This window comes from Heterocephalus glaber, unplaced genomic scaffold, assembly GCF_053883595.1.
Source record: "Heterocephalus glaber isolate CG9 unplaced genomic scaffold, H.glaber_assembly_v1.0 deba00001687, whole genome shotgun sequence".
Classification (NCBI taxonomy): Eukaryota; Metazoa; Chordata; class Mammalia; order Rodentia; family Bathyergidae; genus Heterocephalus; species Heterocephalus glaber.
In genome coordinates, this window is record NW_028258412.1 from 14,279,168 (window position 1) to 14,567,525 (window position 288,358).

At 42.7% G+C, this 288,358-nt stretch overlaps 2 protein-coding genes, 2 long non-coding RNA genes and 1 pseudogene across 7 annotated transcripts in view; 1 reads left to right on the forward strand and 4 right to left on the reverse strand.

The window, feature by feature from the left end:
* The window catches only part of Hspb8 (heat shock protein family B (small) member 8), a 13,852-nt gene extending 9,909 nt beyond the window's left edge, over positions 1–3,943 (reverse strand). The window contains exon 1 of the mRNA XM_004843691.3: positions 3,027–3,943. Within this exon, the coding sequence (XP_004843748.1) occupies positions 3,027–3,393 (367 nt within the window). The 5' untranslated portion in view covers positions 3,394–3,943. The remainder of the gene's footprint in view (positions 1–3,026) is intronic.
* Positions 3,944–18,027: 14,084 nt separating this feature from the next.
* Positions 18,028–171,264, reverse strand: Srrm4 (serine/arginine repetitive matrix 4). The gene is made up of 13 exons (XM_004843692.4): positions 170,703–171,264; positions 65,960–66,106; positions 60,473–60,559; positions 58,378–58,449; positions 55,698–55,724; positions 53,893–53,943; positions 50,709–50,807; positions 47,197–47,356; positions 33,595–33,899; positions 29,852–30,055; positions 26,815–26,925; positions 26,095–26,232; positions 18,028–24,025 (listed from the first exon to the last, which is right to left on the reverse strand). The coding sequence occupies exons 1-13, from the start codon at positions 170,831–170,833 to the stop codon at positions 23,716–23,718; spliced, it is 1,842 nt and encodes a 613-aa protein (XP_004843749.2). The 5' UTR covers positions 170,834–171,264; the 3' UTR covers positions 18,028–23,715.
* On the forward strand, positions 40,310–65,986 carry LOC147822000 (uncharacterized). Of its 4 annotated transcripts, XR_015446284.1 has the most exons (5): positions 40,311–40,841; positions 41,751–41,829; positions 45,063–45,269; positions 63,025–63,122; positions 65,810–65,986. It is a non-coding gene; the product is annotated as an uncharacterized LOC147822000 (long non-coding RNA). The 4 variants fall into 4 exon arrangements; XR_015446283.1 differs by having other exon boundaries at positions 40,310–40,841; positions 41,751–45,269; XR_015446282.1 differs by having other exon boundaries at positions 40,312–41,829.
* Positions 171,265–199,296: 28,032 nt separating the features above from the next.
* Positions 199,297–288,358, reverse strand: part of LOC110348894 (uncharacterized) — a 101,462-nt gene continuing 12,400 nt past the window's right edge. Inside the window, exons 2-4 of the long non-coding RNA XR_002394496.2 lie at positions 259,604–259,704; positions 213,416–213,522; positions 199,297–205,067 (exon numbers count right to left, since the gene is read on the reverse strand). This is a non-coding gene — a long non-coding RNA (uncharacterized LOC110348894). The remainder of the gene's footprint in view (positions 205,068–213,415; positions 213,523–259,603; positions 259,705–288,358) is intronic.
* LOC147822001 (U2 spliceosomal RNA) lies at positions 234,373–234,474 on the reverse strand (annotated as a pseudogene).

The following is a 288,358-nucleotide window of genomic DNA, read 5'->3' on the forward strand; positions in this document are numbered from 1 at the left end:
ACCTAGAGTCTGGGGAAAGAAGAACCTCTCTGCAGCTGCCATTTTCTCCACATGGTTTGGAGAATTGTAGGTGTCAGGAGCTGGCAGCAGACTGGTGAATGGGATTGGCCCTGCTAAAGAAGGAAGGCTCTGTTTCCAGGGAGGATAGAGGCCCTGGGATTAAGGAGAAAGGGTGGGAAAAGACCTTGGGGCTTTCCCGTCCCTTGCTTAGCCAGAGCCTGGCCCAGCAGCCCATGAAGAGAACGTTTCTTGGCTGGTGGCTTCAGGTTAAGGGTCAAGAAATAGGAGATGGCGGGGGGGGGGGGGGGGGGTCATCTAGTCCAGCATTTTCCAAACATTTCCCTGGAGCAAGACATTCATATGTACTCAGGTAAGTCTGCCCTTCAGTGATTCATAAACAAATGAAAGTCTCTGATAAGCCCTGCGGGGAGGAAAGAAATCTGTGCATGATTCTGTTTCACCTGGCATCTTCTAAAACTCCGGACTTCCCTTCCTCCATTACTCAGACATCTAACAACACCTTATAGAGGTATTGTTCAGGAAATACTGGCATAGTCCACCTCTTTGTAAACAGACAAGCTCAGGCCCTAGAGGTGGTGGAATTTGGCCAGTGCCACGCAATCAGAGGTATATCAAGCCATCCTAACCCAGAACTGCCCAGGCAGGCCTGCCTTCAAAACTCAGTTACTGCCACAGAGAAACGGACAATCACAGGTGAGTCATTTTGTCTGGGCCTCCTTTTCCTTATCTGTGAAATGGGCAGTGACCCCCCCCCCATTCCTAGAACATCCCTGTGAAGACCCAGTAAACCAACATAGGTGGGTATTTACCACGAAATTCTTGTGGAAGAACAGAGTTGTCATTGTGTGGTACAGCATAGGAGACTGAATCTGTCTTCCAACATCCCTTGGAAATTGCTTTTACATGGAGCCCCTGATATGGATCCTGTTTTGAAAACCTCTTTTAGGAAGGTTCTTGCAGGGGATGTGGATTCTGTCTAGGTGAAGTCACTAATTGCATCTTGACGAGTCTTCATCTTTGTCTTATTTACAGGTGGAGAAGTTGAGGCATCAAGATGTGTCCAAAGCCTCCAGATAAAATTAGGAAGGCTGCCAGACCCCACCTGTGGATACCATGTATCTTCACGGGAAGATGGAAGCAAAGCCCTCCAGAAGGGCCAGCGGGAGTGGGAGGCTTAGAAGCCCATGAGATGAAACTGTGAGTGAACAAGGGCAGGAAGCAAGGTGATAATAGTCACGCTGTGTACAGAGTGTCAGGCAGGCACTCCCATTGGCTCCACTTTGTAAACATTCTGAATACGTTATCATCGGTTGTCTGCATGGACTAAATCTTCCCTACAGCCTTGGAGGATAGGTATTTTTAGGATCCCTCTTCTGTCATAGGGGAAACTGAAGCTCAGAGTCGTGAAAAGATTTTCCTGTCCATGTCTATCCAGCTAATGGACAGCAGTGCTGGGATTTGAACCCAGGTTCCTAGGAGCATCTGTCATTTATTATTTATTGGGAACCTTCCTATGTGTCCCATACTATTGTTATCACAATACTGCTTTTACAACAATAAAGACAATCCTGCTTGCTTGTATTCTAGCACCATGTTTGTATACGCTCTATAGGCATCATCTATTTAATACCACAATCTTTACAGTGTAATCACTGGGTCCCTCATTTCCAGATAAGGAAACAGCTGCCCAAATTGAGTAGTCTGCACATCCTGCTGGTTAGTGCCAGATCCGGTGCCTTTGGGACTCTTGCCTGGCTCCCCAGCCAACTCAGAGAGCCCTGGCTGACCCTCCTCTCCCCAATCCGCATGTGGTCCGTGGTCCCTGTGTCTCCAGACCCACCACACCCGAAGCTGCATGGATCCTCTGATGTTTATAATTCTGCCACCAGTAGCTTTGAAACTCCCCCTGAACGGTGCCTGCCTGCCTGCCTGCCTGCCAGGGCTTGTCCCAGCCCCAGCCCGGCTAGTGTTTGGAATGGCTTTTATTGATTTTCCAGCTGACAGGCCTCTGCCAGGAATACAGGCTTTTTAATGGAGCGTTCATTGGGAGGGAAGCGAAAGAAAGCTTTTGTGCCCTCCTCGTAACAGGGCCTGAGCTTCCTGTCTCTCTCTTGCCTTTCCCCAGAATATGGAAGCCTGGGCCCTAGCACCCTGCACAGGCCTCACTCCTGCTGCTGACTCATGGCCTGACCTTGGACAAGGCCCTCCCTCCCCTCAGCCTCTCCAGCTGCAAAATGGATCAGAAACCCGGGCTACTCAGGGCTGGAAAGAGGATTATTTTGGAAAAGGAATGTAAGAACTTTAGCTCAGAAGCAATCATTAACTCTGTTCTGGCCTCCCAACCTCCAGGCAGTGGGTTTGACCCCTTGCCAGCTTTGAGTGAGTTACTTTAACCTCTCTGGGTCTCAGTTTCCTCAAGGGTAGAAAGAAGAGACAAGTAGGACCCACCTCCTCTGGCTGTATTGATTGAGATGTTACTCGTGGAAGCTTGGCATGATGCCTAGCAGACGGTAAATGCTCAGCCAAGGTTATCAGTTGTTTCATTATCATTGCTATTAAGCCTCAGTTTGTTTATCCAGGGTAAGGGGAGGTGTCTTGCTTGAAACTCTCTGGTTATTAATATTATCATCGCTCAACATTACACCTGTCCTTCTAGGCCCTGTGCTGTGACACGAGACTATAATAAAGCCCATTTCTTCTTTGCATTTTTCCTTCTGCATCTGTTTAACCTATTCTTTACATGTTAAATTATCTCTGTGAAAATACCCGATCTGGTTCCTGTCTTTCTTCCTTCCTGGGATGGATACAGCACCCTGAGGCTCCAGCATCTGGCTCAGGTTCGGACTCCTCCTGGGGCCTGGGACAGGAGAGCTTTTCCATAAAGATAACTTTGTGGGCTGCATTCCTGAGCCCTGAAGTCACCTGTGTGTCAGGGTCCCACTCTTTCTCTGGGCCCTTCCCAGGGCAGAGGCCTACACCCCCTCCCCACGTGCTCTCTCACTCACCAGACACCTCCACGTATCCGTCCTTGGTCTTCACCATCAGCTCCTCCGGCTTGAAGCTGTGCACATTGACGCACACTTTCCAGGGCTCTCCAGGGAAGGGTGGGGGGCTCCTGCCCTCGGCAGGAACCCCAAACCTGGCTGCTGCAGTGGGCCCCCGGGGCACCATCCCCGACCTCAGGGACCCAGGCCAGGCAGAGGGCAGACGAGGCAGAGCCCAGTCAGGCCAAGAGGCGGTCAAGTCATCAGGGAAGGGGTCCATGCCAAAGCCGTCATCCAGCAGGCGGGAGGAGAGGGGCGAGTCCCGGAAGGGGTCTCTGCGCAGCCGGCTCGGGTAGTGGCAGGAGAAAGGCATCTGACCATCGGCCATGGCGAGTGCTGAGCTCACAGTGGAAACAGAGGCTCAGAGAGAGCGAGCTACCTACCCAAGGTCACACAGCAAAGCGAGGTAGGAGGGATGGCTTTCAGAACTTATTTTTCAGCTTCAGGAAAATGCTGATCTTCCGTCGGGGAGAAGCAGAACCATCCACTGCCAAGAACAGCTGTGCTCACCAGGCTGGGGTCTGGGCCCCCAAAGGTGAACCCCCAGCTGGTTCCACAGAATCCGAGAGGGCCTCTCTCCGTAGGGCCTCAGCAGAGCAGTAAGTCACCGTCCTCCCAGGCTGCCCAGGCTCCTGGCCAGAACTGCGGAGGTCGAGTGGATAGTGGAGCCAGGAGCCTAATAAACCTCAGAGACACTCACCTAGAAACTTCTCCTGGCTCCTGGGCTGGGAGCCTTCTATTTATTTGCTGCTGGGGTCTGGAGGCGGGTTTTGCTAGCACCTCCTGTCACAAGAATATTCCAAGGTGATGAACCAGCCCCAGAGAATCCGCTGAGGGAACAGCTGAGCTCCCAGAGGGGGCTGGGAGGGGCCGAAGCCGCAGCATCAAGTTCAGCCAGCCTCTCTGGACACTCCTCCCCCAGGCTCGGCGCAGCTCCGCCTTCCCTCTCCTCTTCGGAACCTCCTCCCCAGGCAGGGCACTAAAGCTCTGGGCTATTAATAACCCTTGCCTGGCTGAGGGCTCAGGTCACCCTCTGGAAATACCTTCCCCAGAGCATGTTGCATCCTGCCTCCCCCTGGAGACCCGCAGAAGGGGATGACAGAGACGGGACGCAGGTGAACTTAGAGGTAGACAACCTGAGGTTCGAATCCCCACTTCCAACCTGGTCAGAGTCAGAGCAGGGTTCTGAGCTTTTATAATTTCAATTTTGAGTTATCTGAGAGTGACAAACAAAAGAAGTATGCTATCTAGATTACCCTGGTTAAAGCACAGCTAGGGAAGGGAGATTTTACTGGGCAGAGGAGCTATAGTGATAGAAGCAATGATTGTAGCACTGAGATTCTGCAGTGGGGGGAAATATTGGGATCAACTCCTAATGCAGCACTTTACCCTAATGCACTTTACCCTAATGGATAAAGTGAGAATTTGTAGCCAAAGAGCAGGATGAGGGTAAATGGATGGAAAACTAGGGGATGGATGGGAGGGGTGGGGGGGATTCTGGCTAAACTGACCTAACAGGATTCTTGCTTAAGACAGACCAGGGTAATCAGAATGCACCTGGGGGATGGTAAAGACTGAAGAAGCTGATCAGATATGGAGGGTGAGCAGATATGTAGGGGTGGAGGTTGTTGCTACATGGTCTTAACAGGGTTCTTGTTAAAACTGGATTTTACAAGAAAACACACTGATGGGCCTCCAGAAAGGTTCAGGAGCCTGACCAAAGTTTGGTCAAGCTAAGAATCTCCATCAGCTGTAACATTAATCCCAGGCATCTCTGAGCTGTCTGTTTTCCCACCTGTGACATGGATATGAGAGCAGCTTCCTCGTGGGTGTGTCTTCAGGATACATGAAGCCATCCTCAAGTAGCACTGAATGAGGAATGGGTGTTTTTATATTTTCAATTTAAGGTTATCAGCTACATAAAGATTGTTCTAGGCCGGGCCCTGATGTAAGCACGTTATGCATATTAACTCCTTTAATCTACCCCCATGACTCAGTAAGGCAAGGTTTTCCTACTACTACTCCATTTTACATCAAAGAAACCACCACTGGAAGTGTTAAGAAATGATAGCTTCTGTTTTTATTACGACTGCTAATAATGATAATTATCCAGATGTACTGTACCCAACCAGGGTGTAGGTTCTGAAACTCAAAGCCCAGACAAGACGCATTTTCTAGATTTCCCTACTCCTCTATGGCACTAGAAGAATGAATTTACAACTAGGCTTGGTGGTGCATACTTGTAATCCTAGCACTGAGAGAATGAGGCTAATTCCTTTGGCCAAAAGGCTTGGGTTTGAGTTTTAATCTTCGCTCTGTCAGCAGCAAGTGGGGAACTTTGAGTACACTATTTTCCCTCCGTGGCCTCAGGGTCTCAGCTCTGTCAGCTTCAAGGGGTGGTGGTGGGATGGAGGTGTTGAGGAATTTCATGAGTCACAAGTTGAGAAATTGCTCTGATGTGAAGCAGTGCTTTCGTGAGGGAGGTTGCTAAAAATAATAATACAGAGAACAACAACCACCACGTTCACATCTCATCTCCTGTGCGTCGGCCACTTCTGAGAGCCTTTGCAAACAAGGCATTGAAGCTCTCAGCAATATCTTTATTACTGACACCCCACTTTGCAGGCGGGGAAACAGGTGCAGATCCCTGGGCCTCTCACATAGGTGTGGGAGGCAGGGACTGGGTGGGAGCGTGGGTGGTTCTGGAGCCCAGATCTGGGCTGAGCTGACTGGGGAGACCCTGACCTTCCTCATCTCTAGCCAAGAGTGTCCCCTCCATGTGACACGTCCCGAGGGACTGGGCTTCAGGGCAGGGTGGGGTGAGCTCATCCAGCTAGAAGCTTCAGGCTTATGTCATGGCTGGGCACAGAATCCGAAGCTCTCTGTAATTACAGTGGGGCAGGGCAGCAGGCTGAGAGCTTGACGCCAGTTAGGAGGAGAATCACTGTATGAGTCTCAGGAGAAATCTGGCCCTGCCTGGGACAAGGAGTGGGCTGGGTGAGGTTCCCGTGTGGGTGGTGTGGTCTGGAGTAAGCGTTTGTGTGTGTGTGTGTGTGTGTGTGTGTGTGTGTGTGGAGCTGAGCGGTGAGCATGTGTTTATGGGCGGATAGGTGGACGGACTCTGTGGATCTACTGGGAGCCTGCTGGAGGGCGTGTTCTGGAAAGTGTCCCCCACCACCCAGACCTCCCTTCCACAACTCCAACCTGAAACTCTCAGGAGACCTTTCTGCCTGGATTGGGGGACCAGAAAGGTGGGGAAGCCTTGATGACCTCCTCCACCTTCTCATTTCAAGGCCAAGGGGAGAGGATAAAGGATGTGCAGGAGGGAAATAGAAATAGCAATCATTAGCATTATGGGGCCCTTGCCAGGTGCTGGCTTCTTTAAGCCTAAGCACTTTAAAAGTATTCTTCACCATCTATTCCTTCTCAAAATCCTATGAGGAAGGGACTTTTGTTATCTCCATTTTACAGTTGAAGAAACTGAGGCACAGAGAGTTTATATGACTTGGCTGTGTCTACATATGTGTTTAAGTGGCAGAGCTAGGATTTGAACCTAAGCAGTTTGGCTCTTTATCCTGCTACACTCCCTTTGAAATTAGTCCCAGCTCACATATATGGAGCACTGACTATGTACAGGCTCTGTGCTGAATAGTTTTATTCATGACCTCATCGTATCTTTATGGTTCAGAGAGGTGAAGCCACCTGCCCTAGGCGGCACAGCCAGTGGGATATCGACACATGGTAATATCCAGATATTGCTCAGTCCACTCCTGGCGATTTTCCCCCACTGCTTGTGTCCCATTCCCCTTGGGTCTCTTGCTGCATTTCTGGGTCAGACCAGCTTTCTGTTTTGGGAAACTGAGTAGTCAGGCAGCTGCTAGTCCTGCTGACCCAGCCACCTGGTGAGAAGTCAGCTAACACATGTGGGCAGTGGTCAGTAAACCCTGCTGGCTGTCACCAACTGGGTGAAAATAAGAGGCCAGGGAGAAAACCAAACCTGGTTCTCCCAGGGAAGGTAAGACCCAGGGCACGTGTGTGTGTGTGTGTGTGTGTGTGTGTGTGAGAGAGAGAGAGAGAGAGAGCATGCGCGCAGGTGATAAGGGACAAGAGATGTTAGATCCCAGGAACCAGAGCAAGGGCTCTTTCTTGGCTGTCATTTTCTTAAAGCTTTCACATGGCAAATGGCACAGTTAATCCTCGAAACTGCCCAGGAAGTGGGTGACATCACTCTACATTTTTTGAAACTGGGGTCCAGTGGGCAGATGTACCCACCTGAAGTGACACAGGTAGCGCCAGGACAAAGACATAGGCTTGTCAGCTGCAAAACTTCTGGGCTTTTTCTTGAAAAAAAAGGAACTTCCTTTCTTCTCCTAGGGGAATTCCAGTCATCAGACCTTCTGCCTGGTCTCATTCAGTAACCTGCACCTCTCTCCCAGACTGAGTGAGGGTGTGTAAGGACTGAGTGAGCCAAGGTTTTCTGGGGGTCATTTTCCTTCGGGCATCACGTACAGTTCCAGGGCTCTGGGGCTTTGGTTGGAGGAGCAGGTGGGTCCTGAGATTCCCCCACATTCACCGAGGCTCCAGGTCCAGGGAAGCCTGTGCTCAGGTCTTTACTTCCTTCTTTCCTCAGACCCCCTAGGATGGCACTGATGGGATCTGCATACTTGAAGGCAATACCTTTGTTCACAGCAGCATCCCCAGGGTACCTGGTGTGTTGCAGGGGCCAGCAGACCTTGGTAGAGAAGACAACATCCCATCAGCAGCTTGTAGTCTGGATTGTCCAGCCCCGCAGTGTGGGAGACTGAACACACAGTAATGGCTCTGAGAAGTTGGCTGAAATGTCTGAAGTAGAAGGTATTGGAAGCTTTCTAAGAAGGCTCTTAGTTTACCTTCACAGTAATCCCAGAGAAGTTTGTACTATGGTCATCCCCATTTTACAGGAGAGGAAACTGAGGCTTGAGGCATGAAGTGACTTACTCATGGTCACCAGTTTGTGGATTGTGAATCCAAGGCTATCTTAATTTCAACCCAAGTTCTCTTTCCTCTGCCACACACCCCTCTAAAAACAAAACAAAGAACAAACAAAATAAAACAATCCACATACCCCTTTCCTAAACAAGTCTATGCCTTCATAATCTCGTACAAGTGATCCTTATTTACTGAGTTCTAACTTCCTCCTATTATTTTCTCCAAAATTATTTCTGGGATATTATCTCCTGATCACCTCCAATAATAATGATAATGATAATATAATAATAATAATAATAATAATAATGAAACCTTATTTAATATTCTGTACCAGTATTAAATGATATATATGGTTACATATATATATATTTATCAATGTATTCAACTCTCACCCAAATTGCTCTAAAATAGGTATTTTTACCCGTATTCACAAATAGCACTATGGAAGAACAGAATGATTAAACAACTTGTTCTAGGTCATAGAGCTACTAATCTGCAGAGCAATCTGGCTCCAGCTTTTGTGTCATTGATGAACACAAAATCATGTGCCAAGTTCTTCTGAGTGTCTTATATGTGTCACCTCTTTTAGTTTTCTTGGTCTTTGAGACAGTTGTACTCTTGTTAACCTCACTCTTTCACTGAGAAGATTAAACACACAGTCAGCTCTGTGCAGCCTAGCTCCAAAGACTGCACTGGGAGCTGTGGGGGAGGCCCTGTCACCTGCCCCCACCACATGGCTGGCCAGAGCACTGGCTGTCTAACTCCAAGACGGAGGCTTTCCCCATTTGCTCCCTGGGCTTCTTTCTCTGAGATCTTCTCCCAGCCCTTCCAGACCTTCTTAGGAAAGCAAATGTTGCAAAAGACACATGAACTTTTAGAGGCCTGGAGACTGCCTTAGCTGAGCTGACACTGTGCCAAGCAGAGGAGGGATCCTTACTTGCTACAACAGGGAAGATGTTCTGAGCTGAGGCAGGGACCTGGCAGGCTCCATGGTAGCCCCTCTCTGCTGATGCACCCTAGGGCAAAGGAGTTGGGGATCCACTTACCCTGCCTCCACCCACCATCGAAGCTGGATGCCACTGTCCAGGATTCTGGTCCTTGTTCCTGAGTGGAGACTAAAGAGTTCCCTTGTTTTTAGGGCTCCCAAGATCCCCTTTCATGTTCAAACAGTCATTCCACATCCAGGGGAACTAATATCTCAACTAACTGGTGTTGGCACTCACTGCTTATAAAGGGAGGTAAAATGTGGTGGGCAGGAAATTGAGCAGATCTGCATTTAAATTCTTTCCTCTGTGATGCTCTGAGTAAGTGACTTAGCCTCTCCAAATCTCTATCTTGTCATCTGTGAAATGGAGATGGTTATAGTATTATGGTTTGGATCTTAAATATCCCTCAAAGGCTTGTGTGTTCAAGGCTTGACCACCAGCCTGTGGAGGTTCCATGACCTTAGGAGGTCATGGAACTTTTAAGAGGTGGGGCTTAGTGAAAGGAAGTTAGGTCATTGGGGATGTACCCTTGAAGGATATTGGGACCTTGGTGCCTTCCTGTCTTGCTCTTTCTTTCTGAATACCACAAAGTGACAACATCCTCTGTCATGTGCTTCCCACCATGATATGCTGCCTCACTACAGGCCGAAAGATAAGAAGGCCAAGCAATCATGAACTGAAACCTTATTCCTTGTTCATCTCGGGTCTTTTATCACAGTAATAAAAAGCTGCCTACTATAGCACCTACCTCCCAGAGTATTTGTCAGGGTGGACTGTGAAGGGAAAATGGTCAAAGGGATGCATTTGAGCTAGAACAGAGGGCCTTGTTCATCCCATTCAGGAGTTAGGATTTGTCCTGACCACACTGAGGAAACACTGAACTGCTTGGAGAAGGAGAAGGAGGCAATGAGAACTGAGGTCTAGGAAAGCTGTTGTTACTTGTGGAGAGTGTATTGTGGGGACAGTACTCCTGGGTGACTGGCAGGAGGCAGTTGTAGTGGTTCAGGTAAAATGAGGGCCTGGGTAAAGCTGTTGGGTGAGGAGAGGTAAAGCAGCAGATCAAGTGTTATCTGAATCCCCCCCCCCCTAAAAAAAACACCTCATGTGCTCAAGGATTAACTGTGCTAATGGGCTTTTGGGGGAAGTGATTAGATCAGGAGGGCTCTAACTTCACTGAGTAGATTAATCCACTGATGAGAATATACTTTGATGCCACCATCGGGAGGTGATGGAAACGGGAGGTAGAACCTAGCTGAAGGAAGTGGATCAGGGGAGTGTGCCCTTGGGGATTATATCTGGTCCCTGGCCCCATCTTCTCTAGATCTTTCTCTTTCTGCTTCCTGGCTGCTTTGAAGTGGGCAGTTTTTCATTACCATGACCTTCCACCATGATATTTCTGCCTCACTACTGTTCTAAAAGCAATGGAGCCAGCTGACCATGGACTGAGACCTCTGAAACTATGAGCTAAAATAAACCTTCCTGGCTTTAAGTTATTTTTCTCAAGTATTTGGTCACAGTGATGAAAACTGACTAACAGCATGTTGAGTGGGTAACTGCAGGAAAGGAGAGGAGAAGCTTACATCACATGTGTTGCTTGGTTTTTAGATCCAGGCAAGTGGGTGGATGGTAGTGCCACTCAATGAACAGATAAGAAGCAGCAGATGCGGGGAGTGGGAGACACAGTCTGTTCATTTACTCATTCCTTCCTTTATTGCATATTTATCCAGTAACTATGTGCAAAAAGCACTAGCCTAGGGGGGAGAGATGAAGCAATGTCTGAAGCCACAGTCCCTGGTTTTGTGTGTCTCAAATAAATAAAATACACAATTAAAATGATTTCAGATACAGAAAAGCTTAATGAAGGAAATAAAAGCCTCTGGCTGCTTTGTCATCCCATTTCCTGTTACTGTCTTCCCCTGACTCACAGTGTTTCAGCCACCAGGGCTCCTTTTGTGCCCCTCAAACAGAAGAGTCAAGCATAGTCCTGTTAGAGATATTTTCTCCTGCTACTCCCACTACCTAGAAACCAGGCCCCACCCCAGGTCTCCATGTGGCTGGGCTCTTAATTCATTTGTGTCTCTACTTAGATTTCACTTCCTTAGAGAAATCTCTAACCACTTAGTCTAAAGTCATGTTCTGTCACATTAGCTAGTTTAATTTTCTTCATAGCATTTGCCACTAACTGGTAGTATTTTTCATCTCTGATTTTTTGTGGGTTATCTGCCACTCCATTAGCATGAATGCTGCACAAGTGTAGAAGGTAGGGACTTCATTCTGATTGCTCATGGCTGTGTCACTAGTACCTGGAACAGAGCCCAGCATATAATAAGGGTTCAATAAAATTTGTGAAGTATGGTTGTCATTAGTGTTGTTTACTAAGCATTTCTGCCTCCTCCTCCTCCTCCTCCTCCTCCTCCTCCTCCTCCTCCTCCTCCTCCTCCTCCTCCTCCTCCTCCTTCTTCTTCTTCTTCTTCTTCTTCTTCTTCTTCTTCTTCTTCTTCTTCTTCTTCTTCTTCTTCTCCTCCTCCTCCTCCTCCTCCTCCTCCTCCTCCTCCTTCTCCTTCTCTTTCTCCTTCTCCTCCTTCTCTTTCTCCTTCTCCTCCTTCTCTTTCTCCTTCTCCTCCTCCTCCTCCACCCCGCCCCCCTTCTTCCACTTTCTGAACACATAATAGGCAGCAATAGACTTCAAAATGAAGTGTGGTTGGGAAAGGCTGTATAAATAGTTGTGGCCAATGAGTTGTAAGGAGAAATTATGTCTGTCTCTGATAGTTCAAATTATTTAATAGTAAAGGGAGATGCTTGGCTCCATCTAGGCAAGACTCTTGGGTGATTTCTCTTTCCCTTTGTGCTATTATCCTCAACACCGCAGTCATTACCATCACAGGTGCCTAGACTGTCCTTGTAGGCCCACAGGGCCTTATTTCTCATGAATGAGAAATAAGTCTTTGTTCTTCCAAGGCAAGAAAAACTTGGATTTATTTGTTACTTCAGACTAACCTACCAATTCTCATGGATAGATTTTCTACTTGCATCTCTTTGTGATTGTTGGCATCGCTGTATTTAAAAGACCTTTCTCCATGCTAATGCTGTTCTGAGGGACAACGCACTGTACCTCCTGTCTGCCAAAAGCCTGGCAGAGAAGCTGTACGTATTTATTTCAGCTTGGGATGTTATGACAACATGATTATAAGCCCCTTATGAGGCATGATCAAAAATTACAGTGAATATTAAAACATTTTTTTAAAAAAGTTCACTACAGCATGACACATTGTTCTCAAAATACTCCTCCTTACTTTGAGCATTCTTATGCCATTGTTCTTGCCATTTTCTGAAGCAGTTCTGGAAGTCCCCTTTCATGAATGTCTTTAGTTGTGCTACCTCAATGTTCTGAATTGATTCAACATTTTGACTTTGAGGAAGAGCTAGAAGTCACAAGGTACCAGCTCCAATGAATAAGGTAGACAAGGACACATCATAATGTTTTTGTTTTTTTTTTTGGTACCGGAGATCAAACTCGGGACCTTGCTCTTGTGAGGCAGGTCGCGGAACCACTGAGCTAAATCCTCGGCCCCTATCATAATGTTTTTAAAAGCCTGCCTTTCCATTGTTTGGCACTAGCAGCAACATTCACTATATTTTTGATCATTCCTTGTAAAGACACCGATGAAAGAAAACTTCCAGAACTGCCTCGTAAAATAGCAAGAAAAATGGGATATGTGTGTTCAAAGTGGGGAGGGGTAAGTATTTTACAGGATATTAATGGCAATGTTTTTTATTATAATAATTTTTAAAAGATTAAACATTCACTGTGTATTTCAGTCACAGCTTATATACAGAGTGTGGCTGAGTTCTTTCAGAGAGAGTTGGAAGGTCTACAGTGTCGAATGCCCCTCTCCCAGATAACTCCAAGTTTAGATCAGGAGCTGGTTTGACCAGTTTTGGACTGTGATGTCAGGCAACTGCTTTGGAAATGGTTTGCTTTTTAGTTCTGACCATAGCAGCTCATGGGAGTGTTCAGTTTAAGAAGGTTCTCAGGGTTTGTGCATAGGAGAGGAAGTCTAGAAGAGCTGGGGAGAATACCAGAGATGGAGATGGAGAGATATGAATAAGCACTCTCCTTTGGGCAACTGTTTTAGCTTTGCTCTGAATATGAATTAGAATAAGCCTTATCTGTGCACAACAGACCTTCAAAATAATAGTAGCTGAAACAAAAGTTTATTTTTTCCTAAATGTGGAATTTCAGAGGCATTCGGGCCATTGCTGGGCTAATGTCCCTGTCCCACAAAATCCTCTGGGACTGACACCCCTTCATGAATATTGCTCCATCTGTATCAGCACCATTTCCAGTGCCACCACATGAGCCAGGTTAACATTCAACTTCTGGCCATCACATCTATCTTTCAAACAGCCAAAAGAAAAGAATGGAGAAAAAAGAGCACAGGACGAATGTTTTTTATAGAAATTACTGGAAGCTACCTTATAAAACTTCTACCTACATCTCATTGGTTGAAATTAGTCACATGCGGAGAGCTAACTATACAGGAGGCTGGAAAATAAAGTCTTTATCCTAGTAGTTCTAAACTTAGTTAAAGATTGAAGGATTTTATTACCATAGATGAAAGAAGAATGGTTTTGGGGAGGCAATAAAAACTCAGTCTTATCCTGAAAGAGTGAAGATAGATTTTGCAAGAGCATCCTAAAGATTTCTTAAAATTAAATTCTGTTGGGAAACTGTTAGGAAATATGGATGCCTCTGTACTGAAATGCTGATGTTTTCATATAGAAAACTTTGCTTGGGATTTCAAATGACTTATAGACTCTACAAAACTCAAGTATGAGAGATTATGGAGTGCCTTAGGTTACGATACCTTAATCTAGATTAAAGTTTGAGGGAAGGGAGACTGAAGGAGAAAGACAAACTCTGTGTGTGTGTGTGTGTGTGTGTGTGTTTGAATTACAAGCCTGTTTCCCTTTGGCAATGTGACTACTTGATGTGGTTGCTGTTATTTATTTTGGGTTTAGATTTGAGAGTTGATTGTCAAAGGGACCCAGTTTTGCACCTTGAGAAAGTATTTGGCAAGTTTTCAAGACAAAGGGAAAAATAAGACAAAAAGAAAAATTGCTATGAATCATCAGCTGCAGGTTGGCCACAGCTAATGGTGAAGGATGGTATTCTGGGGAGTGATGCTCAGACATGTAATCCCACCCTGGGTGCACGGGCATGAACAGTGCTCCTTGTCTTCCCACTGAGGTACTGATGCTAGAACAACTTGGGTGGAAAATGTTGATGTCATGTCAGTGTGGGGGCAGGCATGGGGAAGAATTTAGTGATGAAAGGTGAGAAGAGATTGTCTGAACTTTTTGCCAATGTGATCTGGAATCCTCCCAGAAACCTGAGCTTTCTCCTCCTCCTCCCCTTCCTCTCCCTCCTACTCCTCTTCCTGTTCCTTCTGTTTCTTTCTTCTTGTTTTTAGTGTCAGTGACAATGCTACTAACTCAGTCAGACACTTTGCTAAATATCTTATGAGAATCACCTCTACTCTTTTGAAATGGATGCTTTTATTTTCCCCATTGGAAAGTAAAGAACCTGAGTCTCAGAGAGGCGAAGTCACATACACATAGCCATACAGCTAGAAAGTAGAAGAGTTGGGCTCATATCCAGGTATGCCTGACTCCCAAGTCTGCTTCTGCCACTCCATTTAAAAATGGCACCATCCACTAATCCCAGGGTATGTCCTTAGTGCCTTACCCAAGGCTGGATGAAGAGGAGGTGTTTATGTCAACCTTCTATGTTACCTTCTATATTACCTTCTCCCCTTCCCAGGGTGTGTGCATGAGAGATCCTTAGTGTATTTGTGTGGGACATGGCATTGCCCTGCCACAGTCCTATGAGCTACACTTTCCATGCTGACCCCCTCAGATAAACTAAAAGTTGCCTGGCTCACAAATGAATGGGTCTTGGAAAAGAATGGAGCTGGGAATCTTGGGCCGATGTAATCGCTTGACAGTGGCCATGTGCCAGCCAAGGCACTCCCTGCTTGGCATACGGGATGAACAAGACAGAGAAGGCTGTTGTCCTCATGGAGATGGGCACTAAACAAATAAATAAACTAATTACAGGTAATACTAAGAGCTGTGGAAGGATCACATAGGGTGAGGGATGGGGAACCAACTTCAGCCAGGGGCTTCACTGCATGGGCCTTGCTCATACACAGTTGCCCCTCCTGAGGTTCTCTCCCCTCCACTTCTTCCCTAAGACCCTTTCTTTGCTTGGCTAATTCCTACTTATTACCCAGCATCTGCCTAAAGGTCAGGTTTTCCCGTGACGCCTTTCTTGACCCTTGAAGATTATTTTAGATGCTCTTGGAGTCACCCTGATCCCAGCACACAGCTGTGTGATCCAGGGAAGCCTGTTGGTGCCCCAGTTTCTGCATCTGTAAAATCGCCATTAAAATAGCATCTGTCTCATAAAGATGCTGCAAAGAGGAATACGTAAGTAATTTATGTTACTATGTGTGAAGCCTATGGAAGCATCCCTGACACACATTGGTCCTACATAAGTGCTGGGTGTTGCTGGCCTTACTGTCAACAGCTTGTAGTGCACTGTAGGATATCAGGGCTGGACAGCATGTTAAGTATCATCTAGTGCTTCTCCAGCCTGGCTTCATATTGGAATGCCTTGGGAGGCCTTTCAGAAACACTGACAACTGGCAGCCACCCTCCAGGATGTCTCTGATCTGAACAATGAGACTCAAGCATGGGTAATCGTGCAAAGTTCACAGGTGGTATTGATGCACAGCTAGGGTGAAGAGCCTCTGGCTTAATTCAACCCCTTTTAACAGGTAGAGTAGCATTTGCTTAGGGTCATGCAGGAAGATAGGAGTCTCAGCCCTGCCTTTTGGGAAGTTTTGCTTTCTGATGCAGTTTCTCCTACCCTTCTGTCCCCTTTCTATCACCCAGTGGAAAGGGTGAATGTGTCCCTTGCATATTGGATGCATGACCACGTCTTCTATGTGGTTGGGTAGCTGCTAGTCTGGCCTGGGAGAGAAAGCTCTCTGGAAGAAGGTCTCTCTCCTCTGCAGCCAGGACAGCTAGGGCTTGGAGAGGGTGGAGCATCTATTCAGGGCAATCACTGGAAAAACAAATTCTTGGATTCCTGTAACTGAGAGCCAGAGCAGGAGATAGAAAGGTAAAGAGAGATCTCTCCACAAATTACTGAGAGGAAGCTGATGTCAGTCACAGGGACAGCCTCCTGGGAGCCATACTTTCTGGTAAAAATTGTCTGGTCAGCTCTGAGTTGAAGAGGCTCACAGCCTCGAGGATAAAGAGGTGTAACAGAAATGGCCTGGGGAGCCACAGGCCCAGATCTAAATACCCGCTAGCAGTGCGGCCTTGTGCCTAGAACCTCAACTTGGTCCTCTGTCAAATAGAGCTGAGTAGTACTATGTAAACGAAATAAGTTTTGGGGTGCAAATGGCACACGATAATTGATCCATTAAAATTAATTATTTATTATTGGTAATAAATATTAATTACTGTTATTTATTGATGAAGCCTCAGAATAAGATTTTGGTTACTGCTTTACTCAAAGACTGTTTCGAAAGAAAGAAATCAATGTGTGAGAGTTAGGGTCGGGGCAGAGGATAGCTATGGATTTATCCAAAGGAAGTTATCTCGTTCCATTGAACCCCAAGGTCCCTTTCTATCTGGGCAGGACACATGCCTAGCAATGTTGCAACTTGTTTTGTGTAATATTCCTCCCTAAATTGATAACCAACTCAGCTGTGGAGAAGGCGGTGTAGTGGGCAGCGGAAGAACCTCCTGGTGTCCCTGGGGTTGGAGGTGACGGTGAGACATTTCCTCCTGAGTAGCCCCTAGGATGGCATATCATTCCTGTACACACACACACACACACACACACACACACACACACACACACACAATTGTTTTTACCCATACAGTGCTTGGAAAAATGAGGAGTTATGAACATTTTTTAAAAATCAAGAAATTTTATCTTAAAATCGGGTTGTGCTGAAAAATTGGAGATATTGCAACATTGAGCCGAGATTTTCACCTGGCCTGTGGATATTGGGCTCCCTGTTTCCCCACCGTCTAACCTCGTCCACTCCCCTCACCTGCCTGCCTCCTGGCTGTTTTCAACCCCTGACCTTGAGGGAAAGTCATGTTTCTAATTCTGCACTGACAACATTTCTGGAGGCCCCCATTTTTCCAACTTGGCTGCTTGGGCTGTCTACATGAAATTCACTGCCACAGCTGAGGTTCAGTTTAGAAAATAGTAATTTTGTTCACAAGCACTCATTAAAAGCTTTCTGAGCACCACTTTTTAAAAATCTACCATCTCATTTAGTTTCCAAAACAGCCTGGGGAGGTAGCTGTTGCTACCCCATTTTATAGATGAGCAGACACCCACGGGGTGTAGCCTTTGTTCAATGCCACACAGCTAGTAGTGGCAGGGCCCAGACTTGAACCTAAGTCTTTGAACTAAAAATCTGTGCTTGACACTGAATTTGCTCCCCACGATCAAGGTCTCCAGAGGAAACAATTCTACTAAAGAAGGCCAGTTACTTATTGCACAAAGTAAAGGGCTGCTGAACATAGTAGTTGGCATCCTAGGGCTTGGAGTCAGCCTGTCTGGCTTCTGTCATTGATTCTGGAGACTGGCTCTTGAGCATTTGACTTTACTTTTCCAGACCTCGGTTTCCTTCTTGGTATTAAGATGGCAACATCTACCTCATATGATTGAGGTACAGTTATAGCTAAGATAATTCATATAAAATACTTCTGGAAAGGTCTCCTAAGGCATTTCATAGATGCTGCTAATGTGTACATGAAACTCCAATACTGTCTGGTATGTTTGGAAGATTACAGGAGCTGAGAGCACTGTAAGCATATATGACATGCAGCAGGCACTGTGTGAAGCTCCCTAGCTCCCAGCCTCCCTCCTCCCTCCTTGAGGCACCCAATGTAGACAGAGGACACTGGGCCAGTTATGAGAACTTCATACCATGGGACCTTTAATTAGAACAGAGACTTGTTTCATACAGGCTGAAACCCGGAAACCCCGGGAAGGTTATGCTTAGCTGTGGAAACCAGAAATCAAGTAAGCCATGGCCACTGTGTCGCTGGGCAGAGAACAAGGTCCTAGGATGCTGGAGGACACAGCAGTTCCTTTCTTTCTGATGTGGATGCTTCAGGCAGAGACTGGCTCATCAGGCTGAGCTGGGCTGGTGATGGGTCCTCTGGCTTGGGAATTTCCAAATGGTAGTACCAGTCCTATCTATAGAGAAATGGCCTTGAGGTACACTAAGACCTGGGCCAGTGTGGTGGATTCTGCTAGCTCCCAGGCCAATTACCACTTGAGGGAACAGCTAAGAGAGAGGGGGGAGAAGAGATACAGTGCAGAAAAAGTCTTCACAGCATAGGCCCCTGAAGAAAGAGTTACCAAGGGAGTGTAGGGAGGGCACAGAGTCAGGCCGATCTGAGTTTAAGGGAGTTTGAGCATGATGGTTCCCTTCTAGGCCTCAGTTTTCCCATCTGAAATGTGGTCATAGTACCTATATCACTGGCTTATTGGAATGACTGTACAAAATATAGCCTAATCATAAACAGTAGTAGTCAAATCCAGGGCCGGACAAGGCCAGGTTGGTCTTTCCCGTGACGACTCAGGATCAGTGAGCTTGGAGATATTTTCAGGGTAACTACAGAAGACATTAACCCGGGCTACAAAGAGTTTTCAAAATGCACGGCACCTCGAAGTCTTCCAGATCTGACTGCAAGACACAGCTCTTGTATCCTCTCTCAGCAAATGATGTCCATGTCCTACCTTTTTGATTCTTTCATTACCGGACGCTCTTCAACCTACAGCAGAAGACACTATCCAACAGTACGGAGTCTACAGCGGCAGAGGGAAAGTCCCCCATCCCACTCGGCCCACAACATTTAGCCTAAGCCCCACTTTATAGATGTTAAGACTGAGGCCCGAGACCCAATCCATTTCATCCCCACAGACACATAGGCAAGAAAGTCACAAAGGAATGTCATTTCAGTCTCAGGTTCAGCTCATTACAAGGTGAGGCATAGCTTCTCTTGGCTGGAGAAGCAGAGTTACAATTTTCGTTCTTTTTTTTTTTCTTTCAAGGAGTGGTGACTTTTTAATAGAAGTTGGTTCGTGCACAGGCATTTGATTCTTCAATTAATTTCCATCTAAATGAGGTTTTCTTGGAGATAACCAGTGTTTTAGTTCCATTTGGGCTTAATTTGTATGACGGAAGCCTCTGTTTCTGCCAATTCCAATTTATTCGGTGATTCTAGCACTCATTACCTGGGTGATAATGCCCTGCTGCTGACAGCTGCATCGGATCTGAGAGATGGACTGATTTCCAATAGCAATTCAGGGGAGGAAGTGGTCCCTTCTCCTTTCCCAATACCACTCAATAAATAGGAAATAAATTATTAAATAAGCCATGTTTTGATGAGGGTTCCCCATCATGGTATTTACAATGCAAAGCAACAACTACCAAAAAACAAAAACAAGAACAAAACAAAACTAAAAATAAATAAATAAACCAAACATACAAATGAACAAAACATGCCACAGACAGAGAGAAGCAGACTACCATGTAATTCATTGGTTCATTTGGTGTAGAAATAAGAAAGGATAAGTTTCAATTAAAAAAATGCTCAGTGACTTTCTATCTGGCTTAAGTTTTTCAGCTGGATTAAGTTAGCCAGTTGGGGAGGGGGCATGCTTGAAGGAATTCTGTTTTTGATGTTGTTTAATCAGATCAAAATTTCTATTCAATTGGAGGGGGAAGGAAAGCAAGATGTGCACACATGAGACTATTTCTGAATATTTGTGGGGAACAAGAAGTGGAAAGAATACAGCAGAAGGAAAGATGGAAATTGGGCTTGAGAAGGAGGAAAAATGCTTTGTGAAAACTTTGGCAGAATCCTAAATTTTGACCTCTTCAAGCAAAACATTTAGGGAAAGAGCACGTGATCTGAGCAAATGAAGTAATGGAGGCACTCGAAAGCTAAGACCCTTCTGTCTTCCCAACATCTTCATTTTATTCTGCTTCTGAAATACTGAGTTTCCTTCAAAGAAGGAAACAAATAGAGACAGGAATGTGCTCAAACTTCATTGAACTGGAATGGTTCTATGCTGAGGGCTTTAAAGTTAATTAGCTTTTTCTAATTAACTGAAGGGGATTCACATCTTGCTTTTAGTTTTTATTCTCATGATTGAAAACCTCCTAAAAAATCTCTGAAGCTCTTTTCTTTTTTCCTCTGAGTCTCCATGAAACGTACTGTCTTTGGTGGGTCTTCCAGGCCTCAGGTCAATATTTGGGATTACTTCTCAAAAACTTCCACCCTTCAAAGATGTGGGAACTTCGGCCCAGGGAAAGGGATCAATTTGTCCACTTTCACTCATTTACTGCACACCCATGGCAAGAAGGTCAAAGGGCTTGGTTGATATGTTGTTTGATCTTAACCTGCATCCTCTCCCATCTTGGATGCTGGTTTTTGAGCCAAGTCCTTCTAGTGGTTTGTCTTATTTGCTGGGAGCAAAAGATAGTGAGAGTGAAGTGGGTATCATAATAGCAATACTAGGGAATGATGATTTTAGCTAACTAAAGTTAGCTCAACTAAAGTTACTCATCAAAAATTGTATTTTTGGATGAAATAAAAAGAAGTATAAAAGAAATCAGAGAAATATATCAGGGGGTGGGGAGAGAATGTCCCCCTGGGAGGCATCTAAGCAACTTCTTGCAAACTTTCCCCGGGATACGGGTGCTCCCTTGCTTGAGTTAAGGCAGGTAGCCACATTGGCAGGAAAACAACCAGGATGTCTGTCGCAAAAGTTTCACCAAATTCAAAGCTGGGCCAGAAAAGCTGACAGTTGCAAGGCTGTGTTTGGTGACTTTGGAAAGGGCAAGAACCCTTGCCAGCCAGAAGCCAGAAGATATTGCAGGTTGTCAGAGAGCCTGGATTGATAAAGCTTTGCGGATCCTAGTTCCCCAGGATGGGCTCAGAAAGGACTTTCTTGGGGAGATAGCTACATGTTCCATTTTATTTTCTTTCCTAACTTCATCCCAGGTGCCTCCCAAAAGGACTTTCATAAGAGCCCTCAATTTTGTACTGCTTTATCTTAAATGCTAATTTTAGACTCCAGCCCCCAATGTAAGCTGTAACCCTATTACGTCGGTTCAGTGCCTCAGCTCCTGAGCTCTTTCCCTGCTGATACCTCAGTGAGATAGCTGGTGGGCAGGGCCTGGGGCACGGGGCCTGAATCTCTCAACACTACGCTGAGTAATAAACCTGGGGACTCATGTGCTTCTGGGCCAACTCTAGAGTGTTCCAGACTTAAAATGTTCCAGAAAATAACAGCATCCCCATTCACATTTGGCCTCTCAAATCATATCCATAGAGACGTAAGAAAAAAAAAGAAATGCATAAAAATAATTTACAAGTTCTCCCACCTCCCCAAACACACACATACACACAAAAATTCCTTTCCATATAAATAAATGAATAAATAAATAAATACTGCTAATGGTGAAAGAAAGCTATCATCACATAAATAAATAAATAAACAAATAGATAAATAAATAAAATAAATAAAAATTTTGCTGGGAGCCTTAGGCAAAATGGTCCCCTGGAGTCCTCTGAACAAAGACAGTCTGCATGGAAGGCTCCTATGCCACTCGCAGGCAGCCAACCTGCTCAGGATGTTTGGTGGTTTTAGGAAGCCTCTGTCTCCAGGAAGAGAGACTGGAGTCCAGTCTGGGCTCCTGGGTGGGGAAGAGGGTTATTTACAGTTGCTGTACATGTCCTCCCAGGGCACCTGTCCCTGTCTCAGGCACCTGGCATCCGGCCTTCTGCAGTGACAGCACTGGCATCCACGAGTCCTGGTGGACAGGCTTTGGTCTGGGCCAGATGCCATCGTGGGAAGGCCTGGTTATCCACTGCAGCCCGGGGACACTTGCTCCTTTCTTGTGCTGGAGGAAGGACTTTCAGAGTGGTTGCTGCCCCTGGCGGGTTGTTGCGCACCCCCTCCCTCCCGGGGGGAGGCTGATAGGATGGGAAAGATCAGGTGAGGAGAAATTACTGTTTCCAAGAAAAAAGGGTTTTCCAAGTGTTTTCCTTGGGGGTGGGAAGGCTGAAGCTTTGCTTTTTGCTTTCCCACAGCCCCAGTACCCAAAGCTGAAGCTGGGAATTGTCCTCCTTCCTCTCTCCCTCCATGCCCTGTCCTGCTGCTACTGCCACCACAAACTTGAGACTCACAAGGCTCTGGAAAGCCATGCAGCTGGTGAGGGGGTTGCCCCGGGGTTTATTTTAGGGAGCTTCTCCCTGGCCTGTGTGTTCTCAGTGCCTCCTGCGGATGAAGCAGCTGGTGGTATTTGTGTGTCAGAGGGCAGCTTGCCCTTGCTGCCTAGCCCTAGGCAGAGGGAAGGTGGGTCAGACAGGGCTTTCCCAAGCTGACGAAAAATGTCTGAAACTAGCAAAAGCCCCAGATATGGAGTACTCGAGCCCCTCACCTGCAGACTCTCTGAATTTGAGTCTGTGCCCCATCCTGGCAAAAATCCTGAGGCAAGGAAGGTGGTTTAGGCTGAAGGGTGGGAGAGGAGGTGCCAGGCCACCCTGGGGTGTGGCAGTCTGGGAAGTGGGGAGGGGGCGGACAGGCGCCAACTGGAGGGCAAGGCCAGACGGGCTGGCGCTGGGGGCTGGCAGCCAGCCATGGCACCAGAGAATGTTCAGCAGATGGTCCCGTGGAATCAAGTCGGTGCCAGCTAGCAGGAGTGAGGCAAATTTGGGACACAGGGCCGCAGTCAGGGCTGTCCTGACTGTCCCATTATCTCCCTTCCTATGAGGTGGCAGGGACCCTGTGCATAACCAGGAAGTAATCTGTGGAAGTTATAGGGGGCCTCTGTTCTGGGTCAGAGGAACCTGACGGGCTCCTTCCCCTAACCATGACAGCTTACTAGAAATGACAGGGGACCTCTGCCTTTTGCTTCTACACTTGTAACCAAGGATCCCATCTCCAATCCCCTGACATCTGCCACCAACTCCAATGTCCATGTCCCCTACGCATGCATGTCTTCTCTTCTAGGGCCCAAGGGCCCTCTGGCCTTAGCTCTAGCCTGTCTGGGCAGGTTCAAGGCCTGGCTCCTTACCTTGGACCTCAACCCCCCTTGGTGTCCACTCTCACCTATTCCTGGATGGGGGTCCACACACTTGCAGCTATGAGAGTGGGTGACAGGAAGAATAAGAACGAGGCCAGGTAGATGAATCACCCTTGTCCTTCTGTACATGTCCTGCCCGAAGTGAGTGAGCAGAGTTGTCTCCACACGTTGCTAGCCAGGTCCAAAGCTTTTGAGCCACGGACCCACTGCTTCTCATAAAACTGTGAGGTTTTTTATGCAAACAAACAAACGAAAGGTTCTTTCCATTTACCCAGGCCTCAGCTAAGCCCCAGAGTGGTGCTGGTCGAGGCTCTTAGCAACTTGACACAAGGGGATGAAGACCCCTTTTCCTCCTCCCCAGGAAAGCAGGCAGGACAGGGGCCAGGAGCCCCGGTATCTATCACCAGAGAGAAGGGAGGGAGGGTAGGTTTAGGAGAGGCTGGAAGAGCAAAAGGGTCCCCATGAGTGTCTGGCTCAAGGGACGGGCTTTGCTTAGCGCCTCGTACTTGAGTAGCTGTCTGCTGAGCTGTAGCTCCGGCTCCGGCTCCGGCTCCGACTCCGGCTCCGACTCCGGCTCCGGGAGCCCAGGCTGGGGCTGCGGGAGCTGGAGCTGCTGCTACTGCGGGTCCTGCTCCTGCTCCGGCTCCGGCTCCGGCTCCGGGTGCGGCTCTGACTGCGGGTCCTGGAATAGCTGCGGCTGGCGGAGCGGCTGCTGCTACTGCTGTACCAGGAGGAGGCGCTGCTGAGGCTGCTGGACGAAGAGGGGCTGGGCCGGTAGTACGGGATGGGGCGTTTCCGGGCACTGCGGGAGACCGGAGACCCGAGGAAGGACGCGTGAGGGCTGGGCTCCTCCGAGTTCCCAGGGAAAACAATATCCTTTCATTCCCCAGCCCCTTAGGGAAACAAACAAACCAACCCCATCCCTTCCTTTTCACTTCTCTTGCCGTTCTGAGAACATCAAAGAGAAAAGTCTCAGTTTAGTGCCGGTATGTCTTGAAAAGTGATCTCACCCTTTTTTCTTTTCTTTTTAAAAAATATTTTAACAAAGCAAGCCCGGGACTCAGAGCCTCCAGCTGGCAACAGAACGTACATCTAAACATTAATTATAATTTTGGTTTCACTATTTTTGCTTTTACTAGAACTTTCTATTTCTAGTAGGTTCTATTTCTAGGTAAGAGCTGATTTTCCATTTACTGTAGTGTATGAAGTTTTCTGAAAGGGGTATACTGTACAACCATTGAAAGAAAATTAAATCAATAGTACGTTATAAGCAAGCAAGGAAAAAGGGGTAAAGCTGCTGACAGATGACCCAAGTTTGGGAAACACTGAATGGGTTAACTGAGGTGCATTATTTGGGGTCCATGATGGAAGGCCTTTTGGAAATGGCACTGTCTCCATCTCAGCCTTCTTCCAAGTTGACCCAAGTGTTGCCAGCTGGGGCTGGATCAGGTCTGAATCCAAGCTGTGTCTCTTTGGGATTTTGGGTTCTTTCACCCATCTGCAACCAAAAGTCTGAGAAAAGCCCATGAACATGGGGGGAAAATGAGTTTATTTACAATTCAACCAAACTGGAATGCACAAAAGTACCAGGCAGAACAAAAGCCAGGAAATACCCATGGGGAGATTTAGCCAGGCTTTGGCCTGGAGGAGGAGAAAAGTATTGAATCCTCCTGAGTGTCAGGCCTAGGAGGTGGCGGTTTACACTCTCAGTGCGAGGAAGCTTGGAGAAACAGTTTATCTTTGAGAAAAAAACACTAATCTTTTTTTTTTGGTACTGGGGATCAAACTCGGGTCCTTGTGCTTGCAAGGCAGGTGGTGGAACCACTGAGCTAAGATCCATTTTACCCTTTTGGTTACAAAGGACATCTTTAATCAAGGGACCACAGATAAGACAGGGAGCCCTGTGGAATATTGGAGAAAGGAACTGGATCGCCCTGGTCTTCCTGCCAGGCACCGCCCCTTTCTCCTCTCCAGGGAGGAAATGCCGCCCGGTCAGGCTTCCTGCTCTCCATGGGTCTCTGATTGAGTGGATGGGTGATGCTTGAAAGGCCAGCCCAATTTTAGAACAGTATTCAGCCATTCTCCCAGCTTACAAGGACTGAGAAATTAGTTTCTCCTCAGACCTTGGGCTTCTCTGCCCCAGCTTTTCTCCTCTGAGGCCTTACCTGTGACAGGTAACCTTATCCACCTATTCGGACCATTCAGTCAATAACAATGGCACCCAGTGTGTTCTGCATTTAAGTTTACAAAGTGCGGTCACATCTCTTTGCTTCCTTTCGTTTCATCTCATGATACTCCTGGGAATTATTTCCTCCAATATTTCATGGGTGAGGAAACAGCCTCAGGAAAGTGAAGAGACTTTTTAGGTCACCTAGGAAGCTGCACAACCAGAATCTGACTTCAAATCCAGCGCTCTCCCCATTACCTACCAAGGTTCCTTTCAGGGTATAATTACACACAGGTCTATTTAAACTTGGCATCCGGCTGCATAGGTCTAAAGGGAGGACGTTGTCTACCGGGGCAGCTCCCTGCTCCATGGCGCCCCCCATAGGCTGGTAAGACCTCTTACCCTTCCCACCCCAGGCCACACCCTATTCCCCCAGGCTGGACCCAACCCTTTCCCAGAGGTCGGGTCCACACCGCTCTAGGCCCCGCCCCGCTCCCTACAGGTACGGAAGTTTGGACCCAAGAAATGACTCAGGTTCCAAGTCTTTGAAGCAAAGCCTCACTTCAGGTTTTGGGAGAGGTGCCCCCCTGAGCTCCCACAATCCTCAGTCCCAGCCTCAAGGAGGCATGGGGAGACTGAGCCCCGGGTAGGAATGGGGTGGGAACGAGCGTGAAAGTGGGAAGCCTTTGCTCTGTGGGCCTCACCTTGTTATCCTCCGGGCCTCCAGGTGGCTCGGGGAGTCTCTCCGGCGCTTCCTCATAGGGGAGTAGGACCGACGTCTCCGGCGCGCTCGCTCGCGCTCCCTTTGCTGGGAGTCCTCGCTGTACTTGGGGTCCCGCTCTCTGGAGGGTTGGGAGAGTGTTATTGGGAAGCTGGGGCTGGGGCAGCTTTTCCGTGTAAGTTGTTCCACTTCCTCCCTGCATCTGTCCCCTTTGCACCACCGTGGCAAGGGTCTGCAGGAGCCTCAGGGAGGTGGGCACAGGAAGATGACCCGGTTGTGGGCGGAGTCCCTATGGATGACCACCGTGCGTGCGTGCGTGCGTGTGTGTGGGGGGGGCTGGTAGTGCTTAGGGGCGTCAGCCTTCGTGCGTGGGCTTTATAGAGGGGCAGACGCTGCAGGGGTGAGGATGTCACTAGCGCCTCCACGTGTGTGGTGAGAATTGAGGGCTCTGAATACTAGGACGAGTGGTGAGGAGAAAGGGGTTATGAGAGTGCTGGGGGTGGGCTTTAGGACACAAGATATGTAGTTGGGCCCTTGTTGCCACACTGGATTGGACAAAGAACTGTAAGGAGGCTGAATCAGCTCCACTTCTCTGCAGGGCTGGGCTGGCAGGGCTCAAGAGAAGTGGGCCTGGGACAGGGCCAGAACCTCTGGCAAAGGGGTGTGGCTTGGGGCGGGGCCAGAGCCGGGGCGGGGCCGGTACCTGCTGGGGCTGTAGCGGGAGTAGCTGGGGCTGCGGCGGGACCGAGAGCTTCTGCTAGGAGGGCTCCTCTTGCCAGACTTGGAGGAGTAGCTGGGAGAGCGGGAGTAGGACCTGGGAAAGAGGTAAAGTTTCATTCATCTGGCTCGCAGATGACGACCTTTTTCTCTCTGGAGGTCCAGCGGAACAGAAACCTGGCCCTTACCGGGGAGAATGAAATCCCCTCCCCTTTGGGGGCGTAACAGTATGGACAACTTCTTTTTGAGTGCTTGCTAACCTGGCTATTTATTAGCTGTGTGACCTTGGGCAGGTGATTTCACTTCTCTGGGCTTCTGTTTTCTCTTCTGTAAAATGGGAATAATAATAATAGTATTTACCCTAAAAAGTCGTAAATCACTTAGCATATTGGCGCATATGCTAAGGGACAATTAGCCAGCACAGGAGAAATGTTGGCTATTTCTATTATGCATTTTACTGTGTGCCAGACACGGAACTAATGCTTCATGTATATCTCATTTAACTCTTAACACATCCTAAGATTAGGTACTATTATAGATTCCACTTTAGAGATGGGGAAACAGAGGCACAGAGAGGTAATGTATTTGCTGAGGTTCACACAGCTGGTAGAGGATATGAAGCCAGGTCTGTTTCTCCAACGTACAGTAGTCCTCCATTATCTGTGGTTGTTGCTTTCTGTGATTTCAGTTACACAAGTTAAGCCATGGCCCAAAAATGTTAAGTGGAAAATTCCAGAAATAATGCATCCATTTTAAATTGCATGCTGTGTTCTGAGTGGCATGATGAACTCCCTAATGGTGGGGCAGTTCAGATATGCCAGTGAGGAACCACAGTATGCCTTCTTTAAGTGAGAAAGTGAGTGCTCTTGGCTTGCTAAGAAAGGAGAAAATATGCCCAGTATGCTAAGATCTATGGTTAATACTGAATCTTCTTCTCTCTGTGAAATTACAGAAAAAACAATTTCTGCTAGTTTGCTGGCACATCTGAGATGCAAGAGTTACCCTCACAGTGTGATCAGTACTTAGTTAAGATGGAAAAAAAAATTCATTACAGGGCTTGGATATTGGTTGTAGGCATCCACTGGAGTATTGGAACCCAGTCTGAGGACAAGGTGTGTGTGTTGGGGGCTACTCTAAACCACTCACTCCTCTGCTCCTCTCAGTTTGCTTTCCTCTCTGCTAGTGCCTCCCTCATTTAGATAACAATGTAGAGAAAACAGCCCATTCAATCTCAGTGTCCTAGGGCAATGTCCAGCTGTGACTCCTGGAAAAGTTGCTTTTGCTAACTTGCTCTTTGTGAATTGAAGAATATTATAAGAAAGTCAGGATGCAACGTGTTTTTAGATATCTGGGAAAGATATGGTCAGGCATTTCCATCCACTGACTATACCATATAGTGTCCCTTTTCTGTGGATCTATGTGAGTTGTTTTTATAAACTTAAAATCAGAAATAACTGCTTTCCCAAGCAATTGGTTCAATTCATTTTCTTGGTTAATCCTGTAACAAGGGAGCAATTTCTGTCCTTGCGTTGTCTGCTAGGGAGCTCAGAGGTCATGTTTGCAGCTCGCCTCCATACCAACTATGTAGTAAAGGACATGACTTTGGGGCCTTTTCTCCTGAAGTAATTTTTTATTTCTGTCCTTAACTTTCCTTTTAGCCTAATCTGCTGTCCTACTGATGTCATAATGCTATAATGTTGAATATTGTTGTCAGCTACATTGCTTCATTTTTCTGGAATGGACAGTCTTGAAATAACCAATTAAGTGAGCATCTGGGTTTGTGTGTGTGTGTTTGTCTGTTTTTTGACTATATGGTTGCAGAAAAGGAGTAGTCAGCCCGCTGCTGGGAATTTCTTGTTTGCATGGAGTCCAGGGAAGCCATGGGTTCATTAGATTGGGTGAAATCTTCTAATTCTCTAATGCCTGAGATCTCATACCTGTACATTCTCCTACATCTTTATCCACATGAGATCATCAAGCAATTACCAATGGTTATTGAAATTAGGAGGGAGAGTATAGGATGCAAAACCAGCCACAATTATTCTTCCCCCTGTACCCTAACTCTTGTAGTGTGAATCTGCAGCTGTTCCCACTAAGAGGAACATCCTTGCATCTCGGCTGGTCTAGTGACTTGCTATGACCAACAGAACAGCAGAAGGGACGTCAAGTCACTTCTAATCCCAGGACTAAAGAATGCTTTACAGACTCTCCCATCATTACGTAAACAAGCAGATAGGCCTGTAGGATGACGGCATCATTGAGCAGAGATGACTGCTTTGGGGTCATTCAATCCAGCCAGACTCCAGCTAATCTACCAGCAGATCAAAGACCCAGGACAGGGCCCAGCAAGAGCAGAACTGGCCAGTGGAGCCAAGCTGGAATTGCTTGTTCCACAGATTTAGGGACTAAATAAACACTTTGTTTTAAGGATGCTAAGTTTAGGACTAACTAACTTTTTCTGCAGCAGAAGCTAATTTATTCTGAGGCCAGTAGCTACAAAAATAACTAAAATTCATTATGTTCCAAGCACAGCTCTAAGCGCTTTGTAGTCCTCAGAATGATCCATTGTTTCATTTTGTGGGTAGGAAAGCAGAGATACACTGACTTTTCCCAAGGCCATCAGGTATGGGTTGGGTAAAACAGGCCTTCAAACTCAAGTCAACCTGAGTCTTCTCCTTTATGCATCCATCAAAGGACATCTCCAGGTGCCTTAACTCGGGCCAAGGAGAGAATTCAGCAGGGCAAAGGTCAAACTGCACTCACCTTTTTAAATTATTATTAATTTTATTGGTACATTTTAGGTATACAATATAATGACATTCATCATTGGAAATTTTCACCTTTACATAATAAATATATCTTGGTTCTTTTTTACCCCCATCCCCCTGCCCTCCCTTCACCCCCTCAACCCTTCCCTATTTACAAAGAGTTTGTTTCCATTTTTTCCTTTTCTCATATTAGTTTCACTCCCTTCTTTCCTTTCCCTTACCCCTCCCACTTCCCCTTCCCCTTTATGTACTCACCTTTTTTCAGAGGAGGTGGATCGACTCCGAGTGTACCTGGGAGAGGTGCTGGGGTTTGGGGACCTGGAGGAACAGCTGGAGGATCGGGTACTGGCATAGGAGGAGCTGCGGGAGCACTCTTTCATAGGGGAGCTTTGGGCTGTGGATGGGACCAAACTGGACTTCTTCACCTCAGCACACTCCAGACATGGTGACTGAAATCCTCTGCAGGAGGAGGAAGGTCTGTTACTACTCAGCTGGCCACCACTCTGGGCACATCTTGATCTAATCATTACCTCTCCACTCTTGCCTAGGCTATCCTGTTCTCCCAGAAACCTCTTTCCACCTTTTCCTGCCCTGGGAAGATTTGCCATGAGATAGGTATTAGAGGAACAGAGCAAGAGGAGACTCTACAGGTAGATGGATGCTGTAGTTCAGCACACGTATCACAGGTGCCACTGCAGAGTACTCTAGGAGGTCCCTGGGAGTGGGCATTATGCTAAATAATGTCAGATCAGTGTTGAGATTTAGTCCTCTTCTTGACTTTGTTAATCCTTCTGATTACATTAATGAGCAAGCCCTGGCTAGGTGCAGATGAGTCCTAACACTCTAACTCTGTAATTTCTCAGAGAGAAGAGCAGGTCCCAGAGTAGCTAACTACCTATGAGATATATATATATATATATATATATATATATATATTTCAATAGTTATTATTATTTATTAATTTAAATATACATTTTAATATTTGTTTTACATATAAAAATATATATTTACAGGTGCCTTCTCTTTAGGGCAAGGGATGGTAATTTTCTGTTTCAGATAACACTAAGTTTTCTTTCAGTTAACTTACAGAAAAAGTGAGTTTATTAAAAGAAATACATTAGTACATAGATATGTTAAAAATCAAGAAGGTGACCTGTTGTTGATTTAAGTCTGGGAAACTTGGGTGTAGCCCATTTTGCAGATGGAGGAATTGACACTGCCCAGAAAGGTGGATGGAGACTTCCAGAATCACTCAAAGGACAGGGACTTCGCGAGCATTGTTTCATTTAGTCTTCCCAGCAACCTTATGAAGCTGAACCTATTATTATCTCCAATTTACAGAGAAGACTCAGAAGGGTTAAGTACTTGATCAAGGTCATCCAAAGTCCCAAACACTGACCTGCTCATCTCCAATGCCCATGTCTCTGCCACCTCTTCAGTTCCCTACCTTTAGTGTCCATGGTTGCCTTGATTTAGAGCTGATGCATCTTCCACTCAGGTCATATTTACTGAGACCTTTGCCCACAGCTGGCATGACATAAATAGCTGTGGATTTAACCATCATTTATATCTCAAAATGAGAAGCTAGGTCTAAATTATTTAATTTGGCTATCTGCATATGTTAAATTAAGCAGGTAACATTTTGTTTTGGGGACAGATTTGTATTTGAATGCTGATGCTGCCACTTAGTGACTGAGTTTTTCAGCCACTCTGAGCCTCAGTTTCTCCCATGTTTTAAAAAAGCTTCTAATAGTACCTATTTCCTAAAGGTTTTAGGAGGAATTAAAAAGACTGTGCATGGCAAGTATTTTGCATAGTACCTAGCTTGTGCTTAGAGCTCACTGAAAGTTGACTGCCATTATTTTTACTGTTATTATTGCTGTCCTTAGTTTTCCCTGCATAATATCCTGCAGTGTGTCAGCACACACATGTTCTCCATCTCCCCTCTGGGAACTTCACTGTCTGTTCTTGGAGACATTGGCATTTGCTCTGACCCAGCTCTGGTTCCCAGCCAAGCTTGGGTATGAGCTGAGGCCAGGGATGTCCCGGAAAAGCCCAACCAGAGGCCACATCTACATGTGGATGCCAAGCTGTTTACCCAGGACTGAAGCAGGCTATGTGTTGGGGACCAAGGGTTCTCTGTCCTTGAAGAAACTCTTAACTGCTTCAGTGCTGAGGCTCTGGCCACCTTTTAGAAATCTTGGCCATTTTAAACAAAGACAGACTCCCAACCCAGAGAGAGGAAGAGCCTACTGTTTGCGTGGTAGAGAACACTGGCCAAGCTCCCAACCCTCTGCATCTGTGCATCTACCCTGTGAATATAAACACTCCAGAGGAAATGGACCATGCCAATTTTAGATCAGCAAACCAAGCTGAGCGCCTGACATAGAGGAGGTGCCTGGTAGCAGGTTGAGGGATAAATAACGGAATGAAGGTGCAGACTATGTGGTCAGTACATTTTAAGAGCCATTATTTTGACAGTACCTTCAGTGATTAGCATTTTCTTGTGATTTCTTGAGTGAGAGAGAGCAAAAGGGTGATAAAGCAGAGGAACTGTAAATAGGCTTATAAGCAAATATTTGGGAGTGCTTTCTATAGAAAGGCTGCATCTACTAACTTTTGAGATGAACAAAAAAAGCCTTTCCCTAAAATCACACTGTGATTTATCTATCTGTTTATCTATCTATCATTTATCGATCCATCCATCCATCCAATAACTAGTGAACTTTATTTTAGAGGACCTTTAGTATCATGGCATAATTGAATGGAAAGTATAGGGAATACATGTGATCCCTGCCTCCACACATGTACAGCTGCATCTCTGACTATCAGCCCCCCACTAGTGTATTTGTTATGATCAATGAACCTACTTTGACACCTCTTATCCCCCCCAAAGCTTATAGTTTACATTAGGTTTCATTCTTGGTGGGGTACATTCTGTGGGTTTAGAGAACTGTGTAATGGTATTTATCCATCATTGTCGATCATACAGAATAATTTCAGTGCCTTAAAAATCCTCTGTGCCTTTCCTGTTCATCCCTCCCTCCCTCATCCCCTGGCAACTACTAATCTTTTCACTTTCTCCATAGTTTTGCATTTTCCAGAAGGTCATATAGTTGGAGTCATATGCTATGTTTAAGCCTACTCACATTGGCTTCTTTCACTTACCAATATGCATTTAAGGTCCCTTCGTGTCTTTCTTTGGCTTGATGAAACTATTCTTTTGTCTATGAATGATATTCCATTGTCTGGATATACCAGTTTATCCATTTACCTACTGAAGCACATCTTGGTTGCTTCCAAGTTTTGGCAATTATGCATAAAGCTTCTGTAAAGATCCATGTGAAGGTTTTTGTGTGGTATGTTTTCAATTCACTAATATTCATATAATACTATGGTATGTTTCAAATGACCATGACTTAAAATTAAGTTATGCTAGATTTTCTTTGAGATTATTGATAAAACTGGCATTCACTTTTGTCTGCATAGCTTCTGTCCTCCTGATATCAACACCTTAGCTCTTCCTGCAGATGAATGTGGGAAGGGTGTACTTGTTAGTCCCAGTTGTGGAATGTAACACATTCCAGTCAAGAGCACAGCAATCCCTAGGCTAGAGTGCTTGGTCCAGAGCTGGACAAATGTCCTAAGGTGGGCCAAGTGCAGCCAATTACCACTTGCCCTGATGTCGTGCAGTAAGTTTTAGGAAAAAAAGAATGCTAGTGGAGAGCTAAACTGACAGAATGTCAGCTGCTTGTCTACTTAAGAATGAGACCAACAGAGTGGAGAAGTAGAACTGAGAGATGTAACAGGACAGATTCCCTTTGACATATTTTGAGCCCCTCGATCCCGCTGTCCCTGAAGCTAGTGTCCCTGGAATTAAAAAAGAAAAGTCAGTTTGAGTTGAGTTTTCTCTTCCTTGAAAATAAGACTCACGAGATGGGGATGAAAGCCTGAGTAGATAAAGCGAAGACCCTCTACCTACCCGCGAGGGCACTGACCTTGACTCTCTGCCCCTGCTGGGGGGAGAGAGATTCTCCAGAATGGCCCCTTTGTTCTGGGGTGAGGAGGTGGTGAAGGAATTCCCTGAATCCGAGGTGTTGCCGCTGTTGAGATCCTGGCTTTTGCTGAGACCCTCAGTGGGGCTCCCCTTCTCCGGGCCCCGAGACCTGGCAGAGCTGGTTTGCGTGGAGGGCGGCGAGGAGGTATCATTGCCTGAGTCATACTCCTGGGAGCGTCCTCGGGAGGTGGTGAGCGGACTGGCTGTTTTGGTAAAGAGGTCAGCGGCAGACCCCGACCCAGTGATCTGAAAGCAAAAAGACCCGTCGGACACTGCTGAGCTCTGGGGCGCCGTGTCTAAATAACTGAGAATGTTTACCGTCATGATGCACTGTAACGAAAGGAAAGAGAGGAGAAGAGAGAAGAGACGCCAAAAAACAAAAGCACAAATTCCTGAAAGAATACCACAGAAAGGAGATATTTTTTTACCCCCTGCTGGGATAACTGGAAGATTTAGGTATCATGCAGAGAAAAAGCATGCGATCCAGAGTAAACAAAAGCAAAAGGAAATTATACAAAATTTAATTTCTAATGAATTAACTCCAACAAAAGAGACAACTCAATAGAAAGGGGTATAGACACCCCTAATCTAAAACAATAATAAAAATAAAGGAAGGGGAAGAGGGAAAATAAATGGGGCTATGGGCCTGAAAAAAATATATCTTGGAAATTAAAAAAAAAAAGGAGTCAAAGCCAAAATTTTAAACTTCAACCAAAACCTCAATTAATGTAACTTTTTTTTTTTTTCAAAAAAAAGAAAAAGTTGCCTGAATAGAACCCTGAATAAATGTCACATGGGGAAAAGAAATGAAATAAAGATGAAAGTTTTGGGGGTGTGTGTGTGTGTGTGTATGTGTGTGTGTTTTTAAAAATATAAAGTCATGGTCGCAAATTGACATTAAAGCAGTTTTCAACTGAAGGGGAAAAGAAAGGAGAGGGGCAAAATAAATGGAAGTCAAATAGTCTGACTGAAAACAAACAAATAAAAAAAGGTCTCTACAGGTATTTGTGTGTGTCCTTTTCCCCTTGTAGAAGGTAGCTAAGGATCTGGAGTGGCTTCTAATAAATTCTCTCATGTCTTTGCGGATTATATCCACTTACCAAGCAAGAACTCCTCCTTTAGTAGGTAAGGTGTAAGAGAAAGGGAAGAGCGGGCAACGTGAGTCCATCATCAGAGTCGCAAATGACAAGAAAAAACACACACCTTTCTGCACACCCTCACACTGGGCCCTGAACTTTGAGTTTGGGGTTTGTTTTTTTAGCGTTCTTGATAGGAGGGGCATCCATTCTGTTGGGTTTTCTCCTTCAGGGGATGTAGTTCAACCTAGTCAATCCCTTCATGCCCCAGGTGGATCAGGAAACCCTCGCTATGTATGCAAATGGGGCTAGAGCATTGCAGGGACTTGGATGTGGACCTCAAGGGTTCAATCATTGCTTTGCAACTGACTGCTTTGGAAGGGGCTTGGGGATTTGATTTTGGCACAACTGGGGATGAAGCGTGGCCTCTAGGACCCTGTTTTGCATTGATCTAGGACAGATGATGGAGTAAAGGAGGTGATGGACAGTCATCATTGGGAAGGCAACTGCAGTTCAGGAAGCACAATGGATGGTTTCCTTTAACGTTCAGATCAGTGTCATGGCTGGGATGACACAGTGAATCTGGTTCTGGCTCCTGACAACAGTACCATCCTCAGCTGTGGGCAAGAGGGAGATTCCCTAGTGATAACCATCATTCCTGGGACAAGGAATCTATGGGGCCAAGAGGCACCCGGTGGTGAAACACTCCCCCAACCCAACCACTCCATGGGTACTTGAGACCCCAGGAGTCTCTATTTAAATGGTCCCTGAGCTCCCTTCTGAAGTCTTTATATGTCTCATCTATAGGTTTATTTTCTCTTGGGTGGACCATGCTTCAAGGGTGCATACTCCTAGCACAAGGGTGGCTATCGGGATAGAACTCCGATGATCAGGCTGAGGTGCCTTTGTACATGTGTGTGGGGCCCAGCACAGTGCTAGCAGGGGGAAACAGAAGGGAGGAGCCCAGACTTTGGGCAGGTTCTGCTCATACTGCCACTTCATGGTCTGGTTCTGTGAAAGACCCAAGATTCTGAATTCAAAGCTGATTTTGAGGTCATTTTGAAGATTTTGGCAAGATGGGAGGATATATTCTCTCAATGGTTACTGCCTTGATTTATGCACGTTTAGACTGTAGAATAGTAGACCTTCTTCTGTAGTCTGGTTCTAGGCCCCACACATATTAAAGCCTCACCACCGAGAGCCTACACCCCCCCCCCCCATCCCATACTCCTTGGGCCAAAAGAAGTGGGACTGCTAGGCTTTTCTATACCATTTCTGCTTCCCAGCAATTAGTCACAAGGGTGAGATACAGGGGTACTGGAACTTTGGGAATAACAGAGATAACTCCAGGATGTCAACTCCTGGTGCAGGGTTGGAGGGTGGGGTTTCTTTTACAGATTCTCCCAGGAGGCTTTGGGCACAGGCAAGGTGATGGTCCAATTTACCAAATTCAATCCAACGTAGCGGCTGTTTTACCTTCTCGGTGATCAGGCTAGCTTTGCCTTAGATGTAAGACCTCAAAATTAAGTTAGCCCAGGTGGAGTTTTCTACAGTGGGATTTGTTTTAAAATAACATATAGATCCTGTTCCTTCTCAGCTCCTATTTGCCTTCTGGTTTGCAGATGGGATGACGTGTCTGCCAGCCATGTTCAATGATAACATGTGTGTCTTCCCCACCACTGCTTCTGCCATGAACGAGGAAGTATTGTGCTAGGAAGCTAGACCATGGGGCCTGAGCTTTCAGGCTGGGCCTTGATCCAGGGATGGGCTCAAGGAATCTCTGTGCCAGAAATGCTGAATGTGTGGGGGCCAGTATATTATAAGTGAATCAGGCAAGCCCATCTTCAAGGGAACTAGGCTGGAAGCTAATTCAAGGGCAGAGGTCTGTGGGTGCAGTGGTTTCCAGTGTCTTGTAGCTTGTTACCTGGGGGTATCCAGGTGGCTTTTTTTCTATCCCAATTACTTGTCCTTAGTTTTGATGTCTATTTTCAAAGCATTTTTCCCCATGTATTATGGGACCTCATGAGTAAGGATTTTAAGCTTGATGTCCTTCCAGGTTGGTGGATGAAGGGAACCTTGCCTTGTTCACATTCTTAGCCCCACATCCTGAACTCACAGGAATATTTTCAGACTCTCCACCTGGCTAGGATTTGTATGGTTAGAACTGAGAATTCCACAGGCATCATACTTTTACTTCATTACCAGAAAACAGAAATAAAGATATTACTGAAACATTCTCATTAGGTTGACCGTGTTGTGAGAAAATACCAACCTCTCCTTGTGTAAAAGTCCCATTTGTTTGCATGCATCTAAACTCTTTTGACATGGATTACAATGTCCTTTGCAACCCAGCTCTGATTACTTTATAAACCAGCCCTGAAGACTTCACAAATCTCATCTCTTCCACACACTTCCGTATTAGCTGCCACGATCTAAGTAGACCAATTTGAGTTTTCTTGGTTCTGCCACCCTATCTTGCTCTCTGAAACCCAGTTTATTTGTACATGCTATTTCCTTTGCACAGAACACTTCCTTTCTCCCTCACTGAAAAAATTATTAAATTTGTTCATCCTCTAGGTTTTATCTCACCTCCTCTAGAAAGCCTTCTCTGATCCCCCAGACCAGGATAGCAGCGTACACTGTACTTCATTCATTCATTCATTCATTCTTTCATCCATTCACTCACTCAAGAATGAGTGCCATTTGTGTGTCACCAGCACTGCTCCTCAGTGCTGTAGTTGCTTTAATTGCTCCACCTGGATGGGGAGCCTGTTGAGGGCAGTAGCCAGGCCCCTATCTGCCTGGCACAGATCAGGTGCTCAGTTAACACTGTCTAATGAATGAAGCTCCTCCATGGTCCTTTGGCAGTCTCAGAGGGCCCATCAATTTCAGTCGTTGGTAGAAATCTGTGAGCTTGGTGGAGTCCAGCTGGGTGACTGCCAGCTGAGTTACTGCAAGGAGATTTGAGGGTTTTTTTTTTTTTTTTTTTTAGAAAGAACTGGCCTCCATCATAATAAAAATAGTTCTGTGAAACTTGGGGTCTTGAGATCAGCACAGGCTGTGAAAGCTAGAAAGAATATTGATATGTAAGCATGAGGTAGAGGCCCAAGACAGAGATAAGGAATCCCCTCTGCTCTTTCTTTCCTTCTTCCTGATGCTTCTTAGAACCAGGATACCTGGGAGAAAGCATGCAGAGGCTCTCACTGCAGATCCTCAGTAGCATAAGCTGCAGGCTTTAGGTGAGAAGTTTCAGACCTGCAAAGCCTTCCAGGTGGGACCAGCCAAGCTGCGGTGTGGATCTCGTTCCTTTCTTCCCCATGCTCTGCTACTCTGGGTGGTATGGTAAAAAGATGGACTGGGTCTAGTCATTTGCATGCAACAGGGCTGCCAGCCTCCACAGTGGCTTTGATCAGATTACAAAAAGGGGTTCTTCCTAGGTGAAGGGTTCAGAAAATCACCTTTTCTGGCCGGACAAGTAAGGCAAAAGAGGCGCCTTCCCCTGGGCTGAAGCAGCTCCGCATCACATCCAGGTTTGGTGAATAGAGGCTGGGTGGTTTAACCTTCCACATGCTCTCTCACCGGACTTGTGCAGGGCACATCTGGGATCCTATCTGGGATCCCACGTGGGCACTAAGCATGCGAATCACACTCTGTTTGGCTGGCTTAGAGGATAATTTGCCAGGCAGCAAGCAGCCACCTGAAGTCATGCCTTCCTTATTTCTTTAGCTGAACTCTACCTGGCTTTATTTTTACAAGTCTTGATGCCTCCGTTTGTAATTCCATGTGGTAGGAACATTTTAATAAGTTCATCATTAGAGATGTCTAGATAGTTTAATGGTCTTCTAAACCTTGACTCTACCTTCTTCAGAGCTCTCCATCCACCCACATGAAGAAGAGGAAAGAAAGACACAGTTGAGGGGAACCAGAGGCAGAATGAGGGTGCACTGAGGGTGGGGTGGGGTGATGCCATGAAAATGCAAAGGAGGCTTTTGAGTCATGAATGTACCGATGGGTGGACGATGGAGGCTCCCACATGTATTCCTGTCTGTGGGCATCTCCTTCATAGCCAGATAGTCCTTCTGGTCCATAAGATGCAATCACCACTCAACACTGACATGATAGGGCAGTTCCCCTTTGCTTCTCTCTGTCACACCATTTGGATAATAGGCCTCTCAAAATTCATCTTTGAAGAGCCCTTCTGCAACTGTTGGGACGTTCTATGCATGTAACTCTTCTCTGTCTTTGTACAACTGGCTGGGAAATGATTCACAAGATGCCCACCAGAAGGTGTCATGCCAGATTCATCATCCTTCAGTATTAATGACTTTGTGGAACCCAGGCTCTCCATTTAAGACCTGGAACACTCATACCAGGGCTCTGTTCTTCGGTCCAATCTCACCCTTTCCTCCATCTCAACCCTTATCCTTCTTGTTCTGCCTTCCCAGAAGCATACCTTTGGGGCCTGACACAGAAATTCAGTCCCTTTAAGATGGGCTTCATTACCAAGTAAAATAACTCTTGCCTAATCTGGATTCCAAGAAATCGATAGTTTATTTGATAGTGCTGATAGTTTATTTGAGAGAAGGAACCTCTGTTGGGGCGTGGGGGAATTGAGATGACAGAACAAATCAAAGATACATTATTAGTCCACACAGGGGACAGCAGTAGCTGAATTCCATGGGGGCCACACTGGGAACCAATGTAAAGAATGTGTACCTCAGGGTTAACACTAGCCAAGGAAGGAGGGAACTGGTGATTTATAGACCAGTTCTCCAACACTTCTGAGCTAAAGGATGCATCCTGGGGATATCAGTTCTCCAGTGTACCCACACTGCCCCATAGGCAGGCACAGAGAGCTTTGGTGGCTAGAAAGTATCATCTAGCAACCAGAAGCCAGCTGTGTGTCCTGAATTGGGTAGAGTGAGGAGACATATGTATGAGACATGTGTGCTTCAGTACCCCAAATCAACGAAAGCTGGCAAGACAACTGGTGCTTTGTTTCAAATAGGTTTTCTATTGCCCACTTTCCATGTTTGTAAATAAGTTTGAGTTAACGACCAAAATATGTGAAATGGAGAGATCTTACATAATAACCCCATTTCCAGTTTTTGTTGAAAAAATAGGATCTGGGCCCACATTTCCTGGCAATAATGGGCTTGAGAACAGTCACAGCTGTTCATTTTAGACAAGGCATGTGCTGTCCTGGCCCTAGGCTGTGTGGGGTCACTCAGTATCTATTAGCTATCTGACACCTGAGACATCTGAATTTAAGGCCCCCTGTTCTAAATGTCTGCTGCTATCCTGATCTTCCTCTAAGCAACATAAACACGGTACATCTTGTGTGCGTTATTTCTCCTTTCTAGAGCTATGAGTGGACTGATCCATTTCCCCATTTCAACCCTTTGGGACACTTGTCAATGAAAGGAAAGAACAAGGAGATCAAAGCCATTAAAACATATCAGGATTCCAGCTATTACAAACCCTTCCATTCTGGACCAGAGATGCCAATTTCATAAGTACATGATATATATATATATATATATATATATATATATATATATATATACTTTTAAAGGAAAATCTGCTTTTCATGAACTTGTATCTTCCTTTTATTCTTTTAATCCCTCAATATGAAGTTCCAATATTTTTTCCTCCCTCCCTCCCTCCCTCCCTCCTTTCCTTCTTCCTTTCTTCTCTTTCTTAACCCCTAAGCTTTCCTTGTCACTTAATATACTCCATGTTAACACTTGGATTTTTTTAAATAAGTAATTAAATCCCCCCATCACAAACCCCAGATTCCCCGTGTTTCACTGGAAATCTCTCTCTGCCCTCCAGGGGAGCTGGCACTGTTATTTATTGTTTTTGTTTCAAATCATTATTTAATCAAGAACGGAAAAAAGGCAACCTCTCACTTACACTTCAAAATTTAATTTCAGATGAATTCCGAGATCAAGAGGCAGCTTGGCCTAATAGGTTACAAAAATACAATCAAGAAGAGAATTCCAATTAAACTGAACAAGTCCATTTACGGAGCTTCAAATGGCCCCATGGAGAGAGATGGCTATAAATGTTTTACTCCCTCTTCACCATATGGGGGACAGGAAATTCTCATGTGAGTATAGAGCTGCATGGCAGAGCTTTTAGCTAGAGGGTTCTGGTTATTCCTTTTTTAAAAAATCCTTTTGTTTCACAAAGACATTAAGTTTATTTTCCTTGCTGTTGTTCATCTTCCTTCGCACACTAATTAGGAAGACAGCAAAAGAATGGATTCATTGACCTGCTGGGAGTTCATCGAGGGGGAGGAAATGGAGAAAGAGAGATCTGCTGAGATTATGGGCAGATGACAAAGTCCCCTAAGACTAAGGTCATCACCAGGGTGAGCAGTGCAGCTGACCTTGGGTAGGAGGAGGTGGTTTAGCCTCCTTGCTCCTTCGGTTCACCAGGAGCTTGAAAGGAATAGTGGCTTCTGGCTCCCCCTTTCTCGGGGAGCTTTTCTGCAGGGCCCTTGCTCACCAGCATTTGAAAAATCTCTACATAGACCCAGTTAGAAAAAAAAAAATCCCAGCCCAGATTGAAAAGGCAAAGATAAGTTCAATGTAATGAGTTTTTCATCCAGCAAAATGCATTTGATTTAGACATCTTTTGGCCTAAGGTCATGTCCTTCCTACATCTTCTAGTGGTGAAATGCTCCTTGGGAGATGGAAAATCCTGTACTCCTTTTGTCCTTAGCACAAGTAAAAGTTGACACTACTATGTCACTTCTCTAAAAACAAACAAACAAACAAACAAAAAACAAGCAATAAAAATAAGAGGTCCCCCCAATTCCCAGTGTCACCCCATTCTTTTTCTGCCCATTGGGTCCTCTCAACAGCAGTGAATGGCTTGGCTCTTGAGGCTCCCAGGGGTGTCCTAGAGCATGGGGGAGGGTTCTGAAGACCAGGACCATATGCAAACTCTCCTTCAGCCTCATTTTCCCTCTCTGCAGAAGAGGGAACATACTCCCATCTTATCTTTCTTCCAGGGCTACTGTGAAGTCCACCAGTGATTTTGGATAGGATTAAGCTACTCGAGGCCAGAGATTGCTTCTGGGCTTATTTGGAGTAAGTTTTTAAAAGTTACTATAATGACAAATAACAACATTAGCATCTATTGTATATGGAGTGCTACATCCCAAAACTTAGGAGGTTTTTCACACAGAACAGAGGATGCAGGTAGGGAAGCACTGCTGTTTGCCAGTGACTGGAATAATGTCTAGCACATAGTAGGTGCTTAATGTGTATTTTAAAAAGTGGATACTCTGTCTCACTCACTCCATCCTCATAACAATGGTGTAATCTTAGTAGATACTAAGATTAGCCTAAGATACAGATGAGGATGCTGAGACTTGGAAAAGCGAGATAACACAGGGAGGTTGTAATTACATACATGCATTCTGGGGCCAGACTTTCTGGGTTTGAATTTTAGCTTTGTTTCACTTGACTTTTCTAGGCAGTAGTCTAGAAAAGGAGGGGAGGTATCAGTGGAAATTCTCCTACAGGGTCATATAAAAAATAAATGACAAGGGCTGGGGATTTAGCTCAGTGGTTCTGCTGCCTGCCTCGCAAGCGCAAGGACCTGAGTTCGATCCCTGGTACCGAAATAAATAAATAAATAAATAAATAAATAAATGACAAGGATTCAGGTAAAGAATTCAGTCAGGCAGCTGGTACATAATAGTTGCTCAGTAAGCACTAGTTGTTGCTGTCACCCCTGGCCTCACAGGGAGGCAAGATAAAGGACTCCAGCAAGCCCAGATCTACTCCTGGGTCTTTATCATTCATGCTGTTTTGCCTTCTCCGGCTCACAGCCATCAGGAGAGCCTCTTTGGTGGACCTGATGTTCTCTGTTTTTTTCTTTGTCTTGTCATCTGTGGAGGTGTTTGGTGACAAGAGGTAGGAGACCACTACTGGCTCAAGCTAGAAGCGTGAGGGAAAAATGAAAGAGTCCTGCCATTCTCCTAGGTCCAGCTTTACTCTGATCGGGACCCTTCTCCAGCAGTGGGGGACTTCAGATAGAATCCCACACGAAAAAGGGCTTGGCCACATCTGGGCTACCAGCCTTCCCTTCCTCCCACCCACCCTGCATGCTGGCTGTCAGAGTAAGGCTCCCAGGCACAAGCTCTGTTCCATACCAGCCTCCTTGCCTCCCAGATGGATTATCTTCCTAGATCACTTTGCCTCTCAGAGCTTTCCCATCTGCAAAACGGTGATAATAGTTGCATCTCAGAGAACTGTTATGCATATCAAATGAGGGCAAAACTGTGTAAAGGGGTGACAATGCCTGGCACATAGTGGTATTCCTCCCCCCTTCTTGCCATCAGCCATCTCAAACTAATGAACTCCTACCCAGCTTCCAAAGCCCAGGTAAATGTTCTCTTATTTAAAAAAATCACCTCAGACATCAAGACAGCATTTTCTGACCCTTCCCCTGTACATTGTGGTTACTTCCATCACTGCCAGAGGTGACATTAAAAATTATCGACACTTGCTTGGGTGTAGGCCTCATGGCACCATTAGAACAGATGTTGGTCTTGATGTTGAAGGGGATTAAGTGTCACAATGTAGTGGCTGGATTGTGAGGAGGTCCAGAAAGTGTCAGGGAAGGAAAGGGATGGATGAGTTGACTGGGGGTGGGGTGAGTTAGTGACAGGGACTGTTTGTCAACTGCTTTGCGAGTATTTGAGTACTTTAACAGGCATAGTTGGTATGGGTGCACACAGATTTGATCTCAACCTTAAGGACAACTCTATAGCCCCAAATTGCAGCATTCTGTTGGTTGTTAGACTGTGAGCTCCAGGACTTAAGGAAGACTGCATATTTCACCCCCCTGGTGCCTTGAACAGAGATGCTTGAGGGAAAATAAGGCCCGTAAGTGAGGTTGTTAAGGGACCCTACCCCATCTGCTTAGGAGCTTCAGTTTGATTCCAGGCTCTGTCCAAACAACAGAGCCTCAAGTTACCTTTAGCTCACCAGACAGAATTTCAGTAAGATTCAAGCCTTGCATTTGCATAGTCATATATGCAAATCAGCTCCGCTGATGTAATGTTCCTGTCCTTGATATTTAAAGAGTTGTGCATGTTAAATGCCAGCAACTGAGTGTGGCAGGAGCCATGGTGTAGAAGACCCTTCATGCTCAGGTTCCTATTCATCTCCAGAGCCCTGCAGTTGTATCTCATACCTCATCTCCAATCTTCATTTCTCTTTTTCATTGGCTAAATCCTGCTCCTCCTCAGTTTTTCAGGCTATTGTTATCTCCGCTGCTTACCTGAGTCCTAATCCCTTCCTCTGCCTGCTAACCTTCTACTCTACCCAAGCATTGATTGCTGTGCACTGCCTGTCTCCTCCCATTGGAAGGCACGGGCTATTTCTTTTTCACTCCTGGGAGCCCAAAAGCCAAGGCAGACCCTGACCCTTGACAGATGCTCAGTAGATGCTGATAGTTTTGAATGAATGCCTGACAGGTGACTCAATGAAACAGACTCTGTGGTTATCTCTAGATAGAGAAGAACCTCGGGCCAGACTTTTGGAATACTTTTGGTCCAAGCTGGAGCCTTCCTTATGTCTGCCTTTGTAACAAAGATGAGAAAGGCCAGAGCATGGAGGCTACTCAGAGGACCAGATAGAGGGAATATCTGATTCTTCTAGGAGCCAGGCAGTTTTGAGGGGATAATTGTAGTCATTTGGGCTGCAGCTGCCATTCAGAACAGGAAGAATCTGGTCTCTACCATCTGTGTCGTTACCACTGCTACCTCCATTGTCACTACTGTCCTGCTGCTGTCACTAGCAGCAAATATTTGCTAGCACTTACTACTCACCTATCACATTCCATAGTTTTTATTTACATTAAGTCACAACAATCTTATGAGGTAGGTCTCTGTTCTGTCTATCTGATTTTGAGGAAAACACAGAGTTTATATAACTTGCACAAAATTCCACAGCTTCTAAGTATAGAGCTGGGATCTTGAATGTTGTTATCATCAAGCTACTAATATTCACTGAGTTTTGCCCTTGGGCCAAGCACTGGGTTTAAAATTGTCTTTTGGGTAAGAGAATAGTTTTTCTATTGTTATTATTATTATTTTACAGATAAGGAAAGGGAGGCTCAGAAAGATTTAAGGAACTATACATACCCTAGAGCCAGGATTTGACCATATAATCATAATCCATTGCTTTTAACAGATCCACCTAACCATAGCCCATGTAAGTCCTTTCTTTTCTGAAGTCTCATTTTCATTCCTGATCATCAGGGCAATGGGCGAGGTGAACTCCTAACGTCTCTGATCTTATCTCTACAGAGAAAAAAATCTTGGGGCCAGAACTCTTGAACAATCTTTGGTTCAACCTGGAACCTTCTTTCATCCCTGCATTTGTATGAGAAGAGATGACACAGGACTGAGCATGGACCACATCTGTGTAGGTACAGAGGACCCTTGGATTTCAGCTCTTCTGATAAGTGCAGGGCTCATGGGGGGCATCAAGGCATCTTCTGAAGCCATCCAAAGGTGTGTTTTAGGACAGCAAACTGCCATGAGACAACCTAGTAACATGAATGGCTGGTGTGTGTGTGTGTGTGTGTGTGTGTGGGGCGCAGCTCCAGCTTTCTGGAACATCTTGACAGACTTGGCCTTGTTAGAAAAATATCCCTGAGCTAAAGTGTAAATTGTTTCCAGTGGTGCTCAGTACTAGGGTCAGTTGGGGCTTCCAGGTCAGCTGCCACAATTACTAAGACCAGGGAGGCTGCACAGCCTACTTAATTCAAAAGCATTCTTCTACCTCTTATTGCCCGTATTTCAAATTTATTTTAACTTTTGCCCTTGGGAGGCAAGTGGGATAACCATGCCCATTTTCTAGTTGAGGAAGCCGGGGCCAGGAGGGGTAAAATGTTCAATTTAGCCAAGTCAAAATTTGAACCCAGGCCTCTGGATTTTCTGCTACAGAGATGTCCCTTCCTTTTTGTTACTGGCAATTGAATTCAGGGCCTTTGGACTGATCTACATCCCCAGCCTTTGTTTTATTTATTCATTTCAAGGTCTTGCTAAGTTGCTCAGGCTGTGCTTGAAGTTTTGATCCTCTTGCCCCAGCCTCCCAGGGTGCTGAGATTACAAGCGTGCACCACCACACCTGGCTGAGAAACCACACTTTAGGACATTTAGGGAGGAGAGACAGCAGGTGGGTACCTGCCTCCTGTAGGTACTCAGTAACCATGGGCCTTCTTACAAAGAAGGCATCTGGGGAGAGTTGTCCAGGCTTCCAGGTAGGCAGAGGATGTGGAGCCAAATGGGACCTTGGTGATACAAGGTGCCTTGACTGGAGAAGAATTTCCCAGAATGTACTGTAGATAACTATTATGTCAAGCAGGGCTCTCTGTGGTTTTATCACATAGCCTCAGATTTCTTGACTTTCCCACAAGCAACCCTAAACATTTCCTTGCTTCTACCTCATCCTTTCTAAAGGAGCAGCTCCCTAAAATTTTCAAGTTCTCATGTAGCTGGACAAACAGGTCTTTTTACAGTTGTTGGCTGCAAGTATTGGCTGTAAGTCTATAAAAGGCCTTCACCTATTTTATCTTGTTGGATATTCCCAACAATTCCATATTGAAGTGGTATTACTTAGTTTATCAATGAGAAAAATGACACTAAGTCACTTTCACAAAGGCACACAGCTAGGACTTAAGTTCAGAACCATCTCTACAACTCTTGGTCACAGTGACAAACTGTCTGAAATCAAATTCCAGCTCCTCCCAGGGGAATGTGGCAGGCACAATCCAGGGCCAGGTTGTGAAACTGGGTTTGCTCTTGCCTTGCTCTGTAACTTTACCCCAAATCTTAACCTTTCTGAGCTTGGTATTTGTTTCATATGTGGAAAGGGATGATGGACAGCAGCTGTTCCCTCAAGTCCCCAAGACCTTGTGCAGACACATGAGGAGACACAGGTCAAGTATTATGAGCTCCTTAGAGGAAAATTCTCATATAAATTCAAAGTAGCATTTATAGTTGGAATCAAATTCCAGCTGCCAACAAATGCTGCCAGCCGGCTGGCATAAAAGATGCAGAATTTGAGTAAAAACTAAAGCCTCTGTCATGTCAAAGACCCTTGTTTCCCTCCCTTGGCAAACAACTCGCCTATGATATCTCACACGTGTATTCTTGCAGGTGTCACTCTGGAGTCCAGCATTTATTATCAAACCTCCCCCTGATAAAAGGTCCTGAGTATTTTAGTTTTTCTTCCTCTGCCCCCCAAATCCCCAAGCCAAGTGCTGCCAAAGGCTGCTGAATGACCATTTGGTTAATCAGTAATGAGGTCTGGAGCCAGTGGGATATTTGGTCCAAAACTGAATTAAAATGTGTCATACACTGCCCTGAACTTGTACCTCCACCACCCCCAAGTGTTGTGGCAAGGCTGGCAGAGGAGGCTGTACAGAATACTTACTACACCCCTGGCCGACAGGAAGCTGAGCATCTGGAGAGGCTGGCCGGGTGGGTGGCTGGACCGGGCCTCCGGGCTGGCCTTGCTAAGGGTCTTGGAGCAGCAGCGGTGGGAGTGCCTTTGGTGGGACTTCCGCCCTTCCTCAGGGGACCGGCCTCGGTGCCTGGAGGCAGGGGAGAGAGACCTGAGGGTCTTTTGAAGGTAAGCAGGACAGAGAGAGGATTGAGGGACCAACATATCATCTGGAGATGATCGTGTGTTTGGGTGGGCTTCTATATATTTGTAGGATGTAGTTCCTGGATATGTCTGAATGTGTGTGTATGAAAATTGGATGGTGTATATCTGTCCATTCATCTATTCATGCATCCATCTACCCACTCACCGACCCATCCATCCATCCATCCTTCTGTCCACTCATTCATCCATCCACCCATTCATCTATTCATCCACCCACCCATTCACTGATCCATGCACTCACCCATCCTCATACTCATTCATTCATCTCTTCATCCATCCATCTGCTTACTCATCCATCCCTCCATCCATCCAATCCTCATTCATTTATTCATTCATTATCGCATTTGATTGTTTGATAACTGCTTATTCTGACACAAATTTGGGGAATGAAGTTCATCTGTGAGTAGTGGAAAGGTCCTTTTCTGATTCCTTCATGTCCCCGTGTGATTTTCTGCCATGTGGCCATTTGTATGTTTGGGCATGTCTGTCCACGTTTCCATGAATTCATCTATAAATGTAACCGTGTGCCTTTGTGTATATAAATTTGCCTTCTGTGAAATGGAGGCATCCTATTGAATGTTACCCAAAATACTGGGGGGAAAGTGACTGGACAAAAAGATAGAAATAGCTTCTGCAAGCTTGTTATGTTTAGATCTGGCTGCCTTGTCTGCACCGAAACCAGATGCCTGCTTGGCCCTTAGAATGGGCACATTTGATGCATGTCCCACCAACTCTCTGAGACACAGTAGGAAATAGAAATAACATCATATGGATTTGGTCAGCACCTAGAAGCCTCTTAGGTACCTTCACAATCCCCTCTACAACATGAAGACATAGGCAGATCAGGTTCTACTTTCCCATTTTGCAGATGAGGGAGCAGAGAGCTCAGAGATATTTAGGATCCTGCCTGAGGTTCTACAGCTTAAAAATAGCAGGGCCAGCACATTTTCTGCACCCATAGGAAATGAGCTGGTTTCTCTGGTTCTTGCTCTGGACTGCCCTCCTCTGCTCTGGGCTCTTCCAGATCACTTTTCTACTGGGTATATGTCCCACATGCTAGCTTTCAGTTTACTCTCAGGCCTTCTGGAGAGCCCTTCAGCCCAACATACACTCAGGACCTAGGGTGGCAGCACTACCAGGAGGCAGGACAGCAGGAGGATGCCTAGAGCTGCGATGTTAACTATTTCTCTAGCAGGAAAGGTGCTGGGTCCCTGCATAATCCTCTGGCCTAGGCCAGGAAGGCTTAGCCAGGAAGAGCAATGTGGCTTGGGGCAGAGATGAAGCAATCAGGATGAGTCAGTCAGAACTGTGTACTTGTCCCAGCATCTTCGCCGTGAGACCTCACTCGAGTGAGTCTCTGCCTACCAAGAGGCAGTTTTCTCAGCTGTAACTTGTCAGTGATGTGGTTTGGCTCAATGGGCCAAAGCCCTTGAGAGAAAGACCACTAGGAGCCCATGTCTAAACAAACCTCGCCATGAAGGGGACTGCATAGCACAGGGGGAGTGTAGGGTGTCCCTGTAAAAGGGTGTTAGGATGAGCCTGCCATAGCCTTTGGCTCATACTAGGTGGTTTGGGAGAGCCATGAAGGGACTAGGGCTCTATTGTGGATTAGATGTTTGGACAAAGCAGAGTAGTTCAATGGCTGGGCACCTCATCCATCATATCTAGAAAGAGAGGACTGGACCAAGGCCAATGACATAATTGCCACTCAAACTAGCTGGATAGACAGGCATTTGAACACTGTTGGGTTGGGACAAAGTTCTAGTTTCATCTGGGCACAGATCTGACCACAAAGGAGTCCTCTTTTCTCTTGCACAATCAGGGTCACAGCATAGCATCATCTGATGTGCCGACAACGCTCAGCAGGAACACTGAGGTCAGCTCCTAACAGTGGATGTCAGGGGTTACTGTCTCCACTGATTCCCACATGGCACTAGGTGCTTACAATGCCTGGGGAGATTTAAAGACATCACTGCCTCGACACCACTGTGTCTGAATTACAGGAGAGTGGCTAGAAGGTGGGACCCAGGCATTGCCATCTTTCCTGAGGTGATTGAAAAGTGCAGCCCAAGTGGATAAGCACTGGTCTAGTTCATGGTGTTACTTGGATGATTAAGAAAGAAAAAGTATTTGGAAGTGTAGCACAATGCCTGGCACAGAGCAGGCCTTGAGGAAATGTCTCTCTTCTCTCAGCTCCTCCTCCTTTTCTTCTTCCCTCCTCCTTCTCCTGTTCCTTTTCTTTCTTTTCTCCTCCTCCTGTCTATCCTATTCTTTTTCTTCTTACTCTTCCCCCCTCCTCTTACTCCTTGTCTTCATTTCCTACTCCTTTTTTTCTTTCTCTTTCTTCCTGCCTCCTGCTCTTCCTTCTTTTCTTCCTCTTCCTCTTTCTCCTTCCACCTTCTCCCTGTCATGCTCCCATTCCTTTCTATTCCTTTGGCCATCCTGATTTCATTGGCGTAAGGTGGGACCCAGATACCAAGACTTTAAAGTCTTGCCAGGTGCTGTGAACATGTGGTCAAAGTGTGAGAAGCTCTTGAGAAGGAGAAAAGCAGCTCCAGACATCAGGATGTGGACTTGGGGTCCCTGCCGGACCACAGCAATCCCAAACACCATCCTATTTCCTTCTTATTCTTATTCTTGTGCCTCTCCTTTTTCTTCTCTTGCTCCTCCCTTTTCTTATCCGCCCGAGAACCCCTCTGCCCTTCTCAGGCTGGGACAGTCCTTGTATCAGCATAGAGAGTCTGAGTTAGGAGAAAGGTGACTTGGAAGGGCCTTATAATTTGGTACTTTGTTCTGTGAGGCCTTTCATCGGTGGGTCAGAGCATCCCTTAGTGAGAAACCCTTCTTTGTCAACACTTGGTCTCTCACTTAGTGCTACTTGATGAACAAGTCTCTCATCTTGTACCCTGTAAGTCTCCTTGTCCACTAAGAGGCAGTTTTCTCAGCCGGAACTCTGTGTCAGTGATGTATCTCAGTTTCCTCCTCTTTACAGAGGGAATAACAGTAGTACTTTCTTCAGTGCGGGTGTAGAGAGGACCCTGTGAGTCCATATACAAAGTGTGGCATCACAGGCACTTAGAAAGCATGTGTATGGCTTCCCTAGTGCCACTGTCCATCCAGTCAGTGAGGTAACCCCCCTCCACCCAATCTGTACTGCCGCCCCTTCTGAGAGTAGGGCAGGGGTAGCACTGAGCAAAGCTGGCGATGACAGTCCTGTCACCTTAGCCTGGTCTCAGGGCACAAGTGGGATGACCCGGCTTCACTGGGCAAGGGGTTACCTGCTCTCATAGCTGGAGGAGCGAGACTCTGAGCTCTGGGACCGAGAGGGACAGCGGTGATGGCGGTGGCGGTGAGACTTTCGGGGCCGGCTGCGGGATCTTGGGGATTCGGGGTGGGAGGGGGGAGAGAGAGAGAGAGAGATTGATCTATGGCACATATCCATGTGGTACTCAAGGAGTCACAGTCCCTCCCATAGGTCTGTGAGCCCTGCTTTGCATCACCCCAGCTTCCTGGGTATTCGGGGGCCTCCACCCAGAGGTACTGAGCACGGCAGAACAGAAAAGAGTCCTTTGGAGGGAATGTGGATGACTCAGGGCCTGCCCTGCCCCCAAACTGCAAGCAGACCTGGTGCAGGTCATATGCTGGGCAGAAAGCCACTCCCCACCCCATGTTCCCTGTCTCTCAGCTAAGATAGTAGTCTCCATTCTGCATGGCTTCAGGGACCCATCAGGTACCCTAAATGTGGAACTCAGCCAGGCACTAAAAATATTACCAACCCAAGGCCTGGGCTGAAAGAGAAGGGGCCGCTTTGCCTCCAGAAGAGTGGAGTGCTGGATGTTTGAATTTTTCAAGCAAATGTGAAAACATAGATATTTTTAATGTAAAATATTCCTATTTTAAATGGAAACTCATTTTTTTTTTTTTTTTTGTGAAAAGAGAAAGATACATTTTGGGGAAAGCAAAACACAATTTGCAGAGTAAATTAGGCCTTTGGGCTGCCAATTTGTAACCTCAGACCTGGAAATAAAGTCCAGATCCTTAGCATGGAGTAGAAAGCCTTTCTGAATGGGCTCCACACATAATCATCAGCGATTACTACCATCACTACTATAATGGGATTACTACAGGTTACCTCAGCTACTTGTAAGCGATAATAATAATCCGGAAGCAGTGCTAGCAGTGGTAGTGGTGGCTAAGGATCCAAAAAGCATGTCAATGGCTTGGGAAGCCAGTAGTAGTTAGAGATGATTCTATTGAGAGGCAGTCTGGTTGTCTCAAGAAAGGATACAGAGATTCCTCTAATGTAATCATCAGGTCCTGTCTCTTCCGTGTGTAAAACATTCCCATTGTCTTTACATCGAGTTCAAACTCTGATTTTGAAACCAAAGCATCTTCAGGTGCTAACGCCTGTCCTGCTCTCTGGCCACAGGTTTTGATATTTTTGCTCTGGCTGGGCAGATTCCAACAACTTTAAACGTCTAACTCCCTACCCGTATCATGGCTAGCACGTATCCCAGTTCATGATGCCCTGATGTTGGAGATGATGACAATGACAGGCCGCCATACCTGACACATGCTTCATGCCAGGTACTGTGCTCTAAGCATTTTGTTTCAATAGACACATTTATGCCCTACAATAACTTATGGTGTAGCTCTTCTTATTATTCCCATTTTACAAATGAAGAGATGGGGACCTAGAGAGTGCAAACCACCTGCTTAACCTAGAAGTTACTTCCCACCCTTGCCTGGAAACCCCCTCCTGCAGGAAGCCCCTATGGCCTGGAGTTCCATCTGCTGCTGCCACCACTGTCCCACATCTGTCCACTGTGAGCTCCTCTGGCCCAGGAGAATGTCTCTCACCTCTGTCCCTGGGCCTAGCACAGGGCTGCCGTATATTAAGCCACAGTGAGGGCTGTTAAATAAAAGGGAGCTGAGTCACTTCAGTGCTTAGAAGCAGCTGTGACCATGGGCTTGGTGAGAATAAACCATCATTTACCATAAGGATGGCTTGCTGTCTTGCTTTCCTTGATCTCTCTCTCTCTCTCTCTCTCTCTCTCTCTCTCTCCCTCTAGCTTACATAAGATTTCTGAGGCTCTGTTCACAATTTCTGAGACTCATCCAGCCCTCGGCACCAGAGAGGCTCCCTTGCCACCATGTCCTTCCTGGTGCTCTTGTGACCCCCTCTCCTGTAGCCTCACTGCACATGTAATGCTGGGATCTCTGAGCACACGTGCTCTATCTGTGCCTAATATGAAAACACACTTGATATCTCCATATATGTGATTAATAATTCTGACTTGTATTAAACAAGCCTGATTTGGGAAGTTCTGCCCCAAGCTAACTAGAAGCTCTAGAGAGCCCTTCCCAGGACTTCGGGGCAGCAGCTGAAATGCCCTCCTTCACACTGACCTTGAGTGAAGCAACCCTTTGGGGCAGCCAAGCTGGGCGAGCTCCCTCTGTGCTCCTGCCTCCTCTTTCCCCTCCCCAGCAACCGACTACCTTTCATCCTATTGTCTTTGATCGTCTCTTTAGAAGCTTCTTGGCAGGAGATAAAATATTAGTTGATTGGAAAACATGCACTAACATTTGCAGGGTATAAAATAGGTGGGTTGTAACCAAATTTACTTTTAATTTGGTTGGGAACTGAACTCCACAGGCAGCAGTGGCTGATTTGAATTTCTACTACCAGCTATAAACCCTGAAACAGCTGGGGCCTCGAGACCGGGGCAGGAGCTTTACTGATAGCTCCTTCCTGTAAACCCAGGAGCCACGGCATGGATGCACATACTTGCTCGTGCACATGAACACACATGATCAGAGCCCCATGATCCATGCACACACAGCACACACATGTAGAAACCACCACACATGCCCTGTATGTGTTATGCACACAGATATATAAACATAAAAACACTGCACACACAGAGTGCATAGAATTCATACACACTGGTCATGGTGCACCTTTATGCATACCACTCACATACATGTTGAAATAAGGCACAGACACATAAATGCATTCATGTAAACACAAGTAGTTACCACATACACACAATATATGTCCACATTGTATGCATTTGTGCACATAATATACACAAATGTTTGCATGACAAAAAAATGTACAGGCAGACATTTACAAACAATGTGCACAGTGCAGATAGATGTACCACATATAAATATGTACATGGTTCACACACAAGGTGCACACACTGTGGGAACACATGCACACTGTACAGTTGCATGCACTTATAAATGCACATGCACACACATCCACGTTGTATCAGATACACAATCCAGTGCACTCATGCACACCACACCCACAACTTCAAGTGCACACACAGCTCCTCCTCTGTCTCTTTTTTTCCCTTCCTTAGTCCCTCCTCCCTTTCCTTGTTTGTTTGGCAGCTACCCCTCTGGCTGCTAGAAGCCAGGTCTCCGATTCCCAATCCGGTGATGCCTACTTACTGTTTCTTGTGCCTCTTCTCTTCCCTTCTTTTGCTTTTTGGGCTAGAGGAGCTAAATAAGAAATGTCCAATTAATCGAAAAGATGTGGAAAACACACTAAAATGCAATTAAAGATAAAAATAAACAAGTAGTTAAAATGCTGAACATGTAATAGCCCACTAGATCCAGGCAGTTTGGGGAAGGACATTGACCACTGCCCAGGACTAGAGAGGTGATATCAACTTCCTCATGCCGTAAGCCCCGAGAAGGATACTGACTCACACATGCATGCTGAGAAGGAAGAGCTGAGGATGCTAAGCTCTGCCTTGATAAGTTAAAAATGACAGTGGCAATGAAGATAAGAGTAGCAATATCTGTCATTGTTGGAGGCTGTAGGATAGGCTGGGCACGCTGCTAAATACTTTAGACCAGTAATTTTCATTCTATTATCCCCACAGCGTAAGGGAGGAGATGTCATTTCATAAGGGTCCATTTTACAGATGTGGACACTGAGTCTTGAATGGCTAAGACATTTGTCCAGGTCACAGAAGTGAGCTGGAAAGAGGCCCCAGATCATGGGTCCCCAAAGTCCATACTTTTGACTGCTGTTTAGTTTAATTTACAAGAGAAGAGAAATGTGATACTCATGGAACTTGGCAGATTCTGAAATACTCTGTGCCTGCGTATTCAAATATTCAGGTTTTTAAAAAACTTCTGAGCCAGAGAGCTGGGCTGTGGATAGAACAGCTGGTGGGGACTCAGGGTCTCAGGTAATCAAATGAGGTCCAAGAAGGTGAACACTAGTTTGTTACTTCAAGCCAAACTGGCTTCAGAGGGTCACTAAGAATGCATCACTGCGAAGGTCCTTGGAAGGGAGTCATTTTCACCTGGCTACATTGGGCCTTTAAGCTGGCCACACCTCAGCCACAGAACGGTCCAGGACTTTGCCCAAAGATCACAGTCAAGTCCCAGCTCTGCTGCTTATTTGCTCTGTGGTGTCAGACAAGTCACTTGTCTTCTCCAAGACCCATTTTACTCAACCTTGAAATAGGATCATTGTTCAGGCTGTGGAGCCAAGTGGACGGATGACATTGGAAATCACTGTCCATGCATTAAATGAATAAATGACGGGGCTTGGAATTCAGCAAAGTGCTGTACATGTGGATACTGTTATTTAAGAAGCCACCGACACCTGTCCTGATCCCGTCTGATAGATTAGAGTTTGCATTTTGGTGCTGATGTCATCTAGCTCTATGGACATTCCTATTACATCTCCCTTCTTAGTCTCAGTTTCTCCATCTGTAAAACAGGGACTGTCAACATGTCTTCTACACAAAGTTGTGATGGGAATTAATGAGGATTAAATACATGCACTTGAGGACAGGGCTCAGTGCAAGGTCTGCATTGCAGTGAGTCTCCAATAGGTGAAAACTTTATTTATGGTCACTCAGTGTTTCTGATACACCAGGATTTGGTCTCTGTGTCTCTGGCCAGCTCGTGGAAAGTTTAGGTGGAATAATGGAACAGATGTTCTGCATATGCCCCATCTCAAAGTTTCTACCAGTGGTAAACAGACTCAGGCAGAGCTAAAGGTGCTTTTTGGGGAAGGACACCCACGTGGTGAATCCAGGGGCAATCATCAAGCCCAGTGGAAGTTAAAAGGTGGCTTAGAACATTCAGGAAAACCAAGATACATGTTCATTTTGGTGGAAACTGAGGCCCAAGAACATAAAGAAGGAGACTGAGATCTAATTCAGGAAGGTGCCCAAAGCCTGGCTGGGGAAGATGAAAGCTGAACAAGTAGCAAGAGTTTGCCAGATTCTTACCTGTGCCTTCTTTTCTTGGAAAATGACCTGTTTGAAGAGAAAGGCGGGGGTAAGGAAGGAGAGAAGCAAAGATAGAGGAAGAAAGAAAAGGAGAAAAAAGAGGGATGAAAGAAAAAGGAAGGAAGTAGGAGCAAAGAAGGGAAAGGAAAGAATAAATATGGGTGAGTTTGGGATTCTGCTTCTGGAATGAATGCATCATTATGTTTGGGATTATGCTACCTGGAGACCAGAACATTTAGCCATCCCCCTCCTCTATTACATTTTAGAGAATATGAAGATGACATGGAAATTACTGATTTGCAGATTGAATGTTCAGGCCAAAGATGACCAATGCTCCAGTCCTCACCCAAAAGTGTTCGGCAAGCCTGTCCTGGAAGAGGTTGGATGAGGGGACCATAACAGAATCCTCTTCTCCCTCTCATCTTCTCTCTTCTTTAGTGTGGATTTCTGCCCCCCCACCCCCACCCCGGCCTGCTCCTCCTCCTCCTCCTCCTCATCATGAGAGCCCCAGCTTCCCTACATGAAACTTACTGCATGCCAGGTTCTGTGTTAAGCATCCAGCACACACAATCTCATTCAATCTTCCCCCAAACCTCAGAGCACTGTTAATAGATACCTTTCCAGACAAAGACACTAAAGCTCACAAAGGTGTTAGCAAGTTGCCCATGGCCATACGGCTTCACCAGCATAGGTTCTACTCCTACTCCGGAGCTCCCCTCTGATCTCCTTTTCTCACTGTAGCATTCCCTAGCATTTTCTGAGTCTCTAAGATGAGCCAATACCTTCTCTCTGTTCCTTCAATCCCCAGGTGAGTTTCTGACCTGTCCTTATCAGAGAACAGTCTTCTGCCCATTATGATCACCCATTTCCCCCAATAGCACATGAGCACTTAGAAGGCAGAAGCTGGGTTTTGGGTCACTGTTCTGTTTCTGGGGCCTGGAATCCTCATTCATGATAGTATAATGGGTGCTTGTTAAAGAGATATGAAAAATGAGATTTTTAATAAACTCTCAAGCTTTGTTAATTAAGTGAAGGAAAACCCTCCGTGATTCCCCTATCCCTAGCTCCAACTTCCAAGAAAAAAAAAATCAACCATCATTAACTAAGTATGTTGTGAAACTGGAGAAGGTGGACCAGGAGCAGGGAGGTGCTCAGCAGATGAGGGCTTGGGAAGGACCTGCAATTTCCCATCATCTCTGTCTTATGACCCCTTCCCCTCTCAAGCTCCAAACCTCTGACTGCTGTAGTGCAAAGAGAGGGCCTATTTCTAACGTTCTGGCAAATCTCTCTCATAAGAAGGAACTCTTTGGTGAGAAGCCATCTGGCTTCCAGAATCCTCATGTAGAAATGTCCCTCACACTGGTATGGATTGTTCAGCCTTAGAAGGCGATAAGATGTCAGTCTACACTCATAGGCATGACATTGACTACTACTATGGGCTCCATGGTAGAAAGATTTCTGACAGCAAATTAACAAGATTTCACTAATTGCTCAAGTCTTGTATTCATTCACTAATTTTTCCATGTCTTATATGAAGCACAAACTCAGAAAGCATCCACAGAAAAGTCTGGACAGGTAATAGACATAACCAGTGAGAGCAATGTGAGCTTGGGACATTCTAGCAATACAGGTTAAGAGAACGCCAAACCCTTGGCTTGGGAAATGCCACATTGGGCACCCTCTGAACTGGGCTTCAGCTGCAGAGGGAAAACCCAATGATCTCTTACCTTTGATTCCATGCTTGTTTAATTGTATAAATCATTCAAAGTTCAAATAGTAGAATTAGAAGATAAAAATAAGCAAAATAAAATATAAACAACATTTTCCTATTATCCACAGCTGACCAGAGGGCTTGGAAAATGTAGGTTAGTGGGGAGAACAATGCGGAGTGCTGCTCCTTCTAAATGCACAGTAGCTACTTGGTGTCAAGTGATGGCTGCCTATGGGAAATGGCCCATGAAGACAGAACTTCCTGTACAGAGGAACTGTGACACTGGATTTTTGCACTGCAGAATCTCCAATTATAACGTGTTGGCTTGGTCTGTGAACCATGAATTGGAGCCCTCTGGTGTACATCCTTCCCTCTCCCCACCTCCAAACATACATTCCTGTGTGGTACAGTGGACGCTATCTTCCAGTTCATAATGCTCTGCTCCCCATCCAAAAGGGTAAGCCATCCCAACAGCCATGTTTTCCAACATGATCCCACCCGCCATGATGCACATGGACCCCTCCAAGAGGCCTTTTCTTGGGAATTTGGAATAAGGAACAAGACAGGGAGTCCAGGGTCTGCTTGTGGCTTGACTTTCAACGTGGAGAGATGGGACAGGGACCAGCCTTGTCCCCTCCCAGGGACCAGGAAGCAGAGGAAACTCGGGGCCCTGCTTGACTTCTATTAGCTCTCCACTCCTTGGTCCCAGCCCCTCACCTAGGCCTGACTGGTCCCTGAGACACTCCTGCTTTCTTCTAATCAAGTCTCCCTTCAGGCTCTAGTTAGCTTTAGCTACCTCTGGTCCTCCCAAATACAGTCCTGTTTTCTATAATATACGAAGAAACAACAAAACATAGATATAATGTATATGCTACATAAATGACATGAGATGCTTCCAAATGACCTTTTGATGCCCCAACCTCTATCCAACCTGGGACAACTCTGTCTGCAGAGGCGGAAAGGCGATACCTGCGTCGCTTATGTTTCTTGGAACTTTTCTTCTTCTTTTTCTTGACAGGTGATGGGCTATAGGATGGGGACCTGTGGGGAGGAAGACATACTTCATAGGGAGGTTTCTACAATCCCTTCCCCAGACCCTATCTATGATCTTGGCTCTTTGGGAGCCACCCATCAAGGATAATCTCAATCTTGACAGTAGCTTGCATTTGTTTTAAATATCACCAAGTACTTCATATGTATTATTTCATGTAATCCCTCTCCTTATTTGTTAGGTAGGTAAAATTGCTACCCTTCTTTTTTAGACAATGAAAGTGAGGTTCAGAGAAGTGAAATGCCCTTCCTAGAGATACACAGCTAACAAGTGGATGAGCTGGGATTCAAGTGGAAATTCCTCTCTCATCTTAAGGATTTTGCTCTCCTGGTGGGCTGTGATTCTCTTCACATGTTCTGTGTGTCTCCCCTCTACCCCAACTTGATAAGACTGAACCCCCGAACAAGGTCTCACCAAGCAGTCACAGCATGGCTGCTTGGGTGCCCGAGATGCCCTAAGTTCATGGTGCCCTAAGCTCACGGTGATGGCTCAGTGACTCAAGCTCCAATTCTGACTCCATCACCAACTCACAGAGTCACCTGGGGCACAGGATGGCTTGTCGCTAGGTCTGTTGTTTCCCCCAGTGACAAAAGAGCAGGGTTGGAGTGAATGCTGCAAACTCAATGGCCATGAAAGCCTCTTCAATAAATAAATAAAGCAGACTTGATGGAAGACAATAGGGAGTAGTAGGGACTGCAAGGAACCGGAAAGCAGCCCACTGGAGGGGTGGCTGCTTCTCTAATCAGCCTATGGTCTGGTGTGGGAACACAGGCCTTGAGTTTCCAAAGCACCTGCCCTTTAAATAGAAGCCTCCAGAAATCTATGATTTCATATGAAATCTCCTGGTATTTAAATTTTAGCCACTAATTAAAAAGAAAAAACAAAACCCTTTACAGGTCAAACAAAATATGTCATCAGAGAAAATGGCGGAGGAATAACTTGTCCCTCAAGGAATTAAAAAGTCTGCCCTGAAACAGGTGCTCAGTGAACATTTATTGAATGAAAAGTCAGTGAAACCTAATGATCAGTTTCCTTCTTTGAACTTCCATCAACTCCTAAAATCAGGAAACTCAAGCCATTGCTCCAATTCCATTCCCTACCCTGTAATGGCTGGAAATCAGGGTCCTCACCCAGGTCCCCTCTGGGTCCTCTTTGGCCTTGTCCTTTTAGAATTTGATTTAAAGGGATGTCCATGAAGCAGGGTTCCAGAAAAACCTAGAGGTGAAGCCCAAATGGTTCAGACACTGCTCTCTGCTGCCCCCTGCAGACTTCTATAAATACTGTGTCCAAGGTCTGATGTGATTCTCAACTGGAGACCCTTGAAAGGAGCCCAGAACTCTGGGGCTGAAAAACTGGACATGTTTTTAGTCTAATGAGTGGCAGCTCACAAGCAAAAAGGTGAAAAGAAATTGCATATAGAAAACGATGTATAGAGTATAAAAGAGTCACTAGCTGACAAAGAATATAAAATCCACCCATTATTCTAGGCATTTCCCTGGTAGGTGGGTGCACTGGAAGCAACTGAGGAGCCTAGGAGTCAAGTCCTTGCAGATTCTGTAACTCCTTCTCTGGGTCTTTCTGTTCTCATCTCTAAAATGGGAAGTATAATGCTTGCCTGGTAGATCCTGGTCAGGAATAAAAGAGATTGTGGAGACCAGAGTGCTTAGCATAATCCTTTGTATTAAGCAAGCACTGAAAAAAAAATTCAGTATTTATGGTAACGACTTTATTCCATATTAATTGGTCATTTACTATGTGCCTGGTACTGTGACAGCTGTTTCCACATCCATTTCTCATCTAATGCTCACAAAATCCCATGTGGCAGCTGTTGTTACTATTTTGTAGAAAAGAAAAAAGGCACTGAGAAGTGGAGTGCAAGGTCATGCAGCTAGTTAAGGGCAGAAAGGGGATCTGATCCAAAGGGGAGTCACTGTTGGAGTCCAAAACCCATTATTTGTCCCTCTTCTATCTCTTTCCCCCTCTTTAAGGTTTCATCCCCCCTTTTGAGCTCACCTCCTTCTCTTCTTCCGGGTTGATTTTTTCTTTTTCTTCTTCCCCCTGGAGGAAGGCGGTGGCGTCAAGTCTCGGTCACGGGAGGCACTGTGGGGAGCAATAGATGTGGAATCAGAGGACCTGAGGTTCCCCTACCCCCAGTCAGGGCTGCTGCAGCCATGCAAGGGGAAGGGCCCAACTCCTTGGAGGTTCAGGGACCCATAGCGAATACCTAATTACCACCTCATGGCTGACTCGGTCACACTTCAGATTAAGTGCCTCAAATAAAGGCGTAATGCCAACTAATGAGAAAGACACTGTACGTTACCCAAACACCAATTGATTATTTAAAACAGAGTTATAGAGGTTAACTACTCCTTAATAGATGTATTATTGAATTTGCAAATGGCTCACCTTGGTAAATAAATCACTTTTTACATAATTAATTGGCAGTTCGGCCCCTTCCCTCCCAGATCCATCCTGTCTGTAGATCCTGTTGGAAACTTAATAGGAGGTGGAAAGTATGTTAAGTAGCAGCTGATTATTTAAAGTATATTTGCCGAGGTCTAATGTAATGAGATACATATCTTATATCGCCTCACAGAGCCTCAAAAACCTCCACTCTTCAGGGATAATTATTTCCCATTCAATTAAATTCAAATACTCGGGCTGTAGTTAAATGAAGTCAAGTTATCTTCTTTTATAAGGGATTTTTTAAAAACACTATCCCATAGCAAACAGAAATAGTTTGGGATGAAAAACATGCCTATCCAATGGAACCTTGAGGGAAAATATATAATTAATAATATTATTACCATTGTTTTAATAGCAACAAAACTAGCATTTATGCATTATCTGTAAAGAGTTTTATGTGTTTTGATATTCACAAAAAAGTCTTGAGGATGGTATTTTATTGTCTCATTTTACAGATGAAGAAAACAAGGTTTAGAAAGTTGAATTGACTTGTCTGTGACCAAAAATTAGGAATTACCTAAACTGAGAGTGAAACCTAGAGATTTGTGCCCTGAAAGCTTTCTCAGAAAGCAGCTGCTTTCTCAAACTTGTGTGGCCAAAGCTAGAAATTACCCAACTCCTTATAGACCATCATAAAATACTTCCATATTTAATTCTATTATAAGGATTTGGCTCATTAGGATTATCAGAAGAATGATAAAGTGATTAGAATATATGTTACCGTCTCTGCATCTCATGTATATACTTATAATACACTTATACATATATAATATTTCCAGTAGAGTCACTTTTAGCAGGTTAAAAATAAGTATCATAGGAATGAAGTACTTAGCTACTTAATCCCACTTACACAAAGAACAGTGTGCATATCCAGGAAGCAAACAGGCTGCTTTACATAAATGTGGTGGGCCACTTCCAAATTTGTTCTCCAAAGAGTGCTTGACAGAGACCAAGAGTCTAATAAATATCTGTCAAGTGACCAAAGTGAGGGATGAATGGGTAAAATAATTTAGTTACTTGTTAAACCATCGTGTTTCATATGAAAATTTCCCAGTGTAACAGCTGCCAGGAATTTGAGAGGAAAAAATTTAAAAGAGAAATACTAAAGAAGAAAATTTTTTAAACATTTAAAAATTATTTCTTGTAAAACGAAGAAAGATATCCCACTGTTTCAGTCAAGTACGCTTAATTTGTGGAACCCATGGTCCTAGGGGTGCACCATTTGAGAGCCACTGTCCTTGAATCAGCTTTAAGTTACAGAGTAAAACTGAGAAGATTGTTAAATTTGGACAGATTTGAAGTACATGAGGTGATTAATCAACTCCCTCAATAATTCCTGAATGCCCTTGCCCAGATAGATATACATTTCCTCTACTACTTTCCCCTGCACTAGTTCCCCTGGGTGTGTATCATAGAAGGGCTGGAAGGGGCAGTATCATGCTGAAGTACACCATAGTTATGTGTGCACAGGTTAAGCAAGCAATGCTTGTATATGCTGTGGTTATAGGTACAATAGTTAAGCACAGTGATTACCTTTGCTACGTGAGTACTAGTTAACTTCATACTTGTAAAGAATGCAGTGGTTAAGTACAGATGGTGGATTAGGCAGATGATAAGAAGGCAGTGATGTTGAACTGTTCAGTGGTTACATATGCAGTAGTGAAGTATGTACTGGTTACATATGCAGCGGATATATATGTGTTGGGATTAAATCAAGAATGACCCCCATGGGTGTGGTGGCACACACCTGTAATCCCAGATCTTGGGAGGCTGAGGCAGGAGGATTGCTGCGAGTTTGAGGCCAGCCTCAAACATAGTGAGTTCAAGGCCAGTCTGAACTACATAGTGAGATCCCGCATCAAAAATTTTTTTAAAAAGAATGACACCCCAAACTCTCATGCTCTCAGAAGTGAAGCTTTTGGAAGGTGGCTGGATCATGAGTGTGTTGTGGTTGTGGGTGGATTCATCCACTGGTGAGTTAAGGGCTAAATGTGTTGGAAGGTGGGTCATGGTTGGAGGAGGTGGGTTACTTGGGCTGTAACCTGGAAAGGTGTATTTTCCTTCCTGGCTCCTCCCTGTACTCTTTGCTTCCTAACCAGGAGTGACCATGACATGAGCAGCTTCCCATTGCCAGGCCCTTCCATCATGCCACCCCTGCCTGCGACCCTGCCAACCATGGAATGAGCCCACTGAAATGGTGAGCTAAAATAAACATGTCCTCTCCTAAGTTGCAGGTGTTGAATGTCTTAGTGATGAGCAAGTGATTAAGACAATATGCCATGATTCAATACACAGTGGCTAAATATGCAATATTAAGAATGTAGTAGTAAGAAGTACTGACTCTAGAACCTGACAAAGCTGGATTCAAAGTTCAGGTTTCTTACTTCCTACTTCAGTGACCTTTCTGAATTTTATTTTCATCATCTAAAAGTAGAAAATAAAATGTGGTTCCAGTGTCATAAGTTGCTCCCAGGAATAAGGAGCTGACTTGTGAAAAGTGCCCTGGCCTAGCAGAGTATGTTTACAGTAAAAGAGTCTTTTGTTACAGTCATGCCTCACATAATGACCTTTCAATCAATGATGGAGAGCGGTCCCATTAGGTGATAATGGAGCTGAAAAACTCCTATCGACTAGTGACATCACAGCACAATGCATTACTCGTGTGCGTGTGTGCATGTGTGTGTGTGTGTCGATACTGGTGAAGACAAACCTACTGTGCTGCCAAGCATATAGAAGTACAGCCCATACAATTATGTATGCTATATAATATTTGACAGTGATAATAAATTACTATCACTGACTTGTGTATTTACTACACTATACTTACATTGTTAGAATGTACTTCAATTTTTAAAAAGAAAGTTGTACTGTAAAACACTATGCTATGTTAGGCCAGTGCAACCTCATAATTTCATGTTTACCTCATTTTTTCTTGTGATTGATTTAATCTTGTGTTGTTTTATTCATCACGGCCCTAAGAGAATGTGTGGGCTATATAACATACACGTATATATACCAGATAGCCTCATACAGCCTGAGTATGTAGAAGTTATGCCATCTATGTTTCGGTGAGATACTCTAAGATGTTCACACAATGATGAAATCTCTCAAGTACAAATTAATCACAGTGTATCCTTGTCATTAAGTGATGCACGACTATAGTATAATTATTATGACTTTTATTATCATTACTAATATTATTATCATCATTATTGTGATTTTTAACTCATCAGAAAGTTAGCCACAGAAGTGATTAAGAGGCCCACATGCCATATAACTGAGTTGGCAACATGGCATCAGTTTTTAGACTTTTGTGTCCAGAATGGTTTCAAGAAATTCCAATTAAGATTTTTTTAAGGACTTTCTATGTTCTAGACCTGCCACAAGGACCTTACATGCCTGATCTAGTTTAATCTTCACCATGCTCTTGAGAATGAGATTTAAATATTCCCCCTTTAGAGTTATGAAAGCTGAAGTCCAACGAGAATAAAGAATGTTCCCATGTTCATTCAGTTGGTCAGTGGTAGAATCCAAATGCGTACACACGGTTCTATAATACTTGGACTTCCCTTTGGCCATCTGAAAGATGCTATTTTAAAAGTACAGAAATTCCCTTCCTCCTCCTTTCTCTCTTCATCTCCCTCAGCCTCTTGCAGAAACAGCTTTCTGCCTGTTTCCTGGAGAGTACTATCCAGATGGGATATTGAACTTCATCCCTTCACTTCTGAAGAGCTGGTCCAACTTAACTGCTTCTCCCTCATTGAAGTCACAGCCCAGCCAAAGCCAGTAGTTGGGATACCAAAAGATGCTGCATCAGTAATAGCTACTCTGACTTTAAAATTCATTAATTGGGCTTATTAACTAGGAGTCCCTGTTCATCCGCCTCTGGGGTCTACGAACCTTCTAAAATGATACACAGAGTTTTCAGAGTATTCTTGCAGCACAGACATTTTTCCTGGAGACAACACAGATAGCTTTCATCTCATTCTCAGATGGACATCCAGTGTGGCTTTAAACTTCTCCCTTAGGAAACCAAGAGCCCCAAAATGGAAGGAGAAAATTTAAGCCATGGTCAGGGTCCTCAGTCCTGCCACTGACTGGCCTCAGTTTTCTCAATAAAATGGCTTTGATACCCTCTGATTTCACATCAGGAAGCAAGACTCCAGATTCACTTTCCACCTGTCACTGGGGTTAGGTCCAGCCTCAGAGCACATGAGCAGGGCGGGTTAATAGGGCAGCAGGGATGAAGGTTTCATCCAGCTGGTGAAGCTGCATTATAAAGATAGTTCTGCAAATATATTCCGATTCTCCACAGGCCAAAAACAGGTCAGACCTTTATATGTGTAAGCAACAAAATTGAAATATAGAAGGAGGCAGAGAGGCTGGTTTTTCATTAGCATCCGTAGGATAATGTGGTGGATGTTAGTCTAGGGTTTAAGATCAAAGATACTGGAATTAAAAACTGCACTTCGCTATTTACAGGCTGCCATATATTGGGCAAGTCAGTTCTCACCTTTCCAAGCATCAGTACGATGTTGTGTCATCAGTTAATAGCACAGTACCTATTAAATAGCAGGTGTTCAAAAAGACCTGAACCCAGGAGCTAAATCTGTGCTGAAGCATGATTTAGGAGTCAAAGGCTCATAGAATCATTAAAATGGAGAGGAGTTCCTTCACTTAAGGTAGTAGTCAACAAGCTCTAACCAATGGGCCAAATTTAGCCTGCTTCCTGTTTTTATAAATAAAGTTTTATTGAAACTCTGTATTCCTATTTGTTCGTGTAATATCTATAGTAGGTTTTGTGCCACAAAGACAGAGTTGAGTAGTTGTGATAGAGACCATCAGTCCATAGATCTAAAATATTTACCATTTTGTCCACTATAGAAAAAATGCACTGATCTCAGATTTAAGGATATGAAAGAAGAACTTGTAAAAGAGAGAGGAGGAAAGTGGTCAGAGAGGCAAACTTCACTGCTATATCTTCAACTTGAACTCTTCCACTGGACTGGAGAGAGTAAGAAAACAGCGTCTCACCTTTGTGCTCTGGCAGGACCCAGCTCCCGACAGGCCTTGTCTCTCTCCCAGCTGTTTGTGCCCAAGGCCTCGGTGGCCAGACGTTGGCCCAGCTTTTCAGAAGACCCATCCTGTGCTGAAACCATGGGACTGCTCTCGGGCTCTGTCCTATAAGCAACAAAATAAGGAGGAAAAGTCTTAGGATATATGGAGACACTATTCTTTAAATAGTCACTCTTTGTGTTATTTCCCAGCTTCCTTTAGAGTTATGTTCAGGCCTTTGGATTACCTTTGGCTAATTGTCACTTAGTGGAGTGACATATCATTTGCGGCTCAAGGCAGTAAGATCTATGTGACTTTCCCAGCTATCTCTTCCTCTGTCACAGTTATCTTGGACGTTTTATATTCAAAAAGGTGAAGCTTCTTGATGTAGCAGAGATAATTGAGCCACATCAGATTGTGCAAGAGAGAAATAAACCCTCATTAGATTAAGCTATTCAGATGTCAGGGTTTATTTGTTAGTGCAACATACCCTGTCCTTTCCTGATTAAACCACCTAGAGATGCTGGAAACTAGCATTTCATTTCCTTTCTCAAAACACAGTTACAGGCCAAAGCGTGATACCATTAGCTCAAACTATGCTTTGCCACTTCTATTGCATTTCACTGCCTTATCTGTCCCTTCTTATCCCTGGTTTTGCTTTTTGAGGTTTCATTTACCTGCAGTCAACTGAGAAACTCCACCCCTTGTCAACTGAGAATCTGTTTCTCTCCCTCTCTCTCTCTTTCTCTCATCAACTGAGAAGACAGACCAAAATAGAAGATAGATAAACAGGAAAAAATAGAGAGAAGTTCAAATAACTCCTTGTATTATCTATTGTTTCAAAAATATTTTAAGATAAATGTTAATTTGTTTCATTTTATACTACTAGTTTCTTTTGTTCATTGAAAAGAAGTTTTGTTCTTTTACGTGTTTGTTTCTTCTTTGTAAGAATCTGTTTTTGCACTGAGTAATATTTTGACCATTCTTTTAAGATCATGATGCACAGTATACTAACCACTGTTATTCTCCTATTATTTTGTTATGAAATTGTTTTCTTTTTCGTAGAAGAATGATTTTATGTTTTCTTTATTCATATCTATTTGTATTGATTTAGATAAAACATTTAAAAACAAAAAAAGATCAAGTGGAAATTCCACCAACAAGCAAATCATAGGTTTTAAATGTTCACTGTTCTGGGTATTGTGATGAAATCTCACACTATCCCTCTCTGTCACTCCTGTGATGTAAATTATCCTTTTATCCAGTATGTCCACACTGGACACACCATGCACCTGTTAGTCCCTTAGAAGTCATTTTGGCCATCTGATTGGCAGTCACACTGCATTGTAGCACTTGTGTTCAACTAACCCTCATTTTAGGTAACAGTAGCCCCAAAATGCAAGATAATGATGTGCGAGTTTGGATATGCCAAAGACGAGCCAAAAAGTGCTTCTTTTATGTGAGAAAGTGAAAGAACAATCTGATATTTTGAGAGGAATCAGATCTGCATAGCTTTTATTATAGTATATTATCATTGTAGTATTAGTTATGATTGTTAATCCCGTACCACACTCTACTAGCCTTGGTTTCAGCCATCCATTATAGCGCTGAAATACGTCCCCAGTGGATCTGGCAGGGATGAGACTGTATACCCACATTCAGATACTGCCTTCTCCACTCAGTATCTGTAGGACTTGAGGCCACTCCCTTAAAACCTCTGAGGTATGGTTTCCTCAATTATAAAATAGGAAATAATACCAGCCTGTGTACTGTTGAGTGGTTGTGAAGACAAAGTGAGATAATCTATGGAAACAAAAAGGTCTAGAAAGTGGCTTTTCCCACTTTTTTAAAAATTTAAATTTGATTTTTATTTTTTCCCTTTTACTTTCTTATAAGCAAATTATCCTGAAACATAAGAGGTGTGAGACCACCTACTTAAGACAGCAGTTCCCATGAAGGCCCGAAATTTCCTCTGCTGCCACTGACATAAGCTTCAACTAATACTTGGGTGTCACCTATGAGCCCCACCTCTCTATTTGAGTCTTAGAAAGGGACAGGAAGTTGCCTTTGAAAAGCCTGACCCTCGAATTTCTGGCTTCTAACAAGGAAGATTCAGGAGTTTGAGGTCATAGGCATATTTGGTCCAATCCAAGTGCTCCCTTCTTGTTTACCTGTTTTTAGACCTTTGGATCAGGCACCGAGCAAAGGCATGAGCATTTCTCCTGCAACCAGTACATCAGGATTGGCTTTATGACTCAGAATAAATGCAGCTGATAAGATCCCTGCTCCGTAGGGTTTCCAGAGGACAGAGCCAAGACCAGTCAATATTCAAGAAAGGACAGAAAAACACATCCATCTCTGTCAGCCGCTTATCATCCATCTTTAGAAGCAGAGCCAGGGAGACATTACAAGCCCAGGAGGGACAGAGATTCTAATTAGGGCTGCCAAGACGTCCTCCCTGCCAACTCCAAGCTCGCAGAACTCCCTTCTGTCCTGCTCAGGAATGGTTTTCCTGAATCCCCGGGTGTGCCCCATTTCCCCTGTTATAAGGGCTCCATCTCAGGGCCTTTGTTCCTGCCCATCTATCCATGTGTGATGTTACCTTAGCTCTTCCCCAACAACTCAAAAGCTTGTGATTTCTGGCTATCACATAAGGAGTCTGGCCTCTTCCTGCACTTGTGGTGGCCCAGGCTAACTTGCATGCATTTCCCCCAGTTTCCTGGAAGCTCATGATGTGTGTGGGACAGTTCTCCACGTGGGGAGGCAGTGAACAAGACAAGAGGTGCCAGTAGCCACAGGTGGTGGTGTATGCCTCCTAGCTACTCAGGAAGTTGAGGCAGGACAATCAGGGGGTGGAGACTAGACTGGGAAACTTAGCAAGACCTGTCTCAAAAGAAGTGGTGAAAAAGACAGAAATGCCTACTTTGATCCTGGAGCTTACATCCTAGATGCAAAAGCAGGTAACACATCAGTAAATAAAAATATGGCTTACTGAATGGTAATCAATGATGGCATGAATAAAGCAGCATCAGTGCTGGGAAATAGGAGGAGGGTCTGCTGTTCTGTTTGTAGTAATCAGAGAAGACCTTGTTAAAGTACAAGGGAGTAGAGACTTGAAGGATTAGGGACTAACCTTGAAGCTTGGGTGGTTTAGAATATGTTCACAGATCCTTTTATATTCCTGCCATCAAAAGATGGAAATTAATTTCTCTCCCCTCGAATATTGTATGGGCTTAGTGACTCACATTTAATGGACAGGATGTGGTAGAGGTGATCATGTGTGGCTTTCAGTCCAGGTCACCTGAAGCAGCTTTTGCCTTGCTCTCTTGGATTCATCATTCTGGTGGAAGCTAGTTGTCATGTTGTGGGGACATTCAAGCAGCACCATGTAAAGAAATAGCCCTCATACCAACAGCCAGCTGTGGGAATGAGCCACCTTGGAAGTGGAACCTCCAGCTCCAGCCAAGCTTTCAGATGAGACTGCAGCCCCATCTGACCACAACCTCATGAAAGGTGGTGACTCAGAACCACTGAGCAAATTCTGGACCCACAGAAACTATGAGACAGAACTGCTTATTGTTGTTTTCAGCCACAAAGATTTGCGGTAATTTATTGCACAGCTGTATGTAACTTCTACACAAGCATCTGCAAGAAGGGGGAACTATGCTCCAGGCAAAAGGTTAAGTTCAAGGATGCTCAGCATATAGAAAGGGTACCCAGCAAGGGCCAGAGTAGTAAAAGGTGAGATCAGAGATCAGGTCTTTGCAAGTCAGGAGAAGGTTTTGAGCTCTCTGTAACTGAGATGCAAATGCTTCTGAACGGAGGAGTGATACAGTCCATTTTATATTTTAGAAGGAACCATCTAGGGATTGAGGAACACTAGATGGAAGGCAGGAAAGATCAGAGTCAGGAAGAGTATTAAAACAAGCCAGGGTCAGCTCAGTATAGCAGCAATGGAGGTGATGGCAAGTAGTCAGATTCTAACAGATTTTGAAAGATGTACCAACATCACTTACTGCTGGTTGAATGTGGGAAGCAAGAGCGTAAGACAAGGGGCGAAGTCTGGAATGATGCCAATGGTTTGTGCCTCAGCAACAGGAGTAATGGAGTCTCTATTGGAGTAGGAAGCAGGCTTTTGCGGGGAGATCTATCTCCTTTTCTAGGCTATGACAGTATTTTGCTATGCTGAATACACCTTTTAAAAATGTGTTGTTGTCTTCTCTCACTCTAGACTCTGAGCTCCCTGGGAATAGAACTAAGTCTTACTAGCCTGTCTGCTGCTTGGTCAACACTCCATCTCAGCAATATTTGTTCACTGAACAAACGAAAAAGCAAACAGATGGCTAAAGAGAACATTCATTTCTGAAAGTTAGAAAGGGCTTTTGAAATGCTTTGTTTTAATCCCTTCACATTAGAGTTGGTGGGGATGGATGGAGATCCAAAGAAGATAGATAACTCAGCCAATGCCTCCCTCTACTCAGATTGCTCATTGTCTTTTCTATCTTACATTTTTAAAGAGAAAAATGATCAGAAAGCTCCTCAACTTATGCATACTTCCCACCATAACCTGGAGTTGGAGATACATTCAAATGGGATTTTAGACTCTCAGGGGCCATTGCAGGAAACCAAGACACAGAAAGCTATACCAGAAGCAATTTAATGATAGGCAAAAACTGAGAATTCATAGGAGGCAGTTGACAATAAATAAATATATGATGAGTCGTGTAGGTGTTGAATGGCAGCTCTCCATGTGTCTGATGAAACAGGGAGAGGCGTGAGTTACCGGAACTAGAGGGGAAGCTGGTGGGTTCTCCTGCCAGGGTACTGTGGCACATGGCTTAGTGTGGAGACAGTGTCTCACCCATCACTGCCAGTTGGAAGAATCAGGTTAGGAGATGGGGAAAGCTGACCTTGATTTGATGAGAAAGGACCCCATAGCATTGCAGGGATTAATGGGACTTTATACCCTTTAAGTATGTAGATTGTCCTTTCTCTCTTAATAGTACTTATTTCACCTTCTTGGGGCTGGATACCCCATTTGGGATTTTGCAATAAAACAAACAGAAATATAATTAATTCTACCAGTCAGATAGGAAGTATGGAGGGAAGGAAGAAGGGAATCCTCCAAAACATAAAATAACATTTAAGATCTTTTTTCAATATATTCCAACACTTGGCTCCTCAGCTTTCTTAAAACTGAAAGATATTCAAAGAGCATGTATCCCAGGGCTTCCCAAATCTGGGACAATATCAGAGGCCCTCAAAGAGATTTTAAAAATAAAGATTCCTTGGTTCCATCCCAAGAAAATGAAAGTCTTGAAGGGGCAAACCCAGGAATCTGCATGTTAAAAAAATATCCCAAGTGGTTTCTGTTTCTTATAGATCACAACTAAAATCCAAAGTCTCTGCATGATCTGGCCTCAGGGCTCCTCTCAACCCCATTTGCTATTCCTTTCTCTGTTCTTTCAACTGTTCTAGCCACATGGCCTCCTTGCTGATTCTCAAATAGAGCAGATGCTTTTCTGCCTCAGGGCCTTTGCTCCTGCTGTTTCCCCCACCTGACATACAGGTTTTCTAGCTCTCTGCACAGTCAGCTCCTCCTCTTCATTCAAGCATCACTTTCTAGAGACCTCTCCCTAAGCTCCTTATTTCATCTTGCTCCCCTCTTCACTTGTAATAGGAATCACAGGCACCTGCTGTGTCTTTCTTCATAGTATTTGGTACTATTTGCAATTATCATTTTGTATGGTTATTGGCCACTGATTATCTTCTGGACTAGGAAATAAGCTGAATGAGAAGGAAAACATCTCTGTTTTCACCATTGAGTGTCCAGAAGTACAGTGCCGGACATACTCTAATTGCTGCTCAATAAATGTTTGTTGAATGTGTGGGTGGATGGTTGGATGGAAAGAACAAACAAAAAAGTGAATTCTAATGACCAGTCCCTCATGGGAACCCCAGATCAGATTCAACCTCTTCTTACAGATAATGAGGCAAAGCAATCTGGGAGGAAGAGGAATCAAAAGTCATAAGCACTTTAGTGGAACCAGAACTCTGCTGCAATCACCGACTGCTCCACCTTCCTTGCCTTCAGCTTTGCATCCTTTTTTGGGACCTCAAAGAAAATGCTGTGTTCCACTTTTGCTGGAGAATACTGCTGGTTTTCGCTACAGAACTCTTCTTCCATATTGAATTTTAAAAATACTTAAAAGAAGGCATGATCTTCAGGGGACAGCTAAAGCAGAGGAGTCAAGGGCATGCACATTCCACTTCACTAGGGAGGGGAGTGACCAATGCTGAATCCCTCAACCCCCCCCCCCATGCTTCTGCTAATCAGTGACCTGGAGTTTAGATGCTGCTATTGTCGTCATGGCAACTGGCAGATTCCCAGCCTCTGATCAGAGTCAGGGCTGAACTTTCTGGAAAACTCTCTATGTCTCTTGGATCCCTGACCTCTTTACTGCTCCCCACCCCCATCAAAACTTCTGGTCATGGAGCTGGGCTGGCAGCTGCTCTCAACAAAGTGCTCATTTGGTCCAGGGTGGAGTGCAGATCCTGGTGGCCCAAGCCATAGACTGAGTTAACATCATTTTAACAATCAGGGGCAAAGTTGAAGTGGAAAGAGCCCCAGGTCTGGTCTACTTCTGTGTACAGTGGGCAGGTTGAGGCTCCAAGAGGCAAACGCACCTGCCCAAATCCACACAGTCCCTCTTATCAGAGCTGCGAATGGAGTGCTGGTCATGTGGCTCCCAGTCCAGTGCTCTTTCCACACCACTTGATCAGAACAGCAGCTACCATTTATCGAACACCTACTGCATGCCAGACACCAAGATGCATGCTTCTTGCTCATCATCTCACTGCAGTTTCCAAGGAAACTTATGAGCAGGCAGTCAGACCCACTGTGGAGAGGGGGGAAACAGAAACTCAGAGATATTACATGGCCAGAACACTAGGAGCTCTGTCTGCTTTTAAGAATTAACTTGGAAAAAAAAAAAAAAAGGAGAGATCCAAAAAATACTTTGCAGATGGAAGGAAGGAAGTAGTGAGCAGAGATGCCAAGAGAAACTGGTTAATTTCCTTATGAGGCAAGGCCTTGCCTTGTGTGTCTGCAGAGGACCTGCACCTTAAGGTTAGCCCCAAATTGTATGTCCCACAGAAAGAAATGGCACTTGGCCATCAGATTCAGTATATCCCTGACCCTTGATTGCCCCAGTCCCACTGGTAGCTCTTCGTGTGTCTCAACTGATGCTGACAAGCAGCCCTCTGAGAGGTGTGTAGTAGTGATCCTACCTTTCTTGTACTGCTGAAGACACTGAGACTAGACAATCAAAGGACCTGTTTCCCAAGCAGGCTCAGGAACACACCCACTTGCTCCACACTTGCACACAGGGCTATGAATGATCCACCCTTTTCCCTGTACCTGCCAGATCCCCCAATCTGCTGGTTTCAGTAGAGAATGCAAGCCCAGACCCTCAAGCTCATGCACCCACCAGAAAGCATAGGCCTCACCATGGGGCTGACCCAGCCCAGGGGCAAGATGGCTTTGGCTAATTTGTTCCTTGCCTCCTGGGACTTCAGACTGGGCTGTGTTAATAACCTGGCCTGGAGTCTTGGAGTCTTGGCATGCCAAGTCTTTTTCAAGGTTAATCTAGTTAATTAAGCCTGGTTGGAGTTGTGACCCTTTGAGCTTTCCTATCTCTTGCAGCTAGAAAAATCATCAGAGCTTGAGAAAAGACAGGATTCTAGAGCTTCTCTGGGAGGTATCATTTGGATGAGGAGGCAGTCATGCTCTTTTTTTGTTTTTTTTGTTTTTTGGGTACCGGGGATCAAACTCAGGACCTTGCACTTGCGAGGCAGGCGCCAGAACCACTGAGCTAGGTCCCCAGCTCAATCATGCTCATTTTAGTAAAAACTGAAGGAAAACCCAGAAAATGTTATGAGGCTGGTGTCGCCTTGATTATTTCATTTATTAGCCAGCAACTGTTTACGGAACATCCGCTTAGCATTCGATTTCAAGAGCCGTGAAGTAACCAAAGACATAGTCTCTCCCCTCTAGAAGTTCACATCCTGGGAAGAGACAGATTCCTGTACTGGGATTTACAATGATGAAAGTAAAACCCTCTGCCAAAGGAGTAGGGAGCTGTGTGGCTATAGAGAGAGCACCTAACCCAGCCTGAGGAATGTGGGCAGGTGGGCAGGGTGAGTTTTCCAAAGGATAAATGGAAATTGGCCAGGAAAGTGAAACACCAAGGAACAGAATGTGCAAAGGCCTGGTTTCATGTGACTGCAGAAGATGTAGTCAATTAGGCCAGGCAGCTAGAGTGAAAGGCAAGAATTGAGACTGAGGATGGAGGCAGGGGCTGAATCCATCAGGGCCATGTGGACAGGAGTCACCTGGGATCTTTTGGCCTCTGGATGCTAATTCAGTAGTTTTGGGTAAGAGCTAGAGCTTCTGCATTTCTGGCCACTTCTGAGTGATGCTGCTGTTCTGTGGACCACACTTTGAGTAGCCAGACTGTAACTGCTACAAATGATTTGGACTTGACTCTGAAGGCTGACCCACATAGATGAGCGTGGCCCTTTACCATTCTCCCTCCTTAGACAATGGGTCAGAATAGTTTGCTCATATCTCAGGGCTGAAAGAAAGTGAGAGAGAGAGAGAGAGAGAGAGAGAGAGAGAGAGAGAGAGAGAGAGAGAGAGAGAGAGACTATGTCGATGTGTGCATGTGTTTTTATATAAGGTAAACACACTTTTATATCAATAATTGCCTGGTTGTGGTTCTCAAGTTCAGGTCAAAGGACAAAAGAACCATATGGAGAAAAATCAGCTCAGCATTTCTTGTCCAGCTCAGCCAAGCAGGTCAGGCTTCAAATCTACTTGGGTTTTGAACTCTCATCACAGAAAACATCCATCTGCTGGCCTCCCATCAGCCCCCAATCCACCCAGTCATTTTTCTTTCCACAGGCTGGCTTGTCGATTGCCCATTTGCAGCGAGGGATCAAACTGCTGAGAAGAGAATTAAATTTGATGGTGGGGACAGCCTGAAAAGCAGGATTCCCTGAACCAGAACAGCATGGTTTTCTAATTGAACAGGTTGCAAAATGTCATTAGGTGACACTGGGAAAGCACATGGGTCCAGGGGTTCTGTTGACCTGGGTTCAAGCCCTGGTTCTGTCAAGCTGTGTTGCCGAGGCAAGAAAAAACACCTCTCAGCCTAGTCCAGGGCCCCCTCAGGACCTTCATATCAGCTGAAATTGAAGACATGGCTTGGATTTCCCTGAGGAGGGTAGTTGCTGATTATGCTTTCTGCCATGGGAAGGATTGTGTCAAGCGAGCCCCTTTGGGGAATCATGATAGCCCCTGCTGATGGGGGACCACGCAAGCAAGACTTCCAGGAAAAAGGAAGAATCTTTCAGCCTAACAGGAAACTCTTGGTCCGGAGCAGGAACAAACTTGGTTCAAGACCTCAGAGAGTGAAAACTGGGCTGCTGGAAGACGGCTGCCAGGGACTGCTCACTTATTCTTCATTCAGTAAATATTTATTGAGCACCTCCAATGTGCAAGCCATGTTCTGGGACCTGGAGACCCATAATGGACAACCGAAAAAAATTCCCCATCTATGGGATTTGCATTCTCCTATAATGAGCGATGGAAATAGGGCAGTAGAGAATACACGTAATTAAATGGTAAACAAGTAGACTATTAGACATTAATGAATGTCATAGAGAAAAGAGGTACAGCAGGATAAGGGAGAGAGAATGCTACTACTAGAGATGACTGTAAGAGAAGACCTCACTGAGAAGGTGACATAACAGAAACCTAAAGGTGACGACAGAGTGAGCCTTCAGCATGCCTGGTAGAACATAATAGGTAAGGGCACAGTCAATGCAAAGGCCCTGAGATAGCCATATACAAAATTCACTGAGGAATAGCAGCATGGCTTGATTTGAATGAGTGAGGGGGAGAATAGCAGAAGGTGATGTCAGAGCGGTAATGAGGGACCAGCTCATGGGCAGTCTGGTGAGCTATTGAAAAAACTTGGCTTTTCATCTCATTGATAAGATAAGCAACTGGAGGGCTCTAAGTAAAGAAAAGCCATGATCTGACTTCAATTTTAAAGGATCCTGTTGGCTGCTTAATGAGCGTAGACAGCAAATGAACTGATGTAGATGCAAGAAGTCCAGTAAATAGATGGCCACAGTAACCCCCCATGGAGGAAGATAATGGCTTGATATCCCTGCAGAGGGGGAAAAGTAATGGACAGACCTTGGATGTATAGTGAAGGTAGAATCAACAGAGTTTCACATGATTGGATATGCAGTGTGAAAGAGTTGGTGTCAAGGGCAACTTCAAGTAGCCTGGGCTAGTAGGAGGATGGAGAAGCTAGTTACTGAGTTTATATCATTACTGATGCCACTTACAGGTGGAGATAGGTGTTTTGGAAATGGTCCTCTGGAGCTCCATCTTGGAGACATTAATTTTGAGATGCCAGTTAGTCATCCACGTGAAACTGGCAGGGAGACAGTTGGGTATAGGGGTCTGGAATTCAGGGTAGAGATCAGAGCTGGGAAATACATTTGAGAGATACTGGCCTCTAGGCAGGGTATTTGAAGCCAGTGGGCTGGATATTCTGGGAGTAAGATGTGGCATCTAGTCAGATGGGCTGGAACTTCAGGGAGGGAAGTGAGCTCTGAAGGTATTGCCCCAGCAGGGTTTGGGAACAGCACAGTGGCTTAGTGAAAGTGTCCTAACCTGGTGGATTGGCTCTCATAAGGCCATAATGTGACCCACAGTTTCAGTCCATTCTCTTAGATGCAGTGATTCATTTATTATTCATTCATTTGTTCATCCATCTATTCATTCATCAGCTATTCACCCACTCTTTCATCTTTTAAGCATCGGTTTATTCCTGTTTGAGGAACATTTCAAGGTGATCCAGGCATTAGTCTTTCTCTCACATTCACAGTCCAGCAGAAGAGATGGGACAGCTAGGTAAGAAATTATCACAGAGGGATAAAAGTTGCCCAAGAAAGGAGGTATCCTGAACGGGGAGAAGGCACATTTGCCTACGGGAAGCCAGGCAAGCTGCATGTAGGAGGCTAAGTTCCTGGTCCAAGAGGGTTTGTGGAACATTAGATGGCCTCTGCCTGGCCACTTACTAGCTGGGTGACCTTAGGTAAGTGTCTTCACTTTTCTAGTGTGAGCACAGTCATATTTGCCTCATAGAGTTTTGTGCAGATGAAATGAGATGATGCATGCCCAGCACCTAGACAGTGAATGGGACATGGTAACACTGTAAAATCAGCCACACATGGCAGGAAGAAACCCTAAATGGTCTCTAGACCCACATGGGAAGTTTTCCTCTGGGGATTCAGGCTGATTCTGATTGGCTTTTCCCAGACAGCCCCAGCAAGGGGTGCATTCTTGGGGGAGGGGGTTGGAGTGCCCTGAGGGTCCCCTAAGATGCTCTTGCACTGGGGCCTGGCCTTGGCTCCCTGCTACCAAGCTGAGTGGCTACTTTGGGACCTGAAATAGCCCATCTCCATTCCCTGCTGTGCCCCATCTTCTCTCTTAATAGTCCACGGATGAAATCACTTTGTCCCACCCAGAATCACCCACTGGACCCTTCTGTCAGCTTGAACTAGAGACAGAGAGCTCCTGAGAATTACACACACACAAACACACTTACAAACACACACCCCACTGGTACTCAAGGATGAAATCCAGACAAAATTTTTAACAAGCAGAGAGGACGCTGCCACTGAAATGTGCAGAGGACAGAGCGGACAAGCCACAAATCTGGATGGCTAGCAGCAAGCAGGCAGTGAGCTCCTGAGGTCTGGGCTTGTTAGTTTTAAAATAACACAGCCGAGAAGTGAGATAAAGGGCTTCAGTGGGGGAAGCTGTCAGATACCTTGCGTCACACTGCTGGAGCCACCGGAGGGGACCCTTCTTCTTTGTCCCATGCTGGGCCAGCGGCTGTTTTGCCACATCACAGTGTCAGAACTTGTCAGAGCCAGGCCAGCCCTTGGAGGGCACTAAGTCCAAGTGTGCAGAGTCTGAAGTCCTGAGGGGACACGTGTTACACTTAAGGGCACCCAGGGAGTCAGGGGCTGATCAGGGACCATCAATTCTCCTGCAGCCGACTGCAAAGTGGATTCAGCTCTGTTTTCCCAGGCTGTGTCAGTATTGGCTGCAAATGCTTCTGGATGCCATTTTTCAGGAGATTATCCCACCTCTCCCCAGAGGGCAGCCCATGGCCAAAGACCAACTTCCATCACTTTACCTGAGACCTGACCCCTTGCCTCAAGGTCAGACCAATGCTACCTCGCAAACCACACTCCAGAGCTCTTCCTGGGCTTAGGCTGAGTTTGAACTTTAGTTGAAACTACATTTTCCCTTAGCTTCCACCCTCTGCCCTATCCTATCCTCTTCCTCCCTTTGTCCTGAGAGCATGTGCATACCCTCAAAAACTTATGTGCACCCCAATCCCTCTGTCAGACTTCATTTCGTATAAATACCATCTAAGACATAAACCCAGACCAAATCTTTCTTTATCATACTACTGAACAGAAAACAATGACTAAGCACTGTATCATCTGGGACCAGACAGGCACGGCTAGGAATCTCTCTGCTTTATGCTTCCAGGGCTGTGTGATCCATAAGGAATTATCAAACATCATCAAGGTTTAGTTTTCCCATTTGAGGACGGGAAACATTAATGGAGATGTTAATATTAACAGCTTTATATAGGGTTGTGAAATACTTGGCATATTTCCTGGATACATAATAAATGATCAACAAATACTTGGTGACGTTGATGATGATGATACTGAGGATGGTAGCAGGATGAGTGGAGAAGCAGTCGTATTAACTCTACCAATCAGCAGAAAGTTTTCATGAGTCTCTAGCAGTACCTGTACCAATCATCACCAAGCTTTCAAATGACACGTTTTCTGTTTCCCCTCCTTTGGGCTCTCTTCAGAGACTCCATCTTTGGTCATTATAATTTTTCTCTGACAGGAAATTCCCTGTGGGAGACAGGGAGCTCTGGAGACAGGAGACATCTAGCTTTGCAGAGAAGTAGCCATTTGCCAATGCCACCCCAGGCATCCAGCTGTCCCACCTGTAGGAAATGGCCCCTTCAGTGATCTTGAATAAGCAGTTGAAAGGAAAGCTCTGTCCCTCCATTGGGACTTTTATCACCCTTTTAAAAGTCAAACCCATTACCTCAGGATTGTGAGTTCATTAGAGAGCTTTATGTTTATTAGGCAGTCAGCTTCATGATTGTCTCCCACCAACTTTGATGGGCTCCTTTTGGCTCCAGGGAATTTGAGGTAGGGGTGTGTGTGTGTGTGTGTGTGTGTGTGTGTGTGTGTGTGTGTGTGTGTGTGTGTGTATCAGGAGCACAGTAAGATGTCTTAGGACCCCACCTCACCACCACCAGTGCATATATGGTCAGAGATTTCTCTGTTGAGCATGATGGGAACTCAGCAATCTGAAGCCACCAGGAGCCCTGACATCAAGTAGACCAGAACTCAGAAGCTAATTTTGCCATTTTCAAGCTATGATCTTGGATGAGTCACTTCACCTCTTCTGCAAAACAAGGATAATGACAGTTCCCAGCTCACAGAAATGATGCACCCAAAAGGCCTAGCATCATTTCTGGTGCAGAGGAAGCACTTAATCAATGTTAGCTGTCATGTCATTGCCATTATTCATCGTGAATAGCCTTTGCGGCAGAGTCTCCCAACTTCTCTGTCTTTGTTCAAGCCAGTTCCTCTGTCCAGCATGTCCTCTCTACCCTTGTCTGCCAGGAGAATCCTCACTCTCCCTGCAAGGTTCAGATCAACCCTCCCACCCTACATTTCTGACCTTCCTGTCATGGGAATAATTTCTTTCCTTAGCCATGCTCCAGTACCCAGTAAATCCCTCCAAGTTATGGCACATGATCTTGGGCAATCTCCTTCATCTATGTAAGCCTCAATTTTTACATTCTGAAGATTGGAATGACAGAAACAGTTGTGGGAAATATATATTTATTAAGCTGAGCATAGCATCTTAGTATTTTGATTATAATTGTAATTTTTATTGAAAGAGGTTTGGTAGCTCCCATAGGAGAAAGAATTTCTGCTTGGTGAAGAGCCCTGTGGTTTAGCCTCTCCCAATCGTTTCTGAGGAGTGCCTGACTTCAGATTTCCCAGGAATGGTTGTAGGGAGCCCAAAGTCAGGGAGCTGGCCCCCATGACCTCTGAAAAGCCTCTCCAATTCCAAGATTTTTGTGAATTAGATTCTTCTCTGGGTTTATGTCACCCACATCTTTTTACCTCTTTCTGAACACACTCAAATTAGCCCCAAACTTAAGAACGAGAGTTGTCATCTCCAAATACATTGGCTAAGTTCATAGGCTGCAGCACAACATACCAGTTTCCCTAGTGCATGTGTCAGTCAAGGGATCTCGCATTTACTGAGCACCTACTGTATGCCAAGCACCTCATTAGACACTTAAAACCTACTGTCGCTTATCCCATCATAAGCTCCTGCAGTTGTTTTTAGAGGAGAAGGCAGAAGCTCAGAGAGATACAGTGTCTTGAGTGAAGATACACAGCAAGCTAGTGAGGGAGCCCAGAGTTCACAAAGGATGCTATCTGGGTGTACCTGGCTTCTAGACTGAACACAGCCCCACATCCAGACAGAATGCGTCTACAGCTTTTGGAGTAATGTTCCTTTCCACTGCCGGCCGTGTGGCTGCCTCCCCCACGCTGGCTGGTGTTCAGTCCTCTCCCTGTTTCCTCGCCTTCACCCAGTTCCCTAGCTGCTGTCTGCACAGTCTATTGACCGAGACACTCAATCAATCAGCCAGCTTGCTCTGACAGCTAAAAAACACCCAGTCGACCAATTTTCCCTCCAGCGTCTTTCCGAGGACCATGAAACCTCACTAATTTGGAATTTGCAATGATTTCTGACACAGAACCTACATTTCTCATTCTGCTTTTAAAAAAGTCTCAATGAAATGTCATCACATGGACCTCTGGGGGCTCCCAAGCAAGGACCTGGCAGCCAAAAGGCTCTGTTGTCCTTTCTTCCTTCTTTGTTTCTTCTCCTGGCTTCTTGTACCTGCACCCATCTCTATGTTGAATTATGACTGAGAGCACCATTATCACTGGTAATACTACTACTGAAACAGTAGCTGTCCATGGAGCACCAGCCACATGCTGGGTACCATTGGAAGTGCTTTGTATATATTTGGTCCTGTCATTGTTGTCACATTTATTAGAGGCTGATATAGTTATCAACCCCATTTTCCCAATGGAAAAACTGAGGCAAGGAAGAGATCATGCTAAGACATAGCAGGGATGAGATTTGAACCCAGGCAATCTGCTCTAGAGTTAATGGTCTTAACCTTCCCACCATCGTGCTTCTTGGGCTTGATACCATGGGGCCACTTGAGTGTCCCCCAAGCTCTAGTGGTGCCTGGTGCTTTGAGCTCCTGAGAGTGTTATGCAATGGGGCAAGAAAGCTTAGGGGGAGCAGAGCAAGATGCAATCAAAGACCCTGAGACAATCAGAGATCCCTTCTACTGTTCTGAAACCTCCTCACGAGGAACTGCACATTCATGGTGATCTTTTTATTTGCATCCAGCTAAGAATGTCTACAGGAGTATATCTAATGTGTCCAGATGGGCATTATAGGAGTTGTAGAGCTTGGACCCAGATAGTCTCAGTATCCAGAGGTGTCAGAGAGACAAATCAGCTATGTTGAGGGTGGCCATACATAGTAATCCACTGTCCAAGCTGGGACACTTTGGTGATCAAATGGAGCACTGACTATAAATACCTTCAGTCATCTCCCTTTCCTGACCTTGAAACTCACATGTCCAACTGGCTCTTCTACTGTTCCTCGTGGAAGTCCCACAGACACCTCAAATTTAATATGTCCAGGCCTCAACCTGCCACCTCTCCCATGGCCTGTTTTCTGGCTCTGCCTTCTGCCTGCTTATCCACAGAGCAAGCTGACCACCACCCTTTATCCTCTCTCACTCACACATTCTGCCCCTCAGCAAACCTTGACCATTCTCACTTCAAAGCATCTCAGCCTCTGCCATCTCCTTCCCATCTCTACATTGCCTTCTGCTCTAGCCACCACCATAGCTCACCTGGATGTCACGACAGCCTCCTGGGCAGCTTCCTGCTTTTACCCTGACCCTTCCTACCCTTCTACAAAGAAGACAGGGCTGTCCCTGCAAAGTGTAGATCCTGTTATAACCTTCCCTTCCATGGAGCCCTGAGAAGCAAGTCCTGACTTCTCCAGGAGGCTCCTACAGGTCCTCCAGCCTGGCCCCAGCTGACCTCTCCAGGGCTGTCATTCTCTGCTGCTCCTCAATCACTGTGCTCAGACCTCCCAAAGGCCTTGCGGTGTCCTGAACAGAGCCTGCATCTTGCCTGCTGGTTGCAGCAGAGGCTAGAATTTAGAGCACAGCCTGGAGCCAGATTGCTGGGTTCAAACACTGGTCCTGCCACCTGTGACCTTCAGCAATTCAGTTGGCTTTACCACCCTGAGCTTCAGTTCTTCTCTTGTGAAACGGGGGTAACAATAGCACCTACATCAAAATGGGAGTTATTTTGAGGATTCATAGTGAAAATATGTACAGATCTTGGAACACTGCCTGGCATATATTAAGTACTCTGTATTAATTATTATTTTTTGTATTAATTATTTTTAAAATGACTTTGTTCATTGTGCCTCCTTCAACTCGATCACTTCCTGTCCATTTATTTCAGATTTCAACTTAGATGTTTCCTCCTTAGCCTTCCATGATTACTAGGCCTGTTTTGTTCCTTCACAAACCCCTTCCACTGTAATTATCTGGTAAACATTCTGTTTTCCCCAGTAGACTGCAAGTGCTTTGAGGGAGACCCCATGAATTCCGCCCATTGTGTCCTTAGCACCTGGCTAAGTGTCAGGCCCACAGTGTGTCTTCATAGTGCACTGTAGATACTGGTTCAGTGAGAGAACTGATCAGAGAAATAGCCCTGTGAAGCCAGCAAAAGAGAGGTGAAGTGAGGGGTCAGGCAGCAGATGACAGTGTATCTCACTGCCATGGTGGCTGCAGACAGTCTGCTCAGGATGGTCCCCAAGTCCTAGTCCACTGCCATTGGTAATAGATGTGTCACCAAGATAGGTACACACTGAAGGGCAGATGAGTTTTTGATGCTGTCCATAGAAATGGAGCATGATTTCACCCTGGATTCCTACTGCAATGCCCAGTCACTCCACTGCTCCACACCTTCCAAAAGACATAGCTCCTTAGCTCCAGGGAACAGAGGACAAATCACATTCAGCTGCCTCATATTCAGGAGCCCCCACCTCTCCTGATCTCCTTCCTCTCCTCTACTCCAACGGTTCCAAGGGCTAGGTTCATACTCTAGCTCTGCTTCATACTAGTTATGTGACCTTGGACAAATGAATTCACCTCTTTGTGCCTCAGTTTTTGCACATGTGAAATGAAAAGCATGATACTATCTCCTTCCCAGACCCATGGTTAGGGTTCCAGGGGGTGTTGAATGTACCATGGGACATATGTCTTTAAAAAAATAATCCCAAATTCCATATTTTATTTATGCTGTTCTGGTGCTTTCTCCCTATATCTCTGTAGGGGGCAAGTCCTACTGGTTGGATCTCTTCTGTACATCTAGATGCTCTTGCTGCTTTTTTCTTCTCTAGTACAGATCTGAGCTCATCGTAGACAGTTGAGAATGTGGTGGACAGGCACAATGGCAGCTCAGCTCTGTGCACAATAAGTCTGAGTCCCTTTTCCAAAGCATCAGCTGACAGGCAAACATGGCTGGTCATTTTAGGAATGGGGCCATTACTTATATCCAGCCTTATGGACAAAAATTTGTGAGCAAGTTTTTAATTTATTACATGATTCTAGGATGCTCTGGTAGGAAAGTAGAAAAGGGAAATAAGGAAGGCAGTCAGTTGCACTGCAGGCAACTGGAGCTTAATTTTTCTGGGAAACCAGTGTAGATCATACAGTTTAGAGTTATCCTCCTCATGCACGAGGGAGCTGGGGTATTTATACACCAATTATCATCAGTCATCGGTGGAAGGGACAGACATTCATTACTGCCTTGGGTGTGGACAGAGAATTCTTTAGGACTAGCGAGAGCCTGAAGGTGGAATCACATGTCCCACCCATTGGAAGGCAGGCGGCTGGAATGCTCAGAAATGGTGGGTGCTGAGGAGATACTGGCAGGTTGATGAAAATATTAGATACTTTGGCTATGCCTAAGTACTGAATAGGGTCTATGGGCCTGCAGTGCATGGCTGTGTCTCAGAAAAATCTCACCCACCAGAAAAATGCCCAACTTGCTTAGAGTTTTCACAAGGGGGTCTTGAACTTTGGGAAACACCAGACTTCATTCACCTTATCAAATCCTCTTCTCCTTCCTTGACTTCCTTCTGACCTTCCTTCCCTTTTTCCTCTGATATTTCTTGAGCTTCTGCTCTGCTAAGCACTTAGGAATAAACATCAGGTGGGATGCTAAGGTCTTCTGGTCCAGACCCATATCAGTCAGCTTTCTGTTCATTACTATAACAAATGCCTGAGATAATCAACTTACACAGAGAAAAGGTTCATTTTGGCTCACAGTTTCAATCTATGATCAGTTGGCTCCACTGCTTTTGAGCCTGTTGTGAGAGAGCATACCATGCAGAAACATGTGGCAGAGCCAAACCACTCATCTCATGGCCAGGATGCCAAGAGAGAGGGGAAGAGACTGGGGTCCCCCAATCCTCTACAAAAGCAGGCTCCCAATAACCTAAAGACCTCCCACCAGGCTCCATCTCTTAAAGTTTCAACCATCTTCCAATAGCATTAGGTGGGAACCAAGCCTTTACACATGAGCCTTAAGAGGACACTCCAGGTCCAAACTCTAGCAAGATCCTTCTTCCTGTAAGGTCCAGAGAAGAGATCTGATCTTCTCCAAGTCTTGCAGCCACTGCACTGCCACATCTGTGGCTCCAGGGTAATCTTCTGAGGACTCTTCTGGAAAACCCATCTCTTTCCATTCTGGCAGAGCCTCTTCCTCTGACTGAAAGGGGAGGTGGCTTGAGGATGAGGAAGTCATACCAGCTGCTGGATGGAGCATGGCAGCCAGCAACATCTTCATCCCACTCTGGTCCCAGGGCCAGGCTGGCTTGGCTTTGCATTTCCTATGCATCCTTATCCACTTGATAAAGGTAGTATTCTGCTTTTTGCTGCAATTTAAAAGAAGCAGGGAGATCAGAAGCACATTCTCCCTCTTGCTAAAGAATGGCCCATTTGAGATGATCAATCAAAGTCCCTACAGGCCCACATTTCTCCAAATTGCATCAGCTGAAAGAAAGAAGGGAGACACTGAGGAAGAAGTGGCAAGGCTGGGGTGGTGACAGAATTATCCATCAGGGATGGCAGAGGTGGGGAAGGAACTATACTGCCTGGCTTCACACCTAACAGAGGATGGCAAACAGAGGCAGCATAGAGTGTGGGGCTCCTTCTCTTGATAAAGGATCCAAGCAGCTCAAACCCCCTCCATGCATTCAGCCCACTTCCAGTGACTTCTATGGTACATTGATCCTGAAAAGTGGAACCCAGAGCTTGGGATGGCACAGATTCCTAGGAATGACCTCTCCCTGCAGAACAGCTCAGGAGCTATCAGCCCCAGTGCGGCATGCTGATCTGTCATGATCAATTGTGAGCTCTGTCATGGGTATGTTACTAATGATTATTAAAGACTAAGACTTGGGAATGGTTTTCAATTAAAAGAAACATAGAAATACATGAATCTTCATCATCTCAGCTAATGGCAGCTCCTTCTAGCCCTTCTCGTGGTAACCTTGGAGTTGTTCTTGATTCTTTTGCTCAAATCCCAGGTCTGCCCTCTCTGCAAATCTAGATGCTACCTTCAAAGTATATCCAGAATCCAACCACTTCTCTCTTCCTAAGTGGCTGCCACTCTGTTCCAAGAACTCACCATCTCTCACTTGCATTGTTTTTTCTTTTTTGGTACCGGAGATCAAACTCGTGTCCTTGTGCTTGCGCAGCAGGCAGCGAAACCACTGAGCTAAATCCCTGGCCCTCTCACTTTTTTACGAGAGCCTCCTAATATATCCCTGTGCCTCCATCTTAGCCTTCCTGTGTCCTGCTCTCCAGAGACACCCAAAGGAATCCTGCCAAAGATTAAGCCAGATCATGGCACTCCTCTCTTCAAAGCCCTTTTATGACTTCCTTTAAACTGAACCAATCAAAAGGCCTCTGTTACAATGTTCTCACTTCCTACTCCTTTGTCCTTGTTACCTCCATTCTGGCCCCACCGACCTCATTTCTCGTGTATGTCCATTACACTCCTGCCTCAGAACCTTTGTATGTGCTGCTTGGAACACATTTCTCCCAGATACTCACATGATTTCCTCCCTTATATTCCTCAAATCTTTGCTCTAAGTGGTACCTCTGAACTGACAGTTCTATGTAAACTCTATTTAAAATTGCAAAACCTCCCCATTGTACATTTCCTCCTGCTGCTTTATTAGCCTGTCATATAATATAATCATCTATATATTTACATTGTTTATTGCATGATTCATCCCCATAGGATCCAAGTTGTGTGTTTTGTTCGCAGTTCTTTCCTGGACCCTTGAAATGCTCCTGGCTTAACTCATACTTGTTAAATAAATAAATGAATGGACTCAAGATTCCCCCTAGAATGTATTTCCCTACTCTCCATTGAATTTTGTTATGGTTTCTTTAGCAGGAAAGAAAGGTGTAGAATTAAGCTTGTGTGCTCTGAATGTTCATATCACATGACCTTGGGTTTATGCCTGAGGCCATGTTGTACACCTGAACATTATCTGCTATACATCTAAGCTCTTGAGAAAAGACTAATAACAAGACTAATGAGGGTACTGCATAACTCCTCATTGCTATTTGGCTCTGAAGTAGCTGCCAGCCCTTTCTGAGTAAAAGCTGATGCAATAGGGTGATTTGGGGTGAGGCCCTGGCTCTGCCACTGCCAGCTGAGTGACCTTTCCTGAAGGACTTAATTTCATAAGACTCTCTTTTCCCACGTTCAACATGGAGAAAGTCACTGGGCTGGAGAGATGACACACATGAGCAAGAACTTTGGAGTAAAGATCAGGACCAGACTCTTAGCTGTGAGCTTCAGCTTCTTCATTTAAGTAGTCGTAACCTAATCCTTCACAGATTTTATGAGTATTAAATGAGATACCAGATAGATGATGGCATGGACATAATAATAGGTAATACTTTTAGTGCTTATATTCCAGTCATCATTCTAAGGGTGTATATACCTTCTTTAATCCATATTGCAGTGCTGTGAAGACAACATTAATTCTTCATTTATTTTACGAGTGAGGAAACTGAAGCACAGAGTGGTTAAATAATTTACCTAAAGTCACAGAGCAAAGCAAGTTTCAAGGATCTAAAACCAGCCTTTCCTCCTTCCTACTTCTCTCCCTGCAGCTCCCTGATACCTCAACACTTTTCATACCAGGCAAAAAGGGTTGGGGCTTAGAACCAGACAGCACCCTGCATTCTCCCAGCAGGGTGCTTCTTCTTTAACTACTAGAGTTCTTCTGAGCATCTGAGTGGAGAGGGTGCCAGGTAGTTGAATTTGGGTTGATTAAATCAAAAAGAAAATCAATTAAATTTAAATAAAGAAAAAAGATTGGAAATCAGGCACAATGCCTTCTTAATTACAGCACCTAATCACTGGTTGAAAAAAAATAACTGAAACATTTCATTTCATATACAGCCTTGTATCTCTGAAATGAGAGGGTCCTAATGAAATGCACATTACCCCACTTGACTAGTAATTGACTAGGCGATCCTGGCAGTTCTCTGGTGGAAATGATCAGGGATGATATCCAGAGCATTCACAGGATGTGACAACATGGGATGCTTTGGGGGTTGACCGCGTGGTAGCTGACCCCCAAGATCCTTTTCCTTTGCAGTACAACTCTCAGTTCTCCCTACCAAAAAAAAAATGCAACTATTGGGCAGGGCGGAGGGCATCACAGCAGCGAACATGATTAAATGGCTCTTCTCCACACAGCTCAGAGTCACTAAAAACAGAAGCAGCCAAGGAAGATCGCCGGCAATCAGGGCCCAGATGCCTCAAAGAAATTACTCTGACCAGTATCTCTGCCATTCAGATCCTGGATTATAGCCTTCTGATTGGTCTCTCTGTCTCCCATCTCTCCCATTCCAATCTTTCTCCTCCACAGTGGCAAGGATCATCTTTAGAAACCACTTCTCTTTGAATCACTTCCTTGATTAAAACTCTTTGGATTCCTCTTGAGATTAGAGCAGTCCAGTCTCCTTCCCATGGCTCAAAGGGCCAGATGTTCTCAGGTCTCAGCCCATCATTTCTCTGGTCCTTCCTTCCCCTCCAGCACTCTGTTCTCAGAACACCAGCCTAGTGAAGTTGCCCAGACTTTTCCTGTTCTCGTGATTTCATGGCTTTGCATACGCAGGTCCCTCTGCCTGGAGCATCCTTCCCTGACTTCCCCTACCTCACTGACTGCTGCATTCCATCCTTCTGCATCACTATGCCCCTGGCTGCATTAGTGCCACTCTTCTTCTATCCTTTCAGAGCTCCTGTGTTTTCCCCTGTCATGACAAGCATACCTGAAACAATCATTGCCCGTGAGCTCAATGAAAGCAGTGACTTGGGTCTCTTGATTTGTTTTGTCCATGGAACCTAGCACAGAGTCTAGCCAGAGTATATGATGAAAGGCTATTGAATGAATAGGTGTGGATTTGCCAGCAATGCTGGTGATCATCTCTGTGATTTGCAGCTTTCTCCTTGCAAGATGAGCCATCAGTAGCACTATCTCCCTATTGGGATGCTTTCTGACCTTTTTGGCTATGAGCGAAAGTACTAAGGCTTGCTGCTTTCTTATTTCTTCACCCCTTTAAGGATATGGTCAACAATGACCAGAGCTCTTCAAAATGAATATCAGTGATCAGTTGTTCAGTCATTCAGCCTTCCAGTTCCCATTTATTTTATATCTGCAATTGCTGGCATCTAGAGTGAGACCATTGCCCCACAAAAATCCATAGCTCAGTGTACACTGGGAGTGCAACTGGATGCTCACAATACCAACACATAAGGGATGAACAGGTTTCCTCAACAATTCATTTTACAGAAAAGGGGACTGGGGTACAGGGATGTGTTATGGCCTTCCCAAAGTCACAAGGGTGAGTAGCAGGGCGTTAGAGTTAGTGAGAGACTCAAAGCCTTCAAAAAGGTTCAGAAGACAAAAATTCTATACATTAAGCATCTTCTATCAGCTCCCTTAGGGAGAGAGAAAGTTTTCCTAAGATCACTCTTATTGTCTGTAACTTGCAAGTACTGAATCCCTCATTCAATTCATTTGTTTACTGAATACATATTTATGAACAAATATTTATATGATACCTACTATGTGCTGGGCAATAGTTTTGCAGATATTTTCTCATTTTGTACATGGCCCTTGGTTTATAGTTGATTTTGAGGTCCTATTATAATTAATTTCAGGTTGCAGATGCAGAACTGAGAATCAGAAAAGAAAATAACTTGCCCAGCTACCTAAAATGAACAATAATGAAAATAGTTGATATTTATCAATTGTTTATTACATGCTTGGCACTGTGCTAAGCTTATATGTCAAATTTAATCTTTATAAGAAAGTTACAGGGTAGCTACCATTAATATCTCATTCTATATATGAGGTGATTGATACTGAAAAAAAAATAATAATTTGCCCAAGGTCAATAGCTGGTAAGTGATGGAGTCAGAATCTTATTCTAGGTCTCCATAATACCCAACTCCAGCATTTTTCAATGTGGGCCGTGAATTGTCTACATTAAAATCATCATTTTTGTGTGAAATCCAAATTTCTGGGTCCATGTCATACCCCCAGAATCTGAAAGTGAAATCATTAATCCTGATGTGTCAATTTCATTGGCTTCAGAAATGCCTAGCAGGTTAGTGAAGCACACTCCCGGGGGTGTTTTGGTGGGTCATGGTGATGTGGCTTCAGGAACTACATATGGTCCCTCACCTATTCCTCTTTGGCACTGCTCCCCTGCTGTGCTTCCTGGCTGCCATGAGCTAAACAGCTTTGCACAGCCAGTGTCCGCCATGAAGTTTCTCCCTTGGAGCCAGCCAGCCATGGACTGAATCTCTTGAAACCGTGGACTAAATTAAACCTTTCCTCCTTTAAGTTGTGAGTGTCAGGTACTGTGTCTCAGCAATGGGAAAGCTGACTAATGCAGAGGACAAGGACCTGAAATCTGTGTTTCATACAAATTCTTACATTCATTAAAGCTTGAGAATTTTATTGTTATTCTCGAGGTAGGGATCCAGCAGCCTCCAATAGAAGAGAAAATATCCTATTTAACTTTCTCACTCAGCTGATGTGGAAAAGCATAATGAAAGAAGGAAAACCAGTGAAAGTCTCCCTCAGTCCCAGGAGGGCTACAAGAGATATAAAATGAAGACAGCAAATTCATTTTGATGCCGGTACTCCAGCAGATGTGTTTACGCAAGTTGGTTTGATTACAGGTGCTAAAAATACCCCTTTAAATTTAGGAGCCCAGAACATTTCCTAGTGCTTTACCAAAAAGCAGTTTTAAAAAATTAATTCATTTCTAACTCCCTCTTCCTTCAACAAGTTATTAGTATTGATGTTGGAGTCCCAGAGTTTGTTATCGAGAATTATAATGGCAAATCACAGAGACATTTTCTCTGATTACACAGACTCTCAGTGCACTTGCCTCGCCTCTCCCTGCCAGCCGTTTTTCTGAATCAGCAAACCACCAGCTGTATGTTTCCACTTCCTTGGGGTGCTTGAATACCAGACCTCAACAACTTCCTGAAATAAATCTTCCATCCAGGGTAACCAGCCCCACTTCTTTCTCCTCAACATCTTTTATTATAATTTTGTACTTTATGCCCTTGAAATAATTTTAGACCTTAGAAGTTAAGAGACTTTAATGTCATAGATGAGGAAACTGAGGCAGGAAAAGGAGAAGGAGTGATTTGGCTGGTGTGACAGAGGATCTGAGTCGTGGGACAACACACAGGCCTCCTGCCTCAGAGGGCAGAGTTAGCCCCACCATCCTCAGGCTACCACTTTTGCAATTCTGATATCTGCCACTTATTAGCTGATGACCTTAGACAAGTAGTTAAACCCTCAAAGCTAGTGTTCTCTTCTATAAAATGGAGCAGTGCTTGCCTCAAGGGATGGCGGCTCTCTTTGGATCTCTATCATTACCATCACCATCACCACCGTAATATTAATGAAAATGATAACCACCACACATTGCCTCCACCACCATCAGGTAGTCCAGATCGTATTCTGATGCACCAAATGGTTATTAATATCAGAAATTTTTAATCTTTGTTTTTCCTCTGTTCATTTTTTGTCCAAAATAAGAAAAAACAATGCCTGTCATATAGTAAGTGCTCCATAAATGTTTGTTAGATGTTTTGTGAATGAACGAGAAAGATCCACAATGACTAACCTCATTTACAGTTTTGAGCCATCTGACATCTGTTTCAAATGGAGTTTAGGGATGGTGACTACTGCGGCTTTCAATGTTCATGTAACACATCGGTACTTACAAAAGCAACACTGGTCTCTACCACTGCTTATCCATCTATCAGGGATCACTCAAATGATCCCTCTCCAGAATCTCAATCCCACTTTCCCTGAGCTTCTCTCACGCTGTCTAGTCTTAGGGAAAACTTTCTCTTCCGTCTTACATAGGTTCATTATTCTCAATCCTCTTGTATTTAATGTATCAGGAGGGCAAAGAGCACACCTGGCCTTGTGGTTTGTGTCATATGAAATTTTGGGGGTGGATTAGTTGGCTTATTTGTTGGATTACTTACGGTTTTTAAATCACCAGTTAAGACTCTAAACCAGTGATTTCATATACAAATCACTAAGGGAGTTTTTTTAAGTGTCATTGTCTAGGCTCATCTTGGATCAATGAAACACAATCTCTAGTACCGGGGCTCTGGCATCGGTACATTTCAAAAAGTGCATCCTCTCTCCCAGCAATTTATTCTACTATAGAGCCAGAGGTGATAACTACTTCTTTAGGCCATTTAAATAATTTACATGTTTATGAATCCTATCCCAAACATGTGTATGATTTTCTAGGCCACTTGACTGGGAACCCACTGCACGCAGGTAGTAAATTCATCTCTGCATCTGCAGCCTTAACACGTGGATTAATAGGCACTTAATAAATGTTTATGAAATTGGATTTCAATAATCTCTTACACTAACACCAGTGGCTTTCAGAGATAGAGTTTCTGATCTTTTTAACTTCTTGGAGTCTCAGTTGCCCCATTTGCACTGGAGGTGAGGATAACATCTGTTTCTTGCAGCTATTTATGGAAAGCATTGGATGAAATGATGCAAGTGAAGAAATTCCCAGTAAATGTGATTTTTTTTCTTTTCCCTTTACTAAGTCCCATGGCAAGCAGTCAGAGAAGGGAAGATATGAAGCAATTTCTACTCTAAGCAGAGATTTTTCACAATACCTGAAACTGCCACTCTTTAGCCAGTGTCACTATCATCATTGCCAGTGACATCATTATTAATGAGCCCAAACTCTGTGCCAGGTTCTTGTTAAAACAATTTACATGTACCACTCCCTTTAAGCCAATGACAACCCTATCAGGCAGGTATTACGAATATGGTTGCAGATGACACAAATGGAGGCTCACAGAAGTTAACTTGTTCAAGGTCACACAGCAATGAAGTGGTGGTGCCAGGGTCAAATCTGATGCTGTCAACCAATTCTCTCATATGCATCACTAAACTTCCTCATTTTTCAAAGACAAGCAATTCATTTTGCAAACTAGCTCCTAGATGCAATTATTTCCTGGGAGCATCATATTCTTTTCTTCTTTGTGTGTCCAGCTGAGATAACACACCTGCTTCTTGCCTTGCCTGTTTGCTCACATTGCTAGACGAAGGACAAGTTGGCTGTTGGCTGTAGGCCCTGTCTCATTTCTTTGTTGTCTTTAGAGGCAATGATGATTGTTGACAGTTTTAAATCTACCTAAGCCAGATTCAGATGTTGGACAGCCTCATTGACTTTAGGGTAAACATCTTAAAGTGGCTGTGTCTCAGTCATTCCTTCCATACAATGGGGCAAAGTACTATGGCCACAGGACAATTGTGATGATCAGTACCTATAAATGCTGAACCTAAGGGGTCTGAAACAAAGCAGTGACAGTAACGGTAGTTGTTCCTATTTGGAGAAGGTGGTCTAGCTGCCGGGAGGTCATCCACCTGCCTATAACTGGAGCAGGCTGGACAGCTGGCAAGGTCTTGGCAGTGTCCAATGTCTCTGTTCCATTACTTCCATCTGTGGGTAAAACAGCCCCTGCGTAATGGACTGATTAATCTCCTTATCACACAGAGCACACAGTGTAATTACATCAGAGAATTCAGATCCCCAAGCGCAACATCAATCAAATCGGAGAGAGCAGCTTCACCCTCCCTTCCCTAACAGCTTGGGGAAAAATACATTTTTCCTCCATGCCCTGGTGATCACCTTTCTCTTCAATGAGAGACCTGCTCCAATAATGCCGGGCAAAAGCCTGCTTGGGAGCTGGTAGGGAAAGGTGAGAGGAGGAGTCTATTTTTAGGTCAGCTATCTCTAGGGTTCTGGGATAAGTGCCACTCCCCCATTATAAATCTGGTTTGCTGCTCAAGTGTAGAACGAATAAGCAAGGGGCAGAATTCCATTTTCTTTAAGGGATGGCCAGAAAGAACACTAAGAATCGAGATTTTTAGTCCCTGAATTCTTACTATGGTGTCCGCAAGGCCATTGTCTTTCTAACAACCCTATGGAGAAGGTGCTGTTATTAGTACCCATACTACAATAGAGAAACTGAGGTGTGCAGAAATCGAAGACTTCCTGTTTGGTATACAACAAAGACAGGGCTCATATGCTACCGGGTCCAACTCTGAGCTCTCAAACTCTGGTCCCCTTACCAACAAGAAGAGCTGGGTTTGTACAAGAGGAGATGCGGCTCCTCGCTCCTCTTACTGAGAGCATGCCTCGGCCACACTCATCCTCTGATTTCTCATCTAGGACTTAGCCATCCACTCGTCAAGTGACTTATGAGCATCTACCATGTGCTGGTTACTGGGAAGGTGCCAGGAAACAAGGCTCTAAACACTCAGAGTCCAGCCTTGAGGACTTTTAAGTCTGATGGGGAGGAAGCACACAAGATGTTCATTGAAAAGTAGTAACTGAGGCAGGTCTGGAAGAACGTCACCGACACCATGCTGTGCAAAATAGGCCAGACATGAAAGACATGATTCAATTTCTATGAAGTTCTAGATCAGGCAAACCAAACCTATTGTGGAAAGAATAAAAACCCTCAGGATAGTCACTACTTCTGGGAGTTGAGAATGGGCTAGGGAAAGATCTGAGAGAAATTCTAGAGATGATGAGAATGTATTGGGTGAGATGTAGTTCCCAGAGGTCCATACATTTGGAAAAATTTATTGGAAGCTTAAATATGCACATTTCAATGTATTTAAGTCTTTCCTGTAAATACTTTGGACAAATATTGAAAAATAAGCAGAAATAACAATGGTGCCAGCCATTATTATGTGCTTAGTATGTGCTGAGTCTTTATAAGCATTAATAGATTTCATTCTCATAATGGCATTGTGGAGGCTCAAAATAGGTAAGCAATGTGCCCAAGATTAACACAGTTAGAAAAAGTCAGAGCCAGGATACTGATCCAAATATGTGTCTGGCACACATGAAAAAAATCTGTGCTCCCAACTACTACTCCATCCTTCCTCCCCTTTGTCATTGTTCTTGCACTAAGATTAGTTTATATTTAATTATTAACCCCTAACCAATATTTGCCATGCTGGGCCCTGAGGCCAGTTTCAGAACCATATGATTAAAACATAACCCAGATTTAGAAGTAAAGGATCTACCAGGCATGCAGAAGGAGAAATATTAAGTGACTGATCACATGAAGTATAGTATCATTTGTCATGAAGGACCCCAATCCTGGGGAGAAACAAATACCTGCACCCCCAGGATACATGCTGTCCAACTACCATGCATCATCAACTCTTGGCTCATTCCAGTTCCCCTCCCCTGTTCCATCTCTGAGCCCCTGAGAAACAACAGATGGAGTAGGAAGGGGGTAGCTTTGGCATCTCTGAAATCAGGACAGTGAGTCCCAAGATTTACCAATGAATCTCTTGTCATTTGGTTCTCGTTCCAGGTATGGGAAAGACATGGCATAAGCCAGACCGCAGGAGGCTTTGGACCTCAAGAATAGATGGCCTGAATAGCAATGAAAGTAGCTATTCCTCCTCCATTCTAGCGCTTATGAAGTCAAAAGAAGGGATTGCTCAGGCTGGCTTGGTGGCCACTTACTTTTGTGTGACCTAGGATATATTCCATCACATTCCCGGGCCTTAGTTATACTACCTGTAGAACTGGAGGGCACCTAATACCTCCCCCATATAGAACAGATAAAAATGGAGCCCCTCTGCTTAAAGCAGGAGTGGTAATTTCAGATCCCTGGCCACTCAGACAAGCTCCAAGATAGCTCTACAGAATGTGGTTTGGAAACTGCAGACACAGGTGGACTCCTCATTGCTCAGATCTGAAGCCTCGATGCCTTAGAGGGCTGTGGTCTGTCTTGTTCATAACTAAAGCCCTCCTGCTTAGAGTAGCGCTTAGTCCGACAAACAGACATTGAGTGGACAGGTTGCTTGGGAAGCCTATTCATTTAGAAAGCAGCTAGGTTTTTTCCCAATGTAAAACCTCCTGGAAAGGAAGTGCCTGCAGACACATTTTTTCTTGTTCTGCAGAGTACTTTACAAAACTTAACTTCATTGCCAATATTTCAACATCAGGCACTTTTGCAAATTTTAGTTTTAAGAAAGATCAAGACTGGAGGCACAGGACCTGCCTTCCTCTCCCAAGACAGCTATGCTATGAGCTGGCCCTTGATAGCAGTGTCCCCCTACTTCACCTTGGTTCCCACTTGGCTCTCTTCACCTATTTATGGCACCTCCATAACCCTGGTAAGAATTTAAGCGTGTGATGTTTCTGCATTAGAGGCTGTTTCTTCAATTAAAACAAATATTGGAAATGCACAGAGCTGGCCACACCTGACCACAGCCTGCCCATCAGCCATTACTTAAGTGATAGTGGGCAACCTTCAGATTCTAGGAATCATTGAAAAATTAAGTTAGCCTCTATGCAACTGGTCCCGGAAACTGCAGTCTGTCCTTTTCTGTTGCTTCCAAGGGTAGATTTACATCTTTACATTTTTGTTCCTAGGTTTCAAAATGTTGGCTCAACCTAGATAAGGTTTAGAAAGTGTCCTGAGGCTGATGCTGTGGCTTCCAGCTGCTGGGATTAGGTTTTAATCATCTAAATCCACGGTTTCCTAGTGTATGCCAACCAACCTGGCTGGGCTGTTTTAAAATCACAGGGCCCTTCCTGTAGATATAGATTCCTTGTTCCCACCCTTGGTATTCTACTCTGATGGGACATTGTGGTAGAGGGGTGGACTCCAGCATCTATATTTATAGAAAGCTTTGCAGGCAATCGTAGTGCCCAGCCAGGGATGGGGCCGGGAGACAGCAGGCTAAACTGCTCACTTTGATCCACCTGTTCTGCTTTGTATTCCCTTCAATGTTGACTTTACTATTGGGGGCTCTCTTGGTTCTATTTTTGCCTCACCTTGAACTTCCCTCAAGGATATCGTTCTAAGACCAATAATTCTTTTCCTGACTTTCTCACTCAGTCACTTTGAAATCACTTCATTTGGCATTATGTTAGACCCCCAGATTCCCAGCTCCCCAGTGCCACATGGAAAGGAAAAAGACACACTGGAATAATATGCTTCAGGAAAGGGCTTAAAATAAGAATGAGCAAAACCCTCAAATCATCAGTCCCTCCCTTCCCCTTCCCCTCCCTTAGGGATTCCACCCAGACTCCAAACCTTCTTCTTCCTCCCCACCACTCCCTCCTCCCTGTTTCTAAGCATCTAAGTACTTGTAGGATCCATTAACAGGAACGAGTGGGATTTTATCTCCAGGCTTTGGAAGTCCATTGGCTGTTCTGGTGCCTCCACAGCGGGTGTTTGGAAAGAGTCAGTTCTGAGCCGGTGTGATAGAAGTTCCATGGAATACCGAATATGGATTACTGAGCCCAGGGGTCCACCAGATGGGAGATAAATATCTAAAACTTTCAACTCCATGGAAACAGCCAGCAGCTCTTCAAGGTGATTTTCTACACACACAAAAAGGAAAAGAAAATGGAGTTCACATGTGGTTCCTGCCCTTGCTGCCCAGCCTCTTTCTGTGCCTTCAGAAATGCACTCCAGAAGGAGACAGGAGGCAAAAGAGGTAGAAGGGGAAGGGAGGACCTGCCTGTGGCAGCATTTTGCACAAGGCCTGCTTTTGATTCCTTCTGTGTCCTCTGGCTCCCAGGATGGGTCACAAGAGTGATGATGATGGTTATGACAATGATGACAGCTAACAGGTGTTCAGCGTTTGCCATGTGCTAGCTCAAGCTGGACACAGTCTACTTGCTCCACATGCATTTGATCCTTGCCACAGCTATGACACTGGCCCTCTGTCACTACTGCTGGATTACAGGTGAGAAAACTAAAGCATGGTGAAAGTCAGAAATGTGACCGACTCACATAGCTGGGAGGTGGAAGAATCAGGCATTTCTCAGGCTGAATCTGGAGCCTGGTACATAACAACCAGGCTATTGGGCCACTACCCTGGGCTCTGTCTCTGGGTGGCTATCTGCAGTGGATTTGAATGCTGTGGATATCTACTAGGTAAAGTGTATGCCAACAGAAAGAAGCTTGAAGAACCACCAGTACAGCTGGGGAGCTTGGATTGAAGAAAAAGGAATTAGTAGACCTAATATGGTAGGTATGGTTTAAGAGTGAGATGTGTATCCTCTCACTTTATCTCTCCAAGTACTCTGCCATCCCCACTCTACAGGTAGGGTAACTGAGGCTCAGAGAGACTGAGTCACATGCCCAAGATCACAGAGTGTGTAGATGGAGGAGCTGAGATTCAAATTCAGGACTCATAGCTCTTAACACCCAAGATCTGAGCTAATAGACCCCCAGAGGAGTAAAAACTCATGCTAAGGTGATTCCAGTAAGATATACAAGGTGTGATAAAAACTACACTGAATGTTTAAATTATTTTTTTTTAAATTACTTCAGTAAAAGATACATTGCCATTAATCTCCCTCAAAATAATGTACTCGCCCACACTTCAAGTACACTTATTCCATCACTCTTGCCACTTTCTGAAGCAGTTCTGGAAGTCCTCTTTCATGAATGTTTTTAGTTATGTTGTCATGACTGCCTCAGTGTCTTGAATTGCCTTAAAATGTTTATATTTCATGGTCATTTTGACTTTGGAAAAGAGGCAGAAGGCTCAGGGTGCCAGACCTGGTGAATAAGGTGGATGAGGACACACCATTTTTGAGACTGCTTTTCCATTATATGGCACTCAGCAACAGTATTCACCATGTTTTTGATCACACCTCCTAAGGACACTCACAAAAGAGAACTTCTAGAACTGCCTCAGAAAGTAGCAAGAGGGATAAGTATGTTTGAAGCAAGGGAAAATACTTAAACCTCTGAGGTTCGAGATCTCATGTGTAAATGTTTATTGAGTACTTACTATGTGTCAGGTATGCATGATATCAGGCACTCGGAATGGACTGTTGAGAAAAACAGATACAGTTCTGACCTCACAGAAGTTACAGTCTAATGGAAGATACAAAACGTATATATTTATATATCAAAGAACCCTAAAGGAAAGCAGTTAGTATTGAGAGAAGTAAAGGGATGGCTGGAGCACAAAGAAGTGAGTGACAGAATTGTGAGATGAGACTGGAAGGGCGGGCAGGAACTGACTCTGCACAGCCTGGAGGCCATGGGTAGGTATTTGCACTCCATTCTGAGAGATGTAGGAAACCAAACTATCAGTGGTTAAAAAGCAGGAGAGCAACATGTCCAGGACCATGTTTAGAAAGACCCCTCTGGAATTTTCATTATATATATGTATAGTGGGAGCTAGAGCTAGTTGTAGAGAGGCAGATAGAGGTCCTTACAGGGATTTTAACAAGGGTTGATTGTATATTAAAGAAAAAGGGAGGGCCATGTAACTTGTTCCTGGCACAAGTTTCTTCCCTAACTTCAGTCAACTCTACTGGTCATAAGGAACATCCGGCAAAAGTGTGGATAATTTAGTATAAATGCATCCTTACAACTTATACAAGCAACAACACTTTGAGACTGGAGCAGCAGTTCTCAAACTGGAGTATGCCTCAAAAACACCCGGAGGGCGGCTTGTTATAGCACAGGTGACTCAGCCCTACCTCTGGAGATTCTGATTTGGTATATCTGACTGAGATTCGAGAATTTGCATTTCTAACAAGCACCCAGGTGAGGCTGATTTTGCAGACAGAGACCATGCTTTCAGACCCAGGTAGAGGAGGGTTAAAAGTACCCAATTGCAGCCACATACATTCACCCAGACCCCAGCCCTATTTAGCCTGGTTAGGACTGGATTACCTCTCCAATATTCAGGATTTTTTTTTCCATCTATAAAATGGAACAAGTAATATCAACATTACAAATTTGTTATGCATTCACAGTAAATCAAGTAAAAGCTTATTACCATATGTGGCACATCAAAAAGCCCAGTAAATAAGAACCATTTCTATTATTATCCAGAAAAAGCTTCATCTAGCACTTGGGCAATAACATACTAGAATTGAGACTAAAAATGATATCTTAGTGAATAAGCCCGAGGCCACTGCAGTGACAAGTAGTTTATATTGGTGACTAATAACAAAAATTTGGTAGGGCAGATGGAGGGGTTACTCTTTGTCAAGCAAGATTTCAAAACAGACAAAAATTGGAGGGTATTTCTTCACAGTTGTTAAATCAGCTTGTCTATTTATCTATCCATTAAGTGGGAAATCTCTTCATTAATTCCACTATTTACAATTTTCCATCCATTCATTTATCCATCCACCCATCCATCTATCCATCCATCTAGCCAACCAACCTCCTATCTACTGATTTTTTTAATGCCCTACTCTGGGATTTAGAAGCTGTCATAGGTATTAGGATAAACTATCTTAGGCACAGGAAATTCAAGTACCTTAAATTGGGTGGGGGGCCCTCAGTCAAATGAATATGACAGTTGTGCCCTCTTAAATCGAAATTAGCTGATGTTTCTATATTTCATCTGGGAGTTCTGACTTTCTCAGAACTGCCCACATCATTGATGGGGCAGGCAGATGACAACTCAGAACAGCACATCCTCTGATATCCAAAGAAGAACCAAAGGAGAGAGCTCTGAGTTTCCTGATTGCTTGCTCTACCACTTTTTTTGTTGGATGGCCTTGAACAACTAATGTAATTCTGTGAACCTCAGTTTTCTCTAGAAAATGGGAATGCCAACAGTACTCACCTCCTCCAGGTGGTTGTGAAACAATGCACAATCTGTGAAGAGCTTGGCCTGATGCTTGGTATTTATTAGCTAAATGCTAAACTTTAGTCCTAACAATTTTCATTATCAGTAAACCAAGGGACTTCAGGGTCCACGGAGTGATTTTCTCAGACCAACATCTTCATTATCAGCTGAAACCAAACTTTGGAGTTTTTTCTGAGAATACATGTCCAAAAAGACACAAGAGAAAAACCCCTTTTTGCCACAGATTTCTGCAAGATAAATTGGTGTTTGGTTTGAGTAACAAGGAAAAGAAGTACTTATCAAATGAAACTTAAATGTATAACTCATAATCTGCATTTTCAAAGCATGTTTACATCTTTTCTTTCATTTTATCCTGACAAAACTCTAAGCTTTAAATAAAAAAAGTTTTCTTAGTTTCATTTTAAACAGAAAGAAACAAGCCTACGAAGGTTAAGTGGGTTGACCAAGGTCACATAACAAGTGAAGCTATGGCTAGTTTTTTAAAAATGTTTTTCCACTATACCACATGACAGCTGAAGTTCAATTTTTTAGTTTCCCCTTTTTAATAAATAGGAAACCAGAAAACTTTGGCTGACTTCTCTGGCTTTTTATACTCTAATGTCATCACTGGAAAGAATATGTATGTATGTGTGTTTTGGCTATTGTAAATTATTAATGACAATCTCTTTAGTGTGTCAATTCCATTCCTTTGTTTGAAACATTCCTTTTGGCATTGGCAATACCCCTGAAATAAATAGTTTATTTGCCAATAACATACCTTGTTAAATTTTAATCAAATAGAGTACTGTAAGCACGTAGTTACGTGGATATACCCCTTGGGAATGAGAGAGATCACTTTAGAAATGAATTAATAATGGGGCCTTTGGAAACCAAAATGAAATGGCCAATGGAGCCTTGATGTGAATTATTCCTATCTGAGTTGTAAATTAGTGGAGTTGGTCTCACCCTGCTCCTATTAAAATTTCCTTGTTAATTATTTTTATAAGATAATAAGATCAACCAGATGTGGAGGTATTGTTTTCCTTCTTGTTTTCTTATGTAAAGCATGAGTTCTTTCTGTGATGTTTTAGGCATGTTGTCACAGCATGTTATATCCCAATATCTTAACACATTTCTGCTAGCACTTGTGAAATGGTTATGTAGAGGTTATTAGGGCTGAGAACATTCTGTCTCTCCTTCCAGCCACATAGTAGGACTGCACATACTCTCTCCCTTTGAATTTAGCCATGGTGCCATGACTTCCTTTGACTAACAAAAAATGAATGGAATTGAATGCATGTAAGTTCTGGATAGAAGCTTTAAAGGCAAAGTGTGTGATTCATCATTTTCCCCTCCTCCCTTCTCTAGTAACTGCAGACTTTGCAGATGGTAGAGATTCCTTCAGTTTTGGGGCACTGAGAGAGAACAACATATAGCAGAGTACCTGGTCAACTCATGATGAATGGAATATAAGCAGGAGAAGAAATCTTTGTTGATTTAAAGCCCTGACACTCAGGGCTTGGTTGTTACTGTAGAAAACTAATCCCATCCTTACTGGGACACACAGAATAAGGTCTTGTGGATACATTACTGTGAGTCACATGCACTTATAACCATGAGATCAAATCTGGGATTTTCAGCCCTTCAGAGAAAAAAGCTGTGGCATATACACCTTTGAACATCTATTACCCAAAAGAATGCTAAGTACTTGCTACCAAGTACCAGTAACATCTTCTAAATGCATTATATGGAAATACGACGGGCTGAAATGGTGACCATGACAACAATGATAACAATAACCTTATTGATAACACCAGCATCTATTGAAGGCTTACAATGTACCTGGAACTATGATAAATAATTTGACAAGAAATATCTTATTTACTTTTTACAGTAACCCTGTAAGATAATGTTAACATTGTCTTCATTTTGCAGATGAGAAAGCAGTCATGGATAAGGCAGGTCAATTGCCCAGGCCTATGAATAGTGGTAGAACCAGGATTCAACCCCAAATACATCCATTCCATAGATCCTCAATGGAGGTAAGAGATTTTGGCTCCAAGGGGCATTAAGCAATGTCTGGAGACAGTTTTGGTGGTCACAACTGAGGAAACACAATAGGCATATAGTGAGTAGAGGCCAGAGAGTCTAGAAAGCTCCTACAAGGCTCAAGATCTCCCCTCAAATAAAGAATTGCCTGGTCCAGAATTCTGAGAGTGCCAATAAACCTCGTGTATCCCTATGATTCTTTCAACCACTAAGTTATACTGTCTCTGGATGCATTCTTTTTTTCAAAAATCAGAGTCAAATCTTCAAGATTTCTGTCTCAACCTCTTGGAAGGTTTATTGGAAATAAATAAATGTACTTGTGGATAGATTATATTATAAAATATCTGTTTAAATACTTTTCAGATGTACGTATTCCATGAAATGAGGGTCCCTGGAAAGATGATGTAGCTAATAAGTTCAGGTGGTGAGGATGCCTGGAACTACAGCCAGGTAGTCCTTTCAGAGTTGGAGCCCCGCTGCCTGAGCCTGTGAAATCGGTGGCTGCTGTCTTTGGTGCTGAAGCTCTGTCACCCTCTCAGGGACATGAATCGGCAAAGCCCCTGGGTTTGAACGGAGTTTCTGCCCACACACCCAAGTGCACACACAGGGCTGCACCCTTTTCTTTTCTAACCTCCAGATCTCAAGGACATTCTGCCCCTACTCTTGGAAGAAGTTAATTAACATGCAGGAAACATTGCTATTTTTGTGTCCATCTTGAAGAATTTTCAGTCTGGGGCTTGACAGGGTGGCGATTGTTTGCTTTCCATTATTTATTCCTTCAACCTTCAAGGACTTTTCTGCCACTAAGCACACAGCCCTGCCACACATCCTATGCCATGTGCATGCACACACACACACACACACACACACACAGACACACACAACATTACATTAAGAAGTGTAGGGAGGGAGTATCCATGCTTGCAAGAGACTGGGAAACCAGGTGTCTTAAAGGAGGTGATGGGAAAGTGAAATGGTACAATTCAGGGCTCCATTCTTACAGCAAATTAGCCAGTAACCAGGATTTAATTGGCAAGTGGTGGTTATGTTCCCTCCTCCCATCCACACTAGAAGTTGGGTGATAAGATGTTTGATAAGAGGAGCTGTGAGCTGATCTCATCCTGGAAGACTGTCTTCAGAAGTCATTATGTCTTTCAGGAAGCTGCAAAACTTGCAATGTAAAATGTGGAGGATCTGGCACAGAAAAGGGAGCTGAGTGTTATACAGTTGAAGGGTTTGTTGTTATTCTTATGTTCCTTTGGACCATACTTGGGAGGAGATCTTGTTAAAGAAGTTACAAATACGTGAATTTCACCAATCCCTGCAGAATGCTTACAAAATCTAACCCTTATAAAGGACATTTGAGATATAAGAAAGACCTTCAGGAAATTGAGTAAATGGATGAGATTGATATGTATGTGTGTGTACATGTACCTGTATCATCCATGTAACCGTTTCAGAATCCTTGAATGGATGCATGGGGAAATGCCCCTGAGTGTTCCACTGTGTGCGACTGGAGCAGTGTATCAGCATCAGTTTCTCCTTTGTATCCATGGTTCTCTTGAGAAATTTGCATTTTTTTGTTTCGTTTTGTTTTTCTGTTTTGTTCATCAGCCCAGCAATATTGGTAATTCCAAGGAAAAGGAGAAAAACATTTTCATCATGGACTGATGTGCAGGGTGTTTTGGGGTCCTAGTCTGCTCAAATAGTATTTTGCTTTCCTTAGATACCCACTGTCCTTATGGAATAGTAAGTATAACTTCATTCTATAGATGGAGAATCTGAGGTTTGGAAAAGTGAGTTAAATCCATGCAAAGTCACAAAGCTGCCGGGGTCAGTACCTTGGCCAGATCTCATGACTCCCACCCTAGGGCTACTTCTGCTGTACTGACCATTGTTCACCAGGACACCAGGACATCGGGTTGGCATGCATCAGAGAACTGGCTTATGTACTGGTGAGTGAAAATGTCCCTCCAAACCCCAATATGAAGAGACCTGTACCCGCTCTCCTCTTCTCTAGAGATTCTGGGTGCTTTAGTTTCAGAATTTGTCCTGCTCAGGGTGGAGTAAGGTGGGATGGGGAGTACATGGTCTTTGGCTGCCAAGATCTGACTTGGAAGTAAATAAAGAAAGACAAAAGAAAGTGGTTAAGAACCAGGTTAGCACCTGTATAGCATGGTTAGCATGGAGAAGATGGCTTCTGCCTAAACCTTCTGTGGCTCCCCATTGCCTTTAAGATAAGACAATATCCTTTATGGTGTAGAGAGTCTTCACTTCCTACCTTCCCAGCTCCCTCTCTTTCAATTCCCAATGTCTACCCCACACTCTATCCAGGGTGTCATTTCCCTCAGTTGGTCAGCCCTTTCTTATCTCACTCTTTACACATACTAGGGATACTTTCCACTCTTCCTCCCTTCTTTTCTGGCTGACTCCTGCTTATATCTCCAGTTTTATCCTAGTCAGTACTTCCTGGGCAAGCTGGTCCTCTAGACCTCAATAAATTTGCATCATCTGTCACCTCATCACCTAGGGAAAGACAGTTTACATCTGGTATTTGTACCTCGCTAGCTCAGCACCTGTCACACAAGGTGACTAAATGAAGCAACGAGCAAACATGTCACTCTGAGCATCTTCAACAGAGCTGGTGAGGGGCTAAGTGTGAAGTAGAAAAGAGGAGCATGACTAGGGAAGATAGAATCAATGTTTCTTAAGCCAAGAACAAGCCAAGTGGTTTCAGGGCTGAGGACTCCCCAGCAGACCTGAACTGCTGCTCTGTTGTTCACCAGCCTTGGCCTTGCTGGGCACAGAGGAAGGCTGGGTGGAGGTGTCTACAGCTAAATAGCTGCAATCTAGAGGAGAGGTAATTGCAGGATGTGAAGGCAACTTTTTCTGTCTGGCTCTGCTGGAGTGGAAGGGAGTGAGTGCAGACCTCTCCATGGTGGAGCTCACTGAACAGCTGCAGAGAGGGTGCCTGGTACCAAATTTGGCTGCTCTGGGCAGGGACAACCTCAAAGGGAAGGTGAAGGGTGTTTGGGGAACAATGACTCCAGAATAAAAAGGTAGGAGGGAGGGAGAGAAAGGCAGGGTGGGGAGGCTAGAAGTTGTGCCCCAGGGAGAAGAGACAATGGTTGGGATGTGTCCAGCTCCAGGAAACATCACACAAAACAGGGAGGATGAGAGATTTCTGACACTAGTTCATACTTCTATGGGGTGCTCGTGTCTTCCCTGGAAACCTGTCCAATCATGCACCCTCTCCATAACAGCTATAGAAGGGTCCAGGTGACCAACGGCTTGTGAACTTAAACTTTTGACTCAAAACTACCTGGATTCCAATTTCAGCTTTGCTATCTGTGGGCTGTGTGACCTGGGAAAGTTCTTTAACCTGTTTATAGCCTATTTTGCCCCTCTGTAGAATGGTTACGACTCCCACTCCAGTCTCAGAGGGTGTGCACTTTATTGTCATGAAGGTTAAAAATGAGATGTTCCACTTAAGGCACTTAACACAGCACCTGGGACATAAGATGAGCTTGGTAAAGATGGAGTAATTATTGTTAATCTTTAAGATTTGTTAATGACTAGTTAATCTTTATTATTTATTAATAACTATTTAAAAATTAGAGTCAGGCATGGTGGCACATGCACATAATCCCAGCACTCTGGGAGACTGAGGCATGTTTAAGCCCTACCTGGGCATTTTAGCAACTTAGCAAGACCCTGTCTCAAAATAAAAAAATAAAGTTCCAAGCAAAGGAGGTAGCTCAGTGCCAAGGCCCTGGGTTCATTCCCCAATACCCACCCCTGGAAGTACTATCAGTGCATAAGTGTGATTGTTATTCTGTGAATTCCTCATGCCCTCAGAATGTCTGATATATAGTTGAGGCCAGGTAAATATGGTACATATAAGCAAATGGACAAACAGGAAACCAAGAAAACACTCATCATGGGCCTAGTGTTTGCTATGCAGTTGGAAGCTTTGCATCTTCTCTTCCTTTCTGCTTGGAACACCCTTCCCCATGCACTTCTCTAGAGACTGTTGATCCACAGGTTAGGAATCATCCCCAAATGCTTATTTTCTAGGAGGCATCCATCCAGGCATCACTCCGGGAAGATCATGGTTTTGAGTCCTTGTTCTAAAAGCAGCCATGAGTGACAGAAAGAACTGTGGCCCAAGAGAGTAGAGACCTGGGTTTTTATTTCTGTTAAGTCTTTAGCCTTGACAGTGACTTTAGAAAATCTTTGGGTACTTTGTGTTTCTCGCTAATCATCTGTTGAATGGGAATGATACTTACCGTGTATGTGTAGTATCTCATGGTCATTTATCGTAGGCATGGCTCTCCTTCCAAAATAGTTAATAAACTCCTCCTATGAGCCAGGCACTGTAATGAGTTCTGTGTAAATCTTAATGAACAAGACAGGCAGGTTGCTACTATAACAGAGCTCACAATGTGCCATGGGGGGCCAGGCATTAAAGATAGAAGTGTTCTGAAAAGCATGTGAAATCATAATTTATGATATGTGCAACAAAGGAAGGAAGAGTAGAAAAATAGGAGAGATTTTCTTGAAATCTGGTTGGCAGGAAGGAAATAGGCATTCAAGTGAGGCCTAAGGGTAGTAAGAAAAGCATGCACAAAGGCCCTGAGGCAGGAGACAGAGCTTAATGGATTCGAAGAACTAAAAAGAGCCAAGAAGAACCTGAGCAAAATGAGAAATGAGAAGACAGGAAGAAGATAAGTTCAGAGAAGTTGGCAGGAAATGGGTCTTGAAAGACTTGCAGACCACAGCACGGAGATTAGAAGTAAGGTAAGTGATGTGAGCTCTTACTAAGTAGTAAAGCTCCAGGAATAAAACCAGCATTACAGAGCTGTCACTGGCCTTTTAGTTTCTCCATCAGCAAGGTGAGATAACATCAGCTGTATTGTCACCCCTCACACAGGTATAATGATGGTGACATCTCCTGGTAAGTGACATCAAATGACATCTCTACAAGACGGGCATAGCATAGCGTACTAAGCTTCACTGTGGCTGCACCAGGCACGATGGCCTTGGTTATGCCAGCACTTAGACAAAGCTGAGCTATTATCAAAGGGGAGGGAGCATCCTGCAGACTGTTTTGGAGCCATGATGTATGTGGCTATTCTGGGCCTGGTGGGAGGGAAGCAGTGAGGGGGGACTGGCCGGAAAAGCAGAGTTATTTCAGGACACTGCGGTAGGCAATTTGCAGCCCGAGTGTGCAGAGCAGATCTGAATAGACTGGAGGGGCTGAGAGACCCTGAAATTTCTGGAAGTTAAAGGATGTCCCTAGGTGCCCCAGGAAAGGGGACGTTTCTGCTATGCAGCATGGCATGGGTCCTGGAAGCAGACAGGGTCAAGCTGTGTGACCTTGCCCAGGTGCCCACTAGATGCCAGGCATGTGGCCAAGTACCTTACATGCTTTGTCTCCTTGAGTCCTCCCAGATAGTTTTCGTGTTGCTCCCATTTTAGATGAGGAAACTGAAACTCAGAGAGGTTGTGACAAGCTCTGGTCCTTCTACTATCAGATTCAATATTAGGAGTTTCAACTTGGGTCTCCACATCCCAACTTGTTTTTTTGGTGTTATGCATCCTGCTTCGTATCAACCATGAGCAAAAAAAAAGAGTCATCAGAACAGCTAAGTGAGATGCTACAGACAAAATACTCAGCACAGCACTTGGCATGCGGTGTGTCTCCTGCTGCTGAGTGCATACCAAATGTGTGGCACTTTGTTCTTGGTGGTGTGTGGGGGTGCATGACAAAGGCAGGTCTTTAAAAATCCAGGAGGCACAGCTAAACTGGGATTTTGTCAGCAGTACTAGCCACTTGGAAAAGAACCTGGACTAAAATTTTTATAGAAACCCTGGAGAGAAAAAACCCCACAATGTTAATCATACACATAAAAAACACCGTCGCATGTGCTTTTTAGAACAGTCTTGCAGGGTGTGCAGAGAAGCAGTTATTGTTCCAGGTTACCAAGGAAGACATTGAGACCCGCTGCAGTTTCTGGAGTTTCTCACCATTGTCATGATGAGAGAGAAGTAGTGAATCCTATCTGCTCCCTCCTGATGAGGACTTGTACCTTCTCAATAAAGACGAAGTAAGATTTCACTCATTGTTTTCCCTGCCGAGCATCCATCATTCTCTCTTGTTATGGTGAGCAGCACTCTTCTCTGAGGGTCCATCCTGTTCTCTACATCAACCCACCTGATTCAGGCAAAAGTGGCTTCTCCACAGCTCTGGGGATAAACTTATGGTTCAGTCCTGGTCATGCAAAGCGTCATATCCCTGGACAGTGACTGGCTCACAGATGGGCACTTACCCAAACCAGGCCAGTCAGCACCAGCAAGATTCAATTCTGTAACTTGTATTACAGCCATCGAGAAGGGAGTCCTTTGTGGCTAGCAGTTATTAAATGGGATAAAACTATGGTGCTCTGGCAGCCTTCTTGTCACCCAAGAGAGGTGGTTACCTAGGAATGGAATTGACACCAAGAAGTTCAGTGCCAAGAAGTGAACAGAGGGATGGAATTGCTTAAGCTTCTAGATCCAGCTGACCTAAAGTCAATTGACTATTCATTTATGAGAACCAACATAACCTATCCTTATTACTGGAGCCACTTTGTGTGGTTTATGTCCTTTATAACCACAGGACTCTTAATAACTAAAACTTAATAAATCAACATTATCATCAATGATAAAAATGTACTGTAGGGACTGGGGATTTAGCTCAGTGGTTCCGCTGCCTGCCTCACAAGTGCAAGGTCCCAAGTTCGATCCCCAGTACCAAAAAAAAAAAAGTACTGTGGATTTATGAAGTGTAGATATTTCTAGTATCTAAGAAAGGTTAAGAGCCTATGCACCAGAAACAGACTGCCTGTGTTTGTGGCCAGTTTCTTCCACTTCCTAGATGCATGACACTTTGTAAGCTCTTATCTCCCTGTGCATCATCTGTACAATGGGACAATAACTCTCTCTCCCTCAAAGCCCGAGGTAATACACATCTAAGACTTGAGATAGTATCTGGCACAGAATAGACACTCAAGAAAGGTTGCTGTGTGATTTTGATCACACAAAGCTTGTTTTAGCCCCAAACATGGGACCCTTAGAGGAACCATGTATACAAATTGATAGATTAGTCACAAAATAAACACAGTGACAGTTACCACTTATTGGGTCCCTACTAAGTGCCTTGTATGATTATTTCATATTCACCACGTAAGATAAGACATTGATGATCTCCACTTAATGGACTACAACTCAGTCAGAGCCATGCTCAAGACAACAGTCATGGTGGAGCTGCTACATCACCTACGTTTGCTTTCTCCTAAGCCCTATCTCCCACATGTTTCCCAAACCTCAGATGCTCACATAAGACCCACTCTGATCCTTGCACATTTACACTTGTTTCATATATGATTACTTGCCTATCATTATGCTTTTTTTTTTTTTTTGCTACCAGGGATTGAACTCACGACTTTGTGCTTGCGAGGCAGGCATGGTGCCACCTAGCTATCCCCTGCCTCTGCCTATCATTATTTTTGAAATTGACTTGCCTTTTAACTTAATAGACTTAATTAAAAAGGAAACCTCTTATCACCATTGTAAATGGAAAATGAGTGTCCCCTTCATAAGTAGAAGATAGCCTTAAAAACAGATATGATGAAAACAAAGGAACATTTTTACGTTCCAGCCATACACTTCTACCTGCCCCAGGCTCTGAGTCTCACACCTGCTCCCTCTTTTGTTAAGGAAGGAAGATTAACAAGTGTTGAGAGGTGTTAAAAACAGCAGCACCCGAACTGAGGTACTCTGACAATTGGAAAGGAAGTGAATTGAAAGGGCAATTGCTTTCTCACCATGTGATTCCATGATGTTTTATTTTGTGTCTATGGAGCTGCCTAAAATCTCTCAGGTGAATAATAAGGGTCTAAAACTTTGGAAAACATAGCATCCAAAACTCCAATTTATTATCTAGAGACTGTATTTCTTTATCACATCACATCATATTCTCTTTCTCTCTACATACAGTTGGGTATCCTAGGTCATTTATGTTGGTATTTGGCTGGAATTAAGCTAAGCAGGAAACAAAGATATAAATAAATAAAATTAATTAATTAGTTAGTTAATATAAATTTGCATGGATCTTTCCTCAACTGAGTCTTGGAGACACTGAATTGCACACTAACACATGTACTTGATTATCACCAGAAAGACACATCTGAAAGCTAGTGGTCCTTATCAGCAGAAGCTCACTGCCCTGTCTCTCTTTTGGGTGAGGTAGCACACATTCCCTGCTGCATAGGAGCCATCTCTATCCATACAAGAGCAGCCACGGTTACCATGGTGATTTTTCTAAACAAGGTAGGTGATGTAATTCTCCCAGGGAGTGTGGCAGCAGGCAGATGAGTTGAGCACATTGCATCTGATTCAGACTTTTGAGGAGAAAGACTTCATATTAATCCAAATATATTCTCTGGAGACAGAAAGAAGAAAGTGATACATACATGCTGGCCAAGCTCTAAAGTCATACAGTTTAGCTGTGTGGCCAAAGGTAAGTCATTTAGTCTAAATCCAGATACTCTACATGCCTCTCTCTAAACACCAGGACTCGCAAATGGTTGCCTAGATAGTAACAGAAGGCAGAGATACCCAGGGACATAGGAATTGTTTGACATTATATTCTATGTCTGACCATGCTCCCAAAACATGCTCTAGCAAACAGTGGTTCTACCATAATTAAAAGTTGCTCACTCTTCCATCCTGGAATCAAGATCGGACTGTATACCCAAATGGGATTGAGCAACACAAGGATAAAAATAAAATTCTGGGTTTTGTTACTGCAGGATTTTCAGCGCCTTTAATATATTCAGTGTAGTGTGAAGGTCCAGGAAAGGAACAACCTTTTCAAAGACTTTGGGCTACAGAACCTTTGTTCTCTGGTCTAGCTGGCTAATATTCCATGCAACACTGAGGAAAACATGGCAACAGGGAGCAATCTTAGTTGGAAAACCTTCAACAAGAGGAAAATCACTCTGTCCACTTTTAGAAAACTCAAGTGGTTAGAAAATTCTTCCTTAATTGAGGAAAAAAACCACCCCAGCTTCCCCATAACTTGTATACTCGAGTTCCACTCCCTCTGTCTCTCTGACACACATCGTATCTCTGAGCCTGGCTCTTTTTTTCCTATAAAGTACGAGTGGCTCTGGCCCTAATTATTTCCCAAATCTAGATGGATTACATAGGATAATTCTACTTTATAAGCTGTTCAGTATTGTAGATATGTGAACTGTTGCCCATAAATTAGCATCATAATCTCGTGTAAATACAAATTGCATCAGATCCTGGGGACCAGCCCTTCTGAAGAGGAATCATTTAGACCATAGTTTCTCAACATGGGCACTCTTGTTTTGGAGATCTGTCCTGTGCAACTGTAAGATATTTTGCAGCATCCTTAGCCTTTATTGACAAGATACCTGTAGCAGCCCCTAAGCTGTGACAGTGAAAAATATCTCCTACCTACCACTGCCAAATGCCCTTGAGAATCAACTTGCTTTTGCTTGAGAACCATTGTTCATCAGCCACCTTTCTAGGATAGAGATAGAGATGTTTGCATCTCTAACTGCTATCCCACATGTGGTTACTAGGCACTTGAAACATGGCTAGGGTGACCGAGGAAAGTGATTTTTCATTTTACAATAAGCTGAGCACTAAATGAATAATACATTTAACAATAAAAATTAATTTTATTTAATTTTTAATTTAAATATAAATAGCTGCAGCTGACTATTAGATAACCACGTTCTAGATAATATAATTTGGGGTCCATCTATTCATTCCACAAATGTTTATTAAGCATCTATTATATCAATCAAGATGCCACACTCCAGGAGTATGCATCCCCTGTAGGGCAGTCACTCTGCCTAAAGTTCCATCATGCCTACTCCATCGAACTGTGAGGTCTCCTAAAGACATATTGCCTCCAGAAATATATTAACACCCACTGGTGCATCGGGACACATTTATTTATGTGATTAAATATACTGAGTCGAATCCCCAAGAGCTCCTGAAAAGCAGAGCCCTGTCTGGCTCATCATTATCATCACCAGTATCTGGTACACCTAAGTAATCAGCGACTCTTTCTCAAAAGGATACCTCAAACAGATCCAGGACACTCTGTTCATGATGGCAAAGGTGCTGAAAACCATGTCATGGTTGGGCCACTGAACTTCTGACTGTACTTTTTAAAGGACAGTGCCCTGGAATCTGGGGACAGATATGTGTTTAATAAATACGTATTGCTGAAGGGGGTTGCTGGGAAAGGGTCAAGAGACACGTTGTCACCTTCTGGGATTTTACTCAGGTCCAAACAGTACATAATTGGCATAGACAAGAAAGATCCATGAAGGCAATAATAGCAATGGGAATTATATTACTACTTGTTGCGGGCTGAATTGTGCTCCACTCCAACTCATGTAGATGTCCTAACTCCCCATACTTCAAAATGGAGAGGGCCTTGAAGTTATTAAGGCAAACTGAGGTCAAAATGTGGGCCTTAATCCAATAAGACTGGTGTCCCCAGGAAGAGAGGACATGTAGGTACAGAAGGAAGACATGAAGAAACAGACAGATGGCAGCCACCTGTAGGCTGAGGGGAGAGGACTCAGAAGAGATCAAATTTGCTGACATTTTGATCTGGCATTGAGTTTTTGACTCAAGAACCATGAAAAAACAAATTTCTGCTCTTTAAGTCACCTCATCCATAGCATTTTATTATGGCAGCATAAGATGTTTAATTTGGGGTGTCAATTCCACTGGATTGAGGGATCCCCATGGAATCGGAAAACGTACTTCTGAGTGTATTTATGAAAGTATTTTTCAAAGAAGATGGTTGGGGGTCAGAGAGCTGGGTGGGGATAACACACTCTCAGTGTGGGCAGGAACCATCCAACCCACTGTTAACTGTAATGGAATAGTAACCTGTAGAAGGGGGAGAAAACTCTCTGGCTTTTCCTTCAGGGGAAGGTGCATTTTTCTGTTCCTGCTACCTTTGGACATCAGACTATATTATTTGGCTGTTGGACTCTAGGACTTGCACCAATGGCTCTCTGAAATTTTGAGGGCCCTTGGCTTTGGGCTGGAGGTTGTACTGTCCATTTCCCTGGTTCTGAGGCCTCTGGACTCTTGCAGTGAAGTCATGCTACTGGCTCTGTAGCCTGTAAATGGCTATCATGTAGCATTTCCACCACTGAGATTGTAACAGAAAATTTCCTAACAAATTTACATATACACATATGTTTGTCCGTATATATACAGACATAGACTCACACATGGATATATATGCACATATGCAGACACTCACACATGCTATTAGTTCTGCCTCACTGGAGAATCCTAACACATAGCCTTAGCAAAGAAACACACTATCAACCATTTTAAACACATCAGGCTGTATATTAAGGGATCCACATGCATTATCTCATTAATCCTTTCCCTGGTCTCCTTAAATCTGTTCTCTAACCCTACAGACAGAGTGATCCTGGCCAGTCGAGGTCAGATCATGTCACTCCTCTTCCCAAACCTGGGCTTCATCTCAAAGCTCAAATCAAAGTCCTTATAATTACTGAAAAAAACAACAACAAAGAATCTCTACAAATTGACACCCTGTTCTCTCTAATTCCATCGGATCACTTTTCTCTCCTCCCCAACCATGCTAGCCAAACATGCTCCCACCTCAAGGCATTTGCCCTTGTTATATCCCGTACCTGGGATCCACCCCCCCAGATGTCCCCTGGATTATTTCCATACTTCCTTCAAACCTTCATTCAAATGCCACTTCATATGTGAGGTTCTCCCTAAACACCAGATGTAAAGAGGTACCAGGAACTCCCATCCAATGTCAGCCTTTGTCTGTCTCTCTTATCATGATCCATTCTTCTTCCTAACTCTTACCACCACTTGTCAGAATATATATTTACTTGTATGTCTGTTTATAAACTTCATCCTTCCATTGAAATGTAAGCTCCATGAAAGAAAAGACTTCCCTATACGTATTGCCATAACTCTAGAATATCACCTGACAGTAGGCACTTGGTAAATATTTCTACAACAAATATTTCCAGAATGGTTGAATCAGTCCACACAACTTTATGCAATTGATACTATTGCTACCATCCTCATTTTGCAGGTAAGGAAACAGGCTCCTCCGAGAAAACAGGTTCTGAGAAGTTAATTCGAACATCCAAGATCAAAAAACAAATGAGAGCTGACAGTAAGATTTAAGCCCAGTTCTCTTTCCCACAAATTTCCATGCTCTTAAACACCAGGAGAGACTTACAAACCAAGTTGGGCCCAGATAATTCAAGCTAAAGTAGTATCATATTATCAGAGTTCTAGACTTTTCAAGAGAGATAGGGTAACTGAGAGTTTGGGCACTTTGGTGAAATTAACAATAAACACACAGGGCCGGGGATTTAGCTCAGTGGTTCTGGTGCCTGCCTTGCAAGCTCAAGGACCCAAGTTTGATCCCCAGTACAAAAAAAAACCACAACAAAACAATAAACACACAAACAACAAAAACAAAAAGCTATAACCCAAGAGACCTTGGTCTGGCCCTGGTTTTGCTGGAAACTGACTGTCCTTTGTCAGATTCCCTTCCTTGTCTTGGCCTTAACTGGAACTATGCTGAGACGAAACTCTTGAATCTTTTTATGAAAGTCATTAAGCTCTAGATGTGTTGTTGATTGTCTCATTTAATCCATGCAACAAGCCTTCTAGGAGAAAACCTGGGATTCAGAGAAATTAATTTGTTCAAGATCAGAGAGCTAGAATTCTACCTAGATCACCACACTTCCCTTCCACTGCCAAGATCATCTGGGTGAACTTCAGTACAGAGAGAGACCAGGAGATCCCCTTCCACTGGCTAAGAGGTCAGACTTGCTCTTTTCCCCTCCTGCTCTAGAGGCCCATAACCAAAGCCATTGATGGGGGGTGAAGCAGGCCCTCTGCTCCCCTTCACTCTGTCCAGGCTGGGAAGAGATGAAGAAGCCCTAACAAACAGCTCTGGGATAATTAACAGTACCCAAAGCATCCCTCCTTTCCCCATCGGTTAGTTGCCAGGATCGTTAATTATTTTCTTTATAAAAATAATTAGTTCCAATCAGGGCAGGAGCTCTTCAGAATTGCAGCTCATTAGCTACATGTGCATCTTTCAGGTCCATAAAAAGTCATGTGGTGCTGATGAAAATTACAGGTCCCTGGAATCAGCATCGGAGGCTAATCCAGCCTGTGTTCTCAGCTGACCGCCACCAGCCACATGGACTTGGCTTCAGTAATTACAGACAGAGAAGTAGGGCGTGTCCATGTGTGAGTCTGTGGATGTGGGTGGAGGTTGTGAACAGTGACAAAGTGCTGGGGGTCCCAAAGTCTGGACTGCAGTGCACTCTGTGCTTTTGCCTTCTGGAAAGGAAGTATTTTCAGCCAAGCATGGCTGGCTAAAAGTTAAGTCAGAAGGAATGAGCCACATAGTGGTAGCACTGGGGAAGAGATCAGAGGAAGTATCCATCTTTGGAAACTATGCCAAAGTGGGAAGATTCTCAAACAGGGATTCTGGATTCTTGGGCAGTCCTGCGTCTGCAGGCAGATCTGGGTTCAAACCCAGCCCTGTACCGACGGCATGGGACTTTGGATGTGTCCAGTTTGGGCCTTAGTCCTCACCTCCATACAACTGAGCCCAGCAGTGATACTAATAATGAGAGCTAACGTTTACCCAACAATTCTTCAGGTCACACTCTGTTCTAAGCATTTTCCCCATATTAATTTTATCCTCATGAACCACCCAATGAGGGAAAAACTAGCTTTATTCCCATTCTAGCGATGAAAAACCTGAGGCACAGCAAGATAATTAACTGGCCCAAGGTCATTCAGTGGCAGAGCTGAAATCCAAATGCAGTCACTGTTTTATACAATTCATGTTCCTATAAACGAAATGCCACACTGCCCTTCTCAAATCCCAGCTAAGAAAAACCCCTGCCCCAACTCTACTGGGCACCTCAGGTCCTCTCTCTTATTAGTACTAAAAAATCATAATGTGTCAAACACTTCATATGTGTCAGGCTTTTTCTAAATACTTCCGGTACACTTTATCTCTGGTTTGTCACAGTGACCCTCTGACGTAGAGACTATCCCAACCAAAACTTTGCAGACAGTGAGGCTCAGAGAGGTTGCAGGACGTGGTCAAAGCTGCACAGCTGGGTCTGTATTCATAGCCTGGGTACAGCACTAAACTGCCAGGCTGCTATGGGAGGTCTGAGGGGACGGGCAAGTAGCTTTCCAGCTTTGCCTCTGGCTGTTCATGTGTCTCTACCCTTGTCTCCATTCTCCTCCCTGGGCTCCCACCTTCTGCATGTGTGAGAGGAAGAGATTTGTTTTCAAATCAAAACTGCAGATCTCTGCAGCTCTGAGATGCCACAGTCTGTGCCTCCCCAGCTCTGCCTTCCAGTCTCCAAGGTCTCTGCCAGGAGCACAGGATTGCTCCTGTGCTGAGCATCAGGGTGAGACTAGCAATGCTGACATGCAGGGGCTTTCTCCTCAGGGAGTTGTAAAATAGCCTGGAAGGTGGCAGCCCCTTGATGCTAAGTGTCAGAAATCCAGAGAATGTCCATTCAATGGGTCCTCCGGGGCCCCAGAAGCTTCCCAGGATATCTGTGGGCGCGCGTGTGTGCGTGTGTGTGTGTGTGTGTGTGTGTGTGTGTGTGTGTGTACAACTTGTCGCTACCCTGTGCTCTCTCTCTCTCTCTCACTTCCCATTTCCCCACTCCCTCCTCTCCTGTCTGCCATGTGTTGCTGTGTGTAGAAGCTGGCTGTGTCCTTGGTGGGCGGTAGATCACACACATCAGAGGTTTGAATCAAATCAAACTGCAACTGAATTACACTAATAAACCAATTAAATGCCATTCAAAAAGTAATTTCCATAGCATCCCTCATATTTATTGCAAATCTTGTTTCTCGTTCAACCTTCTCCATTCCCTCCCCATCTCTCCTCCTTCTCTCTCCTTTCCTCTTCCTCCTCAACCCACAGGCCAGCCCAGAGCTCTCTTTAACACGCTGACCCCACTGTACAAACCCCTTTCTCAACATGGTATTTCAACTACATTATGGTCAATTGGTCAGACAGAATGGCCACTGACCTTAGAGTCAGGACACTTGAGTTCTCATTTTTGCTCTACCACTCACTGACTGTATGTTCTTAGGAAAGTCTTGGGGTCTTTCTAAGACTCCTGTCATCTACCAAATTCAGGCATTGGACTGGGTGACTTTCAAAGTCATCTCCAGAAGTCTGTGGTTCCATGACTTGTATCGTCAGGTGATGTTGAGAATCCTAGAGTTTAGAGGCCTGGAGAGACCATTTGTCCTTTTCCCTACCTTAAAGCAAGACCTCTGGTAGGGCCAAGCCATGAGTGGTTAGAGCTCAGTTTGCTATCAATAGACACTATTCACTTGCTTCCCTTTCCCAGAGGTACTCTTCACTCCAGCTCCCATCCAAGTTATCCAACCACCTCTGTCTCATTAATCCCCTTTCACAGATGTGAGTCTGAACACTACATGACTTTCAATCATGAATCAAATGAGGTGTCAGTTAGGCTCCATTTGTACCCACTGTATCCATGGGCCTGAGTCCAGAGACAGGCCTCACCCTGTTACCTTACTCTCCTTGTCAGTAAAGAGTGCATGTTAGCAATGTCCATGAGCTCCACATTGCAGAGCTGTATTTTGAAATTGTGAGGTTCACTGTTTTGTTCTTGAAATCAAAATGCCACTTATAGTATATGTTATATTAAAATAATGTATATGAGTAAGATAAGTAAGGTGCTTTCACATCTACCGAGTGACATGAAGAAACTGAGGCATAGACAAGTTAAGGTGCTCAAAGTCATTTCAATTTAGATTTGTGACTAAAGCTGTATCACATAAGTAGACCCAGAGAGAAGTGGATTTGAATCCCACCTCTGCACTGGTTAGCTGAAGGTCATATATAAATGGCTTCACTCTTTTGGGCCTCAGTTTCCTTGTCTGAATGGCAGGGGTAATACAAATTCCTCTCAAAAATTATTATGAGGATCAAATGAGCTAATATATGTAAGAAGCTTCATATGATGCTTGGCTTACAATGAGCAGTCAATAAAGTCTCTCTCTCTTTATTCTGGGGAGTGTATAGGGAACACTTTTGGCCTTCTCTCCTCCCTTTATTTACTCCTGCCCATTCAAACGTTGGCAATTCAATTGGTCAGAGAATGGAAATAACCAGGACAAGTCCTGAGGGTGTGGGGTCACCGCATACAAAACTATTTCCTCCCCTGCATCTGGGTAGGTGAGGAAAGCTTTCTCACTTTCCAACCACATCGGAAAATGCAGAGCTCAAGCGCAGGTATAAATAGTGAATGTCGTAATCCAGTCTCAGAGCCAGGTTGTGTGTTCCACGGCAGCTTTCTCAAGCTCAGCACTGGATATGTACGTCAGCACTTTGTTTTTATTGGATACTAATGTGTCACGTTGTTTATATGCCTTACTGGTATGTCCAGTGTTCTCGGTTTGGCCAGGACAGAGAGGGCTCCTGGGATGCAGAATTTTCAATGCTAAATCTGGGACAATCCTTATACAAACAAACTAGGACAAGTTGGCCACCCTGCTTATTGGCTCACACTTTGATGTAGTAAGTGATACCCCAAACTCCCTAAATAAACAAAGGCAAAATGTGAAAACAGGGAGCCATTTGGAAAATCTAACAACTAAAACAATAAAAATGACAAAAACAGGAGACACTGACATCACTCACAATCCCATCACTCAGGGACTACCCCAGCCAGCCCACCAGGAGCCCCGTGGTGCTCAAGAGAGCACCATTAACACAGACTACAATGGTGCCTGGTTGGTGTCATGTGTGGCGCCTGCCACAGGATCCCTCATTTGCTTAGTGATCTTTTCTCCTGTGCTTGAGGAGTGCAAGGAAAACTTCCAGGGAGGGTTGTTGGCTGCTGCTCATGGCAAGAACTACTTGATTCAGCTATGACAGAGTGCCAAGAAGCAAGGGCTGCAATGACGCTTGCTGTATGTCAGCTCAGTCTTAGCTCATTTCCTTCATTTCTGCAGCTTCAGTGTCCAGGTACAGTATTTAGAGTGCTGGGCTATGGAAGTAAAATGAACAAGGTCTGTTCTCAGTCAATATATCCTCCTGCAAGGGCACAACTTGACACCTAGAGGGCTAATTCTGCACCCTCTTGGCTCCCATTTTAAAGGTGTATCTTTGGAAGATAAAGGGCAGTGAGGGTTTTACTGACCAGATAATAAATCAGGTTTAACTGGGTAGCAATAATGCCATTAACAAATGCCTGGGGACATCAGCCCCTTGTAGCTTTCCATGAAGACATTAAAAGAAAGAGGAAAAATGAAGGAACATGGGGCACGAATCCAGAACACTTGGTATCATCTAATAAGAAGGAGATAAAAGAGCACACAGAAATGCTGAAGAAAACTTTGCTGAGTTGAAAAACAGCTTCTGTCAGCAAGTCAAATAGACTTAGCAAGTTCCAAGAACAAATAATCAATCGGAAGAGACAAACACCTAGAAATCTTGGGAGAAGTTTTGAATTTCAAAGATAAAGAAACGAGTCTATTAGCAAGACAGGGAAGAGTGAATGTATCTATTTCTCCACTGGGCTATGAGCACAGCCAAGCCTACAGCAGTGCCTACTTGATGTTCACTGAGTCCCCAGCACCCATGAAGGTAACATGACACCTAGTGATTGCTCACTTAAGTATTTGCTGAATGAATGAATGAATAAATAAATGTGTGTAATAGGTATCATTAATTCCCACCATGTTAGTCATTCCTATAATATTTCAGTCACTGTCACAACTCACTGACCTGCTGGGCCAGGAGGGAAAATTCCTATCCTCATTTTACAGTTGAGGAAAATGAGATTCAACAGAGTGATACCATTGTCCAAGTTCACATACCCGGGAATTGATGGCGCTGGACTGAAAAGCGAGGCATTTCAACTCCTGGTGTTCCTGGAGTGCTTAGAAGCAGCCAGATACATTGCCACAGAATTCTTCCCTTTCTCTTTAGGGAATGTGTTCCAGGGCTTTTCCACACCCCCAGGCAACACATATATATAAGCCAGCTGTCCGCCTGGTGATCACAGCCTGGGAGGCCTAATAGACATCCACAGCATACACCTATAAATAGATCAGCTATGTTGACCCATAAAGAAATTCCATGTGATAACGTGGCCCTCAGCAATGAGATCTTGATTCACACAGATCTATTTTCCTTGGTGGGCCTGGGATAATTTTTCACCCAGACTGTAATGTCATGGGGAGGCATACAGACATCCATAAAAAAAAAATTCAACAGAAATCCAATCCTCACTCTGAAGGGCTAGTGGAGCCTTATCTCTCCTCCTACCTCTCAGCTTCTATTCTCCAGTCCCACCCACAAGGCCTCTGCTATTTGATTTGAGTTCTGAACAAGAACATTTATTTTCTGATAATGGTTCTTCACTACACCTGGGGCATTTTCCCCATCACATGGTGTAGTATTTTATAGTCTGGATTACATTTCCCTCTCTCTCTCTCTCTCTCTCTCCTTTCTTTTCCCTCCTTCCCCTCTCTCCCTTCCCCCATTCTCCATCACCATCCATCACCATTTCAGCAAAACAGTCTAAACCAGCTAACTGTACACTCAATATTTTAAGAAAAACAACACAGGAAAAGAAGTGGAACTTTTTCTTGTTTCCACCAGCCTTGCCTTTGATACCTCCTGTTGCTCCCATCACAACCCACTTCTAACACCTTTTAGAAATGAGACAAAAAATTCTTTGGCTCCTCTCTTTCCCCAGAAGAGTGAGTGGAAGAAGTGAAGAGAACTGGCAAGGAGCTCACCCAGAACAGCACCCTTAACATCACTGTATTTCTTAAGACCACTGGTGAATGTGGACACACACACCCCCACCCTGGAATCCTGCACACCACTGGCAAAGGCAGCAGGTGATATCATAAACCACATATGGGCATCACAGACCATGGGAGGGCCATCCTCCTTTCTGTTCTGTGTGTTCATTCTTCTTCTACCTCTTCCTTGTCTTTTCTGCATTCATCTGCTCATTTTCCACTTTTTTCTCCTTCAATCCTAAATAACTTTCTCCCTCGGGCATGACTCAGATTCAAACTGGCAATCTACAGCTCCCTGAGGCTGACATATATTTCCCTTTCTTTCTGGTCCCCAAATTGCTTCTAAGATGACCAACAGAATATACAAATACAATGAAGACTATGTTGTTCCTTTATTCAACCACAAGACATTCTGTTTCTGCTAGAAGCCGGGGAAAGGCAACTCTCATAAGCCAGAGAAGCATTGAAGAATATCACCATGGTACAAGACTGCCAGAGTATGGAAAAAGGGCCAAACTCAGCTGTGAGCCACCATATGCTCAGGACAATGGGCTTGGCTGCCAGTGGTGGAAATCCTGGCTGCCAATGGTGGAGACCCTGGCTGAAACCTCCAAATACCTGGCTGGAAGCCAGAGTGGGCTACAAAGTCATTGAGGAAAGATGTTGGAACCCATCAGCATCTTTGGAACACAAGGTGGAGCCAATGGACACTCCAAATGGATATGGCAGCTCTAGTTCATAGAGTATTTGGAGTATGAAAAATGCGGGGGCGCTGCTGGGACCTTGCTGACCAAAGACTGAGGTCACTTCTGGCTTCCCACAAACAAGAAACAGACACTCTTTCACACAGGCAACACTCTTTGTCAAAAATAGCTTTGGTTCTAACACCTCTCTTATCTCTCCAAGCAGCTGAATCTTGGAAAAGAAAAATTACAATACATCTAAATGTTTTCTTCTCCTTTCATGTGGCCTGAAATATCCAATCAAAGATCTACTAAATTTCTCTTAGAACTCATACAGGCTTCCACTGTATGAAGACAGTCTTGCTCTCTGAGCATGAGCAAATGGATAGAAACATTTGGGCATATGAAAAGACTCAAAGTTCAGAGGAATGGGATAAAGAAGACTCAACAATAGAGAGTTACTTCAAGAAGAGTAATTTTCTTGATTAGATGAAAGGGGGTATTGGATCTATAAAACTAGGAATCTGGTAAATGCCCTGAAAATGAAAAAACGTGTTGGCTAAATTAAATATAAAATTGAAGTATGACCATTAAGCAGTAGATTGTGAGCCAGGTGGCACACATCGGTAATCTCAGTGCTCTGGGAGGCCGAGACAGGAGGATCACAAGTTCAAACCCAGTCTGGGAAACTTAGTAACTTAGGGAGACTGTATCTCAAAATAAAAAATGTAGAAAGGGCCACGGATGGACCTGAGTGTGAAGAGATTCAAGCAGTAGATTCAAGCCATAATGAAGATACAATAGTGTAGATACTTATGTATTGAATGGTGCAGCTGCAAAAGGTGTCAGCCATAGGAAATCATAGGAAATTAAAAATGAAAATACAAAGTGAAACAGCCAAATCATGATTTTATTAGAATCCTTTTTAACATTCTTCAATAGACCAAGTAAATAAAAATTAGCAAATTTGAATAATATGAATGTCATAGATTTTTAGTCTTTTGAAGAATAAACATGAATCTTGAACAAGTTTGAATTATGTATTACAAAAATACAAATCCCCGAACTTTGAAATTCTCCTACTGTGGTGGAGGTTGCTATGCCCTGCCAAGGTTTACCTTTGAGAAGGAAGACTGTGTTCTCCCCGTCACTGGGAGCCATTACAGAAGACATACTCAGCAATCCTGTCCCTTCAGGGACTGTCCCCTCTGCAGTCCAGAGCCATGTCCCCTTGCTGAAGCTGCCTGCATTCAGTGACTGATGTGGCGGATAAAGGCTCTTCTTCTAGCCAGTCTTCTCACCCCCTACTGCAGACAACTCCTCCTGCATTCTCTGTGGGATGGGCTGAGGCCTGTAATGAGACTCCACTGCAGCTCCACTTCCCTCTCTGCCAAGTTCTGCTTCTTTCCTTCCCTTCTAAAAGGTCTGGGCCTCAAGGTCACTTGCCCATAAGTCCCCTCTATGCTACTCTCCATCTCAGATCCTACTGTCCAGGTGTATTAATCAGCTTTCCATCACTGTCACAACTACCTAAAATGATCTACTTATAAGGAGAAAAGGTTTACTCTGGGGCTCATAGTTTCAGAAGTGATAGTCCATGGTCAGTTGGCCTCACTACTTTTGGGCCTGTGGTGAGGCAACACATGAGGTAGAGAGCACATAGTAAAGCAAGGCTGTTCACTTCATGGCCAGGATGCAAAAGAGAGGAAGAAGAAAGAGCTGAAGTCACACAGTGCTCTTCAAGGGCATGCTCCCAAAGACCTAAAGACCTTCCACTAGGCCCCTCCTCTTTAACTTTCCACCATCTCTCAATAATGACAAACTGGAGACCAAGCCCTTAACAAACGAGTCATTAGGGGATTTTCAGATCCAAACTATAGCACTAGGCACCCAACCTGTCAAATAGACCACTTTACAATATTAGAATTGCTTCTAAAGTATCTAAACAAGAAAACCACAGGTACAATTATGAAAGTATGTATTTATCTTTATAGTTACTAGACCAAGTCTTAAAACTTTAACTGCAGCTGACTTTGAACTTATGGACAATTAGAATATTACACATCAAATTTATTAATATGTGCCGCAAACTCATATTTTTAAGTGCCTTTGTTATTAGGTAAGAAAGAATAAAAAATCAATCCAATAAAGTAAAGACTACAAAACATAGCTAAGGGGATAAGGACAATAGTTTTTAAAGATGCCTTCTGCAGTGTATAAAATGACGTGATTTCTAGGGTTCTCTTTAAGATACTGCAGGATTTTTTAAAAAGATGAGAAGATGAAAAGAAAGGGGCAGAATCTCTATAAATGTTGTGTAACAGTGATGGATATGTAAAGCCACATCACGCTGTCCTCTAATTTAGGGTGTGTGTGTACACTTTCATAATTCAAAAATCAAACAGAAAAGAGAGAGAAGTAATAAAAATAAAGATGTCACTGATTAGAAAAAAATTAATAGCTAATAGAATTAATACATAAATGTAAAATTATACCTTTAAAATCAACAATAAAATTGGTGATTCACCATATGTAATCAAAGATAAAGGACAAATGAATACATACAATTAGAAACACAATTACAGATCAAATGTTAGATTTCAATATTATAGAACTATTATAACTTTTAGCTGATAAATTTTAAACACTGAAAAAATATTTATTTTTAGAGAAAATAGAAATTACCATATTCATGTAAGAGGCAGAAAATTGACTATTAATGGCAAAGAATTTTAAGCGTTGTTATGTGCTTACTCTGTTAAACCTCCTGGGTCTTTGCCAGTCTAGAGTAAGCTCTTTAAACTTCCAAAACCCAGCAATACTATAGCTTATAAATTTTTCCAAGATATAGGAAAAGGGGAAAGTTTCTCAAAGTCTTTGAGATTAGCATAACCCCAATACTAATAAATAACCAATCAGTCAATTTCACTTTAAATGTAAATGCCAGAATAATTAATAAAATATTAGCAAATGGAAACCAGAAGCTTCTAGAGTTAAATATATCAATGCAATGAAGTTTATTCCAACAAGTCAAATAAGAAATAAACATTGGCATCATTTAAACTAATTCTTCCTTTCCTAAAGCCAACAGTCATTATAGATCTAGTTGAAAAGTTCCTGCAGGATGAATAAATTTGATCATGAATCTATCTATCTATCTATCTATTTCAAACAAAGGAAGAGATCATGCTTAATGGTAAAGCACTGAGGACATTCATGACACAGACACCCACTACTATCTCTTTCATTCCATAATTCCTCAGAAGTCATCATCATGCAGGCTACTGAAATAACAGCTTCCACCCTTCATCTTTTCCCTCCATACCAGCAAGAGACGTGAGCCCTCAGTCTCAGCACACACTTGTCACACTTTGCTCAGATGAGATGGGTGAGGAAAGGTGGGCCACGAACTGAAGAGTTCAAGGTAATAGTAAGACCATAAAATAATTATAAACAATGAATTCAGGTGCTAATCTACCAGGTCTTTGAGGACTTTTTTAGGAATAAAGGGAAAAAACAAAATCATAAATTGTTGCTAGGTTTGACCATTCAAAAATTAAATTTTTTGTAAATTTTGTTGCCAAGAATTTAAAACAATAAAACCAGAGAAAATATCTAAGACATACACAACAGACAAATGGTTAATAAAGCCAGTGAATAGCTTTTTAAAAATGGGCAAAGTGCATGAATTGGTAACTTGGAAAAAATGGAAACAAAGTTTTTGTAAATAGGGAGGGGTGGAGGGGTTGAGGGGAGGACAGGGAATGGGAAAAAAAATAAGAACCAGGATATATCATGTAAAGGTACAAACTTCCAATGATAAATGTCATCATATTGTATAACTAAAATGTACCAGGAAACTTAACGAATAAACAAAAGAAGTCATACAATGGCTAGTTCATAAATGAAAAGAAATTAGTTCCTGAGGAAATGTTAAAAAAAAAGACACAAGGATGTTATCTTTTCCCAATGAAATTGGAAAAACAACCAAAAAGAATAGTTAGAACTGGCCAGATTACAAGCCGTCAAGCTCTCTCAATTACTGCTATTATGCAACCATCACAATAGTTGCAGTTGCATGCAACTATTACAGGGACCAATTCGTCAGTAAATTTCAAAACCCTATAAAGGGTTCTTATCATTTTGCCTGGCATTTTCACTTCTGAAAGTGGTATGAACAGTACTTAAACATGATCCATAAGGATCTACACCTCCTGGTATTCATACTGTTGTGTAATCCCCTCCCCTGAAGTGTGGGCAAGACTTGGGAACTGCTTCTAACCAGCTGAAAATGACAAAGAGAATGGACTGTTACATCTGCAGTGAAATTACTTTACACTTTAAACTTTCATCTTGCTGGCTGACTCTTTCTCATGTCGTCTTTAATGAAGACAACTGTCATCTGTGTGACGTCCTGTGGAGAAGCCCGCGTGGAAAGAAACTGCAGGGGGCTCAGATCAATAGTCACCAAGGAACCGAGAAATGTCAGTCCTACAACCAGCAAGGAACTAGATGCTGCCAACAACCACCTACATGAACTTGGCACCAGAGCCTTCCCTGGTGAGTCTTCAGAGACCTCAGTGTAGCCTGCACCTTCCTTTCAGCCTGGGGGAGACCCTAGAGCAGGGGACCCAGCTACATCTGACCCATGGAAACTAAAGTTTAAAAACACATGCTGCTGGATGTGGCCGCACACGCTGATAATCTCAGCACTCAGGAAGCCGACACACAAGGACATCAAGTTTGAGGACAGCTTGGGCTACATAGGGAATTCCAGGCCAGCCTGGACTACAGAGTGAGAAGCTGTTTTCAAAAGAAACAAAACAAAAAGTGTGCTATTTTTGCTGATAACCTGGTGTTTATATGCTACACAGCAATACGTAACTAGTGCATAGGGATTTTCCATATGGAAATAATCATGGGTGTATGCAAAAGAGTGAACATAAAGAAACTCATTGCAATATTTTTAAAACAGAACATTTGGAATCAGTTTAAATGTTAACGAGTACCAAGCTGGAAAAGTCAATTGTAACATAGGTGAACCATATGAAGCGACTTTTGTAGGTTAAAGAAGTCAAATATCACTAATTTTATGTTTCAACCTATTGCACTCATACAATAATGACATTATAATAGTATTCATGAAAAATATACCTGAGAGAAAGCATGATCAAAACTTCATGATATGTTAAGTGAGAAAAATTTATAAAACTATGAAAATCTTACTTTAATTTTCTAAGAGAGATATGTATAGGAAAAAAGACTATAGGTATTAATAATAAAATGTTGACAGTATTTCTCTGCAGATGATGGGATTTGGGGTAGTTTTTCTTCTTTTTTTCCCTGTACTTTCTATATTGGACATATCTTACTTTATGTCATCAGAAGCAAGGTTAATTAGCACATATCAACAATGGAGTAAATTCCTAAGCCAACACTAAACTTTCTATTTAGAACATGGTCCCTTATTGTTTCTCACAAATTGTTCTGTCTAGTTTCCTGGGCTTACAGATTGACTGAGAGTGAATTTGGAAGCACCCTATGTTATTATCAACAACCCTGCAGGATTAGCTGTCTGCTTTGTGGAAATCGATCATTCTCCCTAGTGGACAGGTTCTTCTCATCCTGTGGCAGAGCCCTGATTCCTTCCGTTGTTCTCTCCAAATCCCTTGGTTTCTGACATTTCATGATGCTGGGCAATAGAGGGAATTTTGAGGAAAGCATGTGTTCTGAAAACACGGAAAATCCTCAGGTATTTTTTCTCTCTTATTTCAGTTACCTCTGCCTTTCCGTCACTGTTCCATTTCACCTGTCACCCAGTTAATAATCCTATTAGGAAGCTGAAATACTCCCCAGCTTGAGAATAGCTGATGGACACCTCTCAGGCCTCAGAAATGCTTTTGGACATTGGTGTGGGTCTCCAAGGGGTGAGTCATTATCTAAGAGTTTGTCCCCAAGAAACACATTCTCCTACATTAGAATGACTTCCTACCATGTTGATCTGGTGCCCTTTGCTTATTGTGACCCTCACCATGTCATGTCTGTATTGAATCCAAGCTCCATTCCCTAAAGGAGAAAGGGTTCTGAGTGATGTGATGTTGGCATATTCATCAAGCGTCATTGCAACCAAAGCATATGTTCTCATTGCAGGAAGATACGGGGGTGTAGGTAAAAGGATTCGTTGGTGAATAGCTACATTTTCTTTCATTGAACAATCTCCTCAAATTTTTCAACTTTGAAACTAAGCCCAAGCTGTAACAATATGTGGGTAGAAAACTACAAAGACAAGAACCATTTCTGTTTGATTCCCCTAAGTACACCTGACTATCGCAGGGACACAGTGAGTCCCTTACAAATGGTTCTTGAACGTCACAGTGACCAGATGAATAGCGGACATGAAGAATTACTGGCACATTCTCTCTTAGGTTAGAGTTTTCATCTATTGCCCCAGCCTTTAATCTTGCCAACTACCCAGAATAAACCTCCAGTTCGCTGAACAGTTTTTTTAGAGTGTTTGTTCACAATGCTTGCATCTTCATGTCTTCATTGAATATTTCCCTGTGGTTTAACATTCTGAGTGCCTTCAATCACTCTTAGAATAATATCATTTTTCACTCAGCAACAAAGAAATCACTGTCCTTGTCCTTTGCTTTGATTAAGGAAATTAGAATGGGAATAAGGGAGGAGGTTCTGGTGGGAGTATATTGAAGCCATGCTCTTCATTTTTCACTTATGGGAATAGGGATGGTGTGAGCCTATCCATCTGCACTCACGCAAAAAGATGTAAACTGTTTCTCCTCTGCATCTGGAAGGTAGTATTTTCCCACCTGTGTTTATCTGGTTGGGTAGTGGTCTCTCATTATATGCCTTCCTCCTTCTGAGATCCCTAAAATGTTCTTACTCCAGGACACACCTTCTACACAGAGCCCCTGTTAATAGGACAACGCTGATTCTGTGACCTCATTACAAGCTCTCCACTATGGGGAACCCCATGGCCAGGGTTTCTGCACAGCTCTAAGTCCAGTGTTCCCCTGGTCACAACAACAGCTTGCATTTTACTCCAAACCCTCTTCCTCCAGAAAGGCTTCCCTGAGCAAACCAGTAAAGTTTTCTCTTCTCTTAAATCTGTGGTGTATTTGTTTCTGGGGTCAACATCATGCAACAGACAGAGCATGGATTTCGAGTCAGGGCAAAGAAGGTTTAAATCTTGGCACTGGCAATTTACTTGCTGTCAGGCATGGGCACATGAGTTGCCTACACCAAGCCCATGTTCACAGTTTTAAGATGGGTACATAATCCTTCCTTTACAGAGTTATTCTTAGGTAGTGGTCTCAAACTGTGATCTGCCAACATTCCGCATCACCTGACAACTTGTTAGAAATCCAAATCTGAACACCCTACCCCAGATTTGTTGAAATCTCTGGAAATGAGGTGCACCAAGCATGCTTTAACAAGCCCTCTGGGGAATTCTGATTCATGCTCAAGTTTGAGAGCCACTAGAGAGTAGCAACAACATGTGAAAAAGCACCTGCACATATGCATTTAAGAATCTTTGCTGTTGTTACCCTGCACCCACATCATTTGAGCTTGATGCTCTTTCACTTTAAATTGATCTCTGTTAGAGGATCCAGTATAGCACAGTGATTAATAATACAGACTCTGGAATCAGACCCAGACTGCCCTAAATTCCAATCATACTGGCTGTGTGATCTTGGGTGTGTTAATATCCTCTCTGTGCCTCCACATCTGTAATATGGAGACAATGATAGTGACAATACGTACTCTGGTTTGTTATGAGTAATAAGCTGTGATAAGACCAGTAGAACACTTGCCTCATTGTTCTAACATATAAATGCCCCACCACAAAATTTTACATTATTATAGTCTCCCATTGTGTTCATTTCATCTCAGGTATATCATAAACTCTTCAAAAATAGGACTAATATTTAGGTCATTGATGTCCTTCACAATGATGTGTATTGTGCAGGATATACAGCAAGGGCACAATTAATGCTTGTAGATCTGACTCTTACTGCTCCACACATTGAGATTTATAGTTTTCTCATGATCAGGTGACTTATGTTGACACCTAAAAGGAAAACTGTCATCGACAGAGGGAAACAATCTTGTAGAAAGACTTGGGATTGTGTCTTACTCTGCCATTTACGAGTCCTGTGACTTTGCTTCCATTCTTTATCTATAAAATAAGGAAGACACTTTGTATGAGTCTAGAAACAGAAACTCTGGACTCAAATTGCTGCAAGCCATAAAGAAATACGTCATCTCAATGTGGTCAATGGGTTCCAGTGTTAGTTTATTCAGTGCCTCCACCTTGTCATTTGGGACCAGGTTCTTTCCACCATCTTACTCTCCCATCCATAAAGGGACGGTTGTTTTGCCAGGTTGATTCCAACATGGCAGACAGTCCAAGCATCACACCTAGACACCAGGAAGTCCAGAGAAAGAAAGGGGCCATATAAATGTAACTCCTTGAGTAGGAGAAATCTATCCCCAAGGGCACTCAGCAGACTTCCTTATTTCTAACACAATTCCAGGAATGAGATTGGATTATCCTGGTTAGTTTAGGCTGATCCCCTGGAGTTGGTGTGGATGAACTGGAGGTTCACTAATGCCACTGCCTAGAACCATATTTACAGGATTACTGTGCCAATTACAGGGGATCCTTGTGCCAGATTCTGTGTGGCCCACAAGTGACACTTACAGACATTTCCCTTATCCTCTCTCTCTACTTTGAGTCCTTTCCTTCACTTCTCCTGTGCAGCCACCACATTTTAAGCACTGGTAACTTAATTTTATCCATTTCTGCAGATGACCCTATCACCCTCCAAGTCTAGGTCATCATTTTTTCCTAAACCTGTACAATATCTCCACCCCACAATTACTTTTTAAATTTCTTATTGATCTATCTCTACCCATCTCCTCCACAGCCATCAGAATGCTTTTTATAATATAGATTACTTTAAAATCTCTGTGGCTTCCCATCCTCCCTAGAATAAATTAAACCCAGATGTGGTGGGCATGAGAATGTACCTTCTGGAGCACAATTGACCAAGGGCCTCCAGGGCTGAGCCCTGACCTTGTGGAATTTTTCTAATCTTTTTCCCTCCCTGCCTCTCAATGTCTGATCACTTGCATGGAGATCTGATGCTTTCTCAGCCTCCCTCCTCATCTCTCTCTCTCTGTTAGTTCCCCTAATAAAATCTTTCTGCAGTCATGAACTACCTAGTGACATTCTCCTTAATGACGGACCACATATACAGTGGTGGTCCCATAAGCTAATAATGGAGTTGAGCATTTCTTGTCACCTGGTGCATGACTGCCATCATAATGTTTGTGCACATTACATCCCTCAGGTATCTTTGGTGATGCCAATGTAAACAAACCTGTGCACGTGGACTGTCATGTGCAGCCCCAAAGATATGATAATGATAATAAATGACCATGCTACTGGTTGATGTATTTACTTTAATTATTAATTTAGAGAGTACTCCTACTTATAAACAAAACAAAACAAAAAGCTTACCATAAAACAGTGTGCCAGGTTGTACCAGCAGAAGCCTCATACCTCTCGCTTTCTCTGTGATCACGAGACCACATCCAGGATTAACCTAGACCATCTAGGCTTGTGCCAGCACACTCCATTTTGTTTGCACGATGACTAACAATACATTTCTGAGGACATATCCCTGTGGTTAACTGGTGCATGACTGTACTCATAATACTGTCTTGGCATCCATACCTAAGAGGACTGGAACTTGCAGACCTCAGTGATCTAGACTCCGCCTATCTGTCCAGCCTTGACTCCCACCTCTTAGTCCTCAGCCTCTGTGCCCCATCTACTCTGAAATGCAGACAGCTTCCTCCTACTTCCTGGTCTTTGCGTATGCTGTTTTTCTGTCCCCACATTACTGCCTTTATACTCCATATTTGACTGAAGTGTCTATGGAATTGTTATTTCTTCTGGAATACTTTACTCTCCATCCCCTACATGCATGCATGCTCACGTACACATGTGTGTGCGCACACACACACACACCCCGTAAGGTGACATGTCTCAGCTCGGTGTGGGGCAGGACCATGTTCCCTCATTCCCCGTTTGTCCAGTACCCAGAACAGGATCTGTCACACAATAAGTGCTTAGAGACCAATGGCCTCGTCCCATGTTCCCAGACATGGCTGGGGAGACACAGAGAATCCCTAACAGAGCTCTAAAAGAATGCATGTCACACCCTCCCCAACATCAGCACAGTGTGGATGCACAGGGATTGTACAAGATCCCCAGGCTCTATGATCAAGCTTAGAGACCTGGGTAGCCTATCTGTCCCTGGGTTTAGACAGGAGTCAGTCTCAGCCCCAGGGAGGTTCAGTTTAAATACATGTCAATCATCCTTTGGTGAATCCTGGATTAAAAGATCAAAGCTGACAAGCAGTCTGTTAGGGGAGGGGGCAGCCAGGGCATATAAGGAGATGATGACAGCAGAATACACACAAAGAAGGAGCTTATGAGGAGTAGGATCTCTATGTGAGGTGCAGTTGGTGAGTTATACAAAAGCTTCTGGCCTAGATGACTTGCAGGGGCTTAACCCAGTCCACATTCCCTCCAGCATTCCTTGTTCCCCACTGTGAGGCTGCATCAGGCAGAGGTCAACAACCCAGAGAATGCAGCTTTGCTAACAACACAGAGATGCACTATGGACCAGCAATGACCTTGGGTGAGGAGGAGATGGACTGTGGGGAAAAAACTTGGATCTGGAAGCAGCAGAGTTCAGTCTTGGTCCTTGTGAGTCCCTGCCAGGCTGGAGTATGCCAGAAAGATCATCTGTTGAAAGTAGTAGTTTTGAACCCCCTTTGATGGGCCAGGAGCTGTGTTTAGGTCTAGGAATGCAGGTGAAGACAAGACAGAAATACAGTCTCCTTGAAATGTATTCATATTTTGGGGAAACAGGCATGAAACAAATAATTACATAAATGAATCAAAACAACTGTGCTAAGTACTATTCGGGAAAGTCACGAGTTCTGTGAGAGAGGATTATAGGGAAGGTGTCATTTTCAAGAAGACAAGGGATTGTTCAGGAAGAGGCATGAGTAGAAGTTAATTAGAATGTGGGGGAAATAAGTAAGATATCTGACTGGGGAGTGACAGGTATCCATTCAACAGATATTTATTGAGCATCCACTATACACTGGGATCTTGGAAAATGAGGGAAGGGAAGAGTCCACTGAGGAAGAAGTCAGGTGACAAGAGGGGAAAATGGGGTGAATCAGTGCAGAAGGAAGAGGCAGGGAGCCAGATCTTTCAGGACCTTGAAAAGCAAAGTAAGGATTTGGAGGTTTCTTTTGGGCAGAATGGGGAGATGTTGGAAGTTTTATGCAGCCGTGTGACGTGATCTGATTCGCATGTTGGGAAGGTCACCTGGTTGCTTTCAGGAGACCAGAGCCTGGTGTGTATTGAGGGCTCCATGCTTGCTGGCTGCTGCTGGGATGATGCTCAGGACTGCTCCATTTCTGCTCACTTGGCACATGACAAGCTGTCACTGGACATGTGATCTCTTTTTCTATTACTTAGCTCTCAATGGGCACTAGAAGAGGTACCCTGTCCTTTGGGATCCTGGCTCCTCTAGTCCCCCACCCACCCACTCAGTTACAGACTGGTCTAGGAGGAGTAAAGGATAGAGACAAACTTATTCTCACATGCTAACCTCTTCCCAGAGCTTGCCACACACAAAGGCAAGAAGGCTAGAAGGCTACTGTGAGGCCTAGGGGTTGGCTTGTGATTGCTAATATGTCACAGAGATAGGTACATCAGGATCCACCCAGCAGACACTCCTCTTTGCAAGGGAAGCACGGAATTGCTAACTGGAATCCTGCTTCTATTCTGGGATTTAGGTTGGGTGGAAGAGATTGTGCCTTGTCAAAAAAGGGTTAACCCTTCTCTGGCCTCAGGGAATGAATCTTGGCCGGTCAAAGACCATCATAGGAAGCTCACTCTCCTTACCAGTGACTGACTTAGGTATCTACCAGCATGTGATATAATTCTGGGAGGCTTCAAGAAAAATTTTTCCCTTTTCTCAAAAAAAAAAAAAAAAAAAAAAGACTCTCTCATCGTGTCTGCATGCAATTGTTGGAGAAGCTGCAGTCTTTTTGCAGTAGTGAGAGGAAATATTGTTAATGCCTTGAGAATGGCAAAGCCAAACCTGAGATCTACTTAAACTGCTGAGTTAAGCAACCATCCCTTGGGACTTCCATTAAGTGGGAGAATGCATGTCTCTTACCATTAAGCCATTTTCCATTGTAAATTCTGGGACTTGTTGAGAGCGTTTTAATTGGTGCAGGTTCTTTGGGCCTCAGTTTGAGATGTATGTGGTAATGTTTTAGAAATTTCACAGTCCCTCTACTAGTATTAGATAAGCTATGTCTAGCAACTCAACTCCATGCTGTAGGAAATCTATGTCCAGTACAACTTCTTCCCTTGTTAGCAGGTAGACATTTAAATAATATTTCAGTCAGGAAGCTCTGCTTGGCTTCTGACTTATATGCCAGCTGCTGCTTTAGAGACTATCTCTCTAGGAAAAGAGGCCTACAGCGATCTTCCCTTTCCCTTACATCACCATCTAGAAATTCAGTCCCACAGGAACAGTTGTGGCTGGATCCATAGCACCAAGACGACCACCCAGAGTGGATTTTATAAAGGGTGTCTTAAAAAATAAACATGAACTCTTCATCAGAGAGTTGAATAAAGACTTTTCTATCAGCAAAAGAAAACAAGCATTCTTCTCTTTTGACAGAGTCACAGAAAACACATCACTTTTTTACCAACCTCGGTTCCAGTAAGGGATCCCCAGAAAGATGGTACAGAAGACATTCTTGGCCACCTACAAAAGTGCACTTTTATCAACAGTGAACACTGGGGGATAGTGCATGTCAATTGGCGCGCGCGCGCACACACACACACACACACACACACACACACACACACACACACAATCTTGGGTCCTTGGCAAGTCCTGGTCTGCCCAGGCCCCTACCTGCCCAACCAAGTCCAGATATCCCCTGGATCTTGGTCTCTGATCCAGTACCCTGATGGAAGCACCCCCTCCCCTGGCCTCAAGTCAGCCGATCTCTCTTAATAGGTGGTCTTTCTACCTTTCTTCTATATGCCTCCTGTTTTTTGACTTGAATTACAGGTAGTCCTTGCCTACAGGTTCAATTTCCTCTCACACCCTTAATCCTAGTGCCCTTGAGCCTAACACTGCACCATGAATATTTTCTAGTATCACACACTCTAGATCCAGCCACCTCTGAAGAAGCCCCACCCATGACCACATGAGGCTCTGCGGGGGAGGGGGGCTCCTAAACACAATCAGTAACAACCAGATTAAGACCGAGTATTTCCAATGCCCAGAAGCACCATTCCTCTCATATCCCCATCTACCTTTTTTGACTTTTCTGACTGCTAGATGAGTTTTGTCTGTTTCGAGACTGACTAGAAATGCAATCATTCAGCAGATGCTCTTCTGTGCTTTTCTTTGGTTCAACACTAAATCTGTAAGACCCATCAGTTGCTGCATATAAAAACAGTTCACTTATTTTCATTTTACAGATGAAAAAAATTAAGGCTCAGAAAGAGGAATCACACACCAAGGTCACCAGACAACTAACAGAACCCATCCTATCCTCCCCATTGTCCCTCTGAATGAATCCCTTTCTCCCTGTCCCTACAGTGCTCTCTAGGGGCGAATTAGCATCTTCTTTTCCTGTCCACCCAGAAGGGTTTTTTTTCTCTTTCTGAAAGGCTAAGTTCTCCCTTTTTTTTTTTTTTTTTAAAGCCCTTCCTCATTCTTGGCTCCAAAATGAAATCCTCTTTATTTCTCCAGCCCTTTCCTTCCTGTGCTCTCGATATAAAGCCTTTCCTTAGCTCCATTTGCAATTACCACTGAGCGAAATCTCATCTATTTTGGGCAATTCATTTGTGCATTCACACCGGGGCTGTCTTTAATACACCTGAATGATCCTCTTCAGGACAGTGGGCCCCCTCTGAGCTACACCTTTTCAATGCCACCAGCTCCAGGCTCGCTTCTTCTCTGTCATAACTCTTATCCTTTTCATGATTTCATTCCTTGCACTGTTGGAAATGGATCATTCAACCCAGACAGTACTGATAAGACGAATAGCTCTTCCTTGCCTGGGGCCACTGGGTTTACCAACACTTTAATGTAAGCATCTTCTACAAGGATTTAATTTAGATATTTAGACAACAGTTTTTTTTTTTTAAATCTAGCACCACAGTGGCATCGCCTCTGAATAGAGCAAGGCTAATCAGGGGGCCATTTAATCAGGAGGTAGGTGAGAAGGTCTATATCTCTGGAGTATATAGGATAAAATAAGGACTGACACTCAAGGCTCTTAGCCCAAATAAATGAATCATCACGCAACCTTGAGAATGTCACTTCCCCACTCTGAGCTTCGAGGTCCTATCAGTGAAATGAGTGGACTGTGAGCTAGATTAGGGAAGAGACACCTTGTGGGGAGTCCGCCTGGGACACCAGCCTCAGCTGTATAAGGTGTGGTGTGCACTGGGACACTGCTATGATTTAGATCTTGAATGTGCCCCAAGGGCCTAGGTTTTTAAACCTAGTCTCCAGCCCATGGCACTGCTGGGAGGTGGTAGAACCATTAGGAGGTGGGGCCTAGTGGAAGGACCTTAAGTCACTGGGGCCGTGGCCTTGAAGGGGATCCTGGAACCCCAGCCCTTTCGCGTCTCATTCTCTTTGCTGTGCAGCCACCAGGAGGTGAACGGTCCTCCTCGGCCACATATTACACCATGATGTTTGCCCCCACAGGCACAAAGCAGAGTCCAGCTACCATGGGCTGAAACCACTGACACTATCAACCTTTTAAATTGAGTATCTCCGGTATTTTGTCTCAGCAGTGAAAAGCTGACTAACCCATACCCTGTTTAGGGACAAGTGAAGGCTGGAATCCTGCCTTAAAAGTTGTGCTCTCTAGAGAAGGGGGCTCCCTTCCATAACTCACACAGTAACATGGGGCGCTTAAACTGCAGTGCTGGTGCTATTGCATATGCATGATTTTCCTGGGAAAACTGTCCAGGGCCTGCCAGCTTCTCAAAGCACTCGTGTCCTCCTGAATGATTCAAAACCATTAATTTACAGGGTCTCTCAGACCTCCTGGCTTCCCTGTCATTCTGTACGCTTGTTGGTATTCCATTTTGCCTTTGAATCCCCCGCTTCCAACTCTGAAATGATCAATAACCACAGTCCTACACCTCAAATAAAATAGCCAGAAAGAAACAGGATGTCTGAAGGGTCAAAGGCTCTATTTCTCCGTGAAGCACTTTAACCCCAGAGAGACTGAGCAGAAAAAAGTGCTCTTAGGAAGGGTGGGGTAGAAATGTTAGCAAAATGTGTTCTTTGGCAATGGTGGGGGTAGGGATAACAGGGTGAAAGGCAGCTGCAGACAGACAAGGCGAGAAGCTCCTGTTGTTTGAGGTTTCAGGCTGAGAGCCAAAATTAAAACAAATGCAGCTGAGGCAGGTGGGTGCTGGGGAAATGCTCTGAGGAATTCAAACTCTGGGAAACTTCAGCAACTTCTGTCCATTTCCATTTTCACCCGCATTGACTGGAGAAAAGGAGTGAGCAGATTTTCAGACATCACCTCCACTCGCACCACCTCAGAACACCCATGACCTCAATCCAGGCACAGTCTACGTGCCTTTGATTAGGGTTTGATCGTTCGCATTGCACAAAGGATTTTGTGCTCAGCTTTTTTTTTTAAGCCCTCATTAAATATTTAAGTAGCTGGCCCCTGGAGCATTTAAATTAGGGTTTGATTTATGTCAAATTGATTTACACACCACCTTTGCTGATCAGATCCTCTCTGCGGGGAATGTGAAATTGGGGGCCAGCGATTCAGTTTGTCAGCTGCGGGGAGCAGGTCTGAAAGGTTATGGAGAACTGGCGACTGATTTGTCATTCTGAAACAGTGGGATTCAGAAAGAATTCCTTGTGATAAGGCCCTTTCTCCTTGGGCTTCATTAAGTTTTGGATTCGTGCAATCAATCCAGCCCAAAGGGAACCCCCCCCCCCCCCCGAGCACCACTGGGGAAGAGTAATGGAAGGATCTGAAGTGGAGTCTTCATAACTCCTACGGTACTTGAGAGGAGCTATGTCTCACTTTAAATAAATCCAGGATATGAAATTTCCAATTTACAGCAAGGCAAATTAGATAGAGTAATTCTTTCCATTACTCTAGAGTATGGGCCATGGGATACTAGTGGCCACGCAGCATTTTCAATTAAACCCATTCATTCTGGGTTTTGTTCTTCAGATATCTGAGCAAATGCATTTCTCTCTCTCTCTCTCTCTCTCTCTCTCTCTCTCTCTCTCTCTCTCTCTCTCTCTCTCCCCTTCCCTCTCTCTTTCTCTCTCTGCTTCTCTTTTTCACATGATAATTACAATGGCTGTGATGTTTTGAGTCCATACCATATCTTAATGCTCTGATAAGTATTTTATTGATTTTTAAATTTAATATTCAAAAGAACTCTGTTATTTTCTCCCATTAACTTATTCTCTTCTGTGTTAATGATGAGGAAATTGGGGTTTTGAAGGGTTAAATAACATGCCCAAGGTCATGCAGCAGGGCAATGGTGGAGCCAGGATTTGAACCCAGGTTATTCTGAATCCAAATAGGAAGATTGGAAGTCTCAGTCTGCAGAGAGATGGGAGTTGGTAGCTGAGGTGAGTGAGGCAGTAAGAGCTCACAGTGGCTTAACCAAGCCTGCTGAGAGTGGGGGAAGGGGTTGAGAGAAGGCCTTTCTAGAATAAAGATGAAATAGATTCCAGATGCAAAGAGGTGCTCTCTCAACTCCTCCTCCAAAGCCCTCCACTCCGTGTTTATGGCAAGTTCCCAAGACTCTTTTCCAAGTATCATTTGCACAGCCACACCAGCTCCCCTGCCCTGCCAGCTCCCACCTTAGCCCCATGCCCTTCTCTCCTTGCTTGCGTCTCCTCAGTTCAGGGAATGCAGCCCAGAGACCACAGGGTAAATATTCAGCCCAAACGCAGAAGTCCAAGGTTTTAGAGGAGGCTTAGGTAAAATTCCCAGTAAAAAAATATTCAGAGAGAGAGAGCACAATGTCTAACCTAACAAAACAGAATGACAATGTGCCATTTCAGGACAACGTGCCATTATCAGTTCAAGATGGGGAGAGTGTAGTTCAAATAGGGAATGAGACTCTACCACCACCCATCTGAGTGAGAGACCGAATTTCACTCATTCATTTCTTCACTCATTCTTTCCAGATTTATCAAACAGTTACCATGTACCAGTCATAAGACTGAGTAAAGAAAGAAAAACAACTTCAAGGAGTTTGTGGTCTAAACTACAGATGGTGCAGCTCCCACCTTCAGGACTGTTTTTAATCCACGAGGATATGAAAGTTGGCTGTTTTTTAACAAGCATAATTGTAATGATTAACCTTAATTGTGTGAACTTGATTGGCTCCAGAGCCACCCAGGGGACTAATAAAGCACTCTTCTGGGTATGTCTGGGTGGTTCATGGAGATGTGACCTTGAGTATCATATGGGACCCTGACCCCCGTCTTTCTGTGCTCTGCTTCTTGGTCATCATGAGCTGAACAGCTTGGTTCCACTGCTCCCTTCTGCCATGATGTTTTGCCCCTGGAATCAGGTGACCATGGACTGACTCCCCTAAAACCTGAAACTTGAGCCAAATTAAATTTCTCTTCCATGAAGTTGTGTCAGGTACTATGGCCCAGCAACGGGAAAGCTGATTAATACAGTAGTAGGGCTTGCCGTGTTCTAGATCCCATAGTATTTATACATATTACCTCATTTAATCCTTAGAGGAACCCTATGAGGTAGGTAGTAGCCTTGGTCATTCTCATTTTACAGAGAGTAAGGCTGAAAGAGATATAAAATGACTAAGATCAAGTAAATGGCAGAGCTGGGATTCAGACTCAGCCTACCTGTCCGCAATATTCTACCTTCCCTTTTTCCAGTACTTCTATAGAAGGATATTGTACGATAGAAGGCGATTGTAAAGGGGGAAAACACTACCAATATGCCCCTAAAACATAGCAAAATACATAAAAGCACAAATAAAGAAGCAAAATTAGAGTTAATCAGAAAATCATGATACACAGTAACCCAGGTCATACAAAGAAGAATACAGCAGAGATCTATAAGGCATAACCTTCCCTAGGGTTACTAATGCTGAACCATAAGTTTGGGCACAAGACTTTTGGCAGACAAAAAGAAAAAAATTAAAAGTGCAAATCACATTATTTTCATAATTCTTTGCTAAAAAGTTTAGTTCTTCATGGGAAGTGCAAGAGTCTGGTTTTTCCTTTGAGAAAAGAATACGTTAGTGCACCCTGAACTCTCAAAGGCGAAGATCACCTACTGTTCATCTGTAGAGAGCATCTTGTGGTAAACAGGAATGGCGAAGCTGTCACTATATTGGGATGCGGTGGAGAGTGAGGTGGTACCAGTTTCCTGGGGCTGCCATAACAAAGTTCCACAGACTCTGTGGCTTAAAACAATATACTCATTCTCTCATAATTTTGGAGAATAGAAATTTGAAATCACATATTGCCATGCTTCTTCCAAACCCTCTAAGAGAGGAACCTTCTTTGCCTCTTTCAGTGGCTCTAGAATTCCTTGATTTGTGGCAGTAGCCCTCCAACCTCAGACATCAGTTATATTTGATTAATCAGAATGGCCTCATTTTAATTTAAATTGTGTCTCCAGCAACCCCATTTCCAGGTAATGTCCAATCCAAAGGTTCTGGGTGGACATGAATTTGGCAGGGATACTACTCAACCCAGTACACACCTACACACAGCCAGCGAAGACCTCTCTGGGGAGGTGACATTTTTTTCTAGTCTTATGAATAAGGAGAACCTGGCTATGTAGAAATCTGGGGGAGAAACAGGACAGGATGAAGTGGGAAGATCCAACCCTACATCTGGGATAAGGATAGCGTGCAGGAAGAACAGCAAGGAGGCATTGCCAGGAGCTTGGGGTTTTGTGTGGAGTCCAACAGCATAGGTTTCAAGCAGAGTGTGACCTGAATGGTTTGGTTTATAATTGCTCACTGTGGCCACTGCATATAGCTCAACTTAGAGGGAGCAAATGATGTAAACAGCAGTGGGATGTTTGGGAGGCTTCCCTGTAAGTTCAGACGGGAGGTGATGGCAGCTTTGACTAGTTCAGTAGCAGTGGAGATGGAGAAAAGGGTGTTCAGATTGTATTTATCTCAGATAGACTTGCTGATTACATGTGAGGGAAAAACAAAGGACCATATGGTCCCATGTGTTATCCACTACACATATCTACCTTCAGCTCCCATTTTTCACTCAATAAACACCTGCTCCTCTTTTCTATGTTCGCATTTACAATAGTTCAGCCTCATTCACTTAGCTATTCCATATTTTGAGCAAATAACTTATTAATTATAAATTCCTCTATTGTTGGACACTTTGGTTCTTTCTACTTTCTTATAGTTATAGAAGCACTGCAATAAATATTACTTTAAACTTTAATCTCATTGTTCATTTCTTCAGCAATATCTTGAACAGAATTTGGGGCTTCTTCAGGCTAGATATACAGCTGAGTTAAAGGGTATTTTAACTCTAATTGATTGTGAGATTTCCATGATATATTTCCAGTTTCAGTAGGCAGAAAAAAGCCCATCCTTTCTCTGCCCTAGGAAGCTCAAAGGTCCCAAGGAGCCTTCCTCTTTTCACTTCCTTCTAAAGTTTAAAAATTACAAGGTTCCTGTAGGCCATATGCTACCTTCTGTCTGGCCTCTAAAAGCATGGAGTGGGATTTTGGGAGTGGGGACCAGGCTGCCAACCGCAGCTTGGATATGGGAAATAGCCCAGGCCTCCTTGCAGAGTTTTCTCTCCTTCAATACCTATCCTGCTTTGAACCTGGGTCCAGTGGGAAGAGAGGAGATGAGAGTCTCATACCTGTTCCGACTCATAGCAACTCAAGGAAGAGGGGGAGAGAGAGAGGGAGAGGGAGAGGGAGAGGGAGAGAGTGGGAGAGAAAGAAGAGAGATTTAATCTCACCTTACTTCCTACTCCTCTTCCAAAAGCTACCTACAATGCTTTGTCTGCTCTCAATCTCTATCCTCATCAGAAACAAACAAAAAAGTTTGAAGGAACACACATAACAGAAGAATAATTTCCTTCATATGCAAAAGGCTCTTACAACTTAAAGAAAATAATAATTCTATTAAATGGATAAAGGATGACTTAAAGAGATAATCTCAGAAATATCCAAAATGGTCAACAAACAAGCAAAGGTATGTGCCCTCACTCGTTGTTAAAGGGAAATTGAAACAAATATACAATATACTATTCTAACCCACAGAAAGAGGTAGATGAAAGAACTTGATAAACCCCTATATCTTGTAATGGTCAGGGAAAAGGATTCTTATACTGGGGATTATGCAAACTTCGGGAGGGGGGCAATTGGAAATATATTCTTCTAGGAATTTCTAATAATTCCCTTTGCAGGAATTTATACCACTATTCACCCATATGAACAAAGATAAGAGTACTAAAATGCTTATTACAATACTGTTTGTTGTAGCAAAAATCTTGAAAACAGCCTGATTATAAATCAATAGAAAATCAATAGAATATTGATTAAATAAATGATGCTACATCTATACAAAATATAAAGTTAAGAGGAACAGGCAAGTTTTCCAGCACGATATATTGTATTTGCACATGAAAATTTTCTGGAAGGACATATAGGAAAACACAATCAGAGTTGCTTCTAGAAAATAGGGTTAAACATAAGATGAAGAGAATTTCACATTATTATGCTTCTGCAGTGCTTCCTATCAGCCAGTGCCATGTGTCATTTTTATGACTAAAACTTGTTTATAAAATATTTTAGCAGAAAACAGATCATTTAGGACTGGACTTAAAATCTGGAGACTGGAACATCTGAATCCTAACTCTAGTTCATATTCTGTTTATGAGTGTGTCACATGGCTTAATTACTCAACATATCTGAGCCTGATTTTTTCATCACTAAACTGAAGACACTACAGGCTTACTGCTGTGATTGTTGTTTATTTTATTTACTAGTGGGATAAACAGGTACAGAAAAGTAAGCAACTTAACCAGCTCTGAAATTTTTGTTACCCATGTACAAACATAGACCTGATATTCTTAAGAGATCATGTCACTCACTCTGCTAGGGAAACAAAATTGTATTTCTCCACCAGAGGGCAAATCTGGAGATGCTAGAGGTGATCCGATTTTCACCTTTTCTGCTGTTAATTTCACCTGTGGCCTAGGGCATGCTGGGAGCAAATAATATTACCTCTCAGGTTGATGTAAATTTCCTGGTGAGATATTTCTCTGGAGACTTCCTTAAAGTTTAGAAGGTAGCTGGGTCCGTGTATGCCTTGAGTAAGAGTCAATAGAGACATAGTAAGTGTCAGCAGAGCAAGTCACTAAGCAGGGAAGATATTATAAATAGGGACAAGAAATTAGATGCTGATGATATGGCTGAAAGAAGAAACTGACCCACTACAAGCAGGAGGGCCAACAAATAAAAAAGAAGACCCCAGTGGAAGACAAAGATCATTTTGAAGGAGTTTCAGACACACAAGTCAAGATGGAAAAAACAAGAGTGTTATCAATTTGCCCTACAATTAATTATAAATGGGAAAAGACTGAATGTGGATACAGAGAATGTGGCCAGGAGAGGAGTTTGCATAAGGCATTGTCTCTGAGGAATGTTGCTAAGACGAGGATATTGTCCTGGGAGTTATGTCATGGGAACCATGATGAAAAAGACACCCAGGTGAGCGCCAGCTGACACCAGGTTTTGATGGAGTGTCTGGAGGTCCCCAGGGGTGGGACTCTGATTCATCTGCACTTTAAGGAAGTGGCCATGGTGAGCAAGTGAAAAAACACCTGCTGTACAGAAGAATCAATGGTATTATTCACTTAGAGGCAGACACCTGACCTTCCAAGACCATCATACCAAGGAGGTTAAAACAAAACAAACCACAACAACAACAACAGCAAAAACTCTGGCCTTCTTACTCCATATAAATCATGTTGGCTTATATCAAGACATTTGGCTAATGTACAGTTTATGAACATTGCCACCAAAGGTGTCATAGCTATCACTGACTACTATATTCAGATGGTGCTGAATGCATTCAGCATTATCTTGTTTAATCCTGGAATCCAACCTACAAATGGGCGCCATCAGCATCCTGTTTTACAGAGGAGCTTTGAACTTGGAGAGGTGATGTGCTTACCCCAGGCTATCCAGCTGGGACTGGAAACCAGGGGTATGAATTTCAAAGCCCCTGCTGTGAGCTGCCCATGACCAACAATGACCACTGTGGCAGAGGATCAAGTCCCCATATAAAATAAGAAGACAGAGAATCAAGAAACCAGAGCTCAGAGTTAGCACTGTCAGACTCTAACCACATGCTGCTTTCTCCATGCAAAGCTGCCCCTTGCCAAGCTCAGGGGAAGGCGGCAGACAGGAGTCCATTTGGTGTGTTTTGTTTTTGTTGTTTTGTAATTCCCAAAGCCTTCAGACATTTTCTGATTTACACAAGTTGTCTTAATGGTCCTAATTCTCAGCATTTCTAATTTTTCTGACTAGGCCATCTAGCATACATGGGAAAGTATCCCTAGATCAGTGGTTCACAACCAATGGGAGTTTCCTTTTCCAGAGGACATGTGGCAAGGCCTGGAAACCTTTCAGATCGTCACAGCCTATGAGGGTGGTGCTAATGACAGCTCCTGGCTAGAGGCCAGCGATGCTGCGAGGTGCAAAGGACAGCTCTGCACAATGAAGAATTATTGGCCCCAAATGTCATAGTGCTGAGGTTAAAAATCCAAGCTTCTTTACAGGATTTTGTTTTTTGCTACTTACATATGCTCTACCCACTCTTTTTTTCCCAAAAATTAATGTTTGCACCCGTAACTAATACAAGAAGGAAATCTTGTAATGGTGGAAATATTCTCATTAAGTATATGACAGAGAGAAAGCTGAAACATGCCACCCCTTCTTCGTAGGTGATGTTCTCAGCAGCAAACGGGTGTACATCCCTTGAGACAATCTTGTATGGAGAATATACGGTCTTCTTTTGTATATTCTAGAGATAGCCAGAATGCTTTTATGTATGCATATTATATAAAACAATATTGCAATTTCCCTTTCGATCTCTTAAAGCAGCAGTCCTCATCACTTTTGGCACCAGGCACCAGTTTCATGGAAGACCATTTTTCCACAGATGGAGGTAGTTTCTTTTTTTATTAGCATACATTTGAGATATATAATAGTTACATTCCCCAGCACTAGCATCGCCGACTCAGCTCCACATTGGATCATCAGACATCAGTCTCAGGAGAAGCACAATGGGAGTGGGGGGAGGGGCTGTAAAGACAGAGGAAGCTTCACTCCCTCCACTGCAGCTCACATCCTGCTGGGTGACCTTGCTCCTAACAGGCCACAAACCTATGTCTGTCTGTGCCCGCCCCCCCGGAAGGGGTCCCCTGTCTTACAGAGTTATGTCAATACACACGCATCTACCATATTCTTTTTTCTTCTCTTGGTTTTTTGAGACAGGGTCTAACTATGTACTCCAGGCTGGCCTGGAACTCACAGTGATCCTCCTGCCTCTGCCTCCTGAGTGCTGGGATTACAGGTCTGTGCTGCCACACCCAGCTACCACATTCTTTTCCACTGTTGCATTGTGTTCCACAGTTAGACACATTCAATGCTTCAGCCATTCACAGAATAAAGACCATCTGTACAGCTTGAAGTTTTTCCTTGACACCAAACACAGCTTCAGCTAACACTCTTGCCCTCACCTCTAGAGTTCGTATCAAGAGCTAGTCATGGAGTAGGCAAAAAAAAAAATTGTTTTTAAATACTATACTCCCCAAAGTTTGCACCAGTTTATATTCCCATCAGCAATGTGTGGAAGTACCTGTTTCCCCACCTCTTCATCAAAATATTATAGCACAATTTTTAGTCTTAGCCAATCTGGAGAGTTAGAAAAGTCTAGTTTTAAACTCTGAAATAACAAAGAAGAATTTCTAAAGTGGACAGGCCTCTCCTTGGCCTCCCATGTAAGGCTAGTACTTTTTACTTTTGACCACTTAACAGATACAGGCTTTGCTTTTCTCTATTCTCCCTCCTCCCCTTTCTTCTCTTCCTCTTCCTCCCCTGCCTCTTCCTCCTCTTCCTCCTCCTCCTCCTTCTCCCTCACCCCCATCCATCTCAGTCTGCTTCCCTTGCCCTGCCTCTGGCTTGACCCCAATGGTAATCTAATACTGAGCTCCATCCCCAGTCTTATTTTTTTTAATTTGATTTTGAGACATGATCTGGCTAAGTTGCCCAAGCTGGCCCAGAACTTGCAATCCTTCTGCACCGGCCTCCTGAGCAGGTGGAATTACAGATCCACACGATGCATCTGGCTATGTAGGGTTTCTGAGCGATTCATCTCAGAAAACATTTTCTGAGCACCTACTGTATGCCAGGCACAGAGCTCAAAGCTGTCCTGATACAGAGAAAACAAGCTCCCGCTGGTAAACACTGATAGAACACCAGAGCCTACGGTTTGGGCAGTGAGTGACACGTACCAGCTCTGGAATTGAGAGAGAAAAGAGGGGAACATCTTCTGATTGACTCAAGTAGAAGGAGAAGCTGCTGGAAAAGATGCTTGAAGTGAATTGGTATTTGGGTAATGTCCACTTTCTATTTTTATTAAGTGTCTTTGTCTATTGTCTGCACACCGGCTCTCTCCCAAAATGTGCTCAGTGCACTCAGATCCCTGAGTCCCAGCGCAGTGTCTGGTACGCAGCAGGCACTCAGAAAACATTGGAATGAGTGATTTGATGGGACTCAGCACCTCCGTGAGTAGTTATTACTGTTATGTCCATTTTACCCAGAAGAATTTCAATGCTCAGGGAAGTGAAATATTTGGCCCCAAATCACACAGCCAGGAGGAGGAAAGATAAATCAGAGCCCAGGTCCACAGAGGTCAAAGTCTTGTTCTTGGCCCCAGACAGTAGAAAGGAGCCCCACCCCCGTCCCCAGCTGAGTGAAAGTTAAGTCGGGCAGCGGGCTGGGGAAAGGAGGAAAAAGTGAGAACTTTTCCAAATCTTAACTTCCGCCCTGGGCTTCGGGGTTCCCAGCTCTTGAGCCTGGGAGGACTGTGAATCCCTGCCTTTCCGCCCCTCAGCCTGTTCATCCCACCTCTTTCTTGCCTGGTCCTCTAATTTAATGTCTTTGCGTCTCGGCCCTGCCGTCCCCCTCTATCCCGTGTCGTCCAGTCCCCGGCCCCCGCAGGGAGGGGGTGCAGCCCTAGACCCCCCGAGGTCTGGTAATTGAAGTTTCTCTGGGGTCCGCTCCGCGCCTGCGCTCTCCCAGCAGCTGCGAGCCCAGGAGGCCGGCACGAAAGCCGCGCGAAAGACGGTGTCTGCGAGCTGCGCGTGGGTGCGCTTGCATGTGTATGCGGTGTGTGTGTGTATGCGGTGTGTGTGTGTGTGTGTGTGTGTGTGTGTGCAGTGTGTGCGTGTGTGTGTGTGAGCCCTGTCTCACTCCGCCCCTGGGCGGGAGCCATGGATTCATTACAGATTTTTCTTGGTGGCTCTGAGAATTGGGAGTGGACTGGGAGCAGATGGCAGACAGGCTGGTGGCGGTCGCCCCTGCCTCCTCCTCCTCCTCCTCCTCCGCCTCTCACCAAGCAGATGCCCTCAGAACAAGGGCCCTGAGGCAGAAGCAGGATTAGGGGGGGAAACTCCGTATCAATTAGTGTCAAAGTCCCCGGAGCTGTGGGGGAGGGGCGGGCAGTTGGCTCCGGCTGGGGGGGGGGCGGGGAGCGTGGTGGAGGGGGCCAGGACCTGCCTGCAGCCTGCAGGGCTTAACAGGGACTCACCCTCAAACAATGGAGGGCAGCACCTGCCTTTCACAGAGAGGTAAACTGAGGTTTGGGGTGGCTAAAGAGCAGGCTCAAGGTCTTACAGTTGCTGGAGTGGGGTCATACTATTATTAGAGGCCCAATATTAGATATTATATAGCATTAAGTAACACTAGACATTAGATCAATGTGAGTAGATACTAGATAATAATAATATTGTTAATATCCTTGGAACTAATAGTGCCCAAAATCCTAGCAGCAATAGAATGGTATTACTGCCTCACTGCTGAGCACTCACTATGTGCCATGAGCTTGGATATTTTCCTACTTAATCTAATCTCCCCAGTGGCCTGATAAGTAAGACCTGAGTAGCTTTACTTAATAGGAAGAGAAACTGGAGCTCAGAGAGGGGAGTCAGGACACCCAAAGTCACACAGCCAAGTAGGGCTGACATCCTAACCCAGAACCGAGGCAACTAATAAACAAAGTATTAGGCTTGTCTGGACCTGCCTTGGGGTGGGATTGAGTCCATACTGGTGAGAGTTGTAGTTCTAGACCCTCCCTGGTTACCCTACAACAAACAAACAAAAAACATTGAATTCAAGTCCCAAGACCAATATTTAGGCTGTTATTCCCAAGCTGTGCAACTGGCAAATCCCAGAGCCTGACTTTGTTTCTTCCGAATCTTTGATGTCATGCAATAATGATGAATGGATAAGTTTCTTTCGGTACAGTGTGTGCTTACAATGGAAACTGTGATCACATTAAAAAATGATGAGATACTCACGAGGTTGCAGCAGGAGGCTCACAAGTTTGAGCTCAGCCCGGGGAACTTAATAATACCCTGTCTCAAAATAAAATATAAAAGGCAGGGTGGGAATGTACCTCGGTGCAAAGACCCTGGCTCAATCCCCACTGTACCATATCTAAATGCATACATACATACTTGTATAAATGTAAAAAAAAAAAAAAAAAAAAAAAAAGGAGGGCTGTAGCTGTAGCTTACTGCTCCCGGGATTCAGCCCTCAGTACTGAAAGAAAAAAAAGAACAGATGAGATGGATGGATGGATGTTTACATGGGAAGATACTCAGACTGTATTGTTAATTTTTTAAAAGTCTATAATGAAACAACATGCCCAACATTATTTCCTATTGGTTAAGACACACAGAAAGAAAATGATGGAAAAATGAGAGAAGGAAAGATAGAAAAAACACACAAGAGTTAGTGAGTCTCGAATCACACATCTCCAAATAGTCATGATAGTTACCTTGTGCAGTAATAAATTTTTTATACATCAGTGTTTACAAAACTTAGTACCAATAGAAGTGACACATATTACCAGCTGGCCCATTTCTGTTGTGAGGATGCAGAGCCCAGTTCTGCAAACTATAAAGTATCTCTTCCATGCAAAGGATAATTTATTTCTTTGGGACAGGCTAGGCATTGACAAGATGTGGGGCAAGATCTACTTTGCAGCTCAGTGAGACCCCGCAACTGGTATGGGTCAAGCCAAAGTGAAAATGAGCTACCAGCTAAGGGGCTGCTGGGGAGGGAAGGGTTAATGAACAAACCCATAGAGCTGACCCTGGAGTGGCCCACTTAGGAGACCATCTGCCAGCAGGCCAGCAGCTGCCAATCCCAGGCAGGGCCTGCCCTCTCCAGGCTCCTCCCAGCCCACACAGTGTGGAGCAGCCAGATGCCTGCCCTTGGCCTCTGTCTCCAGCCAGCGGGGCTGGAGAATCCCCACTTCTCCACCCCCAACCCAGCCGTAGCACTGGCATCCAAGGTGACAGAGGTTACTAACTCTTCTTCTCTGGTCTCCTTTGACCAACAGAAGGTGGTTGCCCCATTGGGTGGGCAACAAACTGAGTCTCAGGGAAACTAAGTACCTTGGCTCAGGACCACATTCTCCTTGGAAGTCAACCTAGGCTCCTGGGGGAGCAGCAAACCTCCCTATGCCCTGATATTCTCCCATGGGCAGAAATTCCTTCAAAAACAGTTGAGGATCAAGACAGGGCCCCGTATTCGAACAGCCCATCCCAAGAGCTAGGGCACTGGGACAGGATGGGTACTGGGGAGCTGAAGAGTGTCATGGGGGTTCCTGGGAGCTGCCTTGGAATCTCCCCCCTACCTCTATACCGCCTCCTCCACTGGTCTATCAAGAAGGTCTCATGGGGACCTTCTGACTATTCCTTCTGGTGTGAGAAAAATCAAGACCTCTGCTGCTGACAAACTCAGGAAACATAAGATGAACAGTGAGCTTCTAGCATCTCTTCCTTCACAGCATTACTCCGTACCCTGTATCACAACCTGGTGGACCTGAAGATGGGTGACAAAAGAGTTAAGTTGGGCAGATGGAGGAGGGACAGAGTCCTTCCTGGAAACTGCCCAAATGTCAGGCTGAGCAGATCAGGACCGGCAGCCAAAGGAGCCAGAGAGAGAACAGAAAGCTCCCAGAACAGATGGGCCAGCCAGGGCACAAGAGGGATGAAATGGCTGTCATAATTGTAATATCGCAAATTCCTCTGGTGCATTCCTGTTTTCAAAGCTCATTCAAATCCATTATTTTATTGGAATCTCACAACTCCCCTGGACAAATAGATGGCCAAGGGCTAAGGGACCCATCTGGCAAGATGAAACAACTAAACTCAGAGAGGTTAAGAGCTTTGCCCAAGGTCACACAGCTAATTCCTTGTCAAAATGGTAAAAAAAGAGCATCAGATCTCCTAAATCCTAATTCAACCATCAGTACATTTGGGATTCTATACCCCACGCCCTAAGTTGGGGCCCTGGACTGATGATATTAGTGGTAAAACAGCAACAACAACAACAAAGCCAACATGTGTTGATAGCTTATTCTGTGATAAGCGCTCTTTTGAACACTTAATGCATACCATCTCCTTTAGTTCCAACTTTGGCCCTGTATGAGGTAGGTTGGTTCTTTGTTTGTTTGTTTTGTTTTGTTTTTGGTACTGGGGATGGAATTTAGGACCTTGCTCTTGTGAGGCAGGTGGGGTGCCACTGAGCTAAATCTCCGGCCCTAGTATGAGGTAGGTATTACCATTAGCTCCAATTTACAGACACAGAAGACTGAGGCTTACCAAGCTGAACTCACTTGTTGAAGCACACATTATAAATCAGTGAGGCAAAGAGTCAAATACACACTCCATGTCCTTCACCATCATAGCAGCTGTTCCCAATTGTGGTGCATATTAAAATCACCTCAGGGAGCATTTAAAAAAATCTCAGTGTTCAAGTCTTTTTCCAAGTCAATTGAATCAGGGTATGTGGAGGTGAGGTCAAGGTATTAGTTTGTTTTAAAAGATCCCTCGATCATTCCAATGAGCAGCCCAGTTTGGAAACCACCTCCCTGTACTCTCCTCAGGGACTGTTCTATTGATCATCTCAGAAGATCCATGGGACACATGATGTTCCCTCAGCTTCCCCATCTGTAGAATGGGGCAGACTTCAGCTTAGGCAGACTCAGGACTATCCCCGCCAAGCTCAGGACAGGAAAGTGTTAATCCTCCAGAGTTTTGAGCTGAGAGCTCAAGAGAAAAGTCTTTCCTCTCCTTCTCCCTCCCAGAGGCAGCCAGAGTTCTGGGAACCCTTAGCAAGCCTGTTGTAAAACTTTTATTATGTTTATCTCAAATTAGATTTCTGTGCCATGGCAAACAATGGAATCTGTAGTCACAGGGACTGCAATGCTGCTAGTAATGTAGTTCATCTTTTCTGGGTGAACCAATTGGGTGCCCCCAAATACAGTGAAATAATAATTTAGTGCGAGCTTCAGGTACTACCAAAGCAACAAAAGAAATGGATCCTGGGAGGAGACTATGGTTTGGTGAGAATTGGGAGGCTTTTATTTTCCAGACACTGAAAGTCATCTCCACTTGGGTCTTTGAAATCATGGGCAGGCAACAACACGCTGCTCTCCTTTCTGAGTGTGGGGAAGCAGAGAGTAGAGGGGAGTCTTTCTTGGGATAGAGTCCAGACTACCAGTTGTGCTGACTAACTGGCTGCCTCTCTGTGGTCAATTTCCTTGCCCGTAAAGTGAGGGAAATGGAGCCCTTCCTGGTTCTGATCTGCCTTTTGCTAAGAAGAGGATACTTTGCCTGTAGCACCTGTGAGCCACAGGATGGAAAACAGACATCCAAATGAATGTAGAAATCTGACAAAAGCCAGCCCTCCTTAGAGAGCCCTGTGCTCTCAGGAGCAGCTGCCATCAGAAGTTGCTGTTTTGTTAAAATACCGACTTGCCGAAGATGTCCCTCTGATCTTTCTTTGAGCTTGCAGTCCTGGTCCACAAATGGTTGGACACAAAGGGGACACTTCTAGGATTGTGAAGTCTAGGAATCTGATGTCCTAACAAACAACGCTCCATAGGAGGTGAATAACGGAACAGCTCGGGGGGACACCAACCCCTCCCCCAAGGGCTCAGCAGGTGGCAAACCATGGATCCTTGGAACATAAAAGTCCTACAACCAGGCACATAACCAACCAGGTGTGGGAAGCCTGAAGCGCACACAAATTTGGAGGTCTTTTTTTTTTTTTTTTTTTGGTACTGGGGATTGAACTCAGGTTCTTGCGCTTGCGCAGCAGGCGGTGAAACCACTGAGCTAAATCCCCAGCCCTGGAGATCTTCCTAACAAAAAATAATATAAAAATTTAAGAACAACAATCAAGAAGGAGTATTTTGGATGAGAAGATAAATAACACACAACAAACATTCAAAAGCTGAGAAAACCCACACTAACCCAAAACCCAGAGCATAAAATAGTTTTTATGAGTTGACATCCTAAATATGTCTATCAAACTATATTCCATATATGTTTTGTGTGTTTATTCTGATCACTCTTTCATATGACAATTTTGTGCTATCATCATCTACAGAGAAAAAAAAGAAACATAATTCAGCATTTTCTCTGTGATAGTTTGCTTAAGAAGACTTTGAGGGGGCAGAGGCCAGGGTGCTGAGAGGTCAGTCCCATAGGGGAAACAAACATGGAAGGATACAGGACATGTGAAATGACTGACCGCAAGCCACTGTGGCAACCCCCTAAGGAACTGGAGGGAGCAAGACCATCCAGTGTCTGTATCATCTTCACCTGCCCGTTGAAAATTGCTTCCTTTTGAAGTTCTTCTGGGTATAATATCCTAGCCACATCTGGATATCCCTGGTATGAGAGGCACCTAATTTTTAATCGGTGACCTCCCTTCTAATCTCTACCAGCTGACCTGCTTAAAAATCTCTAACCCCTGGGAGGACATGAGTAGAGGGTATAGGGACTGGAACTATGTATGAAAATGTTCCCCGCTGCGATAGCAATCTACACAATTGGTGACTTCAAGCTTTCACAGGATGTCTCTGAGAGAACAAAGACTCAAGGATGCCTCTAGAGCTCTAGGGATTGGGGCTTGGGATGTTCTGAGAAGCATGAGGGTTCCAAGCGATTCGGCTTTGGGCTCTGAATGGGTAACATTGGCTGTGGGGGCTGAGGGGAGGCAAAGAGCACAGTTCAAGTGAATGGGTCAAGTGAACTTGCCATGGTTGTATGCCAGGCCTCCCCATCCTCACACACACCCTTCCTTCCTGGGCCCCAGAAGTAGCTGCTCAAAGATGCTGGGTATCAGTGTGGTATAGCGATTATGAGCCTAAGGCTTGGGATTCAGAATTCTTGCTTGAATGCTTTACTAGCTTTGTGACCTTGAATCAATGCTCACAAAGCTCTGAGCTCCAGATCTTTTTATTGTAAAATGAAGACAATGAAAATGTACCCACTTTATATAGGATGGTTGTAAGGGTGAAGTAATATACTTTAAACACAGGACTGAGCAACACAGCAGAAACACTGGCACTAATGTAAACACTCAATGAATGTTGGTATTACTGTTAGTACACTTGACCAGCATGGCCTTTCTCACCACCAGAGTCCAGAGAAGAGACACTGTCCCTTGGATGTGATGCCAGAGAAAGGTTGAGATTCTCCTAGTGTGAGAAGTAATTCCCTGCACCAGTCATGGTGTCCAGAATAACAGAAGTATAATTGCATCGATCATGGCCTTAAATGGTATGGAGAAGACTACAGATTTGTCTTTATAAAGGAAAGGAAAATCTTTCTGAAGAGACACAAATAATAAAGTACAGTTTCTCTTACCCACCTATTTTCTTGATTTGAAAATGGAAACAGGCCCTTTCAATTTGTTGGGTTTCTATTCCATCCCAACTGGCCAACCAATTTCTGGCAACGCTGGTGCCCTTTCTCAGAATCTCCAAAAATTTGGAGAATTAATATCTCCCACTCTCTGACTTTGCTTCTTGAGAGCAGGGAGAATATCTAGTTTATCTTTATATACCAAATGTCTAGCACTTGACCAGCACATAAAACACAGTAAACATGCTCACAGATTGTGCAAATGAATGGCTGGGATACCAGTTTGAAAAGGTAAAAATAGTCAAAGGAAATGACTCTCAAAGATCAAAGAGAAACCTTATGGTTGTTGATTTTGTTTCTGCTTGTATTCTTTTTCTAAACAACACAATGAGCATCAAGGATGTCACAGGCAACTGAGCTAAGCACTTTGTCTATCATCATGTTTAACACCCCCTCACACACATGTGCAAACTTTGAAAGTTGTACTTCACATAGGCAGTGTGGTCTCATGGTCAGGAGCATAGGGTTTAGAGTTGGAGTGGTATTCAGATCCTGGCTCTAGCATTTTCTAGCTGTGGGATCTTGATCAGGTTACTTTCTGTTTTAGAGGATTTATCCACAAAATGGGAATAACAATATGTAGTGGCCACCTCCTTACCTATGGTTTTGCTTTCTGAGATTTCACTTACCCACAATCAAGTGTGGTCCAGAAATTTAAAAAATAGAATATTTCAGAAATTGACAAGTCATAACTTTTAAATTGCACAGCTTTCTGAGTAGCATCATTAAATCTGATGTTTTCCTGCTAAATTCTGCCTAGGACTTGAATCATTCCTTTTCACAGTGTATCCATAACGTATATGCTGCCCTCCCATTAGTCACTTAGTAGGCATCACCGTTATTAGATGGAATTTTGCAACTGTATCACAACAAGTGTTCAAGTAACCCTTATTTCACTTAATAACAGCTCTAAAACCCTGGCAGTTGGGATATGCCAAAAAAAGCTTTAAAGTGTTTCCATGGTATATTCAGCTAGCAGACTCCTCACATGGTCACAGAATGTTCCTTGGTAGAAGGGGAAGACTGGGAATTGATTTCAGTGGTCTAAAGGATTCATTAAAAAGCAGTTTGGAGTGGAAAGGGAGTCCTCACCTCTCCAGTGGCACTCCTTACCAAGTTCCTCCATTTGCCAAAGAGTCCCATGACTGTGTGTAGTATTAAGCTTCCACTTTAGGGTAGGATCTGGCAAACTGCCTCTTTCTCTGTTTCTTGAGAAAACTCAGAACAAGCATAATTACAGCTCAAGGATACAGCTATGCATGGCTAGATGACTTGTAATCACAAAATCTAAGTTCCAATGGTAAATGTGTTTTCCCTGCTCTTTCCTAGAGTTGCCTAAATGCTTCTTGCATTTAGAAACAGTTTAACCCAATCCTAGATAACATTCTAGTCTGGCCTTGCCAAAATAGAGACCAACAGCACAAGATGATCAGTACACATTTACTCACTGGAAACACAGAGTCCATGGCCATCAAATATATTGGAGATTTCGGGGCTCCTGGGCCTGAGTTCCTTCCTTTCCAGTAACTATACAAGAGTTCAGAAGGGAGGGCCGGGGATTTAGCTCAGTGGTTCCGCCGCCTGCCTTGCAAGTGCAAGGTCCTGAGTTCAATCCCCGGTACCAAAAAAAAAAAGTTCAGAAGGGGATGCTAAAAATAAACCTGTGGTACTCCTTGGTTATACATGACTAGGTAACTCCAGCCAATTACCTGGTAATTATTCACTTCTGTCCTTAAGGAAAATCATCAAGAGAAGTATTTGCTCACTCTTGTAAAATGACTCTAGGTGTGAGGCTGGGTAGCTGCAGTGTATTGTGCTTCTTTGATGTGATGAGATGTGTTAGACTCTTTTCCAACATATCATCTCCAATTTTCACAGTGGCCCTGAGGGAAAGTTACTTCCTCCCATTTTACAATTGATAAAATTGAAGTTTGGGGAAGTGAAATATAGGATAGTATAGGAGTCATTTTGCTGGGTTGTACAAATTACCAGATTCCACACACTGTACAAGGTACAAAGTATCATGAGTCATAAATACAACACTACCATCGGAAGCAGAACAGGAAGTACCTTTCCAAGGACTGGCATTATTTTTGATTTGTCAAAGGATGTAAGAAAAAATAATACCTATTCCACCTAGCTTATAGCATTAGAACACAATGCAATGAAATTTGCAAATATATAAAATATTTGGAAAATGTAAAACACTATTTAAATGGAAATCATTACTTAGTAAGTTCATTGACAAAGTAGTAAGATAGCACAACAGTTCAGGAGCATGAGCCCTGGAATCAAATGGCAGTAAGTTTGACAACGCTTTGACCTCTCTGAGTTTCAGTTTCCTCATCTGTGAGATAGAGGTATGGATTCTCCCATCTTGCAGGGGATTGTGAGGCTTTCATGAATTAATACATGCAAAATGATTAATATAATCTTTAACATGGACTCTTGTCATTATTAGTATAAATAACTCTATTAGTCTTAGTTTTCTTACCTGTGAAATGGAAAGAAACCATTCTCCCTATTTCATAATTTAAAACCCTCCAAAAATGCAGTATACTGTACCAACTTTTCTTTAGGTAAGATAAATCATCCTCAACTTAGCACAGGGAAAAGCTGGGAGAAGATGTGGCAAGAGACAATTGAGCTCCCTGAGGTGACTCCTCCCTTTTGCCTTCTGTATTCCCCCATGGCACTCAGGTGCTCCAGGCAAGACAAAGCTGATGTTGTGCTGAGTCTGAGCCCAGCTTCCAGAGTCTCCCGGCACCCTGCACCTGGACACCATACACAAAGCCAGCAAGAGCTCCTGGGTACAGGACCCTTATCCTTTACTTGCCTGAAGGGATCCTGAAATGCCCCTTAGCTTAGCATTCTGAGGCTCAGCAGTGTGCAGGCTGGTCCCTGGGCCCCTTCTATCCTTCAAGATAGATCGAGAATGTCCTTGATTTGTCTTCACCAAGACTGTCTCCCTTTCATCTTCTACATGCCACCCAGTGCCCAATTCCTCTAGCCCTCATTGATTCAAATATTAATTGTGTACCTAGTTCGCAGCAAATCTTGAGCTAGATGCTTTTCCATTACATGGAAAGCCAAACCCCTTATTCTCTAAATCACCTCCCCAACATGTCGAGCACAGTGTCTATTAACAGTTCTAAGCAAATACGTATTGGGCACCAGTTATGTCCTGAGCCCAGTACTATTTGCTGGGAGTATGGAGATAAATAAGACAAAACCCTGTGGCCAAATATATACATTTACACACTAATTAACAGGTTCCAGCATTGTTCCTCTATTGACATTTCTATTCATCAACTTAATGGTTTATGTATTTAACAGTAATTATCAGAGCTGGTTAGCCTCTGACTAGCTTAGCCTTGGGCAAGTGACATCACTTTTCTCATCAGCAAAATGTGTGGCGGTGGGGAAAGGGGATCCTATGATGAATATGAAATGAATTATGGAATATAAAAAGCATGGCACCAACATGCTGCAGCAAATGATATAGCATCCCCTTCCCCCATAAAAAGATCAACACAGAGAAGACATACCACTGCCTCCCTTTCCTGCACCAATGACAGACATCACCAATTGATCAAAGAACTCTGTTACTGATCTCAGGCATAACCTTAGTAACTGTCTCAACACAATGTTTCTGGCAATCGCTACCTATTGATTGTAGCTGTTGACCTTCTATGGAGCTCTGCCCTCCCAGCCTCCCACTCAGCTACCTAGCTCTGTAGCTTGGCTGGCGTTCTAAGGTATTCTCTCTCCTCTCTGAACATTTGTCTTCGGTAATGAGTGTAGTCTTCTCAGAGACTGAACTACATGAGTCTTAGGTTCTAATGTATAAGGAGGTGCCCACCTAAAGTAGATGCCAACTGATAATGCTCTGATCAGCACAACTGCTGATTTTCTGAGTGTTCTTAGACATCAATTTTTTGAAAACCAGTCTATAAGTATTTTATAAGCTTGGCCACCTACTTCCTGCTATTACCTCGAGGAAGTCACATCACATCTAAATGCTTCAACTTCCTCATCTGTAAACTGGAGATAATAACAGTACCCATCTCAAAAGCGTGAGGGGCTTAAAGGAGATATTGCATTGAAAAGGGATAATGTTTTGAGGTACTGATCTAGGAAGATTTTTTTCTCCCTATATTTTTGCACTTCTTTTCTTACCATTTAAGAAGGTGATCAGTTTTATCTACCCTCATTGCCTCAGGGAGGCATGTGTCAGGGCTGAAAATGGGAAGAACATGAGAGTGTTTTAGCTTTTGCTTTTCAGAAAAGTCGAAGTCCTTAGGGAAAAGGGGTATATGGACTTAGGAAAGAGTCTTGAAGAAACACAAAAGAAGAAAGAGTTCTCTGAGTAGAAAGAGGTTGCCTCTAGATCTGGGGGGGGGGGGAGATCCCATAAGAACAGAAAGATGTCACATGAGCAGGGATGATGGATGTCTCTGTGGCTACATGTGTGGACTGATAAGCAACGGACAAAGCTCTGCTAAGCTGGGACAACTCTGTGCAGATAAAATAACCTATCTGGGCCTGTTCTCACATGCCATGTAAGAGGCACTTTTCAATCACCTAAAAAGCAAATGTAAGGAAGTGGATATGGCTGGTAAGTCCTGGTGCTTAACAAATGTCTAACTCCCCCCCCCACACACACACACATTTACCATATTAGCAATTCAATTCATGTCCCTCTGGGGTGCCATCTTTGAATTTAGTTCTGGTCAAGAACACATATGGTTAACTAATAACATCTCTTGTCACCTTGTCTAGAAGGGTTATTCCTCTTCATGGGGGGTTTGATAATCCTTTCTGGCTGGGCTGCTGATTCTCCTTCTGAGTAATTTCTCAGTGCAGGAGGGAACCATCAATAAACTAGCAACATCTCTCAGACCCATGAAGGCAGCCTCACCTCCAAGCATTCCACATCTACTTTGGCCAAACCCACTCCTGAGTTGTGCTTCTACTTCAGTAATCATCTAGACACCAGAAAACAGGAGGGTGGTGGGGCATTCTCAGTGACGTTTTGTGCTCTGGGACTTTGAATCAAGGTAAAGTTTCACATGGCAGCAAGCACAGCTGGGCTGTGGTCCTAACTCTGATCTTACAAGGTGCTAATTCTGGCCAAATTGCTTACACACAGTTTCACATCCACTGTCTATAAAATGGGGAAATGACATGTACTAGAGTACACAGAGTTGGGGTGAGGCTTTAGTGAAACAATATCTATTAATTGCATAACACAGAGCTCAGTTTATGTCTAGGAGGCATCTAAAATTGCATGGCATTACTAATAACTTGCATGGCCTTGAGCAAGTCATTTTATCAACTCTGACTTTAATTCTCTTTTTGACAATATTAACTTCTTCTGTGTTTTCTAATTGTTAGGTATTTATGAAGATGACTCCTATGCCACAATATGAGCATGAGAATTAGAGATATTTTATTGATAGGTTTTACATATGGTAGAAGTTTGATGCTGGATGAACTCATGAATGAACCATTGGAAGGCAGATGTAAAATCCCTTTGTGGAAATTTAAAAAAAGGATCATGGATATTGTTGTGATTCTTTGTTTTTGAGATGAATATAATATGTAATCACATAAATCTCTATGGCAAAAAAAAAACATTGGAGAAGAAAAGCAAACCTACAATGGCCAGTAAGTGTTCTGGAAATAAACAAGATTGGGAGATCAACTTCAACCAGGCTGTATGTCTGGTGGTCTTAAAAAAAAATTATCTGAGAAGCTACTTCTTATCATCAATTAAATGGAATAAATTTTATTTTACCATAAATACAGCATGAGGAAGTAGTGGACACAAAATAGATGCTTAATATAGGTTTGGATGAATGGATGGATGAAAGGCAAAGAAAATAGAGAACGGATAAAGGAACAAATAATTGGAGAATAAGTAAATGGTTGGGTTAAATTATAAATGAGTGAATGAATAAATTAGTGGTTCTTTGACCAGTAGATGAATAAAGGGTAGATGATGGATGGATGGATGGATGGATGGATGGATGACTAGGTGGTAGATAAATAAATCAGTGGAAGGAGGAAAGGGTCTCATGAATAAATGTATGACAAATGGATGAAAGGGTAGATTATGAACCAATTTCTCCAAAAACATGAAAATATTATGAATGTGGGAAATGACCATGATTTTACAATGAGTTCCCCAGGGAACTCTGAAAGGTGTGTTATCTTCAGACTGATATCAGGTGGCCTGTATTTCAGCTATAGCTCTGGGATTCACTTGGCCCCCAATGCCCTTGGCTCTTTTGTGCCTCTCTGTTCCTCCATCTATAGAGTGGTGAGACTGTATGAGTCCTTGAGGGTCCCTCTGGTTGCCCTCCCATCCTCACTATAGTTAGATGACAGTGGTCTGCAGAGAGATCACCACTGGGAGGTGTCATGGTGACAACAGTGTCTCATCCTTCCTGTCACAAGTGACTGTTCTCACGATAAATATGGCCTTGAGCCCACCCTGCACTATTGCTCAGATGGCAGCCCCCTCTCTGGAAGCAGGGTGAGCTCCAGAATCACCTGTCACCTGTCACCTGGTCAGTGGAAGAGAGGCTGGGCTGGGAAGCTGGCCAAATAAAAACCCTTTATCTTCTGGAAGCCCTGAAATCTGATCTCAGAAACAGCCAGAGCTGTTCACCTGCTCTGCCAGGCACAGGCTGGGTGCAGACGGGCATCTCAGGATCCCCACACCAGTCACCGGGCAGCATATGCCACGGGAGGCCCTTCCAGGGCAGGGTGCCATATCTCACAGTGGCGGGGGCGGGGGGGTGGCAAGACAGAGCAGGTGTCTGATCACCTCACTGCCCCTGAGAAGTGCAAACAGGAACTATGAGGTATGGCAAACACCACTTCCCTGAACCCTGACTCACTGAGGCTGCCTCAGGACACAGACCGTGGGCATCTACAAAAAGAGGAGCTGAGTTAGATCAATGGGCCATACTATTTTGATCTTGTATTTCTACAAGAAAATTTGAGAATGAAACTCCAGTTATGTATTTATTTATAAATTAGAGACATAGTCTCTAATAGTCTGTTGGTCTAATATTTTAGTATGCACATGGTAAAACACTCCCTTCAGTTTTCTGCATGTAAAATGAAGGGATTGGAAGATCTCTAAAGTCCCTTTAGCCCCTGTTTTGGTAGTGTCATTCTGTAAGTCTGAGTTACCTTATCTGTACAAAGCTCATGGCTGTATCAACCTCACTGATTATTCACTCACCAAACCATGGGCCATGGTATAGGGTACTAGATGGTGCAAGAGATGGAACAAACAGTCCCCAGCCTCAGTAATTCAAACAGTTCTCTTGTGGATCAAAGGAAATTACATTGCTGTGTCTGAATATTGGCAATTGTGCCAGTGAGCTTTGCATTAGTATAACAAATACCTGATCAACTTTTGAAGAGAAAAGGCTTATTTTGGCTCATGGTTTTGGTGGCTCCAGTCCATCACCTCATGGGCAGGGAAGTGAAAAGGTAGAGACGGGGGCCCCACAGTAGCCGTCAAGGATGCACCATCAATGATCAGAAGACCTCCCACTTGACTCCTCCTCTTAAAGTTTCCAAGGCCTCCCAATAGTACCATACCGGGGACCAAGCCTTTAACACGTGGGACTTTGTGAGATGCTTAATATCCAAATGATAGCAGTAATTCCAGACAATTCACCATCTTAGGTCTGAAAGTGATTAGATAAAGAGGAAACGCTACTCTTTTTGTACTCAACCAACATTTGTTTGCCCCCCTCCCATGCCATGGATCAGGTGAAAGCAATACAACATTGAGCACACAGATGCAGTTCCTGTCTTAATCTGTTGGGAAAGACTAACACGTGCCTAAATCAATTAATTTATAAACATATTGAAAAGAGAGAAAAAAGAAAATCTGTGATGGAGGTTATGCAATAATATGCAGATTTGTGGAAGAAGTTCCCAAAGAAATGGCTTTTCAGCTGAGATCTGAAAGGGGAATGGGTGTAAATTAGGCACAGGGAGAGGTCTTCTGGTAGCATGTTCAAGGGTCCTGCGGCAGGAAGAAACATGGAAAATTTGTGTAACTAAAAGGAACAGGATGCAGTTAAGAAAGACAGAGAGAAGGAGGAAGGGACATTTTAGAAATGATCTTGAGGATGCAGGCAGAGGCTGGAATATGAAGAGATGTACTGGCCTTACCAGGGAGTCAGACTACACAGTAATAACCATGGGAAAGCAATGAGGTTTTAGATGAAGGGAGGGAAGGTTTACAGGCACTGACTTGATTTTCCAAGAGGTTCTTCAGGGTCTTTGTGGAGAATGGATATAATGGGAGTAAAGGTAGAAGATGCTAGGGTCACTGTAAGTGGCAGAAGGGGTATTATAGAAATGGCAATTCCCTGAGATGACTGGACACAAAATAAGACGAGTAATGTGTAAAAAATACCCACAACCACACCCACAACCTTACAGCGCAAACCAGTGACAGGCAGTACAGCCAATGGGGAAGAACACACTTGCAAATGGCAGTTGCTGGCTTTGGTTCCTCACTCACTGGCAAGTTGTGTGACCTTGGATAAATCCCTCCCACCCACCCCCACCACGCTGGACTCAGCTTCTCCTGTTCTGCAAAGTGAACTTCACCATAACTTAAGATGAGAACTCCAGGTTCTCAGTCCAGCTCTGACTCTTGACACTCAGGCATTTGTGAACAGGTGACTTCTGTCGCAGCCTCACTTTCCTCAGATGTAAAATAGGGTCTTATAGATGCCTGTCTGGAGTCGTCAGCACAGGCCAGGGCACATTGTATCATAAAGAGTCCCGTGTGCACTTTCCTACCACAAGTGAGTGCATGCACACACCATGAAGACACACATTTCAGGCTCCTCTTTTCCTGCAGGAGTATAACTGGCTCATAAAACTCGAGCTCACTTGCCTAAGCTTAATTCTGAATGAAGCCAGGGAGCGGTGACCCATCTGTGTTTCTGCTCAGTGACTCTGTCAGGGACATGTTAGCCCAGGGAATCCAGCAACTAGGGGTTCCCTGGATGAGAAACACTTGTGTCCAGAGGATCTGAATATTTATTTTGAACAGACACGTGACGATATGAATTACTTAATAATTGTTTTAGGGTTCAGCATTGTTCCTGGATTTGATTTGGCTTCATCTCTATGCCATCTTAATTCAGCATTTGACTTCACGGAGCTCCACACATGGGCTGTGGCATATGGGAGCTCCCTCAGCAAAATTTCAAATGGGAAGTGGAGGGGAAGAGGAGAGAGAGACAGGGAGACGAGAGCAGACCGAGGCCCCAAGGGAGTGCAGGGAGCGCAAAAGATAGCCTAGTTTTGCGTGTGTGGACGAGAAAGGTAGACCAAACTCTTGTTGCTGCCATGGGAACAAAATTTACTGCTGCGATTTGGAAGTCTAAACAGCATCTTTTTCAATTTCCTAATCTGATGGATCACAATCAGAAAGACGGTAAATTTCACGCTTGTCCATAACACATGGAGGGGCCCAGCTCAGTTTCTGAGCTGCTGTTTAAAGTCATCCCTGACTGTACTGGAGTTGGGGGGGTGATCCTAGAGGAGCAGATCAGACCCAGGGCCCTGACTAAGAGGACAGAAGCCCCCTGGGAGGTTAGGAGCTAAGGGTCTGGGAAGTCCTTAAGAAGCTTGCCAGACCTGATTTGATCTGTTCTCTGCCTCCATCTTGGGAGTTACCTTCAGTCATTCTTCTCTCACTCATACTGCTTCAGCTATGCTGTCCTCTTTGCTTTTCTCAAATATTCCATGCACATCTCTACCTCAGGACCTTTGCACATGTTGGCCCCTCTGCCTCAAACCCATTCCCCCATTTATCCTCACAGCTTGCTCCCTTGCTTCATCCATGTCTTAACCACTCCATCCAACAAAGCTGCTCCTTGCCTTGGCCTGTGTTCCTTTCTCCTCCTTTAGTCTTCTTTAAAGCTCTTGTTGCCATCAGATATTCTACCATTTATTGATTGATTTGTTCCTCCATTGTCTTTTCCCTCGACAAGAGCAGGGACTTCCTGACCATTATTTGCTGCTATATTGAGTAATATCGCAATACAGTAAGGAAAATATAGCTTAATATTTCTAACCAAATACCAACTTCTTCCACTCCTTGCATTCATTAGTCCCCTGGGGTTGATTTTACCTTGGGCTTTTGTCATCAGTGGCTGGTCAAGGAATGGACACTGGAACTGAATTTCAGATTTGCTGTAGTTATAATATGAAGGGTGAGAAATATGGTGGCCTGCACCAGAGACTGCATCCTTGAGCCAATGGCAAGAAAGTTAAAAATTTTATGTTATATGTTCCCTTCCACAGCTCCCCTTCATTAGTACCAACAGCTCCTCAGTAGGTAATTTCCCCCAACATGGTTTAAACTGCTTTTTCTCCTGGGAAAAGAAACAGTCTTCCAGAACACTCTGTTTATTCCTTGCACTGGTAGTTAAAATTGATGAAATAGAAGATTCACACCCATTTTACAGATCAGATCATTAAAGACACACCGTGGAAATTAAGCGAGAGACTCCATGCCTTGCTGAGGGTGTTTCCTTTCTCTGTTTTTCCACATTCCCTTGTCTTTATATTATCCACGTGTTTTTTCTACCTTTGCTGCTAAACTCCAGAGCCTTCAAAGGGATGGAGTACATTTCATTCATCTTTTCCTCCTGGCTTGGCCTGGAATGTGGTAATAATAAAAACTGTAACTTATTAGTAGTAATGAGCTAACCTTGATGGATTCCTTCCTGTGTGCCAGGCGGCGCCTTCCATGAATGAGCTCGTTTGGTCCTCCCAACACCTCTTGGGGCTGGCTGCTACTGTCAGCCCCATTTTATAGAAGTGAGAACCAAGATTGAGAAGGTCAAGTCACTTGACAAAATCATCGCAGCCAGTTAGTGTTTGCAAACAGTGAGCGGAAGCATCCCTGTTCGTTAGTTTGCCATGGGGGTCCAGAGCTCTTTAGGAAACTCCAAAATTATTCACAAATGAAAACAGAGCATTGGAGAAGTTGAGAGGCAATGGGCTGAGCATCAAAAGCAAACACCACCAAACCAGGTAGTGAGGGGGCTGAGCATTTCTCCTTGCGCAACCCATCAGGTGGCGCCTGATACAGAAGAGCATCTACTTTAAGGCAGTCTTGGTCTGTACCAGGCACTGTGCCATGCTGTTTCATATCAGTGTTTCATTCACACCTCACTACAACCCCAGGAGAAGACCATTTCACACATGGGCAAACTGAGGTCCAAAGAGTGACAAAGCAGGGCTTGAAACTAAGTAGAGCTGACACTGGAGCCCAAATTCTTTCCACAATTCTATTTTCTCCATCTTAGAAATACTCTCTTACACCTCAGAGAAAGTCTTAATGAAAAGGTATCAGAGAGCGCCGGTTTTGCTAAGCCCCTGCGAATTCTTCTACCTCACAGGAAGGTAAATGCAGCTACTCTGAAAGAAAGGCTATTTTTAAATTTTACTGTGGCCCTGCAGCATGCCTGAAGTGCTCCTGTGTGGAAGACACATGCCCAGGGCTTCTTTCCGCATGCTAGGAGTTAGGATTTTAGGGATGTGCCCCCTTTTCGATGGCGCAGAGTGAAGGTAGGGGTGAGGGGACCCACCAGCTTGGAAGACGCTTTCAGATGGAGTTTAGTCCAGCCTCCTGCCCCACTGCTGTACTAGCTAATGTCTACTCACTGCGCCAGACAGGCGTCTCTATCTAGGGAGCCTCATTCTGACGCTAGGGAGAGTTGAATCTATTTGTAGCATGTCTGTCGTTCAGCTGCATTGATCAGAAACCCCACATGTATGTCAGAGTGGGAGGTGGGGCTGGGAGAGAGCTAATCTGTTGCTGGCTTCAGGCCTGTGTACTCGTTCAATCAATGCACCCAACATCCACTGAACATCTCCCACATCCCAGTTCTCTAAGAGTGCACGGCTGCCAAAGGGAACACAGGAGAACACCAGAAATGACCCCTCCATCAACTCATGATGCTCGTTCAACAAATTTCATCTTTCAGATGGAGAAAGGTTTGACCCGAGCAATAACACTCCTTTCCACAAAAAAGTGGTCTTTCATCACCAGGACAAGCATTCTCTGTGACCCTCAGTACATTGGCTCTTAACCACAAGCTGTCAGAAAAGTACCGCCCAGCTGTCCCTCACCCCGTTCCCCAGGATAGAGTCAGCAAAATGTACTAACTGATCTTTTGGAACTGAGGGAAGTCTCAAATTAAACAGTTAAAAGGCATTTTGTTCTGCCTCGAAATTTGGCCATCTTTCCCTTGGTCCAGTAAAATCCCGATGTTTGGAATTTATGATCCTTTGGACAGGGACTGGGCTGAAGTCTGCTTCTGGACTATTCTGCATAGAAAGGATTTTTTGAAGAAAATTAATAGCGTGCCAAAAGAATTGTAAAGGGAATGCTTACTCTATTTACCGGGGCCACTATTCTAACCCTTTACAAATACTCATGTATCTGCAAACAATTAATGTGCTAATTTCAAATGATTTTTACATGTTCATTAAGTCTCCAGCTACAAGTATTCATCGATATATTATGCTTTGAGCTGGCTTCAAACACTAGGTTTTCACTGAGCCGAAACTTCTTACGTACCAACTTTTCTGAACTAAGTCATTAACAAAGGGAATTAAGTTAATACCAAGCAGCACGACTTCTTTGGTGGTGATGAAAGAGGTCACTGTGCTGCACGTAGCTTCCTGATTCATGTTGGCTTCCATCCAGTTGATACAGGCTGAGGTTGAACTATGATGACCCTCAGCCCATTTGCCTGGGATAATCTCTGTTAGATTTTTTCCATCTTGAAACAATTCCTAACAACAACCCTTTTGCATTCATAAAAACTTCTTGATATGGGCTATAAATTATACAGTCACTGTAGATTTGATAACACAACTTCGAGTTGTGCTTTTGCAAGGAGTTGGAGTTTTTTCTTGACTAGCAATACCTAGTCTTCTTTATACAAACCAAAAGAATAGTCCATAAGGATGTTGTACCAATCGATTCAGAATCTTCATAGTGCCCCTCCCCTAACTAAACAGTCAGATGAGAAAGCAGCTAACTTTTCCTGGGGAAAGAAATTAGAGTTCTACCCTCCAGTTCACCCCATGCATCAATTCCATCTCAATGTACTTGCCTGTCAGAAGTTGAAATCTTGAAATGTTCACTGTCAGCTTATTTGAAAGAGAAATGGGGTAAGCATGGAAAACATAATACCAGAGGAACTGTTGACTTCCGCTTTCTAGCTGTTATTCTTTGTTATAGGAACAATGTCTAATAGACAGCCCCACCCCACCCTCCAAGGGTAGAGAGCGTTTTAACTGACTCAATCCTCACAGGGCACTGTCTCCAGTGGCAAATACTACTTTGCTTCTCAAGCTGACTCAGAGAGGTAAATCCACTTGCTCAGGATGCTCAGTAAACCAAACAGAATTCCAGGCTGACTTCTGCTCAAGTCAGCCGGATCCCATTATGATATACTGTTTCCTACTTTGCTCTACTGCTTTGACATTTGAGTCAGACATTTGCTTGCAGTTTGATACATTGTAACGCTATTGCCTCATCAAGTATGCCTCCCTGAAGTGGAAAGGAAGGCAGGAGGGACTGAGGGGGATTTTGTTTGGAGTGCAGTTGTAGGATGGATGTATGCATGCTGCTGTGAAATCAACAAATTGCAAGTACTTTCCATTTCGGAGCTAAATTATCCTCAAAGATAGACTTAACATAGCCTAGAGAAGCTCACTCAGGGAGCCCTGCCTATCTATAAACAAATAGTAAGTAGTGAGAGGGACGAGACTGGCTAGTGGTTCTCTGACCTTCTCCTCTCTCTTCTTGCAGTTATCTGCACCGGTCTACTGACTGTGAGCTGAGCTTGACTCACGGAACTAAACAATTTTGATGAGACCAAGTCCTCAGGTTGCCTCTAAAAGAAATCACTGGGGCTCTGCCAGTGCCCTCCTTTTTCATCCTAAGATCGCTTTGGAAACATGGGGCTTTTACCCTTAAGTGTGTATAGAACATTGGAAAGGAAGTGGAAATTGACAGTCACTGGATGTGGCTGGCCTGGCGGAGAATGGAGTGATTCAGGTTTTATAGCCAGTCTGTTAAGAGACAACTCAATCCCAGCCTTTCCTGAGGACTTGACTACAAATGTTCCCTGCTCACTCTTCACCTCAAATCTAGAAAAACATTACACATCTGAAATCCATTCTACAGCGAGGCCACACCTGTCACAGCAGTATTGAACAGGATCTTTCTAGCGTGACATAAACAAAGGACATAGATCTCGGACTTTTACCTTAGAGGTGGTTTGCAGGGGTACTGAGACCCAGGCCATTAAAAAGGCACCATCAGTGAAATGATACCAGAAGAGGGTGTCTGTATGTGTGTGTGTCGCAGACAGATAAAATGTCCCAGACAGATTAAATTAGAAATAGCTTAGAGCTTCAGAAAGCATGAGGGTTAAGAGACTTTTTAGACAATTCATAGGATTGAGACTATGACCAAGAAGAGGGTATGTCAGTAACAGAAAGACAGAGCATGAAATTACCAATCACGGTAGACATTATACATACTTTTCTGAAATTTCTTTTCTTCCTCTGTACCCCTAAGATTGATGGAAGACTGGGCCAAATGCCACACTTCTAGTCTCCAATGCAATTTCCGCTAGTCCCCCCTACAAGGGCATTTTCTTTGGCCAATGCAGCACCTGCCCTGCCAACAGTGGGTGCACTACAGATGTGGAAGGGATGGCAGAAAACCAGGAAGATGAAACTGCTGACGTCAAAACTCTCTACAAAGAACCTCCTTCCAAGCAGAGCAGCATCAGCTTTTAATGACACTCAATGTTATTGTTCCCCTTCCCTATCCAGCATGTGTCAGGGGTCCCCCTCCTTCCCCTCTGCAAATACCGGCTGCTGCTTGCAGCTTGCTACATCCTACTGGCCTGTCATGCTTCTTGTTTCATCCCTGTTTCGAACATGGGACATCCATTTTTCTAAAGAACTGCATGAGCTTCTATTATACTGGAAAAAAGTTCCCCAGTATGGGTTTCATTTTTCAGGTATGATTCCCACCTGCCTTCAACCTCACACCCACTGGAAAGTTCAGATTTTCTTGTAGCAGACCAAGCATTCTCCTCACAGCTCTTTCCCAGAGATATTTTCAATCTATTCCTTAGCGTAGTCTGCCGAGATTAATATAACCTCCAAGCACCCCTCCCATCTACTGCTTCCTTTTTAGCCACTGAACCACTCAGCCAGCACTTTTCATGCGGTCTTGATTTTCCCTGACACAGGGCACAGCCTTCTTCCTTTCATTGCCAAACTCCTCCAAGTTGAATAATTTATGAAAAGAATTGGGTTTTCTCTGTCTTGGAATGCTTCTGTCTCCCCCCAGTCTCTTCTCCTTTCCATCCCACACCCTGCTCTTCCTCTTTCTGCCTTTCATTTCTACCTTTATGTTCCCTTCCCATTATTTTCACCACTACCCAACGATGCGATCCCGTTCTTGAGTTCCAAGCTATCAGGTTCTTCTTGAAAACCCCAAATAAAACTCTTCCAAGACCATCTTCATGATTTTGGAAGGCTCCTGTCTGACTCTTGAGCTCAGAGTCCTGGTTTTGGATGCTGGGGAGGAGAGAATTCAGCAGCAGCCAGAAAGGCTTGGAGGAGGATGCTGTTTGGGGTGTATCTGAAGGAACAGCATATGGGCTTTTTGTCAAGATGTTCAGAGCTCGCTAGTTTCTGAGCTGAGGACAGAAATGTGCTGCCACCTCTAAACACCATCTGAGCTGGTTCAATTCTCATCTTCTCTTGTACAACAATTGCCCCAGCTACCTCAGATCCATCATCCCTTGCCCCCTGCCCTCTGAGCTATGTGATACCGAGGAAAGTTTTTCAGTCGAGTTGTACCCCAGCTGCACCGCCCACCCTAAGAAAGCCAAACCTCTTGAATGTAAACTATGGGGTATATGCTGAGCATTGCCCCGCCCCTCCTTCCCAAAGACTCTGACACTTCTCAAGAGCTTTCTTGCTGAAGCAATTAGTTCCCATGTTCCAGCGGGAGATACCAAGTAGTGACAGAAAAGACAGGCGCTCTGGCCCAGCTGCCTGCACCCACCCTTTAGAGTTCTGGAGAACAGGCCAGAGAGGGGTACTTTCTGGGTCTCTCCCGCTCAGAACGAGGTCATTACCTGGGCAGCGGCTTGCGGGCCGTGATACTAGCAACGATGATGCTCTCGGGACGAGGAGTGGCCACCGCTTTGAAGGTTCCTCGCCAGAACTTCTCAAAAAGCTGCTTCTCCCCCTGCTGAACGCTCGCCATAGCCAACCCAAAGGGGCCGGGGCGTCCGGGTGCTGTCCGAAGTGCTGAAACGTGGATTCTGAACTGAGGGCACACCCGGCTCAGGGCGCTGTTGGCGAGAAACCCAGAGAGGTGGGGTGGGAGAGATCGGAGTTCCGGGCGGGGGATGGGGCGCCCTAGTCTGGGCAGGCAGCGGAGAAAGGAGGCTTGTCCGCCGGCTTTCTTCGCCTTCTGGGTGGCTGTGGGCTGCTCTCTAAGCTTGCTGAACTCCGCGCCCCAGGAAGGGAAAGGAGGGCTGGCTTTCTCGGCAGCGCCAGGAGAGAAGAGGCGACCGGGTGGTCGGTGTGTGCGTGCGCGTGTGAGCTCCGGCGCGCCCCGGTTTTGTCTCTCGCACAATGTGACGTTGGAAGAGGAGGCTGGTCGCGCGAGCTGCACTTTCCTCCCCCCTCCGCTGTCTCTTCTCCTCCCCACCCCACCCCCCCTTCCCCAGGCTCAGCCTCCCGCCGCCATCTGCATAACAAAAGCCCGCAGGTCTGGGGAGGAGAAAGGGCGGGGCGTGCGCCTGTCACCGGGGCCCAGCGGCCACGGAGTTGCAGTGCAGACCCCCCGGAGAAGCTATCCTAGCACCCTGAACCGAACCGGCCGGAAATGTTGCTTCCCGGAGCTCTGATCTCCTCCATCATCCCGAGCATTTCTCCAACCCTTCCTGTGCTCCCTCGGGGCGCGACCACCTCCCATCCTAGCCCCTTCGCAAGTCTTTAGGGGATCTATGGGGGGAGCAAGTAATAAACTTAACCTCAGGCCAAACCGTCCCCCCCCCCCCGCCCGGGGACTGGCGGGGACCTCAAAGGGCGTCCTCTGCGCGCCTCTCGGCGGCCGGGGATCGCGAGATTCCCCACCACCCAGAAAGTGCTATGTGACCGACAGCCCGCCACCAGTTCGGCTTCTCGCCATCTGCCGAGCCGGCCCCCTCCGCGCAGCCTTGCATCTGTGCCTGTGGCGCTGTAAAGGAGGTCTCTTTTGTGCCTCTCCGTCAGCCTGCCCGACGTCCCCGCTGCCAAACGCTTCCAAAGGAAGGGTACTCTTGTCACACACCCCGTCCACTCCTAGGGGATTCGGCAGCAGCCACTTTTCTTAATAACACAGCTTGTCTCGGGAAAGGACAATGTTTTGGAGAAGAAAGGTGCTTAAGGAGAGGTGGGGGCTGGCGAGGATCTGGGTGTTAAGGGAGAGAGTAACTTTCTGGTCTTTTCTCCCCCTTTCCGTTCCCCTTTCTCCACCCCCACCCCCCCTTTCAACCTAATCCCAACACGTAGAGGTTCAGGATCCCAAGTAAACTCCAGACTCATAGACTCCGGGTAGCATCGCTCTTGTTTTCCCCAGGATTTTCATGAAGAGATCTTTGCGGGACCCCTCAGTCCATCTCTCCCATGAGGGCTTTCAATTTCAGAATTGCTATCCCCTCCTACCCCTCTGAGTTGCAAACTCTCGGAAGGCGGCCTCTCTGGAGTCTTCCAAGCCTTCCAACACCTGGCAGCGGGTCCCAGTCTCCGCGGGAATAAATCTATGGTTCTTGCCGACACTGGTAGTGGTGGGGGCCCAAGGCCGGGACACCAATGTGAACTTCAGAAATTCTTTGAAAGGGAACAGGGGCAAGGGGATGGGGGTGGGAGATGGGGCAAGAGGAGCCGAAACCCTAGAATAAAATAGCATCCGGCCGGAAGTGTAGTAGGTTGGGTTTGTGTGTATCCCATGTTTGTGTGCCCGCTTGAGTCCCCGAGCGCGCTGCTCGCTCTGCAGTGACCCCACCTGGTCAACAACTAGAGACGCTTTTGTTGGCTTCTGCAAGCAACCGCGGCCAGAAGGTGGGGTTAGGACTGAGATGCTTGCAAGCTCAGGAGGAGAGTGGAGAATGTGCGCGCCCTTTCACTCTCACTGCACCCTCCTGCCGAAAATCCCCCATTTCTCAACTCTTCTTAAGCCCTGTGTCCCACCCTGAAGTTGATGTCACTTTAAATGCTGCTGAGAGCTGCCTCTTTAGGTAGTTTGAGATGTTTAAAACTATCCTTAGTCATGACATTTGGGGTATGAACTGAGTCACTTGCAGGGAAGGGGTAGGTGGGGTCTACCTCCACTGGATCAATCAACAGTTCCCAACTGCATTACTGTTCTTAATTCCTAGAAGGTTGACTACACCCCCACGTGCACAACATTGCCTCTTTTGGACCAGAAAGCAGCCAGGTGAGTGAGGTGGGAGAGGAAGCTACTCATACGGCCCCGTTCCCTTTTGTGGTACTAGGGATTGAAACTTGGGCCTTCTCACTGAGCTACATATCCATTCTTTTGTTTGCATTTGCTTTTGTTTTTAGACTGAGTCTCCTTAGGTTGCCCAGACTGCAGGCGTGCACCACCACACCTGGCTGCTTATATCCTCTTAAAGATGAGGAAGATGAAGTCAAGGATGGCCAAGTGACTTGCTCAGCATCATTCTATGGGCAGCAAAGGAAGGCTGGGGAAAATATAGTTTCTGTTTCTCTTTGGGGGGTGGAGATGGGAAGGAATCTTTGGGTTACTAAGCATTTCAGGGTAAGACTACGTAAAATGCAATAGATACATAGTTAGAAGCACATCATGTTAACAAACCTTTGAGAGTTTTCAATGATACAAACAGCCCACTGTGGCATGCATGCCATAGGTTCCCCACCTCTGTGTTAAGGCTTCTGAGCTGAGAACCACCTGTATTAAATTTAGGAATTAAGAATCAGCCTTTTGGGGTTCAAATTCCAGCCATTCCATTTCTTAGCTGTGTAATCTTGAAGAAGTGACTTCACTTGCTCATGCTTCAGTTTCATCAGTAACAAGAAAGTTCTCTAAGGATTAAATATATATTTATAGACTAGCTGTGAGGATTAGAAGAATGAACACATGTGCAGGCTACAGAGCAGTGTCTAGAACACATTTTAGTAAAGAATACCAGTTATTACTCAAGTGGTTAGGTGCATAGCATCTAGAGTTGGAGTTGACCACAACTAAGGTATGAAGCTCAGCTCTGCCACTTTTAGCTAGATGATCTTGAGCTAATAACTAATTAGTTTCCCCACCTGTGCAGTGGAACATCAGTGCATACTTAATATGATTTCTATGAGAATTAAATAAAATATTACTTGCGGAGTGTCCACTTCATTGCAAGTGACCTTTAAATCAGCAGTCCTGTTAGGAACGAGGTCACACAGAAGGAGATGAGTGATGGGGAAGCAAACACAGCTTCTTCTGTATTTATAGCTTCTCTGCATGGCTTGCATTACCACCTGAGCTCTGTTCCCTCTTGCCCTGTGAACTGCACATGCCAGGGACCTAGGTTGCAAGCTCCTTTTAATCATCCCCAAGCCCTCTACCCTCCACTCCCCCACCCCCCAGCCCCCGACCTGTCCATGGAAAAATTGGAAAATTTGTTTTCCACAAATCCAGTCCCTGGTGCCAAAAAAACCTGGAGACTGCTTGCAATGGTAAACTGTTGTTGCTGACGCTGTTGAAATCATTACCTGTTAATATCTTAAGCCAGGCCATGTTCAGTTCAGCAATTATGGATTGATTCCTAGGCACAATCTTGCCTAGGCACAGTCTTGGATAGGGAAACAGGGTCCCTTCCCTGGAGCAGTTCACAGTAAAATTCACCTTCTGGGTCCTCATGGCCTAATATTTGTCCTTTTTCCATATTTCACAGTGAGTTAGACTTTAGGCCTGGCTTTGCTAATACAACTCAAACTGCAGTTTCTCCATCACTTCATCACAGCATAACTGTCTGTGTCTCATTTCCTCAGGGTATTGCTCTTTATTTTTCTAGGTGCAAGCAAGCACACCCCATAGGTGAGACCTATCAATATGCTGGTTAATGGATATAAATGCATGGCATAATTACTGCTTATCCTGTCTTCTGCCAATGGCAGGCATCACTAATTCATCTCAATCCTTCTCAACACAGTCTTCCAGACAGACATGACTAGTTGGTTGTAGTTGACATTCTATATAAAATCAGTTTGCCATTCCTGCCTCAAAGTTACTTCTTTATCTTATTGGTATTGTTGTTTCACTTTAAAAAGATGAAACCAGGGAGAAATGATTCTAGAATTTGCAAATCCAGGCACTCTAGAGGAATAGTTAAAGAGATTTGTATTGGTCAGCTTTCCCATCACTGGTACAAAATACCTGATACCTGTAATTTAAAGGAGGAGAGGTTTAATTTAGTTCACAGTTTCAGGGGATTCAGTCCATGGTTGGCTGGCTCCAAGGCAGAAACTCCATGGTGTCCGGGTTATATAGGGGAACAGTGCCAGCAAAGAAGGGGCAAGGGACCAGATAGAGTACTCAACTCACACTTACATGTCCCACCCAGACACACCCAGAAGTGTGCTTTACAAATTCCCTAGGCAGCTCTCAAGCCAATCAAGTTGACAACTATGTTTAACCTTCACAAGATCCTCTAGTGATCCAAAGAGACAGCTGCTCGAGCTCAGCTCAGAGAAATAGTGACCCTTCTTCCTTAAGCGATTCGAATTCCACCTAATATTACTGTGTTACCTTGGGTAAATCTTGTCATCTCTCTGTGTTCTGGACTTCTCTGAGTACAATGAGGCTAATCATTATCTAGCATCATCAAAGGATTTCAAGGAACTTGACAGTCTGTACCCTTTTTCAAAAGTCCACTGAACAGTGAAAGATTCAAATAATTACTGAGCTAATGGGAAATATGATAATGAGACCAATCTGTCTTTGTGCCTTTAAACAGGATCATGCTGAACCATTAAAATAATAAGATTCTGGATTTCTTCATCTAAACATTTGTGGAAAAATATTGTACTACTCAAGGTTTATTAGTTCTTGCTTTTGGAAAGTTCAACCTGTGTCTAATCTGAATTCCACCTCTGCCATTTATTGTCCATTCCTCTTCTAGAACTCCAAATGCCTTTGAGCTAACATGGATAAACCAAGAATACTCCTTCCCTGGTTGCACAGTTTCCTATGCCTATTTGTATTTCAGGTTACCAATGTCTAGCACCTGACTGGAACATAGTAGTAGGAGATTGGTAAATGTTGTTGTAATGAGTAGATTCCATATACAGTAGATGGCTATACTAATGCCTATATTCCTCTAGCCTATATGCAATGAGGCATGATTTTATACTCACACGTAACAAATGAAAATATAAAATTCACTGTGCACTGGTATTGTATACATTTATTTAACTGTGATCTAAGGAGAGAAAATTGATTACAAATGACATTAAATGATAACTGTCATTGTTGATGCTATTGTAATCATCACCTGTTAGTATCTTAAGCCAAGTGATGTTCAGTTTGATAAGTATTAATTGATACCCAATCATGGATCTTAGTCTCAGTCTTGAGTAGGGAGGGCCAAAGATAAACATGTATATTATAGGTATTGTAAACATGTATATTATATTAACTGATTTAATGATCACAAAAACTCTATGATTAGATCCTGCTATTAACCACATTTTAGATAACAGAAAGATGAAGCTCAAAGAGTTGAAGTAACTTGTCCAAGAACACCCGGCTAGTAAGAAGGAGATCCAACATATGAAAGTCAATGTGATGTGCACAATCTGTGCCTTTAATCAATCTCAGAAACTGCCTGTAATATGATCTTTATGTCCAAAATGGCATTGATTTATGTGCAAGTATGTACTAGACATAGTACTTGGACAAGGACAAAAATAGATTCTGCTGTCATGGAGTTTATACATAGTTGGGAGTGAGAGTGGTTATGTTAAACACCATAAATAATAACCATACCTTAGAGGAGAAATGATGTGACTAGGGAATTTACTAATCTGAATGTAAAGAGGTAAAATATATCTGAGGTCATTGCATTTAAGTTGAGACCAGTTATAAAGCATTAGCCAAGTAGAGATAGGAGATGTCATTCCAGGAAAGGGTCCTGGATGTGCAAAGACCACACAGTGGAGGAGTTGGTTACATCCAAAGAACTCAGCGATGGGAAGAATGGAGACAGAGTCAGGGAGTTATGGATGGATGACTGTGATCCATGCACTCCAGTTGAACTCTGGGTCTCAATTTAAGTGAGTCTCATCTTAGCTATGAAGGTAAAATTAGAGAACCACCATTATTGCATTCAGTTTTAAAAGCCAATGATACAATATCATTATCTTTAAAAGTGAGGTACCTTGGAACCCTAATGGTGCCCCAACATATATACCAAAATTTTAGATAATAGCCAGGTAGATAGATCACTAAGTAACATCAGAACCCATGATCATAGCATAAAGTGAGAGAGTTATTCCTTTTTCAACCCTCTTCTTAGTTATTGAATTATTCCAGAAGTAAATCTTCATGTCTTGATTTTCCTAAAAACTTTTGAGCTTTTCAGAATTGCCTAAAATGTTTTTTCAACAGTAAGAAAGTGACTTCAGATTTGGAAGCTTAGATAACTAAAATTTAATAACATTGCTTTGCTGTCATTGGAATTTTTTTTTTTTTTTTGGTACTGGGGATCGAACTCAGGATGGGCTTATTTTTATAGTTACTTTCAATTATTGGCATGTGTGATACAGGCTGAGTATGTGTACCTTATCTAAAAGGCTGAGGACCAGAATTGTTTCAGATTTTGGAGTTTCCCACGTTTTTAAATATTTGCATAAGGTTTATTGGCTGACTATCCCCAATCCAAAACTCTGAAATCTGAAATGCTCCAAATGCAAAATTTGAGTTTGAGATTTCAGATTAAGAGTGCTCATTTTATAATGAGTCACTTTTTAAAAAAAATTATAGAAAAATTTAAGAATATACAAAAGTGAAAGAACTACGATGAATCCGTGTACCCATTGCCCAATTTCAGCAACTATCAATACAGTCAATTTTGTTTCATCTGTACACAGACCCATTTTCCACCCTACAAAATTATTTTGACACAAATTCAAGGCATTGTGCTATTCTAGTTACAAATACTACAAGGTGTATCTCTGAAAGATACAAACATTTTTTAAAGCATAACTCCAATGTTATTACACTAGATAAAATTATCATTTCTTAATATCATCAAATACCAAAGCCCAATTTTCCCAAAGGTATTTTGTTCTTGCTTATTGGTTTCTTTGTTTGAACAGGTGCTATAGTTTTGATAAATGTCCAAGGGTTGAAGGCTTGTTTTTTTTTTTCCTCCCCTCCCCCATTAAATGTATTGGTACATTTTAGGTATAAAATACTTTTACATACATCATTGGGCTCTTGTACCATTACATGAGTATCTTAATTCATGTTTTGTTCCCTTCCCCTGCCCTCCCTTCCCTATTTGCAAAGATTTTTTTTCCATTTTTTTCCTTTTCTCATATTTTTTCTTTTCCCTTCTTTCCTTTCCCCTACCCCTCCCACTTCCCCGGCTCCTTTAGACCTTTACATCCTAGTACACAATATCAATTATACATTTTTAAAATTATAATATCAAGATCTATGAGACATTACCACAGATTTTACAGAATTTAAAAGGATATAGAAAGCATATTTCAAAAATCTGTTTTGAAATAAATTTGACAACTTCTAAAAAGTACCTTGGAAGATAAATTAATGAAATTAACTCTGGAGGAAATATAAAATTTGAATAGCACCTATTAAAGAAAGTATATTCCTAGCTTGAAAACCTACCTATATGACAATAACAGGCTCGTATACACCTTACCTGATAAATTATATTAAACATTTAAAGCAGAAAAAAGAAGGAACACTTCTCCCCTCATTTTAGGAAATCAACATTGTGCTAATCCTAAAACTGGATAAAGATAATAGAAGAAAAAAGTATAAACATAGATAGAAATTTGTTTAACAAGACAAACTATTAGAAGTCAGATCTGGCAGTCTGTAGAAAGTTGTTTTGTTATAGGGATGGCAGTGTTGGTTCAGCATTGGAGGATCCACCCCCAAAAGTCATCATTTTAACAGAGGAAAGGAAAAGCCATATGATCCTGTCAATAGTTGGAGAAAAAGTATTAGACTAAATTCTACAGGTGTTCATGGTAAAAGCTATCAGGAGACTAGAAGTAGAACAGAACCTTCTCAACAGATTAAAGACATGTACTCCATACTTCCAGTGAGAATGTCTTATATGAATGGAGAAGGTACAATGCTTTCTCCTTAAGGTGGGGAACAAGGGCAGATATGCTTATTCTTCATCTGTCCATTAAACTTTGAAACCTAGGCCCCACCAAAATAGTCCGGCAATAAAATGACACATTTAGGATAGGATTGGCAAGGTAGAAGCAAAATCTTTATATGTAGATGAAATGATCATCTGCAGAGAAAATACTAAGAAATCTCGAGGAGCCCCTAGAACTTGTATTTGAATTTAGCAGGATTAGAAAACACAAGGTATATATAAAAATTCAGGTCTGTGTATACTTGGTATAAATGAAGAATTGGATATTGAAATTTAAAAGTTAAGTAGGAGTACAAAGGACCTAGAAAAGTTAAAAAAAAGTGTTGGAAGACAGTACCTAATTTTAAGACTTCTTCTAAAGCTACAGTAATCAAGGCAGTATTAGTGCAAGGAAAGTCATATAGATCATTGGAATAAAACAGAGAATCTAGAAATAGAACCACACATATATGGTCCACTGAGTTTTGAAAGATTATTTAACATTAGCATTTTATAGAATATAAACACAATTCAAGAGCCGAGGAAGAGATAGTGTTTTCAGCAAATGGCACTAGAATACCTGGTATCCATATATAAAAAATTAACCTCAACCCTTTATTTCCATACATCAAAATAACTTGAAAGGATCTATGAACCTAAATACTAAAGACTAAAACTATAAAACTTTAAGAAGAAATTATAAGGGAAAATGTTTATGAATTCAGGGTAGGTAAGAACTTCCTAGGATACAAAAGACATGATGTATAAAAGAAAAAAATTGAGAAATGAGATTCCATCAAAATTTAGAACTTTAAATGACATCATTAAAATGAAAAGTAGTCCTTAAACAGACCATATTTACAATGCATATAATCTATGACCAGAATATATAAAGAATTCTTAGAGCTCATTAATAGACAACCCAATTAAAAAGTAGACACAAGAAGATGATAAATAGGCAGTACAGCACAAGGAAAGGTGTGCAACTCTAGAATCAGAAAAATACTAATCATGAACAATAACAAGATTGAATTATACACTCATTAGGGAGATGAAGTTAAAATTTTTAAAAACCTTGTCATGACTTTTTCTTTTTGTTGGATTCTCCCGCTTTGTGTTTAATTTGTCATGCCCAATGGATTCATTCTGCTGGGCTTCCTGGGGTTGTGATCCTCATTGTCTTTTCCTAGGGTATTGTCTAAAATTTTTTGGAGTGCCAGTTTGATATTCATGAAGTTCCTGAGGTGCTCTTTATCATGAAAGTACCTTATTTCTCCATCAATTTTGAAAGATAGTTTTGCAGGGTACATCAGTCTGGGTTGGAGGCTGTTTTCCTTTAGGGCTTGAAATACATCACTCCAAGCTCTTCTTGCCTTGAGGGTTTGCATTGAGAAGTCTGCTGTGATTCTGATGGGCTTTCCTTTGTATGTGACTTGTTTCTTTTCTCTCACTGCTTGTAGAATTTTGTTCTTCTGTTGGATTTCTGGAATCCTAACTATTATATGCCTATATATAGATTTTTTTTGATCAGGCTAGTTCGAGTCCTATATGCCTCACTTATCTGTATGTCAAGTTCTTTTCCCCTGCTTGGGAAGTTTTCTGCCATCACTTCTGTTAACAGTTTTTTCATGTCATCTGCACTCTCTCCTCTTTCTTCATTGACTCCAATCAGTCTTATGTTATTCTTTTTTGCATCATCTAGCAGTTGCTGGATTGATTTCTCGTGTTCCTTTACAATTTTAAAGCAATTTTTCTTTTCCTAGTCACTAATTGCAATCTTTTCTTCTATATCTGAAATTCTATCCTCACATTGGTTCATTCTGCTGTGCAGACTTTCGATGGAGTTTTTAATCTCCTGGAAATCTGTTTGCATCTGTTTTATGGATTCCATTGGTTTCCTATGTTGGGATTCCATCATGTTCCTCAGATCCTCTATTTTTTTTATCTGTGTCCTCTCTAGATTTATTAATCATGTCTTGCACTATGGGCAGAATGTTTGCTGTTATCTGAGAAATTATTTCTGATTTCATTTTTCCCAGATCCTCTTTTGTTGCCAGTTCAGGGAGTCCAGGTGATTTAGTATCAGATTGTTCCATCTCATTTCCCTTTGGGGTTGCTGTAGGTGATCTGGAAGTCTATTTTTGAGGCTTGTTTACATGTCTTCTCATTTCCACAGGGGCGGGGGGTGTGCTTCTGGCACCTGCATGGCTCACCTTCTCTGCCCTAGGAGCGTGGAATGGTGGTGGGGGAGCCTCTTCCCAGGTGCTGGGATTGGCTCACCTTCTCTGAAGGCTTGTTTTCCAGCCCATAGCACTGTTGAGAAGTAGCAGAAACTTTTAGAAGTGAAGAATAGTGGGAGGAAGTAAGGTCACTCTTTGCTTCCTGACTGCAATGAGGGGATCACCTTCCTCAGCCATTCTTTCCTGCCATGATGTGCTGCCTTTCCACAGGCTCAAAATCAACAAAGCCAACTGACCATGGACTAAAAACTTGAAAACTCGCAAAACAAATTAAACACATATCTCCTTAAGCACTTTTCAGCCTAGTTTCCCTTCACGGCCCCTACACACATATACTCTACCTCTCTGTCTCCTTTATTTTCCTTAAGAAACTTGGTTATTTGCCTAGCAGAGTTTATTGTCATCTGTAGTTTGATGATTTTACATGCCTGTGACCTTAATAACATGTTTCTCTGCACCTTCTATTTCCTCTTAAGTGGTGGTAAGAGCTAGAGGCTTAATTAAATTTAGGTTCAAAAGAAATTCTACCAGGAAGTGAATAATGTATGTTTTCCTCTTTTTTTATGATGCTAGTTGACATTGAAGATCATTGACTAGTTAATTTATTTACTAGGGGTTGTAAAATATGGGATTCAAATTTATCATTAATTTTCATGTATTAGCTGGAATGCTTTTGTAAAGAAATACCCCTAATTGCCATCCCAAGCTCCTAGGGGAGAGAAGGTGAGCTGGTTCCAGAACCCAGAAGGAAGCTCCCCCACCACCATCCCAAACTCCTAGGGCAGAGAAGGTGAGCCAGTCCCAGCACCCAGAAGGAAGCTCCCCAGCTGCCATCCCAAGCTCCTAGGGCAGAGAAGCTGAGCCACGCATGTGCCAGAAGCACCACCCCCCACCCGTGGAAATGAGAAGACACATAAACAAGCCTCAAAAACAGACTTCTGGATCACCTACAGCAACCCCAAAGGGAAATGAGATGGAACAATCTGATACCCAACCACCTGGACTCTCTGAACTGGCAACAAAAGAGGATCTGGGAAAAATGAAATCAGAAATAATTTCTCAGATAACAGCAAACATTCTGCCCATAGTGCAAGACATGATTAATAAATCTAGAGAGGACACAGATAAAAAAATAGAGGATCTGAGGAACATGATGGAATCCCAACATAGGAAACCAATGGAATCCATAAAACAGATGCAAACAGATTTCCAGGAGATTAAAAACTCCATCGAAAGTCTGCACAGCAGAATGAACCAATGTGAGGATAGAATTTCAGATATAGAAGAAAAGATTGCAATTAGTGACTAGGAAAAGAAAAATTGCTTTAAAATTGTAAAGGAACACGAGAAATCAATCCAGCAACTGCTAGATGATGCAAAGAAGAATAACATAAGACTGATTGGAGTCAATGAAGAAAGAGGAGAGAGTGCAGATGACATGAAAAAACTGTTAACAGAAGTGATGGCAGAAAACTTCCCAAGCAGGGGAAAAGAACTTGACATACAGATAAGTGAGGCATATAGGATTCGAACTAGCCTGATCAAAAAAAATCTATATATAGGCATATAATAGTTAGGATTCCAGAAATCCAACAGAAGAACAAAATTCTACAAGCAGTGAGAGAAAAGAAACAAGTCACATACAAAGGAAAGCCCATCAGAATCACAGCAGACTTCTCAATGCAAACCCTCAAGGCAAGAAGAGCTTGGAGTGATGTATTTCAAGCCCTAAAGGAAAACAGCCTCCAACCCAGACTGATGTACCCTGCAAAACTATCTTTCAAAATTGATGGAGAAATAAGGTACTTTCATGATAAAGAGCACCTCAGGAACTTCATGAATATCAAACTGGCACTCCAAAAAATTTTAGACAATACCCTAGGAAAAGACAATGAGGATCACAACCCCAGGAAGCCCAGCAGAATGAATCCATTGGGCATGACAAATTAAACACAAAGCGGGAGAATCCAACAAAAAGAAAAAGTCATGACAAGGTTTTTAAAAATTTTAACTTCATCTCCCTAATGAGTGTATAATTCAATCTTGTTATTGTTCATGATTAGTATTTTTCTGATTCTAGAGTTGCACACCTTTCCTTGTGCTGTACTGCCTATTTATCATCTTCTTATGTCTACTTTTTAATTGGGTTGTCTATTAATGAGCTCTAAGAATTCTTTATATATTCTGGTCATAGGTTATATACATTGTAAATATGGTCTGTTTAAGGACTACTTTTCATTTTAATGATGTCATTTAAAGTTCTAAATTTTGATGGAATCTCATTTCTCAATTTTTTTCTTTTATACATCATGTCTTTTGTATCCTAGGAAGTTCTTACCTACCCTGAATTCATAAACATTTTCCCTTATAATTTCTTCTTAAAGTTTTATAGTTTTAGTCTTTAGTATTTAGGTTCATAGATCCTTTCAAGTTATTTTGATGTATGGAAATAAAGGGTTGAGGTTAATTTTTTATATATGGATACCAGGTGTTCTAGTGCCATTTGCTGAAAACACTATCTCTTCCTCGGCTCTTGAATTGCATTTATATTCTATAAAATGCTAATGTTAAATAATCTTTCAAAACTCAGTGGACCATATATGTGTGGTTCTATTTCTAGATTCTCTGTTTTATTCAAATGGTCTATATACCTTTCCTTACACCAACACTGCCTTGATTACTGTAGCTTTAGAAGAAGTCTTAAAATTAGGTACTAAACATCTTCCAACACTGTTTTTGTTTTTTGGTTGTTTTTTTTTAACTTTTCTAGGTCCTTTGTACTCCTACTTAACTTTTAAATTTCAATATCCAATTCTTCATTTATACCAAGTATACACAGACCTGAATTTTTATATATACCTTGTGTTTTCTAATCCTGCTAAATTCAAATACAAGTTCTAGGGGCTCCTCGAGATTTCTTAGTATTTTCTCTGTAGATGGTCATTTCATCTACATATAAAGATTTTGCTTCTACCTTGCCAATCCTATCCTAAATGTGTCATTTTATTGCCGGACTATTTTGGTGGGGCCTAGGTTTCAAAGTTTAATGGACAGATGAAGAATAAGCATATCTGCCCTTGTTCCCCACCTTAAGGAGAAAGCATTGTACCTTCTCCATTCATATAAGACATTCTCACTGGAAGTATGGAGTACATGTCTTTAATCTGTTGAGAAGGTTCTGTTCTACTTCTAGTCTCCTGATAGCTTTTACCATGAACACCTGTAGAATTTAGTCTAATACTTTTTCTCCAACTATTGACAGGATCATATGGCTTTTCCTTTCCTCTGTTAAAATGATGACTTTTGGGGGTGGATCCTCCAATGCTGAACCAACACTGCCATCCCTATAACAAAACAACTTTCTACAGACTGCCAGATCTGACTTCTAATAGTTTGTCTTGTTAAACAAATTTCTATCTATGTTTATACTTTTTTCTTCTATTATCTTTATCCAGTTTTAGGATTAGCACAATGTTGATTTCCTAAAATGAGGGGAGAAGTGTTCCTTCTTTTTTCTGCTTTAAATGTTTGATATAATTTATCAGGTAAGGTGTATACGAGCCTGTTATTGTCATATAGGTAGGTTTTCAAGCTAGGAATATACTTTCTTTAATAGGTGCTATTCAAATTTTATATTTCCTCCAGAGTTAATTTCATTAATTTATCTTCCAAGGTACTTCTTAGAAGTTGTCAAATTTATTTCAAAACAGATTTTTGAAATATGCTTTCTATATCCTTTTAAATTCTGTAAAATCTGTGGTAATGTCTCATAGATCTTGATACTGTAATTTTAAAAATGTATAATTGATGTTGTGTACTAGGATGTAAAGGTCTAAAGGAGCCGGGGAAGTGGGAGGGGTAGGGGAAAGGAAAGAAGGGAAAAGAAAAAATATGAGAAAAGGAAAAAAATGGAAACAAAATCTTTGCAAATAGGGAAGGGGGGGTGAAGGGTGGGCAAGGGAAGGGGGGAAAAAAAGAACAAAGGTACATCATGTAAAGGTACAAGATCCCAATGATGAGTGTAACTGTATTTTATACCTAAAATGTACCAATAAACTTAATGGAAAAAAAAAAAGAAAAAAAGAGAAATATCCCTCATCAACTATTTGGGTAATTCAGAGCATCATTAGTCTAAAAAAGGTAAAGTAAATACTTGATCTCTTCTCTTTGTTTGTTAGCTTATAAAATAATGTTTTGGAATACCAGCATCCTTTTAAGGTGCTACTAAGTTATTTATTTATCCTTATAATAAATCTATGGATTTAAATATAGTTGATGTGCTTCAATTAGTTGTCGTTATTACCTTTATTAATGCTTAAGTTTTCCCATCTTTAGTGAGAAAGAAACTTAAATTTGTTTGTGAGTCCTTTGATGTGACCTAGAAGCCTTTTAAATGCTTTTGATTTCTGTTATATCAAAAGGCACCAAGTTCAAAGTATAAATTTCCAGACCCACATCTGGAATCAGCTGTTTCTCTAAACAGCAGCAATCCCTTCAGAATTTCTCATCACTGCTGGAGTCATTGGTCAATGTTTCTAGAGTGTTTTGGTGTACACAGCTAGGCAATCTTATTTTAAGACCAAAAAATGAGTTTCTACTTATATTTCTTGTTGAAATAAAGGCTACAGATTTTTCTTTAACCTCATAAATCTTACATTTGTATTCCTTTCTGATTTGCCTTAAAGCCATAATTAGTAATACCAACATAATTACTCATTTTCTTTATCCTATAATCCACACACCCATTTCAGAATAACCATACACACATGATTACCTGTGATACAAATACTGAACTGAAATCAGTTTAAAATAACATTTTGGCCTCTACTTAGATGAGCATTCAAACTGTTGTGATTTGAAACCCATTGGAACGGAATCATTCTGATTTTTAGAGATTACTTTTGAATATAATTTTATTTCTTCAATTATATACAGTATTTACAAGTCTCTGAAGTTAAAGTTACCAAAAAGGTAGACTCAAGACAAGTCTACAAACTCATTCCTGCTCACCCTATATCTTCCTTCCTCATTGATAATTAAATTTTTTATCCTTTATTCTTTCATTAAAAGTATTTCTCAATCAAAGTTATCCCATATTTTTAAAAGTGCAAGTAGTAAGTTAGATCACAAATGAGACAAACATGCTGTGGAAATCCTGAAATAGTATTTGAACCAGTAATAGTTGGTGCACTGTATTAGATATCTGTGAGAAATAGCTCAATACTGCCTTTTGGAAAGCTGGAAAGGATATTTCTGGTATCAGACTCAACAGCCTTTTTGTACAAAGATATGTAACCTAACTCCATCGGGTACAAACAACATGTATTTGCCATGTACACGCTGTGGACATCTCATCTACTACATTTAGTTGGTATAATATTTAAATATAGATGAACAATCTATGGTCCTATAAGCAGGAAGATGGGAAGATACTTGTCTAAGAGAATCCAGTTCTTGCATCTAAAACATTCTATTATTGTGTGCAGTGGGGGGTTGTGTGTATGTGTGTTGTGATGTGTGTTTATATTATATATGGCCTCAAGTGCCTTCTGCTTTTGAAGATAGGCTGCAGCCTCTGAATGTGGCTTGCTTTGTCTTGTCTGTTACTTTTTTTTTCTACTGAAAGGAATGCAGAATTCTCTCCTGCAATGCTTTCAAGCAGAAGACAAAGGCAACTGACCTTTGGTTTGGAAATAAAAAAGAGGACAAGAAAAGAAAACCAAGGCTGTTCATAGGCCCAATACACAGTGGATTTTGGGGAAAAAACCCACACATCCTCTGCAACCAGAGGCTTTGGGGCACATGCTTTCCACAGCAGCAGCCTCCCTTCTGCCTTGTGCCTGGATTGAATACTGCAGAAATAATTACCAAACAAATCAATAGTCCGTGTTGTGATGTGACCACAGTTGTTAATGCATTATTTTCCTCCTGGAAACTTAGTTTGTCTTACAGACAGACCGGATTCTCTGCAAGCTCCCAACAATCCAAAAGCTCAGAATAACTTCTGGAGCATTTAATCTTTCCTCTTCATATAAGCACTTTATGAACAGAGTCCTGTTTATTTCTCACAGTGTGCATTTGAAACAGGCTATGTAAGAAGTGAAGGAATTGTCTGAGATCAGACAACCAGAATGTCTGGGGAGCATTTCCTCTTGACTTTTCTTTGGCAGGGGTGAGGATTCTAATAAATATGGCATAGAATTTTGTTTCTAGAAATGTGATAGATGCTATTTTTAAATAAATCCTTCTTAATTAAACATTAGAGAGAATTTCCTAGGCCTGTTATTCCAGAATTTGAGCAAGAAGCCTAGGACTCCCATCCCCATCTCCTTCAAGGGACACTTTAGATGAGATAGGCAATGCCCTGAGGGATTGAAGGGCTAGGATTGGTGTCCTTATTGAATTGAGACCCCTTATTCCTAACTTAGGGAAATGAGTATATTCTTCCCAAACTGTTGGCCCACAGAGCAAAGCTGGCCTACTGAACCATTTAGTTTGATAGACACAGTGTATGTAAAACCAGAGAAATGGAATGGCTATGGGTTGGTAAACATTCTCCTTTTTGCTTTAGACCCCACCACTCCTAGGTAAATCTCATTCAGCCTTACTTGGCCCTATTGCAACTTCTAGGATTAAGAATCTATCATAACCCTCTTAGGAATGACTTTGTGTATTTCTTTATGTTTTCCTTTCCTTAGAATATTTGTAATGAAAGTATAAAGTAACATTAATTGAGTGATGTGTGTGTGTTATTGTGGAGTGAACCCAGGGCCTTTGCATTGAACGATATCCCCAGCCCATTTTTTAATTTTATATGAGACAGGGTCTCACTAAGTTCCCCAGGCTAGGCTCAGACATGTGATCATCTTGCCCCAGCTCCCAGCATGCTGAGATTACAGGCATGCGCCACCATACCTGGTTCATATCTTTTTAGTGCGGTAAACAAACAAACAAAACCCCTGCAATATTTATTCTTAACTATGTGTGGGAGTGGGGCGGTACAGGGAATTGAACCCAGCTCCTTTGCACTGAGCTACAGTCCCAGCCCTGTTTTCATTTTTTATTTTGAGACAGGTTCTCTCTACATTACTAAATTGCCTGGGCTAGGCTCAAACTTGCAGTCTTCCTGCCTCAGCCTCCCAGAGTGCTAACATTACAGGTGAGTGTCACCACACCCAGCTGCTGAGCAATTATTGTGCCTCGCATTGTACTAAGCATTCCACAGCTGTCATGTTGTTTCCTGCTCGTACCAATCCAAGGAGGAAGTGGTTATCTTGAGTCATCTTTCATATAAGACAAAGCTGAGACTCAGAGAGATGTGTCCTGTTCAAGGTCACACTGGTGGTGTTAGGTAGAAGGTGTGGGATTTGAGTCTAGGTTCTTCTGAGACTACAGCCCACTCTTAAACCAGGAGTGATATTAACCACTAATGTGGTATGGAGCTGGCTAATCTGATAGATGCTGGGCAAAGAGGACCCAGGGCCCCTGTGGAACAGATCCAGTGGCTGGGTCAGTGGAGAGAACACAGCAGAATAGCGGGTGTTTATGTAGCTGAGTGGAAGCATTTCGATGTGGAGATGTGGAATGTCCAGCATGACAGTGGCTTTGCTCTCCGGCTGAGTGGCCAGCCACTGTTCACCATCCCACTCACCTTGTGTCATGTGGAATAGGAGGCACCTGCAGCATCTGCTTCAGCAATGTCAGGTGACTTAGAGGCGGAGAGAGTGTCCTAAGAGATGAGGAGGTGGGAAACCCGGAAACAGTAGCCAGAATTCCTGCCCTCAGAAATGTACCAGTAGGGAGGAGGGGTGGAATTAGTCTGGAAAGACAGTTCTGTGGGTTTGCAGATGGGTTGAATGAGGCTGGAGTTGTAACATTAAGTGGAGCAGTACCTGTCGAGTCTGATCCCATAATTGTAGACAATGTGGCTGAATGTGTAAAGAGTAATTTTAGTCATGTCCCCTTTTTGTTTGAATGGTACAAAATACTTGACTACTGCATCATAAAGGAGCAAAGACTTATTTTTCAGTAGGTTCAGTCTATAGTAAGCTTTTCAAGGCAGAAATGGCATGGTGGAACAGCATATTGGGGAAAGCTGTTCACTGCATGGTGCCCAGGAAAGAGAGATAGGACGGAAGAGCCTGAGATGGGAACAGCCTTTCTACAGAAATTTTGGGGAAAAATCATTTCATAATTAAAGTATGACTATAACTGTCGAAGACCCAATGTTGCCTTGCCCTCGAGCCAGCTATGGCGTGGAGAAACATAACTCCATTTTGCCTCCAGTCACAACTGAGGCCTCAATGGTACCATGATGCTATGGTGCTCAATGGCAAGATTACATCAGCTGAAGCCATCCTGGTTCTTTGAGAACGGAGTAGAAATACAAAACAGAAAGGTTTCACCTGGGGAGGGACAAATTCCTTATCGATTAACTCATCCCACCTGCTGTTGTAGGAATGCTCTCCTTTCCATTCTCATCATTTTGAGATTCACACTGATGTAGGATCACTGCTGCCCCCAAGTCGCCCGATACTCCCTCCAATTATTGTGTGTACCCAATAAATCATGGCTAGCCAGAGAGTCTTTGTCTTTGCTCACTCTGAGGCACTGACCTCCTGGATCCCCATATACTTTGAAATTATGCAGGTCTCTACTGTCTTTTTTTTCTTTAGCCCTTGCTGTCCCCCTCTCTAGGCAGTCAGAGGACTGATCGGACTCTGATACACTTTTCCCAGTTATGTTCCCAGTGACCTTCCCTTTTCAATGAGGTCTCACCTCTGAATGTGAATCTTTTGAGGGACATTGTAAATCTAAACCAGAACACCTTTGTAATCATTTCAATACATTTATGAAATTTACTAGGCACAGACTATGTACCAGGGTTTGTCCCAAGTGCCAAGGTTTCAGCAAGTAGTCAGAAAATCTCTCTGTCTTTAATAGGGTCATAGTCCAGGGATTGGGCAAAGGGACAGATGAACAAACAGGCAGTGACTCTGGGGTGTGATCTGTGGTACTGTGGGCTAAATTCACAGGGGAAAGCTGTGCAGAGAAGGCAGCTTCTTACAGTATTCATGCAATCAGGGAAAAATGAAATCTGAAGGATGAGCTACCCTGGTCAGTGAGGGTGGGAAAGAGTACAGGGCAGGGAGGGAGCCAGAACTCACCTTGCTTAGAGTGCAGCAGCATTTCTCAACTGCCAGGAGCAGCATTTCCTGAAAACTTGATAAACATATAAACTCCTAGACTCTTACCTAGACTGGACTTCAACACTCGGGGGACCCAGAAATCTGTTTGACAAGCTCCCCAGGGGAGTTTGATTCAAGTTTAAGTTTGAGAAACATGACGCACAGAATTTCATGGCTGAATATTAAGAATTGGAGTTGGAGAGGAGGGTGAGAGAGGCCTCATGTGGTCAGGGTTTTATCTTTAGGGGCAAGAGATTTTGAGAACTTTCAGTAAGAACAGTGACGTGACACTTGGATTTTAATTTCGTAAGTGTTTCTCAAAATTTCAGAGTCCATTGCTACTTTTAAGCCTTTGCATTTTCTATTACATTTGCCTGGAATAGTCTACTCCCAAAGCTTGAGGATATTCAACTCCTTTGGTGACCCCACAATAAACGGTACTTCCCTCGCTTTCCTTGCTTTATTTTTAAAAATATAACTACTTTTACCAGTAGTAATCTTGTTTTTTTGTGATTATTATTTGTCTCCCTCTATTACAATGTAGCTCCACACAGGAGGAAGATAACCTGCCTTGTTTATCTCTGTTCATCTCATCACTACTTCTAGCACAGTACCTTGCATGTAGTAGGTACTTTTAATAATTAAACTCCATGCAGAAAGTACAGTACCCAGTGATCATCAAAATATAAAGACACTGAGGAAGCTCAGAGAAAATGGTTCAGCCAAGTAGGTGACCAGAGATGGCTGGTGACCCTCCACCTAATGCGTCCGCTGATGAATTTTCTTCAGATCAATAAGGCAAGGTAAAGAGAATGAAGGAAGGAGGCATCAACTCAGCAAGAACATGAGAATGAGCTCAAAAGTCAAAGCAAGTTTAGGGCAAGGAGGTTTTCTTTGTCCATTTCCTGTTCCTGTAACAGAATACCTGACATAGGGTAATTTATAAAGGAGATAAGTTTATTTTGGTTCATGGTTCTCGAAGCTAAGAAGTTCACTTCCAGGTGGGCACATCTGGGGAGGGCCTCATGCTACTTTGTAACATGGTGGAAGGAAATGGAAGGAGAAAGTAAACATATGAGGAAGAGAGAAAGAGAACCTAAATCCCATGATAGCTAATCAATTAATCCATTCACACAGGCTTAGTCTCCATGACTCAGATACCTCCCACTATCACCCACCTCTCTACACTACCACATCCACATCGAGGAATTAAGGTACCAACATGTGAACTTTTGGGGACACACCCAGACCATAGCAAAGCCCAAGTGGATGAAGTGTACCAGGGCAAACCAGAGAAGGGAAATAACAAGGACAGGGGGTAGAGAGAGGGAAGGCAGGTATGGGGGGCATGCTGGTGCTTAGAGACTATAGATAGACCATAGCTGAGCTACCCCTTCTCAGCCAATCTGCAAGATACCACTGAACTTTCTGTCTGGTGTTCGTCAGTGTTGAGATCCTACAAACAGACATAGCTTTACAAATGCTTCATGTTCATGCTTATATGTGAAAGCTTTAAAAAAAAATGATCTCATGGAGGTAAGAATAGAATTGTGGTTACCAGAGGCTGGGAAAGATAGGGAGAGAAATAGAAGTTGTTTAATGGCTACAAAATTACAGTTAGATCAGAGGAATAAGTTCTAGTGTTCTATAGCACAGCAGGGTAACTATGGTTAACAATAATTTACTGTATATTTCCAAGTAGCTAGAAGAGAGAAAGGGAACCTAAATCCCATGATAGCTAATCAATTAATCCATTCACACAGGCTTAGTCTCCATGATTCAGATACCTCCCAATAGAAGGGAGGATTTTAAATGTTCCCAATACATAGAAATGATAAATTTTGGAGGTGATAGATATGCTAATTACCTTGATATGATCATTATATATTGCATATGTGAATGAAATATCATACTAGACCTTATAAACATTATGTATCAATTAAAATGAATAAAAATATAAATGAATAAATAAATAGGTAATATTTATAACAAAAGTGTAAATGAGTGGAATAGAGGCTGTCAATTTTTCTGGCAAGGGTAGACAGCTTTTTACAGAATCAACTATCATAAATTCCCATGATCTTTTCATAAAAGAAAGTACACTTTAAACCCAAAGGACAGGAAAGAGAAACACATTGTCTCAGAATAATTTACTCCTAAATTGACTAAATTTCACTTGATAAAAATCTCACAGTATTGTCCACAATTTTTATTCTCCTTTTTCTACAGATGGGTAGAAAAGACTCACATCAGACGAGGAATAAACCCTTTGGAACACTGTCTTGGATATGATACACCCAACCCCAAAGGGAGGCTGAGTGGGGATTGAGTATATTTAAAATAAGCAGAAAAATCAGTGGCTTCTAACTGAGTCCAGAGAGTCAGAGTTAAAGAATTACTAACCTTATGAATTTTGCATACAATCCTTTTTAAAAACTACTTTTATTATGGTAAAATATACATAACATAGAATTTAACATTTTAAGAGTACAATCCAGGAGCATTAAATATGCTCACAATGTCCTGCAACCAACATCAGCATCAGTTTCCACAACTCTTTCATCATCCCAAATAAACTCTGTACATATTAAACAATAACTCCCTTCTCTTCCAACCCTTTATCCTTCAATAATCTGTATTTTACCTTTTGTCTCTATGGAATATCTTTTTCTGGGTACCTCATAGAAGTAGAATCATATAATATTTGTCCTTTCATTTCTGCCATGTTTCACCTAACATAATATTTTAAGGTTCATCCACTTTGTAGCATGGATCTGAATTTTATTCATTTTTTATTGCTGAGTAATATTCTACTGTATGAATATACCACATTTTTATATCCATTCATCTCTCATTGGATACTTGGGTGATTTTTATCTTTTGTTCATTGAGAATAGCATTATTAGGAGCAATATTATATTTGTTTACATCCCTGCTTTCAATTCTTTTAGGAGTAAAATTGCTGGATTACACAGTAACTCTATATTTAGTTTGCTGAAAAATCTACCCCTCATTTTATATGTGAAAGAACGGAAGCCCAGAAAGGCTTCAGGATCTGCCGGAGGTCACACAACATTGAGGATGTGGTAGAACTGTAACTGGACTCCTGGACTTTCTAGTCAGCAAGTGGACATTAATAAAGCTAGGGGAAGAACCACAGGGCCATAATCAAGGAGAGTGACCAGGTCAGAAAAGTCTACTCTCCTGCAGTCAGTTTGTTTAATAGTGCATGAAGAACAAAGATATTCAAGTCTCTGCAACTTCAACCTAAGAGGGTGAGTGGGCAGGAAGTGTGGAAGAAAGAAGTTCAGCAATGAACCGGAAATAAAAACACTTTTACTCAAGTGCTTGGCAGGGAGGGCCATATCTTGGGAAGAGTTAGGAAGCAAAAATAATTGATGAGACCATCTTGGCTTCAGAACTCTGGGCCACTCCTGTAGAAAAAAGAATGCTTGCCTCTAAAAAAATAAATTGAAAGCAAAATTTGGAGGAACAATATTCCCATCCATGGGACCAACATAGGGATTAGCAAAGCACAAAATTTAAATTAAAAAAAAAAAAAAGCTTCCATTTGAAAAGTGTGGATTTGAATAAAGACAAGTGATAATAGTTGCGGCCATTACCCCGATCTGATCATTACCATTGTATACATGTATTGAAATGCCATTGAAACATACCCATAAATAGGCACAATTACTATGTGTCAATTAAACATAAAAATATATTTTAAAGAAAAAGAATGAGGGTTTGGGATGGAACCTGCAGACCTGGATGTAAATGCCTGATTCTTCCACTTACCAACTTATGACTTCTGGTAAGAAACCAGCCCTCTCTGAGCCTCAGTTTACCCATCTATAAAATGAGGGACTAACAGTACCTACCTCATAGAGAATTGATCTGAGGATGACGATGATGTTCATCTAATTTCAGTGATTCTGGAAGCAGCTGCACATGAGATCATTTAGACACATCTGAAATTATTGAGGCTGGCTCACCATCCTCAAAGATTTTGATTTAACTGGTCTGAGATGATATGATACTTAGATTCCTTTATTCTTTTTAAGCTCCCCCATAGAATCCCGTGTTTAACCAAAAAGGAGAAATTGCATTCCTGTGCTTTTTGAGGATCACTGGGAGTCTGATTAAAATGCAGGTTCTGATTCAGTAGGTCAACCATAGAGCAGTTCAAGACTCTGCATTTCTAACCAGCTCTCAGGTACTCCGTTTACACTGCCCTTAAAGTATACTTTGAGGAGCAATTTTTTAAAAAACCCTGACCCATGGGTCAGGGGTTGCGCTCAGTGGTTCTGCCACCTGATTCACAAGCATAAGGTCCCGAGTTCGATCCCTGGTACAAAACAAAAAACAAAAAAGAAAACCCTGACCCAGATTAGGTGCATAGTGAGTGCCAGCTAAGAAGTAATAACAGCATTCAGTGAGTGGTGGAGTAGTCACTCAATAATGCAGTAGATCTATTAAGTCTCCAAGAAGAGGCAAAGAACCTGTTGCTTTAGTGTGGGCTTTATTTGAAATGAGTAACTATCTACAGTAGATCCTGATATCAGAGAGGTGGGAATTGAAACTGTAAGTGTACCGTACTGATAATCATGAATTAGAGCCCCTTTCCTGTAAGTCAGCTGGAGTCTCAATCCATGCATTGTGGTTCAGATCACACAGTTACTGGGCTAGGAAGTGACTGGGGACAAGGTTAGGATAGTTTATTAATTTACTCAGAATACTTACTCAGCATCCACTAGAACACATTACTGTAGCCCAGAACTGCAGATCTATTTATGGTCATAGCCCCTTCCTCAAGGAGCTCATGGTCCAGTGGTAGGAAACAAACCACTAATCCAGAATTCAAAGCAAGTGGTTCTCTAATGGTGAAAGGTTTTGAGGCGGGTGTTTGGCTCAGTCCAAAAGATTTATGCAAACATTCCTAGAGAAAGCAGTAGCTGAGCTGAGTCTTAAAAAACAAATAAGAAGGCCGGGGATTTAGCTCAGTGGTTTTGCTGCCTGCTGTGCAAGTGCAAGGACCCGAGTTCAATCCCTGGTACCAAAAAAAAAAAAAAAAGATAAATAAGAGTTATCTAGGAGAGAAGATGGGAGCAGAGAGGTTCCAGACAGAGGGGAAAGCAGAGCCCAAAGCAAGAGGCAGGAGAGAACAGACCTTTAGAAGCACATCAGTTCAGGGACAGTGGAGTTGGTGTTGCATCCAGAGATGCTGGAGTTGTACAAAGATCAAATGTCCTACTCAGGCATTTGTACTTCTCTGAAGCCTGGGGATTTTGTGCATTATCCTGGGATGAAATGATTGCGTTTCCATCAAGGTACCCAAGGGATTCCAGATAGCCCCGTAGGTGAGAATCCATGGGAGCTGTTGATGAGATCTAAATCGCCCATTGGTCAGGGCTCATTCTGTGCCAGGAAGGGGATCCCACAAACACTGAGGTGGGAGGGGTGTAGCTCCACTGTTGTTTCCTTCCCCTTGAGTCTTTACACATCAGTTGTCTCTGCCTGGAACACTCTTGCTTACCTCTGCTACTTCCCACATATCACTTAATCAATTCTTATTCATCCTCCAGAGCTCTATGCAGGAGAACTCTATTCCCTTGAGGATGACTCGCATGACTTACCCCATGATATTCATCTTCTCCCATTACACATACTCATACTCCTTTGAAACAATTGCCACACATTGTAATTATATAACAAATGATGTAATTCATCACACAAGGTTATCTGTACCCCTTCCATCTATTGGAAAGAACACCATTCCTTTTGGGCATTTATTGTCCCTCTAGTTCATATCGCTAATCCCAACACCCTGAACAGTTCCAGGCATATAATGAGGACTCAATAGATGCTACTATTGAATAATTACATGAATATTTGAATGAATGGAGTGAATTCACATAGCTGATCATTACCATCTGAACTATCCTCTTTTAACCCCCATCCAACTCTTCATTTTGAATTTGAAGCTATGACATTTTCAGGCTAGTAGGCTATTTCCCACAGCATAGGAGAAAATATTTACAGTAGGGGATTGACTGAACTAGACTAGTTTCCAAAGCTGTCCCTGTGGCTTCCTGGGGATGCTTGAAATCTCTCAGTGAGTGAGTACATTGTATGTGCTAGAATCCCGAGACCTTTTCAAGATGGCCAGCAAATCCTATCATTGACTAGCACTTCTGTTCTTCTGTTTAAAGACCCTGATGTCTGTCTTCTCATGAGCACATTGCTTTATTTATCTTATTCATCCTGAGCTGTCAGGAAGGTGGGATGACTTTCATTTGTTCTACACGATCCTATGTGAAGAGAAGAAAAATATCCACATTATAATAGCAGCTTTGGGTTTAATATTGAGTAAGAATGAGTAATTCTGAAGGCAAAGAGTTCAATGAGGGCAGGTTGAACTCTCTCAGTGGGTGTCAAATTAGCAGCCTCTGCCTCCTTCCTTTTTGTTTTTTTTGTACTGGGCATCGAACTCGGGTCCTGGCACTTGCGCATCAGTTTGCCTCCTTCCTTTAACTCCTCCCAAAGGCCATGAGTCCCCAAATTTTAATCTTATTTCATTTAGCCTGAGCCTCCCTGAGTCTCAGTTTCCTTAACTGTGAAGTGGAAGAACAGTATTCATAGGATAGGATTGTTGGGAGGATCATAGGCAATAACAGATTAACCCACATTGCCTTTTTTTTTTTTTTTGGTACCGGGAATCGAACTTTCGACCTTGCACTTGCGAGGCAGGCACTGGAACCACTGAGCTAAATCCCTAGCCCTAACCCACATTTCTAAGCAAGCTGCAAACTAACATAATTGTCAGACTCCAAATTCTAGGCAGCCCAACAAGACAGAAGGCAAAAAAGTGCAAAGCTCTGGGCCAGGAGGTTTGCAGAAAAATAATAGAAGAAATGATGTAGAATGACATTTAGTTTCATTAGCCCAAAACATTTGAGTATGCATCTTTACCAACAGGGAGCTTGCTATGTCTTTTCCATGATGTAAGCATTTTCCCTTCAAACTGTTACTTTTTGTTAAGGCTGCTGGAGAGAAAAGAAGAAGGGAGGGAAGCCACTCCTTTTCATTCCATCAAAGGCAACCCAAATTTGATCCCTTCAGTGAATGGTGCAAGATAAAAACTCCACTTCAGCTTGCTTTCTGTGATTAAACAACTCTCTTGTATGTCAAATAGCAGAAAGACTAGAGGAAAGGGAAGCTCTCGACACTGTGAGGTGATATGAAAGTGTACTTCCTCCCAGCTCCTCATGGGTTAGGTGTGCCAGTCCTACAAAGCGAGGCAAAGCCAGACTTCGGTTGACTACAATAGGAGAGAAAATGAGAACTAGGCCCTGTAAAGCCCCCACAGGATCATGGAACCCTCACCCGGGGACCATCTAGGACTCATGTGCTCCCTCCATCTCCTTCTTTCAGGGACATCGTGGCATTTGAAACCAGTCTATTCCTTGGCATTCTCCACACAAGATATAAAATTTCTTTGAACAAAATAAATGGACTACTGAGAAAAATTTGGGGAGATCTAGAAGGGGGCAGCCTAAGTCCATCTTGCTTCACCAAAATCCAATTTCAGCCTTGCAATGTGGGAACCTGGGTTCTCATGGAACACAAAGACTTTTTGCTCAAATCACTGTGAAGTTCTGAAAATTCCTTTTGGAATGTAAGTGAAACCATGTTAGCTTGTTGAAAAGGTGGGCAGATGTAGCAAATAAAAATATAGGACACCCAGTTAAATTTGAATTTTAGATCAACAACTTTTTTTTTTTTTTTTGCTGTACCAGGGATCCAACTCAGGATCTTGCGCTTGTGAGGCAGGCACAGGGTCACAAACTAAATTGCCAACAACTATTTTTCATATGGGGCAAATATGACATGAAACATGTTTATATTTAAGAAGTAATTTACAGCTTATTTGATATTCAGATTTAACTGAATATCTTGAATTTTATGCCAGACTGACCCCAGGTTTCCTTTCCTGTCTCATTTCCTTTTGAGCACTATGGAGACTATAAGTGCAATCTGTGAGATATTGGAAGCTTTCTGAGAAAAGCATTCAGATAACTGGATCCATGGGATGTGGGCTCCAGCAGAGCTAGATTCATACCCTGTGCCTACCTGTTGCTATCTGATCTCTAGCAAGAGAACTCACCCCTCTTTAGCTTCCTTTCTTTATGGTAAAATGGGAATCTTGATATTCACCTTATAGTGCTGTAGTAGAGATGAAAAGATGGTATTAAAGTACTAGCACGCTGTAGGTCCTAGATCAATGGCAGTTCTTTATAGCATGTCCTCTACTAGGAAGTTCCTTCTGCATGAAATATCCTCCCTCCAACTCTCCCCATCTATGATGCTTCCTCCATCGTTCTTTCCTGACCATTCATAGCGTTTTGTTTAAACTACTTGAAAAGCCCACATCACTCTGTGGTAGTGTATTCATATCAGTGTTTACGAATGTTTTCCCAACCAGACTATGAATTTTTTGAAATCAGATACCAAATATCCTTCATCTGTAAAGGTATAACATTTGGCACAGGGTCTGTCCAGTAATAGGATCTTGATATTTTCTAAATGAGTGTGCTATCAAACTATTAACACCTAAGCATACATTAATCTATACTGCAGTTTCAAATGGTATTCTGTGACCAAAAAAAAAGGTCATTGTAGGGGAGTTTCTTACAAAGCTAAAATTATGCCACTCAAAGGATTGCCATTAATTTGAAATGATTCTGTCTTCTTTGGAGAAAAAAAGCCTATATCATTTATGGAATAATTTTCCAAGGTATTTATTTGACAAAATAGTTGGTGACCTCTGTATTGAGATAGTGCCACATCCCTGTAGCTGATCTGTGTCTCTCTGGACATGGAAATTTCAACAGGGAAAATGAACTAGTACTGGAAATTCAGAAGTGTAAGAGCCACTGCTTTATGAGATAATAGAGTAAAGACCATAATTAGGGGGAAAACAATCTAGCATTGCTAAGTTTTGTTAGGAAGAATTGGAGAGGAAAGAAGTACAACAGAAGACATGGCTGAGAAAATATATTTTATCCAAGCTAAAATAGTTAAAGAAGATGGGGGAGCAAAATAAAAGACTAAAAAGGCAAATAAACTTCCTCTACTTCCAATTTCCCAAGGACATAATCTCACCATTGCAGAGTTCAGGATTTTAATTTGCTTGGGTCTGAGACCCTCCCAGTTGTCCCTCCCCCTGTCACTCACATCAGCAACCTTCTTCAGAGAGTAACAATACCGTACAAGGGGGATGCCCACCCATTGAACCCCTGTGACCCTCCGGTCTTTGGAATCCAAATTTGGCCCTTCCTCTGAATGAGAAGTGCTGTTTGAGGGCCCCAAGAAAACACTGGGAAATTGCCCTGACCTTAGCCTCAGAACTACATTTCTGTAAAGAGAGTTCCTTTTAAGCCTTGCTGGTCCATTGATCATGATTCTGGGCATTGTAGGGTCATTCCTTAGCTCTGCCTCCTTCTCTCCCTCCTCCTTTGTCGTGGTCTGTAGATGAACACATCTGTCACTTTTAAGTCCCCATCGCTCATCTGTCATGCTCCACAACCAGGAAGAAACAAGGGAAAGGGCCAGATGAATGTTTTGCTACCCAAGGGAAGACTCTGACGTTTTTAAATCTCCATCTCTCAGAGTAATTTGCCTCCTACCCTACACTCAGAAATAATAGTAATATGTATTGCTGTTGAGAGGCTCTTACACGATAAGCACTGTGCTAAGCTCTTCATGCATATCATTTCATTAATTTTCACAACAAACCCATGGAGGAGATAGTAGCATGCTGTAGATAGAGAATTGAGGCTCAGAGACCTTATTAACTCCAAAGAGCTTCCCACAACTGCTAAGTGGCGGAGCTGGGAACTGGAAAGTCAGTGTTCCTGATTCCAAGTTTCCATGCTTACCCCTACTTCATGCCACTTCCAGTCAACCACTGTCAGACGCCCACCACATGGAACTCCAAATTCCCTTCTGGGCTTTCAAGACCCTTCAAAGCCTGGTCTCTATCTTCTCCCACTGCCTTGTCTCCCATTAATGCCCTCCTGGAATCTTCCATAGCAGGTATTTTGAAGTCCCATTCCTTCAAGAAGTCTTTCTCCTCTGAGCCTTTCCCCATACTGTCCCTCACTTCTAAGTATGGTGTTTTGCTATCCTAAATTCACTCATTTTCAAGCCTAAATTCAATCTCCACCTTTCTCAGCATGCCAGACCCAATCTTACTCTTACACACCTGTGATCTGATGGCCCATGTGGCTCCTTCCACAGATGGCCCTGAATGGCTGTGGAATCATCTCTCACGGGAGTGCTTCATTTCCCTATCTTGACAGATACCAATGGACAGGAACCATGGCATGGCTCATGGATCTTTTACATCACTCTTCTTAGAACAAGGTAAATACCCAATCAGTGTTTTCTGACTGACACTTTTCTCACCTTACATTTTTCTCTTCTCTTTCTCTTCTTTTGTTTGTTTGGTTGGGGTTTTCTTTTGGTACTGGGGATTGAATTCAGGACCTTACTTCCATGATGAGGATTCAAAAGACCATGGTTCTCTCTTGTTCTTGCTGGCATTCTTTCTCGTCCTTTCTCTTGCTCACTCTATGGAAGGCAGATTTCCATGTTGTGAGAGGTCCATATGGCAAAGAATCCATGAAGGCCTCTGGCCAACAGCTCATGAAGAATTGAGGTCTCAGTCCAACAACCCTCAAGGATCTGTGTGCTGCCAACAACTATGTGAGTGATCTTGGAAATGGATCCTGCCCAGCTGAGCCTTGGGAGACACTCAGAGCCAGGGGTCACAGCAAAACTGTGCCCAGAATTCTGACTCGCAAAAATTGTGAGATAATAAATATGTTACTTTAAGAGAATAAGTTTTTAGCCAGCAACAGATAACTAATACATTAAGTATTAATTCACTCAAACATTTGTTGAGCACTTAACATGATGAATTAGACATGGTTCTCTAGTTTTAGAAAACTACCGTCTTGCTGGGTATTGGTTAGAGAGACATGCGATCAGATCATTGCAATATATTTTAAGAATTCCAGTAGAGGCAGGAAGAAAGATCCAGCATGTATGTGTACAGAAAGCAGTTCATTTTGCTTGAAAGGCTCTAAGAAGACTCTAAAAAGTTAGGGACAAGTAAGAAGTCCCCAAATTGAGGAAGTTGGGTAGGAGGGAGAAAAAGCAGCCTAGACAAAGGAACACCATGGGCAAAGACACAGCAGCATGAAAGGTTTATCATAACTGGAAGAACAATAAGAAGTTTAGTGTTCTCTATTCTGTCTCCTCCAAAACCAAAAGAACAAATATGAATTTATTCCATGTTTATTTTAAGATCTGGCACTCAGTATTTCACTGAATTCTTATGGCATTTCTAGGAAATTGGAAAAGTCTTCATTTTTAAGCAAGGGAAGTAGAAGGGACCTGCTCAAGGTCACAGAGCAAGTCACTGTTTGAACTAGGATTTGAATATTCATCTCTAAACTGCCCTCTTAATCAGCTGATACCTGTGTCACACCAATAATAGGCAAGGCTGGAAGAGAGGGGTTTCTCCTTCCCACTGATGGGTCAAGTCTCTAAATTCGTGTGTATCCAGATGCCATTCTCATGATCTGGTGGGAAAACAGAGTCTGATCCAGTCATGTTCTCTCTCCTGGGGCAGTAGAAGTGGATAGTGGACAAAGGCTCAGACCTGAGCTCAAATCTTGGCACTTGGATGCATTAGTTACATGACTTTTGGTAAAGGTATCAAACATCTCTGAGACCTAATTTTTATTTTAACAAAATGGAGAGATGATAATAGCGTAATAGCACCTAGCTCATAATGGCAATGTGATAATTCATAGTAAATAGAAGCAATGAGAGTGAGTGTTTCCATGCAACCTCAAATTTTCTGTAAATTCTAATAACTACAATTCAATTTCCTTCATATTCTTAAGGCCAATACAGGAACCCTTATTCCTCACTCTTCATGTTTCTCTGTCAGGGGACTTCCAGTACAGTGACACTCAGGATCTTACTGGACTTACTGGACTTTTAAGACCCTTCAAAGCCTGGTCTCTATCTTCTCCCACCACCTTGTCTTCGATTAATGCCCTCCTGGAATCTTCCATAGCAGGTATTTTGAAGTCCAGTGCATCTGAGAAGAGGAACAATTTGCTCAGCTCAGTCTCCCACCTGCCCTTGGAGTCCACTTGCCTGCAGAGAAAGTACATTATGGGCTTAGCACAGCGAGCTTCATCCTATTGGTTTGCTTGAAGTTGGAATGGGGAGTAAATTCAATTCAGAAGAGTATTAGCAAGGTGTGTCCTCCAAAAGAGGTTTTTATTAGGAATAGAGCTGACACTTTGATCTCCATCTGACTGACTAATTCATGTCTTTTGCAGTTAGTTTTGTACCACTCTGAAAAGGTTTACTTTTCTTTTTTTACATTGCTCATTCCAGTTCTTCATCAAGTCTTCTTGTCACGATTCCAGATGGCTATCCTAAGCAAACTTTCTGCAAAGATAGCTTCCCCTTTGGCTGTCTTCTCTCCTGATATTCTGGCTCCCCACCCACTCAGGTCCTGCATCATAGAGCAATTTGGCAGATTCACTTTATACCCATACCTTACCCACTGCCAACCCTTCAGACAGCCCAGCTCTTCCAAGCCTTTTCTAATTACCTCTTGGCTGATAACTATTCTTGCAATTTCTCCATGTCTGGTAAATGTTCCAAATTCTACACTTTGTCTTTCTTATTGAATACTTTAAAAATACTTGGTAACTCTGGCATTTTTGAATCATTAATTTCAAGCTTGTCTTCTTTTATTAGCTGATGTACATTCCAACCAAGAACTCTCTCCCTCTTGATGCAGCAGACATCCTCCACCTAATTTTCTTTCTCATCCTAAGCTAGGACTAACATGGACTCACTTGTTCCAATAATATCCTTGCAGAAGCAGTAGCAGTCACAGCATCAGGATGGGGCTCCCAGGTATACACAGCTGGTATCATGAGCCCTCAAAACATTCTTCCAAGGGCTTTCTGCTCCTCTGTCTATTCTGAAATATTTTTCAAGAATTATTTTTCTGAACTATCCAGGAGTGGGTAAAAGTCTCCAGAGGGGCACTAATGACGTACATATTTACTGAGAGGAAAATAGGCAGATCAACTAGTTCTCTCCCATTAACAGTTCTCTTCAGATGAACTATCTTACCATTAGCAAAAACTTTCCTGGAATAGCAATACAGAGAAAAGCTGTTTTGGCAGGGGGCATGCAAAAGGGAAATGTCCTGAGTTTGATTCTCAATAGAGTTGTCCAGTAGAATATTCTGTGATGATAGAAGTGCACTATGTCTGCCCTGTATGATATGGTAGCCACAAACAACATGAAAGCTCTCTGGTATATCTAGGGAGCTGAATTTTTTCATCTGATCTTATTTTAGTTTAAATATAAATACCATATGTAACTAATGATTATGAAACTGGGCAGTGTAGCTCTATAAGAGGTTATTTTGGAGCAATCTGTGTCTTTCTCATCTTATAGTAGTAATACTTCTTTGTGAGTCATGAGATGCTATGGTTTGGATGTGGTTTGTCCTCCAAGGCATCCTATGTTAGGTTCATGGACCCTAGTATAGCAATGTGGAAGCTGATGGCACTTTTAAGAGGTGAGGATTCATGGAGGACCTTTAAATCACTGTGGTACTTCCCTTAGAAGACAAGGATCCTTCTGGTTCACAGAATCTAGGGTCAATGGATGGAGACTGAGGTCATGGGTGGGTAGTCCACTATATTAGTCAGTTTCCTACTGCTAGAACAAAATACCTGCACCAATAATTTAGAGGAGGAAAGCTTTATTTTGGCTCACAGTTTCAGTCCATGGTCAGAGGTTTCAGCTCCAAAGCAGAAACATCATGGTGTAAGTACATTGCGGAGGAAAACTGCTCAACTCAGGGCACCCAGGAAGCAGAGAGAGGGGAAGAATGAGAGAGGAAGGCACTAAGGACCACATGTAGTCCCCAAAGTCACTCTCCCATGACCCACTTCTTCTAACTAGGCTCCACCTCCTTAGCCCATTCATCTATGACCTCACCTGTGAATTAATCCACTAATGAGGTTAATTCCCTCACAATCCAATCATCTCTCCAGGAGTCTCTCCATCCAGTCAAATTGACAATCTCAATTAACATAATTGACACATCCACAAACTAAATTCAATTTGTGGGCATGTATGACTTACAAAATATAAAAAGTACTTACTGCCATGAAAAATCAAGAGATTCCACGTAAAGATTTGGATTCTCAGCTCCTCCTAGAAAAAAATCAGAGGACCCTACCTGGCAACAGTCAGATGGTGAGGAGCATCAGGACCCTCCTGAACAGAGGACAGGAGTTCTTCAGTTTGCCACCATCCCCACAATTCCCTCGCGTCTAATATCCTGTAGGCATTTGGGTTTGTTTGTCCTTTTATCATGGTTGTAAGTATGGACTTTGTTCATCATCAGACCATCTGAATTCAAATCCCATTTCTGTCTTGTAACGAGTTGTATGATCTTGAGCAAGTCACTTGACTTCTCAGAGCTTCAGATCCTCAGAAGTGGTGGCCAAGGTAATATTTTGTCCTCCAGAGGGTTGCTGTAAGAATTCAATGGAGCAGTACTTGTAAAACTCTTGATACAGAGCCAGGCTGATGGTAAGTGCAGGACATATAGTATCCATTGGGAAGAGAAGGAAGAGGACAAGATGGAGGAGGAGGAGACAAGAAGAAAAGACAGGTAGGAGGAGAAAAGGGAAAAAGAGATATAGGATGAAATGAGAGCTCCAAATACATCTATGACAAAAAAGGAAAAATACATTTTCTCAAGTAAAAGATTCCTTATATACCTCCACCTTTAACCTTCTCCCAACATAATACACAACCACCCACATTGTAAGCCCACAGGCAGGGGTGGGGCTGAGTGGGGATGGATGAACAAAACCAAAGATATAAATCAGCTGGCCCCTGACCCATGCCCTTGGATCTGCAACATTTACCCTGAAAAGCAATTCTTCTGCCCACTTCTTGGAAGCACTTAAGAGTTTGTAAGAGAAGGACCAAAGGTCCTTGGCTTCATAAAACATGTTGAAGCTCAAATCCCTCCCCGCAAGTCCAGCATCAGTAATCAAGGAAAGTTTCCATGTGACATCATTCTTACTTGTTAATCAGAGGAAATCATTTCCTTCTAAGACAAATGGAGGGGAAGTTACCAGGTGGCTGTTGGCCAGAACCCAAGCAATGCAGAAGACTGGACTAAATTCTCAAGCAGTTGTGACCTCAGTTCCCAGTGTTTAACTTTATACATTTTATCAAAGCTGACTGAAAGACCATGCAGTTCAGAATATGCTAGGAGAGGGATGTGTAGTATTCTCCATCCAGATACTTGGATGTGGGGCTTTGGAGGTAGGGCTAGAGAATCTGAATTTTATGACTATACAGCTGTTTTACTTATATGACTAATTTATTCAAGGCATATTAATGGTGGAGATGCAGAGTTAACTGGTAAGAATAGCCCACCACACCTTTCACCTCTGAAGAAGCATGAGGACCACTGAAACCGTGAGTAGTCAGGGAAATCTTCTCAATCAGTACAGCTCAGTCTTGAAGTATCTAGACAGGGCCATAGGAGAATGCTTCATGCATTCATCCCCCAAGTGTTTACTGAGCACTTACTATGTGGCTGCTTTGTTCTAGGCTCTGAGAAAGGAACAATGAACAAGATGACAAGAGGAGGAAGAGGGACACAAGTCAGCATGCTGTTTTTGTCATGTGACACCCTTCACAGTGTCATGAGCCAGCAGGAAGGCCCTCACCAGGTGCCAAGAAGATGATGGCACTATGATCTTGGATTTCTAAGCCTCCAAAACCATGAGCTAAAATAGTTTTTTCTTCCTTTATAAATTGCTCAAACTTTAGTATTCAGGTACACCTGCAAAAAGCAAAATTAAGACACCTTTGCAAATTCATATGTTGAAGCCCTAAGTTCCACTACTTAGTATAGGTCTGTATTGGGGATTGGGCCTTCAAAAAGGTAGTTGAGTTTAAAATAGAGTCATCAGGGTGGGCCCTAATCAAATATGATTGATGTACTTATAAGAGGGAAAGGTTAGGACACAGAAAGAGAATACAGACACAAGTGTGTGCATAGAGACGACTAAGTGAACATACCACAAGGCAGTGCCATCTGCAAGGCAAGGAGAAAGACCTCAGAAGACACCAAACCTGTCATGGCCTTGACAGTGGGCTTCCAGCCTCCAGAACTGTGAGAAAACGAATTTCTGTTATTTAAGCCACTGAGTCTGTGGTATTTTGCTATGATACCCTATGTTCATAGCAATTTATTAAAGATACCATCAGTGAAACAGGTGTTCAAATTTCAGAGGCAAAGAAAGAAAATTAAATAGGCAATCACAATAAAAATATTTACCTTGGGGGCCAGGAGTGTAGCTGGGGCTGGGGTTGTAGCTCAGAGGCACCAGACCTGCTTGACTAGCCCAAGGATAGATATACATATATATATATATATATATATATATATATATATATATATATAAAAAAATATATACACACACACACACACATATATATACACGTATATATATGTGTGTGTATATATATGTGTATATATATATATATATATATATATCCTGAAAATCCACCCATGGGGATATATCCATTTGAATTAGTCATTGTCCTTTCATTCACCCAACAATATTTATTGAGCACCTGCTATTTTTCTGGTGCTACCCTGAGCCCCAGGAATAAAAGAGTAGGTAAAATAGATATGCACATTACCTTTATAAGTTCATGAGCTTTTAGAGTCCTACCTATTGGCTTAATACTGCTCTCTACTCAGGCTTAAGAGTGGTATGGTAGATGTAATCATAGGTTTTATTATTGTTTTATTTTTATTAACATATAATTGTATATAATAATGGAGTATATAGTATGATATTTTGACACACGCATACAGCAATTCCTGATGAAATCAGGGTTTTTAGCATTTCCCTCTCCTTATTTTTCTTTATGTTTGGAGCCATACAGACCTCTATGTAGGTTCAAATTCTACTATTAATGTGCTGTGTGACCTGGGGCAAGCTATTAACTCGTCTGAGCCTCTCTTTATCTCTAAAATGGCAATAACAATCTCTAGGTAAGATGGCTGTGAGAACTAAATCTGATCATGGATATGAATCAATACAAATACTCAGTAGATGTTCACAGTGGTTATCCCTGAATCCTCCAAAGCAGAGCCAATCTGATAACCCTAATAAATATTTTTGTTACTATGGAGCACTTTTTCAATGCTAGAGATCACTAAGAAGTTTGCATATATAATCCTTTTTATGCCTAGGAAGTATCTTCCCGACCTCTGTACCTTTTCCTAGTTTAATTTCTGGTTCCTCTTTTACCTAGTTCTTTTTTTTTTTTCTTTTTTAATCCTTCCCAGGAAAGTACTTAAGACCCCAGACAGTCTGAGGAAGAGGCTGTAATCCTGTCAGGAAACATTGTGTGTCTCTCTCTCACCTCTAGTTCCGATCTCCCTGGGTCCTACACAAGCCAAAATAAGTCTGCAAGAGGTGTTTGAACCAGACAGAGCCACGAAGCTCTCCGCTATAGCTGCCGCCACCGACAGCACCTTTCATCACAGATCCCCATCAAGATGGTGTGTTGTTTCTGTGTGTCATTCCTGCCCAGTTTTTGTAGTTAAATTTCCTCCAGCACCATTGGGCAGCAAGATCCACTTTTCTTCCGAGAACTGGAGACAGGAGACAGCAAGGAGTTGTTATCATGGAAACCACGTCTCCCCTGGGCCCCAAGGGGCACTTCTGGAAATGGTTCGGAATCTGATCACAGTCTTCAAGCATAAGAGCCGTGGTTAAAAGCTGTTATTTCCTTGCGTCTGATAAGCGGTTGTTGAGAAGCTGCCAGCTCTGGTTTTGCTGGGGGAGATTGGATTGGGGGAGGATGTGGGTCAGAAGTATGGGAACAGATAACAGGGTGGGGGGCCCAGAGCCACAGAGCTGCACGGCACCCCAAAGTGTATTAATGGTTAGATCATCCTGTCCAGCTCCTTGTCCAGAGAAAGTCAAAGGGACACTGAGGTGAGAAAGAGGCTCAGGTTTAAGTAAAGAAATGAAAAACCTGGATGAGAATCATCAGTTCAGAGGATCTTGAAAAAGAATTCCAGACACAAAGGTTGCAAACTCAAACACAGGCAGCAAGAGGAAAATGACATTAAGTGATGTTGAAATAAGCTTGGTGAGGCTTTGGGGGGATAGGAGAGCACATGCTTTATCTAAAGGGGATGACAGCCACCAGCTTCAGGTGACAACTTGCTGTCACTCCAGCACTGACCAATTACCTATATTTCCAAGAAAAACCCAAATGTAGAATTCTAAGCAAAACCTCCCAATGTTTAAATGTAAGCTATGAATTCCAACATTTTAATCGGATTGAAAGCCAAACTGTACAATCTGTGTCAAGGTCAACTCCAGTCCATATCTTTCCAGTTTTCAAGTGTGCTATGAGCATTGAAAACAACTCTGAAATTCCAGAAGCAGAGGGACATTTAGTTTAGCCTCAAAACCCACAGCCATAGCAAAAAAACACAATAAAAAGTATTTATGATTTATTCAGTATTTACTGCATGCTTAGCAATTCTCTTATACTACTTTATTAAGTGCTCCTGAAACCCTTGGAGTTGTAGAAAATTTTACCCCAACATACAGATGAGGAAACTGAGGCTTGCAGAAGTCACACTTTGCTGCACTGGAGTAATCATTTCCCCTGTATCTGCAGCACAGACGGTCCCAGGCATCTCCATAGAATACTCCCTCCCACTCCAAAAATTTGCTTCCCTGTATGTTAGGCTTGTTCTGATGTAATGGCTCTTAACCAAGGAGGAGCAATTTCACTCCCCACAGGACATTTGACAACATTTGAAAATATTTTTGGTTGTCACAAGTGGCAGAGGCAGGGGGTGCTGCTGGCATCTAGTGGGCAGAGGACAGGATGCTGCTCAGCACCCTACAATATGAGGCCAGTCCCTCGCAGCAGAGAACTCTGGCCTACAATGTCAGCAGTGCCACATCTAAAAGGAGGATGGGAGGGAGAACCAGGAGCTGCAGGCAACGAAGTCTATGAAGACACAGAGAATACCAGAGATGATCCTAATACATTGACCGTTAAGAAAAGTGATTAACCAACTGCTCAAACCAAATTGCCTCACTAGGATGTCGACAGTCCCACAACACATCTTCTTATTACCACTGTACAGATAAGGACATTGAGGCTCATAGGAAGAATGAGATTGATTTTCCTTTGTGATTCATTAATAACTTTGCACAAATATTTCTTGAGGATCTGAAATATCAGGGTTCTAGGTGAAGGCTTTGACTCTTCTGCTAATGCTTATGCAGTGTTTGCTACACGGCAGGCCTCAAGTATTCTACATTTGTTATCTCACTCAATCCTTCTAACAACTCAATGAAACGGATACTCTGTATTATCTGGGATATTGGGATTGAGAGAAGGGAAATCACTTGGCCTAACTCACTGGAATTTACCCGGATGTTTGTGACTGAATCCTATACTCTGAACCAATTCACTGCCCTGAAACCTTCCATGATGTTTATCCAGTCAGGAAGTGTTCACTGAGTTCCCCATTTAGAGGAAATCCAGGATACATATGGGCAACTCTGAAACACATCCTGACTTGAAGAAGTTTATGTTCACACTCAAAGATCAGGCCCATTCATCACTAATTATTATATCAGATGAAAAGTGACAAGGAAATGAAGAATCCGGTAAATTGCTAGAAGGCAGGAGTCAGCTTACAATGGCCTGTAGACCAAAACCAAGCAGACTGCCAATTTTTATAAATAGTTTTATTGACACATAATCATGCCCATTTGCTTACATATTATCTATGGCTGATTTTGAATTGGGTAGTTGGTACAGAGACTATCTGGCCAGATCTCTGCAGTTCTCCCAACAAACCCATCAGGCATGTTATTAATTCCAGTTATTTATTTTGCAGTATGGAGATTGAACCATAGCCTTCATACTGAGGTACATACATCCCAGCCCTATTTTAATTTTATTTTTTAGGACAGAGTTTTGCTTAGTTACAAAGTTTCCCAGGCCAGGTGTGAACTTGCAATCCTCAATCCTCCTGCCTCAGCCTCCCAGAGTACTGAGGTTATAGGCGTGCACCACCACACCTGGCATTAACTCCTTTCACATGTGATGAGGCTCAGGGAGGTCAAGTGGCACACCCAAGTTCAGTTAGCTAATAAGGGTTTAAAGAGTAACAGCTGTGACTCCAATGCTGTTAGTCACCTGCATGTGAAAACACTCAGCACAAATCGTTGCTCCTGACAAGTCCTCGCCAGAAAAAAAATTTCTTCTGTTCTTTTTGGGCTAGGGTCTCACTCTTGTACACTGATAAGAAGTATCTCCTAGTCTCAGGATTGGAACCGACTGCTAGAAACAGCCTGTCTCTTTCAGACACCACCCAGGAAGTCTCCAATTTCAGCAGGTTGCAAATCTGCTAACTCAGCCTCACCTCGGGAAGCTGTGCCATTTGCAGACTGGCCCCAAAGCCTCCCTAACCCCAGTGGTCCTGCACTTGATATTTACACAGCACTTTACAATCTCCTCTGGTTAATCTGGCATGTTCCCTGGTCACTTCTCATTAAGTCGAATGTAGCCTCCTTTTCACTTGCTCTGAATTAAAGTGTCACTTTTCCCAGCAAGAAGCTGCAGGTGGAAAGTACAAGCACAAAGCTTGGAAGGAAGAGAGGGACAAGGGGACATCCCCAAGTCAGCTCCCAGCTCTTCCCTGGACCCAAAGCCATACTGCCTCTTGTCACTCCGCCCTGCCCACAAGTTAAACAAAGAAACAATTCCCTGTATTTTGGGGATTTTTAAAAGCTGAGGATATCTGGCCCAGCTGGTGCAGGAAAATATTTGACAACAGCAGTTGGACCTGTAAATGTCTTTCTTGGTGTTCCCAGGCTAGGCAATTAGCCCAGCTGTTCAGCCAAAGCCCACCTGGAATGCTTTGGGGAGAACTAGCTTGGGAGCAGGCTGCTGCTCTGATTTCAGCTGTCCCTTGTCGAGGATCTGAGAGCCCCTGCTCTTCTTCCTTCTAGCTTGATCTCAGACCATAAAAGCCAATTGCCTCCCCGAGGCATTTAGTGACTGACAAACTGCTGCCCTAGCAGTGGTGAAATGGTTACTACTGGGCCTCCCTTTGGCTGCAAATCCAGGAGCAAGAGAAAAGGAAGCTGCATATTTTAGTAGAAAGGATTTAGGTTTAAATCCCCCAGCTCTGTTTCTTCCCAGATTTGTGAGTCCACATAAATCATTGAGCCTTTCCAGTCCTCTGTTTCTTTTCCTGTACGATGGGTCGTCATCTTTGGCTGTCTTCAAGATGTAATCAGATGACACAACGACTGATGACATGAAATTGACCATCTCAACCATTTTCAAATATCACAGACCGGTGATATTAAGAACATTCACCCTGCTGTGCAGTCAGCAGTACCATCTATCTCCTGAAGATGTTTCATTTTGCAAAACTGAAACTTGGTATATTACAAAACACCAATTCTCTATTTCCCTCTCTCCAGACTCTGCCAACTACTATTCTACTTCCTGTTTCTATGAATTTACTTCTCTGGACATCTCATGGTTTTTTTTGTTTTGTTTTGTTTTCGTATGTGACTGGCTTGTTTCACTTATAATGTTGTCAAGGTTTGTGCATAATATAGCATGTCAGAATTTCCTTCCTTTTAAAGGCTAAATAGTATTCTACTTATGTAGGTACCACATTTTGTTTATCCACATTTTGCTATTCACCCTTCAGTGAGCATTAGGGTTACTTTCTCATTTTAGCTCTTGTGAATAATGCTGCTGTGAACATGAATGTATAAATATCCCTTTGAGACCCTTCAGTTATTTTAAACATATGCCCATAAGTGGAATTGTAGGATCCTATATTTGGCAATTGTTTTTTAATTTTTTGAGGAGCTGTCATACAGTGTTCCATAGGAGCTACACCATTTCACACTCCCATGAACAGAGTACAAGGGTTCCAATTTCTCCAGCATGTTGCCAACACCTGTTTTCTGTTTGTTTTTATTTTTACACACATAGTCATTCTAATGGATGTGAAGTGATACTCCATTGTGGTTCTGATTTGCATATCCTTATTAATTAGTGATTTGAACATTTTTCACGCATTTGTTGACTATACGTGATTTCTTTTTTTGATCCTCAGAGCATGTCAGCGTTCCGACCTGATGTTTAGTATTGCCAATACTGTAAGATCGGAATCACAGCTCCAGCTGAGTTTTCCTTGCAGGTCTGAATGCTTGTCTGCTCCAGGGCTCAGAGCTATTTTGAGAGAAGAAGCTGGTACTTACTTCAGTCCATTCTCTTAGATTGCAGGAAGTCACCTCCCTTCTCTGGATTTTATCAAGATGCTTTGAGGACATATAAAATAAATTCAAAACAACTTTATACGTGGCGCAAAGAACATTTATGAGGGACCACACAGACCTAGGTTTGTGACCTATTCTGCCAGTTGTCATTTGCCTCAGATCCTAGCATAAATGAAACGTTCTATGAGTATTAGTTAAATGGATAAATGCATGAATAAGTAGTGAATGAGTGCTCTCTTGCTTATCAGTAAAAGTATACCTATTTGTGCAATGGTCTATCAAGTAATAAAATTATTTGCACAGTGCTTTACAGTTTTGAAAATACTTTGGATGCAGTAGGGCTGAACGGTTCAGAACTTACATTGCATATTAGACAAATCTAGGTTCGAATCCTAGCTCTATCAATCCTATCCCCTTGATCTTGGAGAAGTTATGTAATCTTTAGTTATATAAGTCTCAGTTACTCCATTTTAATATGGAAATAATGAACTGACCTCAAAGATGGTCTCACTGATTCTTGCTTCTGATGTTGACGTTCAGGTTCTTATGAGGTCTCCTTTGGCAATGAAGGTGGCTGACACACACAACCAAGAGGATGTTGCTGAAATGATAAAGTTAACATAAAGGACATGACAGCCTTTGTCTTGCTGTCTCTTGGGTCACTCAGGCTTAGCCACCTTCTCAAGAGCACACTCAAGCAGCCTTGTGGAAAGAGGTCTACATGGCTAGGAACTGAGCTTGCCAACCATGTGAATAAAACATTTTGGAAATGGATTCTGTAGCCCTGGTCAAAACTCAGAGGACTGAAACGTAATGATACAGATTGAACTAGAATCACTCAGGTAAATCACGCCCAGATTCCTGACCAACAGAAACTATGTATGAGGTAGTAAATATTCACTGCAAATTTTAAAGATGCTACATTTTTAGATGATTTGTCACTCAGCAATAAATACCTTGTACACTCAGCTCACATGGCCACTGTGAAGTTCAAAAGCATATGAATGTTCTGCTTTGCAGAGTGCCTGGCCTATACTAGCAACTCAGGAGCTATCACTCATTATCACCATGTTGCGCCACAAAGAGAGTTTTTGTTTGTTTGCTTTTGTTCTGTACTCTGATTCGAAGTCTTAAGAAAATGTGTTTGCAAAGTTATGCTCTGGACGAGGCATCAACGAATGACTTACAGCATATTTGACGCAGAGCCAGGAATGCAATTTTTGTATTAACCAAGCTAAATACAGGGGCTGTGAGACAAATAAAACTCTGAAAGGCTGAAGAGTCCTTCTAGAATTGCAAATATTTAGGTAACCTAATAACAGGGTCTGTGAAGCCCCAAGTAAAAGCAAAATATGAGACCAGAACATTCAGAGCACTGTATAAACAGACATACTGTTAGGATTCCCTACATCTCAAAGTCTACAAATGCCTTAGGAGATTATTATTATTTTAGCCCTAATAATCCTGGTAGGATGATTATCATTGTGCCCATTTTGTGGATGGGCCAATGGAGGCTTAGAGGGTTGAGATAGCCTTCCAGCAACATAGTCATCCAGTGTTACTCTGGGTTTCAGACCCAGGCCTCCAGTCCTCTTCACTGGACTGAGCTCAGAGATTATTTCATGATCCCAGGCTTCAGTCTCTTCCTTTTTCTGAGTTCCAATTTTTACGAACTGTAGGGTTTGGAAGATGCTAGGGACCAGATGTTTAGAAACTTAATGCACAAGGCAGTTTATTTAAGTGAGAGAGACAAGCCACATTCAGTTCTCTTTATAAACTTGAGACTTTCCTCTTTAGATTAAGTAATTAGTACTGAGAGTGATTTTTTTCCCACCACAAGGAAAATGGTATCACATGTATGATGATATAAAGCAAATGACAGTGGGCATCAGAGTCAGGGACCCAATGGGGGCTTGTGAGGACTGTGGGATATTACAGGGCAAATGTAATTCCTGAGACAGAATCTTCTGCTTAGTTCTCATTCAGGTATTGCCACGAAAGAATAGAAACCTGCAGGGCTGTCAGATCACCTACTTTGTCAAAGAGAAACTCCAACCTATGTTGTCTATCAATTCTCCTCTAGTTTAAAAGCTGGCATAAAGAAAATAATGATAACAACAGCAACAACAAAAACAATAATGTTTGAATCAAATCACACATCTTCGGGTCAGATTCAGCCCATGAGCCAGCATCCAGTGATCCCTGGACCAGCTAATGTGCAGAGTTCCTGCCTGCTCGAAGGCTGGCTGTTTCTATCAGTACTCAGCATGCACTGTGTTTGTTTACACAGGATACTGGGCAGCCTCATGAATATTTCACACTGGCTTTCGTGTGTGTATGTGAGCTGTGTCCCCAAGCAGATTCCAGACTCACTGAGGGCAGGGACCATGTCCCTGGCTTGCAGTGGGTCTCGATTCTGACTCTCCTGGTACGAGGAGCAGCCCTCTCAGGGTGATGGTTCACCGTGGCTGGGGCAGACAGCCAGATGGAGGAATTTTCCCCAGGCAGAGATGAGGGAGAGCTGGGAGCCTCACATTATTTGGGGGCCTGAGCTCTGGATCTTGGGAGGGCAGCTTCCCTCACTCCCAGTGTTCCAGGGAAGTGAGGCAAGGGAATCAAGGTTAATGACTTCCACTTACATCTTGTCTGCCAGATTTATAAATGAGCTCTCTGTTTCCTTTGGGAATCCTGCCTGCTGCTGGGAAGATGTGGCTGCTTTTGCAGAGGGAAGGGACTTGCTTCTTTCAGATCACCCCAAATGAGCAGGCAGATTTCTCTGGGTGTTCTCTCCTTGGAGTTCCCAGCTGGTCATATCTGTGGCTTTCAATGATGTGCTGCACCATAGCATATGTTTTGGAGCTGACCTTCTCAGGGTCAAGTCTCACTTACAAAATGGCAAGTCCTTCTGTCCTACTATTTAACATGTTTTTTGATCATCTCTATGCCCACAATGATGAACAATTTTTTAAAAAAAAAATACAGCTCCTGTTCGCTGCCCTTCAGGGGATTATAATTTGAGGACTTAGAACCCAAAAAATGAAGACATGGAACATATTATGAAAATTTAACATAGTTTGGAGAAATCATGGTCGGTAGCAATAAATGATCACCAGCAAATAAGTTGTGCCAAAAGAAGTAACATAAGAGCAGAAAGGAGGAAGAAAGAATGATGAGATGTATGCAAGAAGGTTAAGGCTTTAAAAATTATTAGGGGCAGGGATTTCCATCAAGGAATAGAGGGACATTGAGGGAAAGGGCTGAAGACCAGGTTGAGCAGTGGTTAGAGGCACAAGCTTTGGAATCAGACTCAGGTTTGAATCCTGAGTTTGTTGCAGGATTCTTAGGTGCAAGTGGCAGAGACCCAATTTAAGATGGTTTAGGCTAAAAGGAGATCTAGTGATTTTCAAAAGAGTGTGCCCTGTAATACAGAATACACTGTAGTAATTAGGGAAGCTCTTCTAAATAGCCCATTAGGATTGCCTGGTTCTATCCATCTCATTTCAGAGTTTTCTGCTAACTCTTCCACTTGCCTTCTGTTGTCAGGATTTCTCCATCCAGCAGGTCATAAAGCACCTGAAAGCTTAGGATAACAGCCTTGCAATTCCCTAACAGGCTATTTCTCCTCTTGCTCCAAGTACAAGGTCCCAGAAAAGAGCTTTGAGCGCAGCGTGCTCACCTGGCCCGAGGAGTGAGGTCCTACATTTGGACACACTTGGGTCATGAATGGAGTTTTGCGATTGACAGAGGTAGACAGAGACTTCTACTAGTCTAGAAGCAGTAGGTATTTATCATTCTTTATTTGAGGGAAATGTCTTAGAATAATTCAGCTCAGTATTTCCTGCACCTGGATAAGCTTGTTAGAATTCACATTCCCAGATATCACGCAATGGTCTAAACCCATCCCTAGAGACTGCACCTGGGTCCAGAGGCCCAGAAAACTGTACTTTTGAACCATATTTTCAGGTAACTCCAGTGATTAGCTAGGTATGAGGATCACCTGCTTATCCTAATCCTGATGTTTTACTGAGGAAGAAATGGAGACACGGAATGGAAAACAATTCACTCAAAGTAACACAGCCAGAGAGCAGTAGAAGAGGAATAACACTTAGGTCCTCCTCCTTTGCAGCCCCCTCTCATTCCCCTTAATGCTTATGGCTTTCCTGGGATGTTTCAGTGTCTCACTGGATCAGAGAAAGGGTGATAGAAGATGGCCCTAGAAGTCACTGTCTCCCTAACAATTCTGCAGTTGGACTTGATTCTCACACACTAGCACTCCCAACACATACACACTTACAGTTAGACATGCTTCCTCTTTCTCCAGTGCTGTGTCCCCCAGAGCTCAACAGGACCCAAGGAGAAGCAAAAGGGAAGGGTGCTTTATAGACAACTTAGTGTGATACAGTGAGCTGCAGAGAAAGGAGCAACAGAAGGAGCGAACGTCTGGATGCAGGAACAGACATGGAGCATGCAAAGAATGGGGGTATCAGGGGTCTGAGATGTGGAAGAAGGACTAACAGGAGAGTGGGACTTAATAAGGCTGGAGTTTGATTGTGTAAGGGTTTAATTCCATGTTCTTGCATAAGAAATCTGTCAAGGAGAAGGGATTCGCCACCTCCTGGGGCTATGTGTATGCCCACGTAAACCCCATGACATTTCTTTTCAAACAGAGAAGCTCTTTAATGGCTGTGCCTCTGTATGTTCAATGGTCTGCCACATAAAAATGTGAATGAATTTCAGTTTTTGACAGCTCTGACTATGTAACAATCAAATTCCAAAATTAGAATTAAAAAATGTCTTGAAAAATGGTATTGTAGAGCCAACCCAAAAATGTTTTCTTCATAAGACTTGCCCTGTAATATGTATCTCCCCAGGAAGAGTTCAGTGTTGGGGAGAAAAATAAGATTAGGAAATTCTGTCACCTCTAGTCCCTTTCACAGAAACTCTCAAGAATTATTAGCATAATAAAGGCTCTGAGAAGTCCCTTGGGACAAACACCCAGTAAACTTTGTTAAGTTCATTGTTCTCAAACTTTGATCATAGAAATCTTTTCTTCATCAATCATATTAATATCCCACTGTGACAGTCAGAAAAGATATCCTTTTGCTACTTGGGGTGTGTGGAAGCTTTTCATGTCCCCAATTTATTTTTGTTAGTTAAGCCACAAGAAACAAAGACCAGGAGTGCATGTTACTAACTGCTTTTTATTTTTTTGGTTTTGTTTTTTTGAGACAGGGTCTTGCTATGTAGTTCAGATTGGCCCTGACCTCACTATGTAGCCCAGGCTGGCCTTGAACTCGCAGTGATCCTCTTGCTTCAGCCTTGCTTCTTTATTTTTAAAAATAATTTTAGTTAATATCTTACTTCCATTCTCAAGGTCAGTACATACATGGCTTCACGTAGAGATGTGCACGTGATAATTTGGAGGCAAACATCAAAATAAAATAGATCCCAAAGAATGAGGGAGAATACTTTCTGATTAATTTTCTGGAAAGAGATTTACTCCCTCATTTCTCTCATTGCTAATGTTTAGAATGTATGCAGCACGGGTTAGATTCTCTGGGAAGCCAGTTTTGAAATGGAATTTAGTGTATGGATGATTTATTAGGGATTCCCTTAGGAAGGGAGGGAAGAAGGAGACCAAACAGAATTGGAGAAGCAACCTCAAGGACAGACACAGTCAGTCCCATGTGATGATCTAGAATTAGAATGACCTTCAAAGTTGAGTTAGCTTGGGTCAAAACGGTCAGATCTTAATATTCCCACATGGGTTGTGGGCTGCTCTTGGAAGGTTGTATCTTTGGGTGAGGCAGCTCTCTTGAGCTGGAGTAATCAATCCCTAAAGGGCTGGCAGGTAAAGCTCTACAGGCAACAACACCCTGAGCAGCTGGAGGGACTGGTTCCATATTAAATGGAGAATTTAGGCAGCCACATGTAAATGTGCATTATTTATTATAAACTATATTTATAACTTACTTTTATATCAGTTACTATGTATGCTTACAACAACAAACTTTTAAAAAATGCTTAAAATGTATCATGTACTAACCCGAGCACATTGTCTTTGATGCATTTAATTGTCCCAATAGCCCCCCGAGGGAGACATTATTACCCCTATTTAATGAATGAAGAAGATGAGGCTCAGAGGGCTTAAGTAAGGTTGCACAACTGGCACATAGTGGATTAAGCGTCACAGTGCAGGTTCCCAGGCAGGAATTATACCTGCTGCATGAGTTACTCAGGTAAAGTAGGAGAGGGGGTTAGAGGGAATCAGCTTTTGGGGGATACCAGATAAAGTGTGGTGCACACAATAACCTGTAAGAGGGCCCATCAGTTATCCACAGACATACGTGAGCAATTTAGCTCTAGTGTTTCCCAGGGTTTTCATTACCCTGTAGAACCTGAGCACATGGAATTGGGGACACATAAGGTTTGACTGGGAGGAGAATATAGATAGAGGAAAGAAAATTCTCAAGTATAGAACAGTCTAGCAGGGGAGCTCAGGGAGACCATATAAGGTGTCCAAAGTCTAAAAATTCAGTGTGGGCATAGAAGGAAGTTAGAAAAGCCTAAGGCAGTTTTTTTTTTTTTTTTTTAACAAAATGGCTGAAGCAAGACCTATCTTGGTATTATAACCTACATACTTTCTAAAAATAAAACCACTCTTGGAGACCATAGAGTTTAACCTTCACAAATTTTAGCTAAAGCAGCTGGGGCCTAGGTATGTCCTGGGTATGGCTTGACAAAGATTACAAAGAGAGAAGGTAGAGAATAAACTAAAACCCAGGTCTCCCAATGCAGGCTGGCACTGTGTATTAACACTTTGCATTTTTAATCTCAGTGTTGGTTAAGTTTTCTAGGGAGCCAATGTCAAGACAAAGCAAATACAAAAGATTTCTTGGGGAGTAACACTTCTGAAGGAAAATGGAAGGAACATAGTCAGACAGAGAAGCTAGTAGATTGTAGTAGAGGCTTGGGGGAGTCTCTGCGACCCAATGGGGTGCTCTGGAGCAAAGGAGAATTTCCATTAGAAGTTTTTACCCTGTTGTAGTCTCTGCTTCTGTGAGTTTGACTATATTAAACACCTCATATGTATGGAATCATGCAGTATTCATCTTGCTATCACTGGCTGATTTTATTCAGCATAATGTCTCAGTGGCCAGGAGAAGGGTGAAAAGGAGAATTACTCAATTGTTATAAAGATTCAGTGAGGCTGCTCAGTTGTTAGAATTTGTTGTTTAATTGGTATAATCTTTAGGTTACACAAGATGAATATATTCTAGAGGTCTGCCGTACAACATTGTACCTGTGGTTACAAAGCCTGTATTGTGCACTTAAATTTTTTAGAGTATATTCCACGTTCAGTGTTATTACCACCAAAAAATCCAAAACCAAAATACAAAGGGCCACAAGGAAGCTGGTGGAGGTGGAGTGATGGGTTATGTCTGTTACTTCGATTGTGGTGATGGTTTCATGGGTATGTACATATATTCAAATGTATCAAATTGTAAACATTAAGAAGATGCAGTTTTTTATACATCAGTGATACCTCAGTAAAGCTGTTCATGAAGAAAAGAAAATATCCCCTGGGTGGAAATGCCCCAGCTCTCTTATACCTCTCATATTTAACCTCTGACTGGAGCCATGCCTCAAAGCATAATGTTGGCTCAAAAACTGCAGGTGTGGATACGGAGGCAACCTAAGTGTCTATCAACAAATGAATCAATAAAGAAAATTTGATATATAAACACAGTGGAATACTATACAACCTTTAAAAGAAGAAAAGTCCAAAATGTATAATAGGTAATGTGAAATAGGAAGAAAAGGGGCAAAGGGGAAGGAAGTGGGAGGGATAGGGGAAAGGATAGAAGGGAATGGGGTTAATATGAGAAAATGGAAAAATAGGAACAAAATCTTTGTAAATAGGGAGGACTGGAGGGGTTGAAGGGAGGGCTGGGCAAGGGTGAAAAATAAGAACCAAGAGAGACTAGGTAAAGGTGCAAATTTCCAATGATGAATGTCATTATATTGTATACCTAAAATGTACCAATGATTAGAATGAATAATCGATAATGCAAAATAGGAAGAAAAGGTCCAAAGGGGTAGGGGTAGTGGGAGGGGCAGGGGAAAGGAAAGAAGGGAAAGGAAAAATGATGAGAAATGAAAAACATGGAAATAAATTCTTTGTAGATAGGGGAGGGTGGAGGGGGTGAAGGGAGGGCTAGGAATGGGGAAAAAATAAGAATCAAGATGCATTATGTAAAGGTACAATTCCCAATGAGAAATGTAATTGTGTTGTATACCTACAATGTACCAATAAAAGAATTTAACAAAAAAAGAAAGAAGAAAAGTCCATCATTCATAGCACCATGGATGGAACTGAAGAATATTATGCTAAGTGAAATAGGCCAGGCACAAAAAGACAAATTACTGTACAATCTCATGTACATGTGGAATCTAAAAATATTGATCTCATAGAAACAGAGTATAACAGTTGTTAGTAGAGGCTAGGTTGATAGGAGGGTTGGGGAACAGGAAGATGTTGATCAAAGGGTAGAAAGTTTCAGTTAGATTGGAGGAATAAATTTTAATAATCTATCATGCTGTATGGAGACCAAAGTCAATGATAATGTATTCCAAATTTCAAATTACTAAAAGAACTGATTTTAATGTTCTTAACACCAAAAATGTTGATGAGGTGATGAATATGTTCATTAGCTTGATTGAATCTTTCTATAATGTATACACAGATCAAACACTGTAGTCTTTAAGTATGCAATTATTGTTTGTCAATTAAAAATAAATAAATCTTTTTATGAAAGAGTTGGTACTGGAAGCCTATTAGCTAGCCACACTACTTAGAGCTGGACAGTGAATTCTTTCTTGAAGGGAGAGTTCAGCCATAGATTTCAGATTATGTCTGCTACAATTCCCAAATGAAAAAAGGTATTTTCTTTTTTTCCCCCAACTATATAAATAATCTATGTCCATTATAAAAATTTGAACAACATAAAAAATAAATGGAAAAAAGTAAAAGTCACCTATAACTGGTAGTATTTTAGAAAACATCTTCTTGTATATTTTCTATGCATATACATATATATGGACATTTTATGTAAATGGTATATTGCAGGTAGCTTTTATTGGTGATTTAAAAAATCTTGTCAGTTTTACTCTTTGTAAAAATTCTTAACACCTCTCTACTTCACCCTTCCCTTACCCCAAGTAACCATATCAATAATCTAGTTCAAGACTACCTGATATTTTATAGGCCCATGAGAGTTTAAAAAGTGGTTTCATGTAACAGAATATTTTATTGTTCTTAAAACAAACACTTTGTCAGATAGCAAATGCAAGCTTTATTTCTTCATTTCCACAGGAGAAAACTAGAAGCTACAGAGATTAGGTGATTAATCAAGAAAGTCTCTCAACTCCTGGGTGACAGAAGCTAGAATTCAAAGTCCTATATTTTTCACCCAGTACCCTTCCCTTTAAATGTTACATTCCTAATGCCACAAGATGTCTTCTCTGTGGTTAATAGTGACTGGTAGTGTCAAGTAGAAACCTTCCCATCCCAGGAAGTAATCAAACTAATCTCTGATGGTCATTCATCAAAGGCTAAGCAGATTCTTGTGTTACAAGAGGAGACACCTGTTCTAATGCCACACAAGGCAATGCAGTGTTGTTTGCAAACCATTATCTGCCAACAGACAAGAAATCCAGCCTAGTCCATTCCTGTGTTTGTACTATAACCCCATCCTCCAAATAGTAGTGTTCATAAATGATTTGATTATGCATAAATCAAAATTTCTGTTTCACACCAGGCTTCCATGGAACTGCAAACACTGGGTGAATTAAAAGAAAAAGGAGATAAATGACAATGCAATGGTAGTAGCCTATATTTACAATCTACAGAAGCTGTTTTGGCCAGAGAGGAGTGGACAATGTACTTGGTAAACCATGAAGAGCTCCTTTTGCTAGATTCTTTGGTGAAAATGAAGATGCAATGAGTGAGCAATAGCTATTAAATGTCTACTATATTTAGTTAGATGATTTATTTTCAGGCTCTCAAATATGAACTCGTAATGACAAAGTGCATGGATTGCAATATCAGCCATGTCTGAGCTCAAATACCGATCTCATCAAATTTTGGCATTATGACCTTTGACAAGTCATTCAACTTTGATCTTCTGCTTGCTCCACATGTGGAATATAAGCATGCCAGTCTTACAGGTGAGCATGAAATGAGATAATGTATATAAAGTGCTCACCACTATACTTGGTACATAGTGTTTGACAAATATTAGCTGTTCTATCTACTAGTAGCAGTAACTCATTATTAGTAGTAGTAATTAATAATACTATTATTACTATGTTACTGGTATTATAAACTCAAATGCTGCAAAGGCTTCTGGTGCCATAGAATTTTCCTAACTCAAGACATTAGCGCCGATACCCATGCACATTACTTAACTGTGTTCTTCATCTCTATTGTATCCTCTTTTAGCTTAAGATAGCCAGTGTTTTAGCTGATATTTTTTAAAATACAAAAATAATAGTCTTCCATATATTAATACTTGTTATTATAAAAGAGAGTTGGTGATTGGATAGATTTGGGAAACATTTGGTTAAACAAAAACAAAGTGAAATCAATTTCCTTCCTTCAGGACTTGTCGGAGTCTTTTACATTGCAATAGGATTTGTGTCTTTCTAAGAGGAAGATAAAATGTATTACTGATGACACTGGAAATGGCAGAAGCCCAGCTGAATTTAGCTTACTCAAAAAGAGAACTTACTGGCTCATGAAATCTAAGTTGTAGGATTGTATACATTTCAGGTTAACCAGACTCAAGGGTTTCAATTATACCATCTGACCTCTCCACCCCCTTCTCATTTCCTCCTCTCTGCCTCTCTCCGGTCTCTCCTCTTTTTCCTTCTCTTTCATCCTTTCTCTTTCTGCCTTACTCTCCCTCAGAGATTTAAATGCATTTCCTCTATTTGGCTTCATTATTAGGCTTTTGTATTTGACAGCAATATTGCTCCATGAGAGTTTCAAGCTTACAATCTATGCTACAGAGGAGGAAGGTCTTTCCCCCCAGTTTATCTACCTTCTGTCATGGACCCATGTTTGATGCAACCTCTGTAACCAGGAATATGGAGTTGTCTTTTTATCCAGGTGAAAATAAACTGACCAGGGAGGAGCTGAGATGGTGACATGAGCCATGTATCCACTCCAGATACTTAGGATTCTATCTTACTGGGCAAGTGCTATTCACAAATGCTGATTTTGTACAAACCCAGTTTCAGCACAGAAAAAAGAAATCACCATTTTGAGCTTTCATTTTTGTCTGCACCTATGACAAACTTGGATCCTATGATGACCAAGAAATGATTGGGATCTTCCACAAGTTTGCATCCTGGGAAGCAAAGCTCCTAGACAGATGGCAGTGGAGTAGAAGACAATGTTCCAGGTTCTAGCAGGGGTATGAATGAGCTGCTGCAGGAACACAGAGTAAAGCTTGGATCAATCTGCCTTGGCGAGGAACAGAAGCATTTCATAAAGGAAGGAGACATTTGTGTTGAATTTGTGATGAGGCCAGATTTAAGGAGGGCAGGTTATCTGGGCACAGATAATTACCTGAGAGTCTTTGCAACTTGAGAACTCTTGGTTGTTTAGAAGTGAATGATAGTTTTGTGATTCTGGTGCAGTCTCTATAGTCAGCTGAAAGATGGAGTTGAAGACCCCTTCCATGTGACATATTTTTTGGAGCTTAAATTGGGTTTCTGACTCTTCTCTGAAATGTTCCCTTTCCCTAACATTCACCTGAGTGACTTACCTACAAGTTCTGGGTGGGATCCTAGCCTGCATTATATGGAAGGAAGTGGTGTAATCCATACGTAGTCTTTGGAGTCCTACCCCATTGTGTTGTCCATCTCTGTTCAGTGCTATGACCCATTTGAGGGTTGGATGTTAAAATCTCTCAACTCAATTCTCCTTCTTTTTCTTATGGGGTACTAGAGATTGAACGGAGAAGCTTCTCGCTGACCTACATCTCCAGCCCTTTTCTTTTTTTTTATTTTGAGAGAAGATCTCACTAAGCCACTAAACTGCCCGGGCTGGGCTTAACCTCACAGTTCTGTCACCTTAGCCTCCCAGAGTGCTGGGAGTACAGGCATGTGCCACCATGCCCGGCTCGCTCTCTCGAGGGAAGCTTTATCCTTCTCCTCTCCAGGTCTTCTCTCCAGACCTATGTAACTTTCATCTTTACCTCTAGTTTTTGCTTCTACCTCCAATCTATTCTGCACATTGCAGAGAATCTATCTTTTTTCTTTCCCTGCAAACCAAAGTATATTCCCTGCAAAAAAGACTCATAGTTCTTCAAGTTAACCCATGAGACCTTCCACATTTTGGATACTGACCACCATTCCTGTCTCATTTCCTGTCACTCTCTACCCGACAATTTGCCCTCCACCAACACTGGATTGTTTCTCAGCCCATATCATTTTTCTTTTCTCTTTCTTTTCTTTTGCACTGTTCTGTCAACATACTTGAGAGTGGCTAATGCATAAATAACAGAAAGTTATTTTTTTTACAGTTCTAGAAGCCAGGAAGTTCAAGATCAAGGTATTAGCTGTCTGTTGAGGCCTTCTTGCTGTATCTTCACATTGCAGAAGGTGGAAGGGCAAGAGAGGGCAAACTCCACTGGGATCCCTAGTTTTGTGTATGTGTATGTGTGTACGTGTGTGTGTATGTGTGTGTGTATGTGTGTGTTCACATGTATAGTACTGAGGATGGAACCCAGGGTGTTCCATGTGCTAGACATATACTGTATCCCTGAACCTCACTCTCAACACATTAAGTCCCCCACCAAAAAAAGCAGCGAATCCCATACATGAAGAGCCCTCACGAATTTATCACTTCTTATAGTCTCCCCTAAGCCCTTACTACTATCATACTGGCCATTAAATTTCAACACATAAGTTGAAACTTAAGTCTCTATGGTCAGCCAAGAGATGAAGTTGAAGCCCCCTTCCACGATATATATTTTTTGGAATTTAAATTTGGCTTCTGACCCTTCCCTCTGAAATGTTCACTTTCCATAATATGAAAAATATGACACCATTTTTAGAGCCTCTTGGGAAAATCCTACTCCTCTGTTAACACTCAGCTGAAGGGTCTTCACTACTTCTGTGTTAGGTACCCTAGAAGGACTCATGTGCACCTCTATCACACTTCTATCTACTTTTATGCTTAGGTGTTAATTACCTCCTGAGTGCAAGAGCCCTGACTTATGCTTCTTTCTCTCACACCTCAAATCCAATGCATGTGCAAATCTTTGCAGCTTCACTTTTAAAATATGTTCCAAATCCAACCATCTATTATCACCACCACATATTACCTTGGTACCACTTCTATTGCAATAACCTTTTAACAGGTCTGCCTTGATTCTACCCTGATTGCCGTTCAATCAATTGCCAAGATTGCAGCCAGAGTGACCCTTTAAAAATGCAATTCAGTTCTCGCCTGTCTTCTGTTCAAAGCCGTAAATTTGGTTTCCACTTACTTGGAAAAGATTTAAGTCCCTACAATGGCCTACAAGGCCCTTCATGATCAGGTCCCCTATTCCTGACTGACATCATCTTCTACTATTTTCTTTTCCGCTCAAGCCACTCCAGGCCCAGTGGCCTCCTTGTGATTCTTCAAGGACGCCAGGTGTTCTCTATGCTCATACAGCACACATTCATATTCCTCCTTTCTTCTACAGGGCACCTTCCTCACCTCCACCTCCTGATCTTTCTTCCAATAACGCTCTTTCAGCCAGACCTTCACAGATAGCCTACTTCAAACATCAATCTCTTCTTTAACATTGCCTGTTCTTTCTTATTCTTTTACTTTTGGGCCTTGCACCATATATTTTCTTTGGTTAATGTATGTCTCTTTATTTTCCTACCCCCTGATGATCAGCTCCCTCCAAAGGCAAGAATTTTGAGATATTTGTTTGATGATATATTTCCAGTGCCTTCCTGGCATATAATAGATGTCCAATAAATATTTGTCAAATAAATGAGCAATTGGATAAGCAAATTATTTGAATACCAACTGCCTACCATGTTATGGACAGTGAATGTAACTTATGGAGTAAATTAATCAAATAAAGTCTTCAGATAAGTCTGAATGACATTTTTCCTGGTGTTAGGTTGTTTCTAGATTCCCTTCTCAAGTTTCCAGGTCTCTAATTTCATAATCAATTTTCCATTTTTTTTTCAAATCTACTGTGTCTTCTCCAGTAGGAAGAATAAATAATCAATGAATATTTGGCAATGAGGAATCATATTCCAACTTACAAAGCCCAGTTCCTTTTAGGACAGTCTGTCAGTCTTAGTGATACATACCCAGGCAATGACACAATTCTTTATTATGATTTTCCAAAATATCATTCTGGACATTCATCTATTTGCAAAACTAGCTATGCTTTTTTGGATTCTGGGGTCTTATAGTGAGGGCTGTGTGGAGTGAAACTGATAATGAAGTCATCAACTCAACATATACATTGAGTACATTTGAAAATAATTTCCATACAGATAGACACACAAAATACATCTCCATGCAACCTTCATGAGATTCATGGAGAACATGGCTTTAAAGAGAGAAAGTAACATAAACAAAAATCTTTATCATTTGTAATAAACTTTTGTGTGCATTATTACATTTGGGCATTGTAACTCTCCTGTGAAGGGAATCTTATTATCTTCATTGTGGTTGTCTATAATTGTGTTCCAAATTCTGGGTTGCGCTCTCTGTAAGAGGGTTTACAACCCTGCTTACTTCCCTGTGAGTTGCATCATCTTTCTGTGGGAAAAGAAAAATCACTGCATCCAGGACAAATGGGACATGAGCAGAAGTGAACATAGAGGGAGCTGGAGCAAAAGCTTAAGAGACAGTGCATGGCTTTTCTATTATCCTTTATTCCTTGGCATACAACCAGGATGACAAGTGGATGACCTTTCATCCTGGGCCCAAGAATGGGAAATCCACATGGAAAAAGGACACAGAACAATAGCTGAGAGCTGACCCATAGCCAAAACACAATATAAGTGAGAAATCTTTGTTGCTATAAGCCACTAAGATTTGGGGGAAGGGACTGTTTGTTACCAAAGGACAACTATCTTTTTTTTTGGTACTGGGGATTGAACTCAGGACCTTGCACTTGTGAGGCAGGTGTGGCACCACTGAGCTAAATCCTCCACCCACAGCACAACTATCTTAAGCTGAAACACTCATTTTACAGAGAAATCTAAGACTTAATGAGATGAGTAAGTTTCTCGAGGATATTTGCCTAAGAGGAAGAGTCAGGATTTAAACTCAGGATGTCTCAGCCCCTAACCCATATTCATTCTACTAGATCATTCTGGTTTAAGAAAATGGCTTTTTCTGCACATATCTTGGAGTAATCTGGGGAACAGAGCCGTATCAGACTCCAGGGTGGAGTGCTTTTCACTAGCAAAAGCCCTTTCCTTTCTTAGTCCCTGCCAAATCAGAAGAGGGCTCTGAATTTCACAGTTATTTAGGAAAAACATAGTTGGCTCAATATAGCTGTTTTCAGAAACTGGTCTCTGGAAACCATCCCAGCCTAGGGCAAAATATGAAATTTAATCACAGTGGGAATTTAGCCAACCCCACAAAGCCCCCGTTGATTGCTCTTCTTGTTTCCTTTTAGGACTCAATTGTTTTTCAGAAGCCCTTGGAGGGGCCCAGAAATGATCTAAGGAGAAAGGATCCAAATATTAGCTTGTTCAGTCCTTTTGTTCTCTTAGATCTTTCCTGATATCCTTCTGAGGACAGAAAGGACCAAGAATACACATATGTATTACTTCTTCATTTGGGGCACAGTTCAAAGCACAATATTTAACTCTCAGAAGATAATATCTTGGCCATGGGTATCAGGCATACAAAGAAATCAATAGTCCATATCACCCAGGCAACCTGCCTGTCCAACCATGTTTTTAAGAATTCTGCAAAGCAAATGCCTTTGGGCATTTCTGTTACAGAGTAAGGTTGGTTGTGGATGGATCCTGTTCATGAGGCAGCAGGAGAGAATGCAGAAGTGAGCCTAGAAACCCACTGCCTTTCTATTAGACACCCCCAGCACCATGGGCAAAGAAGCACAAGAAAAATTTAGCTCAGTCTTATCTATTTAACAAACATTTGTTTAGCATTTAGGATATACCAGACACGTTCCTTAGCTGACAATTACCACCTGAGGTAGAAACACTTATTATCCCTATATTACAGATGAAGAAACTAAAGCATGAAGGAGCTAAGTATATTAGTCAGCTTTCCATTGCTGGGGAAAATGGCCTGACATATACAATTTAAAGTTGGCTTATTATTTAATGGTTTATTTTTGGCTCATGGTTTCAGAGGCTTCAGTCCATGGTCAGCTGAGTCTAAGGCAGAAACATCATGATGGAAGAGCATGGTGGAGGAAAGTTGGTTAATTCATGGCATTTGGGAGGCAGAGAGCAGGCAAAGAGATGGAAAGGAAAAGGCCAGAGACCAGATATAGGTCCTAAGAACATGTCTCCATGACCCTCAGAGACATATCCAGAAGTATACTTTCCTAATCTCTTAGACATCTTTCAAGCCAGTCAAATTGATAATCAAAATTAACCATCACACTGAATAGCTTGTTTAAAGCTTACGACCTAGAAATGTAGAAGGCAAGATCAGATCCCAGCATCAGCCTCCAGAGTCCATGCTCTCTGTCTGTGCCATGGTTCTTCTAAGATATTGCATTAGTCATTTTCCCATCACTGGGACAAAATACTTGACCCTTGCAACTTAAAGGAGAAAGGGGTTAATTTGGCTTAGTTTCTGGGGATTAAGTTCATGATTGGCTGGCTCCAAGGCAGACACAGAATGGTGGAAGGGGATTGTGGCAGAAAGCTGCTCAACCCATGGCAGCCAGGAAGCAGAGAGAGATGGGAGGAGCTAAGTACAAGGATATTCCCTTCCAGGTCACACCCCCAGTGACCCACCTCTTGCAACCAAGCTTCCCCTCCAAACACCTGAGACATTTGGGATACATTTTAAATCTTAACCATAACTGGTAGCAGAAGAAACAGATCTTAGTAAAACTGCGAAGTTGGTAGAATTTCTCTGGCAATGGCATACTTTCTCTTTCAATTGTGACTGCACTCAAGATAAAATGGTGAAAAGACCCCACCCCTGGGGACAGAGGTTGGGCATCAGATATTTTCCCCATATTTCAATGTCCTAGAACACTTCTCGGCTGTGAACTTCCGGCATATAGGTACAGGACCACTCCTTGTACTGTTACCCTCACCATCTAATGATGTGCCTAAATAGAAGATGTTCTAAAAATATTTCTTGTGTGGAAAGAAATATGGAAAATGAAAAAATGAAAGGGAGGGGAAAAGAAAGAAAAAAGGAGAAAAGAAGGGGAGGAGGGAGAGAAGGAAGGAAGAAAAAGAAAAAAGAAAGAAAGAAGAAAGAAAAGAAAGAAAGGAAGGAAGGAAAGGAAGGAAGGAAAGAGCTCTCTAGTTTTCAGCTCTCCAGCATCTAATCCAGGATTAACTATTGAAAGATATGAAGTGTTGCTCCTCCTAGTAAAAGAGTTTTAGAAGCTGATGAGGGCTTTACCTCTTCTGGCTCTTTCTTCTGAGACATTTTCCTTTTGGTTTTCCAGATCCCTTATTTACCGCTGAACAACATTCACACAGAGAGAGACACACACACAGACACATGGGGACACACACACACTTATGGAAGAGTGTTTGTTCAACTGTCCAAGCTACTGGACTTCATCTTCTGCAATTATTCCTTGTCCTAAAAAGCATAAGGGATAAGATTACTGCAACTTCCCTTTGTTGCCAGCGGTGGTGATGCTCAGAGCTTCCACCTCTTCTCTGGGCATTAGACTTTCACTTACTATTGGCACTTAGCTATATGTGAAATGTCACAGGATTTAAGAATGCAACAGCGCAAACGAACATCTTGTCTAAGAATGCCTTATCTGGGGCCCTATGCATTGGTGAGTCCATTCATGTCCCTTTACGGCCAGACCCTTCTCATTTTACTCTGTTGTATCTTCCCACCTGCATGTGTCCTTTTCTCCTTCTTCCCTCAGTAAGACACTTATACTGGTTCAGAGTGTTAGAATTGGAGAGAACCACTAGGAGAGCCTAGCTGTGAGTCTTAAGCTTGTCTTACACTGAACCTCAGTTTTCCCACACCTAAAATAATAACAAGAAAAGAAACTGCAGTGTAGAATTTTCTGAGGAATCAGTGAGGTAATGTATCTAAAGCACTTGGCATAAAATAGCACACAGTGAGTCCTCAATAAACAGTGATTATTGTCCTAGTTCCTTACTCTGTCTATACTCCATTCTACCCCAGCAAATGGCAGCATTATATTTGTGATTTCACATGATTTCACTCATTTCCTGAGTCAGGAATAGCCCTCCCTTGTTAACCTTCATTTGGAGAGCAATTTAAAACCCTGACATTAAAATTAAAATATAAACAATCCAGTGGCTGATTTAATGGACAATTAAAATTAAATTAACAGTTAGTAAGTGATGAGCTAATTTTGTTATTGTAACCACATTAGCTTCATGCTTGAAGGAGTGTGAAAAGGGAGAAATAGACCCCTTAAAATTAAAGAAAATACAGGCAAGGAAAAATTTAAACTCATATATCACAGTCTTGACAGACTCACTCTTTGATGCCACTCACTCTGATATTCATACAAAAATGTTTACACTCCAAAATAATGAGGATTAATGATCTGGAAGAAAATAAAAGAATACTAAAGTAATATTTTATTACAAGATAAAGGGCAAACAGCTTGGTAAAACAGTCTGGGTCATTTTACCACATGTTGGTGTGCAGCCTGTGGAATCGCCAAGGCTTTTCATACTTGTTTTCAAACACACAGATCTGCCAGAAGTGTAGAACTCAGGTCACACATTCCTTGTTGGGATTCTTAGAAAAGTAGTCCTGTTGAGATGTGCAGCACCATGGAGAATGCTCCACAGAAGGTTGGTCGTGGAAGAACCACACTTCTAATGTCACAGATCTCAGCCAAGCTCAGTGGTAATCCTGTAATCCTAGAACCTGGGAGGGTGAGCAGGAGGACTGCAAGTTCCAGGTGGGCCACAGAGTGAGACCCTGTCTCAAGAACAGAAGTTACAAAGAAAATCTTCTTTTCTAGACACCCTCTATTCTGTGGCTCTCCGCACCATACCACCCCCTCCCACCCCCAGCATATTGCTCTTGTCAATTTATCATTGTATTTTGATGTACCTGTCCTATCTGCTAGTCTGTAAGGCCCAAGAGTTCAGATATTGTTTCTATCTTGCTTAACATCAGCACACAGCATAGTATACTGTCTGGGTACAGTAAGTGGTCCATATTTTTTCTCTTGTGTTGATTTAATGCAAATGAGTTGAAATTTTAGTCAATCTCAGATATGAAGGATGCAAGATGCTGCTCTTTCCAAGGCATTTGCCATTTGAATATGAAGATTGGCGCCAGCAACACCAAATCCAAAGAGATGTCTCAGGCGTGGTGTGATTCTAGGCATCAAAAAGTGGCCACAAGCTAAAGGATAGTGTTGAGAGGGTGACTTCCGAGAACTCATCAAATCACAGCTTGTAGATATCTGTCTGCTCTGATTAGGCGCTGGTCTGGCTTCAGTGAACAGAAACTGTCTTGGGAGCAAAGAACACCACTCATATCTCACAATGTGTGAAGCATCTGACAAAATGCTACCTGATTCTGAAGAGGTGGGGTCTGAATGCACAGCCCTCTGCCCATGAGATCCCCATCTCTGTTTTTTTTTTTTAAAGATCTCTACTGTTAAAGTCTCTGTTTTGGAGAACAGGACATCTCTTGGCTTTTGGTAGCTCAGCATCTATTCTTTCTAATTTTAATCATAGCTGCTTAATTTCCTTTCAGATTTCTTCTCCCTGAATGTATATAATCATATTAAAACCAAAAGTCAAGGCAATTTGCCTCCCTCATTCAAGGGTATACGACCGCATTGTGGCCAATAAGCCCTTTCCTTCCATGGCTTTTGTGGATCTTCAGTGGAGTGCCAGAAGGAGGAAAAGGGGGTTGACATTGTTTCTTGCACAGCAACACTCTGTCAAGAGTGTTGTCCTGTTCACACTGCTACAGCATTTCCTTCTTCCTCTGATATGAGTTTGCCAGCCTTCTCATTGATTCTGTAATTTAATATCCTTCTAATAAATTCATTTTCTGTTTAAATTAGCCTGAATCTGTTTCTATAGTTTACAGCCCAAGATCTCTGATATTTTTTAATTGGAGAGCAAGAAGTTAGACATCATCCGAGCTTCCAAACTCTCCCAACGACACAGGTAATTTATCACATTTTTTTTAGCCTCTTCCAAAGGAAAGAACCTAAATGGATTAATACCAAGTAGAAAAGGAGGGTGGTGGAGAAAAATTAGTGACAATTATGAGAAATTCAGTAATGTTGAGAAGCCAACAGTAAAGATCAGCCAAAAGAAACCAATATCTTGCTTATTTTGCTTGGCTCCATCTCCTGTAAACTAAATGATCCTAAACAACTTAGCCTCAGGTAGAGAAGCAGGGATCCTGCATGACTGGTAGGATTGAAAAGGCTTTATTCATACAAGTTTTTCTTTAGCCTGACCTCTCTGTCTCATTTTTCCAGAGGGTGCAGAGACTCAGCCACAAGATTCCTGACATCACTGCACACTGGCCCAACATCACAGGATGCACAGAGAGCAAGATTCGAGGACATTGTAAGGACACCATGTCTGAAAATCTCATAGTTTTCCAGTGTCACATATGTATTAGATGCTAAGACACAATATCCAATTCCACAATTTAAAGAAGGAGAGTTTTAATTTGGCCCATGGTTTCAGAGGTTCAGCCCATGGTTGCTGGTTCCAAGGCAGGAACATCATCATGGAAGGGCATGGTGGAGCAAAACTGCTCACTTTATGGCAGCCAAGAAGCAAAGCACAGGGACAGTGCCAGCAAGAGACATCCCCTCCAAAGGCCACCCCCTGCCCCACTTCCATCTGCACCCCACTTCCTAACACTGGATTCAGCCGTGAACATCAGTGGATTAATCCACTGATGAGTATAGCACCTCCATGATCCACTCAACTCTCCCGGAATCTCTTAATCAGTCTAGTTTTCAATTAAGCCCTATGGTCACACTTTAAATTGGGAATCAAATTGAAAGTTTGTGACACTGGTCTTCCATTTTTAATTTATAACACTTATATGTTAATTAATGTAATATTAAGTTCTTTTTCTGAATCAGATATTAGAAAGGGCCTAAAGGAAGAAGTACGAGCAAAGAGAAAAAGAGTAATGTGGCCTCATACTGGGGAGGCCATTCAGTGCTTGGCCCTAGACTCCCATTTAAGAAAACGGTCTTGCTGGGCACAGTGGTGCACATCTATAATACCAGCACTCAGGAGGCTGAGACAGATACTACACTTGATCTTAGCCAAAAGGCCGAGAAGAGATAGGAGGCTGAGACAGGAAGATCGCTGTGAGTTTGAAGTCAGCCTGGGTTACATAGTGAATTCAAGGCCAACCTGCACTACAAAGGAAGACTCTGTCTCAAAAGAAAAAGAAAGAAACAAGAAAGAAAGAAAGAAAGAAAGAAAGAAAGAAAGAAAGAAAGAAAGAAAGAAAGAAAGAAAAGTCTTCCCCATATACCCCATTACTTTGGCAGCCTCCTAACACCCCTCCAGCTAGTTCAGCATTGTGTGGACTGTGTGTGACCCAAGGATGATAAATCCAAAATATGGCCAATGATTTATGACCTGTGCAATCTGGAACCAAAGGATATTTGGCCAATCAGATTCCTCTGTGTTACTGAGAAGTATAAAGGTGGGAAACTAAGCTAGCTAGTGCAGGATCTGAAGACGAAAAGACACCTTGTGATGCAAAAGACAGTATCATGAACAAAATAAGTTTCTATGTGTGCAGACAAGATGAAGAACGTGAAGAACCTGGACAATAGAGAGAAAACAGAATTAGACCAATAATCAGAACAAGAGAGAGCATGAGAAAGAATAAAGGAGGGTCTAGTTCCTAAAACAGCCATCAGTGCTGACAACTTCCCCGTTCTAATTACAGTTCACAGTTGTCCTAATAATAAACCTCTGTCGCTGAGGTAACTTGAAGGAGTCTGTTTCTTGCAACTGAAAGAGCTGAAAGGAAACAAAGGGAATCCAGCAAAGATCAAGGTGAAAAACATGTGAACCAATCCCTATTTTTGCTGGTCTTAGCTGTCAAGGACATGTCTAAAAATCTCTTGTTCCCAAAACATGTTCTATTTTTCAAACTGTGTGTGCTAGTATACATCTGAGCCTACTGAAGCTGCGAGGTAAAAATGTGGGATACTCATTCACTGCACAAACGTTTATTCAGCTCCTGATGTATATTGCAGGACTCTTCTGGGACCAAATGGGGGGAAGGAAAGAAAGGTTAAAGAATTGTTGCCCCTCTCCTAAAGGAGGATGTCATTGTATGGACAGAAGGGCCTGCATTTTACAAATGAGGAGGTAGAACAAAATATGGCATAGGTGCATTTAGGTTAGCTCAGCTAGTTAGTCAAGGTGATGAGATATTAGCTGAGATATCCAGAATTCATCTTTCTAGACTCACACTGCAACATAACACCACTTATTCCGTAGTCACGAACCCATGAGGGGTTGGAAAAGTTACTTAAGGAGTCAGATAACAAATCCTTTAGACATCACAAGCCATAAAATCCCTGGCATGACCATTCAACTCTTCTATGATAGTATGAAAGCAATCTCAGATAACATGTAAACAAATAGGTACGACTGTGCCCCAACAAAACTATTTACAAAACAGTGGTTGGCTGAATTTGGACTATGAATCATAGTTTTCCAACACCTACTAAATCCCTGTGTACTTAGAAGACCTGGCAAGGCTACCTAAGTTAGGTAACATTTAGATATTTTATTAATAATATGATGCCTGATTGACTGGACCGTAGGAGCAGACTATTTGGCATCCCTAACCTGACTGATAGATGAATTCCTCCACATAGATATACTTCCTTCAAGAGTCTCAATAGTCTAGCTGCCCTTCACCATAACAACTTGAACTATATAATGAAAAAGTAGAAGAAATGACACCTAAGGAAAGAATTCAGGCATTGACTTCCTTGGATATAAGTTTCGACATTTCAAAGTATGCTACTAACAAACCAGCCATCGGTGTCTTGCAATATTCTGAATTCCTTGGATTCTCATAATATTCTAAATGTATTGTGTTTTCTCAAAGGCCAGCAGTTGTATATCAAGAATCTTAAATTTTTTGGAGCATATATACATACCAAAGTGAAAACTAGGTCTTTATCTAGAAAGGCAAAGCAAATAGAATCAGAGAAGTTAGATATAGCAAAACATTAACTGAGAAAAGATGATAAAGGCCATAATGTAAACATGGACAGTTCAGCTTCATGTAAAGCTTTGGTGAGGCAGATAAAGAGGGAACCAGAATACATTTCACTTTTTTACACTCTTGGGAAGAATGCATTCCAATTCTGTTTGAATATTAGTCCTTCCTGGTAATAATCCTACAACTTTTCTATCATCAGAATCTACTATGATTAGGGAGCCAAGGGGCAGGTCTCAGGGTGGGTACATGTCCTCTTCTTTGAGGTCCACAAGTCAGGGACTGTCAGTACATGCTATCCTCAACCACTATATAAGCCCATGGAATCCCCTAGTCCACAGTCTGGGAATGCCTGACAGTCAGAGAATGATGGTAGATGCTTTCCATTGGGTACATCCTCCTGTGACATTCTCTGTCCCATGGTTCCTGAAAAGGATAAGGGAGGAAGCAGCCTATAAAATGCCTAGTCCAGATCTGTTTCTGATGCTCTGTCTCCTGAGGAAAATACCTCCCTGGGAGTGTTGTTTAGAATTCTCAAACCTATGCTTTCCCAACTATAATGTCTACTTAGTTTCAGACAATTCCTTCTCTCCTTGTTCTCTGGGGTTTCCTAGGAGAAACTGAGAGGGAGGAAGAAAAGCCAAAGAAGTATGTCTACCTAACTTGTGGGTCATCCAGGAGATGCTATTTCAGTCTCCCAGGTGGTTGTGGCTCATAAATGCTTTATTAAATACCCTCCTTGAAATGGTTCTTAATGAGGGAAAGCAGTCACTCTCTTAAAGCTTCTGTGAGCACCTTTTTAGCCTTCATGTTTAAAGGGCTGTCTCATTTCCTTGTTCATGTCTTGAAGGTACCAAATAACAACGAAGAGGGACAGAGGATTTAGCTCAGTGGTGTGGTAGCCTGCCTTGCAAGTGTAAGGTCCTGAGTTTGATTCCCAGTACCTCCCCCAAAAAGTTCCCAAATAACACCCAAGATAATAATAATTATAGTTAACATTTGTTAAACACAAAGTGTACTCTGCTGAGCATTTTATAGCCATAGTATCTTTAGAAAAACTTTTGAAATATGCACCAGTAGTGTCTGTTTCTATATTATAGGAAGGCAGCCAAATATAGTGCATGTGGTGCTTAAGAACTTGAACTTTTCCTGAGTCTAACCCCCAGTTTCAGATTCAGATTCTCTACTTACTAACTGATTTTGAGCAAGTGACTTTTCTTTCTGATTGTATTAGTCCTCTATTGCTGTGTAACAAACAGCCCCAAAACTTTAAACAACACACATTTATGACCCCATGGTCTCTGTGGGTAGGGAAATGAGCATAGCCTTGCTGTGTCCTCTCATTTGGACATAAATCAAGAGGTCAGTGATGGCTCCAATCATCTCCATGGATGGTTGGAGGAGAATCTGCCTTCAACCTCATTCAAGCTCAACAGCATTCAGTTTCTCAGGTGTTGTTGGACAGCAGAGCTAAGTTCCTACGTGACTGTTAGTCAGATGCTCCCCTGATTTCTTTTCACATGGCCCTTTTCAGGTGGCAGCTTGTTTCATTAAAGTCTACAAGCTGAGAAGCCAGTTGAAATAATCTGAAAGTGAGACCAAAGTCACAATCATTGTAATGTAATCATGGAGGCAATAACCCATCATCTTTCCCATATTTCACTGGTTAGAAGCAATTCCCTGGCTCAGCATACACACAGAGGGTGGGATAAAGAAAGGGCATGAGTTGCAGGAGGTAGAAATCATTGAAGATTGTTTTACAAGTCTGCCTTTCATACTTGGCCTCAGTATTCCCATCTGTAAAATGGGGGCGGTGGTACCTATGTCAAATGGTTGTTATATATATTAAGTGAGCTGTGATATGCAGAAGCATTTAGATTGGTACCTGACACTTAAAAAGTGTTATAAAATGTTTATCAAGTGTTATAAAATTTGTTTATAAAATGTCACAAAATATTTTATTCTTATAAAAACATAACAAGATCATTCAGCTGGTGAATGCCCTAGTGAGTACTGAACCCAGGTCATTGATTCTCAGCTATGTGCTTGGAGATGAAACTGAACAAGACAGACACAGTCCTAGCTAACACAGGGCTTCCAGTCTAGAAGAGGGGCCAGACAGTCAGAGAACTACCCAGATAAATGAAAGTGTGTTAAGTGCAGCCTAAACCAAAAAGCACATCAAAGTCCAGGTAAGAGGAATATCTCACATGGGATGAATTATCATGAAAGGTGTCCTTAAAGATGGCTATTTCAGGGCACAGGGATTTAGCTCAGTGGTTTCGCCACCTGCTGCACAAGCGCAAGGACCTGAGTTCAATCCCCAGTACCAAAAAAAAAAAGATGGCTATTTCATCTGGGATTGACACGATCTGGCAAGAGGAGAAAAAAGTGAAAAGGTCTCTGGAATGACCCTGAGGCAGAAAAAGCATAAACCTGATGGCCTTCTTCTAGAACTCTCCTCCCTAATGTTTTGTGCACATTTCACACTTCAAAGGACAGGTCAAATACCACCTCAGTCTTTCAGGTATCCATTGTTTTCTCTCTCTAATATCTGGAAATATTGTGGCTGGGGTCCCAAAGCATTTGTATCCAGCTAGAAAGATATCTATCACACTGTCCTGCTTATGCCAATAAGTTTGCCTCTGAGGTGCTTTTCCTGGCTGCCAAGCTGACCTGGAAACTCAGGGAGGGAAATTTCCTCGGACCTCTCCATGGGGTGTTCACAGGCAGATTTTTATACTCTCTGGGAAGGGTGGTCTTCACAAGTAGATTTTAGAATAAAATAGAGTTAGAGGAAGGAAACTTCTCTACATACCGCTATACCTTTGAATTTTACAACATTTGCATATATTGCCTATTCAAAAAGGTAAGAGAAATTAAAATTCATAATAGAAAAGAGAAACAGTGTTGCAGAGTTGAAAGACCATGTACTTTTGAATCAGACCTGCACATTTGTGCCCTGAGATTCTAGCTGTGTGATTATGGACAAGTGTCATAGCCTCTCAGAGATGCTATCTTCTTCTATAAAATGGAGATTATTCCACTTCCTTTGGAGTGTATTTGTAAGAATTAAGCAAGATATTCTATCCAAGGTTCCTAGTGAAATACTCAGAACATGGTCTGGATTGTGATCTTACAATGCAGGTAAATGGAGCTATTTATCTTTTGATCTCCTGCAAGGATTTTGTGTGTTTTAGCTGAGATCACCTTTCCTCACTTCCCTCTTCTACCTGTCAGTGGCATGGGGATTCTACATATTTGTCTTAAGTGAAAGAAGAGAGCCTAGTCTTTAAAGATTTATGAGATGGAACTCAAGCAGGTTTTTCATAGTGTTTTGGTGGAACTGAGCAACAATAAAGCCACAATAAGGGAAAATAGCTTGTAGCTAGAAGCCAGGATGCCATCTGCAGTAGGTTCTCACATTGGGACAAAGGTGTGAGCAAGCAGGTTGCAGTGAAATAGATTGAGGTGCTGGGCAAAGCCCTGCAAAATAAACCATGACATTTCCTGCAGACTTAGTCTTCTGAGGACTGGGCTGCATCCTTTCATCCTTGAATTGCAAAAAATCTACTCCAAAGTGGATAGACAGCTACATATCCATCCTCTAATGTATTATGAGAGAAGAATTCTTCAACTGGTTATCAACTCCACCCTTTTTCTTCCAATAAAAGTGGGTTTTCTCACTGGCCTCTTCCTCAGAGCATAGTTTCTTGATTAACTTAATTTTTTATTTAAAATATTTTTGATCAAAGCATAATATTTGTACATATTTGTGAGGCACTGTGTGATGTTTTGATTCATAGTATATATTGGGTAATGGTCAGATAAAGTAATTAGCATATCTATCACCTAATCTTTGACAAAGTGGCCAAAAGCATACTCTAGAGAAAAGATAGCCTCTTTAACAAATGAGGTTGGGAAAATGGGTTGTCCAGATACAGAAGAATGAATGTAGATCCATATCTCTCACTATATACGAAAATCAAATCAAAATGGGTCAAAGACATAGATATAAAAACAAAAACACTGAATCTACTGGAACATAAAATTGGTAAAACTGTTGAGGACATAGGCATAGGCAAGAAATTTCTGAACAGAACCCCAACTGAACAGGAAGTAATATCAAGGATCAGCAGAAAGGATTACATCAAATTAAAAACTTCTGCACAGCAAAGGAAACAACCAGCAGAATGCAGAAACAACATACAGAATGGGAAAAATTTTTTTACAGATACTCCTCTGACAGAGGACTAATATCTAGAATATATAAAGAACACAAAAAATTAGATGTCCTTAAATAAAAGACCCACTCAAAAAATAGACAAGTGAAATGAATAGACACTTCTCAAATGTTTTAGAATTTCTTTATGATGAGTTCATCCAAAATAGAATAGTAGTTACCAGAAACTGGAGAGGGCAGGAAAGGAGGAGGGGACAAGTATTTCAATGTGTGAAATGTTATAGTTTGATAGGAGGAATAAATTCTATGACACAGCAGGGTGAATAGAATTAACAATCATGCATTACATGTCTCAGATTAGGGTTTCTAAATGGGGAGGCAGCAGTGTACAGAGGTTAAAGATCCAGGCAATGAGGGCAGAGAACTTGATGTCAATCATAGCTATGCTACTTCCTAGCTGTGTGACCTTGACTAAGTTATCTTACAGCTCTGGTTCTTCATTTCTACCAAGAGTATAATAGAACAATAGTAGCAATAAATAAGAGCTAGTATGTATTGGGTACTTTCCATATGCTAAGTGATAAATGAGTACTTTATCCTTATTTATTACTACTAATACTTCATATAGTTGTTATGCAAACTAGGTAAGTACTCAACACAGAGATGGCACATAGTAGGTGCTCAGTAAATGCTACTTAAGTGATATCATTCTCACCTATGAGCATAGAGGCTTGCTTAGCTTCTACTTCTTGGTTTAATATTGCCTTGATACCCAAGACAGCCTCATAGATATCATCCCCAAAGAGATAAGTGAACTTTCCAGTAGAAGACAAAGATGAAGAAGAGGAGGAGGAGGAGGAGGAGGAGGAGGAGGAGGAGGAGGAGGAGGAGGAAGGAGCTCAGCTGTGAATGACGTTCTGTATTTGCTAGGATATAGTCATGTTTTTAACAGGTGCTATTATAATACTAAATAAATGTACCAAAATAAAGTCATCTGGTTTAACATCAATTGTAATCCTTTTCTGCAGTGTCTGCTACCCTTAGGGATCCATATCTTAAAACGCTCGCACACAAAAGCCATAATTTTTCTTGGGTGGAACTTCCGCCATTGCAGCTGTTTTCGAAAGCATGGTTGAATGGCGTTTTCTTTTGCTTCTGAAAGCACCTGCTACTGGCGCATGCCAGGGGGATGACTGAAGGCAGAGGCTCCTCCGCTTTGGAACCTCGTCACACCGCGCACCAGCCTGACCTGACGAGGAGGCCCCCTCGCTCACTAAACTGCTCCTAACCCATCTCATCTCCTATTGTGCCTTACTTCCTTTCCTACGTTGCAGTATTAATGTGATGGATGGCCCAGTTGCCCCACCTGAGGCCCAGGAAGATGGCTCCCCTCCGATTGCTTCCATCAGCAGCCTAAGTGGAGGGTAATAAAAACCCGTACGTGGCTCAGACTTTCAATTTCAATTGGAAATTGAAACGGTGCAATATGATTAAAGTTTAATCTGCATCATCAATAAACATGTGTGCTAAAGCAATGAGGGCTGCTTTGCCTCCTGTTTGCAGGCCTGGATTTGATGAAAGCATGCCTTCTCTCTCTTGTCTAAATGACGTGTTTATTGGGGTTGGGGTTGTGCACACCCGCATATGTGCACGGGCATGTAAAGGGTTGATATAGTTACACAAAAAGATGAAAACTACCACCTACATGTTTGGGAGAGAAAATTTACTCATGCTTAGATGAAACTGTATTGAATTAATCTTACAGGATTTGCTAAGGATACGATGGTTTTTCAAGGATTACTAATATCCATGTATCTATCCATTACTTCATAAAGTATTTATTGAGTGCTTAATGTGTGTCAGATGGATCTTGGGGTCATAACAGGGAGGAGGAAAACAGACATTGTTTCTGCTGTCACAAATCTGACAGTAGTAGTTGAGAAGGATGTCAGTGAAATAACTAGACCCTGAAATGTAAACTCGTCACTTTATTAAGTGCCCACAGTGGACGAAGTGGTATATCACACTGTGAGTGCTGTGAAGGAGGCCATGTGGCCATTCCTGCAGTTAGTGATGCCTGAGAAAAGGTCCAAAGAGTGGCTCATGTGCAGTTAACTAGGCTGGGGAGGGGTCAGGGGACCCCAAGAGTGATCCACTCATAGAAGGTCACATCTGCAAAGGCCAGAAGGCAAGAGGAAGCGAGGTGGGTCTGGAGAAGAGAAAGGAGAATGGCTAGAGCAGGGGCAACAAGAGTCTCTGGATGAGGCTGCGGATCTGGGCAAGGAAATCACGCAGGACTTCATATGATGTGGCAAAGGATACAGATTTTTTTTTTCTAAGTGCAGTTGGAGGTTACCAGAGGTCTTTAAACAAGTCAGGCACGCAATCTATAGTATTTAAAAGACTGTTGCATAGAGAAGGAAATGGAAGAGGCAAGAATGGCTGGGCAGAAATCAAAAGGGGGGGCTTTTTTGGTGGACCAAGGAGAGGTGAGAATCACTTGGACAGTGGAGATGGGAAGTAGAGAAACTTCTACAGAGCAGAAATCACAGCCTGTCCTTCAAACACATAACTGACCCATCTCAGCTCCACTCGTGTGACCCTTCCTCAGTACATCTCTATCACCTCTCTGGGCTCTCCCAGCATCAAACTCTCCAAGAAAACATAAGCTGTTCATTATACGTGGCACGCAGCAAATCCGCCTTTCACCTCCAAACTCACCTGCGTCCTTCCCCATCCTTACCTACATCAGCTCTTTCTGGAGGTAGAAGGAAAATCCCACTGCTTTGGCCTCCAGGCCTTTGCAAACATTGTTCCTTCTTCTAAGAACCTTTCCTCCTTCCTCTCACACTGCCTCTTGTACACAGGTCTCAGAGTCTTTCTTTTGGGGATTCTTCTCCGATCCTTTCTCCAGAACTGGCTTAGATACCTGCATCATACCTGGCTTTTGTTGGTTCTTAGTAACCAATGAACTATGAAAACTTTGAGGAGAAGGCCAGGACTTCTTTTCCATCATACCTCCCATTGTCCTGCACAGCACATTTAAGATGAGCTCCATAAATATGTGTTAGACTGAAGAGCTCTGCCCCCATTCTAATGCCCACTCATCACCACATGCTTTGATACCAAGCCTTCTCTTCAGCAGGATCCTGTTCCACCAATTGTCCCTTATCTCTCCTTACACTTTCAATCTCACCGTCTTAACTGTGTCCTCCCTTACAGCTATAAATTCACATTTCTCCATCTTTAAGAGCACTGTCATTCAATCCCGGCTTCTTCCAACTTTCTACTATTCAGTTGAATGACTATAAAATACACTCTGTACTCAGTATTTTTACTTCTTCATCCTTCACTTCCTCTACCATCTGGCTTTCAATGCCATAGTTTCATCAAAATAGCTCTGATGATGCCTGGGGACCCCCAATATAAAATTCAATTGTCACTTTTAAGCTTTTATTTTCCTTTAGTTTTGGGTAATATTTGATGCTGTTGATCACCTGCCTTTGGTTGAAATTCTCCTATCCCTTGATTTATGCAGTAATATTTGCTGGCTCTTCACCTACATCTTTGACTGCAATTCCTCATTTATGACTCTTTAATGAACTTTCTCAGCATTTCATGGCACTTTACAAGTGAATAAATTAAGGACACAATAAGCTACATGATTTTGAATATGTTCTATTCAAAATGAGTCATCTGTTGGAGATGGTTGGAGATGTTCACTAGAGTGTCTTTGAGTAAAATGTTATAATGTCTTGGAATTGCTTTTAAATACTCCAGATGTAGTCAAGTAGTATTTGTATAATTGAAAAGGTAAGTATAATTGAAAAATAAAATAAGTAAAAGTGATATGACTCATCATCATGATTCCATTTGAGAAACACAGAGTTCCTTTGGAGTACTAGCAATAGTTGTCTTTCTACCGTAGAGATCCACATACCTCAGGTGATCTAGGCGAGGATTTAGTCAAGGCCAGGGATCACAGGGTTCTGTCTTATTTATTAAAGGTAAAGGACCATAACATCTGTGTTATAATAGAGGAAACATGGACAAGGAGTCAAGAGACTTGGTGTCTTGTCTTGGCCCCTCTAGGGCTCAGACGCAAGGCCTTGAGTGACTTATTTACTAATGGTGAGGTGAATCTTCCTGTGTATGTAGCATGCTTAGGAAAAGACTCCTCCGAAGGAAATTATAACTACCAAGAAATTTGAAATGTCTTAGAATTTGTAAAAAGACCAGCCTGGTGCCATGTTAAAGACACAGGCTCTCACGTCAGACTGATCTGGGTTTAACCCCCCGCTGTGTGATTTACTTGCTAGGTGAACGTGAACAAGTCACTGGAGACCTCAGAGTATCAGTTTCTATGCAGTCAAGAGAAGAAAACACTCATCTAGCCTGAAAGATCATAGAGAGGATTAAAATATGACATCTGCCACATAGTAGCTGTCCCCAAATTTTTACTTGGGGGTAGTAGACAAATGGGAGGCAGGGGGCCACATGAGTCCTTCAGGAGACCCTCAGGTGGATCCCTCTTCCTAGTACCCATGCATCTCATTCAATCAGGATGATTTGCAGTTGGTGGCAAATCCAGCCCTGGGACCAAAGATCTGAGAATGGTGATAAAAATGCCAGCCAAGATTTGCTACATCTTCTTTTCCACCTCCTTGTCTCCCATTAAAAATGATTTGTTGTTAGGACGAAACATGGAAAAACAAACGTGATTAAAATTTTCCCGTATTAAATAACTGTGTGACAATAGCAATCTTGAGCTGAGCACCCTGGAAAGGCTCCGATTCATCCATCTGGAGGGGGCACCAGCAGCTGGCAGAATCAGGAAGCTGAGCGAGAATCTGGGTTCGTTCCTCTGACACCACATTCACATCCTGGCATTTCTTTTTCCATCTGGTTGATCTCATCCCATTGACTCCATCCAACATGAATGAAAGGTGTTAGGGACATGGGCTGGGCCTCGTCCCAGCATTATGAAGTAGATGGGGGATGTCGAGGGAGGATGTGCTCCACCATCTCATCCTATTCTTCTTCCCCAGAGGAGGAAAATCTCTTATAACTTTCATAAATGTGATAGATCTGTCAAAAATTCATGAAGTCAGTTACATAGGTTATGAAACTCACTTCACAGATTTTATATCTCTGAGAAACCTTTTGCTTTCTTAAGCTCTGTGGCAGATCAATTGCAAAAATATCCACAGTTCTGCAGTCCCCTCTATGCACATCTTTTGCAATGTGATTGGAGCTCTTTGCATCAGGAAGAAGGATTCTTTTCCAAACCTTGATATGGGCTGGTCTTGTTCAGGCTGAAACAATGCAGCAGAAATGAATGGGTGTCAGTTCTAAAGCTAAAGCACAAGAAGTCAAGGCATGGCACCTTTCTACTCCTACTCTCTCTTGGAAATAAGCTTGGGCTGCAATATGAGAAGATGAGAGATACACAGCCAGTTACCACCTGTCATCTTACCACATAGCTGGTAAGTTCTAGACAAGTGAATGAGACCATCTCAGAGCAGAAAGCCTCTAGCTAGCCTCAATAGGACCACAGATTCATGAGCAAGCCCAGCTGAGACCAGCCCATCTTGCAAAGACAGAACTGCCCAGAACCCTGCAGATAAGTAAGCACTAATAAGTGCCTGTTGTTTGAAGTAAGTTACACTTGACGTGGTTTGTTATGCAGTGAAACTAACTGATACAAAGTCCATATGTAGTGTCACCTACCACGGCCACACCTTCTTAGCATATGTTCCACCCCTGCAAATAATTTTAGCAGTTATGTTCCAAAGAGGTTTTTTTTTTCAGCTTTGTAGAATCTGGTAAGATACTTGGTTAATGTGATAAGTCCTCCCTCAGAGCACAGCCTACAGTAAATTCCTCTCAGAGAGACCAGAGTGTTTAGCCCCTCAAAAGCCAAGGAAGGCATAATTCCTTGCCCTAGGAAGCCCCCTGAATATGATACGCAAGGCTTCTATTCTCCTCCTCCAGGCACAAATTGCTGACCTCATCATTTCTCCTTAAAGTAACTGTCAGATGCCGGGTTGGTAAGAAATTTTGGTTCACAGGAGAGAAAACTCAAAAGTAGAAGCAAGTTTGTTCTGTCACACTCACACTTCGCCTGCACTTTTTTTTTTTTTTTTTTTTAGCACCGGGGATCAAACTTGGGACCCTGCACTTGCAAGGCAGGTGGCGGAACCAATGAGCTGAATCCCTGGGCCCCCTTCACTATTCATTCACAGGATAGGGAAAACTTCCTAGAGAATGAGCAGGACAAGGACTTGTTGGGCGGTGGTCCTCTAGTCCAAGGTTGCCCATCATCTGCGCCCCCCTTCCTCCTCTCCCTCCTCTTCTCTGTCTTCCCACCATCTCCCCCCATTCTCCTGCTCCTCCCCTCCACCTCCTCCATGTTCTCCCTCCTCTTTTCAGTCCTCATTGTCTTTTCTTTTCCTCTTCTACCTTTTTTTTCCTCATCTTCCTTTCCTCCTCTCCCCATCCTTCTTGCTTGTGCTCCTCCTCCATCCTTCCTTCTCCCCTTTTCAGCTTCATCTCATCCTCTCCTTACCTCCTCCTCCTCCTCCTCCGCCATGTCTTCTTTTTCTTCTGCACCTCCTGTCCTCTCTCCAATTCTTCTCCTGTTCCTCCTCCTCTCTTCTTTTTCCTCTTCCTCCTTGCCTTCTTCATCCCTCCCGGTCTGTTCTCTCTTTTCTTGAGACCATGAGAAAGATTGTACCTCCTCTCTCTTTGAAAGGACCATTTCCCCAATGCCCTTGGCATTTAAAGGAAAATTAGAGTAAAATCCAGAAGAAAAGTTTCTCTGCTAATCTAGACTAGGGTGGACAAAGGACATTGTCCACATGGTCTGTAGAAGTGGAAGGCAGAAGTAGTAGTTTCAGTCCAGGATGCTTGTGTTCTCCTAATAACATGTATGCTTTTGATGATTCCTTTTACACACCTACACCAACCCAAAGATGTTTTCAGGGATTCTACTGAAAGATGAAAGAGGGAATGTGTAGGAAGGTCTTGAACACAAAAGAGAATCACAAGTAGGCTGGTTTACTTTAAAAACTGATCCTGAAGATTTAGGGGAAAATGGCACCAGTGATGTAGAAGATATGGAAATGTAGATAAAATTTCATCTATTAATATTCCTGTAAGGCATATTAGATTACTAGAGTGTCTGAGGGAGGACTCTATTTGGCACAAAAGTATCAACCATAAGCTGATTATGAAATGAGAATTTTAACACATAAGCGAAAATACTTGCAGTCTTTCCCTAAATAAATATCTTTCCTGAAGATAGAAATCTTTCTCCTCAAATCTATGCTCATTCTACAACCTTTAACACAATCAGAGCTCCTATTATAAGGCAATTCTCCATATCCTGGCCCTTGCATAATCCCTCCAACCTCAGTTTCTTATACTTTCCTCCTTGCATTTGACCTTCCAGCCATTGTTACACCATGGCCACACTGGGTTAACGTGTTCCTCCAGAGATTTTTCAGCACATCCTGTCTATCTGGGACATTCTTTCTTTTAACTGACCCTTTAGGTGTTGGCCTTATCCAGGGAACCAATGGATAATCCCTTCCTAGGCATCTTCTGTGTCACTGCTTCCTTTCTCACAGACAGAGGCCTAGATACATTATTTCCTTTACTCATGGAGAGCAGGTACAGATGTTAATTGTCACATGAGAATCACAGCACCATAAGACTTGTGCCATCCCATACCTATAAGATAGTTTCTATGAGTTACAACAAGGGAAAAGCAAAAGTATGCATCCATTCTTTAAATTCAACTTGTTTTAAGTTATAAAAACTTTTGCATGCTTGTTAGTTATTTCTATCATGGCATAGGGGAAGCCTGACCCTTGGTGCCCAAATGAAAATAAAAAGTTGTCATTGGATGTCATTGATGCCCTGGGCAAAAGTAGAAGGTGGGTCAGGCTTCCTGGGAAGAAGCAATGAAGAAGTGACCAGGCTGTGATCAAGAAGCTTGTCCTGAATGAATTATATATATATATATATATATATATATATATATATATATATTAATTGGTACATTTTAGGTATACAATGCACTTACATTTATCATTAGGTGTTTGTACCTGAACATGATGTATCTTAGTTCTTATTTTTTCCCCATTACCTGTGTGCCCTTCACCCCCTCCACTCTTCCCTATTTACATAGACTTTGTTTCCATTTTTTTTCTTTCTCATAATTTTTCCTTTCCTTTCTTCCCTTTCCTCTTCCCCTCCCGCCACCCTTCCACCTTTGGACCTTTTCCAATTTCAAATTATCAATTATTCATTTTAATCATTTTCATCCTTATTTACACTTTCAGTTTCTCACACTAGAGATACTATTTGGTATTTACACATGTGTGTCCTATTCACTTAAGAGTATGGCCTCAATCTGCACCCATTTAGCTATAAATGACTCTGGTTCCTCATTCTTTATGGCTGAGTAGTACTCCATTTTATAAAGAAAACACATCTCCTTTATCCAGTTTCCAGTTGATGGGCACTTGGGCTGTTTTCAAACTTTAGCTATTACAAACTGTGCCACTATAAACATGGGTGCACATATATTGCTGTGGTATGATTCCTTTAATTCTTTGGGGAAGATACCCAGTAGGGGAATAGCTGGGTCAAATGGGACCTCTAGTCCTAGTTCTTTGAGGTATCTCCGTACGGATTTCCACAGTGGTTGCACCAGTCTGCACTCCTACCAACAATGGAGAAGGGTTCCTTTCTCTCCGTTCCCCCCACCAGCATTTGTTATTGGTTGATTTCTTGATAGCAGCCATACTTTCTGGGGTGAGGTGGAATCTCAGTGTTGTTTTCATCTGCATCTCTCCAATGACCAGTGATGTTGAACATTTTTTCATATATTTATTTGCTGTTTTTACTTCTTTGTCTGAGAAATGTCTGTTCATTTCAGATGCCCATTTTTGAATTGGGTCTTTGAATTTGGGGGGTCTGATTTTTTTCAGTTCTTTATATATTCTAGATAGTAGACCTTTGTGTGAGGTACAGCTGCTAAGAATTTCTTCCCATATTGTAGGTTGTCTCTTAGCTCTCTTGGTAGTTTCTCTTGCAGTGCAGAAGCTTTTTAATAAGATGAGATCCCATTTGTTGGTTCTTTGTCTTAGCTCCCATGCTACTGAAGTTTTGTTCATAATGTCTTTTCCTATGGCAATGTCATTGAGAGTTCTACCTAACTTATCGTCCAGCAAGTTTACTGTTTCTGTCTTGATATTTAGCTCTTTAATCCACTTCAATCTTATTTAAGTTCACGGTGATAGGTATGGGTCTACTTTTAATCTTTGACAGGTTGAAATCCAGTTTTTCCAACACCATTTATCAAACAGGCTATCTTTTCTCCAATGAGGGCAATTGGCTCCTTTGTCAAAGATGAGGTGGCTGAGTATGTCTGGAGTTGTTTCTGCATCTTCTAATCTATTCCACTGATCTTCGGGTCTGTTTCTTTGCCAGTACCATGCTGTTTTTATCACAGTAGCTTTGTAGTATAGTTTCAATTTGATTCCTGAATGAATCTTGTTCTGTCCCATTTTCTCACAACCCAAGCAGGAGATAGGAAAGAGGCTTCTTTCATTTCAGTTAGACCTTTGATGTCACTAAAGGACAGAGCTTCAAGAGGAAAGTTGAGAAATCAATGGTGTTGGCTGATTCTCAGAACTCATGGGTCTGTTATTCTATAATGCAGGTCCATACTCATGAGAGCATCTGATTACAGGTTGGTTTAAATTAAGACCCCAAACTCAACCAATTACCAGCTTTTGTCTCACCAACTCAATTGGCTAAAGCAAATTGCCCTCAAATCAGTCATATTGCAATTTTCAGATGAGCAAGTGATCCACTTAGCAGTTGACCTGCCTTAGATAGAACTGAAGTCAAACCCCAGATCTGACACCTATTTGATACTGTCCTTTACTCTCTTTGTACATCATTTCCTTCATTTGAACCATGGGAATAATAATAGTAACTCACCTATAGTGTGGCTACAAAGAATTACAGGTGACATGTGTAGTCTTTGGGGCACATGGCAGACCTACATGAGTGTCTGCTATGATGACAGTGACAATGATGACTAATTATGATGTCATCAATTATGTTGAACCTGTTTCATCCTTGGGCTGTGTTGATTGGCTGAGAAACAGTCCAAGTAGGGAAAGGGATAGAGAAGTGCTCAATATACATCTGATACTCAGTACAGGTTTACACATAATTAGTACACTGTGGGTAGGTTGACAGGATGTTTCTGTTTCCCTGTTTATGTTTCCTTCTTCCTTGTATTTTGAATGGTTTGCATTAGCTGGTGATTTTGGTATACACAAACATTTCCCAGCGACAGGAAAGTCGGAGTAAATACAATCTTACAGCTCAGATATTCGTTCAGTTGTTCTGAGTCTTCATAGGGTGCTTGATAGGAGCTTTATTGCAATGTAAAAATCTGCATTCCTTTCTTCCCCTGTTGGTACATCGGTGTTTTGGTCTCACACAACACGCCCTGGTGCACTGAAGATAATAGAGCTCTAATGTTCTTGATGGCTCTGCATCAAAGCTGGTCAATGCACCAGCTCAGATGACAAAAAGGACTAGGTCAATGACATTCACACACCCACCTCCCAGTAAAGACAGCAAAATTTCCAAAGCTAGAGACTGGGAGGATTTGCCAATACAACATCGAAATTCCATCAACATGTACTGAGCTTGTGTAGGGATGAAGCTCATGACAGAACATTGCCTGGTACATTAAATTAATGAATGCATGAATGGTTAATCATCATTAGTAATGATTATTCATAATGAATAAATGACTGAGTCAATAAAAGTCTCTATTGAAGAATACATATTGGTTCCTTTTTTGAAAATGAAGAAAATTGGCTAGAAGATATGAATATATGGCAAAACCCCAAAGATATTTGTTCAGCTGCTGCAATTGTGATAAATGAAAATGTGGCAAACTCAGGTGAGTGGACAATGGCTTGGTTACTGAAAACTGAAAATCCCTAGAGACTTGACTGAATTTCAACCAGTGTTTGACTATCAGCCATAAGCACAAGTTGGATTATTATTTTCATGATTCTAACTAATAACATTTAGCTCATAATATTCAGTTTATAATCTACAATGAAAGGATATATAATACAAGAGAGATAAGCTTATAGGGGCAGTCATAAGTAAGAATGTAACTACTTTCAAACCTAAGGACATGGGAACGGTGTTACAGCAGAGGCATTTAAGATAGACCTTAAAGCAAAGACAAAGTTGAACAGTGCACAATCTGGGCTGAAAATATTGTAGGAGAAAATACTCAGCAACACGGAAGGATAGAGCCGTATTTTTATCAAGCATGTCCTAAGGAACCCTTTGCAGAAAATCATCCAGGAATAAACACCCCTGGACTACTGAGTCAGAATCTCTGTGGATATGGCCTATGCAACTGAATCCTAAAAGACACTAAAGTCATTCTTATGTGCTCTAGTTTTTGGAAGTCATATCCAAAAATGTCAAGTTCACTATGTAATTTTATCCTCTCGGCACGAATGCCCCATTTTATGGCTAGGTATGTTGAGGCTTAGTTTGTCACAAGTTACCCAGGCTACAAGCCAAAAGGCTGCAAATCGAACACTAAACATCAAACTTTTACTTTTACCCACTACCTTTTCTAAGTAGAAGGCTACAGGATAGGGTGGATGAAGGGAGCTACAGGGAGTGACTTTGAAAGAGTATATTTTGATAATAATAGGAGTAGAGATCGATAAAGACAATGATACTGTTTTCTATCTGTAAAAAGAAAAAAAGAACACACCACTCTGGCTGCAGCAGACTTTATCAGGAGGCTCTGATTAATGACCAAAGGTTCAATTCAGCTTCCCTAATGGATGCCTGTTATATCGTCAGGAGATTTCCATCTCTGCAACACACTGTGGTAATGTACCTGGGCAGCAGTGTTGGTTCTGCTCTGCACTTCATCAGGCTCATCTCTGATTTTAAATTAGAAGGTCAATAAGTACAGGCATTCAAGAAAGCAACCAGTGATCAGGAGATGGAGTTAAAGCTGCTATTAATCTATGTAAATAAGGAAAGGTGGAGGAGGTGAAGGGCGCACAGGTAATGGGGGAAAAAGTAAGAACTAAGATAACATCATGTTCAGGTACAAGCACCCAATGATAAATGTAAATGTATTGTATACCTAAAATGTACCAATAAAAGAATTTTAAAAAATAATCATAAGGGGCAACTGAGAATTGGATGCAAACTCTGTGGTTGAGCATTCTCTATTTGTAGTCAGCTAAACCTGGATGATTAAAGCACCCAAGGTCAAATGTCCAAGGTCATGGTTCTGAATGACCAAGGGGATCCAGACTTCCTCACTGTTCCAAAGCTCTACCTGCCTCCCATACAGCCTGGCCACACAGCCAGAAAGTTCATGGAAGGGAGATCACATGATAGGGTCTGGTCAATCAGAGGTCAGGGCTCTCCCCTAGCATCCTCAAGTTCCCCACTCATATGGCAACTTCTACAGGACATCTTTGACACCTGACAGGAATAGCTCAACTCATTCAGCCACGCTGGATTTTTATGTCTCCTCGTCCTCCTTTACTTTGTTTTTTTAGCACTGGGGGTTGAACCCAGGGCTTTCACACTGAGTTACATCCCCAGGCCTGTTATTTGGAAAGAGAATCTCACTAAGTTCCTAAGTTGTCCAGGCTGGCCTTGAACTTCCAATCCTCTTGCCTCTGCTTCCCAGAGTGCTGGGATTATATTTGTGCACTATCACACCTTGCTACTTTATCTTTCTCCATGACTCTTGGTGCTATGCAATATCATATCATTTATTTCTTTGTTTTATTGTTTATTGCTTGCTTCTTTCCACCAGACAGTAGCTCCACACAGTTAAAGATCTTTGTCCTTCATTTCTCCAACATCCAGGACTGTGTCTATTACATCACAGACTTTGCGTACATATTTGTTGAATGAAAGAAAAATGTGTTGGCACAAAAGCATCCTCCCTTCCAGAGAAGCAACTTCATTCTCTGCTTTTGGTTTTGCTTGGTGCTGTCATTTAAAATGAAAAGTCTCTTGTACATATTTATGGGATATGGTGTGATATTTCTGGACATGCATATAGTACATACTGATCAAATCAGGGTAATTAGCATTTTGATGTCCTTATCATTTCTTTATGTTTGCAGGCTTCAAGTTCCTCTCTTATAAATAATGATGATAGTGATGATGATGATGATGATATATATCTCTCCTAGAAAAAAAAATATTTTTTCTAGTTTAATCTTTCAAAAGTTTTCTTCTCACCCCTAAAATAATATGCAAATGTAACAGTGTCGTTTGCTGGACTTGCACCTGCACCTGCTCCCTACATTGTTAGGTCCTTCCATTTGCACCCTTTCAGCCTGGAATGCTTTCTTTCCCTGCTCCTCACGTGCTTCATGCATAGGCAGCCTTCCACTCATAGTTCAAACATGATTTCCAGGGGCTGCTTTTCCTGCATCCACAGGCTCACTACCCCCTCTCATGTGCTTCAGCAGCACCCTACACTTCCACCTTCTGTTACATTTGTACACTGGAACATTTGTTCAGTGTTTGTCTTCCTCACAGATTCCACTTTGTGAATTCCACAAATGCAATGTCTTTCCCTCAACTGCTGAATTCCCAGGATTTTGCATAGCCCTGGAGAGGGTTGGTGTTTAATAAATATTGTCTTTGTGAATAAATGCACGCTCACATGGCAGAGTCCAGGGGTTATCTCTCATTGAAATTACCTTCAAACATAGGACACACACAGACCTCCATTTCCTGAGATGTTGTTGCAGAAGGAAAGATGTCCGGTCTCAGGGCTGGCAACAGAGTCTGGCTCAGCCCCATTTATTCTCGAAGCCCAGCCTCTTACTGAGCAGATCTAAGTCATTTTCCTATCACCAAAAAGCCCTGGCCCTGACCCCAGGAGTTGAGGCCATTACCAAGTTCACAAGTTCACCCCCTAAATGGCAAACACATTAGGGACTTGGCTCACATGCAAATATATTATTCAAGCCCCCAGCTAAGAAGCAATATGTCTGTTCCTGGAGGTGAAAAATTTGCAACCACCTCAGCATCTAGAATGCTTGCAAAATTTGAAGCAATCTAGAGAATTGTGCTGAAATTGCAAAGCCAGGAGGCCAAAGGGAAGAGGTCATGCTAGCTTTATATTCATAGAGAAGCCCACAACTGGTCTAGAGGCCACAAGGGAGGAAGAGAGGGGCTGAGTAGAGAAGAAAAGCACATAGAGACTTTTTATTGCTTTTTTTCTAATTACAGAAATCATAAACACATACAAAAATATTCCATAATTAGCCACCCAGAGATAATAACTTTTAACATTTAGCTGTATGCCCTTTTGATACCAAAGAAGATGGGCTTGAGGCTGCCCTTATTAGTTAATAGCCAGCTTTCTTTCTCTAACAATGCAGCCCAGTTATATGCCAGTGGCATGCAGGTGGTATGCATTGAGAACATGGGCTTTGTAATCAGACAGACCTGACTTTTACTCTAGCTGAGCTGTGTCCTCATTTAGTGGCTTATGGCAAGATGCTGAAGCCTCAAGCTCCTCATCTATACACTGGGGACAAAAGTGGAATTGGTCTATCCAAGAAGATGAAATAGAGTAAAATACATTGGTTATAAAGCCTGGTGCATAATAGGTGTTCAAGTAGCTGTCATTATTATTGCCATAGTATAGAATATTGCTGTAACATCAGCAACTACTTATCCCCAGCATCATTTTTGAAGGCCAAACTTTACTTAAAGAATCCCCTATTATTGGACATACGGACATATAGGTTGGTGTTGTCTTTTTTCTCTCTCTGTTGGCTGGGGCTGTGCAATGAGTGGTCAGGCCAAGGACCCCTGGGAGAGAAAAAGAGAATGAAAAGTATGGATGGCTTCCCACTAATGCACTGGTAGCACAGGAGGTGGTACCAATAGATGACAGATGGGTTCCTAAGGAAGAAAGGAGAGGAGGAGAGAGAGAGGGCAGTTGGAATCATGTAAAGTAGGACAAACAAATGTTCTTCATTCTTATATTAACTGACCAAAGTGTTTTGTTAGATTAAAGACAAGGATGATATAACAACCTACAACAACCAGAGGGATGTTTTAAAATGCAATTCGGATGTCTTGACTCCTTTAAAACAAAATTTATTCCTTGTATCTGCCTACGAAGTCTAGGATAAAGATCTGGTGCCTCTCTCCCTTTCTGATTGTACCTCCTATCTCTCTCTTCTTCACTCACCCCCATCCAGTGATGCTAGCCTCTTTCTTAGTCTTTAAACCTACAATGTGCATTCTTGCCTCAGAGCCTTTGCGCATTCTATTCTCTCTGCCTGGAATGCTTTCCCTGGATCCTTGTGCAATGCCCAGTTTATGATTCAGGTCTTTTTACCTTCTCTGTAAAGTCTTCTGTGAGCAGTTAGTCTAAAACAGCTCCCCTCCATACCACACTACCCCTATTGCCCTATAACTCCTTACATGCTTTGCTTCTCTTCAAAGTATTTACTTCTATCTGAAATTATACATGTGTTTATTTATTGTCAGTCATCTCTATTAAAGCATAAGCTATACCCATGTCTGCTTGCTCATTGATGCAACCCTTGTGCTTGGGACAGTACTTAGAATATAGTAGGTGCACATTTATATGCCTGTGGAATCTATGAATGAATCGCTTATCTGGCTTGAGAGGCTGAGATCAACCTATCTATGGAGTAAAATGAATCCACACATTTCTGGCCCCTGGAATGTTTTGTTCCCCTAAAATTCAGACGTTGAAACATAGTTTTTAATGGGGTGGTATTAAGAGGTAAGGTCTTCGGGAGGTGATTGGGTCATGAAGGAACCACCGTAGTAGATGGGATTGGTGCCCTCATAAAAGAGGCCAGAGGGAGATTATTTGCAGCTTCCACTATGTGAGGACACAGTAAGAAGTCAATCATCTGCAACCCAAAAAGGAGCCCTCACCAGAAACCAGCCGTGCTGGAATCCCAATCTTGAACTTCCCAGCCTTCGTAACTGAGGGAAATACATTTTGGTTGTTTATAAGCTACCTAGTGTATGGTACTTTGTTATAGCACCACAAATGGACTAAGTCAATAATGTACAATAGTAGCTAAGAGTAAAGACTAAAGAATTCACTGGGATGGTGGCTCTATTGCTTTCTTCTTGTGTAATCTTGGGCAAGTTATTTGACTCCTCTGTGCCTCAGTTTCTCATCTATAAAATGGAAATGACGATGGTGCCTACCTTATATGTTGTTGTAAGATTAAATGAGATAATGTAAGTGAATTGCTTAGCAGAATATCTAGTACTTAGGAAGCCCTTGATAAATGTTTTCCTTATTTCTCGTCAACTAATTCATTGAATTATTCTATCCCCATTAATCATTTCAGTTATTTATTCATACAAATATTCATTCACTTATTTGTTCATTTTTCAATGAGCTTCTCTTTCTTCCACAGTTCATGCTTCTATCTATCTGTTGGATCTATCCACCCTCACACATCCATCTAGTCATCCATTTAGGGTCTAAAGAAACATTTAGCAAGCTTATTTTGAAGGATCCTGAGCCAACACTAACAAAGAATAGAAGCACGAGGTTCAAACACCACCAGCTTTTACACATCCTTCTGTACTTAGTCCAATCATGCCTGCAATGAACCCCCGATCCCCTTCATTCCCTAATCCTCAACCTCTCCTTCTTACCCAAGGATACAGGCCCAATGCCTCCACATCCATCCTTCCATCTCCCCAAAGCCCTTGTCTCTTTTCCCGTCTCAGTGTGCACCAGCATTTGGTTTGTAAATAGAGCTTATCCCTTCTGGGCCAGGAGAGCACACTTTGGCCTAACCTGGGATGCTGCTGAAATCTCTTTATCTAACTCACGCTGGGTCAGAACTGTTCTCCCTCCTGGTGCCCAGAAACATGGAGCTGAGGCCACTTCCCTCACCCCTGACTAGCAGTTATTCCTATAGCCTCATTCTCTTCATTCTTTTCTAAGGTGGGAAGCCAAACAGGGCTGAGGAATGATGCTGAAGATAATCACAATAATGATAATGGTAATAAAAGAAGTGTCATGAATTTGGCTCCTACAATATGTGGTGAAGAATGATATTAAACATTTTTAACAACTGGAACAATCCCCCTCATCAGATTGGATGCTAGCTGCCAATAATCAGCACAGCCATGCCAATGCCTACCAGCTACCTATCAGTCCTTTTGAGCCTATGTAGGCATTGATGAAACCTCTCAATAAGTTAGGAGGCACTAATATGAACCCATTAACAGATGCAAAAATGGAAGGTCAGAGAAAAAAAGAAAACAAAGCTAGGATTTGCTGAATCATCAGTTGGCTTGCTAACTACTCATTTTGTGTACTTATGTATTTATTAAGAAAATTTTTTCTAAGACAGAGTCTTGCGCTGTAGTTCAACCTGGCCTTGAACTCCTATGTAGCTCATGCTGGCCTCAAACTTGGGGCAATCCTCCTGTCTCAGCCACCTGAGTGCTGGGATTACAGGTGTGCATCACTACCCTAGGCTTTGAAAATATTTGCTTTATTTACCAAACATTTTAGTTGTAATTTTTCCCATTTTAAAAAATTTTGAAAATTTTAAAACTGGTAATGAAATCTTTTCAAAAAAACAGTGTGTTGGACATACATATACCTTTTAATTTGGTTCACCAAGTTCTCTCTTGCCCTTCCTTGTTCAGAAACAACACACACACACACACAACTTTTTTCTGTTCCATTTGCAAGTTGCAGTCACCATGATGGTTCCTTCCTGTCTACTGCATCAAGCTTACTATGAACTTCTACCTCATACGTAATACTATTTGCACAGCTCCTTAAGGGTTTCCCTGGCATCCCAGCCAGGAGAGATCGAACCTGTGCTTCTTGACAATATGATCCAGAAGACTGATGCTAACCCAACTTTCAAAAAGGAGACTCCTCACCTTCAGCCCTACTAAGGAGACCCTACCCCCTCACTCTGGGAACAAGGAGGAACTCTGTGTCAGAGGGACCCCAGCCTTGGTCTAAGGCTAGCAGGGGCTGACTTGGATGGGAGGGATCTAATTAGATTCTCCCTCTTAGCAACTTGAACTAAGAGAAGAAGATCATTTCTAGAGAGTTACAGGCACTCACACTTTGTAGGCCAGGCAGACTCAGGACCCACAATAAGGCTGAAGCCATGCAGAAGCAAAAGAAAAATGGGACAATTGTGCAAAGGTACTTTAGAAGAAATATATGTTAGTCACTTTCCTCATTGTTGGGACAAAATACCCAATATGACAACTTAAAGGAGGAGATGTTTGTTTTGGCTCACGGTTTAGAAGATTCAGTCCATGTTCAGCAGGCTTAAACACAAAAGCAGCATGGCAGGAGGGCCTGGGTGGAGGAAAGGTGTTCATCATAGCAGTCAGGAAGCAGAGAGCAAAGTGGGGAGCCAGGAAGGAATATATACCCTTCCATGCCACACCCCCAGTGACCTGCCTCTAATTAGGCCCCACCTCCTAACAGCAAGTCAGCAGTAGGGTCCCCATGATCCAAACACCTTCCACAAGCCCAGCCTCACAGCACATGAGGCTTTGGGGGGCACCCTATGTACATATTGCAGCTAACATCTAGTGAGTATTATCAGAAATGCCAAACACAGCACAATCACTAACCCATTTCCTGTTGACAACAGCAGTATATATACAATCATCTCCCCTATTGAGAAGGAAGCACAGACTAGCAATGTAATTCATGTGGGGTCACACAGCAAGCAATTGGAGGAGCCTGAGGTTGTAACCACTATCCTGTTAGCTCTTGGTTCTCTTGTGGGGCCTGCTGTTCGGTTTTCTCTGGGTTCCCATGAGACCTTTCAGAACAGCACAGCAAAGCCTCAGCTGCACTTGAGTTCACCAGAGTTGACTGCTGATCACTTGGCCTTGCCTGACACTTCAACATACCTCTGCTTTTGTTCTGGATTCCATGAAGACCAACACTCACTCATCGTTGCGACTGATTGCTCGGAAGTTGGCAAAACTGCACTCGCACGTTTTCTGGGGAGCTGAGAATAATGCAGGAAGATTAATTATAAATGACCCATTGCCAAAAATTTGATATGCACAAACTGTCTTCTGCCATTTCCTTATTTAGATACCAACTTTGTTTTCTTATAACTATAAAAATATTATCAGGGCTTTCACACTTGCACCTGTTATGTTACACAGTGTAACCCAATTTCCCAGAAAAGATCCTAAGCTTCAAGGGTTTGAGTTTTTCCCACCACTGAGCCTTTCAGGGAATGATTACTTACTTGATTAGGGGGGAGACTTTTCTTTTATCATATTCCAGTAACTAATTTTTAGAAAATTAGCATTCTTCAAAGTACAGACAACACAAATGACAGCAAAAATAATTGAATCTCTCTCTGTTGATTTAGGAGGTACTTCTGAATGTCATTCCCCTTTATTCCAGACTATTAAAAATCTGGATAATAAAATTAGCAAAAACATTGCATTTGTTTGTTACAGACTTCTAGGTGCTACATGGTTGTGGGACTCGTCCAAACATGAGTGTTACATCTAATTTTGGGGGCTGTTTGTCAGAATCATCCAAGTCCTATTGCACGGGGCACAAAGACACTCAGGCCCATTGTTTGGGGTCAGTATCCCTCCACTGAGCTGGTTGTATGCCTAGGCTGGCTTTCTTGAGCAGCTAGCTCTGAATTCCATGGATTTTTCATATTTGAGAAATAACAATTCCCACCTAGCAGTGGAACTTGAGAATTTGTGATTTGTACGTCATATTTATTACAGTGTCTCTGCTTCATAAATGGTACTTGCTGTTAAGGAAATACCTTAGAGCATGAGAGAAGTCAAAATTCTATTCTTCTGGGTAGCTCCTTAATATTCTGACTTTATTTGATTTCCTAGCAGATGAAAAATCAATTCTACATCAGAATTCCTTTCCTTATCCTCATTAGGAAAAAACTCAAGTCCCTCTAAGTGGAGGAGGAAGATGCAGACAGAAACACAAGGTAAGCAGGAGGATAGATATAATGAGTTTAAGGAAGCTTTGGTGTCATGGAAATCCATAGGACCAGAGGGTAAAAAACTTGGATTTGTTTTCTTTACTCTTTTGAACCAGCCCATTTCACTGTTGAACATAGTTCAATGCTAACAGTGTTATCAAGTGTTCTAATGGAATCCATATCTCTTCCTTTTCTAACTTCTACCTATTAAGCTTATTTGTTTCTTCTTTCACTCAGCAAAGGTTTACTAGGCACCTCCTGTGAGCCTGGGACTGATCTTAGTGTTGAAGAAACAATACCAAGAAATGAATCAGACCTAGACCTGCCTTCACAAAATATTGCAAAGAAATGCAGAGTGATATAGGAGTACATACTGACTGTATCAAGTCTTGGAGGTAAAGGAGAGGAGATTTAGAGAAGCCTTCCTGGAAGAAGTGACATTTAAGATGAGCCTTGAATAATAAGAAGTTAGCATCCAAGTTTTTCCTTGAAAAGCATCACAGAAAAATTCTCTACTTTTCAAACACTTGAAGTCAGTTCTCTGGCCTCATTTCCTATTACTGTCATATTTTCTCACTCAGCTTTGACCACAATGGTCCACATAAAGAACTTCTGGAAAAATAACATTCTCTTTCCTTGGATAATATAAACCTAGGCACTTTACCATTCAAACTGATCCCACTATCAACAGATTCCATCTAAACTTTCAAAAAGAGAAATGCATCTTCATTTCTATGCTTAAAGATCCTGCTACATGGGTCAATGACAAAAAATTACTCCTTAATGGCAACAAAAGGATTAAGACTCCTCTTGTGTGCTCAGGATTCTGCATCAAGAGGGTCTTTCCAAGCTGGGGATGTAGCCCAATGGTAGAGCAGTTGTCTAAGGTGACTGAAGCCTTGAATTTCATCCTCAGGACTGGAAAAACAGAGAGTACCTTTCTTCTATTTGGAAGCATTTTTAGAATTTCAGTGATGTGCTAACCAGTGAGCCAGACTAGAGAGTAAGATGGCTTTATACAAATGGGATTCCCTAGAAAGCAGATGTCAGGACAGACTTAGGAATTCAAATGGGCAGCTGGGGAGCTATGCATGGGGAATAAAGGAGGGAATCAAGCTTGGTCAAGAGCAGATATTGGATCCCAATGCAGACTTGACAAGATTTCTACCAGCCCAATAGGGGCTCTAGAATAGAATGCCTTTTTTTTTTTTTTTTTTGATACTGGGGATCGAACTCGGGTCCTTGCATTTGCGCAGCAGGCGGTGAAACCACTGAACTAAATCCCCAGCCCTAGAATGCTTTTTAGAGGAGCCACTCTTTGAGTGGAAGTCAGGCCTTGTACCATCTACTGCCTTTCAAATCATGGGCCAGAGATTGTCCTGAGAATAGCATTGTCCTCAGCTTCCAGTACCTTGTCCATTGCTGGCCAAGGGTTTTCCTGAGAACAGTGGAATTTTGTCTTAAAAATTGAAGCAGACCCTGGTGAAGTTGACAGCTGAGCATTTTCAGCTAACCCGACTCTTTGGAACTCCACAGTGAGTCCTTTCTTTAAGAAAGATATGAGCAGCCCGTCTCCATATCTGCCACAATGGTGTGAAATGCAGTGCCCTGTAGAACCTTCTTGCTGGGACTAGATTCTGATCACAAAACTAATATTTTAGTAATGACTGATCAAAAATAAAACTTTTTATGCATGGAAACCTACAAAACATGTTGAAAGAAATCAAGGAAGACATAAGTGAATAAAAATCCATCTCATATTCTTGGATTGGAATATTTAATATTGTTAGGATGACAATACTTCACGAAGTAATCTATAGATTCAATACAATCCTGAGCAAAATACAATCCCTACCAAAATTCCAATTGCTTTTGTTACAGAAATAGATAAGCTAATCCTAAAATTCATTTGGAATTTCAAGAGGCCCCAAATAGCCAAACAAACTTTAAAAAAAAAACGAAGTTAAAAGACCTTCACTTTCATATTTCAAAAGGTACCACAAAGTTTTGGTGATCAAAACAGTGTAGCACCAACAAGTAGAGACACATAGATGAATAGATTCAAGGGTCCAGAAATAAACTCAAGGATTTATGATCAACTGATTATCAGTGAGGATACTAAAACCATTTAATGGAGGAAAGAATCATCTTTTCAACAAATGATGTCAGGACAACTGAAATTGAAAGCCCATCCAACACAAATAATGAAAACTAACCCTAAAATGAGCACAGCCCTTAGGTGCAAGAGTTAAACTACTGAAGAAACACATAGGTGCAAATCTCTGTGACTTGGATTAGGCAGTACTATCTTAAATATGAAAACAAAACTGGAAAGAGTAAAAGAAAAATAGATGAGTTGGATTTCATCAAAATTAAAAATTTTGTGCATCAAATAACACTATTAACATGAAAAGGTGACACATATAATTGCATAAAATATTTCCAAATCAGATATCTGATAAAGTTCTAGTATCTAGTATATAAAAAGAACTCTTGCAATTCAACAACAAACAAACACATAATCCAATTTCTAAAAATGGGGAAGTATCAAGGGCTAAAAGAACAACAAATGCAATGAGGCTTGAGGAAAAAAGAATCCTTTTACATTGCTAGTAGGGATATAAACCCGTTCAACCACTGTGGAAATCAGTATGGCGATTGCTCAAAAAATTAAAAATAGAAATTCCATTAGACCTAGCTATACCTTTTCTGGGTATCTTCCTGAAAGTCACCATATTAGAGTGATACATGCAGATCCATGTTTATAGCAGCACAATCTACAGTAGCTAAATCATGGAAGTGGTCTGTATGTCCATCAACAGATAAATGGATGAAGAAAATGTGGTATATATATATATATATATATATATATATATATATATATATACACACACACACATAATGATGTAATAATCAGATGTAAAGAAGGATAAATTTGAGTCATTTGAAAGAAAATGAATAGACCTTTTAAAATTATTTTTATTGGTACATTTAGATATACATAGTGATCACATTCATCATAGGGAATTTGTACCCATACATAATATATCTTGATTCTTTTTTCCCCATCCCCTCCCCTCCCTTCAACCCTTGTTCCCCTCCTTATTTACAAAAGCTTTGTTTCCATTTTTTCCTTCTATTCTCTTTTTTCTTTTCCCTTCCTTCCTTTCCCCCTCCGCTCTCCCTTGTTCCCTTTTCCATTTGAACGGTTTCTTCCCATTTCCAAATTTGATCCTTATTTTCCCATTTTGGTCCTTATTTACACTTTTGGTTTCTCACACTAGAGCAACAATGTGGTGATTAAACATGTGTGCCTGATTTATTTCACTTAGGAGTATGGTCTCAAGGTGCATCCATCCATTTAGCTATAAATGTCTCGTTCATCCTTCTTTATGGCAGAGTAGTACTCCATTGTATAGAAAAACCCATATATTCTTTAACTATTTCTCCATTGATGGGTATTTGGGTTGTTTCCCAGATTTGGCTATTACAAATTGTGCTGATATAAATGGGTGTGTATATATCCCTGTGGTATGATACTTTTAATTACTTCAGGAAGATACCAAGAAGAGGAATAGCTAGGTCAAATGGAACCTCTAGTGTTAGTTTTTTGAGGAATCTCTACTATTACATAAGAAACAGGAAGGTAGACTCTATGGGCATGGGAAGGGGACCTGGGAAAGGGGAAAGAGGGAATGATGGGATGGGGGAGGGGAGTAAAAATGATTAAGATGCAGTATGTATACTCATTAACTCCCAAAATGAATGTAATTCCAGTGTATCACAAATATGTATTAATAAAAAATACTAAACAGGGAAAGTAATTGAATAGATATTTCTCCAGAGAAGCTATAAAAGGTCAATATGCTCATGGAAAGATCCTTAACACCATTGGCCATTAGAGAAATGTATACCAAAACCACAAGAGATAAGGTTTCATACATATTAAAGTGGCTGTAATTTTTTTAAAAATGGAAATTATCAAATGTTGATGAGGATGCTGAAAACCTGGAATCCTTTTACATGGCTGAGGAGAATGTAAAATCATACAGCCACTACAGGGAAATCTGGCGGTTTGTCAAGAATTAAATATAGAATATAATAATTGACATAGCAATTACATTCCTAGCTTTGAATCTCAGACAATTGAAAACACACATTCAAATAAAACTTTAGACACAAATGTTCAGAGCAGCATTATTCAAAATAGTCCAAAAGTAGAAACCATCTAAACCATCAGTGGACAAATCAGTGCAGCAAAATGTGGTATTTCTAGACAATGGAATATTAATCAGCCATTAAAAAGAACGGAGTGCTGATACAAGCTATAATATGGATGAAGCATGAAAACATTCTATTACATTAAAAAACCCACACACACAAAAGGCAATGTAGGGTATGATTTCTTTTATATGAAATACAAATAGAAAGTAGATTAGTGGTCGCCAGCAGCTGGGGGAAGGGGAATGGGGGGAGATTGCCTTAATGGTTGCAGAGTTTCCTTTTGGGATGAGGAAAATATTCTGGAGTTGGGTAGTGGTGAGGTTTGCATATCTATCCAAATGTGCTGAAAACCACTGAGTTGTACACTTTAAAGCAGTTAGAAAGGTGAATTTTGTGTTATGTGAATTTTATCTCAATTAAAACACACATAACAGACAAAGCCCTACAGGACACTGTAAAAAAAAATGTAATAAGACAGATTTACTTGCTCTGGGCCAATCACAGCAGGCCTGAGGGAGAATGGCTTTATTATTCCTTTCAGGGTCCATCGGGGGACTGTCAGGTGCCATCTCACCCTCACCTCTGGGACTCGATGACCCCAGAGACCAAGGGAAGATGGCCGAGTGGTGATTCCTCACCAGGACACTTATCTCCACAGCTGCCCAGCAGGATAGCGATGATGGAGAGGGAGAGGGAGGGAGGAAGAATACACAGACAACTCGGGGCGGGGTGGGCGGGAGGGGGGTAGAGAACAAGAAAACGTTCTTTTCTTCCCTTTGTCTCCAAAGCCAGGTGACAGAGAATGGAAATGGGAAATGTAGATCAAAATGTAATTTTCTCTTACAAGCTGCGGTGAGGCCAGGGGCTGGGTAGGTATCCTGCCCTGGGGAGCTGCTCAGGCGGCAATAATTCACCAGCAGCTCTGCACAAAAGCGGCGCTTATTAAAGGTCAAACGGAGCCAGCGGGGGAAGGGTTGACAGAAGCAAAAAAGGGACACCAGAGAGAGGGGACCGTCGGGGAAGGCAGGTTTGGATTAAGAACTTGTCCCGAGCAAGGCAGAGGCCGGTCATTCGAAACAGCAAGTGATGCCCCTCACACCCACTGGGGAGGACTGGGCTGGAAAATGCTGCCTCTGTCTTCGTGGTCCAAGATTTTTCCTGGCCCCGTTCAAAGATCAATAGTGAATCAATGAAACACTGGCTTGTATAAGAAACCATTATCCGTGAGCCAGAAAAAGAGCACTGGGAGCTCTCTGCCTCTGCTCACCTGCCAGTGATGAAAGCCTTGCTAAACTCTCAGATCGGTGGCTGAGGAATGACTGGAGCTTCAGGGCTCAGATCTCATTAATTTAGGTGGCCAGATCTGATCAATTCTTCATCGTCATCGTCATCATCATCATCATCAGCAGCAGCAGCAGCAGCAGCAGCACCATGGTTGTCACCATCATCATCAGTTACTTTTACTATCCATCAAACATTGGGCACATCTCACAATCTTATTGAATTCTCTCAACAACCTACACACACTTGCTGTTATTATTCCCACTTTATAGCCAGGAATGCCGAGGTTCCATGTTTTTACATGTGTATCTCAGTTTTTATATTTTTCAAACATGAAGTGTTTTTATTTTCATTTTAACACATGGGTGGCTTCTTTCAGCGCCCTCACTTGGGTTGCCAGTAAGGGCTGCTTGCAAAGTCTGAGAAGCATCTGCTTCTATCAAGAATGGGGCTGCAGATACTTTGTCTTCGGAACAATAGAAGAAAGTAATGTAGGAGGTGAAGAGGTGGTAGAGAGAGAGTTGGAAAATGATTGTGTGTGTGTGTGTGTGTGTGTTATCATACCAAGTTTTTGACTTTAGAAAATTCTAGAACTCATTTATTTAGGCTCCATATAAAATATATCTTTGTGGCCATTTTAATGGCTCCCACCTGGCCCAGGAACATCTATGAGACTTGATCTTGCAAACAGCAGCTTTGCAGGGACAATTGATGCTTCTGGTACCAAAATCACATCCTCTCTGCTCTCCCCTGACTGTGGCCTCATGGACTTGGCACACTGGTACTATCCTACCTGAAGGACCTTCCCAGAACCCATATATCTCTGCTTCTCTACCTCCATGCTTTCTCTAAATCTGCAAGAACCTGGTTATTCTCAGGCAGGTGAATCCCAGAAGTATGGGGGATACCCATAAGGGATACCTTAGCACAACTGTGGGGGCCCTAAGCCTGTGTAAAATAAATAACTCAGCATTCCTGCCTCTAAGACTTCAGACAGACTTCTGAGAGGCAGTCATCATGCTTCCCAGATGCCCCAGTGAAGTTGAGCCCCATTGCCTACAACAAGAGCCTGCAAACAGTGAATTGTTTATTGGTTTCGCAACATTTTCTGCTTGCATTCGCTCCCTGCTCCTTTGTGTCTGCTTCCCAGGATCAGCCACCACATAAACCACAGGCCCACAAGTACTTATATCAGGCTGTTCTTTCAGGGAATCTAAAATAGGCCCCACATCCATGGTAGTTTTCAGGAATATAACTTCCATGGTGCATGGGTCATTCAGGAGTCAGTCAAAGAAGCAGACTCAGTAGGTTGAGTATAAATATACTGGAGGGTTTTTCCCAGACATGTGAACTTATACTCAGTTGTGAAAAAGATTAAATGGTGTTAGTAAGGCTGCTGTCTTTGCACCTGATGCTGGAGTTTGACATCTGCAGGTGGGCAGTCAAGGAGGGCACAAAGTCATGAAGTATGAGAGAGCAAGGACAAGCTAGGACTCACAAGAAGCCATGCCAGTTCTCACTGCCTTTGACCTTGATGATGTTAGTCTCCTCAGGGAAGAGTTGGTGCTGTTATGATTTAAATCTAAAATGTTTTCCAAGTGTCTCATGTGTTCAGAGGATAGGCTTTTGGAAGAAGATTGGGTCATGAGGATTCTAACTTGATCAGTGGGTTAACCAATTGATGCAATCATAATTTGATGGCAGTACCGGGAGGTGGTAGAAACAGGAAGTGGGGTCTAGTTGAGGGGATTGGGTCAGGGAAACATGACTCTGAGGACTGTATCTGTTCCCTAACCCTTCCTCTCTGGCTCTCCCTCTCTGTTTCCTGGCAGCTATAAAATGAGCAGCTTTGCTCCACCACACCTTTTCACCATGATGTTTCTGCCTTGCCACAGGCCTAAAAGCAATGGACCTGACTAACCATGGACTGAAACCTCTGAAACCAAGAGCCAATATAAACTCTTTTCCTTTAAGTTTTTTTCACAGATATTTTGTTATAGTGATGGAAAGTTGACAGATGGAGCATCTCTCATTATGGGGCCAGATACACACCTGGTCTGGGAGTCAGAGAAGTTAAGGAGAATCCATGAGAAGGTAGCCCACACCAACATGTCTAAACCATAGGTGTTTTGCCTGGCCTATAGACTGAAAAGTAAAACATCTGTTACTGCATTTCTACCCTCTAAATCTGTCACAGAAATCCTTCTGGTGGCTTTGGAAATGCACAGGGAGAAGGATTCTGAGGAATGTGTTGCAGCTTGGCCAAGTTGAATACTTTACAAAGCCATCACAGTAAGGGAAGGATTCCTTGCATTATAAAACATCAGAGTTGGGCAAGACTTCACCTCAGGACCAATTTTACTTGGGAATGTCTTATGATTAACATTATTAATTCTGTCTTTTTTTTTTTTTTTTTTTTTTTGGTAGCCGGGATCGAACTCGGGACCTTGTGCTTGCAAGGCAGGCGGCAGAACCACTAAGCTAAATCCCCAGCCCATGATTAACATTATTAAAAAGAAAAATGTTTTCATCCTTCTCACCTCTGAAGACAGAGCCATGCAGTCAATAAAATTGTGCACTGCAAAATTCCACAGTGCTCCATTCATATGGATTATGCCGGTGAATGGTGCTGCCCCCTTGAGCTGGGTGATGGGGTAGCCCTACCTAAAAAAAATGAGCCATACTTACCTGTAGGAGCTTTGCCTGGTGACAGGAAGGAAAAATCTTAGAATAGATCCTCAGGCCATCTGGTGTTGATTTGGAGGCCAATCATATCTTGGCCAACAATCAAAGTATCATTGTTAATAAGACTGAACTAATAACAGGGGAGAAGCTGGGATTAGAAGGGCACAGTCTGGTAACTTTGGCAGATAAGAGTAGCATGGGAAAGTCAGAGATAAATTTCAAAGAGGCCACCTGAGACAAGTAGAAGAAGTACCTGAATCTGAGAGTAGGTAAGAAGCAGAGCCCAGAGGAGCAGAGGGGCAGGTGAGTTCTCCCTGAACTTGTTCTCTGGACCCAAGCGAGCCACCTGCTGATTAGTAGTAACCCGCAATCAGCACCTTGCAAAAGGGTGCTGCAAATACTTCTTTTAATTTTAACCACTAATGACTTCTGTGGGGGGCATTTTGAAGGATTCTAGAAACACGGATGTTAAAAAAGAAAAAAAGACAGATTTGTAACTGGTGTTTTTTTTCCTACCCAGCATCTATTTCTTCCTCCTCTAGCAACATAATGACTTTTGTTGTTGAATGAGTCCCCCCAGCCTCAGCCTTGGGTGGTCCAACTCCAGATAAGGAAACTGAGGCTCATAGCCAGGTGAAATCCTTTGCACACTATCACATGGTAGAGTGAAGTTTGAGTTAACCATTCTGTAAGTCCACCTCCAAGCAATGATGAACTGACCAGAGATTACAGTGTAGGGTAAGCTTTGGATGAAATTCCAGCTGAAATCTGAAATTTGCTTTCACTTTTGACCTCCTTTTTTTTCTTCAACCAGAGTAAGCACTTGCATAGCCCAAGCAAGGACAGGGCTGAGCTCATTAAATCACTAATTCTCTCCCTCCTACGCTGGCCCTAACATGGCCCTAAAGTCAGCATATCCTGTTATCTTCTTAATCTAATTTATACCATGCTGCTATTTATTTTTGAAATTTTTTCTTTGTTGGATAATGGCAACCCTGAAAAGGCTCTATTGATTTCTCAACTGCAGGTTTATCAGGGCTGAGTCAGCCCAGCCCTCCACCAACTGGAGTCTTCATTCAGATCTTTATCCTGCCTCTTCATAGCATAAAAGACCAAGTTTAGTTAAGGCCATAGGGATGAGTCCTGAGGGTTACATTCATACTCATAGTGAAACAAAATTAGAAAGCGCTTTAGATTTTAATGTTCCCTGTATTCACTGTGCTGAATTATACACGGAGGACAAAATGCAAAAATGGAGGTAAATTTGATACTTTGCATATGCTTGTAGTCTAACCATGTAACTTACAAAAGGGTGAAGCAGACAGGAAAAGCTAAGCTTTGCCCTGATGCTGACATTATGCTCTTATCCTAAAGTGCTTGCCACTGCCAAGTCTGTTTTCCAGCCCAAATGGGGGAAATATCATTTACCTTCCCTATTGCATCACACTTCTTGAAGCCCAGAGTTTTACTGATACTTGAGAACAGATTATTATTACCCACACATCCCCGAGATTTGGTCTTCATACTGAAGGGAGTCTTTAAAATTTTACTTCCTCCTAGAAACTTGCCATCATTTTGCATTCATTCATTCACTCAGAAAACATTCACTGAACAGATACTGGAGCCATGAATTATTTTGCCCTCCCGTATGCTCTCTTCTTAGACATCCTGTCCATACCTCCTGTGCTAGACAATTTGTATTCTCTGTCACACACCCTCTTGGCCCACCTTGCTGGTTCCAGCCATTGCTACAGCAAATCGCCTACTTGTCTTCCGAAGATACCTTGCGTCAACTGCGCCATACCTCTTGCTTTCTGCTCTAGGGTTTGATCCAAGAGCATTTTGGGTGCATTTCCGAAAGCGAAAATGTGTTGGAGCTAACACTCTTGGGGGCATGACCTTGACCCAAAGAGGGTAAGAGTTGATGGATGAAATTTTCCATCTCGCATTTTCAAGGAGCCATTTCTAAAGTACACTCTAGACAATTCTCAGGGAGTCTCTTTGGAGTGTTAGCCCCAGTTCCTCACATTAGTAATTAGCTCAGTAATAATCCTTTGGCTCGGTTTTCTCTATTTCACTTCTCCAGTCTCCCCTCTCCTTTTCCTTGGCATCTCGGCCCAAACAAAATACATGCAAATGTTTCTCTCAAGCTCTACTTAAAGGGGAGAATCTGAGCTGAGAACTCCATTGTTTTTTATGGAGACACAGTATTCTCAACCTCTGCTAATAAAGCAGACGGTGACATGATCACATTCTTCCCATCCCCTGGCTCCAGTTGATTGGCCCAGCAGTGATGATTGACAGCAGCTAGAGCCAATCTGATTTTTCTCTTCCCTAGAAATTCAGAATCCAGGCACTAGTCAATCTTAGTGGGATGTTTAGAGTGGAAAGCATTGTAAAGTCTGTCTTGGAAACATTTCTATGTCCAAGGGGTAAAGGAAATCAGTTTGCAAAGAGAAAGAAATGAAGAGCAAACCACCTTGGAAACAGCCAAAGGGAAACTGGTGAATTCCTGATCACTTTCTAATTTTTGGTTCAAGCTCCTTATAAGCCCAACTCCCCTTGCTCCTCTTGGGTTCTCTAAACCCTTTCATCCATCCAATAAATTTATTTTTACTATTTATACAACCTCGAGGGTATCCTGTTAGAGGCAACCCAGTAGTCTTGAAATCCGGACATCTTATGTACCAGACACTGTATTAAGCACTGCTTAACAATAAATAGGACAGAGCCTCTGCCTTCAGGAGACTTAGTATCGAACTGATTGATACAAAAAGAGGTAGTGCTCCAGTGTCTTACAACATTTCTTATGTTGTCAGAGAGCTAATCATTTTCATCGTAGGCATTGTATGTTTCTTCATTTATAATAATTATTAATTACCACATTCACAATTGCAGCCATTTCCTAACCCTTCCAGTGCACAGAACACTGTGCCAAGCGCTTTATGTGCATCAGATCTTTTTACTGAAATGGTTCATTTCTTTAATGTTAAGGATAGAACAGTAAATAAGAGCATTTCAAGTTATGTTAAATGCTGTGAAGGAAATAAATCAGGTAATGGGTTACAAAGAAAACTAGCCCAAGAAGAGGAATGGGTGGGAACTATTGTAGATGAGCAGATAAGATGGCCAAGGAGGGCCTCTATATTTAAGCTGAGACATAAAGAAGAAGAAAATAGATGTGCAAAAATACAAAGGAATATTTAAGCTTGTGTATCCAACTTATTTCATTTAATATTGTGTTCTCAAGTTGCATCCATTTACCCATGAATTTTTCAAGTTCATCTTTCTTTACCACAGAGTAGTACTCCATTGTGTATAAATATCACATTTTCCTTATCCATTCATCTGTTGAAGGACATATATGCTGTTGCCAAGATCTAGCTATCATAAATTGTGCTGCTATAAACATGATTATGGATATAGATGTACTCCTGTAATATAAAGATTTTAACCCTTTTGGGAAGATACTACAAGGGAGATAGCTGGGTTAAATGGAATTTCTATGTTTAGAATTTCTGTATTTGAGGAATCACCATGTTGATTTCCAGTGATCATACTAGCTTACATTCCCGCTAACAATGTAGAAGAGTTCCTTTCCCCCCACATCCTCACCAGAACTTGTTATTCTTGGATTTTTTTTGATGCTAGCCATTCTTTCTTAGGTAAGACACTATCTCAAAGTAGTTTTAATTTGCATTTCTCTAATGGCCAGCGACGTTGAACATTTTTTCATGTAGTTTTTGGCCATTTATACTTCTGAGCAGTGTCTGTAATTTAGGTTGCCCATTTTTGGTTGGGTCCTTTATTTTTGGAAGCCTAATTTGAAAGTATATATAAACATATGAGGAGCAAAATTTAAAATAGACAAATAGGAAGTGGGGAGAGGTTCAGATGGTTGCCCAAATTACCTTATCTCACTGTTTCAAAAATATTTCAATATATATGTTAATTTGTTTCATTTATGCTACTAGTTCATCTTAGTTCATTGAAAAGAAAGTTTTGTGCTAATATCTGTTTCTTCTTGTAAGAGAGGCTCTTTTTTGTCAATATCTTATACTTCGAGTAACAACTTTGAAAGTAACAGTACACAGTATATTAGCTATTGCCACTCTCTTATCATTTTGTTATGAAAATTTTGTTTTATTTTTTCACAAAATTTTTAAAAAACACAAAGAAAGAGCATTCCAGGCAGAGATAAGTGCAAAGGTCCTGAGGCAGAAATAGAATTAAAGAATTAAAAAAATGACTGGGCTTTGAGAAAAACAACTCTCCTTGAACTTTGAATCACATCTGTGGTTCTCTGATGCACATTCAATTTTTTAAACTCACTCCACAGCCAGTTTTAAAATACATTAATGTACCAGGGCCAGCTAGTAGCTAGGTGCACAGTGAGATTTTTTTTAAAAGTCATGTTTTTTACTCCCCCGGAGACTTAGGTTTGTTCAGTCTGAGTTGAAACTCATTTATTTTATTTTATTTTGAGATCTCCACAATCCTCATACACAGAGAGGGTGGAGAGTCACAAGATTAGATGGATGTGGGTACAGTAGAATTTACATAATAAGAAGCAACAATAGGGAAATATGGTGGTTGGGTACCTCTCGAGTCTTGGGCCAATTCCTTGGTTCCTAAGGCTGTGGTTTGTATCCAGGCAACACCCTCCCAAATTTGGATTTCTGGAGATGGGTGAAAGAATGTGGATGCATCCCAACCAGGAAGTGTTTCAATATAAGAAATATTGTCAGTGTTGCCAGAGCTTCCCCTGGGCTGAGTTGGGCCCCCATCTTGTTGCTTCTGGACTACCTGTGATACCCCATAAAGCAAGCGCTTTATCATGTGGTGGAATATGTGCCTATGCATTTGTTCATCCATTAGAAGAATTTCATGCAGGTGAGAACTGCATCTTTTTCCCCATGGGCTCTCATGCATCGCCCAGGCTTGAATCTGCATACCATTTCCCCAGTGGTCAACCTTGATTGTACCCCCAGGTAGTTTAGGTACCTCTATGGGGAGAGTCCCTTTATCATAGGAATTATTGCCCTACATTTTAACTGTATTTAGGTATCGCTCCTTCAACAGTCTGGGAACTCTGAATTTGCTGCTGTTCTCATTGATTCATTTATAAATGTCTTTTTTTTTCTTTTTTGGAACGGGGGATCAAACTTGGGTCCTTGTGCTTGCGCAGCAGGCAGTGAAACCACTGAACTAAATCCTCGGCCCTATAAATGTCTTTTAATCACTTCTACGTGACACACATTGCTCTAATAGTAGGGGTCCAACAGTGAAGAAAAATGGACCTGTTCTTATGGTGCTCATGTCCCCATGGTGAGAGGACCAGCAACAAACCCACAAAGCACACAGTATGTCAGGAAGTGCTATCAGTGAGATGGGAAGACACAGGAAGCCAGTGGTATTTCTGTAGAGGAGTGACCTGACCTCACCTTCACCCTAAAAGTATCATGCTGACCTCTGGGTTAAGAACAGGGGGCAGGAACCAAAGGCAGGTGCCGGAGGGCATGTTGTGGGGTTATTTCAATTAATCAGATGAGAATGCTGATAGTTTGGATGATGTAGTAGCAGTAGGAAAGGTGAGAAGATCGTCACACCCTGGATATGCTTTTTAAGTAGTTGTACTAAGGTAGCATTGATGCACAATAAACTGTATATAATAAAAGTTCAACTTGACAAGCTTTAATATACGTGTTCACTTATCAAAGTGTAACCCATCTGCCTTCTAGGAAAAAAATGTTTTCAATAGAGCTTCCTAATTTCTTTTCCTTTCCTTGTCTTTTAACAACCCATCCCTTTGGTATGGTGTTCTAATTGCTAAAGAGAAGCCTCTGTCATCATCCCTTCCTCTCCTCAGGTTATATGAATGGACCTGTACGGAAGTGAGTGAAGTATCTGTGGAGATGCTCGCCCTAAGGGATCAAGGTCCACCTATCAAAAGAGGGGAGGATGGACAGGACAAGGACCATAAGAAAAAAAAATGCACGCTAAAGAAGAATCCTCCATGCAGAGGGGAAATTTTCTGTACATTATCTCTCACTATACCTCCCCTCCCTTGCAAGAAAAACCTGCCATACAACTGAGCACAGGAAGATAGAAATTTGAAGCAACGAAGAGGCTTCTCTATCTTCTTCAGAAGCAACTTTGAATAAATCATTCTCCTTCCACCAAATCCTGTCTCTCAAATTCCTGGGCACCAGTGGTCAGTATAGGCTTTAACCTCCAGTATCAAAGCATTATCATAACCAAGGTAAGGAACATGCCTATCCCCCCAAGCATCTCCTGTGCCCCTTGGAAATCCCTCTTCTCTCTATCCCTTCCCAGGCAAAAACTAATGTTTCCTCTATCACTATAAATTACTATAAATTTTCCAGATTTTGTATAAATGGCATCATACATTACTCTTTCACGTTTGGCTTCTTTCATTCAGCAAGTTATTTTGAGATTCACTCATGTTGCTCCGTGCCCTAGAAGTTCCTCTTAGATAATATTCTATTGCGTGGAATGAGTAATATTCCATTCCATGGAGGTACCAGTTTGTTCATCTATTACCCTGTTGACACAAATTTGGATTATTTTCTAGATTCTTCATATATTTTGAAGGTAGAAGTAAAAGAATTTGCTGGTGGAGCAGCTATGATATACTGCAGAAGAACCAGCAATATAGGTAATTCCATGTTTCTTTGCTTGAACAACCGGGAAGATAGAGATGTCAATTGCTGAAATGGGAGACACTCTCACTCCCAGCACACTGTCAGGGAAGGAACCCTCTCACTCCCAGCACACTGTCTGGCACAGGGTGTGAGCTTAATGGATGTTTGTTGGAAAAAAAAAAAAGATGAGGGCAGAGAAAACAAAAGGAAGAAGTGTAAGTTTGGTTTGGAATGATGGTAATGCAAATCCTGAGATTAAATCCCAGCTACATAGATTGTCCCTTTTGCACACACAACTTCCTCCGCCACTCCTGAAGCCAGGGCAGCCATAATCATAAAGTGACTCCTTGTGCACAAAGGAGGTAGAAAGAAGATTCAATTAGATGAGGATCCCTTGTTCTTAAATGGCCTCAGGTCCTGGAACCATTGTTTTCCCTCCAGCATGGGGTTGAATGCACAACTGTCCTCTCGGTTTCTGAACAATAAGCTTCCAAATTACACTCTGCCTGACAGATCCACTTGAGATCTATGAGCCTCTACATATCCTCCCTCGACCCCCAACCCTGTACTCCCAAAGGCTTCAACTTGAAGTGTGTCTAACTGATACTTTGGCTGAGCCCTAATGTGAACTGTTATTAAAATACACACACATCAATTTTTGTAATGGCAAAAAGACATGAAAAGTCAATACACAAAAGAATAAATGCAAACAGCAAATGGAGGAATGATGCCCAGCCTTGCTAGTACTCAAAGAAATGGAAACTTCCACAATCTCAAAAAAAATCTACTTCCTACCAAGCTGGCATGATTAAAACAAATGCAAATAAGCTTACACTGGCAAGAGTATGAGGACACAGGCAGGAATGTACTTTGCTGATGGGACTGAGAATTAGTACGACTCTTCTGGAGGAAGCTTAAAACATGGTAATAGTCTTTGATCCAAAAATTCTACTTCTAAGAACTGGTCCTAAACAAATTTTTATGGATATCTATGAAGATAATCATCCTGTAATAGCAAGTGTCACTAGCAATCTTAACTTGTAATAAATTATGACACTATCCAACAACAGATAAATGTATTGGGTACATTTAGTTACAATGAAGTATAAAGCAATAAAAATGAATAGAGTAGTACTGCATGCCATAACATGGATGAATCTTTCAAACATAGCAGTGAAGGAACAAATATAAAAAGAATGCATGAAATGTGATTCCATCATATAAGGTTGAAAATAGCCAAAATTAACTATAATTTTAGGGACATGAATGCAAATGGTAAGACTCTAAGGAAAAATAATGAAATTATTTCAACAAAAAGCATAATAGTTTACTTGTGGGTGGTGGAAAGAGGTGTATACAGAGAATTTCCAGAGTTATGATAATGTGCTACTTCTTATTCCAATGATAGTGGCTAGGGTGCCCAAAATGCTACTATTTTTTCATGCTGTGCCTTCCCACTCCTGGTCTTTTCATTGCTAACCAAGATCACATCAGGGAATGGGATTCTTTCTTTCAAAGTGTATAAAGGAACTATCTCCAAATTTGCTGAAAATCACCATTAGAGACACAGACAGAGACAAAGAGAATAGATAATACAGCTTGTTGAAGTCCTGCTTTTAAACTAATTAGTTAAATAAACTGTATCTTGGTGGGGGTAGTGATGGCACAAAGAAAATAAATGCCAGATGGGTGGGGCCATCAATTCAATCACGATGTATGTAGCTTCTGCTAACTGCTGAGCACTGTCCTAGATGTTGGGGCAGAATAGGAAATGATGCCATCTGAGCTTAAGAAACAGAGTGCAAAGGAAAGTGGCATGATAACAGTGAAGTCAGACCATGTGGGGTGGGGGGATACAAGGAAAATTTGAGGCCATGGAGGAAAGAAAAAAGAAAGAAAGAGAGAGAGAAAGAAAGAAAAGAAAGAAAGGAAGGAAGGAAGGAAGGAAGGAAGGAAGGAAGGAAGGAAGGAAGGAAGGAAGAAAATAAATGAGAGTGTTTCTTCTCTGAGCCACTATTTCTATTCTAGCCCAATTCAGCAGCAGTTAGTAACTGTCTGGTACCCAGAAAGACAAAATTGCTTCCTTCTTGCTAGCAGACCTGAGTTCAAGCATGTGTCCATGCAGCTATGCCCTCAAGACTGCCAGCCTGGAAGAACTGCTGGACCCTCTTGGGCCAAGAGGATAAGGTAGGAGTATAACTCAAGCACACTGCATGTTGAAAATATCCTGCCATCCACTTCAGGAGTTAAAATGCTTATTTGCTATTATTAGTTAAACAATAACAATAGGGATGATTATATAATGCTGGTCCATCCTCCATGAGGGAGCCTTAGCCATCTCTTCCTGCTCTACTCGCTCCAGAACCACTGCTATGGCATTTGATTGGTTTGGGAGCCACCCAGGGGATTAGCAAAGCACCTTTCTGAGTATGCTGGGTGGGAGGCATGCTTGTGGGTATTATGTATCGCCCCTGGAGCCTTCCTTACTAGTGCTATCCCCTGCTCTACTTGGTCATCAAGAACTAAGCAGCTTTGCTCTGCCACACTTTCACCATAATGTTTCTGCCTTGGAATCTGCTGATGATATACTGAACCCCCTGAAACCATAGGCCAAATTAAACCTCTTCTTTGGGTGTGGATACTCTGCCCCAGTCATGAGGGAAAGCTGACTAATACAACTGCTTTGAGAGTGAGGCAATCTGCAGGCTGGGGAGGCAACATAGTAGGACAGAATTGAGGTGAAATCGAATCTCTTTGGTGACTGTTCTTCTACTAGTGATTGTGGAGCTTAGGAGGATGATCAAGCATCCTGAGGTCCTCATGATAGATAACTGGATCCTTGTTGTAATTGGAATTTATAGAGATGGTTTCTAACCTCTCCTTTTATGTTGAAATTGCTGGAGTGTGGTGAGAGTGGGGAGTTAGGAAGGAAAGTCTTTGGGCTCCACTGGAGAAACTGGAGGATGGAGTAGATTTGGTGCAGCAATTAAGACCTTTGACTAATTCCCAACAGCACAAGGAGGCATTAAGGAGATGGCAGATTCCACACCTCTGGGTATTTCCATCACTCCTTGTGTCAGATGACACTTCTGCTGTCATCCATCAAATCCCCTTTTCAGGCTGCAAAAAAAAAAAATCCCCTTTTCTGTGTCTCATTCTTAGGCTTCTGAGGGTGGTGCCTTATTGTCAGCGAGGCAGGATTTGGAAAGGTTACTGACACTTAGAAGAAAAGATTAGGGGAGAAAAGATACCTGGGAATGCTGGAGGAAAGCGTAAAGTTATAGAAGTTTCCCAAGAATAGTTTTGATGATGATAACCATTTATTAAGAAATTAACATATGCTTAACACTTAACCAATCAGTCATCTTTCCCATTGCTTGAATGTAATACCTAAAACCCACAGGGGGAGGTTTAATTTGGCTCACAGTTAGAGGGGATTCAGTCCATAGTCAGCTGGCTCCCAAGGAAGAAATATCATGGTGGAAGGGTGTGGTGGAGCAAAGCTGCTTAGTCCATGGTGGCCAAGAAGCAGAGTAGGGGAACAGTGCCAAAGAGGAATGGGTGAGGGGCCAGAAATAGACTTTAAGGGCATATCTCTATGACCCACCCAGGCAAGTGTACTCCACCACAAAGTCAGCAGTTGACCCTCCATACTAACTGCCACATTTATATCACCTTCCTAAAATCTCACAAGAAACTGTAAGAAGTAGGAAATGTATTATCTGGTAAAGGAATTGAGGTTTAGGAGTTAACATGATATTTGTATGCTACAAAACTAGTAAGCTGTAGATCTGGAGTCTGAACCCTGATCTATCTGTATCTAGTGGTCCATCCATTTAGCATCACAAAATGCTGCTTCTCAAGTCGGAACAATTAGATCTGAGGTGAATTTAATAGGTCATGGGCACTTAAAAATTAAATAGGTGGAAAGAGAAGAGGAAAGTAAAGGGGAAGTAGGACAGAGAGAAAAAGAGAAGGGAAGAAAAAGGAAGGGAAATTAACAGAGTTACACTGTGTGTAGTGAGATGTGAAACAAATATCAACATTTATTTCCCACTGCGTGTGTGCACAGACACATCACCAGTTTTCTATGTAAAATGTATTTATTATTATTGATTATGATCAAAAAAGCTTTGAGAAACAGTACTTGTAGGTATTTAGGGTCTTCATTGTTCCAACAGACTAAGCTCCAAATGGATGCAATGTGCTGCCTGAGCTGTCCATGGTACCTAAACACAATTGTTAGTACAGGAACCCTGTCTTCAAGAAATCTAAGTCAAGCAGAGAGGAAAGATTCAAACAATACCTTGTATAAAGTGCTATCACAGAAGTATCTCCATATGCTAAAGGGAAAGCTCAGTTCAAGTTAGAAGTACAAATCTCAGGAAAAGCTTTGCAGAGGCCTACCCAGCACAGACACAGACACACATGCACACACACGTGCACACACACACACACACACACACACACACACACGTCATGAGCAGTTCGGAAATTATCAAAGCACATAGGCAGTGAGGTTTGAGGTTTCTGGGAAAGAAAGTGGCTCTACCATCCCTATGAAAAAGGGGAGCATTGAAATGGACTAGGTCTTCATTTCCCCACTTGCTTCATGATATTTATTGAGTACTTACTGCATGACAACATCTCTAATTCCACTTTACAATCACAATTACCCAAGGCAGGCCCAGAGTTATGATCCCCAATTTACAGGTAAAGAAACTGGGCCTCCTAATGATGAAATGATTTGCTGAAGAGAGCAGATCTGGAAAAGGCAGGATCGGGATTTATAGCCCAGCAGATCATATCAGTATGTATTCTCTTAATCACTAGTGCAGTCTCTTTTTCTAACCCTATCATTGAAGAATGTAGGAGAAGGAGGAGAAAGCAAAGAAACATTAAAGAAATAAGATGGAGGTCAAAGCATCATGAGATCATCAGTTGATATATGCAATCCCAGCAAGCCTAGGAGGCAGGTAAAATCATTGCATTCTGTAGACAAAGGCAGCCAGACTCAGAGTGGTGGAGGGAAGTCCTCAATAGCCACATCCATGTAAACTCACTATCCAAGTTCCTGACTCCATGCTCCAGCATTTGGGAGCTCCTTTCCTCATGGGACTTTGAGAGAAGCCTCTGCTGCTAGTCTTCCTTACGGGGCATCCCAACTCTTCCTGGGAAATGCGGAGGACATGCACCAATAGCCCCAAACCCCAGAGAAGACGAGAACACTAATTAGATGACTGTTCTGGTGTCTGCTCAGACTCCATCAGGCAGATGGGGATGAGATAGGAATCCCAAATCATTCTGGTTTTTAGAGCATTTCTGAAAAATGGTGATAGGGGCCTGGCTCTGGGATGAGAGAACAAAGAAGGGCTGCAGGAGGGAAGGAGAGCTGCCAATGGAGTACGGGTATTGTACCCCATCCAGAAAAAAACATATTCATATTTGCATTTCTGGTTTTAAGTCCTAGGAAGGGCTGACACTAAGCATTAGCTATATAGCGTGTGAATAGCTCAGACTCTAGGCACAGAAGACAGACTTTGTAGTCTTATTCTCCCTCTTAGCAGCTATGTATACTTCTCCTTTGTAAAATGGATGTAAAACTCTCCACACCTACCTCTACTATAGTGCAGTATATTCCAGGACTTTTTCTAAAGCTCCACTTTTCTTGGTTACCTAGCTTAATCCTGCAAACAACCCTATGAGGTAGAGATGTCTATTATCCCCATTTTACAGATGAAGAAACTAAGACTCAGAGGTAACTCAAGTTGAAGAAACTGTTTGGACCCCAAATGTAGGATCTTAGCCAATACTTTATTCTGCCACAAGAAAAATAAATCATTGTATCTGCTTACTGAGCACATATAATACCCATGTGCCCTCCCTTAATCCTCTTGGTGTTGCTCTTGGCTATGCCATTTTACAGAAGAGACAACTCTGGGGCCTAGAATCTTCAGGAATGTGTACATGCTCCCAAAGGCCTATGATTTGGGCCCAGGTCAGGCAAGCTGTCCTCCAAGCTCACATGTGTTGCTGCCACAAATGGGGGTTGCTTTTTCTGACTAATAAAAATTTCCTGGAATACACATAAACATTCACACTTCCAGCTTCCATTCTTAGAGATGGTCTGAATGGTCTAGAAATGTGCATACTTTAAGTGCACTTATGATGATTCTAATTATGAATTACTTGCCAAAAGTGACATCTTATAATTATGTAAAATAAGAGCATGCATTAGTAAACTGTAAAGTACTATGAAAGGGCTGTAAAGTCTGATGAAAATAATAATGTATTTCATTATTTTTATTAATGGCAAACCATTGTAAATGTTTGAGAGATCCACAGTGGATGTTTTACAAGGTTTTAATAAGGGTAATACCTGAGAAATGCAATGCCTGACCTCAAGATGCTAGCTGTCCAATGAAGGAGGTAAAGGATGCTTTATTGCTTATCTGTTTCAGGACTGAGTTGCTAGTAGAACACACTGAGAATGAACAAGCTACTTCATGCTGCTCTCAGCAGAGAAAGTTAGTGGACTTTCTATTGCCTATGCTAACAGACCATAAGGAGACCAAAGCATGTCTGAATGCCTTGAATCCATTCTATCAGACATGAAGAAGAAGGCTGGGAATGTTGTAACCAGCAGAGAAGGTGGCTTCATTCTGCTATCAGCTTAGCACCTGGGCACAAAATGTGACAGAACTGGCAAAAGAACATTAATTAACATGGAATACTAGTTGTCTGACAATGTATAGAAACCACCTAATCATCATCCAGATACAAAAAACAACACCTACAAGCAGTTTAGTATTAAGGCAATCTGAACTGTGTCTATTTGACTAGTGTTTTGCTTACATGTTCAAAGTATCAATGACATTGGATTCTGAGGGACATATTTCTTTCTCTTCTTCCATTGCTTAACTCCTAATATCGTTTGGTCATATTTTCTTTCAGTCTGCTGTAATTCATGGGAAATCACATTAAAAACAAAAGTTTACTTTTATCTGTGGTCCTCTTGCCAACACTGAAATACTTTTTCTAAATTACCTAGTAGTTTCCCAGGACCCACCAAGATGTCTTGAATACAAAGATCCAAGAAGGGACGTGTCAGTCTGATTTCCATCCCTGTGACAAAATCCCCAAGGACAATCAATTTAAAGAAGAAGGATTTATTTAGGCTCATGGTTTCAGAGACTGGAGTCCATGGCTATCTGTTTCTGTCACTCTTAGGCCTGTGGTGAGACAGAACATCAAAATGTCAGAAGTCTGCAGTGGAGGAAAGCTGATCACCTCATGGCCACTAGGAAGCCAAGAAAGAAGGGAGCAGGGCCAAAATATATCCTTCAAGGGCACAGGCCCACTAAGCTCACTTCCCTCCACCCGTCCCTTTCTCTTAAAGGTCCCACAAGCTCTCAACAGTGCTATCAGCCAGAGATGAAGCCTCTTACACATACGCCTTTGGGGGACATTCCAGATCCAAAGTGTAACAGGAGAGCTCAGGAAGCCTGTATTTTAAACAAGATTCCAAGTTGACTCTTCAGCGTAGCCAGTTTCAACACATACAAAGACCATCAGCAGACTCATTCATCCACTTGACAATTATTTACAGAGCACCTACTATGTGGTAGGGTCCTATTGCTGAACAAAACAGATGATGGCCCCGACCTCATTGAGAGTGAAGTCAAGTGGGGACAATGGAAGTGTCATAAAGCAGTCCAGGAAATGCATAAGGACAAATGACATGTGAGCCATAAGATGAACAGGATGCCATTATGGTCAGCATAATTTAAACTTGCACATGAATGGTTAGGCAAAATTCTCACTGGAAGCAGCTGTTAACTAAAAGATTAGGCATCAACTGGGAAGAGAGTGAGGAAGGAGTGAGAATCCAGATGCGAAGGGAGGAAGAGCCCTCCAATGGGGAAAATGGCACATGGGAAGGCCCAAGGCAGAGACAGGAAGGGCCTAAAGAGCAGGCGTGTGGGTGAAACTACAGCTCTGTGATCAAGGTAGACAATGTTGCCAAACCAGGGTGGGTTGGAGCAGGGGCCATGTTAGCATGGGGCATTTGCATTTGATCCTAAGAGCAGTGGGGAGCTACTGGAGGGTTTGGAGCAGAAAGTGTCATGGTTTGAATTTATAACCTTTTAAAACATTAGGGGGTACCTGAGCATGTGGCTCAGTGGTAGAGCACTTGGCTGGCATGTGCAAGGCCCTGAGTCCAATCCTTAGCATTGCCAGAAACAAAAACAAAACAAAATAAACATCACAGGGCCTGCTCCCACCCCTGCAATATTTTAATCATGGAATGCCCATGGTTAAGTCTCTATTCTGCAAGAATGAAGAACTCATTCTGTTCTAGAATTGAGGAGGAAAATTCACCAGGAATTAGGTTCCCCAGCCTCCAAACCTTCCTTTGCCACCTCATCCAGAGGCTGAACAGAAGTCCCTTCAAAACTGAATGTGGGACAAGAAGAGAAAACCCATCAATATTTCCCCTGCTCCACTTCCCACCTTCTCAATTCTACATATTCTGAAAACCATCTCTCTTCTGTGTTCTCCAGACAGCAAAGTTATCCAGAGCCTGTGGAGACTGCAGAGGGCCCTGGGGGTATGGGTACACTTGTCTAGACAAGGCCCTGCTGTGGGGAGCAAGTGTGTAGGTGGCTGTGGTGGATGTCTTGCCATAACAGCCCAACATCCAGGGCTCCTTCTAGTTTTGGTGGGGCCAACTTCATACCTGGCTCTATCACTGGGGATGGTCCTGACTGGTCAATCAGGTATTTGAGTTATCCTGGTCTTGATTAACTAAATGATGGAATTGTGTCCCAATCAGAATCAGAGACTTTATATCTTAAATTTGAGTCAATGCCAGTAAGGGAGAATACCTTCCTTTTTTCCTCCTGATTTTGGTGAAACTCAGGTCTGTTAGTGGTGAGGTGTACCTTCATGAGATTGGAGCCAACGTGGAATAGTTCAGAGCAAGATGGGGTAGGGGGAAAGGGCTGGGGGTGCTAAAGGTGATCATTTGAACCTTTGGATCCAGCTGGAGTTACCACGGTCTCCATTGTATGAATGAATAAAAACTTTTCCCCCGAATTCTCTCTGCATTAGGTCTCTTCCTTGTCATACAGAATCCCAGCTCATACAGGTACATTCTCCCTTCCTCCTTACACTCAAGCATTTTTCTTCAGCAAACTTTGGGAATGAAGGAGAAGGAAGTGGATCGTGCCAAGAGATGTTTGCACTGATGATGTCCCTTAGACACAAGCAACAGGAGTATCAGAGTTCTCGTGAACAAGCAAAGAAAAAATAGCATGACCAGATGGAATTGCAGCCAGCAGAAGTCAAGCTAGACTCTTGGAAACCTTCTCAACTAGGAGACTATTTATAGACAGTGCCCTGTAGCCTTTTCATGGTCAGTCCATTAACTGGATCAGACAATTCTATATCAATTCAGCTGTATGTTCCGGGTAACAGCTGACATTCACTCTCCCCAAAGTGACAGAAAGAAAAGAAGAAAGAAAATCAGGAGGGAGGGAAGGAGGGAATATGAAGGAAGAAAAGGAAGAAAGAAAGGAGGGAGGGGAAGGAGAGAAGGAAGAGAAAAAAGGAAAGAGTAAAGGGGGGAAAGGGGAACAAGTAAAGAAGGGAGGGAGAGAGATAGGAAGAAATGAAGGGAAGAAGAAGAGAATGCGAGGAAGGGAGGGGAAAATGACACCCTAAGTCAGAAGTTCTCAGTCCTGACTACCTATCTGAATCTCTTACGGAACATTGAAAAACACTGATGCCCAGCTTCTACCTCCAGAAATTCCGATTTCAATCATCAGGGGTTGGAGGATGGAGCTCTTTGAGGACCACTGAGTAATGCTGGTGCCTTCTTATCAAAGTGTGTTTCTTGGGCCAACCTTATCAGAAGCCCCTGAAGCTGGTTAGAAATGCTCAACCTCAGGCTCTCCCCTAGATCTGTTGAATCCAAATCTGAATTTTTACTTGATTCCTAGATGACTGAGGTGCACACTAATGTTCAAGAAGTGAGACATGGGGACTCCTGTGACAATAGATTCAATGCTGGGGAGACATAGCTCTGAGCCATGTAGCTCTCACTGTGTCTACAGAGGAGCAATCTGCCTTGGGATTAGGGTAGGTATGGTTCCCAAAATAAAAAGGCGAGGACTGTTTCTGCTGGGCAGGTGGAAGGACCAATGGCCCATAGCCTCTCTACTGCACCTGCTTCCCTGATATGACTCACTTGCTATGCAGTGGGCACTTAAGTCACTCACAAATAGCCTGTACCTTCATAGATATGTCCAGAAGACCACCAAAAAGTGTCCTTGTGCTGAGAATTTTCTTTAGGCTGATCTCATTTAATTCTAACAATACCATAAAATTAAAAATGAAAACTTTTACCCATTTTCCACCTAAGGCAGCTGAGGTTCAAAGCTCATTCTAACATCAGTCAGGTGAATTCCCAAACTTGACTGAGCATCAGAGTTAGTCAGAGACCTTTCCAAAATACACTCCATGGAAAATTTTGATTTTAAAATGTGTTTAGGAATTTGATTTTGAAGTGTGTTGTGAAAACATGCTTAAACAATTACAATGCAACTTAGTGCATGAACAGATTCACTATGGGGAAATACTAAGATGTCACTACTGTCCAGAGAGATCAGTCATTGCCCTCCCAACTCCCTTTAAAGAGTAGCTGTAAATTATATTCTTTGTGTCCTTGATACCTAACCCAATGCCTTCCAGAAAGCAAGAGCCTCATAGGAGTTATTGATTCACTAAATGAATTGAGAAAGGGATGGTGGATGGATGGATGGATGGATGGATTCACATATGCAAGCGGAGAGGAACAAAGATGGTGAGAAGAACCAATGTAGAGGCTCCTAGAGTTTGGCATTTACCCTCAAACTTACATTGAGCCCTTGAAGGCATTTTTTTAAAATGTGCTAGATATAAAATAATGGGTACAGCCTCAGCAAAGGAGTAATGCAGGATGAAATGTCGGTATCCACAGTATACACCAAGACCCTTGCAAACTGATGGACAGAGTAGACAGGGACTGGGAATCTGGAGAGGCTGGCTCTGCTGGAGGAGGAGGAAGGACCACGTTGGTATTTGTGCCAGCCAATGTGACTAACTCCCCAGGTGTCAGACATTAACCTAAAGCCGAGGCCTATTCACAGAGAACAGGCCTCCATGGGCTCATTTAGCCAACCTGAACATGACCCAGCTGTGCTTCTACTCCCTCTCTCCTTCCTGACCTGGCCTCCTTTTTATCTCATTTTCCTGCCGTCTTCCCTGTCTTGTAACCTGAGGCCTTAGAATCTTCTTTGCAAGGCTCTATGCTGCCTATTCCCACCTTTCTCTGGAGATAGATTTGGGACCACTTTCTCATCTAGACCTATCAGCTCACCACCAAGAGTGTAGGTCCAGCCTGCCTTCAATACTACCAAAAGTAAGTGATGATGGCCTTTGTAACGCCGAGAGTCCTCAGCCCCATTTGAACTCAAGCTTCCTTTCTGACCTCCAACATTCACCTTCCCGTCCAGTCTCATGGTTTTCAAGGACATCTACACATTGAAGATTGTGAAATTTTTTATCTTCATTGTCAACTTGTCCCCTGACCTCCAGCATACATTTATTACTGTATAACTGGATCTCTCAAAATCTCAAATTTATCTACAACAAGACCCCTAACTCTCTCCCACCCTGCTCCTCCAATGGTCTTCCCCACCTCAAATGTGAGAATGCCACTCAGTCAGTGGTTCAGCCATCCTTGATCACTTCCCTTTTCTCTCTCACAGAGCCAATTTTTTAGAAAGTCCTTAAAGCTCAACCTTCATAACATATCCTAAATCTGACCCCTGCTTACTAGCCCTTCTGCTACTACCCTAACCCAAACTACCATCATCTTTCCCTGGATAATTCCCATGCTCTAAAAACTGGTATTCTAGCTCTCCTTGCTTTCCACTATATTCAGCTTTAACCTAGGGGCCAAAGGCAATCTTTGGAACTAGACGTTGGCTCACATCACCTCTCTGCTTAAGAGCTTCTTCACCCACCATCCAGATGCCCCACTGTAGCCTTCAAGATTCTACCCATCTGGTCCCAGGCTTTGTTTTCAGTCACATTTCCTTACATTCCTTCTGCTCACGATGCTTTTAGATGTTCCTGTCCCTAACAGTCACCGCCTTCTCACCTCCTGCCCTTAAACTTGCTGCTGATCTATTACTTGACCAGATAGTCACACAGTTCACTCCCTACTCAGGTCTCTGCTCAGACATCAACACTTCAAAATGCATTTAAGATAGTATCATGCTATTCTCCATCTTATTTTCCTCAATACTATTTACCAACACACACACTCAAGTGTATTTACTCACATTTGTTTATTATGTGCTTCCATCCAATATGCTTCATAAAACTTTTGTTATACTGATCTCAGTTGCCTCCCTTATACTGTTTTGTTGTTCTTGCTCTTGCTGTTTTTGAACCAGGAATTGAACTCAGGACCTAAAGCCCCAGCCAGCCTCCCTTATACTTTGACAGAGCCTGGAAGATAGCAGATATTCAACCTAGTTGCTAAACAAATGGATGAATCATCTGACCCCGCCTTGTTAAGCAATATGTTAATCTGGGTTAAAACTATACTTTATCCATTAGTATGTCCTTCATTATCTTGGCATCTTGTTTTTCATCAAGTAAGCTCAGTAAATGCTTCCCACCATAGATCTCATTAAGTAAATAATGATACATTTATTTCATAGAATTCTACATACTCTTATTCCATTTTCATTAAAAAACCATAATGGTTCTGGAAAAGA

Excerpts from the sequence above, each read along its gene's own strand:
- Srrm4 (XM_004843692.4), bottom strand. The coding sequence starts at position 170,833 with ATGGCGAGCGTTCAGCAGGGGGAGAAGCAGCTTTTTGAGAAGTTCTGG. Across the intron at positions 58,450-60,472 it reads ACCCGGAAGAAGAGAAGGAG|GTCCCCATCCTATAGCCCAT; the intron begins GTGAGCTCAAAA and ends TCCTCCCCACAG. Across the intron at positions 26,233-26,814 it reads TCCCGCTACAGCCCCAGCAG|AGAGCGGGACCCCAAGTACA; the intron begins GTACCGGCCCCG and ends CCAACCCTCCAG.